The 288358-nt window shown below is 36.1% G+C and overlaps 1 protein-coding gene across 7 annotated transcripts; it reads left to right on the top strand.

The window, feature by feature from the left end:
- The first annotated feature begins 57032 nt into the window (after nucleotides 1-57032).
- Nucleotides 57033-174841, top strand: MANEA (mannosidase endo-alpha). Of its 7 annotated transcripts, none has more exons than XM_060167905.1 (7): nucleotides 57048-57178; nucleotides 68451-69032; nucleotides 90272-90381; nucleotides 132468-132544; nucleotides 133364-133390; nucleotides 173577-173704; nucleotides 174491-174841. In XM_060167905.1, the coding sequence occupies exons 2-7, from the start codon at nucleotides 68489-68491 to the stop codon at nucleotides 174592-174594; spliced, it is 990 nt and encodes a 329-aa protein (XP_060023888.1). In that variant the 5' UTR covers nucleotides 57048-57178; nucleotides 68451-68488; the 3' UTR covers nucleotides 174595-174841. The 7 variants fall into 7 exon arrangements, with proteins under 7 accessions (XP_060023889.1, XP_060023888.1, XP_060023886.1 ...); XM_060167903.1 differs by having other exon boundaries at nucleotides 173577-173718; XM_060167904.1 differs by lacking the exon at nucleotides 133364-133390 and having other exon boundaries at nucleotides 173577-173718.
- The last annotated feature ends 113517 nt before the right edge of the window (nucleotides 174842-288358 follow it).

Below are 288358 nucleotides of genomic sequence, written 5' to 3'. Positions count from 1 at the left end.
TAAAGTCTAGGACAGTTAGGTCTTATTGATCACTCTTTAGCTATTTCTTATTTGTTTAGATTCATCTTTTTAGAAGATTTATATTGTATACTTAGTACATTGCAGTGTTCATTTAATTTTATAATAATTTTCTATTTACTATAAAGCAGTTCATTTATTAAATAACCAGAATAAAATAGTCATTAAACATTTTAAAATGTGCAAATAGTTTGATTATGAATATAATTGTGGGTTTTTATATGTCCCCAAAAAGGTGAGAGATGAAAAGTTTAGCTGTTTCTTGGTAACCTAGTTTGAAAACTTTTGCATTCTGCCTAACACCTTACTTTGCAATGTGCTTCAGATAAAAATTTATTTAATGTTATATTACACTTGTTAACATGTTTGTATCTTAATTTTCTCATGCAAAAATGCTCAAGTGTACATTAGATATTTCCATGTCTTATGGTTTCAATTTTTCAAAACTTTCACTTTAAAAATACAATTAATCTCAACTAAAATACTTCTGGAATCATTATTATTACAGCAGCAATAGTCATGCCAAGATGATTTATACTTTCCTTTTAGCTGACCCTTCCACATCATGTATCATACTCCTATGGTCTTCATATACATTAGACATTAATCACAAGTCATAAATGACTTCATGTTATCTACACAAGAAAATTTAACATGCTTTTCAGAACTTTTGATGTCCTCCACAGTTTTTTTCCCATTTTATTTCCCCAGCCTCACCCATTACTGTTGTCTAAAATAAGTCGTCTACTCTAGCCAGTGTGACACATATTGACTTATTCCAAGCTACCTAAATGTGCCATGCCTATACCTGCCTTCTTTGAAGCTGTCTGCCTTCCTCAAATCCATTGTTGTTTGCGAAGGAATATTTTCTTCTACAAACCATCTAAATGTACCCCTATTTTGAGACAGCCCAAACATCACCACTATCATGACACCTGCTCTGTAATTTCTAGTATAAACTAGATTCTTTCTCTTCCAGAATATCACCATCCATCCACCTCACTTATTTAGTGCCTAGCCACATGCTGCCTAATGATATACATATTTGTGAAATAAATTAATGATTGAATCATGACATATACTGTCATCTTGTATTGCTATTTCCAAAGTATTTTGGAAATAAACTTTCATTTCTTACATTCATAAATATTTTTCAAGCTATACTATGAGAGAAGAGTTCGAATATTGATGTAATTAGTCTCTGATAGTATCAATCAACTTTGTTAGATAATTGAATGAATCAATGAATCAGTGACACTGATAGGCTGGATCTATGCTTTCTTCTCATCACTAAGTATATTTATTTTTCTTTGCCTGAAAGCCATGCTGTTTGTACTCTGCCTAATATTTACTTTTATTTTTGAGGGTTAAAATAAAATTTTAAGTTCAATAAAAACCTCTCTTGTAAGTCCCATTTCGCTTGTCAAATTGGATGAAAATTGTCTGCTTCTCTCTAAATTACCTGAGAAATCTAAACTCAGTTGACATGACCACACGATGGGTTTTCCCCTTGTAATTTTTAGTTTTTCTTCTGGTCAAGAATGTTTATGGCAGCATTTTTATATATTCAGTAGTTATACAGCTGAGTTTAAGTTAAGATTCTTGTCCAAGTTCATTTTAAATTTATTCTCCATTTTGTTTTCTTTCAGAAGAATCAACAATCTTTTTCAATTCAGTGACCCCAATTAGGAAGTTTCATGTTTGCTTAAAAGTGCACAGTGATGGGCTTCCCTGCTGGCGCAGTGGTTGGGGGTCCGCCTGCCGATGCAGGGGACGCGGGTTCATGCCCCGGTCTGGGAGGATCCCGCATGCCGCCGAGGGGCTGGGCCCGTGAGCCATGGCCGCTGAGCCTGCGCGTCCGGAGCCTGTGCTCCGCGACGGGAGGGGCCGCGGCAGTGAGAGGCCCGCGTACCGCAGAAAACAAAAAAACAAACAAAAAAAAAGTGCACAGTGATATTTAGAACAGCAATCATAAAGTGGCTATTTATACTTTGTAAAAATATCACAATGTGTTGAAAATGCATAGAGAGTAAATATTATATAATTTCTATACCAATGAGGTGATAACATATGAGAAGAAATTTCCACTTGTGATTTATTTTGAATTTTTAAATTACATTTTATCAATTCTTTATAAATGAGAAATAACTGCAGGTCATTCTTCCTCTCAATAATATTGTAAAAGTATTTTAAACCACTGAAATTTTATTTTCTCTTCATTGTTACTGATAATGCATGTGACAAACTGAGATTAAAGCTATGGACTAGAAACATGGATTTAAGAAAAGTAAATCTTCTTTGCTTTTAGCCAAGGGATGGAAAAAAAACCCTCAAACTGTTCTATAGTACAGTCATATAAGCAGATTGTTCAAAAACATGTTTGAAGATTTTGCTTCCTCTTCCCACATCCTTGTTTTAATTCTGTCAGTTAAGAGGACTCAAATACCTTTGGTGATTAAATACAATTACCCTATTTTTATCTTCTAGTTAATATACCTTAATTGTGTTCCTCAGGCATTTAGAAAGTAATTTACCTAGTGTTGTACCCTGAATGATCATGGATTCAGTAAGGGAAAGAGAGTTGAATATAGGAAGTTGCATTTCATTTAGCAAGTGTGTTAATATGAGTAGTAGTCTAGACTTGGTGATTAGGAAATTAAGTACTATGCAAGGAATGTACTGGTTGGCCGAAGGACAAATTCAGGTTAAATCTGGGATAACTAGAGAAAGGAGATCAATGAAATTCATCTTTTGACCATGTTGTTTACTTCTTGAGCTGTAACATTTTCCATCATGTTTCATTCTCCTTTTAATTATATTCTGATATTGAATTATATCTTTAGTTATTTCCTATTCGCTTTCTTTCTACTGAAATGCTTATACAAGGAAATCGTCTATCAACCACATTCTCTTTCAATGCAATCTATTTATGTAAAATTACTTTTAATTATTACAAAGTAATAATTTCATCATGGAATGTCTGGAAACAGCATAACAATAGCAAGAGGAAAACAAATCACTCATACATAATCTCTGTTAACATTTTGTCATATTTTCTTTGTGTAATTTTTATGGAATTATGATCCTATATACATTTTTTGTCTTGCCTCTCATTTAAAAAACATTAGCTATTTCTCTATTTTACAAACTTTTTCTAAATACATTTCAATAATGGGATGATATACATTTGTAGATGTCTCATTAGGTAATCCAATTTGGTATTCTATTTTTCATCCATCCTCATAATTATCTATACTTTAAATTTCTTATCTTCCCTCTCACATAATCTTCTCAATTCTTTCTCTGTACTAAAAGGTCAAATAATATTTAATCTTATAATGAACTAGTTAACATCAATGAGAAGATATTTATACATTCTTAACTCCTCTGTTTCTCCCAAATTTCATCCAATCTACCAACAAATTCTTTTGTCTTGATCTTTAAAATATATCCAGAGTCAGACTTCTAGTGTCTGATTAGGATGTAGAAAGTTGGAAAGGGTATTACTCTCACCATAAAATAAGAAAAAAGGGTAATCAAAAAGACTATAACTTTTGCTAAATCTTTCAGATAGCTGAGGTCACAGAGTAATCAACTAGTCTGAAATCTAAATAAAGTCAACTATCTCCATGGAGTGACAGGACACTGGCTTAGCTGGGCCAGAGAACAGGAGGCAGGAAACCCTGCCACGCTAAACTATTCAGCCTAGTGTGTGCTAACGTAAGAGTACAAAACCCCTGGGAGACTCAGACATAAGGGAAATAGTACCTCCTTGCATGTTCTACTTGCTGTATCTCACAGTGTGCATCCAGAAAGGTGTTATTTTTTTGGAGGGAAAAGGGTAGAAAACTACAGAAAGCCTCCTTTTCTGATGCAGATAAGATAGGAAGTCTATACAGTATCTTTCTCCTATATGGAGCAAAGGAATTACCCCTCTGAAGGAAAGGTAGGAAACCCTAAAAGCACAGGTAAAGAGCCATTGTGGTTAGAGTTAGGGGACAGAAAACACAATTAAGCTCTAGGGAAAAGAGGAAAAGGGCTTGGCTGCATCAACTAACTCCTACCAGTGGGCAGGAAAAAGAAAGTAGAGAAAGCCAACATCAAGGTAGAGGAACACACAACCTGTCTAAGACTGTGAATGGATGAGGACAAAGAGAATGTCCCACATTCCTCACCATAAAGCCAGCAAGAAGAGAGCCACAAGTCCTAGCCATTTACCTCCAGGGGAGGGGCAAATGCAAGGATATGCAGGATCAATAGGGAAAGATGAACACTAAGAATGGAATATAAACCGTGTGAAAGATCCTCCAGGCATCCAGACTACACCTTAAGCACAAGGTGAAATCAGAATAATCTGAGGATATGGTACAACAAAAACCAAACTAAAATTAATTTCTAATTAGGTTAACTAAATTCCCAGAATAAAGGTTTAGCAGAAGAGGCATGCTTATTCCCAAGCATAAATATAACTTCATCCTATGCACAGTGACAAACTTCCAATCACAAACTACAAGACATATCAAAGAGGAAAGGGATGGGGGCAGGGGTCAACTATCAAGAGAGAAAAGATCAACAGAACAAGACTCAGATATGATAGTCTTTTGAAAACATTAGACAGGAAAATTAAAATAGCTATTCTTAACATGTTAGAAGCTCTAATGGAAAAGGTGAGCAACATGCCTGAACATATTGGGAATTTTAGCAGTGAGACGGATATTATACAAAGGAATCAAATGGAAATGATAGAAATATTAATTGTAGAAACACTGACATAAATGAATAATGACTTTGGTAGGCTTAATAGTCTCAGCATTGACTACAGAGGAACAAAAGAAAATTTTGAGGCGGGGGTAGTGATGGAATTGTTCATTGTGCAGTTACTTGTATGCATTGGTCAAAACTCTTAGAAATTTATACTAAAAAGGGCAAATTTTACTGAATTTAAAGTGTGTATGTGTGTCTGTATATATCTTCAAATTCTGACTATTTCTTATCAGCTCTGCAGCTACCATCCTTGTCCAAACCACATCACTTCTTTCTGTAATATATAGATAACTGGACATTAATGTTACTGCTGACAAAAATAAAAATTCCAGTTCTAAACTGGGAGCTAATTTAGGTGGAATGGTTCTGAGTTTGTTTTAGGCATCTTAAATTTGAAACATTGTCAGGCACTTATAACAAGACATCTGGCCTTTCTTCATCAAGTTCATGAAGAACTAGATCTTCTCACTTAAGTGCCTCTCAGCAGGAAAAATTTTCCTCCTATTGAATTAATAATAAATGAATTTTAAATACGTAAAATTGGTTAGGGGTAAAAAAATAGCAGTTTTCTATTCTTTTCTATGCCTCTAAGTCTGAGAAACAACTTTACTGTAAACTGCTAAGACATACATTTGAATTGAGCAGTTGGGGACCTAGATATGGTGATGTTTTAATTAGATGAACAAGGGAGCCTTATGCACATTCAATGTGTTACCAGTGTTAAAGGCAGAGAACCACAAATTGGATAAATTTGTTACAGTGTGCTTTCCATTTTTATAGCAATACCCACATTAGCGTGGAAGACGTGAAGGCATTTATAGGCCACTTGCAACTATGTAAAACTTCTCATAATGCTCATATATTTCTGGCTAAGCACATTTTAAACTTAAAAAAGTTTTACATGAGATGCAAGTTGTGCAAATATTTCTAATGGGAGTTTTGTCACTTGGAATTCAAATTCAACTATTGCAAATTTAGTGGCTCATTATATACAGAAAGAATTGTAGGTGTGTATTTACCACCTTGACATAATAAGTATGTATAATGAGGAAAAAAAATGCACAAATTAATGACCATTTTAAATCTTTTTGAGGAGAATGTAATTAATTCATTTTCAGGTAACTTTTAAAATATCATTGTCAGATAAAATTGCAGCTTGTCAGTCGTAATGAAGATTTAGTTGAATGTATCTTCAGGATTTTAAATGAGTTTATCATGTTATCAAGAAAGTATATGGGTCTATAAGCTAATGAGAAATATGGTTAATATAAAAATAAAGTTATAAAAACATGTGCCACTGATTTAAAGAAGCTTAGAAATCAATAAAGCCTAGTAAATTGAAATTTCTAAACTATATAATTTGAATAATTTGCAGAAAACTTTTTTTTCAAGTACTCCAAGAGTGCTGTCAAGCCTCCTCAGAATTAAGGCATCATCCACAATATCTTGAGTTAGCTGTAAAGTTCATAAGTCTGTGCTCTTTTCCAAACACTATCAGTTAACACTGATGCTCATTACTTTCTGCAGATTTTCTATAACAGATTAGAGTTCATTAAAAATCATTTTGTACATTTCCCCCAAACAACTGTTATTGCCAAGCAAATGAGGTAAATGGCCACATTTGCCCCTAGGATCCTGAGTCATTCAATACGATGTTTCTTTGAAGTGTCCTTTCTTATCATCTCAAGAACCACAATTTCTATAATGCACCAAACAAATTCTCTTGCATTCCTTCTGACAGTAAACATCACTTGTCTTTGCCCTCGCATAATTGCAGGCCAGTTTTCTACCTTTGGAGAACTTCTTTTCACACCTCTTTTAACCTAAGTCCTGGCCTGACACGTTCTTTCAATACTGGTCTCAAGATCTATTTCCTCTAGAAGCATTTGCTATTTAAACTGTATTACTTTGTGGACATTCCAAATATTGTTTGAAACAACTTGTGGTAGAAAGTTTTAAAATATCACCTGATATATGTATGTTCTCAATTCTGTTTGCATATGTAATCCAATTATTTCAGATTAGAGTGCAGACGTATCTTACTATTCTTTTGTTACCTTCTTAACAAATATAGACTTACTCTCTAAATAATTGAACACATAAAAATTAGCATAAGTATATAATGCATGTACATAAATGTTTTAGGTAAATTTCAGAAAACTGATGTTTCCTCTAAATGACATTGAAAATCATTAAATATGAATTTATATTGAATTTGACCTGTTGGAAGTCATACAGAGGAAAGCTAGGTGATATATAATATGTTTTTAATAGATTACTTTTGCTATATATATGAATACATTGAGTTGAAAAAATAAGGGATTAAGTAATGACAGTTATTTGATATCTCCACTCCAATATTTAGAGTAGTATTCCATGGCATGATTGTATAAATTATTAAACTATTCCAGCAAGGTCATATAATTCTTTTCCACCCTCCCAAACTCTCCTCCCACTCATACTTTTTCCCTTTTATGTACTTTAGCATATATATCGTCAGCATATTTTTTAATAGTGGTAAATAGAGCTTAGAAAAACTATTATACCCCCCAAAAATGATAACATATAGAAGGAATGGGAGAGATGGAGTGGGAAAGATGTGAGAAAAAAACATAATATTGAAAGATTTAAAAAAATTTTTTTAATTAATCTTCCGCCGTAATGAGTCTCCTTTGAGCTTGCAAAACCTTTGTTTTCTTCTTTTGTTCTTGCTAGTGTTTCTCCTATTGCTCCTCCCTAGTCTGGAGATGAGTTTGTTTGTGTTAAGTTTTCTTGTGGAAGCTAACTCTGTTTACATGTTCATTCAGGGAATTTTCTTTAGATGGTCCCCATGGTTTCATCTTTCCTTTGTGCATGGCTCATAGTTCAGGAGACTAGACAAACTTGCTTTGAGATCAAACACAGGTTTCCTGTGGGAGACCAGAGTGTGCACTGCCTTGAATGTTTCAAAGATAGACTCAAAGATAGATGCTCTTGATTGTCTACATGATATCTATTTCATCCTTCCTCTGCCACATTCGAATTCCTTTTTCTGTTTAAGTTCAATCTCTACCCCATGTGACTAATGGGAGAGTGATCTCCATTCCTAACCTCAGGGAGATTTTCTCATAAATCAAAGCTAATCCGAGGGCTTCCCTGGTGGCGCAGTGGCTGGGAGTCCACCTGCCGATGCAGGGGACATGGGTTCGTGCCCCATGCCGCGGAGCGGCTGGGCCCGTGAGCCATGGCCGCTGAGCCTGCATGTCCGGAGCCTGTGCTCCGCAACGGGAGAGGCCACAACAGTGAGAGGCCCGCGTACCGCAAAAAACAAAACAAAACAAAACAAAAAACAAACTAATCCTAGAAATAGTAAATTTTCAGTTTTTATTCTTATCCAAATCATAATGGCAAGAATTCCCAGGAATCTAATTTCTGAAAATTAGAACCTCTCAAAGTGTCCTTATTTTTTCTGGTTGTTCCTGAATAGCTTTCTCACATGATGGATTAACATGTCAGTCTTTCAACTACAGTCATGACACAGCCTTTGCTCAGGACTTATTCTTCTGCTCCTCTTCCTGCTAAGTTGCACAGAGAAGCATCCACATTGATGATGCCCATCTGGAAATCAACAATATTCATGCAAAGCTTACCATCATTGAATGTTGACAAAGTTTTCAATTCTCCAGCTGCATGCTGTGTTTCATACAGAGAGGCAAAACATCCTTCTCCTCCTCAGTTCTGTAACATACTTGGTTTCCTTGTTCCCATGCAGTTCTGATTTTGCCCAAAATTATTCTACATGTTTCTGCCTTTAACTTCTCCCTCAATCAGGGCTCAAAAGCTGGCCACGTAGGGAAACAGAATGCATCACATCGCTGCTGCCATGATCTCACTTCTCTCCTTTCCTTATTCAAAAGGAAAAGTTGCAATGGATTCAAGCAGATACCATGAGGAGGGAAAGGGTGCTGATACTGGCTGTTGGTTGTAGTAACTGTGAATAGATCCCATCCAAACATGCCCTGTTACAATCAAAAATTAGAAAAATAGTCTTCATGGCTGAGTGTTTTTCCCATTAAAATAGCTATTTGCTTTTTCTTGTTTTTACAAATACTGCTTGCATAAGTACTTAAGGCAATTTCCAAATCTGTCTTGAATTTAATTACATTTTAAAAACACTCAAAATAGCAATACTTATGGAGATAATTTCAGTTTAGGACACATTCTAAATTAAAAGCTGACCAAAAACTTCATGTTTATAGATCTAAAATGGTCATAACAACTGAAATATAGTCATTTCACTCATCCTACTCAATTTCTCTTTATGCCCTAAGTCAATTATTATCATCTCAACACCATGGCAGTTGAACATCAGAATATTTATGGACTAAATCCAGATGAAAGTGTATATTGTCTAGGATGCTTGATGACAGGGAAGGTGAATTTACTATTTAGAAGAGCTACGAAAATATGAGTGCACCATGTAGGGTCACCTGGGAAAAAGTGATCTACTTGGTATAGGAAACTATATGTCCTATCTAAAGGTGGCTACAATGTCTCAGCTCCAGCTCATAGCAGCTAGGTAGAACTGTTTATTATCACACCTTCTAGTTTTTCCAAAGAAGCTACAATCCTAGGTTTCCATGTAAAAACCTTTAGATTTTTCAATATTGGCTACTTTTTTAAATGTTTCAAAACATTGTGTGGGAATGCAAATCAAAACCACAATTAGATAAAACTTCAAATTCATTCGGATGGCTCTTATAAAAAAATACAGAAAATAACAAGTGGTATATACATACAATGGCATATTACTCAGTCTTAAAAAAAGAATGAAATTCTGATACATGCTACAATATGGATGAACCTTGAAAACGTTATGCTAATTGACATAACCCAAACACAAAAGGGCAAATATTATATGATTTCACTTACATGAGGTATCTAGAGTAGTCAAATTCCTAGAGACAGAAAAGTAAATGGTGGTCTTCAGGGGCTGTGATGGGGATAATGGGGAATTATTGTTTAATGGGTAGACTTCCCGTGTGGGATAAAGAAAAAGTTTTGGAGATGGATAGTGGTGATGGTTGCACAACAATGTGAATATACCTAATACCAGTGAATAGTACATTTTAAAATAATCTAAATGGTAAACTGTATTTGCTATGTGTATTTTACCACACAGAAAAAGTTATGTGTACCTAACAAAACACATCTGCAAGTTGGATTTGGTCTAGGGTCTGTTCTTTTCAGAAACAGAATTGTAGTAAAAGGTGTAACATACAACTATTTGCTTGTGGAAGATTAAACAGTGAAAGAATAATGAGGACATAAAGAACCAAATTGTCATATACCAAATATATGGAATATTTTCTCTATAGAAAATTTGCTTTTTTTTAAGGTATTCAATACACATTTGCGGAAATTGACTCTCTAATATTATCGGATCTTGGACAAAACTAAACTAGTTCAAAATCAGCTCCTAACTCTGATATAACATTCTTGAGGAGATATAGATATATCCTCTCTTGAGGGAAACGGAGATCTGATATATGGAGCCGGCTCCAACTTCTGATGGTAGGCTCAGAATGTGCAGCGATGGGAAATGAAACAGTAAGAGGATGGGACTCTAACTTCAAGGTAGTGCCACTGTAGTTGGCACATCACTTCTTTCAACCTTTTCTGATGACATGGGACCTGATCCTTTGACTTTCCTAGGGCAGGAGTCTTCATGGGGAACCCAAGAAGTTATGGTCTAAAAGGTGTCACTAATATTACATCTACAATATTAGTATCAGCTACATTGTTCCAGAGCTGGCATAATCAGAGTATCTCTTCTGGGAGTCGGAAATTTGGAATCAGTTACAAGCCACAGAGTGGTTGAGTCAAAATCTAATTAAAGCTTTGACTTACTTTCAGAATGGCAAGTCTGAATATCTTGAGGTTGGCTTATCAACAGCTTTCCTGTGTCTTGATTGTCCAAAACTCTGAATTCTGAGAGAGACTCTACTCAACCATTAAATTATGCATATCTTTTTCTTTCTATGAAACTCCTGTTTTTTTCTTAAAATAGCTCAGTTCTGTTTTTGCTCCTTGGAACTAAAGAAAGACTGCTAACATCAAGTTAAAATAGAATTCTTAGCTGAATTGTTTTTCACCTTGACAATGACTTCAAAATTTATTAGGATTCAAAAAAGAGAAGTAGCATAATTTAGTGTCTTTAATGTTACACAACTAAATACAATTGGGCCTCCACATCCATGGGTTCTGCATCCTTGAATTCAACCAACCGCAGATCAAAAATAATTGGGAAAAAAATTCCGGAAAGTTTCAAAAGGCAGAAGTTGAATTTGCCATGTGCCAGCAACTATTTAATAGCATTTACAATAGCATTGTATTAGGCATTGTAAGTAATCTAGAGATAATTTAAAGTATAAGGGGGGATATGTGTAGGTTATATGGAAATAATATGCCATTTTATATAAGGGACTTAAGCATCCTCGGATTTTGGTATCCTCAGGAGTCCTGGAATCTATCCCCCACAGACTCCAAGGGATGACTGTATTAACATTTGTTGGGTCACAGTAACTAAAACTTAAACAGATATTACAATTATTTTCAAATTGAATAAAAATATATGAAAATATAAATTTTATGATTAATAGAAGATATGAATATATGGTTTTTTTGAACATCTCAGACAGATGTCTAAACTTAGATATTTCATAGAATAAATTAAAATCAAGTAAAATGCCCTTTTTTTCCTATTACATTAACAAAGATTTAAAATATGATAATACAAATCCACACAAATGTTCAGGGAAAGAAACATACTCAAATATGTTGTAACCAGCAGAACCCTTTTGGAAGCAATTGAACAACTCCTACACAGATTCTTTTAAAATGTCTGTAATTTCTACCCATCATTTCAATTTTAAGAGCTCTATCTTAAGGATATAATATAAAGTATGAAAAAAGCTGCATTCCCAAATGTTTCATTCCCCAAACAATATAAAAATCATCAATAAGAAAGCAGTCTAACTAATCTCTTCCCAAAATATGTTCCATAGTATGTTAATTAATGTTATTTGAACAAAGGGTTCTATGACCAAGAATATTTAACAGATTCTCTTAAACAGGCAACTTCACTCTAAGCCTTCTAAAACATTAAATGCTAATATGCACTATAAGTCCCCAAGAGAGACATGTCTTCAAAAATCTTATCCTTAGGGCATTAAAAGATGGTGTATATGAAGAGTAACTAATTCTGTGGAAATTGCTTATAATTAATTTTCTGTTGGAAAAAGGGATGATAGAGTTGGAAAGAGAAAATGTTTAAGGTAGGACAGGAATGTTGTTTCAATAAGATAATGTTTTTCTGTTTTTCGGACTTTCTGTGTTTACAAAACTATCTGAAAAAAGCAATAACTAAAAAATTTTAATGAACCTTTATTACTAATTTTAATACAAAAATGGTAATTACTTAAAATGATCCTTCAATATAATCTTAATTCTGGAAACGGCTGAGAAAACATTCCAAATGAAACAATGTTAACTAGCACTATTTTCTTTATATACTGTGTGTGTGTATTTTGTGTATGTGTATTGTGTGTGTGTGTGTTCATGTAAGTGTGAAAGAGAGAGAAGGTAAAATATATTCATATGCATGTATCAACTAAGTAAAGGAAGACATGTGTTTTCCTGATCCTGATATATCCACCGTTTTGATTCCTTCATGAGGCAGAAAATATTTGAATTTCATTAAGGATGGCAATGTACTGTAATGAAAATAACGATCTTTTTTTGCATCAAGGTGTATGAAATTTACCACAATTTAGTCCCCTCCAGGAGAAAAGATGTAAGACATTTCATATTTAAATAGACGCAAAGAAACGTGTTCTGGAGTGCATGTGAATAGACTGATTCTCAAACTGCCCATGACTCTAGACTCATTAATTGGCAGTCACACTTTCATGTTGTACTGATGACCCAGAGTTAGTTTTATCTTTTTTGTTTTTGTCTCAGTTATAAACCCACTTTGTCTCAGACTGAGAAGGAGGTAAGTCACTGGAATAGAGGATGTTTCGAACAACAAAGATTCCTCCTTCATCCATCTTTTAGGACAGTTGCAGGAGAAAGGCTGAGGTATCATTTGAACACATTAAAATTATTAAATTAATCGCTACATTAGTGAATCATTCATTGTTATTAATTATTTAATTAATCATTAAGTTAAATTAACCATTAAAACACATTAAAACACATCAGGTTTCTTTTTAAGGTGATGAAACTGTTCTAAAATTGACTGTGGTGACAGTTGCAAATATCTGTGAATATACTAAAATCCATTGAGTTGTACACTGTAAATGGGTGGATTTTATCTGAAAAAGGCTGTTTGAAAAAAACAACATGATTAAAGCACTGAATCTTGAGAGTCATTCCTGAAGTTTTGTAAACAGAAAAATTTCAACCTTGGAAACAAAGGCACAACAGCATTAAAACTACTTATTTAACTCACTGGCTTGTTTACTGAGAAGCTAACTCTAAAATCACCCACCAGTGAGACATCTGCTCGGAGTGGTCCTAAACAGTTTTGTCCAAGTTTGTTGGTCTTTTATTTGAAACCAAAGAACAATCTTATGGGTACATGTAGGCAGTCTTTAAATAAAACTTTGTCTTCTGCTCATACTAAAGTAACTTTATTATATTAAGGCATGAGATACTTTAAAAATCACTTTTAATGGAGATTGTTTAAATTTTATAATTGGCCTGTAGCATCATACTTCTCAGATACTTTTCTCTTATGTCACATACCTAAAATGCTTCAAAAAATCTCATATTCTTAGTTATCTCATTTCATGTACAACCTGCCCATCCAATCCTCAGCATACTTGGAAACAGCTACTCTGACAAATAAGTTACTATGTTGTTATCCTTCTTTTGTTATATTAAATATATCCTATATTTTTAACCCGTGCATTGATAATCTTATCAAGTAACAATTATGTGCTTCTATTAGGAGAAAACAACTTCTTATTTGTAGGAAAACCACATTCTAAAATAAAGAAAATATATTCGATGATTTAAAAATATGAATCATAGTCTATAGTTTTTGAGACTCTATGAGTGTTCAAATCTACTTAATAGAGACCGTAGGCAGAAAATATGCTGAACTAAGCTAAATATTTTGGTTAAGAGACAGTTTGACCTCTCTAACTCTGTCACTCCATATCCTAAATTTTATGAAATTACTACATAAAATCCTGGATTTCATAGTAATTAAATCAATTAATATTAACTTTTTGTCAAAAGTAAATGTCTTTATTAATAACTTGGTTCCCAAATTTAGCGGCATTTTACAACTTTTAGAAATCAAATCAATCATAGGGCAAAACCAATATGTGAATGTATATTTTCAAAAGATTGTATGATTTAACACTTTTTTCTTAAAGAGATATATTCTGAATCTTTGCTAAAATAAAAAATATATATATAATTATTTATAATCTAACCTAGAGTTTTAAAATTACAGAAATGTGTGCTTTGCTGGTAGTAAAATGATTTTACAGTCAGAAGAATGTATAGCTGTCTTGATAATGGCAGTTCTCTCCGAAGAAAACTTTGGGCCTCATAAATCCTAAGGAGTCATGATATGTCTATTTCATGGATCTTCAAATGATGACAAATTCAGCTTGTTAATAACTAGACTTAACTTGAGTGTTCTAGATCCAGTCTATCCAGGACTCACCCATTCTTTCTGTGTCTACATTCTTAGGTGGTCTTCAGCCCTACACAGAATTTCATGCACACTTAGAAAAAATCCATTCTATCAGCAAAATATGTGACCACCTGTGATGGTTAATTTTTACGTGTCAACTTGACTGGGCTAAGTGATGCCCAGATAGCTGGTAAACCATAATTTCTGGGTATTTCTGTGAGGGTGTTTCTGGAAGAGATTAGCATTTGAATAGGTAGATTAAGAAATAAAGGTCAACTTCACCAACGAGATTTGCCATCACCCAATCTGTTGAGGGCCCAAATAGAACAAAAAGAGAAGGATGGGTGAATTTGTTCTCTTTGCTTGAGTTGGGACATCCATCTTCTCTTGTCTTCAGACATCAACACTCATAGTTCCTGGGCTTTCAGACTCAGACCGAGACTTACATCATTGGCTTCCCTGGTTCTTAGGCCTTCAGGCTTGTACTGGAACTACACCACCAATCTTCCTGGGCCTCCAGCTTGCAGATGGTAGATTACATAATCTCAGCCTTCCATAACTGTGTGAGCCAATCCCTCATAATAAATCTCTATCTATCTCTATCGCTTTCTCTATCTCTTGATACCTTTGCTTCTGTTTCTCTGGAGAACCCTGATTAATACAGCACCTAACAGATACAAGGCATGCTAGCAGTAAACATGACCAATAGGGCATCATGAATCTTACATTCTAAGGTGGTGAAGCAAGGTGGACAAACGAGTAAACTAACACATGTACAACAGTGTGTCAGAAAAGTTGAGGAAGTTATGTGTAATGAAAGAGGTGTGTTTAGATAAGGAAGGTTGCTTCAGCTAGGATGTCAGGGAAGACATTTCTGAATGAAGTAAAAGTGTTATGTTAGGCAAGTCTGGGAGAATAGCTTTCCAAGGAAGAGGACAAACAGCAAAAGCTTTGAGGTAGCATTTTTTAAGAACAAGAACTGCAATCCAGGCAGAGAATAGTGAGCTAAAAAGAGAGAGTTTAGGGAATGAGGGGTATTTTGGGCTGCATGTATCTTCCAAAATCCATATGTTGAAGTCCTAAACACTAGTACCACAAAATGTAATTGTTGGCAGTAGGGTCTTGAAAAAGTAAGTAGTTAAAAGGAAGGAAACAAGGAAGGAAGGAAGGGAGAAAGGAAAGAAGAAAGGCAGGAAGGAAGAGAGAGAGAGAGGAAGGGAGGGAGAGAGGAAGGAAGGAAGGAAGGGAAAGAAAGAAAAAAGAAAAGAAAAAAAAAAGAGGCAAAGCCATTAAAAGCATGACCTTCATATATATTTTAATGTATACTTTTAAGACATTTCAGTTTATTTTAAGTGATCCTAAATTGGGAAATCATCTTCTACTCAGTGTTTGAAATTACTGCTAGAGAAATATGAACAATCTTTCTTAAGTAGTATTTTATTTAAACCTTTTGAATGTCATTTTCATGGAAATAGATAGTTAGAGATTGTTTACAAACATTTACTAGGCATAAAAAAGCAAAATATGATTTTATGTTATTTAATATGAGCTTTCATTAATAGGCAAAATTCTCAAAAAATACATAGAATAGGAAGTATTCTATTAAAGAAAATAAAATGACACTGAAAAAAACATGCAAACAGAAGCTGATTTTATTTTGATACATTGACAGCAATAGGAGAGAAAGCACAGATCAAGTTGGATAGCCTGCTTTGTCTTGAGACAAAGAGCTTGGAGAGTTTTTGAGCTCTGGGGTGGGCTAATAAGAAGATACTAGAGAACAGAGGTTGTTAGACGGGAGGATAATCAATAGGATATATTGAGTACATTGAGTTATTCTTGAGTTTGCAAATTGGGGTGGGGGGTGATCAGGCTATTTGTGTTTGCTAATTGGTGTTCATGTAAGTTAGGCTCCTCCCCTCTCAAAGACACCAGGAGATAGGGGCTTTCTCTTCCTTCATGATTACATTTCAAAGGAATGACTCCTAGGTCCTTGAAGAAGAGGTTTCTGGGTTATAAAACTGGCAAGAGTCTGGGAGAAGATTTATATACATTTCAGAAAGGGTGGAGAAAGAGTTTACAATCACAAGTTTTCTAAAGTCAATATTCTAAGGAAAAGGAGGTCAGGGACATATAGTCAGTTAGAAACCTGTCTAAACTTAAGTCAAACTGATGGGAACATTAAGGCTGTCTTGGTCAATTGTAAGTTGAGTCAGATTAAGTGCTTTAATTGAGCTTATTATTTAAAATAATTCTATATTTAATATTCTATAACTGTATAATTTTAGGTTATGGTATGTAATTTTCCTAAAATTAGATATATCTGATAATTCTATATGCTTCTCAATTCTTATATACAACTATTCGGAAGGGAGTATCTTCAGATAAGAGTCTTCAGGTAAGGGATTCATGGGCTTTGAAGCTCAGGCTGCTTGTGACCCAAATCTGACATTTAATAGCTATGTGACCTTAAGTGAATGACTTAGTTCTTTCTTGTAAAATGCAGATAAGAATAGCCACCTTCTACAGTCTTTAGATAGATCTGACAAGGTACTATTGTAAAACGCCTAACACAGTGACTAGCACACAGAAGACTGCCACCAAATACCAGTCCCCCCTCTTAGTATCCATGAAACTATTGTAAATAAAGATTAGAATAGAAAATATAACAATTTTCTGACAAGGAAAAAACAGCTGTATTCTCCCCTCTTTTTCCCCTCAAACCCCTATAATTATATCCTGTACAACTGAATGTTTAGAGCAAGGGCCTTGGGGTCGTCAGTTTGGGAATTCCATGTCTTAGCACACTTCTGTGGCTGTGACTTCTTGTGACATATGATTCCTCCATTTGTCAATTAGATATAATATTGGAAAACATCTCTCCTTCACAAGGGTGCTTTTAGCATTACTGAAAAAAAGAATCTTTTTAAAGCACATGAAATGAAAGTACCGTTGTTATTAAATATGTGGTGAATTGTTGATAATTCATAGTCTGTGATGTTGTAAGAGTCCGTAGCTTTAGGAATCAGACTCTCTTGAGAATCTTAGCCAGAAGAAACTGTTTAATGGCAATTGAATTACCTGTAAAATTGAAAAAAAATCATTGAGAAAACTCAGTATCACTATGGAGAGAGAAGAAGCTATTATATTACACCTTAGTAGAATACATATAATACTGGAAGGGAATTTAGATACAATCTCATCTCTTGGCCATGTCTATAAGAGGTAAGCACTACACTGGGACATAGCCAAGACATTGCCTTGTCTGAGCAATACACTGTCAAAGAATATATTTTAAAAAGCATTTAATTTAGTGTTTGTAAAGTCAGGACCTTTACCCACATTAAGAAGTTAACACTTGGGCTTCCCTGGTGGCGCAGTGGTTGAGAGTCCACCTGCCAATGCAGGGGACACGGGTTCATGCCCCGGTCTGGGAAGATCCCACATGCTGCGGAGCAGCTGGGCCCGTGAGCCATGGCCGCTGAGCCTGCGCGTCCGGAGCCTGTGCCTCCGCAACGGGAGAGACCACAACAGTGAGAGGCCCGCGTACCGCAAAAAAGTTAACACTCACTAATTAATTGGTGGCATGCATATTTTATACATTGATAACTTATGCAATCTATAAATGTTTTAAAATATACAAGTGGTCAACTGAATATTGAATAAAAGCTTTCCAACATTTACATGGTTCCCTTCGTAAGCTATAAAATTTCAACTTGAGAAGACATGAACTTTTTGTCTAGGATGCAACAGGTTTTGAGTGAAAATTCATGTTTTAAATAAGATCAATACTTACTGAAAAGAGAATGAAGTTTAAAATCTTTGTAGCAGGTTATAGTTGAAATACTGAATGCATTCTTCAGTATGACACTAAAATTCTTCATGGTGTCATAAATTTTAAAAAGCTGGATACTTTCACTTAAAAGTGATAAGGACAGATTTTAATCTCACTTAAAAGTGATAAGGACAGATTTTAATCAGTAATAACTATTTCAATAGAGAAAAGAGTACAACAGGAACTGAACTCAACTTCTATTTGTACAGAGTTGACTGGGTGTTCTACAGGGAGAATGTTCCTACAGGAAAGAGGTTGAACAGAAACTTAGTAGAGTTAGGCCGATTCCCCCCTCATTTTTCACTTACCTATGTGAAACACATCTGGGTTTGCTAAGTGACATTTATTGAAGTTAGGCTCCTAATATCCCACAGAAATTGGGAGATAGGGGCCCTATCTTCAGATGGTGGCTGAAACAAACAGTTAAATTATGCTGGCAGCCTTGGCTTTTCTCAGGCAAGCACCTTAAGGAGGATTAGGGGCATCCTATAGATTCAGCCTTGAGATTTTAGATGTGGTTTTGCCTCTTGATCAAGGAGTCTACAATCTAGATGAAAGTAAAAGCCATAAAGAAAGAGTTAAACTAATGTAGCTGCTATGATAGAAGTCTGTACAAGGTAAACTGCAAGCATAAATAGAAGTCAACTCTACCTGGGCAGTGAATATTAATAAAAGAGGTAATATTAGAGGTGAACTTTGATGATGAGGCAGATGTTCTTCAGGTAGACAGCAACAGGAAAAATAGTGCTTGTAAAGGAATCAGAATGAGAAAAACTACAGACGTATAAAATCTTCCAGCATATCTGAGAAATGAAAGTGGAAAAAAATAGAGTCCATGAGTGGAATGGAGGCTCACAGGGAGGGGAGACAGTTTTTAAGTTAAGCAAATAGAAGTAGATGATGAAGAAAAAAAATATGCCACTGTGTTACAGTACCCAAACTGTGCACCAAGTCACCCCAGGGTGCCACAGAAAACTCACAGGAGTGCCATGGGACACTTTAAATTTCAGGAGGAAACACTACAATATCTGTATCATACCACACAGATTACCATTATTAAGTTGTCAGAATTAACTACTTAATAAAACATACTGTTGTATATTTATTTTACCTGAAGAGTGCTTTGAAGAAAATAACTGTGATATGAGGGGGTTCCAAGAGTCAAGAAAGTTTAAGCAATAGCCATAATGAATTTTAATTTTATTTTATAAGAAACAGAAAACTAGAAGAATTTTAAGGGGAACCAAATGGATAAACTTGTATTTTGGGAAGATTGTTCTAATAGCAGTGGGAAGCATATGTTAGAGGGTTGCCATTTTGGAGGCATGGAGACAATTCGGATATTATTGTAATTAGACAAGAAAGAGACAATGAGATGTCTAGTGAATGGGGGATCCATAACTAAAGGAATAACTACTATTACTTAGGCAATTGGCTCTTTGCTTCCTTGTTGTTCCTTTAAAATGCTAGAAGTCTTTGGCAACATTCTTGTAATCATTAAATTATATTAACTATTGCTTAGCTGTTCTTTTAGTCACATTTCTTTTTTATGTTTTTTTTAAATTTCTATTTCATTCTCTGATAGATATTTGAACAAAATCATTTACAATCTTACACAAAGCAGTGGTCTGACACAGAGTGACATTCTTACTTGTATGTCCTAGTAAATACGGTATATTTAAGATGCTTGGTTGACATCATACTACACCTTTAACTTACTTTACAAAGAAAGCTAACAGTCTACTAATTAAGAACCACTGACCTTGGCTGATCAGCCAAATGGAAGCCAGTTCCAGAAGTATTTCCTTGGTACACATGACTCATAAAATGTTTTCATTTCTGAGCACAATTCCTGGTTGCCTACACACTGAATCTTCCCTTCACTCTGAGGACAATTTTTTGCAAGATCATTTTATGCCCTTAGTAACTTGAGTCCTATTTTAAAAGAGAGAGTTCAAAATATGTTATGGCCAGTATTTATTGAGTGCTTTGCATGATCCAGGCACACTTTTCCACACCTAACATACATTGTTTTACTTAATTCCTACACCGACCCTACGATGAAGGTGTCGTCATTATTATCCCCAATTTACACATGAGGAAACTGAAACATAGATTCAAGTGCACCAGGTCACATGGGTATTATGGTGGATCTAAGATACAAACTTAGATTTTATGACTCCACAGTCTATAGTCTTAACAACTACACTATAACTCTTCCATGTGGGAGCAATAATTACTGTTTGTGTTTCTTTGTATTGATTTTTAAAGAATGTTTAGTTTTAGGTTCACAAGATAATTGAGAGGAAGTTAGAGTTTTACCACATACCCCTGCCCTTTCCTATGCATAGATTCCTTCATTATAACATCCCCCACAAAAGTGGTACATTTGTTATAACTGATGACCCCACATTGACCCATCCTAACTACCCAAAGTTCATAGTTTACCTTAGAGTTCACTCCTGGCAACATTCTATAAGTTTGGACAAATGTAGTGATGTGTATTCACCACTAGTATCATACATAGTTTCACAACCCTAAAAATCCTCTGTGGTCCTCTTCTTCATCCTTCCCTCCCCCTAAGCCCTGGCAAACAGTAATCTTTTTATTGTCTCCATGGTTTTGCCTTTTCCAGAATGTCATATAGTTGGAATCATACAGTATGTAGCTTTTTCAAATGGGCTTTTTTTCACTTAATAATATACATTTAAGGTTCCTCCATGTCTTTTCTTGGCTCGATAACTCATTTTGTTTTAGTTTCGAATGATACTCTATTGTCTGGGTATACCAAGGTTTATTTATTCATTCACCTATTGAAGGACATCTTGGTTGCTTCCAAGTTTTGGCACTTACTAATAAAGTGGCTATAAACATTCTTGTTCATGTTTTTTTGTGGACATAAGTTTTTACCCACTTTGGAAATACCAAGGAGCAGGATTGCTGGGTTGTATGGTTAGAGTATGCTCAGTTTTACACACACACACACACACACACACAAAGAGCCAAATTCTCTTTCAAATTGGCTGTACCATTTTGAAATCCTGCCAACAGTGTATGAGTGTTCTTGTTGTTCCACATCCTCACTAAAATTTGGTGTCATCAGTGTTCTGGATTTTGACCATTCTAATAGGTGTATAGCAGCATCTCATTGTTACTTTAACTTGTATTTCCCTGGTGATATATGACGTGGAATATCTTTCCATATGCTTATCTGCCATCTGTATATCTTCTTTGGTGAGGTGTCTGTTAAGGTTTTTGGGCCCATTTTTTTTAATGGTGCTGTTTGTTTTCTTAGTCTTGAGTTTTAGAAATCTTCTTATATTTTGGATAACAGTCCTTTATCAGATATATCATTGGCAAATGTTTTCTCCCCATCTTGTGATTTATCTTCTCATTCCCTTGAGTAATCCTATATTTTAGTATCAAGTCATATGTATCAATTTACAAAGCTCTCTTTGGCCTAGGTTAATTGGATAAAACATTATTAGTTTTGTTTCAGAGAAAATGTTGTTGTGACCATGGAGAGATACATTAATAAAAACAAGCTTGATGACTGCAGTTAGAAGAAGATCACATTAGAAAGGCAGCCTCACTAGCTGCAATGCTTTGGGTCAGTTGCACAGTCCTTAGATTTATGGATAAAAGAAACTTGAATTCCTCAGTTCTTTCATATTTATTAGGTCCTGTGGTGCTGATTGACATTAATAAAGTCATGAAACACTGATGTTAACTTGGAATGTTACTGCATAGACACTGATATACTAGCCTAGTCACCAGAACTCTAGTACCCACCATCTGGGTTCTTCTTTATTACATCAAGGTGCTCAGGACAAAGATTTGAAAAAATAAATAAAAAATAACTAGAAGATTACATGATGACCATATAATTAGATCAAAGAGAAACAGAGGGTCTTGGGATATAATTCATTCATGCCATGATAAGGCCTGAATAATTGTCACTGTCTTATAACAAAGTACATCCTTTAAGACTGAGGTGAACGGGGGTGGGGTGAGGTTCACGGGTAATTGTAAACAAAGGAGAAAATGTGGCAAATATTCAGGGATAAGAGAAAATTACTTCTTGGAAGTACAAGTATTTTAAAATATCTATCTATCTATGGTTAGTAGGTGTACAAAGATTAGGAATGAGAAGTATAAGAAAGGATGAAGCAGGGTCATATAATGAATGGACGTCTCACTAAAGAGTCTGGACGTTTTCCTGAAAACATCAATAGGTTTCATGTTTATTTAGCTTTATGACAGGATACAGGCCAGGAAATACAGAGCTATAGCATCTTCAACTCTTCTTTCAGCAACTCCATGTACATCGGTTCTTTAGTCTATCTCACCACAAGGATGTTTGGGTTCCACTAATGAGAGCCAAGGTGTATGTGGGTCTCCTTGTCACATAGAAGCTACAAGCTGTATTTTCTGCCAATTCTTTATACTGTTTCATCCCTGTTCTCCCACCCCAGGGCTGACTTCACACAACAAACAGAAGTACCATTTCTCATTTTTTTCAGCTCCACTCCTTCCAAGGAAAGAGTGCTGTAGGCAACTGAGATCATTCTCTGAGAGGCTGCATCAGATCAGGCTGATGTTAAATTCTTTCTTGAAGTTTCACCCCCATGACCTCAAGTCCATATTTTCACAAAACGTATTCCATAAATATTCTGTGATATTTTTTCTGACAGACACATCTAATGTTTTTTATGCAGGAAAAAGCAAGCTAGCATATCTGCAACCACCAAGATTTGTGCTATCCAATAAAGTGTAGGTATCATTTTCCTAAACATGTTAATCTTGAGCAATGTGCTTCATAAATCTTTAGATACTTTATCAGTTGCATGTTGCCCTCACATTCACTAGCACTTGTATCTTTCAAAAATTGTTAGAGGCATTTATACGTGTGTTTAGTTTCTCTAAGGCCTAATTTACTATTTTGTCTGGACAATCAGTTCCCAAGGGGGTAATGTCAATTGAGGGTTTTAAACCAGTTTCCCAAAATACATTTTCACCCTGGGGGTCATCATCAGTATCCATTGGATTTTCTTTGATTTCCATATGTGAGCCCATAAAATACTTTATTATGCCAAATAGCAGTAGATGAGGCATTAAAGTAATGTTTAGCACGCAAACCACTTGTTAATATTACACCAAATAGCAGTCAATAAGATATAACAGTAATACTTAGCACACCAAACATTTGTTTTTAATGCAGTGTAATTTCCCCAGCCTTTCCAGCAGAATCATCTCTTACCCATAGACTATATATTTTCAGTGACAGGGATGGTCACTAGAGTGTTCAATTAATTCAGGATTCCTTCTGGCCTGGAGACCTAATCATACTCAGCTGTGAAGGAATAGGTTTTTAGTGACACTGATTCCCACATATTAATGTGGAGCACAACTCATTTACCCTATAGAGAAAATACAGTGTTGATCTTTTATCTACTCAATACCCGCTAACTGTATAGCAAGAAATGACACCTCTTTTTAAATTCATGGCACACAGGCAATAAGGGAATGATAAAGAACACGTGTTCCAGTGACATCCTACTATAATTTAGATGGCCTTTAGCGTTTCAATAGGTGCAGCTCTCTGGCTTGGACTTTAAAACACCCTGGCATTGCCCTTTAAACACAATAGCCATCCGTCACAGTAGAGAGCCCTTCCTGGGTGAAGATACAACCTCTTCCCAGAGTTGTTGCTAGGCCTAACATCCCAAGTGGCCTTTTCTTCCCTTCAAGTAACAGTAGAACCTCACCAGGTCCTTCTTTCCCCATTCCTGGAAGCAGATGGTGGGTTTGCAGAGATAAAAGATAACAGGTCAGTCTCTACCACTGGGCAATAAGGCTTTATTTAGGGTGAGTCTTAGCTTGGTCACATTAGGCAAATTGACCATCTAATCTAGGATTACCTTAGGAATAAATATAATTAAATTCAAAGGAATACAGTAAGGAGTAATGCTCCATTCAGCTGGAAGGATAAATGCAATCCTAATCTAAACCGGTAGATCAGATAAACCAAAAGAAAGGAAAGCCTTATGAGGTGTGAAAGACAGAGATTAGTGCCACAGCTTCATTTCCCACCACCTTATTCCCAGTACATAGTAACCTTCCCTAAAGCTGTTCTTCCCTCAATCCTCATATTCCGATGAAGCGCACACCCACAGAGCTGCTAGCCATGCTTTCTCATCCTTCTTATCCTTTGCACCCTCTGTCATTCAAACCTAAATGTTTTAATTGCCTATTCTAATTTTCAATTAAGTCACTCCTGTGTAACTGATAGGAATACATGTCCATTGTATATTGTACTTTTTGGTCCCATTTTGTTAAACTGGCTACGGTGAAGTGCATTCCCTATGAGACATATCAAGGGTACCCCAAACACTTATCTACTCCTGAAAGACTCATTGGAATATTCCAGGAGCCATGAGCAGCGTTCTATGCAATCCATTTGCCACTGATGCCCTTGATCCCATGGAATTCTCCCAGTGCCATTTTGGACATTGCTTTTTCTCTTGATATCATTTAGGACAGTCTGTCGCCATACTAGTGACTTTTCTGGGTGACACTGGTATATGCCACTGTTTCATCCACCATGGCATTGCTTGAACACATTGCCAGCTCAGCTCATGTACCCAACTGTTTCTCCCCAGGGACAGACCAGGTCATCTGCCTTGGCTTTCCAGTACCATAAATGGGTTCCCTTGGTGAGCATCTCAAATGCATTTCTTCCTAGGAGTTTCTGTAGAGTCATCCACAAATTCACCCTTTCACACCAGCCTTCTCTAATGTATGTGTTCATCAAGGAACCATTTGCCTGCCTGATTACAGTACAGCCCTGGGCTGTATATGCATCTGTATAGTCAAACATGTCTCTGAGGCCAAGAACCCAGTTTTTCCTGCACTGTCACATATACAACTCTCAATTCAGCCCACTGGATATACTTATTCTGCAACTAGGGCTTCTATAGACCACTCTCAGATAGCATCAGCCTTCCATACAAAGTTCCACCATTCACTAGGAGAACTCCCATCATTGAATCTGACAGATGATTTGCCTCAGCAGATTTCAGACCCTATGGCAATGAGTGGGTAGAGCTTCAGGAGGTCCACTGTAGAGGCAGAAATACTACCTGCTTGTGAATGTAACGTACTCCCTCAGAGCTGATCTCTCTAGCATATCCCAAATATACCATTTATATATTATCAGGAAGCTTGTACAGCTCCTTCTTACTGGAATCTCTTTCTGGTATCACCCATGGCATCATAGGTAACTCAAGCCTCAGTATATATAATCTGACGCTCTTCAGGTGTGAGGGCTGTTTCTGCTGGAGCCAAATAGTGTGCATTAGCTCATGTCTCTCACATGAGCTGGTTTTAGACATAGTATCAGGGAGTATGTTGGTCTGGAAGTCTAGCAATCACCTTTAAGCAGCCTTCTAAGGCTTTTGTCAGGAACTCGAGTCTGTGTGTGTTTTAGTAGTGGCCTTCTCTAAAAATCCTGGCACTTGTTATGACAGGATTATAAATGCCAGAGGGGCAACTTGGGCTACCCTCTGCTCTGGACCGCATTCAAACCCATTTCTTTCACTAGTCTGTATATCAAGGCCAACAGGATTCCCAAATATGGTATATGTGTCCTCCAGAATTCAAACAACCCTTTGAGGCTCTGCACCTCTCTTTTACTAGTAAAGACCAGAAGGGATAGCAGTTTGCTCTTTACTGTTTGTGAAATGCCGCTGGTAGTCCTAGCCCAGATCATGCCTAGAAAAAGGACTGACTGGACTGGGCCCTGAATCTTACCCAGATTATTCAGGCATTCTTGGCCAGTCTCATCACAACTACAGCTTTTAAATTACCCTCTCTCCAGTCACAGCTTCCTTTCTGAGAAGGAAAGTATACTATATTATCAACTTCATGAATCAACAGATAGGGTAGTAACTGAATCCTGCAGAATGTGAGTAACCTTAAAGGAAGATAGTAAAAGTATATCTAATGGAATCTCTCTGGTGGAGATACACATAGTGCTTGACAATTTTTTTGGAGATTCTGAGTCTATGACCACATGCCATCACCATTGGCCTGCTTAACTTCCTGATAGTTTTTTACCATGTCTGGCACAGTAGAAGCTTTGGGGAGAATTGTTTTCTTTATTTCTGGATTTTCTCACAGGCCAGACAGGACTAAGTTGGCAAGAACTGGTGTTCAATAAGGACACTTGATTTTAAGACTTCTTTAATCAGGACAGAGACTTCCTCTTAACCTCCTGGAAGATGGTACAGTTTAGCCTTTACTACAAAAGAAGGTTAGGGGCGTTGTAAGGGCTCCCAATTAGCTGACCCAAATAAAACCTGGCAAAGGGCAGATGTCCCCAACATGCAGCTATAGACCAGTAAGGGCAAGACCTCTGTTCATGTATCACATCCTTTTTATTTATAGATTCAAGCAAAGGGGATGGCACTACTGGATATCTCTTCCTTTATCATGTTCCTTTGTGGAGTTTACTAGGACCATGGTACCTCCTATCACAGCATCTTCATCTCCCCTTGGCTTATTTTTTGGCCTCTTAATATTGTCCTCTTGCTCCCTGGAGATTGATAGTACATTATGTAGCAATGCCCACTTATCTCAGAAAGTTTTACCAACCCTAGGATATTCTCCTTTAACCAAAGCACATGGCCTTGGAAATTCCACTGGGAGTAGGGCAAAATGTCCTAGGCTTCAAGTCAATCCTCTTCGGTTTCTACCGCTTCAACCTTCAGAGTACATTTAGCAGCATGAGTCAACACATTTTGTTATTGTTCCCTAACAGCATCATTGGATTTAAATTCATCCAGGCTGGGTTAAAGAGAGCATATCTCATGGGATTTATTAAGGAAGGCAGCTGCCAGATATGGAGCAGATTTTCCTCTTTCCAAATACTGTTAATGAGCTAGTAAATCCTTTGAAAGAATACCTTAAATTTCTTCACTTTTTATCCCTTATCCTAACTGCCACCTAATAATAGGTCTATCCAGTTTACCCTTTCCTTAATTCTTTAGCTGCTACTCTCTCAACCTGCCCCATTTTGCCTTTCTTGACTATTTACCAGTAATCCAGGAGATAAATCTATATAATTCCCACCCAGGCACCAAATTCTCAACAGAATCTCTTCCCCACTTGTACCCAGTTCTCTTTCCTGCATCACAGTGTTTTGACTCAAGGGCCTGAAAGCCAAACCTACTTCCAACACCATTTTCTAGCACCACAGTTGTGGTTGTGGGTATGAGTTGGCAACCAGACTCAAGAGACAGGATTTAGCACAGTACCATGCTTGCTTGGTATTATACAAGGAAGTAAAGGAGCACATGCAGTAAGTTCAACATCTTTATCTCATGCTCATCTCATCTCAGCAGCTACTCCAGTACACAGTAGAAGGGGTTTCATCTGCAGCCTCATGGACCTGTACAGGCCACAGATGTGAGCCAAGGTCCACGTGGGTCACCTTGACACAAGGAAACCTCAGCCTCTATTCCCACCAAACTTTAGATCATAGTTATCACACAGCCCTATACTAACTCACAGCCCTCCTAACCCCAGGCAGATGTATGTTCCACACAACAAATGAGGCAGACAAAATATTCCTCATTTATCTTAACTCTACTGTTTCCAAGGAAACAGTGTTATGAGAATTAGAGATCTTTCTGTAACAGGCCTGATATTCAGGCCTGTTAGTAACCTTTATTCATAAAAATTACAAATATATATATGTGTATATATATATATAATATATAGACAATGTGTTATTCATATTTCCTATTTCTGTGCCTACATTTAGTTTTCATTTATTACATTCATTTTATTTAAACTTTTCTAATTTGTAAAATGTAATTATCATATAAAAATACATAAAATAATAATCCACACTATAATAGATAGTAGTTATATGTAAATACTCAGGCAACCACCTCCCAGATTGAGAAAACAAACAGTTTCAGCACCTCAAAAGCCTCCAGATCATCACTTCCCAAACCAACCTTCCTCAGTATTTATTTCCTGGCCCCATTGACTTCTATGGTAGTTACAACCGTGTGTTTCCCTATGGTTTTATCACTATGTATACATCACTGAACAGTACAGTTAAGATTTCCCTGTTTTAACTTTTATATAAATATATAAATGCTGTATGTATTGTGTCTTACCTTTTTGTGTGTGAAGGGGCTCAATATTACCTTTCTAAGATTCAATCATGTTGAAGTGTGCAATTGTAGTTTCCTTATTTTCATTGTTATGTAGTCTATTACATGAAAATATCAGTATTGCAATTTACCTAATTCAGTCTGTTATTAATGGTTGTTTGTGTTATTTTAAGTTGAGGACAATACAAAAAATGCTTCTCTTGTAATATTCTTTGTAATCCTCTAAGGTAAGCATGATCATTTTTGTTTTTCAGACCGAAAAAGTGATGGATAGAGAGAGGAAATGTAATTTAGCTAATATCATTCACCAGGAAGAATTGAGGTTCGACCCAGCTCTCTGTGACCCCCTAGTTCATGTTATTCGTTTCTTAACTAGACTCTTGTAATAAGAGATACAGGATTAAACTAAGAGTGACAACTGAGATGAAATTGAACACATTCAACCAATTCTAAGAACACAGATTCGCTATGATTGGGTGATTAATTTGAAGTGGTCACTGTAGGAGATGGAAAAATCAATGATAACATCAATTAGTTTGGACTTGAACCTACTGCCTTTGTTAACTGGCAAGATAGCCTAGTGATTAATAGTAATAGCTAACATTTATTGAGAACTTACAATATGCTAGGAACTGTTGTAAATTCTTTACATGCATTAACTCCTTTAATTCCCACACAAATCTATGCGGTAGACACTATCCTTGTATCCATTTTATAGATGAGGAAACTTAAAGAGAGAGATTCAGGGTGGTATTGTTGCAGGAAGGGGGCCCAAGAGTGGGCTCTTATCTAACACTCAAAAATGAATTATCTGAGGAGACACACGTGCTGACATAGCAAGAGACTTTATTGGGAAGGGGCACCTGGGCAGAGAGCAGTAGGGTAGGGGACCCAGGAGAACTGCTCTGCCACGTGGCTTGCAGTCTCAAGTTTTATGGTAATGATGTTGGTTTCCGGGTTGTCTCTGGCCAATCACTCTGACTCAGGGTCCTTCCTGGTGGCCCACGCATTTCTTAGCCAAGATGGATTCCAGCGAGTAGGATTCTGGGAGGTTGGTAGGACATATGGACTGGCGTCTCCTCTCTCCTTTTGACCTTTCCCGAATTCTTTCAGCTGGTGGTAGCTTGTTAGTTCCATTTTCCTTACCAGGACCTCATGTTTTAAGACAACTCATGCAGGTGGTTATTATCATGCCTGTCCAGGGTTGGCAGTTTTGGTCAGTGGTTCCCTAACAGTATCCCAACATTACAAAGTGGCCAGGTGAGTCAAAGTACTTACATAAGCTGCTGCTTCCAGAGCTCATGTTCTTACACACAAAAATAAAATGTCTCCCGATAAAAGGATCCAGCCAATAGGCAGCTAATTATAGAGATTGGATGCTTAGGCCAGATATCTGGGCTGGAAATAGGAATCTGAATGCTGTCAGTATATGCATGCCCATGAATGCTTGGTAATGAATGAGTTAACCCTGGAGGAGTGGGTAGCATGACCAGAGTTATGGCATCATATGGAACTCAGTGGAATATGAGGAAGAAAGAATGACATGTTAGAGCTGTCCAGACAGAATTAGGATGAGTGGGCGAGGCTTTACACTCTTAGGTCAGTATTTTTTAGCCAGAGGTAATTTTGCCCCCTCCTGGCCCCTGACCCGAGGACAATTGGCAGAGTCTGGAGACATTTCTGATGACCATGACTGAGGATACTACTGGTCACTAGTGGGTAGAAACCAGGAATGCTGTTCAACGTCCTACAAAGCACAGAACAGACCTCCATGATAAAGAATTATCCTGTCCAAAAGGTCAGTAATACATACCAAGGTTAAAAAACCCTGTGCTGGATCACAGATCAGTGATTGGATGGCGGCCGGCCTAGAAAGGGAGGGCCATGCAGGTGAGGAAACTCTTCAGCTAAGAGGTGCCTGCTGACAGCACTTCCAGTAGCTGGGATAAGTCATTTATTTCTAACTAGGAATGCAGCAGTGCATCACAGCATCTGCCATGGCTGTGGAAGGGAGATAAGGATAAGCCTGTTTTTGACCACCTGCTGGGATCAGCAATGTATTAATCATGCCTTTTTATTTTCTGTAGTTCCAATGCTTTGACATCTTAGAGTCTTGCTGACCCTGAAGAGATTGCCCTTTGTAGGTACTAGCCAATTCTTAGAGACGGAAAATGATTAGCCCAGGAGCACACCTTTCATGAGCAAACCAACCAATCCAGAGCTCTCACACCTCACCACGCCTCTCTCACTCTCAGGGACTATCCCCCAGCCCTAATCACCCCAGAGTTAAGTACTAGACAGTTTAGGACAGCCCCTATACCAAAGACCCTGCTGAAATTATTCAAACTAGCCAATCCTAAGCCTGCTTACCCTGCCATGCCTATTTCTTCCCACAGACACCACAGTAAAGGCTCTTGCCCAGGTTTTCCCCTTGTAAACCTCTGCATCCAGACAAAACCTGGTGCTTCCCCATGTGGCCCTGTATGTCATGGCATGTGCCCTCTTCTTAGGAACGGAGAGTAATAAACCATCTTTTCCATGGTAATCATCTCCTTTTCTGTTGGCCTCAGCATAACTAAATAATAAAACCTACATTTTAAAACAAGCAGGTGATGAGAATGATTAATGTATTTTAATTCATTTTTTTGGCTTATTTTCTTTCTTTTCCTGTTTTATTTATTTTTTTGTAGTGAAAGCATTTAAAAAACAACTTGGCTTTGGCTGCAAACAGAGTATTACAGTTTTTATTATACCCATACACATTTTTCTCTTTTAAAATCTGCTCATTTGCCATGGTAAAAGTATACTCACACCTGGTATGTGGCCATAAATATTATAGGTGAATTGCCCTAGTGTTACTGACTGCCTGTGTAGTTGCTAATGCATCCCATCTTCTGATTTTAAGCCAAAGAGTTTATGGACATAGAGCTTCTATCAAATATTTAATAACATATTCTCATTAGTATTGCCTTGTAAACAATCAGTAATCCCCCTTGATCCATGTTAATGAGCCATGCATTGTTTTTTTCCAAATAATTACTTTTCAACATTTGTTATTAATGGCCATTTTTGTATTGTGATCTAATATCACAACATGAACAATTTCAGCTTTTCTGTAATTTAACTTTTTTGTGGCCTATTATAAGACCAGTTTTTTGTAAATGCTACATTAGCTTTTAGAAGAAAGTGTATATGCTGCTTATATGGAACATACTTGGTTTTTCATTTAAATAAATTATAAATTAAAGTATTATGTAGCCTTTATATTTTAACCTTTTTTTCTACATGGTTCTTTAAAACCTGGAAGCTGTTTCTCCAAAGCTGCATTATTTTTTTCTTTTCTAATTTTTCCTTATAAAGTTTTATTGCATAGTTTTTACTTTAAATATTTTATAGCTATTTATTTTTCACATAAAGGTTATGCCTCTAATATCTTCATGGTGAATGTATCATTTTCCAATATAAAATGACAGTCAATTTCTTCTGATCCTGTGATAATTTATTTGCCTCAAAATCTAATATAGCTGATTTTAATATTATATTCTTTCTTTTGTTTGTCTTTACACAATATATCTAATATATCTTTGGCAGTGTTTTTTTTTTCTTTTTTTCTTGTCTTTTTATTATTATTATTTTTACTTTCCGAAGTCATATTCCCTTTTGGAAATAACATGTAATTGGACTTTGGACTTTAATAGGAGAGTTTAACCCATCCAACTTCAAAACTTTCAAGCCTGTTTTACCTGAAAAGTTTGTCCACTTGCCCTTTCAGTTTCAATTAGTTTTTTTCTTTTTTTAATTTATCTTTCTCTCTCTTCCTTTTCTGATTCTTCATGGACTCTAATTTTATTACCCTTTTTGCTAGTTTTTTGTAAAACATCTTAGTTTCAAATCTAACATACATTTGAAATTAAATTACATACAAATTAAAAAATAAATTCCAATAATCAATTTAATAAATAAAATAGTGCTTTGATACTAACCGACGTAATTCTGAATATTAGTATTATTTTACTTTGCTTCCTTCACCCCTCGTTCACTTCTCAGCTGGATAATAGGGGATTGTTATAATCTGGAATTTGAGGCCTAGATTATTATTATTATTTTTACATGTTATATATTTTATTGCAATAATTATTTTTGTATGTTGTCTCAACATATTTATAACATTTTATTCAACTTCTTTTGTACCAATTTTTGTTTGTTTGTTTTTTTAACATCTTTATTGGAGTATAATTGCTTTACATTGGTGTGTTAGTTGCTGCTGCATAACAAAGTGAATCAGCTTTAGTCTTTTATTTGAATTCATCTCTTAGCTGGATTTATGCATATCTTTGAGTAATTTTTTTTCATGGAGACTCTTTGTTATTGCATTTTTATTTTAAATTCTACCTTCCTACTTTCCTCTAAATTAGTGTCCCTCCCTTGTCAATCTGTTAAATTTTCACCTCATATATATTTTTTTGCACCAGAGCCAACATTTTCTTAAGTTATATTAAGCACACAAAACAAATGCTTTAAAAAAAAGTGCTTTAAATTTCTGACAATAAACTTTTCCAAAAATACATCCTTGCAGCTTAAATACTGTTATTTTTCTCTTATGTAGCATTTGTTACAATACCCACGTATTTTTATATCTGCTTATCCTGGTAAGGAAAATGTATCCAAACATGGTATTTGTCCATAAACATTGTGAACCATCTGACTCTATTGCAGTCTCCCCTCAGATGGATTTTGAGCCAGAGGAATTATGTATGTGCAGAGCCAAGCCTCTATCAAAATTTCTTACTTCCAAAAGACATTTATCTTTTGTGGCTATCTTGTCTTTTGAAAAGGATCATTGAAAATATTCAATCTTCCCTTGCTAGACACAGTGCAAACAACAGCAACAGCATGCAGCATACAGTGCTCCACGGCTTCTGATCACAATCCCTCCCTACTGGTACTTCATATCCCTGAAGGGCAGCAGCACCTTCCATGTCTGCCACTGGCTGGCATGGAATAATAATAATGTTATTTCTAGAATGAACAGAGAAAAAGAAAAATGCGAGAAATTGGAGGATTGAGTGATCTTGTATGTTCTAGAAAGCAGCTCTTTCCTTCACATTACGGGAAAAGAAGTTTAGTGTTGTAGTTGGTACAGACATTGGGCACTGAGGCCTAGAGGCTCTCTCTGGCAGAAAAACGAAGGCTAGTGACCTTTAGGTTTACACGTTAGTTATCCCTTGTGATAGTTAATTATATGTGTCAACGTGCCTGGATCAGGGGATGCCCATTTATTTCTGGGTGTGTTTGTGAGGTTGTTTCCAGATATGATTAGCATTTGAATGTATGCACTCAGTAGAGTAGATGGACTTCCCCACAGTGGGCATCATTCAATCCATAGAAGGCCTGAATAGAACATGAAATAGGAAAGAGAAATTTGCCCCTTGAGCTGGGACATCTCATCTCATCTTTTCCTACTCTTGGACTGGGATTTACATCACCAGCTTCCCTTGAGTCTTAGGTCTTCAGACTTAGACCAAATTACACCACTTACTTTGCTGGGTCTCCACCTTGTAAGATGACTGATTGTGAGTTTTCTCTGCCTTTGCAATCTTCTGAGTTTCCTACAATCGATCTATGTATCTACATCTATCTAACCTACTGGTTCTATTTCTCTGGAGAATACTTCCCTCAAAAGGCAAAGTATCACTCATTAATTATGTTTCCTATTTCAGTTCGAAGAAACCTGTAATTTGTGTAGATAATGCTGGTGGTCTTGATTTGGGGGGTTATGAATGCCCATATTTTAATATTTTTTTGGATATCATACTTGGAAGTTGGGAAGACTTGATCGAGCACTGCTAACAGAGGAGATTCTGACGCTTGTGTTCATCACTTTTACGTGCAGCACAAATCCTAGGCATGTTTTAGGTTTCTATAGTAACACTCCATAGTTCACATTGCACTATCATCATCCAGTGATTTAAAATGGGATGTGTTTTTTACCTGTTGATACCTACCAGCTTCTGGTCCCTGTTTTCCCACAGCTGGTGTTCCTTAACCCCCACCCACAGCACAGCAGATTCTAGGACAAGCCGGATCTAATGAATTCTAGCCCAACCTTCTGACAGTAAGCTTTGTTACCTGTGCCACTGGTCTTGCTATAGTTTTGAAAAATTTGCCTTTGTTTCATTCTCACATGTGAGTTATGGCAACTGGGCCTCTGCCTTTTCCTCTGTGGCTTCAAATCCCTCTCTTGGTTACTTACCCAGTACTTTAAATCCTCTGGGTTTACTTATCTCCTAAAACAAGGAAGGGATTGTAATTCTGCTCTGTTCAAAGCTTGCTCCTTGGTCTAAGGAGGACATTCAGCTGCTGCCTGGATGCCCCTCTTCCTCTGCCTCCCTGCTGGAACTTCTAAACCTGGCCCTCTCAGCAAGCTTCCTCTGACACCGCAGCATCTAAAACTACCATCTATTATGATTTCTTTTCAACATTGTACTCTACTCCCAAAGTGTAGTTTTTCTAATTCCTGGCAGCAAGCTCTATTTCAGGATTATGGTTAGACATGGGTCAAGGTCAAGATTTTTCCAGGATTATCCAAACCCTATTTCCTGGGCCATACCTGGTCATATTAAAAAATGAGAACGTGTCACATAAACAAGACATTCTTATCTCTGGGTTACGCTTGATGTTTCCCTCCGTCTCATTCCAACCAAATCCACAGCTAATCCATCCCTAACGTGGTGGTTGCACATCTAAAATATATTTCTAATTTCACTAGAAGACCCTAGATGAAGTCACCATTACCTTTTACCTAGAATAAAATAGCCTCTAATGTACTCCCCAAGTCTACTATTGTCTGTGCCCCCATATCTTCTCCATGGAGCAGACAAGAGGATCCAGTCACTCCCCTGCTTCAAACCCATCAGGCCTCCCCCAGCCCATTGTTTTAGCATATGCTTCTAAGCCTTTGTTTTGATTCATGTCTTCAGCTTCAACTTCTTTGCCAGTTTCTCTCCCTCTCTCATTCATTACATTCCAGCTATACTGGACTGCTTTCTAGATTTTGAAGATATGATTTATATCTCTGTCTGGAACCCTTTCACCTTCACTCCTGTGGACAAATGGCAGCAAATTTATCATTTAGGCAACAGTACCTCCTCAAATAGGATGCCCTCAGAGACATCCCTACTGACCTCCCTGTTAGATTACTGTTATATTCTCGGAGAGCATCCTGTGCTTTTTGTTGGTAGTATTTCTAACTTTAAACAAATGTATTAGTTTAAATACTTGTCTGATATTTGGTTCCTCCATTATCCTGTAAACTTCACCATGGTGTCTATTTGGTTCATCACTCCCTGACTAAGGCCTAGCAGTATCTTGTACAAGTAGAGACTCAAACATATTTGGTCAATGAATGAAGAAAAATAGGTGAACATGAAATGTAAATGAAATATTAGCAATTTACCAATAATATTAACTATTTCTTATTAAAAATTATATGCTTAGTGACAATGCTAGGTTAAAATGTTAGTCCACAAGGAAGTCTAACAATATTTTCTTCATATACAGAAAAAAAGGGGGAGAGTGTTGGGGGTGCGATGTAGTTTAGAAACAATGATTTTTTTTGAATATTTTTTTTAACATCTCTACTGGAGTATAATTGTTTACAATGGTGTGTTAGTTTCTGTTTTATAACAAAGTGACTCAACTATACATATACATGTATCCCCATATCTCCTCCTTCTTGTGTCTCCCTCCCACCCTCCCTATCCACCCCTCTAGGTGGTCACAAAGCACTGAGCTGATCTCCCTGTGCTATGAGGCTCTTCCCACTTGCTATTTTACATTTGGTAGTATATATAAATCCATGCTACTCTCTCACTTCGTCCCAGCTTACCCTTCCCCCTCCCCATGTCTTCACGTCCATTCTCTACATCTGTGTCTTTGTTCCTGTCCTTCCGTCTTCATAACCTTTTTTTTTTGTTTTTAGATTTCATATATATGTGTTAGCATATGGTATTTGTTTTTCTTTTTCTGACTTACTTCACTCTGTATGACAGACTCTAGGTCCATCCACCTCACTACAGATAACTCAGTTTTGCTTCTTTTTTTATTTTATTTTTTTTTTGTGGTAAGCGGGCCTCTCACTGTTGTGGCCTCTCCCGTTGCGGAGCACAGGCTTCAGACGCGCAGGCTCAGCAGCCATGGCTCATGGGCCCAGCCGCTCCACGGCATGTGGGATCTTCCCGGACCGGGGCACGAACCCATGTCCCCTGCATCGGCAGGCGGACTCTCAACCACTGCGCCACCAGGGAAGCCCAGTTTCATTTCTTTTTATGGCTGAGTAATATTCCATTGTATATATGTGCCACATCTTCTTTATCCATTCATCTGTCAATGGACACTTAGGGTGCTTCCATGTCCTGGCTATTGTAAATAGAGCTTCAATGAACATTGTGATACATGACTCTTTGAATTATGGTTTTCTCAGGATATATGCCCAGTAGTGGGATTGCTGGGTCGTATGGTAGTTCAATTTTTAGTTTTTTAAGGAACCTCCATACTGTTCTCCATAGTGGCTATATCAATTTACATTCCCACCAACAGTGCAAGAGGGTTCCCTTTTCTCCACACCCTTCCAGAATTTTTTGTTTGTAGATTTTTTGATGATGGCCATTCTGACTGGTGTGAGGTGATACCTCATTGAAGTTTTGATTTGCATTTCTCTAATGATTAGTCATGTTGAGCATTCTTTCATGTGTTTGTTGGCAATCTGTATATCTTCTTTAGAGAAATGTCTATTTAGGTCTTCTGCCTAATTTTGGATTGGGTTTTTTGTTATTTTGGTATTGAGCTTCATGAGCTGCTTATAAATTTTGGAGATTAATCCTTTGTCAGTTGCTTCATTTGCAAATATTTTCTCCCATTCTGAGGGTTGTCTTTTCATCTTGTTTGTAGTTTCCTTTGCTGTGCAAAAGCTTTTAAGTTTCATTAAGTCCCAAAGTTTATTTTTGGTTTTGTTTCCATTTCTCTAGGAGGTAGGTCAAAAAGGATCTTGCTGTGATTTTTGACATAGAGTGTTCTGCCTATGTTTTCCTCTAAGAGTTTTATAGTGTTCGGCCTTACATTTAGGTCTTGAATCCATTTTGAGTTTATTTTTGTGTATGGTGTTAGGGAGTGTTCTAATTTCATTCTTTTACATGTAGCTGTCCAGTTTTCCCAGCACCACTTATTGAAGAGGCTGTCTTTTCTCCATTGTATATTGCCTCCTTTATCAATAATAAGATGACCGTGTGCGTGGGTTTATCTCTGAGCTTTCTATCCTGTTCCATTGGTCTATATTTCTGTTTTCGTGCCAGGACCATACTGTCTTGATTACTGTAGCTTTGTAGTATAATCTGAAGTCAGGGAGCCTGATTCCTCCAGCTCCATTTTTCTTTCTCAAGATTACTTTGGCTATTTGGGGTCCTCTGTGTTTCCATGCAATTGAATGATAAGCAATGGACCTAGTTAAGAGAGTATCAGCCCTGTAGACATACCAAAGCTTCTTGAAACATTTAATTGTTCATATAAATATTTTTCTGTTTTTGGAAGGGTGCAAACATCATTTTTATTCCTTTATACATGATGGTGAAATAGATGTAAAACCTTATTTTACCAAAATTCATATAGCAGTTAGGGAGATGCAGTTTCCAAAGAACCTATGGAGCTCTGCATCATGGCTCATGAGACCTGTAAAGTCAGCTGCTCTCAGAGAACCAACTAGTGACCCCTGTTTGGCTCCCTGTGCTTTTCCTTTTCCCCTACCATAGATTCTTGCTTCTCATCCTATAAACACTGGTTGAGACTTCTTGAAGGTATTAGTATGGCTTTGTCAAAATGCAAATTCCTGGGTTTTACTTCAGAAATTTGGATTTGGTCATTCTGAACTGGGGCCTCAATATCTGAATTCTTACAAAAATCACAGCAGGTCCTCCTTATGCTGATGGCCTACAGAAAACACATTGAAGACTCATCAGCTACTTTTGTTGTTTTTCATCTGGCCACCTATTATCTGAAGTTAGCACAAGCATTCCTTTGCCTAAGGTCACCAGATTTTGTCACTGAAGCAGTTGCCTCTGTATAGTGTCAGCCTTATTTAAAAGAAGCAATGTTTTCCACAAATTAGCATTCATTAATTTAGTATTACTTTTGAGAACTCATAATATATTCATTTTTTATTTAATTTTTAAAAAGGCTTAAATTCTTTAATTCTTTTATTTATTTAGCTGTTAATTTAATGAATATAGACAATATGGATTCAATTTTTGGATTTTTATATAAATTTTTTTATTCTACCACTTTGATAGTACAGGTTAAAATGTTTCCAAAGAATGAAAAGAAAACATGACTTAATAAACTTTAAATGAATTTGGCAAGAAAAGTAAATGTCCATTAATTTGTTCTTTAAAATTGTTTTAATAGTTCAAACATACAGATAAAATTGGCATTATGTTAGAGTTTCATGGCCACATTGTGCTGGATTACCTCCAAGAATCCCCTTTCCAATCAAAAATGATGATAGACGTGTGGTTTTACATCAGCCACTTGACTAAAATATCTTTACTCATCAGTCTTCTGAGAGCCAAACTGCAGGTGGTCCTGAATTTACTTTAGATGTCTGCTACTATTCTCCATTTGAAATCTCTTTCAAGCAAAACAACTTAAAGGAATATCAGGAAGCAATTTGTTGGAGATTATGTCTTTATTTTAATCAACATAGAGAATTAACTCAATGACTGTAATACATCATCTGGATTCAGCTACATTCTGTGTGTTTTCTTTGTAGATGAAAGACTGAAATTTTTGGCAATTCATTATGTGGTATGTTTTATTCTGTTTTTAATTAAATTGAATCTAAATCAATTATTATTTTTCACATTAAGTACTATTCTTTACTCCAATTCAAGACATATAACCTTATGTTCTATCTCATAATCATGTACTGTCTGGTACAATTTTTCATACTTCTAAAAATCCTTATAAATTATTCTATATTTATGCTTTGCAAAAACAAAATTCAACCTATATTTATTTAATTTAATTATCTATGTCAAAACTAAAGCAGTGTATATTTATTTACTTCCTTTCAAGATGAGGAAATAAATATAGTTTTGGCTCTACCTTCCAATTTTTAATTGTATAATCTGCATGTTTGGAACAATTTATAACTTTTAAACATTGTCTATCTTTTCTTTCAAAATGTTTTATGTCATTTTCCTTGTTTTACACCAAATTAGAATTATTTTTGCAGTTATATATTTAAATGCTTAATGATCCCAGACACAATTAAGTGGCCTAATTCTTATTCATTTAAAATAAAATGTTTTTTCTTGACTTTAATAGAACTAAAAGCTCATTGTTAAAAAAAAAATCAAAAGATGTAATAAAAAAATGAAAATTTTCTGTAATCCAGAGAAAAATATTTGTGTTTTTCTTTTCAGACTTTTTTTTTTTTTTACTATATATGTAAAAAGCTTTCTAGAGTTAACTGCAGCATTTCACTCCCTTTGTAGTTACATAGCCTGCTTTTCACTTAGCAATGAATCAAGGCTATCTTTCCAGATCATTATATATCCTTACATAGCATACGAGTTTCTTTATATGTACATACAATATATCTAACATTCAATTAAAGCATAATACGCAATTATATAAATATATCTTTCTGTTTATAATCAATAATTTTATGCACATTTAGATTTGCTGATGGTTTTTGCTATTATAACCAATACTGTGATAAACATCCTTAGTTTTACATATTGGTTCAATTAATTCCTTAACCTTTAATTCTGGAGGAAAAATTGGACCAAAGTTATTCATTTTAAATTGTGGTATATGGCTCTAGAATGTTTGCAAATGGTTGAAAAAAAATGTAGGAGAGTGCTGCTTTGTCTACACTGTGGATGTTGTATGATATAAAGTTTTTTATCTTTTAAAATCTGAAAACAATTTTTTAATTTGGAGTTTGATTTGTATTTTGTTGATTATATGTGAAGATTAATTGGGATAGACTACATAATATGCAGGACTTGGTGCAGAATGAAAGTCCAGGGACTTTGTTGAAAAAAATATTAAGAATTTCAAGATTTTGACAGCAGAATATTATACCAAGCATGGTGCCTTTATAAGCTTGGGAGTCTGTGTGATTCAGACTTATGAATCTGGTCCCAGCCTTAGCTTTTTAAATGCATGTTAGCCCTTTTAATTTGATTTTTGACTACTATTTATGAGTGGTTTTCACCTAGTTTTTAAAATTCTAGTATATCTTTTTAGTGATTTATAAGAATTTTTATATAGCCCCATGCCCAAATTATTGAAGCATTATCTAATTTTTCTTATGTGTTTATGACTTTTTGTTAACATTTAAATTACATTTAAATATTTAATCTTCTTATAATATGTCCTACTTCAGGTTAGATTTTAACTATTTTCTTTTCACCAAACTGGTTATTTAATTGAGTTGATATCATTTATCTTTTAATCGATATTTTACCCAGTGATTAGACATGCCACATTTTTCACGTGCCAATAGGAACACAGGAACGAATTTCTAGATTTTCTATTCAGTTTCATTGATCTAACATACTGTACTTTCCTCCAAACCACACCATTTTAATTACTGTGGCTCTATGATTCTTTTCATTTGTCTTCCTTCAAAAATTTTCTCTTATTTTCTTACTGGTTAATTTTCTAACCTGTATTTTTTAATTGTTTCATCAAGTTGGTAAATGGAACCCTTAGGATTCTGATTGCAAAAACAATGAATAATTTGATCCAACTGAATAAATCAATGTTTTTAAACGTTAACTTTTCACACATGAAACAAGGTATAAACCTCCATTTATTTAAGTCTTTATTCATGTACTTCAGTAAAATGTATCTTTTTTCTTATGGGCCTGGCACACTCAAGTTTATTCTGCTTTTAGATTTGATCTTTTCAAAGGGGGGAAAAAACCCAGGTTGTTTTGCCTTTTAATTTTGTCAGTGGTCACCATGCTGTTTGCTTCTGGAGGTCTGTTTTTCACCTTTACCCACACTATGCCAAACGGGAAAGTCCACTGTGGACCAAATCATGTTCCCTTGTATTTCAGCTGCCAATTGAGTTCATAAGGAAAGGATAGCTTCCAGTACTTTGACAGCCCAGAGAGAATGTCATTTACAATTTGCAGATGAGTGACTTATCTGCTACAAAAATTTGGTTGAATTCTCCTTAAATCTTCTTCTATTTAGTGGGCTGCATTTGATCATTCACTCAGAACCTAAATTTAAGGGATTGGCAGTGTGTAAGGTTTTATTACCTCTTCAGTTGTTTAACTGCCTGAAGAGAGAGGAGGAGAGCCACACTCGAAGACCACCAGAGCCTAGGGAATTTTATTTTTAATACTACTTCATCTGGTACTGTATCCACTACCTACAGCAGAAATGTTTAATATAGGTTACTCTTTCATTTTGTTGTGAACTTGCCATATTGGTAAGAATTTTGAAAAGATTAAAAACAAAAACAAAAAACAAGAGCCTCTCTGCTGGCTCTCTCTTTGTTGCATGGATGCATATTTTCTCTGCACTTGTACCTTTTTATCCGTAGGCCTTCATTTATGGACTCTGGTCTAAGCATTTTGGCTGTACTCTTGCACTGAGGCTTTATATCCCTCTTCTAATGAAACTCCTTGCTATTAGCCAACTGCCAGATCAGAGAAGCATGACAAAGAGTGTCCCTTTGGGTACTTTCCTGTCTAGCTACTCTTAACTGTCTTAGGTCAGTAGTCTCTTGTTATTGACCTGTGGCAGGGAGTGATGCCTCAATTATGACACACATCTTCAGCCCTAAATCCTTGAAACTAAGGGATAGTAAAGAGAGTATTATAGGATTTGAAATTACTATTTTGATTATCATTTTGTCTTATAGTTTTTTACTTCAAGAGTCCATCTGAATTTTTTGATAGCATAAGACAGACACTTTTATTTTTAAACTTCATTTGACCAACAAATAGGGCATACTATTTTAATTAATTCCCTAATGTCAAACTATTATTCCACTGTGAAGATGAATCTAAATGTGTTGTAGTGTATTTTTTTTAGTGTACTAACGGGTTCTATTTGTGAATGTATTTATATTTATTTATCTATTTATTTACTTTACTGAGGTATAATTGACGTATCATATTATATAGTTTCAGGTGTATAACATAATGATTTGATATTTGTATATATTACAAAGTTATCACCACAAGTCCAGTTAACATCTGTCACACACAAAAATTAAAACAGAATTTCTTTTCCTTGTGGTGAGAACTTTCGTGAATAGCTTCTCATTGACAAACATAACCCTCATCAATTTTTATTTGTCTGGAGTCCTTAATGGACTTTTTACTCACCTTATTTCAGGAGCACTGTGCTTTCACCTAAAAATAGATACAGGCATTCCCTAATGTTTTATTTTTAGTTCTCGTCTCTTTCTCTGTATTTCCTAGATACAATTTCATCTAGTTTTGTGGCTTCAATCATCTCTGCTTTGTGCATAACTCCCAGATCTTACTATCTACTTTTGCATTTGCTATAGGCTCTGGTTCATGATGATGCTTTTAAGTCAAAGCAACATGTCCCAAACTGAGCTCATTATCTTTTACCTTCCCAAATCTACTTCTCTATTTGTTCATTCATCTGTTCATTTATACATTCATTCATTGTTGTATTTATTGAATACTTTCTTTGTATCAGGTCCTGTTGCTGGATGTACGTTAGTGAAAATGGCAGACAAGCTCACTCCTCTAAGGACGTTTTCACAGAATCAAGAGATATGCACACAGCAGCACACAAGTTAGCAGGTAAGTGTGGGATGGCATGATAAGTACCAAGTCATAATGAGTTTGGAATAGGATGAAAGAACAAGGGAGCACCTAATCTTGACTTGGGTGTCAGGCAAAGCTTCTTAAAGAAGTTAACATCTAAGTTAAGTGCTAAAGCTTGAATAGTACTTTAGCCATGTAAAAGAGAGAAGAAGAGAGTGTTCCGGGTAAAGAGGACAGTAAGTATGAAAGTAAGAAAGGTAGTGGCACACGAGCAAGCCTAGAAATAGAAAATAGTTTGTTATAGCTGGACTGCACAGGGTATGAAGTAATGAGTTTTCACACTAGAAAGGTAATCAGGAGCCAATTCCTTAAGGGCTCTTTAAGTTGTGTTAAACAATTTATACTTTATCCTGAAGGACAGAGAAAATATTGGAGGATTAAAAAGAAGAGAGTTATATGATCAAATTTGAACTTAGAAATATCATTTTGACCGCAGTGTGAAGGTTACATTGAAAGGCCAAAGGCAGAGGAAAGAACAGTTAGAATCAAATGAGAGGAGATTAAATCTTTGATTGAAGTAGCGACAATAGAGATGGAGAAAAGTTAAGGATCTTAAAATATATTTTGAAGGACATGGTGATTTCATTAATTGGGGCTTTAGGGGGAGAAAACAAAGATTTCTGGCTTGAGTAATGGGATGTATAAGGATATCTTTGTGTGTGTGTGTCTTCTTCTGACACTTCTTCTGACCAGCTGGGTGTCCTACAATTCAGTTAAATTCTTAATACTAACTACCCCGGAGGTAGAATCAGACTCCACAGGTTTAAGGGCTCGGTCCACAAATCTGCCCTCACTTCACATTCCAGTTGCAAGTACTGAGTCACCAGATTATCCACACTTCTTTCCCATTAAGCAGAAAGTCAGGGGTTTCCACAATATGCCCCCTTCCATTTTCCAGGCTCAATAATTTCCTAGAATAACTCACGAAGATCAGGTAAACACTTTACTCACTATTACTGCTTTATTATAAAGGATGAGACTCAGGAATAGCCAATGGAAGAAAGGCATAAGGCATAAGGCAAGCTTTAGGGGAAGGGACACATGACTTCTCCAGGTGTACCACCCTCCTAGCCCCTTGACATGTTCACCAGCCCAGTAGCTCTCCAAACCCTTTGATGAGGGGGTTTTCTGAGGTTTCATCAGTCACCTCATTAGAATAAAAGATGCTCCTATAACCCTTGTCACTCAGGAAATTTCAACGATTTAAGGAGCTGTGTGTCAGGAATGGGGAACAAAGACCAAATATTTATTTTTTGTTATACTACAACCTTCTCCTGAGAAATGGAACAGAAGAAAAGGAGCAGGTTAGGGAGGAAATTTTGAGTTCAATCTTAGACATATTACATTTGAGTTTCCTAATGCATTTGTAAGCATAAACAATCAGTAGAAAGTTAATGGGTCTAGTGTTTAAGAGAAAAATCTGAACTGGAAACTTTGCCTTAGTGATCCTTAGCACAGTAATGGTTATTGAAGCCATGAGACTGAATGGAGAATGCCAACAGTGAGTACACTTCATGAGAAGAGAGAGGATCCAGATGTGTATTTAAGGGCTCAACCAAGAAAGGGAAACCTACAAAGAAGATGGTGGGGTTATCAGAAGAGTAACAGGAAGAATCACAGGACTAAGCTAACATATTTTGAGCATGTGTGTTCACTGAGCATTGAGTGCAGTTAGCACTTTGTATGGGTTGGTTTTATATAAAACCAGAGAGTGTGGAGTCAAGAAAGTCACAAGAAGAAAGTGTTCAACACAGATGAAACAAACTATAGAGCTGAATGCAACCAAGACATTAACTATGGTAGAGACTGAAGTGTGTTTATTGTATTTAGTGCAAGGAAGTCATGGAAAACTTGAGAAAAGCAATTTCTGAGGAGTATTGGGAGCAATAACCATATTACAGTAGGTCTAGGAAGTAATAATGGAAGGCAAGGAAATGTTTCTCATGACTGTTGCTAGGAACCCCATTATTCCAAGCATCCAGAATTGAAAACTTGACTTCATCTTGGATCTGTTTCTTTCGTCTTCTGATGTGAATTCTAATTGCACAAGGACTTTTGCTTCTCTCTTGCTTCTCTTTGTCATTGCCTCTAAGAGAGATACTCTTGTTCAATCCTGGGCTCATACTCCTGCACCTCAAATCCAGTTCCTATTTAGGGAAAATCATACTATACCTATTATTTAAGGCCCAGTTCAATTGCTGCTTATTTGATTAAATCTCCCAATAATTTCATACTCAAGCAATCTACTTTTCTCTAAACTCTTATAACACTTCATAGGTACCCTTTTATAATATTTATAACTTTCTGCCTTGAGTGTGACCACCCACATAATTGTCTTATCTTCCTTCCTACATGTTAACTTCATTAGAGCAGAAGTCATATTTATTTTTACTTCATACATAGTTCTTAAAACAACATCTAAGTACTTATTTTGTTTCTGCATGATTTTGAGCTTTTGGACCACTCCCATCTAGGTCTTCTGAATATTATTCCTTCCAAAAAATGATGATAATATTATCTGTTCTGCCTATTTAATATTGTAGAATGATTTTCAGAATTTAAAAAAATTAATGTTTTTGAAAATGCTTTGAAAATGGTAGCATATATACCATTAAGATATAAACAATTTATTATTTACACTGTTATTACCAATGCAGTGTAATAGTGTTTTTATTATAGTAGTGATACTAATATGATTGTTCTATGTTAAAAATTGCTAGTCTATTTAGTTATGCAGCAATTCAGCCAATTAGTAGTTTAAAGTTTAATTTCTTCAATTCATGGCATATAACACCTGGGGTGAAGTGTCTGCCAACTTACTTTGATGAATAATTCAAGAAACAAATATTTTACTCAGAGACGATTTTTTCCCCTAGGTGTTTATATTAGGAGATAGCGCTGGTGATTTTAATCGTGTCTTAAGCCCCATTCATCAATTTATTGCTCTTTTACTTTTTTAAGTGCAAAATTAATGTGTGCTTACTATTCAAATGCAAACCATTCTTAAGAGTATACATAAAAACTAAAACTCCAATTCCCGGAAATAACCACTGTTAAAAATATTTGGTATGTTTATTTCTAGAAATTTGTTCTACATGCACACATATTTTTATTATTTTCAATGTTATTCTCTCTATATCTCTCTCTTTCCTCACCCCTGTGCTTGTATATATGTATGTATGTGCATATGTATGTATATACACACAAAGGTATATATATATGTGTTTGTGTGTGTGTGTGTGTGTGTATATATATATATATATATATATATATATATATATATATATATATATAAGTGTACATATAGATTTTGGGGTAGGCATAATAAAGAGCCCCCAATGATGTCCACACCCTATTCCTCAGAACATGTGATTATGTTACCTTACATGACAAAAGGGATTTTGCACATGCAATTAAGGTTAAGGATCTTGAGATGGGAAGATTATCCTGAATTATTTATTTGGGCCCAATACAATCTCATGAGTCTTTAAAAGTAGAAGAGGAAAGCTGAAAAGTGGGTCTGTGGAATCTAAAAAATAATATGAATGAATTTATTACAAAACAGAAACAGACTCACAGATATAGAAAATAAACTTATGGTTATCAAAGGGGAAAGGAAGGAGGGTAAATTAGAAGTGTGAGATTAACAGATACACACCACTATATAAAATAGATAAACAATAAGTGTTTACTGTATAGCACAGGGAACTATATTCAATATATTTTAATAATCTATAATGGAAAAGAATCTGAAAAAATATATATGTATATAAGTGAATCACTTTGCTGCACACCTGAAACTAACACAATCTTATAAATCAACTATACTTCAATAGAAAAAGAAAAAGTGAGTCAGGTGAATGCGACATGAGAAGGACTTGACCTGCCATTGCTGGCTTCAACGATGGAGGAAGGGGGCCATGAGCCTAATAATGCCATGGCCTCTAGAAACTGGACCCTGCCCTCAGTTTATAGCAGGAAAATGCAGATCTCAGTCATGCAAATATGAGGCACTGAATTCTGCCAACAAATTGAATAAGCAGGGAAAGGGAATCTCCCCTAGAGCCTCCAGTAAGAAAGGCAGCCCTGCTGATACTTTGACCCTAGCCTAAAGAGACTTAAGTATGACTTCTACAGAACTGTCAGATAATAGATTTGTGTTGTTCAAGACACTAAATTTGTGATAATTTGATATGATAGTGATGGATGACACACAGATATAAATGTATTTCTGTAGCTATTTACATAGTTTTGCAACTTGATTTTTCTTAAAAAATATACATGGACACCTTTTCATGTCATTTACAAAAAGGGCTCACTTATATGCACAGCTTTGCTCATTATGGGTGTAATTTTGTAGAAGAAATTGCTAAACATAGAATAGCTCACACAAAGAGTGGATATACCACTTTATCAGATGCAGCCAATTTGCCCTTCAAAAAGGTTCTTTCAACTAACATTTCCACCAATAATATATGAGAGTGTCCATATTTCCACATCTTAGCCCAAACTGGATATTATCAGTTATTTTAATGCCATGGCCTTTACCTTTTCCAGGAATCAAAACTGCTTTTATGACTACTGAGTGTCATTATTCATTCTTTGAATCTCACATGTATTCTAATGTGACACATTAGAGCAGTGGTCCCCAACCTTTTTGGCACCAGGGACCAGTTTCATGGAAGACAATTTTTCCACTGACCGGAGTGGGGGGATGGTTTGGGGATGATTCAAGCACATTATATTTATTGTGCACTTTATTTTTATTATTATTACATTGTAATATATAATGAAATAATTATAAAACTCACCATAATGTTGACGGGGCGGAGCTCAGGTGGTAATGTGAGTGATGGGGAGCAGCTATAAATACAGATGAAGCTTCGCTCACTCTCCTGCTGCTTACTTCCTGCTGTGCGGCCCAGCTCCTAACAGGCTGTGGACTGGTACTGGTCTGTGGCCTGGGGGTTGGGGACCCCTGTGTTAGAGGGCCACACATGATTTTATGAGAATATCCTCTTGACCTAGTAGATTTTCTTGGTGTCTATGATGAATTAGCAGTAGAATATTAATTATTCACTCAGAAAATATTTAAATACAATTTTGAATAAAAGGTCCATATTTCTGAATCCCAAACCTTTCTGTAGGAGTCAATTGATGGGACAGCTAACTGTCCACATGCAATTGGATACTTCATGTACCACAGTTGATGATGTTACCTACACTTGCCCTGATTCCCATTCCACTCTCCAGCCTCTTCCTACCACCACTACCCTTCCCACCCCAAGTTCTGATAGTATTAGTTCATAAGTAACTTAAATAAAAACATAAAAGGGGCCTTGGTATATTTCATGAACACATAACAGCTAATATGCAGTGAGTTAAGTCCACAGTCAATAGAGGACTCACAAAATAGAATAGCTTTCACAAAGAGTAGGTAAACTTTATGAGAGAAGCCTTTCATGGGGAATTTATTTAAAATTACATTTGCTTACCAGGTATCCCCAAATCTCTCCTAGATTCTTCTTAGATTTTTAAAATCTTGAAATATTTTGAAATCTACATTAAAATTTACTTTTGAAATATACTTTAAAATATGAAATACAGGTACCTACAATCCACTTAAAATTTAGTCATATTTGCCTGAGACTTTTTTTCTTGTTTATGTGAATATTTTTTGGTACCTCTTCTAAAACTGTCTGTACTTAATGAGTTGTTGCTATTATTTATATTGTTGCCTTTGTTATTTGGCTTTAAATTCTCTCCTTGCTTTTGACACTTAAAGTTCTCTCTTTCAGCTGTGTTGCATATTAAAACCAAACAGTTTGCAATTACATTTTACTCAGCATCTCTGTGTGGGGCAAGGGGGGCTATCCACATTGATTAGTGCACCCAGTGTTGCATTCACCAGAAGTTTTCTCTTGAAATTTAAAGTAAGGTTCATGTGAAGAATTGGTGCTTTTCCTTTCCTCCTGATAATGGCATCTCAGGCTACACTGACAGAACACTTTCAAAAATAGAATGTATTCTGCACTGGCAACTCAGTCGTGTATTTTGGATGCTAAGTCAGACAGAGAATTTTTAAAGAGGTCAAAATACTCCTTTCTAAAAACTTGGAATGAAAATTAGAAACATATTTCTTTTTAGGGCTTTCTTGTAGAAGTGGGGTTATAGTGTTTTCTGGAGCTCCACCAAGAGTTAGGATCAGTGTACAGAAGAATAGGGAAACTCATTTGGGTACAGTTGGGAAAGCTTTGCATCAATTTGTCCTGACTTTATGAGAATCATTTGCCTATTCTTGGCTGTTTCAGAGCAAAGTCTAGCAACCCCATGTCTGGAGTGGAAGAAGAGATTGTTCTACTAAGAGAAATCTTGTCCAGCCACATGCTAAAATCCTGAGTGGCCATAACCCCAACAAAGCCCCAGTAGATGCAAACCTGATATAATCAAAGGGAGAGTTAATGAGCCTAAGCCAGGTACCTCCAGTCAGTTAGCATATTCAGACCTGCAGATGAGTATAAGTAGGGGTTATCGCTGAGCTGTTTACAGTAGAAGCTGGAGGGAAAAGAAATCTCAGGTCAGGAGGCAGAGATAGAAGTAGGAAGAGGAATTGTGTGGGGACTTTGAATATATGTAGGAAGAAATCAAAATCAAAAGAAATTTTGGAGAAAAGTTTGAGAGAAGCCAAAATCTTCTATTCCTTGGTAAACCCAATCTAAAATTTCCTCATTTTCCTTTTTTAATGCAATAAATATCACTGATACCCACCTGAAAAATACTTTTGAAGTCAATACTTTCTCATTCTTTTGATACCTCTTTCTGTACTTTTCATGAGCAAATTGCAGGGAATATAAAAGTTAATGTTGCAGAATGAAAATACTTCCTATCTTGCAACACATTCTAAATCTATAAAAGCACTTAAAATGTATGTATAAAGCTATGTTTTTAATACATCTTTTTGGAAGCACATTATATTTTTCTAATGAATCATAAAATATCATTGAGAGTACTTTACAGCATATATATGTATTTTCTCCTCTGTGAAATCATAAATGGCAATTTGATAAGTTCTGCTTTTATTGCACTTTTCTCATTTCAAAAGATGATTAAACATACTCAGAGAGTTTATTCTGAAAGAAGCAGGAGTAAAAAAATATTACCACCAAGTTACCACACACATGAATAAACACACACACAAAGTGCTTTGTTTCTTATTCAGTCAAAAAAGGATGAATTTTTGGCCACTAGATAATTCAATTAAATATATTTGAAGACTTACTACATGAAATGCATTGAACTAGGTGCTATAAAAATACACAAGTGAGTGAAAAAAAAGCCTCCCTTATAGGAGCACAAACTCTTTTGAACATATGGACCATAAAATATTATTGAAGTAACCCAAGCAGTGTTAGGTAGATAATTAATATAATTACTGACAGCGTATAGCTCTATATCTCTTGGTAGATGGCAAGCTCCTAGAAGACAGACATTTCTTATGAATTGAAGTAGTCTATAGAAGTCACCTCCACCCCAAATTTTGAATAAATGCATAATCAAATAAAGCCAATCATCATAAAACTAACATATGGAGCAATCTCAACAAACCAAAACCAACCAAAACAACCAGAATGAGATTTGGTAAATAAAAACACCTGGTTAAGTCAATGTAATTAGTTTTAACTCTGTGGATATATTTGAAGAACGCTGTTTCACATCCCAAGAACCTTTTCAGGTCTATATTAAAAAAGAATATACAATATATCTACTGTCTTTCTCTTCACACACTATTTTTAGACCAACCTGGGCATCTTATAATTAATGTAATGTTTACTGAATCCCTCCTGTTCATTGCTTCAGTTATCCAACACATTCATTGAACACTCTATTAGTTTCCTATGACTGCTGGAACAAATTACTACCAACTTGGTAGCTTAAAAAACATACCTTTATTTTTTTGCCGTTCTGGAAGTCAGAAGTCTGAAGTCAATTTCACTGGGCTGAAATCAGGGTGTTGGCATGGTCACTCTCCCTTCAGAGACTTAGGGGAGAATCTGTTTTCTTGCCTTTTCCAGTGTCCAGAGCTGCATTCCTTGCATCTCTTTACTTGTGGCCCCTTCCTCAATCTTCAAAGTCAGCAGCATAGCATTTTGTTTCAATGAACACATTGCCTTTTTCTCTGTCAAATCTCCTTCTGTCTGCCACCTATAAGGACAGTTGGGATGACAGGACCCACCCAGGTAATCCTTAGCTCCAGATCCTTAATCACATCTGCAAAGTCCCCTTTGCCATATGAAGTAACATTCATAGGTTCAGGGGAGATTAGGACCTAAATATCTTTGGGGGCCATTATTCATCCTACCACAATCACCTACTATGTGTTGCATGTAGGAGACACAGCTGTGAGTCAGACATCTCTGTACCTCCACTCATGGAGCTTGATATGATGGAAGGAAGAAAAGATGTACAAGGCACAGACCTGCTTTTTAATTGGGTTCTCTAACAGAAAAATTTTTTATCAGAGAATAAATGCATGTCTTTTCTTCTTTTCTTTTAAGAGAAATTGCCAGCTACTTCTTAGAATAAGCAGGCACAGAAGGATCACCTTATGGCAGATACTGTTGAGAAGAATTACTTGTGGACTCTCATATAGAAACAGAGGATGAGTGGGCTCATCTATCTTAGGAAATAGCAGCCTTTTTTTTTTTTTTTTTCCAGTGACTTTGCAAACTGTTCCTTTTTTATGCCAGGAGAGGGTGGTGTTATGGCAGAAGAAAGGTTGGGTCAATTTGGTTAAGGAACCTAAAGCATCCTGGCAAGGAAGAAACTCAAACACTAATGCCTTAGGAAATGAATCTGTAAAGCTTGGGTTTAAGTGGTGTAAAATTTTCAGTTTGGCTGATTAGGGTATGAAACTAACACACTATCACAATACATGACACTTCCTTCCCTCAAAACACCAAGAGGCTCTGGATCGACCTGTGAAGTAGTTTCCCCACTCAGGAAGTGTCGCATATCCCTGCTGGCCCAGCTTTCAACTAAAGGCATGCATCTGTCTCAACTGCCACCATGCCTGTGAAAGGAACAGGGTGTCCCTCATGAGAGATGGCCCATACCCAGTCACTGGTGCATTTACATCTAGCAGCACCAGTCAACCAGAGGTGAACATCCTGCCACTTCTGTATGGGAAGGTATGACACTGGAGCTCTCTCCCATCTCCATCACGCAGGAGTGCCGTGATCCGGGCAAGTGCTTGAATCAGAGAATGAAAAGAGCCTTTGTCAAGACATTTGACCAGTCTAGTTGCTGTCTTAGTTTGTCCAGGGATGCTATAACCAAATACCATGGACCAGATGGCTTATAAACATCATTTATTTTTCACAGTTCTGGAGGCTGGAAGTCCAAGGTTAAGGTGCCAGTATGGTGAGGTGAGGATCCTCTTCTGCGTCGTAGACTTCTTCTGGGTCGTAGACTTCTAGTTTTATCCTCATATGGCAGAAATGGGCAAGTGATCTCTCTGAAGCCTCTTTTATGAAGGCACTAATCCCATTCATGAGACCTCTGCTCTCATGGCCCCACCTTCTAATAGCATCACCTGGGGAAGCTAAGGAGCTACAGACATATAAACTGGGCATAGCTAAGCAGATTATTCCAGCCCAAAACTTGAATCTTGAAGAAATGAGACAAATAATGCAGGCAGAATTGAGAAATTATTCACGGTGATATCAACAACTTTGAGGGTTCAGTACATCCCTGAAAGTATCAATGTCCTAATCTGTACTGTTGTATGAAGCTGTGCTCCCAACTCCCAGCCCTTCTGGGTTCCTATCCGTTGCCATTGCCTAAAGGACTAGCCTTCACCTTCATGCTGTACTCTGTAGCTTTTCACATAAAGCCTGTCTGTGTTTTAGCTGCCAGATTCAGTTTCTATTCCCTGCAAAAAATAACTCTGACTGATGGGAGTGGAGAGGATGTGGACAGGAACTGAGAAAACATCTCAGGTGAGTGGAGAGAGAATGGCATGATTGCCTCGGAGACTCTAATAAAACCTCCAAGACTGGAGGGGAAAAAAAGACTTGAAATACAGCTGGCCCTCTGTATCTGCAGGTTCCACATCTGCAAATTCAAACTCAGGTTGAAAATTATTTTAAAATAATTAAAATTCCAGAAAGTTCCAAAAAGCAAAACTCGAATTTGCTGCACTCCAACAACTATTCAGATAGCACTTACATTGTATTTACAACTATTTATATAGTGTTTACATTGAATTAGGTATTATAAATAATCTAGACATGATTTAAAGTATAAGGGAGGATGTTCCTGGGTTATATGCAAATAGTATGCCATTTTATATAAGGTTCTTGAGCCTCCACAGATCTTAGTATGGGATGTTGGTTCTGGAACCAATGAATCCCCTGCAGATACTGAGGGGCAACTGTATTAAGGAGACAGACAGTAGGACAGTTTGGGGACTAGAACAAACATATTGGGAAGTAGGGTTAAATAATAACGACTAAGTAACCTAATTTTTCACTCTATTATCACCCCCAAAAATTGTTTGTTGAATTCTGGTTACATGTCAACAATTTTTGTTGGCTCCGGACACATAAAGATAAAAATGGCAAAATCTATGTTGTCAAGGAGACACCAGTCTTTTCCAGTGCAGTAGGGAATTTCAGGACACAAACTCCTTTCAGCTTTTAATTTGACCATTTAGATAACTCTCTCTCTCTAGGGCAAATTATTGTCACCCATTTATCAGTTTTAAAAATTGATAGAAATAGAAATTGAGTAATGTTTCCAATATCATAGAATCCTAGAAGAATGAAAGTAAGGGAGAGTGGGTCCTGAGGGTTGTATTCTCTATTTTAAGAACACATACCTATTTGCTAGTTATGGTTATTATAAATTTATAAGTTTACTGTGAAAAAATATAATACAGAAAAAAGGGGGTTGAAAATCCGTATATGATAACAGAAAGGCTGGTGCTACCAAAATCTGCCTTGCTAGTTACCACTTGACCCAGCTGTCCCTAGGCGCATTATCAACTCGGACTCTCAGAAAACCCTTCTTCCTGGAATACACAGGCCTGCATTAAAATTCTACTGCTACGATTCTAATATTCCTCTTGAAACTGTAATCAAATAGAAGAGGGAGCTTAAAGCCTGAAGTGGTATAAACTCACTAGCCAATCAGAAAGGGAACATGACAAAATGTATCTCTCATGACCAAAAGGACACTGATAGCTCACCTTTTTCCAAATCCCCTATTACTGCAAGAGAAGAAAAGAACTAGAAAGACATGCACTAAGTTATAAAACAAAACTGCATGATGCAGAGCTGGGAAATAACACTAGTGCATGGAAGACAAACAGGGGCTTGCTTATATAGAGCACTGATGAGATTGTCCAAACCTAGTCCTCATTCATAGATGGATGCCACAAATGGGTGGTGTCCCAATCTGTCCACAAGCCACAGTGGCATACAATGTGGTTTTCAGTCATCTCCCAGAATAACTGCAGGAGCCCCAGTTTCCTGAAGACTCTATATAGTGGTGTGTTGTGGTGAATTGAAATTAATTAGCTAGGGAAGAGCTTCTCATCTAGGGTGCCATTAATGTGTTACAGGTATGCCAATATATCACTCTTTTGGACCCTAGGATTTACCACATAGGGTCTGGGATAGTCAGAGTCGCAGATCCACCATGTTCACTGCGAGTAGGCTGTTTGCCTCAATGTTTCATGAAAATATGATTTTCTCTGTTTGACAAAATGTGAACAAGGATGGAAAGCACTAGGCAGAACCACCACTCACTAGCCTGTCTAAACCAGTAAGTCTGGGAAAGTCTGGGGACACGATTCAGTCAGTATATACATTGAACCTCAGTAGACCTCTGCCAATTCCATTCCAATTAAATCCAAGTAGGGATTTTTATGGATCTTGGCTGACTCATCTTAAAGTTTATATGAAAAAGTAAAGAGACAAGAATAGCTTAGGAAATTTTAGAGAAGAAACATAAGGAAGAGGGGCTCGCAAAATGTTTGGATACATAGAGTTGAGTGCATGGTCGTTCATTAAGTTATCTGTACTTTCCTGTGTTTAAAATATTTTGTAATTAAGCGTTAAAACTTTTAGAAGAAAATAAAAGAGAAGAGCTTATGGCCTCTGGTTGGGAAGACCCTTGTAAACAAGAAAGCAAAAAGCACAAAATTATAATCTAAAAAATTGTTAAATTCAACTAGCAGTACCTTAAAATATACAGCTTTTGGTCAACAAAAGATACCGTAAAAAGTTGAAAGACAATCCACAAGCTAAGAGAAGCTATTCGTAACACGTATAACTGACAAGAGGGAAGTACTTAAGCTTTAAAAATGTATAAAGATTATCAACAAATTAATTTTCAAAAACAATCAAGCCAACAAAATGAGCCAAAATTGAGAACAGGCATTTCACAGAAACCCAAATAGCCACTAAGCATATAAAGATGCACAATCCTATTAGCAAGGGGGAAAATGCAAATTAAAAGATCAATCAGATGCTACCACCAGGCAAAAGTTTTAAAATCTAACAATAGCGTGTGTGTTATGGATAATGCTGTGCCAGCCTAGTCCATGTGAAATGGATTTGTGTGTAGCTGAATCTCAAAACCTGAATGTGCAGTGAAAAAAGAAGTTAGAGGAAAAGATGTAGTATAACTTACATAAAAATACAACACCAGGATAGCTATATTTTTAGGGACTTCTACATATATAACTTTTCAAAAAAGCAAGTAAAGGAGTAATATAAAACTTAAAATAATAATTATGTCTGGCTGGGAGGGAAAGATACTTTTAAAGAGGCCTCTTAAAAGGCTTCAAAAATGCTGGTACTTTTCTGAATCTTCAGGTATGTAGTGGGTACCTGGGTATTCCTTTTATTATTCTTTAAAATGTGCACATATGGGATACATTCACATATGTATATTTCACAATTAAACTTTGTTTAAAAGATCCAGTGAAATTTTAAGGAGAGCCCTTACAAAATCGTTCACATTAGCAACTTCTAGGCTGTGAGGATTTCCTTGTTACTATGTAACCAAACAAAATAGAGAATTCTCTTGGCTTCTGAGGCTGATGAAAGGTGAAAAACCTTCAGCTGTAACCCCTATTTCAAAGGTTCTTGCTCTTCGCAGCTGCCTCATTGTTCTCAATTATTTCTATAAGTATTCCAACACAAACGTGATTTTATAAATATGTTTGCAAATTAAAAATGTCATCTGTTTACTTTTTAGCTTTCAAGTAAAGTTTCATTTTTTTTTAAAGGGCAAGCGGTTCCTTAATTTAAAAAATTTGAAAACAGCCAGTGTCCTCCAGTTAAAAGCAACTTTTGGACACCTCACATCAAATACAGCTGTCCTTTATTAGTGAAAGCTTCCCAGCAGAACCTTAGAAAACCAGTTTCTAACAGAGGAATGAGTCATCTCTAGTTGGGAAAAGAGTATGCGAGTCCAGCCCAATTCTACTCTGCGCCTTTTATCCACTCGTACGAGGCGCCCAGAAAATGCTCTCCCTTCTCTCACCCACACCCCTTCCAGTCCCTCACAGACCCCAGGGGTTTCTGCTTGGAAACCAGAGACCCGCCCACTCAGTGAGCCCCGCCCCATCCCGGCCCCGCCCCTCGGGGCTCCCGGAAAGCTCTGCGAGCGCTCTTCGGGAGGCAGGGCTGCTCGGGCTGGCAGCAGGGCCGCTGTGGGCTCTCTGTGCTCCCAGCTTCAACGTCTCGGGCGGCCGAGTCTCTACCGGTGGCTGAATTCCTAGACCCTGGTGAGTGGCTGGAGGATTCTGGGCCCTGCAGATGAGGTTTTGGCCGGTACCAGGGCCACCCCCCGGCGCCTGCGCGCTCACCCGCCAGCCAATCTGCTCGCCTGCAGACGGCCTTTGACCTTGCGCCCCTCCGGCTGGCGGCTGGGGGCTTCAAGCTGCGAGCTGTGGGACCTTGGGACACGCTACTCGGTCACTCTTACCCCTTACTTTGTCTGGGTTAGTTTTATTGCCTTCTATATTACGACTTTATCTCGACCCTGCTGGCGTCGTCTCTGCCACTTCTTTGGAGGGGAACGTCCTGTCGCCTCGGTTTTCCCTTCCCTCCCCAGCAAGCTGGGTATTTCGGGAGTGACGGAAGCCTTTCAGAGCCGTGTCCTTTTGTCCCCAAACTCGGCTTTGAGCCTTGCGGGCAAGTGGGAAGGTCGAGGCCTACCGGGCTTGGGCTATAGCAGGAAGGTGGCGGGCTCCGGTCTCCAGCCGCCCGGCCGTCCGGAGAGGAGAGCGAGGGGCGGGGTGGGGGGGGAGGCCGAGGCAGAAATGGGTTTTCCGTTCACCTGTTCACACGTTTGGCACTATCATCTTAGACTGTTCTCGTTTGCTAAATCGCAGGGTGCAACTCTGCTGGAATAGTATCTTTTCCCATTTTCTAAAGGAGCAAATTGAAATTTAGTCAGTTAGGATAGTTTGTTTTCGCTTCAGTGTTGCAAGACCCTGCGGATGAGAGTTAAGGGAAAATGCGGAAGTGCTTAAAAAAATAAAACAAGGGAGGAAAATATTAATTATATGACCTTAAAAAAAGGCAAATTGGACTGGAATGGTTTGATTATGGTAAAGTATTTAGACAACAGTTTGAAAGAAAAATACAAAATAAAATCTAGGTATTGGTAATATCAAGTTACGTTGTTTGCACATCGTTTTCATGACAATGTGTTACTCCCTTCATGTTGAGCTATATGTAAATCATGAAAAAATAGTGTTGTGTAGTGAATCTTGTGGATTTTCAGGCTTTATGCATAAAACATTACCAGAGCTGCTGGCTTTTAGTCACACAATGAGTAGTAAGTGTATGATAAGATAATAAGCTTTCTTCAGATTAAATTTGGACTACAGTTTATGAGTAAGTAACAGATAATCGTTGTTTTCTAAATCCATAATCTTTAAATGAAAACATGACCACATGTCAGCAGTTTTCATCTGTCACAAAATTTATGGTGTTGTATTCTCTAAACTTGATTTGTCTAAAATGTTGTAGGAAGGTGGAATAAGATGAGGACAAGAGCTTGAATTCTAGAGCCATACTTCTCAGCTCCTTACTAGTTGCTTAAACTCAGACAGGTTACTTGGCCATTTGTTAGCCCAGAGACTTGGAAAAAGTTACCAAATGCTTTGTACCTTAGTTCAGTCATCTGTAAAATGGTATTTAAAAGAAGTTCTACATCATAGGTTGTTGGGAAGATTAAAATGGAAAGATGAGATTATGCTTAACTGAATTTCTGTTAACGAAAGGGTACAAGTGTTTACATTAAAACCGACCTAAGCAAGGAACTCGTGGTACAGAAATGGATTTTGAAAGTTCCAGGTGTGTCTTCTAGTGTTAGTTATATTTTTCTACAATGGCTTCTTAGAAAATAATATTAGGAAACAGCTAGAAAAAGAAAAAAGCAACCAGAAATCTGTATAATAATAAATAATTAAAAAGTGAAATCTTTTTGGCTTTTCTGAGTAACAGGGTAGGAGCTAATCCTTTTCGAAATCATAATTAATATCACACTAATTCTGAATCTCTTATATCTCACTAGACCTCCAAGTCAAAAACAATCATTTAAAAGATGAAAAGACCTCCAAATCACCAAACACAAAAATAGAAGCCATCGAGTTTCAAAAGAACGTATTATTTCTATGTATTATTATGTCATGTAAACTGCCTTTGAAGATACTAGATTTTCATTACCCAGTACCTTGAGTATTGAGTACATTACTACTTTGGGAACCTTTACATCTGCAATTAACTTGGATTTTTTTTCTCTGAGGTGACTTCTGAAACTTCTTTCTTTTGTTGAAACCAAATAAGTAGTTCTACCACTCCTTTTCTACTAAAAATCATTAGACTTGCTAGGCATCTCAAGTTTCATCGTTTTGCTAAGTTGGACATGATAATTTTTATTAAAATGGATTTTTGAAATTATTAGATCTATCTATGATTCTTCCTATATAATATGTTTAGTATAGACTGAACATGTTAACTATATGTATAGTCAGTAGAATCTGTTTATACACATACTGCCCAAATAAATACCAATGTCAAAAACAAAAGGGCCAGAAATTAAATTCTTTAAGCTGAACAATTAATGGCCACTGAATAAATGTAAGACCTATTGGGTTCTACTAGAGTGTAAAGGTAAGGACTCTATTTCTGGACCTTGTGGAACAATCTAGTAGGGGGTATAATACATTAAATAGCATGAAGCAATACATTAAAAAAGCCAATTTAAAAAGTAGGTAATGGTGTAATAGACTGTATGGGAAAGTGAGTACTTTTCACCCTGGAATCATTGGGAGAGGTATCAGGAAGGGGCAACAGTTCAGCTTGTCTTGAAGGATTAGAGTAGTATTTCAGAAGTTAGCTATATGGAGAATAGGTATTTAGAGAGAGTAAACTATGTGTTGGTTATTGATTGCTTGCCAGACACCCATCTTTAATAATAATCATCATGAGAATAAATAATTGTTCATATTTATTCAGTGTTACACTAAGCCAGAAATGATTCTAAGGGTTTTATAACATTAACTTATTTCATCTTCACAAAAATCCTCTGAGTGAGGTAATAACTCGTGAAGATGAGAAAAGAAGCGGGGAAAAGATCAAGCCACTTGTATAGGTGAAATGGCTAAAAAAAGGCACAGCTAGAATTTGAACCCAGGCATTTGAACTGCAGAGCCCATGCTTTTAATCACAGTGGTTTGCTGCCTTTATTTAGGTTGAGATGCCTTATTGTTCACTGAGATCAGGAGGTTGGGGTAGAGCCAGTGGATCACCTACAATGATGTGATAAACATTTTAAATGAATGAATTAAATAAAAAGAAAAGAGAAATTAGATTTAGAGGCAAAAGGGGGGGGGGAAATGCGGCTTTTATAAATAGATATTTTGTGTTCTGTGTTCATCCATAGCTCTGAGAAATGAATCTAACAAATAGAAAAATGTCTCAGAACTATTTGTTTCATATATTTCTTCACTTTTCTTTTTTTAAAATCCGATCAGTATTTACATTTGATTAAAACATTACCCTTTTACATTTTATTTCACATACGTTATCTTGCATGATTTACAGAACAACTTTGTCAGAAAACAGAACAGTTAATTTTTTTCTTTTAAGATGATTAAAAAAACTCAGGGTCACACAATTAGGTCAACAAAGCTGATTTGAACTTAGATCTTCAGATTTCAAAGTCAATATTCTTTCCATTATGTATCCTGGCTCTTCCATGCATTTCACCCATTCAGCTGATCAACATTTCAAAAATCAATGTCTTACTAATTTCTGAATCTAGTAGTCATTCCTCCCATTCTCTATGATTTGTCAATATTCATTACCATTGATTATTTCCTCATAAAATACCTACTCCAAACAAACTTTTCTTCCTTATGAAATATTATGTTCTAATTTTAGAAGACAGCATAAGAAAATATCACTGAGTAAATGATTACCCAGAGGTAATCATTATACATGTTTAAGTACACTTCCTTCCTCTCTGTAGTTGAGATTATATTATATCCATAATTTTTTTTCTACTTAATGGCTTGTCAAAGTTCTTACCTTCTTTAAGTAAAGGGAAGGATTTGTTTTTATCTTGACAACTTGGAAATTTTAGGACAGCAAATCATAGAAGCAGGTCAAAATGGTTATCTCATCCTTTATTCCTATGCACAATGCTGTCACATTCCATACATAGGAATATCACTCCCTGGAGTCCTGCAGTGCAAAGCTTAAGGACTGTATGAGTTGGTCCTTCCCCGAAATAAGCAGGTATTATGTTAAGAGTTCATGTCCTCCAGTTTGCTGGTGATAGTCTTTCTTTTTCATTTTCAAATAATTTTAGACTTAAAGATTCAAAAGTAATACAAACAACTCGACAATCCCTGTATATTTTTCCTGCAGCTTTACCAAATGGTAATATTTTGCCACATTTGCTTTATCATTACACACACACACACACACACACTCATATATTACATTGTATATAATTTTACATACATATTATATGTAATATGTGTACATATATGCATATATATGCATACATGTATACATATATATATATATGTAGGTACATATCTGTGTATGTGAGTATCTTAATATGTTGTCTGATGTATCTTTGTGATTAGATCTGTATTAATACTAACAGAAATACCACAGCAGTGATTCTGTGTTCTTCTTAGAGCATCCACTCTGTAGACTCAAGGTATCTACTTATTCAAAATTAACTGCTGAAGTTAATTTTGATCACTTGTTTAAGGTGGTGTCTGCTAGGTTCTGCACTGTTAAGTTACTATGTCTCTCTTTGTAGTTAATTAGATATCTTTTGCGGGGGAGATGCTTTGCCAATATGTAGATATCCTGTTTCTCATAAACCCTGCTTCTTTTAACCCCTCATTTAATATCCATTAATGATTCTTCCTTGATACAGTTATGGTAGTAGCCAAATAGTGATAGTCCAATTCCATTATTCCATCTAAATTTATTAGTTGGTATTCTAAAATGTCTTCTTTGTTCCATTTATTTATTTTTACATTTTAAAAATGTCAGTATAGATTCATGAATTCTTATTTTAATGTCTATAATTTATTATTCTTCATCATTATTTTGATGCTGAAACTGTCCCAGATTTAGTCAGTAGTTGCCCCTTCAAGCTGACTCCTGTGTCCTATGGACATGTCTCTACAGTTTTTGACTACTTCCTGATTTTCTGGCAAGATGTCCCAAGCTCATCTTGTACTTTCTTGGCCACGTTCTTGGAATCAACCTGGTTCTATCAAGTAAACAGGGCTACATACAATTCAGAATCTGGTCATCAGATGTGTTTATTGCTGCCAGGATTTCTTTGGTTCTATACTCTCTCAGTGGACAGAGCTAGGAAATAGATTGCATGTATTTATATGTGTCCACACCCACCTACCCACACACACACTCCTATTTATTAATCTTCTAAAAGCCATACATCCATACTGATACTGCCAATTGCAATCTGACAACACAAGTTTTGTTTTAGCCTCCCACTTCCTGCATTTGTAACTCACTTTTTTTTTTGTCAGTGAAAAACCTGGGCCCCATTTCACAGCATATATTGCTTATTTTTACAATATACGTTAAGTATTTTAAGAATTGCTAATCTGTTTCATAGCAAAAAATAACCCACTTACTAACTGGAGTTTAACATTAAATATTTTTTGTTTGTTTTGAATATGTGAAATATAATGTGGCTCAAAAAGACAAAACTGCATAAAATGTTATACTCTGAGAAGAGTTACGTCCATTCCCCACCCTTCTACCCCATTTTCATCTCCCCTTATTTTCCACCCAGTTTCCAACTCTGTAGATAATCAACCTTATTAGAATCTTGTTTTTCTATGTTTATTTTGCTCACTTGAGAAAATGTATTTTTTCTTACTTGCATTTTGCTTTTTTCATTTAGCCAGTATATCCAGAAAAACACTTTCCATCATCTCAAAGAGCTCTTCCTCATTTTTTTCTGAATACTCAACATTTTACAATTACAAACAATGCTGTATATGAACTTATGTACTTACTATTGGTTGTGTATTTTCAAGGTAAATTCCATGAAGTAGGATTGCTGAGTCAAAAGGAAAATGGATGTGTAATTTTTTTAGATATTGCCAATTCCCAAAAAATGTTGTACAAATTTGCATTCATTAGCAATGCATAGGAGTGCTTCTCACTGTCTTGCCAACAGGATGTAGTTTCATACTTTTTATTTTTTGCCAATCTCATAGATAAGAAATGATACCTTTGTGAGGTTTTAATTTACATTTTTCTAGTTTTGAGTGACACAGAAGATCTTGCAGATATTTTCATTCAGTTTGTCAGTTGTCCTTTCACTTTATTTTATAGTGCTTTTGATATATATATTTAAAAATTAATGTAGTTAAATTAATCTGTTTTTTATTTATTGCATCTGAATTTTGAGTCATAGGTATAGAAAGCCTTTCACTATACTAAGGATATAAGGGAATTCAGGTGGGATTATATAAGTATTTGAATGATTCTAGCCCTAAAACTTAATTTTTCTTTGGGAGATTAGGGTAGGAAATAGGGGGGGTTATTTAAAACCTCTGATTCAAAAGTAGCTGCAGAGAAGCTGAGAATTAAGTAGAAAGTGGCAGCTGAGAAAATGAATAGAGCTTTTGGTAGTTTCATGGCTCTTTGGGGACCAAAATTGGAATTCAGGGCCCTTCCAAAGCCCATCCTAGAGTTGGGATCTTGATAAATACCTGTGACTTTGATATCAGAACCCATGAGTATAAAGGAGTAAAGATGAATCAGAAATACACCAAATCTTTGGAAGGACTTATACCTAGTTTTGAAGATTTCAATCTCTGATTATATTAAGATAATCTTCCTCTACCCTAGAAGTCTTCAAGAAGCAAAAATAAGCTTTCTCAGAAGGAAAATAATATATAGAGCCTCACATTGTCTCTGAAAATTTTCATATATGATGTCTGGAATTCAGTAAAAAAATAAACTAGCCTATAAAAAAAAGAGTTACTGTACAGATATTAAGAGGAAAAAACCAAACAGGCAATAGAAACAGAATCCTAAGATTTCAGATTCAGGTTATTAGAGGTGGACTTTAAATAAATGGGATTAAAAAATTCAAGGAGTTAAAAAAGAAGATGGAAAATTTTAGCAGAGAACTGATATCTCTAAGAAGAGTCAAATGGAAATTCTATGACTAAAATTATAACTGAAATTAATCACTGCTGGAGAGAATCAGGAAACTGAAAATAGTTCAGAAGTAAATATTCAGACAACCATGGAGAGACAAAAGGAGGAAAATTTTTAAAAATATTGAAGAAACACATGGGACATAAAATTCTGATGTGTGTAATGTATTCCATAATGAGAGATGAGAGAGCAAGAGAGCAATAATTGAGCAAAAGCAGTATTTGAAGAGATAATGTTCAAGAGTTTTACAAAACTAAGGAAAGATACCAACCCAGAGATTGAAGAGGCACTTTGAACCTCAAGCAAAATAAAAGTTAAGAGAACCATACTACTATATATTCCATAGGAAAACAGCTGAAAACCAAAGATGAAGAGAAAAAATATTAAAAGCAACCAGAGAAAAAGAAAATACATTATCCTTAAAGGAATAAAGAGAAAAAATAATAGTTGGATTTTCATCATAAACAATCAAAGACAAGATAAGGGTGGTGTTGAAAGAAAATAATTACGAATATAGAAGTGTATACATAAAAAGTCCAAGTGAAGGCAAAATAAAGATACTTTCAAACAAAGTAATATGAAAAGAGTATCAGCAGACCAACACCAAAGACCCTATTAAAGGGAATTATTTCTTCATCCTAAGGGAGATTATTTTAAATGGAAATATGGAGCAAGTGAAGAACAAAGGAAAGGGTGAATATAATGAACATTGACTGTACAGAACAATATAATATCTGGGGGGGTATAAGGTATATGTAAAAAAATAAAATATACCAAAATAGGAGCCAAAAGTTGGGGCAGGGATAAAGGAAACAAAATCTTCTAAGAGTGCTTTCATTGTTTAAGAAAAGGTAAAGTTCTAATTCATACTGGATTTTGACAAGTGAGAGTACATGCTTGTAATCACTAAGATAACTAAATTAATAGCAAAGAGATTGTATGATTAGCAAGGAAATAGGGAAGAATGAAACAATTAAAAAGAGGATAAGAGGGCTTCCCTGGTGGCGCAGTGGTTGAGAGTCCGCCTGCCGATGCAGGGGATGCGAGTTCGTGCCCCGGTCCGGGAGGATCCTGCGTGCCACGGAGCGGCTGGGCCTGTGGGCCATGGCCGCTGGGCCTGCATGTCTGGAGCCTGTGTTCCGCAACGGGAGAGGCACGGCGGTGAGAGGCCCGCGTACCACAAAAAAAAAAAAAAAGAAGGTAAGAGAGAAATTAGGGCCAGTAAGAAGGAATCCAAAAGGAAAGCAAGTAGAAGGGTAAGGGTAGATTTAAGGATAAAAGTAGGAAGTAGATTTAAAGCTATAGTATCCATATTTGTAGAATTGTAAATGTGCTGAATACTATAATTATTGGACAGAGACTATCAGATTAGATTAAAACCAACAATAACAATAAAGCAATGTCATATTTAAAAAAAAAACTAGTCATTTAAGGTGACAGGTGATAAAAATGTATTTTGTGCCAACATGAACCCAATAAAATATGTTATAGCTATATTAATATTAGAGTGGAATTTAAGTCAAAACCCATCAGTAGAGAAGGGAAGGAACATTTCATTATAAAACAAGATTTAATACTTCAGGAAAATATAACTCCTAAATTTGTCTCCACATAATAACATCAGTGACAATTATATAATGTAAGCAGTTATAGACATGGCATAATGATGGTGGGGGATTTTTAACACAAGTAGAAGAAAGGTGAGTGAGAATATGAAAAATATAACGCACATGCTTAGTGTATTTGGTTTGGTAGACATAAGTAGAACTCAATAACCACTAGCTGCCTAATATATATTCCTTTCTGGTGCATATGGGATACTTAACAAAATTGTTCATAGGTTGAGCCTTAAAGCAAGTCTCAACATATTTCAAAGGGTTGAAATCACACTGGAAAGGTTTTCAGTTAACTCACACTAGAAATCAATAACAAAAAGATATAAATTTATTTATTTATAAAATTTTAAAATAAATCTAAGTAGCTGAAGCTCATTTTCAGGACAAAGCCTCATATTGAAGAGGAACTTCTGGAAATAACTTTCAAATTGAGCAGGGTAGGAACAAAATAAAAGTGAGAGAAATACAAAATTCCAGGTGAATGTGGGAATGGAGTAAACCCCAACTGATCTCAGAAAAAAATTCAAGGCCATATTAAAACTTCACAAAAACAACAGAAGAATGATTGCTGGAGTTGTGAAGCTAGAAAAACTATCATGATTGAACATTCATTTCAAACATTAAGGAAAATTATTTCATGTAATATTTAGCAACAAAAAAAATAATTTGAGTCAAATTCCATGCAAAGTCATTATGGGCAAAAAAGTTAAACTTGTAAATACTTGAAGCATGCCAGAGAACCATGTTCATAAATATATAACAACTGTAACTTAATATTTAAATACAAGTAAACAAAGTAATTATGTGAGATATGAATGAAAATTATGAAATTTTTATGAAAATAATGATTATGAAATTATGAAAATAATTTTATGAAAATTATGAAAACTCAGAAATGAGAGAATATTAAGATAATTAAAATCGACAAAATTCATATTCCTATCTGAAGACTAGAAGACAAACATAACAGATAATGCCATATGAGAAATAGAGGGTAACAAGACACTTAAAAATCAAAATTAAATGAAGAAAGAGGTGAGAAAGAGAAGGTGCAGTTGTAAAAATTCAGCAAAGATTCAATAAAAGTAATAGCACTTCTTGAAGAAGGAAAGCAAAGCAGTGAAACAATACTAAAGTTAAAATTGGAAATATTTGCTGACATAAAACAGTGGATGTTACTAGGTTAATTTCTTAATAGGAAGATAAAGAATTTCTTATGTGATTTATTCTGTTTTCTCTACAAAGTATAGGACATGTCTATCTGAAGAGAATAAAGGAAATTGGTGATTTAGTAGCACGTTTGATGAAAAATGAGAAGGAATGAAATAATTCTTTTGAGGTTAGAAAAGTGAAAGTACTGGGGTATAGTAATAGGCTTGTTAAGCCATCTTGAATGTCCGAAATTTATGGTCATAAATTCAGAGTGAAAAGTCAACATGGTGTGTGTTTTTCTCCAATATCATTATGTAATTCTGGATCAAGGTCAAGCCAGGCATCATTTATTTGAGGTTCTACCAGATAAGTATTAAGGAAGGAGAGAAGTAAAGGAAGTTAAGGGTACAGTTGTCCTTTAGTATCCGTGAGGGGGCTGGGATTGGTTCCAGGACCCACGTGGATACCAAAATCTGTGGATGCTCAAATTCCTTATGTAAAGTGGCATAGTACAGTTTGCCCTCTGTATCTGTGGGTTCCTCATCTGTGGATTCAAACAACCTGTGGATATGGAGGGCCTACTGTTTTGCAAATGAGGAATTTCAGTGCTGAACCATGGCCTATAAACTGCTTCACTAGAGACAAAACATGAAGAAAAAAAGTGGTGCTGGGCTTCCCCGGTGGCACAGTGGTTGGGAATCTGCCTGCCGATGCAGGGGACATGGGTTCTTGCCCCGGTCCAGGAGGATCCCATATGCCGTGGAGCGGCTGGGCCCGTGAGCCATGGCCTCTGAGCCTGCTCGTCCGGAGCCTGTGCTCCGCAACGGGAGAGGCCACAGCAGTGAGAGGCCAGCATACCGCAAAAAAAAAAAAAAAAAAAAAAAAAAAAGTGATAGTGAAAAAGTGGTAGAATCAGTGGATTAGACATCTCAAAAAGGTAAAGGAATTGACTGTGTGGGAGTACTGAAGTAGAGAGGCTCAAAGCATGGAAGGGTATGTGTAGAAAATGGAAAAAAATGAAATAATGGTTTTGATTGAAAATGACGAGATCAAGATTATGAGTATGACACCTGAGTTGGTGAAATGCGGTGGAAGAACAGGTCATTAGAAGTGAGGTAGTCAAAGAATAAGTTTTTGAAATTCCGTTTAATGACTAGGTCTTTAATATACTCAAATATTTCCTTTTTAAATATGAACTCTTCATTTTATATTTAGAAAATTTTAGTCTCTCTATATGGAGTGTTTCCTTTCTATAGTCAGTATATGTAAAATCTGTCCAAATGATGAAGAATATATTCATTTTCTTAAATTCTTAAAATCTTTGTCTGACAAAAATGCAATTGTGATATTTCTGAATACATACTGCTGTTCAGTCTAGCCATATGTAGATTCTTTTGTATAAAGATTTGATTATATAGTTAATGTCATAATGCACTTTAAAATTTTGCAGTGTAACACTTTATGGAGTTTAGTTTTCCTTTTGAATATATTGGAAAATATTGTTAATGCCACTTATTAATTACCGGTTTTCAATAAATTACAGCTAAACATTTACCATTTTGGAATTTAAAGTATGACATCATGGCAAAGTTTCGAAGAAGGACTTGCATCACTTTGTCACTTTTTATTCTATTTATTTTCTCTCTGATGATGGGTTTAAAAATGCTGAGACCACATAAAGCTGCTTTTGGAGATCCTTTTGGACTTGACCTTCTTCCAGAAATTCGGCAACAAACTCCTCATTTGGTAAAAACTTTTGATTCCCAAAAGAGTGACAGAATCGACAGTGAAACAAACGTCAAGAATTTAAAAAGTGTTGAAATCACTATGAAACCTTCCAAAGCCTCTGAACCTTACCCAGAAGAACTGCCACCTCGGAATTATTTTTTACATGTATTTTATTACAGCTGGTATGGAAATCCACAATTTGATGGTAAATATATACATTGGAACCATCCAATCCTCTCGCATTGGGACCTTAGAATAGCCAAGAAATATCCACAAGGGAAACACAACCCCCCAGATGACATTGGCTCCAGCTTTTACCCAGAGTTGGGAAGTTACAGCTCTCGGGATCCTTATGTCATTGAAACGCACATGAAACAAATGTACTCAGCTTCAATTGGTAATTATTTTACGTGTGTGTTTAGATATGTGTGTGTATGTATGTGAGTGTGTATGTATATGTATGTGAGTTTGTGTGTATAAATAATTTTTTATAGAACATTAATTACTAATTAGTCTTCACATTGTTGTTAATTATAATTTTAAGCTTACATACCATAAATTAAAGTGTTGTTAAGCATCTTTTAACATGTTAACACTAACATTTCTGGATATAATATTTTTATTCTAATTTAATACTAATTTTATTTCTAATTTAATACTCCTTCTGAATTTTATTAAATTATGATTGACATAAGCTTCAATGAATTCTCTCACTATCTGTTTAAATATCACCCCAATCGTGAAGTAAAATATTCTATAGCTTCCCTTATTCAGCCCTCCCTACATTCCAGGAAACTATGTATCTTATTTTTATCACTGTAGAGTAGTAGTTGTAAATGGTCTATTATTATATAAAAATAGAATCGTCAAACACTTATGTGTGTGTGTGGCGTGGGGGGGCGTCTTTTGCTCAGTATGCTGTTTTGAAATTTACCCATGTTGTTGACTCTATCAGTAGTTTAGTCATTATCATTGCTTAATAGTATTCCATTGTATGATTATAGCAATTTGTTTCTGCATTCATCTTGATGCACATTTGTGATATTTCATACTTTAGGCATGTAGCATAGAATTTGGTCTTTTTTTGTTTGTTTTTTAAACTAGTCTGACAAACTCTTATATTTTAACTCCTGTTTATTTCATTTATATTTAATGTAATACTGATATGGTTGATTTTAAATGTTTCATTTTGCTATTTGTTTTGTGTTTCTCTCTGTTCTATTCCTTTTCCTCCTTTTTTCTGCCTTTACTTGTATTGAAAATGTTTATTCCATCTTATGTTCTCTTCTGGCTTATTAGATATATTCCTTCATTTTATTTATTTTATGATTGCTCTGACGTTTACAACATGCCTCTTTAACTTAATTGTTGGGAAGTCACAAATTATTCTTATTGTTGTCCCCCCCTTCCTCTCAACTTTCTCTTCCCTCTAACTTCTTCTGGCACTCCAATTACACATATTTACATGTTGTCCCACAAGTAAATAATATGAAAAAAATGTGTAATTGGGTGTCTGAAAATTCTTCAATTTATTAATATACCCTTTATAAAACTCTCCCTGTTTTGGTTCCCTCTGTCTTGTTAGTGTCTCTAGCACTAGGGCCACAAGAAGAAATTGGGTATTCTAACATTTTTCTGACTCTTCAGAAGGTGCCAACTCACCGTTGAGCTGATATGGGTATAGAGACATGCAAGACTTTTTCATGAACAAAACAATATAAAGTCCTGTGAATCTACATCAACTATGTGCAAGGTGACTTGTTTTTCTTTTGTGGAGTAATTGGTTACTTTTCAACTATTTTTTGAAAATCTAACATTCTAGTATATATTTATAGTTCTAGTTTCTATGTTGTATGACAAAATATGACATAAAATAGGATTGGTAAATTGAGAGAGCATTGACTGCTCTGTGTGTATATGTATCTGCCTCTATTTACAATTTATTTTGGAGGGAGAATCTTTCAAAAGACTTTTTTCCTGTTTTCTACAAAGTATTTGTATCACATTCAAGTCATTTTTATTATTTCAAGATTGATTTGTTTATGGCTATGAAAGTATACAATGAGGGTTTTTTTAAATCTCAGATGTATAACTTACATATACACATACTCATAACACATATAACTATTATATATAAATATATAAATGACATACTGCATATTTTATAATTTTAATTGTGATTAGGAAGAGTTTCAGTTCATATTTAGACTTATGCCTAACATTTATAAAGATCTTCCCCCATATATTATTTACTGCTACATAATTTTTTGAACATGAAATGTTTTAAAACATTGTCAACAGTACAATTTTAATTTTAAGTGTTGACAGTCACACTATTGATGCAAATATTTTATTTCTTTGGTTGATTTTCCACTGGGGAACACCTAACACTTGTGAATAATAAAAGTGACATTACAGTCTATCTGTAAATAAATTATTTCCTTATCAGTTAAATATTGAATTATACTCATTTTATTGAGAAATAACTGACATATAATGTTATATAGGTTTAAGATGTGTAGGATATTGATTTTATATATTTATATTTCAGTATGATTGCCATTATAGCGTTAGCTAAAACCTCTATCACATCCCCTAATTATCATTTCTTTAGTGATGGGAATAATTAACACATAGACTCTTAGTAAGTTTCATGTTTATGATTCAGTTTTGTTGTCTATAATCATTGTACTGTGTATTGTATCTCCACGTCTTAATTTATATACTAGTTGCAAGTGTGTACCTTAAACAGTATATCTCCCATTTCCCCACTTCTGATCCCCTAGTAACCACCCTTCCATTCTGTTTCCTTGTGTTCAATATTTTTTTTATATTCCACATATAAGAGATAATTTGTAATATTTGTCTTTCTGTGTCTGACTTATCTCACTTAGCATAAATCCTCACTATCCATCATGTTGTTGCAAATGGTAGGATTTCCTTTTTGCTTGTAGCTGAGTAGTATTCCATTTCCATATATATATAATGGAATATATATACACACACCACATTTACTCATTGGTGGACACTTAGGTTGTTTTTGTACATTGGTTATTGTGAATAATGCTGCATTAAACTTGGTAGTGCACGTATCACTTTACTAACCTGTTTTCATTTCCTTTGGATATATTCCCAGAAGTCAGATTGCTACATCATGTGGTAGTTCTGTTTGTAATTTTTTGAGGAATTCCTGTACTCTTCTCCATAGTGACTAAACTGTTTATAGTCCCAACAGCTGTGCACAAGAATTCCCTTTTTCCCCCACATCTTCACCAACACTTGTCACTCTTGTTTTCTTGGTGATAGCTATTGATACAGCTGTGAAAGGATATCTCACTGTGGTTTTGATCTGATCTTTATGATTTCTTTCCTTCTGCTAACTTTGGGGTTTTTTTGTTCTTCTTTCTCTAGTTGCTTTAGGTGTAAGGTTTATTTGTGATGTTTCTTGTTTCTTGAAGTAGGATTGTATTGCTATAAACTTCCCTCTTAGAACTGCTTTTACTGCATCCCATAGGTTTTGGGTCATCGTGGTTTCATTGTCATTTGTTTCTAGGTATTTTTTGATGTTCTCTTTGATTTCTTCAGTGATCTCTTGGTTATTAAGTAGTGTATTGTTTAGCCTCCATGTGTTTGTATTTTTTCCTATAGTTGATATCTAGTCTCATAGCATTGTGGTCGGAAAAGATACTTGATACAATTTCAATTTTCTTACATTTAACAAGGCTTGATTTGTGACCCAAGATATGATCTATCCTGGAGAATGTCCCATGAGCACTTGAGGGGAAAGTATATTCTGTTGTTTTTGGATGGAATGTCCTATAAATATCAATTAAGTCCATTTGTTTAATGTATCATTTACAGCTTGTGTTTCCTTATTTTCATTTTGGATAATCTGACCATTGGTGAAAGTGGGGTGTTAAAAGTCCCCTACTATTATTGTGTTACTGTCGATTTCCCCTTTTATGGCTGTTAGCATTTGCCTTATGTATTGAGGTGCTTCTGTGTTGGGTTCATAAATATTTACAATTGTTATATCTTCTTCTTGGATCGATCCCTTGATTATTATGTAGTGTCCTTCTTTGTCTCTTGTAATAGTCTTTACTTTAAAGTTTATTTTGTCTGATAGGAGAATTGCTACTCCAGATATATTTTGATTTCCATTTGCATGGAATATCTTTTTCCATCCCCTCACTTTCAGTCTGTATGTGTCCCTAGGTCTGAAGTAGGTCTCTTGTAGACAGCATATATGCCAGTCTTGTTTTTGTATCCATTCAGCCAGTCTGTGTCTTTTGGTTGGAGCAATTAATCCATTTACATTTAAGATAATTATCGATATGTATGTATCAATAATGTATTACCATTTTCTTAATTGTTTTGGGTTTGTTATTGTAGGTCTTTTCCTTCTCTTGTGTTTCCTGCCTAGAGAAGTTCCTTTAGCATCTGTTGTAAAGCTGGTTTGGTGGTGCTGAATTCTCTTAGTTTTTGCTTGTCTGTAAAGGTTTTAATTTCTCTGTCGAATCTGAATGAGATCCTTTCTGGGTAATCTTGGTTGTAGGTTTTTCCCTTTCATCCCTTTAAATATGTCCTGCCACTCCCTTCTGGCTTGCAGAGTTTCTGCTGAAAGATCAGCTGTTAACCTTATGGGGATTCCCTTGTATGTTATTTGTTGTTTTTCCCTTGCTGCTTTTAATATTATTTCTTTGTATTTAATTTTTGATAGTTTGATTAATATGTGTCTTGGCATGTTTCTCCTTGGATTTATCCTGTATGGGACTCTCTGTGCTTCCTGGTCTTGATTGATTATTTCCTTTTCCATATTAGGGAAGTTTTCAACTATAATCTCTTCAAATATTTTCTCAGTCCCTTTCTTTTTCTTTTCTTCTTCTGGAACCCCTATAATTCGAATGTTGGTGCATTTAATGTTGTCCCAGAGATCTCTAAGACTGCCTTAAATTCTTTTCATTCTTTTTTTCTTTATTCTGCTCTGCAGTAGTTATTTCCACTATGTTATCTTCCAGGTCACTTATCTGTTCTTCTGCCTTAGTTATTCTGCTATTGATTCCTTCTAGAGAATTTTTAATTTTATTTATTGTGTTGTTCATCATTGTTTGTTTGCTCTTTAGTTCTTTTAGGTCTTTGTTAAATGATTCTTGTATTTTTTCCATTCTATTTCCAAGGTTTTGGATCATCTATCATTATTATCTATCATTATTCTGAATTCTTTTTCAGGTAGACTGCCTATATCCTCTTCATTTGTTAGGTCTGGTGGGTTTTTACCTTGCTCCTTCATCTGCTGTGTGTTTCTCTGTCTTCTCATTTTGCTTCACTTACAGTGTTTGGGGTCTCCTTTTCACAGGCTGCAGGTACGTAGTTCCCATTGTTTTTTGTATCTGTCCCCAGTGGCTAAGACTGATTCAGTGGGTTGTGTAGGCTTCCTGGTGCAGGGGACTAGTGCCTGTGTTCTGGTGGATAAGACTGGATTTTGTCTTTCTGGTGGCAGGACCACGTCCAGTGGTGTGTTTTGTGGTGTCTGTGACCTTACTATGATTTTAGTCAGCCTCTCTGGTAATGGGTGTGGTTGTGTTCCTGTCTTGCTGGTTGTTTGGCATAGGGTGTCCAGCACTGTAGCTTGCTGATCGTTGAGTGGAGCTGGGTCTTATCATTAAGATGGAGATCTCTGGGAGAGCTTTCGCCTTTTGATTTTACATGGAGCTGGGAGGTCTCTGGTGGACCGATGTCCTGAACTTGGCTCTCCCACCTCAGAGGCACAGGCCTGACACCCAGCTGGAGCACCAAGACCCTGTCAGCCACAAGGCCTCTAGTGTTGGAGGGTCTCCTGCAGAGGCGGGGGGTGGCTGTGGCTCACCGTGGGGACAGGGACACTGGCAGCAGAAGTTCTGGGAAGTACTCCTTGGCGTGAGCCCTCCCAGAGTCTCCTCGCTGTGGTTTTGATTTGTATTTTCCAGGTGATTCGTAATTTTTTCACGTACCTGTTGGCCATTTGCATGTCTTCCTTGGAAAAATGCCTCTTCGGTTCCTCTGCCCATTTGAAAATTGGATTGTTTGCTTGTTTGTTTGGTTTTTGTTACTGAGTTATATGAAGTTTTTGTAACTGATGGATATTAATCCCTTATTCATTACATGGTTTGCAAATAATTTCTCCCATTCTGTCGGTGCCTTTTAATTGTGCTGTTGTTGCTTTGGCTCTGTAGAAGCTTTTAAGATTGATATAGTTCCACTTGCTGATTTTTTCTTTTGTTATTTGTGCTTTCGGTGTCATATGCAAAATATCAGTGCCAAGACCAATATCAAAGATCTTCCATCCTATGTTTACTTCAGGGTGTTTTATATCAGGTCTTATGTTTACTCTTTGATCCTTTTCAAGGTGATTTTTGTGAGTAGTGTAGGATAGGCCCAACTTTCTTTTCTACGTATGGTTATTTAGTTTTCCCAGCATCACTTGTTGAAGAGACTGTCCTTTCCCCGTAGGCTGTTCTTGGTTCTCTTGTCATGTATTGATTCCTCAAGGTGTAAAATTAGATTGTTTCTTTGCAATTTTTCCCATTTCTTAATATCTGCATTTATCACTGTAAACTTTCCTCTCAGATCTGCTTTTGCAGCATCCCATAGGTTTACATATGATGTGTTTTTATTTTCGTTTTAAGATAATCTTTGATACCCATTTTGATTTCTTCGTTCACCCATTGATTGTTCATGAGTTTGTTGTTTAGTTTCCATACATTTGTAGATTTTCCAGCTCTTGATTGTTATAAGTATAGCTGTCCCAGCTTCCTTTTGGTTTCCACTTGCATGGAATATCTTTTCATCCTTTCACTTTGAGTTTATGTGCATCCTTAAAGTTTTCTTGTTGGCACCATACAGTTGGGTCTTGTTTTTCATCCATCCAGCCACTTATGTGCCTTTTGATTGGTGAATTCAATCCATTTACATTTAGAGTAATTATTAATATGTGAGGACTTATTAATGCCACTTTATTAATTGCATTTTGGTTTTGTATTTCCATTATTTCTCCCTTTCTGCCTGCATTTGTATATTGGTTATTTTCCATGGTGGTATGCTCTTTTTCCCCCTTTTTTGTCTTTTGTGGATCTCCTCCAGATTTTTGTTTTATTGTTACCAAGGGGGTTATGTGTAAAACATCTTACACATAAAAAAGTCCAATTCAGGCTGAAAGCAACTTATTTTTACTCCCTAATGTGTCTACCATTTTGCTCCTCCCTTTGTATTATTGATGTCACAATTTACCTCTTTTTTGTTGTATATTTATTAACAACTTATAGCAGCTATAGTTACTTTTCCTACTCTTTCATTTAGCCTTTATACTATAGTTGAATAGTTAACACACCATACTACTACAGAGTTATAGTTTTCTAAGTCTGACTGTATATTTCTCAATTTGGCCAGTGTATTGTGTAATTTTGTATGTTTTCATTTGGCTGATTAGCCTGTTTTCATTTCAGCTTGAAGAACTCCTTTAAGCATTTCTTGCAAGGCAGATGTAGTCGTGGTGAACTCCCTTAGATTTTGTTTGTCTGGGAAAGCCTTTACTTTACTTCTTCATATATGAAGAATAATTTTGCTAGATAAAGCATTCTTGGCTGACCATTTTTATCTTTCAGCTCTTCAGATATGTCATTCTGCTGTCCCCTGGCCTGAAGAGTTTCTGCAAAGAAATCTGCTGATAGCCTAATGGCAGTCCATTGTAGATTTAATTCTTTTTTTATTTTTTCCCTGCCTGCCTTTAAAGTCTCAGAGAATGTCATTTTGCATTAAGATAATAGGATTGTCTATTAGCCTTGTAGACTTGTATATCCAAGTATTTCCTCAGATTTTGGAAGTTCTCAGCTATTATTTCTTTATATTAACTCCCTGCCCTCCCCCTTCTCTGTCTGGAACCCTGATTATTCTGATATTTGCCTTTTTGATGGATATTCATAGATCACGTAGGCTTTCTTTGCTCTTTTTTAATCTAAATTCCCTCTTCTGTCATTTCAAAATTCCTGTCCTCCAAGTTACATTTTTTTTTTCTTCCATATAGTCAGGCCTGCTGCAGATTTTCTGTATTGCATAATTCTTCAGGTCATTCATTGAATTTTCAGTTTCAGAATTTTGTTTGGTTCTTTATAATAATATTAATAATTTCCTTCTCTTTAATAAAGAAAAGGAAATAAAGAAATCATTTTATTCCTGATTTCATTGAGTTGTCTTTCTGAGTTTTCTTGTAACTTGTTGAGTTCCTTCAGAATAGCTAATTTGAATTCTTTATTAGTTAGATCATATGTTCTGCACCTTGTAGCTTGGTTGCTGGAAAATACTATTTTCTTTTTGTGATGCTGTATTTCCTTGGTTATATTTATAGTTCTTGTGGATATGGGTTGATGCTGTCACATTTGAAGGAGTAGATACCTCCTTAACTCTGCTCGTGCCCTCTGCATATGACATATTATCTTTATAGTGTTGATATTTGAGTTTTTTCCCCTGTGAAGCTATATCTGCTCCAGTATACTTCTTATCCCCTGTGGGCAGACTTTTAAGCTTTTATGTCTACTTGGCTTTTAACGTTTCACCAGGTTGGCTGTTGGAAACCTCTTTTGTTTCTCAGAATGTAGCCACTATAGCTCAGATTTGTGGTTTCCCACTTACTGTGAGAAACCACTGACTGTGGTGTCTTGTTTTCTTAGTGGGCTCCCTGTTTGCCAGCACACATTTCCGGAGGTTCACTCTGGAGTGAGCACGAGGAGCCAGCAGCAAAGTGGGAGGAGGTGTGGGTGACAGCACTGAGGTGTATTGAGAGTGCCCACAGACCTAGTTGTGCAATCTCAGTGGGTGGTGTTCCAACAGGCTCATGGCTGGCGTGCTACCCCTTTAATGCTATTCGAAATTCTTTTCTCCTCTTTGCCATCATCCTCCCTTCCCTCAGTTGTGAAGCTCCCACCTTAGTACTCCAGGTGCTGGTGAAGAGAAATGGGTTTCTCCAGCCATATCCTGCCCAGCTGGGGTAGCCTGTTACCCACTGCTTTCTTTTCCCCAGGAAGGAGAGGTTACCTCCACTGGATAAGTCAACCTTGTTCAGTGTTTCCTTAGGGGAGGGGCAGCACCAGTAAAGTTTCTCATAATTCCTTCTCTGTGACCAAATTCAAGTCCTTTTTTGAAGGCTGGACTTCTGCAAGTTTTCTTTCATGCATGAGCACCTGCCAGGGATAGTACTCACTCAATTTTTGCCTGATAGCAGCCAGTGGGGGTCTAGGCAGATTTGCTGGCCCTGCTGGTTCGGCAGCCCTTAGAGAGATTTGTCTGTTTCTTGCTACACTGTTGGTGGAGATTCCTCACAGGTCCTTTGGAGTGAGGTGCTAGGTCCCAAAATACCCACAGAGGAGATTCATTTATGTAAGGATATCTAATTAAAAAGGGAGATATAAAGGAGGACCATCTTATGCCACCATGTTGCTGATGTCACTTCCTATTATACTTATCATTATTAGGCAAAGAATAATTTAACTATAAAAATAGTGCACACAAAACACTATTTTGGTCCATGGAATTATCATGCTGACCCTGGCATTTTTTTAATGAAGAAAACAGTCAGTGAAGGCTATTTAAATTGCTATATGGTTGAATGTGCTTTGACTTCTTTAACATTCATATTTTTCCTTTGATATAAATGGCCTCATTTTTATTTTTATTGAATTACTCTGTGAGGTAATGATACTTTTGTATCTCACAGTACAAGCTGGTTAATTATTTGCTTTATAATTAAAGTGTTATGTGTATAAATATTAGCGGTTTAACCTTTTTTTCCTAGAAAAGAATGATGAAATTAAAATGAAGTATTAATGTTATATTTAAATTCCAACCATTATATTATAATAATGTCTCAGATAGCAGATAGAAGCCACTGATAGATATGTATCCTTTTCAAGTCTTTAAAGTATCACAGATGAGTACCTTTTTTTATAAAATTTTCAAAAAACATAGTGTAGTATTCAGAATAACGGCCCTAAAGATGTACACATTCTAATGCCCAGAATCTCTGAATATATTGCCTTACAAGGCAAAAGGAATTAAGGATGCAGATGCATAATTAAGGTTGCTAATCAGTTCACCTTGAGGTGGGACTAATCTAATCATTGGAGTCCCTAAACGTAGAAGAGGGAAAAGAGAGAGTCAGAGATAAGTGGTCTTAAAAGAACTCAGCTTGCTCTGCCTGCTTTTGAAATGGGGTTAGAAAAGTCATGAGCCACACAATGTGGTGTCTTCCACAAGCTCACAACAGCAAGGAAACTGCTTCTTTCTTGGAGCCTCTAGAAAGGAATGTAGTTCAGTGCAACCCCTTGATATTAGCCTAGTGAGACCCATGTCAAATTCTGACCTATAAAACTGTAAGATAATAAATTTTCATTGTGTTAAGCCATTAAATTTGTGTTAATTCGTTGTGGTAGTAATAGAAAACTAATACACTTAGCAAAACATAATTCATTCTGTGTCTTTAAAATTATCTTCCCTTTCCTTCAGTTTAGCACTAAATACTTACTGAGTTTCTACCATGTCCCAACCTTATGTTAGATTCTAGGGACAAGAAGAAGAATAAGTCACATATCTTGTACTTCCCTTTGTTTCCTTCATTGGTACTTCAAAAGCACTAGATGGGAACTAATATTAGAATATTTTCTGAAGGTGGAAATTATCAGTTTTTACAAGGCCACAATTATCTCTGTATCTCCTGCCTTTAAAATTTGTACATATAAGTAGAAGAAATAGAACTTACAGTAAAATGAATTAGATTTTTGACGTTTAAATTAACATCTAACACAATGTCATAAATTTTCCTTTTAGAGTAATTGTATTAAGTTTAAAATGCATATTTATAAATGCAGATTGGTGATGGTTTCATATTGCTATAGATGACTGAGTTTAGTTCTACTGATTGCTTTATCTCTTGGGAGTGTGCTGGGTTTTTCTTGTTTTTACATATGCCTTGTAATTTTTTTCTTGAAAGCATGTTGTCTTCTGTAGGTCCATAGAACTGTAGTATGTAGCTTTCATCTCTGGAAAATGGACTTGCCTCTCTTTCTGCTAAGAATGTAATATGGGCATTTCTCACTTCATTTGTTAAGAAGACTGTACTATCGCCATTGACATGTTCTACTTTTATCAAAAATCCAATGACTGTGTATATTTGTTTGGGTTTATTTCAGGACTCTATTCTGATCTGTTGATTTAATATGTCTATCCTTTCATCAGTACCACCCTGTCTTGATTGCTTTAGCTTCCTGAAGTCAGGTAGTATGATTCCTCTTTGTTCTCTTTCAAAATTGCATTGGCTATTTAATTCCTTTGCCTATCCATATCAACTAGTCCGTATCTTTAAAATATCCTGGTGGAATTTAGAGTGGGATTGGTTTAAATGTATAGATCTATTTGAGGAAAGTTGACATTTTTAAAATAATAAATTAAGTTACCACTGTTGAACAATAACAAGTTAAATATTCCATTCCATAAACGTGATGTATTTTTCCATTTATACAGGACTTTAAATTTTTTTAACTTTCTTTAGATTTTTATAATTTTCAGTGTACAGATTCTGTACATATATTTTTACATTTATTTTAAGTATTTTTTGGGGGGGTACTATTATAAATGATACTGTTTTCTTAAATTTTTATTTTTTTGCCCATCAAAAGTGTGTAGAAATACTATATATTTATATCTTGTATCTTGTGATTTTGATAAACTCAGTTTATTAACTCTAGGAACATTTTTGTGGATTCTTTGTGTTTATAGAGAGTTGAATGCAAATAAAGACATGTTTGTATCTTCCTTTCTAATCTGTATACCTTTGTTTCTTTCTCTTGCCTTATTGCACTGGTTTGGACTTCCGATGTTATGTGGATGTAAGTGGTAAGAGAAGAGGATATACTTGATTTTGATCTTAGGGGAAAAGAAGTCTTTCTTCATTAAGTATTATATGAGTTCCAGGGTTTTTTTAAATGTCATTTATCAAGTCAAAGAAGTTCACTTCTATTACTAGTGCTGAGAGTTTTACCATGCTGAGTTTTATCAAATGCTTTTTTTCTGTACCCATTGATAAGATCTTTAAAAAATTTTTTTTCAGATTCTTTTTATTCTGGTAAAATACACATAACATAAAATTTACCATTTTAACCATATTTAAGTGTACAGTTCAGTGATAATAAATACATACATAACACTGTAAATCATCACCCCATCCATCTTCATAACTGAAACTTTACCTATTAAATAACTCCCTATTCCCCTCACCTCACCTTTGGCAACAATCATTATACTTTCTGTCTCTATTATTTTGTATCTAAGCACCTCATATAAGTAGAATCATACAGTATTTATCTTTCTGTGACTGTTTTATTTCACTTAGCATCATATGGGTTCATCCATGTTGTAGCATATTGCAGAATTTCATTCTTTTTAAAGATTGAATAATATTCCATTGTATGTAGATACCACATTTTGCTTATATATTCATCTGTTGATGGACACTTGAGTTGCTCCCACATTTTAGGCATGTGAATAATGCTATTATGAACATGTGTACAAATATAAATGTCTCTTCAATAACCAGACTTCAGCTTCAATTTTTTTAGTTATATACTTAGATTGGAATTACTAGATTATATGGTAATCCTGTTTTTAATTTTTTGAGGAACTGCTCTGCTGTGTTCCACAGCAACTGTACTTTTTTTACATACTTAGCAACAGTGCACAAGGATCTCGATCTTTCCACATCCTTGCCAACAATTGTTTTCTGGTATTTTTTTTTTTTTTTAAATAGGAGCGAGCCTTATGGGTTTGAGGTAGTATCTCATTTTAATTTTGATTTGCATTTCCCTAATGATTAGTGACGTTGAACATCTTTTCATGTGCTCATTGGTCATTGAATATTTTCTTTGGAGAAATTTCTATTTAAGTCCTTTGCTCATTTTTAGTCTGGTGGTTTATTTTTTTTTATTGTTGAGTTTTAAGAGTTCTCTCTATACTCTGGATGTATTAATCCCTTGTCAGATAAATGATATGCAAATATTTTCTCCCATCCTGTGGGTTGCATTTTCACTTTGTTGATAGTGTCTTTTGATGCACAAAATTTTTAAATCTTCATTGAGTCCAGTTTATTTATTCTTTATTTTGTTACCTGTGCTTTTGGTGTCATATCCAAATAATCATTACCAAATCTGATGTCAGGAAGCTTTTCCCTTATTTTCTTCTAAGAGTCTTATAGTTTTAGGTCTTACATTTAGATCTGTGGTCCATTTTGAGTTAATTTTTGTGTATGGTGTTAAATAAGGGTCCAACTTAAATCTTTTGCATGTGAACATCCAGTTTTCCCAGCACCATTTGTTAAAAAGACCATCCTTGCCCCATTGAATGGGCTTGGCATCTCTGTCAAAAAGGTTTTGAACAAATATACAAGGGTATATTTCTGGTCTTTATTCTGTTCCATTAGTCTGTATGTTTGTCTTTATACCAGTACCACAACACACTATGTTGATTACTGTTGCTTTGTAATAAGTTTTGAAATCAAGAGGTATGAATCCTCCAATTTTGTCCTTTTTCAAGATAATTTTGGCTCTTCAGGATCACATGAATTCCATATGAATTTCAGGATGGGTTTTTCTATTTAGGCAAAAAAATGTCATTGAGACTTTGATAGGGATCACATTGAATCTGTAGATCACTTTGAATAGTCGTGACATTTTAACAAAATTAATTCTTTCAATCCATGAACGTGGGACATGCTTTCATTTTTCGTGTTGTGTTTAATTTCTTTTAGCAATGTTTTGTAGTTTTCATTGTACAAATCTTTTGCCTCCTTAAGTTACTTCATAAGTATATTTTCTTTTTTGATGCTATTGTGTTTGAATTGTTTTTGAAATTTTCTTTTCAGATTGTTTGTTATTGTACAGAAATGAAACTAATTTCTCTGTGTTAATTTTGTATTCTGCAATTATTAATTCACGTATTCTAATTATTTTGTGTATGTGGAATCTTTAGAGTTTTCTACATATAAGATCATGTCATCTGCAAACAGAGAAAATTTTACTTCTTTCTTTCCAATTTGGATGCCTTTTATTTCTTTTTTTCCCTAATTGCTGTCTAGAGCTTCCAGTACTGTGTTAAATGGAAGTGGTGAAAGTAGACATCCTTGCCTTGTTCTTGATCTTAGAGGAAAAGCTTTTAGTCTTTCACTTTTAGTCTTTTGAGTATGCTGTTCACTGTAGCTATTTCATCTAAAGCTTTTGTTATGTTGTGGTATTTTTTTTTCTATTCCTAGTTCTTGAGTGCTTTTAGGAAAGAGTGTTGAATTTTGTCAGATGCTTTTTCTGCATCAATTGAGATGACCATTTATTTATTTTTCCCTTCATTCTGTTAATGTGGTATATTACATTGATCAATGTCCATTTGTTGTATCATCCTAACATTCCAGGAATAAACCCTACCTAGTCATGATGTGTAACCCTTTTAGTATGCTGCTAAATTCGATTTGCTAATATTTTTTTTGAGGAGTTTTGCATCGGTATTCATAAAGGATGGTAGTTTGTAGTTTTCTTGTGTCTTTGTCTGGCTTTGGTATTAAGGTAATGCTGACCTTATAGAATGAGTTGGGAAATATTCTCTCCTCTTTGGTTTTTGGAACAGTTTGAAAAGGATTGCTTCAGTTCTTTAAATATTTGGTAGAATTCACCCATGAAGCCATCTGGTCTAGGGCTTTTTTTATGGTCAGGAGATGTTTGTTTATTGATTCAATTTTCTTAATAGTGATAAGTCTATTCAAATTGTTTTATTTCTTCATAATTCAGTCTGGGTAGGTTTTGGGCTTCTAGGAATTTGTCCATTTCATCTAGGCTATCAAATTTGCTGGTGTAAAATTGTTCCTAGTACTCTTTAGTTATCATTTTGCTTCTGTAGAATCAGTAGTAATATCCTCACTTTCATCTTTGATTTTAGTAATTTGTATCTTCTCTCTTTTCCTTTTAGTTCATCCAGGTAAAGTTTTGTTGATTTTGTGATCTCTTCCAAAAAACAAATTTTGGTTTCATTGATTTTCTCTATTGTTTTTCTGTTTTGTGTTTCATTTATATCTGAGCTAATCTTTTATTATCTCCTTCCTCTGCTAGCTTTAGAATTAGTTTGTTCTTTTTCTAGTTCCTTAAGTTGTAAAGTTGTTTATTTGAGATTTTCCTTGTTTGTAACATTTACAGCTATTTGTTTACCCTTTAGCATCACTTTGGCCACATCCCATAAGTTTTGGTATGTCATGTTTTTGTTTTATTCATCTCTTTAAGTGTTTTCCAATTTCCCTTGTGATTTTTTTCTTTGATCCATTGACTGTTTAATCTTTAGTGTTTAATATAGTTACTTATATGGATTGATTTTCAAATGTTGAATCTCATTTTTTATTCCTAGAATAAACCCCATTTGGTGATGATTTATTATCCTGCTTCTATATTGCTAAATCCTGTTTGCTCATCTTTTTAAAGGATTTTGTGTCCTTTTTCATATGAGATGTTTGTCTGTGGTTTTTCTTTTCTTGATGTCTTTGTCTTTTGTCATTAGAGTAGGTTATGACCTCATAAAATTAGTCAAGAAGTCTTTCCTCTTTCATTTTCTGGAAGAGATTGAGTAGAGTTGGGTTTTTTTTTTCCTTACCTATTTGATAGAATTCACCTGCAAAATCCTCTTGGGCTGGTGATTTCATTCTTTTTTTAACTACAAAATTTCATTAATAGACATAGGACTATTCATGTTATCTATTTATTCTAGAGTGAGTTTGGGTACTTTTATGTTTGAAAGAACTGGTCCATTTCATCTAATTTGTTAGTTTTCTGGGCAAAGAGCCATGTGTATTATTTTTCTTATGCTTTTTTTTTTTTTTTTTTTTTTTTTGCTGTACACGGGCCTCTCACTGTTGTGGCCTCTCCCATTGCGGAGCACAGGCTCCGGGCGCGCAGGCTCAGCAGCCATGGCTCATGAGCCCAGCTGCTCCGCGGCATGTGGGATCTTCCCGGACCGGGGCACGAACCCGTGTCCCCTGCATCGGCAGGCGGACTCTCAACCACTGCGCCACCAGGGAAGCCCTCTTATGCTTTTAAAGTATATGGTGTCTATATAGATGTTGCCAAAAGATTTCTTCTTTTCTCACTTTTTTCCTGTCAGTATTTATAGAGTTTGATTATTATTGTTGACTCTTTCAGTGAACCAACTTGGTTTCATTGATTCTCTGGAAAAAGAATGTGTGTTCTGCTGCTGTTGAATGGGCTATCTTATAAATGTCAGTTAGTTCAAGTTCTTGATAGTATTGTTCAGATCTTCTTTATCCTTTCTGATTTTCTGCTTGTTTTATCAGTTACTGATAAAGCAGTTTTGAAGTCTCCAAGTAGAATTGTGGATTCATCTATTTCTCCTTTCAGGTTTGTCAGTTTTTGCTTCATATATTTTGAAGGTCTTTTTTTAAGTACATAAACATTTAGGACTATTATATCTTTGGGGATAACTAAGTCCTTTGTTATGAAATAATCCTTCTTTATTGCTGGTAATATTCTTTGTTTTGAAGTCTACGTTGTCTCACATTGCTATAACAACTCCAGCTCTCTTTGATTAATGTTTGCCTCGTGTATCCTTTTTCATTCTTTTACCTTTAACTTATCTTTGTCTTTATACTTAAAGTGGTTTTCTTGGACACAACATATGGTTAGGTTTTGCTTTTTTAAAATCCAATCTGAAAATTCTGTGTTTAAATCAGTATGATTAGACTGTTTGCACCTAATATGATTTATTTATATAGTTGGATTGATTGAAATCTACTATCTTTTCAGTCTCTTCCTATTTCTTTTTTTTGACGAAAGTTCATAATGCAATTGACAAGGAAATTTAGTTATTTCTGAGATATACATTTTAAAGTAATAACTAGAATTATGACTTATAACATTATACCAGAACATATAAGATTTTTAGGAATTTCATACTTTTTTATGATTACATTTAGTGTCTACTCTTTGCTTAGTATTTAATATTATTCTTTTTTAGTTGATAACCTAAGGTTTACAAAATATATCTTTATGTGTAATGAGTCTACTTGCAAATAATACCTGCTTCATATGTAGTATAAGGACCTCACCACAGTATATTCCCAGTTTTTCCTTCCCATACTTTTTGCTAATGTTGTTATAATTCTTCTATCAGAAAAAGCACTATACACTACTCCTATTATAGACCAGAGCTTGGCAAACATTTTCTGTGAAGGACCAGGTAACAATAAATATTTTAGATTTTTATGTACCACGTTGTTTTTGCAACTACTCAGTTCTGCCACAAGATTTGGTTCATGGGCAGTGTGTTGCTGACCACAGCTTCAAACATTTGGTCATCTTATAAAGCAATTAAAAGTAAAAGACAAAAAAAGAGTGTTTATTTCACCTTCATTACATAAATAAACACAAGAGTGTTTATTTCACCTTTATTACATTTCCAATGTTCCTCATTTTTTAGAGTAAATCCAAGTGGATGTTTGGTATCACATTCATTCTCCCTCAAAAATTTCCTTTACCATTTCTTGTAGTACTGATCTGCTTGCAATGAAGTTTTTTACATCTTGTTTGTATCTTTTATCTGAATGATACTTCATCTGCTACAGAATTCTCAATGGGCAGATTTGGGGGTATTTTATTTGTTTTCTTTTGGAACTTTAAAAATATTATGCCATTGTCTTCTGTCTTTCATGGTTTCTGATGAGACGTATGCTGTAATTTTTAAACATCTTTTTATATCTTAATTTTCCTGTAGGTATCTGTCTTTTTTCTCTGACTTTCTATGCAATGTTTTTTCTTGGTTTTTGATTTTTAGCAGTTTTAATATATCTTTAGTTGTTGTTTTTTGGTATTTAGGCTTCTCCGTGTTCTCTGAGCTTCTTGAATTTCTTGCTTTTTGTCATTAACTTTGCAAAATTCTTAGCTGTTATTTCTCTCTATATACCTTTTACTTCTGAGCTTTCAATTACATGTATGTTAGAACTTTGATATTTATCCCAGAGGTATTGGATGCATTGTTTATTGTTTTTTGCCCCCAGTCATTTTTTCTAATTACATTTCTGTTATGATAATTTCTTGTGACATGCTTAATTACCTGACTCTTTCCTCAGCTCTGCTGTGTCTGTTCATGAGTCTGTTGAAGGCATTCTTCATCTCTTTTAATATTTTTATAATTTCCAGCATTTCTATTTGATTCTTTTAGTTTTCAACTCTCTGCTAATATTTTCCACCTGACCTTACATGTTGACTATCTTTCCCATTAGATCTTTTAACATTTAATCATAATAGTAATTTAAAATTCCTTGTTTAGTGATTTCAACATGTATTTCAGATCTGAGTCTGGCTCTATTGATTGTTTTGAATGTGCATTATTTTTCTTGCTTTTTTACGTCTTATAATTTTTCTTGAAACTGTCATCCTGAATAATTGTGTTTATGCCTGGAAATGGGCTTGCTTTCTTTCTATTAAATCTTTAGTTTGAAAGAATGTTTGAGATGTTTGAAAGAAGCACTAAGTTCCCTATATGTAAAAGAAGCTATCACAAGCTCTGTTGAGGTAACAAATTTACATACTGTTTTACTGTCTTCTTGTTATTAAATGTTTTTTTTAATCACTTTTTGGGGGAGGTCTTAGTCTTCATAGTTCATTCTCTCATGTATACTTTTTAAAACAGCCTTTTAGATTATGAACTGAATTTATTCCCATTTTACAAATGTGAAAACTTAAGTAGACAAACTTACCTGAAGCTAAACATCTATCAAATGGCAGAATTGGGACTGGATTCTCCAGGTCTATCTGATTTCCTACCTGTGTTTTTAACTATTACCCTGTTTAGAAGCATTTAGCTTAACAAAAATATTTTTGGGTATCAGTTATATTGAGGATCCAGTGGTAAGTGCTGCGGAGGGAGGATGTGATCATTATGAAGTGGTCTGCATTTAATATGCTAATATTCTAAGAATGGACTTTAAAGAGTATCCCTTTTCCCTTAGCAATTGGAGTGGTAGAAATACACAGTAAAAGATTTTATTTATAAATGATACTTGGTTTACATATTTTAGAGAAACCTTTTGGGTTACTGTGAAGGATTTATTAACATTTAAATAGGCCAGTTCTCCTCAGGAGTAGGACCATCATTGGGCTTGGTTCCCAGGCCATTACTTATTCAAAGCTCATGAGTGACACAGCCCAGAAGGCACCGTACAAAGATAAATTGGATTGTAGAGCACAATATGGGGGTATAATTCAACATGTGGAAGTGATAATTGACTGAAACACAATAAGAGGATAAGGAAGAACAGAGAACATTCTCCCCAAGCCTTAGAGTATACCTTCAGCAAGGATAGGGAGGAAGAAAAAATCATTGGAGAAGAACAAGTTGATAAGGTGTTTAGAGAATCAGAATACTGGCAATGCTGTACAATAGAACTTTCTGTGATAATGAAAATATTCTATATCTGTGCTTGTAGATATAGAAAATATTCTATATCTGTGCTGTACAGTAGAAAATATTACCCACCTTAAATTCCCTTTCAAGCTAGAGGACTTCCCAAGCATTGTCCACCCGGGATTTAATCCACTGATTTTGAGGGCTGGTTTACTTCTCCTAATTATGCTTAGGGCAGACTGACTTCCTTTCTCAGTTACTTCTCTGACTTCACATTTTCACTTTATTTTAGACAGGTAATTCTTTACTCTCTTCAGCTCTTTGGCTTTTGGAAGTTTTTTGTTCCCATATCTTATTTAATAATTTGTTTTTGTTGGGAATGTTGGTCTAAGTAACCTAATCTATTAGAAACAGGAATCTTGTTTTTAATTTCATCGAAGCATGCCGTGTTCATAATTTTCCTGAGCTCTATGGCATAATATTTCTTTTGTATGTTTCTCCTTTATAATGTTTTCCCATGTTCTTTTTCACCATTTTTTTTGCAGGATTTTTTCATAGGTCCCATGTTGAGAAAATCTTTATTGTCACTTTTCATTGGTGATGTCCTTCTTATAAGCTGGAGAAGTAGGCAGCTTGAATGTTTGATCAGTTGTCTTCCGACACTTTTCTCATCAACATTGTTTTTCCATATGACTGCTTTCTTAGGTAGCCAGAATCTCCCCTGAAGCCCCATATATTATAGATTCTTTTTTCTATCTCTTTGTGTTCTTATTGCTATTTTTATTTTCAGATTGTATAGGGGACAGATATCTTTTTTTTTTCTGTTAACTTAACCTAGAAGTTCTGTTTTGTCTTTAGATGGGACTGCTGTTTATACATGACATAGCTAACACAAATTTAAGTCTTAAAATTTAGTTCTATGCCAGTTTCTAACCTTGCCTTTTCTGTATTTCCACATGCTTGTCTTTTGATAACATTGCATTTTCCTCCTTGTCTGAAAGAGTCTGTTAAATGATTTAGAAATTAGTACAATACTTTTAGTGGCCTCTTGCTTCTTTATATATGTAATGAGGCTTTGGATTAGTTGATTTCAAAGATTTCCCTCTCCAGTTAGTAATTTCTTCGCAGGCTTATTGTTTCTAAAACTTTCTTTTTGTAGTTTATCAGTTCAAAAGTAAGTAGGTACTACAGGGATAAACTGTAATTTAAAAAATTTCTTGAATCTTCTGTTAAGTGATATTGATCCACACAAAAATCTGCACATAAATGTTTATAGCCGTTTTATTTATAATTGCCAAAAATTGTAAGAAACCAAGATGTCTTCAATAGGTAAGTGGACAAACTGTGGCACACTAATACATGGAACATTATTCAGCAATAAAGAGAATGAGTTGTCAAGTCTTAAAAAGACATGAAACTTAAATGCATATTTCAGAGTATAAGAAATGTCTGAAGATGTTACTTTATGATTCCACCTACATAACATTCTGGAAAAGGCAAAGTATATAGAGATAGTAAAAGGATCAGTTATTTTCTGGGGGATTGAGGAAGGACATGGAGGAGGGATTAATAAGTGGAGTACAAAGGGTTTTGAGGGCTGTAAAACTATTCTGTGTGTTACTGTAATAGTCAGTTCATGACACTATACATTTGTCAAAAGCCATAGAACTGTACAATACAAAGAGGGAACCCTAATGTAAACTCTGGGCTTTAGTTAATGATATACCTACATTGGTTCATCAGTTGTAACAAGTTTACTACACTAATGTAAGATGTTAATACTAACAGAAACTGTGTGGCATGGGGGGATGGTGAGTAGCAGAAGAGAAGATAGAAACTGTACTTTATGTATAATTTTTCTGTAAATATAAAACTTATTCTAGAAAGTAAAATCTACTAATTAATTAAAAGATACCGATGCCTGATAAAAAGTTTAAAGTATTGAGTATACAAAGTAATCAAATAAACTTAAGTGGTATCTAAGTAAAGTAACAAAACAACATTATTTGAGAATATGTTTCTTTTTATTGTTAACAATTTGGTCCTTATTCTGCCGTATTTTTTTTTTTAACAATACCTGTATTTTTTACCAATACCTTTATTTTTTTAACAATACCTCATTTCTGTTCCTGTGTTTATTTTTCTTTTCTTTTTGGTTGTTTCTATTAGGTGTACTAGCCCTATCTTGGTACCCACCTGACTCAAATGATGAGAATGGAGAACCTACTGATAACTTGGTACCAACTATTTTGGATAAAGCTCATAAATATAATCTGAAGGTATTTAATTTAATTTATTTTATTGAGATGTAATTGGCATATAACATTAGATTAGTTTGTGTTCAACATAATGATTTGATATATGTATATATTGTGAAATGATTATCACAGTTAGTCTAGTTAACTTCCATCACCACATGTAGTTACAATTTTTTTTTCCTATGATGAGAATTTTTAAGTTCTATTCTTTTAGCATCTTTTAAATATATGATACAGTATTATTAACTGTAGTTATCAAGCTGTACTTTACATCCTGGAGGCTTACTTATTTTATAACTGGAAGTTTGTGCCTTTTAACTATCTTCACCCACTTCACCCACCCCCTGTCTCAGGCAACTACAGATCTGTTCTCTGTATCTATGAATTGGTTGTTTTATGTTTTCTTTTTGTGGGGTTTTTTGGTGTTGCTTTGTTTTGTTTTTGATTCCATATATAAGTGAGATCATATGGTATTTGTCTTTTTGCTTCCTTTGGATGAGTACCCAGAGGGGGAATTGCAGGAAAATATAATTCTATTTTAAATTATTTTAAGAAACTCCATACTGTTTTCATAGTGGCTGCATGAATTTATATTTCCACCAAAAGTGCACAAGGGTTTCCTTTTCTCCACATGCTAACACTTCTTATTTCTTGTGTTTCTGTTAATAGCCATTCAAACAGGTATGAGGTAATATCTCATTGTGGTTTTGATTGGCATTTCCCTGATGATTAGTGATGTTGAGCACCTTTTCAAGTACCTGTTGGCCATCTGTACGTGTTCCTAGGAAAAATGTCTATTCAGAACTTATGCCCATTTTTCAATCAGATTTTTTTTTGCTAATGTGTTGTAGGAGTCCTTTATATATTTTGCATATTAACCCCTTGTCAGATACATGATTTGCAGATATTTTCTCCCATCTATTATGTTACCTTTTCATTTGTTAGTGGTTTCCTGTGCTGTATAGAAGCTTTTTTGATGTAGTGCCACTTGTTTATTTTTGCTTTTGTTGTTTTGGTTTTGGTGTCAAATCCAAAACATCATTACCAACACTAATTTCAGGGAGCTTACTACCTTTATTTTCTTCTAAGAGTTTTATGGTTTCAGGTCTTATGCTTAAGAATTTAATCCATTTTTAGGTAATTTTTGTGTATGGTGTAAGATGGTGGTTCAGTTTCATTCTTTTGCATGTGGCTGCTCAGTTTTTCCAACACCATTTATTGAAAAGACTGTCCTTTCCCCATTGTATATTCTTAGCTCCTTTGTTATTAATTGACCATAGGTGCCTGGGCTTATTTCTGGGCTCTCTATTCTGTTCCAGTGATCTATGTGTCTGTTTTTATGTTCTGATTAGTATAGCTTTGTAATATAGTTTGAAATCAGGGAGTGTGATGCCTCCAGCATTGTTCTTTTTTCTCAGTATTGCTTTGGCTTTAGGGTCTTTTGTGGTTCCATACTAATTTTAGGATTGTATGTTTTATCTCTGTGAAAAATGCCTTTGGGATTGCATTGAATCTATGGATTGCTTTTGGTAGTATGGACATTTTAACAAAATTAATTCTTCCAATCCGTGAGTGTGGGCTATCTTAACATTTATTTCTGTTTCTTTAATGTCGTTTATTAACATCTTATGATTTTCAGTGTACAGATCTTTCATGTTCTTGGTTAAGCTTATTTCTAGGTATCTTATTCTTTTTGATGCAGTTGTACAATAAATAGGATTGTTTCCTTAATTTATCTTTCTGAGTTCATAATTGGTGAATAGAAATGCAAGTGATTTGTGTATATTGATTTTGTATCCTGCAAGCTTATTGAATTTGTTTATTTTAACAAATGCCTTTCATTTGTTATTGTTGTTGCATTATTGCTCTGGCTAGGAGTTCCAATGCTTTATTGAATAAAAGTGGTGAGAGTGGGTATCCTTGAGTTGTTGCTGATCATGGAGGAAAAACAGTCGACTCTTCTCCCTTGAGTATGATTTTAGCTGGAGGCTTGTGATATATGGCCATTATTTTGTTGAAGTACTTTTTCTCTATACTCACTTTGTTGAGAGTTTGTATCATGAATGGGTGTTAAATTTTGTTGAATGCTTTTTTGAGATGATCACATGACTTTTATCCTTTATTTTGTGAATGGTGTGTATCACATTGATTGATTTGAGGGTGTTAAACCATCCTTGCACCCCTGGAATAAATTCCACTTGATCAGAGCATATGATACTTTTGTTGTATTGTTGAATTCAGCTTATTAATATTTTGTTGAGGAGTTTTGCATTTCTGTTCATCATGAATATTGGCCTGTAATTTTCTTTACTGTGGTGTCTTGACTGGTTTTGGTGTCAGGGTAATGCTTGTCCCATGAAATGAGTTTGGACGTGTTCCCTTCTTTTCTAATTTTTGGAAGAATTTGAGAAGATTCGTATTAATTCTTCTTTGAATATTTGGTAGAATTCACTAGTGAAGCAGTCTGATTCTGGATTTGTTTGTTGGAAGTTTTTGATTACTGATTATCTCCCTTCTAGTAATCAGTCTGCTCAGATTTTGTTTCTTCATGATTCAGCCTTGGAAGGTGGTATGTTTCTAAGAATATATCCATTTGCGTTGTCAGTGGAGTATTAAAGTCCCTTATTATTATTGTATGGCTGTTTTACCCTTTAGGTCTGTTAATATTTGCTTTTATATTTGGATGCTCCTATGTTGGGTGCATAAATATTTACAAATGTCATATCCTCTTATTGTATTGATCCCTTTAGCATTATGTAATGACCTACTTTGTTCTTTGTCTCGTATTACAGTGTGTTTTATGTTCTTCTTTGTCTTATGTAAGTATTGCCACCCCAGCTTTCTTTTGGTTTCCAAGAGCATGGGATATATTTTTCCATCCCTTCGTTTTCAGACTGCATGTGTTTGTACATCTAAGTGAGACTCTTGTGGGTAAGATATAGATGACTTTTAAAAAATCTGTTTAGCTATTCTCTGGGTTTTTTGCTTGCTTGTTTGTTTGTTTTCCCAGAATTTGTCCATGTACACTTAATTATTGATAGGTATGGAGTTATTGCCATTTTGTTTATTGTTTTATAGCCGTTTTGTAATTTCTTTTTTCCTCTCTACTTCTCTTGATCTCCTACTTTGTGATTTGATGATTTTCTGTAGTGGCAGTCTTAGATTCCATTCTCTTTATCTTTTGTGTACTTAATCTAGGTTTTTGCTCTGTAGTTACCATAATGCTGACATAAAACAATTTATATTTATAATAGTCTGTTTTAAGTCAATAACAAATTTGGTAACAGTCTAAAGCTCTACATTTTTACTTACCCCCATTTTATATTTTTGAAGTCACCATTTACATCATCTTATCTTGCATATTCACTATCAAATTATTGCAGTTATAGTTATTTTTACTGTTTGTCTTTTAACCTTCATACTAGTGTTTGTATAAGTGATTAATTTATCACGTTTACAACATTAGGTTTTTCTAAATTTTACTGTATGTTAATTTTTACCAGTGAGATTTATATATTTGTATTTTTTTCCTTTTACTGTCTAGCACCCTTTTGTTTCAGCTTAAAAAGTCCCTTTAACATTTCTTATAGGACTGGGCTATTGGTCATTACTCTATGTTTTATTTTTCTGGAAAACTCTTTATATCTCCTTCAATTCTGAAGGATAACTTTACCATGTAGAGTATTCTTGGTTGGCAGTTTAATTTTTTCAGAGCTTTAAATATATCATGCCACATCCTTCTACAATTTTTCTGCTGGAAAATATGCTAATTGTCTTTTGGGGATTCCCTTGTGTATAAGAAGTTGTTTTTCTCTTGCTTCTTCATACAGTCTGTCCTTGCTTTTAAGTTTTGACGATTTATTTATATTATATATATAAATAAATCTGGATGCTGTTTCCTTCCCCTAATTAGGGAAGTGTTCAGCCACTATTTCTTCACATAAATTTTCTGCCCTTTTTCTCTCCTCATTCCGGGAACCTGATGCGAATAATGGTCCTCTTGATGTTTTCCCATAAATTCCATAAACTATCTTTGCTCTTTTTTATCCCTTTTTCTTTTTGCTGCTCTAGTTGGAGGAGTTAAACTGCCCTGTCTTTGAGTTCACTGATCTTTTGTTTTGCTCTTAGTCAGCTTTTGAACCCTCATATTTGTCAGTACAGTTGTTGTATTCTTCAACTTCATCATTTCTGTAGAGTACTTTCCTTTATTTTGTTTCTTGAAATTCTCACTTCTTTCATGTTTTGTTCTGACGTTGGTGAGCATATTTATTACTTATTTTGAATTTTTTGTCATGTAAATCATGTATCTCTTTTTCATTAAGTATTTTCCTGAAGTTTTTATCTTGGCCTTTTATTCGGAACATATTCCTTTGTTTTTTTAGTTTCCCTGACATTTTGTGTTGGTTTCTATGTATTAGATGAAACAACCTCTTCTCCCAGTCTTGAAGGCGTTGCCTCATGTAGGAGATGAACCTTAACGTTTAACCCTGTCCTATTTCTTGGCTGTCTCTCATATCCTTGTGATTGTCCAAACTACCTACTTGGTTCTTAGCGGCTCCCAGCCATTGAGGGTTTCCCAAGACCTGCCAGTGTCCTAAAAGGGAGGATCTCAGTCAGCACCTAAATTCAGGCTGATTGGAAGCCAGACTTTGGGCAGCAGCTTTTAAGTTATACATATATACCTCTTTCCATGGAAGCCTGGGAGATGGATATTTCATTCTGCTTCCTCTGTACTGAGCCCTGCATGATAGTTAAGAACCGTTTCTTCCTTTGTGCCATCCCATTAGACCCATGAACACAATACCCACTAGCCACCAGAGCCAGGCTATCAAGGGTTATTTCTTGTGGGCAGAAACCACAAAAGCTGGTGCACCAAATGTGGGCAGAAGCTCCTTTCTCAAAGATTACCACGACCTGGGGCTGGGTGGAGGGTGTTTGCAAAGTAGGTGCCCACTTCTTTCCCTGGTCTCTGCACAAGATTGCAGTTGGCCCCTAGATGTGTGTTTAATTTGATGTCTTCCCCTCAGGCCAAAGCTATGAAAATAGGATATTAGTCCTCTTTCACAGAAAGATTAGGTGCCTGTCTGTTGCCTCTCTGCTTTGTCCTGTGGGTTGTTGCTGGTTACGAACTCCTTCTCTATTTGTTTCAGTCCTATGGAACTCATAAATGTCCACCACTCTGGCCACCAGAGCCAGGTGATCGAGGTAGTGCCCCCTTACTTAGCAGCAGCCGCAAAAACCAGGCCATCAGATGCATATACAAGCTTCTTTCTGGAAGATAAGGTGACCTGGAGTGAGATGGGGGAGGCTCCTTGGTCTTTGGAGAGTATTCAGTAAGCTTCTAGGTATGCCTTAAATTAGGTGCCTGCCACTTAAGCCGAAGCTTTAAGATAAGCATATAAGTCTCTTTTACAGAAAGACTAGGCATTTTAATTGGCTGCCTTTGTGCTGGGCCCTGGGGTGTAGGCATAGCGAATCCTCATGAGCCTTTTAAGTATGTTTCTCAGTTCACTATAGCCTTGTGTGTCTCATGGACAACAGCCCTGTTAACTTTCAAAGATAAATGTTTTGGGTGCTTGTCTCTCAGGTGCAGGTCTTAAAAGTTGGGGTGCCAGATGTAGATTTCACATCCTGTGCTCCTCAGGAAGAAGCTCAGAGTTGTGGGTTCCCTCCTGATTATGGGTCTCCATGCCAGGAGTGGAGTTTATGGTTAGATTGTGTCTCAGCCTCTCCTACCCATTTCAACATCAGTCTTTTTTTGTTTACCCAGTATGTAGGAGTTTATTTCAGAGAAAATTGTTCCTTATATAGTTGTAGATTTGGGGTGTCCCTGGGAGGAGGTAAGTTAAGGCTCCCCCTACATTGCCATCTTGAACTAGAACCTCTAAAGGTATTATTGATAATAAAATAAAATACTTGTGAACTATCCTTTTGGACATGATGATAGTAACTATAATTTTTGGAGTAGTTGTTTTAATTCAAACTTGATGTGAAAGTGACTTAGAATCTTTTTTTTTTTTTTTTTTTTTTTGCGGTACGCGGTTGTGGCCTCTCCCGTTGTGGCCTCTCCCGTTGCAGAGCACAGGCTCTGGACGCGCAGGCTCAGCAGCCATGACTCACGGGCCTAGCCGCTCCACGGCATGTGGGATCTTCCCAGGCCGGGCCACGAACCCGTGTCCCCTGCATCGGCAGGCGGACTGTCGACCACTGCGCCACCAGGGAAGCCCTAGAATCTTTTCTAATAATACATTTTTTCATAAAAAATTTCTGGGTTCCAAACCTCATCTAGATCATAGCTTATTATTAAAGTTTCCTTACTATCATTCTGTATATGTTTTATATTCATATACTTACTGTTTATTTTAGCAGGAAAGAAAGAAAAAAGTGTTTTTATGAAGATAATACAGTAATTAGTGAGATTAACATGTCTAAGTATCTTGGATGTCAAAGATTTACTAAAAAGTTTTGTTAACCATATGAATTTAAATATTTCTAAAGTAGTTAGAAAACAAATTGCTGCTTAAAAATTTGTCAAAATCTGTATTTCATTTAAACCTTGTATAACACATACACACACAAACACATACACGCCCAGGTACATAAAAAATGCAGGTGAAAGTCTGAAGACAGTTGTAAGACCAAGTATATTCTACCCAGAGAGTAAGGCATGTTACAAATGTGGGGAAATTTCTCAAAGTATAAAATTTTATTTATTTCTTTCAGAAATTAATGAATCATGGAAACAAATAGAAGTAATGGTGAAAAGGATTTTGAATAGCACCGCAAAGGAAATTTTATAATGAATAGCAAGAGAATAATAATCATTTTTAAAATCCAAGGATACTTTTCAAAAATTGGTTACGTGATAGTTAGCAACATTAATCTTAATAAATTCACAAAAAATATAACCATATGGTCTGCATTCTCTGACCATATTCAGTATAACTGAACATTAAAAATAAGGCCAAAATAAACATTTAAAAAGTAAAAAATTGTCTAAAATTTTAATTATAACTAAAAATAACACAAGATCAAAAGTGAAAATTTAGGATGATTAAAAATAAATAGCACTGAGATTATCAATACCAGTAGGACATGGATAATGAAATAAACTAAAATTAGAAGGAGGGATTAATAAGGATGAAGTAAGCACTTAATTAAATAAAATATAAAACCTTCAAAATCAGTAGCCTGGAAAAATTATTTTTCCACTGTGGGGAAGAAAAAAATAGACAAACCACTGGCAAGATTAAAAAAGAAAAACACAGAGAAGACATAATATCAAAAATTGAAAGGAAATAGATCTATAGGGATAGAAGAGCATTTAAGGCTTTATATCACCGTATTTAAAATATATAAAAAATAGGCAGCATTCTTGGAAAATACAAAAAAGTTTTACTTTTTGTACAGAGAGAAGTTTAAAAACTCTATATTGACTTATATCCTAGAAAAAAATTCTGAAGTTTTATTGAGTGTATGTCTTTCTCAAAGCACCAGATCTTACCTGTCAGTTCTGTTCAACCTTTGAGAACTGGTTGATTTTTGTGATAGTGAAATACAGTGGAAAGTTTACTCATTATCTATTGCTGTATAACATATTACCCCAAAACTTGGCAGTTTAAGACAACAAACATTTTATATCTCACGCAAGTTCTAAAGGTCAGGAATCTGGAAGTGGTTTAGCCTGGTGAGTCTGGTTCAGGATTTCTCAGAAGGTTATAATCAAGTTGTTGGCTGGTACTATAGTCATCGGAGGCCTAGAGGATCCACTTCTAAGTTTTCTTATATGGTGGTTGACAGACCTCAGTTTCTTTTAGCTGTTGGAATGGGACTTAGTACTTTTTTTTTTTAATTGAAGTATGGTTGATTTACAGTGTTTCAGATATACAGGACTTAGTTTGTGGGCAGCCTGTCCACAGGACTGTCTCCTTAATACATGGCAGCTGGCTTCCCCATAATGAATGATTTGAGAAAGAGAGAGTTTAGTACAGAAGGTGCAGTGTTTTGACCTAATTTAGAAAGTGACTGTCACTTATGCCCTATTTTATTGGTTTATCTGCTGGTAAACCAACCCTGGTACAATGTGGGAGGCAACTGCACAGGTTATGAATATCAGGAGATGGGGAGCATTGGTGGCCATCTCAGAGACTGGCTACCAGAGAAGACTTGCAACTTTATTCTATAATGATAACACAGTTCTGATTCAAACACTAAAGGATAGCACAAAAAAGAGATTCATACAGTGATCTCATTAATGAAAATATATGCAAAATTCCTGAAGAAAACTTATATATGAGAAGTGTTTATTAGCAATAATCTAAGAGGGGATTCAAGAGTATGAAATCTGAATCCAAATGTCCCACATTCAGTCCTGGCTCAAGCACTTAGTAGCTGTGTATTTAACTCTTATGCCTCAGTTTCCTCATCTCTCACTGGAAAAAGTAACAAAATGTACCTTACAGAATGGTTATAAAGATTACATGAGGTAATATATGTAAAGCCCTTAGTGTCTGGCACATGGTAAACACTATGTAAGTGTTAAGTAAATAAGACTTAATTGATTATTTAAAGGAGATAAAACATGATCATCTTGATACTAAACTTCTGAGGAAATAAAAACTCATTACTAATAAAACTCTTAATAAAATTGTTCTTTAACTTGATAAAGGGTTTCTTTTATTTTGTTTATTTTTCTATTAATTTTTATTGGAGTATAGTTGCTTTACAATGTTGAGTTAGTTTCTGCTGTACAGTAAAGTGAATCAGTTATACAGATACATATATCCACTCTTTTTTAGATTTCCTTGCCATTTAGGTCACCACAGAGCATTGAGTAGAATTCCCTGTGCTATACAGTAGGTTCTTGTTACTTATCTGTTTTATATACAGTAGTGTATATATTTCAATCCCAATCTCCCAATTCATCCCACCCCTTTCCTTCCCCTTGGTAACCATAAGTTTGTTTTCTACATCTCTGACTTTATTTCTGCTTTGCAAATAAGTTCATCTATCCCACTTTTCTAGATTTCACATATAAGCGCTATTATACGATATTTGTCTTTCTCTTTCTGACTTACTTCACTCTGTATGACAATCTCTAGGTCCATCCATGTCTCTGCAAATGGCATTATTTCATTCCTTTTTATGGCTGAGTAATATTCCATTGTATATATGCACCACATCTTCTTTATCCATTCCTCTGTTGATGGACATTTGGATTGCTTACATTTCCTGGCTATTGTAAATAATGCTGCAGTGAACATCGAGATGCATCCTCTCTAATTATGGTTTTCTCCGGGTATATGCCCAGTAGTAGGATTGCTGGGTCATATGGTAGCTCTATTTTTAGTTTTTTAAGGAATCTCCATACTGTTCTCCATAGTGGCTGTACCAATTTACATTCCCACCAACAGTACATGAGGGTTGCCTTGTCTCCACACCCTATCCAGCATTTATTGTTTGTAGATTTCTGATGATGGCCATTCTGACCAGTGTGAGGTGATACCTCATTGTAGTTTTGATTTACATTTCTCTAATAATTAGGGATGTTGAGCATCTTTTCATGTGTTTTTTGTTCATCTGTATGTCTTCTTTAGAGAAATGTCTATTTAGATCTTCTGCCCATTTTTTCATTTGGGTTGTTTGTTTTTTTGTTACTGAGCTGCATGAGCTGTTTGTATGTTTTGGAGATTAATCCCTTGTCAGTTGCTTCATTTACAAATGTTTTCTCCCATCCTGAGGGTTGTCTTTTCGTTTTGTTTATAGTTTCCTTTGCTGTGCAAAAGCTTTTAAGTTTCATTAGGTCCCATTTGTTTATTTTTGTTTTTATTTTCATTACTCTAGGAGGTGGATCAAAAAAGATATTGCTGAGATGTATGTCAAAGAGTATTCTGCCTGTGTTTTCCTCTAAGAGTTTTATACTGTCCGGTCTTACATTTAGGTCTTTAATCCATTTTGAGTATATTTTTGTGTATGGTGTTATGGAGTGTTATAATTTCATTCTTTTACATGTACCTGTCCAGTTTTCCTAGCATCACTTATTGAAGAGACTGTATTTTCTTCATTGTATATTCTTGCCTCCTTTGTCATAGATTAGGTGGCCATAGGTGTGTGGGTTTATCTCTGGACTTTGTATCCTAATCCGTTGATTTGTATTTCTGTTTTTGTGCCAGTACCATACTGTTTTGGTTACTGTAGCTTTTACTTATTCTGAAGTCAGGGAGCCTCGTCCTCCAGCTCCGCTCTTCTTTCTCAAGATTGCTTGTGTTGTCTTTTGTGTTCCCATACAAACTGTAAAATTTTTTTGTTCTAATTCTATGAAAAATGCCCTTGGTAATTTGATAGGGATTGCATTGAATATGTAGATTGCTTTGAGTAGTGTAGTCATTTTCACAATATTGGTTCTTCCGATCCAAGAACATGCTATATCTCTCCATCTCTTTGTGTCATCTTTGATTTCTTTTATCAGCATCTTATAGTTTTCTGAGTTCAGATCTTTTGCCTCCTTAGGTAGGTTTATTCCTAGGTATTTCATTCTTTTTGATGCAATGGTAAATGGGATTGTTTCCTTAATATCTCTTTCTGATCTTTCTTTGTTAGCATATAGGAATGCAAGAGCTTTCTATGTATTGATTTTGTATCCTGCAACTTTACCAATTTCCTTGATGAGCTCTAGTGGTTTTCTGGTAGCATCTTTAGGAATCTCAGTGTATAGTATCATGTCATCTGCAGACATTGACAGTTTTACTTCTTCTTTTCCAATTTGGATTCCTTTTATTTTTTTTTCTTCTCTGACAGCCATGACTAGGACTTCCAATAGTATGTTGAATAAAAGTGGCGAGAGTAGACATCCTTGTCTTGTACCTGATCTCAGAGGAAATGTTTCAGATCTTCACCATTGAGAATGATGTTTACTGTAGGTTTGTCAGATATGGCCTTTATTATGTTGAGGTAGATTCTCTCTATGCCCACTTTCTGGAGAGTTTTTATCATAAATGTGTTGAACTTTTTCAGAAGCTTTTTCTGTATCTATTGAGATGATCATATGGTTTTTAGTCTTCAATTTGTTAATGTGCTGTATCACATTGATTGATTTGCATATACTGTATTGAAGAATCCTTGCCTCCCTAGGATAAATCCCACTTGATCAGGATATATGATCCTTTTAACGTGTTGTTGTATTCGGTTTGCTAGTATATTGTTGAGAACTTTTGTGTCTACGTTCATCAGTGATATTGGCCTGTAATTTTCTTTTTTTGTGATATCTTTGTCTGGTTTTGGTATCAGGGTGATGTTGGCCTCATAGAATGAGCTTGGAAGTGTTCCTTCCTCTGCAATTTTTGGAAGAGTTTCATAAAGGTAGGTGTCAGCTCTTCTCTAAATGTTTGATAGAATTCACCTGTGAAGCCATCTGGTCCTGGACTTTTGTTTTGGGGGAGTTTTTTAATTCAATTTCAATACTTGTGATTGGTCTGTTCATATTTTCTATTTCTTCCTGGTTCAGTCTTGGAAGGTTGTACCTTTCTAGGAATTTGTCCGTTTCTTCAAGGTTGTACATTTTATTGGCATATAGTTGACTTTAGTAGTCTCTTATGATCCTTTGTATTTCCGTTTTGTCCACTGTAACTTCTCCTTTTTCATTTCTAATTTTATTGATTCAAGTCCTCTCCCTTTATTTCTTGATGAGTCTGGCTAAAGGTTTATCAATTTTGTTTATCCTCTCAAAGAACCAGCTTTTAGTTTCATTGATCTTTACTATTTTCTTTGTTTCTAGTTCATTTATTTCTACTCTGATTTTTCTTTCCTTCTACTATGTCTGGGTTTTCTTCTTTCTCTAGTTGTTTTAGGTATAACTTTAGGTTATGTGAGATTTTTCTTGTTTCTAGAGGTAAGATTGTATTGCTGTAAACTTCCCTCTTAGAACTGCTTTTGCTGCATCCCATAGTTTTTGGGTCAGAGTGTTTTTGTTCTCATTTGTGTCTAGGTATTTTTGATTTCCTCTTTGATTTCTTCAGTGACCTTTTGGTTATTTAATAACATATTGTTTAGCCTCCATGTGTATTTTATAGTGTTTTTCCTGTAATTGATTTCTAATCTCATAGGATTGTGGTCAGAAAAGATGCTTGATATGATTTCAAATTTTCTTAAATTTGTTGAGGCTTGATTTGTGACCCAAGATGTGATCTATCCTGGAGAATGTTCCGTGTGCACTTGAGAAGAAAGTGTATTCTGCTGCTTTCTGATGGAATTCCCTATAAATATCAATTAAGTCTGTTTTGACTAATGTGTCCTTTAAAGCTTGTGTTACCTTATTAATTTTCTGTCTGGTTTATCTGTCCATTGTTGTAAGTGGGGTGTTAAAGTCCCCCACTATTATTTCCCCTTTTATGGCTCTCAGCATTTGCTTTATATATTGAAGTGCTCCTATGCTGGCTGCATATATATTTACAATTGTTATATCTTCTTCTTATACTGATCCCTTGATCATTATGTAGTGACCTTCCTTGTTTCTTGTAACAGTCTTTATTTTAAAGTCTATTTTTTCTGATTGAATATTGCCACTCCAGCTTTCTTTTGATTTCCATTTGCATGGAATATTACTTTCCATCCCCTCACTTTCAGTTTGTATGTTTCCCTAGGTCTGAAGTGGTTCTCTTATAGACAGCATATATATGGGTCTTGTTTTAGAATCCATTCAGCCAGTCTGTGTCTTTTGGTTGGAGCATTTAATCCATTTACATTTAAGGTAATTATTGATATGTATGTTCCTATTGTCATTTTATTAATTATTTTGCGTTTGTTTTCGTAGGTCTTTTTTCTTCCCTTCCTCTTTTTCTCTCTTGTGTTTCCTGCCTAGAGAAGTTCCTTTAGCATTTGTCATAAAGCTGGTTTCGTGATGCTAAAGCCTCTTAGCTTTTGCTTGACTGTAAAGCTTTTGATTTCTCCGTCAAGTCTAAATGAGAGCCTTGCAAGGTAGAGTATTCTTGGTTGTAGGTTTTTCCCTTTTATTACTTTAAGTATATCATGCCACTCCCTTCTTGCCTGCAAAGTTTCTGCTAAAAACTCAGCTGATAACCTGTGTATTCCCTTGTATATTTTTTGTTGTTTTTCCCTTGTTGCTTTTAATATTTTTTCTTTGTATTTAATTTTTGTTAGTTTGATTAACATGTGTCTCAGTGTGTTCCTCCTTGTGTTTATCCTATATGGGACTCTCTGCACTTCCTGGACTAAGTGACTATTTCCTTTACCATGTTAGGAAAGTTTGAGACTGTTATCTCGTCAAATATTTTCACAGGCCCTTTCTCTCTCCTTTCTTCTTCTGGGACCCTTATAATTCGACTGTTGGTATGTTTAATGTTGTCCCAGAAGTCTCTGAGACTGTCTTCATTTCTTTTCATTCTTTTTTCTTTATTCCGTTCCACGGCAGTGAGTTCCACCATTCTGTCTTCCAGCTCATTTATCCGTTCTTCTGCCTCAGTTATTCTGTTACTGATTCCTTCTAGAGTATATTTCATTTCAGTTATTGTATTGTTCATCTCTGTTTGTTCTTTAGTTCTTCTAGGTCTTTATTAATCATCTCTTGCATGTTCTCAATCCATGCCTCCATTCTTTTTCTGACATCTCGGATCATCTTTACTATCATTATTCTGATTCTTCTTCATTATTTCTTCATTTAGTTGTTCTTGTAGGTTTTTATCTTGCTCCTTCGTCTGCAGCAGATTCCTCTGTCATCTCATTTTCGCTAACTTATTGTGTTTGTGGTCTCCTTTATGCATGTTGCAGGATCATAGCTCCTCTTGCTTCTGATGTCTTCCCCCTGGTGTGTGAGGTGGATATTGAGTGGGGCCTCCCCTTTGCTCTGTGGTTGTCACTGCCCTGTCAGGGGCATGGTATTCTCCTTAGTTGTTGAAGTAGAGGCCCGAAGGTCTGTTTCTTAGCTGTGTTTCTGATCTGCAGTGAGAGGTAGGTGGGATTGAAGCACTTCCACTGGGAGAGAAGCCTCTTGAATATTCCTCCTCTGGAGATGTTCACCTGTGAGTGTGCTCTGTTATGTCACCTTTTGCCTGTTGTGTGGGCTCACAAAGTACACTGTTGCTGGCACTGCTCTCGGTCCCATCATAACCGTGGGTATGCCAGCAAATGGCCCTGTTGACTCTCAGGTGTAGTTTTCACCAGACCACTGGTGCAGATCCACTGAGGTCAGGTCCCAGCACATGCAATAGTTGTTCACCTGGACCTGCTGTGGGAGCTATGGAGGCTGCTCAGACTCTGGCCTGGCCCAACCCTAATGTGAATGTGCCCACAAAGCCCACAGCTGCTAAAGCCAGACCTGTCTCAGTTGCAGGAGCACTTGTCTGTTTGGATGTTCCATAGGTGCTGCATTTAGGAAGCCATCAGCACAGGTGTATTCACTGTTTTGTTCCACTACCTTCTGTTTTTCAGGCAACTTCATAATTCCATCTTCCCAAGTCTTTTTATCTTCTTGAGCAAAGAACTGTTTCAGGTGCCTTTTACAGTCTTCCAGGGAATTAAAATTTTTTCCATTAAGAGAATTTTATTACTGTAGGTTTGTAGTATAGTTTGAAGTTGGGGAGCCTGATTCCTCCAGCTCCGTTTTTCTTAAGATTGCTTTGGCTATTCAGGGTCTTTTGTGTTTCCATACAAATTGTAAATTTTTTTGTTATAATTCTGTGAAGAATGCCGTTGGTAGTTTCATAGGGATTGCATTTAATCTGTAGATTGCTTTGGGTAGTATAGTCATTTTCACAATATTGATTCTTCCAATCCAAGAACATGGTATATTTCTCTATCTGTTTATGTCATCTTTGATTTTTTTCATCAGTGTTTTATAGTTTTCTGAGTACAAGTTTTTCTCCTCCTTAGGTTTATTCCTAGGTATTTTATTCTTTTTGTTGAGATGGTAAATGGGATTGTTTCCTTAATTTTTCTTTCTGAGTTTTCATTGTTAGTGTTATAGGAATGCCAGAGATTTCTGTGCATTAATTTTGTATCCTGCAACCCTACTTCAAACTATACTAAAAAGCTACAGTAATCAAGACAGTATGGCACTGACACAAAAACAGAAATATAGATCAGTGGAACAGGATAGAAAGCCCAGAGACAAACCCACACACATATGGTCACCTAATTGACAACAGAGGAGGCAAGAACATACAATGGAGAAAAGACAGTCTCTTCAATAAGTGGTGCTGGGAAAACTGGACAGCTACATGTAAAAGAATGAAATTAGAACACTCCCTAACACCATACACAAAAATAAACTCAAAATGGATTAAAGACCTAAATGTAAGACTGGACACTATATGTAGAGGGGTGGGATAGGGGGATGGGAGGGAGATGCAAGAGGGAGGAGATATGGGGATATATGTATAGCTGATTCACTTTGTTATAAAACAGAAACTAACACACCATTCTAAAGCAACTATACTCCAATGAAGATGTTAAAAAAAAAAAAACCTTTAGAGGAAAACATAGGCAGATCACTCTTGGACATAAATCAATCACAGCAAGATCTCTTTCAATCCACCTCCTAGAATAATGAAAATAAAAAGAAAAATAAACAAATGGGACCTAATTAAACTGAAAGCTTTTGCACAGCAAAGGAAACCATAATCAAGACTAAAAGACAACCCTCAGAATGGGAGAAAATATTTGCAAATGAAACAACGGATAAAGGATTAATCTCCAGAATACACAAACAGCTCATGGAGTTCAATATCCAAAAAAAAAAAAAAAAAAACAATTAAAAAATGGGCCAAAAACCTAAATAGATATCTCACCAAAGAAGACATACAGGTGGCTAAGAGGCATATGAACATCTGCTCTACATCACTAATTATTAGAGAAATGCAAATCAAAACTTGCATGAGGTATCACTTCACACTGGTCAGAATGGCCATTATCAAAAAATCTAGAAACAATAAATGCTGGAGAGGGTGTGCTGAAAAGGGAACCCTCCTGCACTGTTGGTGGGAATGTAAACTAATACAGCCACTATGGAGAACAGTATGGAGGTTCCTTAAAAAACTACAAATAGAACTACCATTTGACCCAGCAATCCCACTACTGGGCATATACCCTGAGAAAACCATAATTCAAAAAGAGACATGTACCACAATGTTCATTGGAGCACTATTTACAATAGCCAGGACATGGAAGCACCCTAAATGTCCATCAACAGATGAATGGATAAAGAAGATGCGGCACATATATATACAATGGAATATTACTCAAATATAAAAAGAAACAAACGAAACTCAGTTATTTGTAGTGAGGTGGGTGGACCTAGAGTCTATCATACAGAGTGAGGTTAGTCAGAAAAAGAAAAATACCGTATGCTAATGCATATATATAGAATCTAATAAAAATGGTACTGATGAACCTATTCCTGGCAGGGCAGGAATAAAGACACAGAAATAGAGAATGGACTTGAGGACACGGGGGTGGGGGGAAGGAGAAGATGGAGCAAAGTGAGAGTAACGTTGACATATATACACTACAAAATGTAAAATAGATAGCTAGTTGGGAGCAGCAGCATAGCATAGGGAGATCAGCTCGGTGCTTTGTGATGACCTAGAAGTGTAGGTTGGGGTGGGGGTAGGGAGGCTTAGGAAGGAGGGGATATGGGGATATATGTATGCACATGGCTGATTTACTTTGTTGTACAACAGAAACTAACACAGCATTGTGAAGCAATTATACTCCAATAAAGATGTATTTAAAAAAAGAATTTTATAAAGACTAAAATAAATGGAAATCTGAAGGTGCAATGTCTGGTGAATATGGCAGGTGAATCAGAACTTCCCAGCCAAGCTGTAACAGTTTTTGCCTGGTCATCAAAGAAACATACGGTCCTGTGTTATCCTGATGGAAGATTATGTGTTTTCTATTGCCTAATTCTGGACACTTTTCGTTGAGTGTGCTTTCAGTTGGTCTAATTGGGAGCAGTACTTGTTGGAATTAATTGTTTGGTTTTCCAGAAGAAGCTCATAAGGACTCCCTTCAAATCCCACCATATACACAACATCAGCTTCTTTGGATGAAGACTGGCCTTTGGTGTGGTTGGTGGTGGTTCATTTCACTTCCCCCATGATCTCTTCCATTCCACATTATTGTACAGTATCCACTTTTCATTGCCCATCACAATAGATTTTAAAAACGGAATGTTTTGGTTATGTTTAAGTAGAGAATTGCATGTGGAAATATGATCAAGAAGGTTTTTTTTTGCTCAACTTATGTGGAACCCAAACATCAAAGCGATTAACATAACCAAGCCGGTGCAAATGATTTTCAGCACTTGATTTGGATATTTTGAGTATGTCAGCTGTCTCCCACATGGTGTAACATTGATTGTTCTCAATTAATGTCTTGCTTTGATCGCTATCAACTTCAACTGATCTACCCAACTGTGGAGCATCATCCAACAAGAAATCTCCAGCACGAAACTTCACAGACCACTTTTGACATGTTGGATCAGTCACAGCACCTTCTCCATACACTGCACAAGTCTTTTTTTGCGTTTCAGTTGTGTTTTTACCTTTCTTGAAATAGTAAAGCATAATGTGCTGAAAATGTTGCTTTTTTTCTTCCATCTTCAATATTAAAATGGCTACACAAAAATTCACCAATTTTGATACTTTTTTTTTTTAATTCACATTGATATGACAGCTGTCACAACACAATCTAACAAAACTGTTTCGAATGAAGTTGAAGACAACTAATCACTACTAGAGCCATCTTTTGGAAAAAACTGAACGAACCTTTTGCCCAACCCAATATATAAGCCAAAAGGTTTCCTATATTACAGGAGAAAATATGGGAAAAACTACATTGAAAATAACATTAGCAGTAGATACACGGATATCTTTGGCATTTTATTGAAGGAAATGAAAGACTTACATAAATGGAGAAACATGAATTTTATGGGAAGATCCAAAATTGTAAAAGTGGCCATTCTCTAATATTTGTATTTTATTTTCAATATACTTTATAAATTTAATGCAATCCCAGTTAAAAGTTTCAGTGAAATTTTAAATGAAGAATTTGACAGGCTATCCCTGAAGTTTATAAATGTGTAAGAAAAACGTTAGACTTTTTAAAAATGTTTATTAAACATTCAAAACCTGTCTTCGCAGATACTAAAATGTATTTAAAAATGGCAGGTATTAAGAGTATGGCATTAACATCAGTATCCACAAAGAGATCAGTGAAACATAATACAGAGTCTAGAAACAAGGCACTTTATATGAGAATCTAATATGTAATACAAGAATCATTTAGAGTGAAGTGTAAAAGGAATGTTTATTCATGATCTTAGCTTCACGATACTGGCTTAGTTTTTTGCATTATCCACTCTGCTGTTCTGTGTCCTTGCACATTAATTTTCATGTCTAATAATTCTACTTCTCAGATTGTTCATTCTTCAAGTTTATTCTTTTTCAATGCAAATGTGTTTGCAAATCTTATTGAAAACATGAATTAGAGTATCTTTTAACTAGAGACGATTTACCCTGAGTTCTCAGGTTGCTGTCACTTTTAAAAATTGCTTAAAGTTTTTCATTTACTCTGAGACTTCTTGCAGTTTGTATAGCCTAATGGAACACAGGCTGATTTGTCCAGTACAGGTAATTGAGTAAGCTTTTTAAGAGATAATATGGATCACAGTTGAAATATTTATTTCCAAATAAAAATATGAAAAATTAGTTTTATCTTAATATTCCTTTTGCAGCTTAAAGACTGTAGTTATTGGGGAATAGAAATGGGACTCTAGGGAAAGAGAAATAGCTAAATATGCAAGAATTTGTTGTTGTTTTTGTTGTTGTTATTCCTGTCAATGAAGACTTCTCTTTCTACTTTACAATCCTGCATCTCTTAAATTATCTGACTGGCAAGAGCTGTCATCTGCCATGTCCCTTAGTTTCATTTAGTGAACTCTTATTGGTACTTGAAATCTGGAAGTAGACAGACCTGCAGGTTCTGGCATCAGGTCTGAGACTGGATAAATACGATTTATTTTCCACAGAACAGGTCCAAAGGCCACTCTTTTGTCCAGGGCCTACTATAATCCTGGAAGATGGGAAATAAGAGGCCTTCACAACTCAGGAGAGCTGGCAATTTTAGTACTTTCAGGAGGTTTTTTAAAGGTAAAGTAAAATGTTCTGATGCATGAAGATAGCTTAGTTTTTCTGCTTAAAACTTTTGTGTAGAAGGAGAATGTGGCCAAGAGGTATAGTCACCAACTTGCTTGATTTCTCTGTGCTTCAGATTGTATATATGATGATCAGAAAAATTTGGAACCAGACAGGGTAATAGTTTCCAAAACTTTTAGAACAATTTCTTGGCCTTGCGCTAAAACAAATAGACCAGGAACCATGAGACTGGAGTTCTTGTCCCGGTTGAGTAGCTCTGGAATCTTATATTAATTACTTCACCTTCTTGGCTTATCTGCTTCATTTGTAGAATTACAGGACGAAACCATAAGATGGTTTTATTTATAGTATTTTTGTGTGATTTCTGTTGTACTGATGTTCTGCATCGATTTTTTTATAATTAGATGAAGTATAATAAATTCTGTTTTGTAAAGAATGGAAAACTTTGTTTCCTAATATAAGGACAAGTTAATGTTTAATTAATGATAATTACTAGAATTAGTGAAACTTTTAAGGCAGTGTAATATAAATAGATGAATAATAGTATTGTGAGTTCTGTGCTGATAAACTGGGGTCTGTAGTGTACATAACTGATCACACCTGAAACCTTAAATGTAAAATAAGTGGGTCCATTATTAACAACTCTTTTTGCTTGCTAATCTTCAAACCAAGGAAGTAATCTGCGCTTTTCCCCGATTTGATTAGTATAGATTTACTTAGCCCCTTTCCCCCAAAACAGCCCTTCAGTTTATTGATGATTTTACTTTTAAAATATTCTAATGATTATAATTATTAATTCTTCATTCTTGATTAATGTATTTCTCATTCTTTGCTTGGGTTTGTTTTCTCTTTCTACTTTTTGAGGTGAAAATTTTTTTTTTAATTTTCATTTTTTTGTTTAGGAATAGAGAGTTTTTAAGGAATTAATTTGTCTTACGGTTAAGCTTTTTTCATAGCTCATTAGTTTTGATTACATAATGTTTTAAATAATATTCATTACTAAATACGTTGTAATTGTCATTTTGATTTATTAACTTCAACTAAAAGTCATTTAGGTGAGTGCTTTTTAAGTCATAAACAAACATGCAGGAATAACAAAAATGTTTGACACTTTAGTTACTTGTTCTACATTATCTTTAGCAAATGTAGAGTAATTTTGGGGGGGGAGTAAAACTAAAATGTAAGTCATTTTTCAAAAAGATTTAAATATTTGCTCTTTTATACATATACTTGTCTGCATATTCACTAGCGCAAACACTGTAGCACTTTTGACTGTCATTGAGTAGGCTGGTTTTGTAGAGACTATAAATATCAGAGCTGGATATTTACCACTATATCATTAATAACAGAGAAATAATTTTTTGTGTGAAACATGGTAGATATGTTTTGATAGATGTATCATTTTTAGCAAATATTCCTGTTTTCCTTCCCCTCTATGGAAAGATCAAGTATACCTCATGCTCCATTGTTGTCGGGCTTGGCCTCATGGCTTGCTTTGACTAGTGAGATGTAAGAGGATGTCATGTATGAAAACTGTAAGAAAACCATGTCTGAGCAGAAGTATTATATGTGCTTCAATGGTTGTGTTCCTCTTCCATGAGAACAGCATGCCCCAGTGCGCCTTCTGTCTAGGACCCAGATTGACGGACATGTGGAGCAGAATTGAACTTGATCCACAGTCAAGCAGAGCCAGCATAGCCAGTCCATAGACCTGTGTGCAATAAACAAGTGTTTGTCTTTGAAAGCCACTCAGATTGTGGATTACTGTAAAAAACATGACATCAAACCTGACTGAATTAAACCATCCATCTAGGTTAAAGAAAATCAGGATTTTAAGGGAAAGAACTAAGTCACTGGTTGTATTCTTGCATTTTAATAAGTTTCGTATCATATTTTAAAAGCAAGTTTTTCCTATTTTATATATAAATCACATTTCTCATAGTATTGATTTCACCATCCATTATTTATTTGGCCTGTTGCTCTAGAGTTATCATAATATCTGCTTCTCAGGCTTCTGCAGATTTTCAACCGTGTGAAATTTGCATGTAGTATGTCTGTGGTTCTTTTTTTTTTTTTTTAACATCTTTATTGGGGTATATTTGCTTTACAATGGTGTGTTGGTTTCTGCTTTATAACAAAGTGAATCAGTCATACATAAACATATGTTCCCATATGTCTTCCCTCTTGCGTCTCCCTCCCTCCCACCCTCCCTATCCCACCCCTCCAGGCTGTCACAAGGCACTGAGCCAATATCCCTGTGCCATGCGGCTGCTTCCCACTAGCTATCTACCTTACTACGTTTGTTAGTGTATATATGTCCATGACTCTCTCTTGCCCTGTCACAGCTCACCCTTCACCCTCCCCATAACCTCAAGTCCGTTCTCTAGGAGGTCTGCGTCTTTATTCCTGCCTTACCCCTAGGTTCTTCATGACATTTTTTTTTCTTAAATTCCATATATATGTGTTAGCATACGGTATTTGTCTTTTTCTTTCTGACTTACTTCACTCTGTATGACAGACTCTAGGTCTATCCACCTCATTACAAATAGCTCAATTTCGTTTCTTTTTATGGCTGAGTAATATTCCATTGTATATATGTGCCACATCTTCTTTATCCATTCATCCGATGATGGGCCCTTAGGTTGTTTCCATCTCCGGGCTATTGTAAATAGAGCTGCAATGAACATTTTGGTACATGACTCTTTCTGAATTTTGGTTTTCTCAGGGTATATGCCCAGTAGTGGGATTGCTGGGTCATATGGTAGTTCTATTTGTAGTTTTTTAAGGAACCTCCATACTGTTCTCCATAGTGGCTGAACCAATTCACATTCCCACCAGCAGTGCAAGAGTGTTCCCTTTTCTCCACACCCTCTCCAGCATTTATTGTTTCTAGATTTTTTGATGATGGCCATTCTGACTGGTGTGAGATGATATCTCATTGTAGTTTTGATTTGCATTTCTCTAATGATTAATGATGTTGAGCATTCTTTCATGTGTTTGTTGGCAGTCTGTATATCTTCTTTGGAGAAATGTCTATTTAGGTCTTCTGCCCATTTTTGGATTGGGTTGTTTGTTTTTTTGTTATTGAGCTGCATGAGCTGCTTGTAAGTTTTGGAGATTAATCCTTTGTCAGCTGCTTCATTTGCAAATATTTTCTCCCATTCTGAGGGTTGTCTTTTGGTCTTGTTTATGGTTTCCTTTGCTGTGCAAAAGCTTTGAAGTTTCATTAGGTCCCATTTGTTTATTTTCGTTTTTATTTCCATTACTCTAGGAGGTGGGTCAGAAAGGATCTTGCTGTGATTTATGTCATAGAGTGTTCTGCCTATGTTTTCCTCTAAGAGTTTGATAGTTTCTGGCCCTACATTTAGGTTTTTAATCCATTTTGAGCTTATTTTTGTGTATGGTGTTAGGGAGTGATCTAATCTCATACTTTTAAAAAGTACCTGTCCAGTTTTCCCAGCACCACTTATTGAAGAGGCTGTCCTTTCTCCACTGTACATTCCTGCCACCTTTATCAAAGATAAGGTGTCTATATGTGTGTGGGTTTATCTCTGGGCTTTCTATCCTGTTCCATTGATCTATCTTTCTGTTTTTGTGCCAGTACCATACCATCTTGATAACTGTAGCTTTGTAATATAGTCTGAAGTCAGGGAGCCTGATTCCTCCAGTTCCTTTTTTCGTTCTCAAGATTGCTTTGGCTATTCGGGGTCTTTTGTGTTTCCATACAAATTGCAAAATTTTTTGTTCTAGTTCTGTGAAAAATGCCAGTGGTAGTTTGATAGGGATTGCATTGAATCTATAGATTGCTTTGGGTAGTAGAGTCATTTTCACAATGTTGATTCTTCCAATCCAAGAACATGGTATATCTCTCCATCTATTTGTATCATCTTTAATTTCTTTCATCAGTGTCTTATAATTTTCTGCATCCAGGTCTTTTGTCTCCTTAGGTAGGTTTATTCCTAGATATTTTATTCTTTTTGTTGCAATGGTAAATGGGAGTGTTTTCTTGATTTCACTTTCAGATTTTTCATCACTAGTATATAGGAATGCCAGAGATTTCTGTGCATTAATTTTGTATCCTGCCACTTTACCAAATTCATTGATTAGCTCTAGTAGTTTTCTGGTAGCATCTTTAGGGTTCTCTATGTATAGGATCATGTCATCTGCAAACAGTGACAGCTTTACTTCTTCTTTTCCGATTTGGATTCCTTTTATTTCCTTTTCTTCTCTGATTGCTGTGGCTAAAACTTCCAAAACTATGTTAAATAAGAGTGGTGAGAGTGGGCAACCTTGTCTTGTTCCTGATCTTAGTGTAAATGCTTTCAATTTTTCACCATTGAGAATGATGTTTGCTGTGGGCTTGTCATATATGGCCTTTATTATGTTGAGGAAAGTTCCCTCTATGCCTACTTTCTGCAGGGTTTTTATCATAAATGGGTGTTGAATTTTGCCAAAAGCTTTCTCTGCATCTATTGAGATGATCATATGGTTTTTCTCCTTCAGTTTGTTAATATGGTTTATCACATTGATAGATTTGCGTATATTGAAGAATCCTTGTATTCCTGGAATAAACCCCACTTGATCATGGTGTATGATCCTTTTAATGTGCTGTTGGATTCTGTTTGCTAGTATTTTGTTGAGGATTTTTGCATCTATGTTCATCAGTGATATTGGCCTGTAGTTTTCTTTCTTTGTGACATCCTTGTCTGGTTTTGGTATCAAGGTGATGGTGGCCTCGTAGAAGGAGTTTGGGAGTGTTCCTCCCTCTGCTATATTTTGGAAGAGTTTGAGAAGGATAGGTGTTAGCTCTTCTCTAAATGTTTGATAGAATTCGCCTGTGAAGCCATCTGGTCCTGGGCTTTTCTTTGTTGGAAGATTTTTAGTCACAGTTTCAATTTCAGTGCTTGTGATTGGTCTGTTCATATTTTCTATTTCTTCCTGATTCAGTCTTGGCAGGTTGTGCATTTCTAAGAATTTGTCCATTTCTTCCAGATTGTCCATTTTATTGGCATAGAGTTGCTTGTAGTAATCTCTCGTGATCTTTTTTATTTCTGCAGTGTCAGTTGTTACCTCTCCTTTTTCATTTCTAATTCTATTGATTTGAGTGTTCTCCCTTTTTTTCTTGATGAGTCTGGCTAGTGGTTTATCTATTTTGTTTATCTTCTCAAAGAACCAGCTTTTAGTTTTATTGATTTTTGCTATTGTTTCCTTCATTTCTTTTTCATTTATTTCTGATCTGATTTTTATGATTTCTTTCCTTCTCCTAGCTTTGGGGTTTTTTGGTTCTTCTTTCTCTAATTGCTTGAGGTGCAAGGTTAGGTTGTTTATTCGAGACGTTTCCTGCTTCTTAAGGTGGGCTTGTATTGCTATAAACTTGCCCCTTAGAAATGCTTTTGCTGCATCCCATAGGTTTTGGGTCGTTGTGTCTCCATTGTCATTTGTTTCTAGGTATTTTTTGATTTCCTCTTTGATTTCTTCAGTGATCACTTCATTATTAAGTAGTGTATTGTTTAGCCTCCATGTGTTTGTATTTTTTACAGATTTTTTCCTGTAATTGATATCTAGTCTCATGGCATTGTGGTCAGAGAAGATACTTGATACAATTTCAATTTTCTTAAATTTACCAAGGCTTGATTTGTGACCCAAGATATGATCTATCCTGGAGAATGTTCCATGAGCACTTGAGAAAAATGTGTATTCTGTTGTTTTTGGACGGAGTGTCCTATAAATATCAATTAAGTCCATCTTGTTTAATGTATCATTTAAAGCTTGTGTTTCCTTATTTATTTTCATTTTGGATGATCTGTCCATGGGTGAAAGTGGGGTGTTTAAGTCCCCTACTATGAATGTGTTGCTGTCGATTTCCCCCTTTTATGGTTGTTAGTATTTGCCTTCTGTATTGAGGTGCTCCTATGTTGGGTACATAAATATTTACAATTGTTATATCTTCTTGGATCGATCCCTTGATCATTATGTAGTGTCCTTCTTTGTCTCTTTTAATAGTCCTTATTTTAAAGTCTATTTTGTCTGATATGAGAATTGCTACTCCAGCTTTCTTTTGGTTTCCATTTGCATGGACTATCTTTTTCCATCCCCTTACTTTCAGTCTGTATGTGTCTCTAGGTCTGAAGTGGGTCTCTTGTAGACAGCATATATAAGGGTCTTGTTTTTGTATCCATTCAGCTAATCTGTGTCTTTTGGTGGGAGCATTTAGTCCATTTACATTTAAGGTAATTATCGATATGTATGTTCCTATTCCCCTTTTCTAAATTGTTTTGGGTTCGTTATTATAGGTCTTTTCCTTCTCTTGTGTTTCTTGCCTAGAGAAGATCCTTTAGCATTTGTTGTAATGCTGGTTTGGTGGTGCTGAACTCTCTCAGCTTTTGCTTGTCTGTAAAGGTTTTAATTTCTCCATCAAATCTGAATGAGATCCTTGCTGGGTAGAGTAATCTTGGCTGCAGGTTTTTCTCCTTCATCACTTTCAGTATGTCCTGCCACTCCCTTCTGGCTTGTAGGGTTTCTGCTGAGAGATCAGCTGTTAACCTTATGGGGATTCCCTTATGTGTTATTTGTTGTTTTTCCCTTGCTGCTTTTAATATTTGTTCTTTGTATTTAATTTTTGACAGTTTGATTAATATGTGTCTTGGCGTATTTCTCCTTGTATTTATCCTGTATGGGACTCTCTGTGCTTCCTGGACTTGATTAACTATTTCCTTTCCCATATTAGGGAAGTTTTCAACTATAATCTCTTCAAATATTTTCTCAGTCCCTTTCTTTTTCTCTTCTTCTGGAACCCCTATAATTCGAATGTTGGTGCGTTTAATGTTGTCCCAGAGGTCTCTGAGACTGTCCTCAGTTCTTTTCATTCTTTTTTCTTTATTCTGCTCTGCAGTAGTTATTTCCACTATTTTATCTTCCAGGTCACTTATCTGTTCTTCTGCCTCAGTTATTCTGCTATTGATCCCATCTAGAGTACTTTTAATTTCATTTATTGTGTTGTTCATCGTTGCTTGTTTCATCTTTATTTCTTCTAGGTCCTTGTTAACTGTTTCTTGCATTTTGTCCATTCTATTTCCAAGATTTCGGATCATCCTTACTATCATTATTCTGAATTCTTTTTCAGGTAGACTGGCTATTTTCTCTTCATTTGTTAGGTCTGGTGCATTTTTATCTTGCTCCTTTATCTGCTGTGTGTTTTTCTGTCTTCTCATTTTGCTTATCTTACTGTGTTTGGGGTCTCCTTTTTGCAGACTGCAGGTTCGTAGTTCCCGCTGTTTTTGATGTCTGTCTCCAGTGGCTAAGGTTGGTTCAGTGGGTTGTGTAGGCTTCCTGGTGGAGGGGACTAGTGCCTGTGTTGTGGTGGATGAGGCTGGATCTTGTCTCTCTAGTGGGCAGGTTCACGTCTGGTGGTGTGTTTGGGGGTGTCTGTGGCCTTATTATGATTTTAGGCAGCCTCTCTGCTAATGGGTGGGGTTGTGTTCCTGTTTTGCTAGTTGTTTGGCATAGGTTGTCCAGCACTGTGGCTTGCTGGTCGTTGAGTGAAGCTGGGTGCTGGTGTTAAGATGGAGGTCTCTGAGAGATTTTCGCCATTTGATATTATGTGGAGCTGGGAGGTCTCTTGTGGACCAGTGTCCTGAAGTTGGCTCTCCTACCTCAGAGGCAGAGCCCTGACTCCTGGCTGGAGCACCAAGAGCCTTTCATCCACACGGCTCAGAATAAAAGGGAGAAAAAGTAGAGGGAATTAGTAGAAGTATGAGGAAAGAAAGAAGGAAAGGAGGGAAGGAAGGGAGGAAGAAAGAAAGAAAGAAGCAAAGAAGGAAAGAAGGCAAGAAGGAAAGAAAGGAGAGAGGGAGGGAGGGAGGAAGGAAAGAAGGAGGGAAAGAAGGAAAAAAGACAGAAAGAAAGAAGATACAGTAAAAATAAAGTATAATAAAGTTATTGAATTAAAAAATTCTTATTTAGAAAAAAGAAAAAAAAAAGGGACGGATAGAACCTTAGGACAAATGTTGGAAGCAAAGCTATACAGACAAAATCTTACACAGAAGCATACACATACACCCTCACTAAAAGAGGTATAGGGGGAAAAATCATATATCTTGCTGTCAGAGACCACCTCCTCAATTTGGGATGATTCGTTGTCTAAAGGAGGGAAGGAAGGAAGGAAAGAAAGAACAAAGGTAAAGTATAATAACGTTATTAAAATTAAAATTGATTATTAAGAAAAAAATTTAAAAAAAAAACATGGATAGAACCCTAGGACAAATGGTGGAAGCAAGACTATACAGACAAGATCTCACACAGAAGCATACACATACACATTCACAAAAAGAGGAATAGGGAAAAAGTCATAGATCTTGCTCCTAAAGTCCACTTCCTTAATTTGGGATGATTGGTTGTGTATTCAGGTATTCCACAGATTCAGGGTATATCAAGTTGATTGTGGAGCTTTAATCCGCTGCTTCTGAGGCTGCTGGGAGAGATTTCCCTTTCTCTTCTTTGTTCTCACAGCTCACCGGGGCTCAGCTTTGGATTTGGCCCTGCCTCTGCGTGTAGGTCGCTGGAGGGCGTCTGTTTTTTGCTCAGACAGGACGGGGTTAAAGGAGCCGCTGATTCGGGGGCTCTGGCGCACTCAGGCCGGCGGGGAGGGAGGGGCACGGAGTGCGGGGCGGGCCTGCGGCGGCAAAGTCCGGCGTGACTTTGCACCAGCCTGAGGCCCGCCGTGTCGTGCGCTCTCCCGGGGAAGTTGTCCCTGGATCCCGGGAACCTGGCAGTGGCGGGCTGCACAGGCTCCGCGGAAGAGGGGTGTGGAGAGTGACCTGTGCTCGCACACAGGCCCCTTGGTGGCGGCAGCAGCAGCCTTAGCGTCTCCCGCCCGTCTCTGGGGTCCGCGCTTTTAGCCGCGGCTCGCGCCCATCTCTGGAGCTCCTTTAAGCAGCGTTCTTAAACCGCTCTCCTCACGCACCAGGAAACAAAGAGGGAAGAAAAAGCCTCTTGCCTCTTCGGCAGTCCCCCCGGACTCCCTCCCGGCTAGCCGTGGTGCACTAACCCCTTCAGGCTATATTCAAGCCGCCAACCCCAGTCCTCTCCTTGCGCTCGGTCCGGAAACCGAAACCCGAGCCTCAGCTCCGAGCCCCGCCCGCCCCGGCGGCTGAGCAGACAAGCCTCTCGGGCTGGTGAGTGCCGGTCGGCACCGATCCTCTGTGCGGGAATCTCCCCGCTTTGCCCTCCGCACCCCTGTGGCTGTGCTCTCCTCCGCGGCTTCGAAGCTCCCCTCTCCGCCTCCCGCAGTCTCCGCCCGCGAAGGGGCTTCCTAGTGTGCGGAAACTTTTCCTCCTTCACAGCTCCCTCCCACTGGTGCAGGTGCCGTCCCTATTCTTTTGTCTCTGTTTTTTCTTTTTTTTTTTTTGTCTTTTGCCCTACCCAGGTACGTGGGGAGTTTCTTGCCTTTTGGGAGGTCTGAGGTCTTCTGCCAGCCTTCAGTAGGTGTTCTGTAGGAGTTGTTCCACGTGTAGATGTATTTCTGGTGTATCTGTGGGGAAAAAGGTTATCTCCACGTCTTACTCTTCCGCCATCTTCAAGGTCCCCCCTGTGGTTCTTTTCTAAATGGTTTTTCAGCTCCGTTTGAAAAAATGTTTTACTGTCTATGAGCTTTTTTTTTCCTTTTTGCCTTATTGTTCTTAATAATATGAATTTATGGTGAAAATTTGGTGAATATTACCTAAATGGGGTACATAAATGGCAGACCTAGAGTTTAATTTGTTACCTATTGCATGGAAATCATTCATTCACTCCTGCATGCATTCATGCATTCAGGGTCTGCTGTGTGGCAGGTACTGTTGGAGATGCTGGTAGTACTAAGAAGGATAAGATATTTTCTGTGCACTTGAGACCTTGCAATCTACTGGAGGTCAGAGACAAACACAAGTATTTGCAGGAGGAGTATGATGGCACATAGGTAGGAAGATCTACCTCAGTATAATTGTAGTGGGGAGTGGAGGGTGTGCAGGAGTGAAGGAGTGAGTGGAGGACTTTGAGAAGGAGAAAAGCATCATCAGATTTTTGCTTAAGTTTTCATTTTATTGAAGTATAATTGACATAAAATTATGTAAGTTTAAGGTATATAACTGATTGGATACATTTATATTGCAATATTACTGTCATTGATAGCTAATACCTCTATCATGATACACAATTACCATTTCTTCTAGTGATGGGTACAGTTAAGAGAGTTGATTAGCAAGTTTAATGTAATACAGTTTTGTTGTTTATAATCACTGTTAGATTAGATCTAGATCTCCATAACTTAATTATCTACTAGTTGCAAGTATATATATATATATATATATATATATATATTTTGTGTGTGTGTGTGTGTGTGGTATGCGGGCCTCTCATTGTTGTGGCCTCTCCTGTTGTGGAGCACAGGCCTCAGACGCGCAGGCTTAGCGGCCATGGCTCACAGGCCCAGCCGCTCCGCAGCATGTGGGATCTTCCCGAACTGGGGCACGAACCCATGTCCCCCGCATCAGCAGGCGGACTCTCAACCACTGTGCCACCAGGGAAGCCCCAAGTATATATTTTTAAACATCTCCTCTTTCATTTCCCTACCTCCTAGCCTTTGGTAACCACCATTCCTTTCTGTTTTTTCAAGTTTATTTTATTTTGGATTCCACTATAAGAGATATCATACAATATTTGTCTTTCGTTGTCCAATCCATCTCACTTGGCATAATGACCTCAAGGTCCATCCATGTTGTAAACAAATGGCAGCATTTCCATTTTTCTCATGACTGAATAACTTTTCATCATGTGTGTGTGTGTATGCGCCACATTTTCTTTATCCATTTATCCATAGATGACTCTTAACATTGTTTTCATGTATTGGCTATTGTAAATAATGCTGCAATGAACATGGGGGTGCAGGTGATTTCATTTCTTTGAAGGAACTACCCAAGGCAAGAAAAGAGGTTCCCTTTTCTCCATATCCTCACCCAACACTTATTTCTTATCTTTTTGATGATAGCACCTCACATCTGTTTTTATGACTATGTCATTTTAGTTTTGATTTGCATTTCCCTTATGATTAGTGATGTTGAGCCCCTTTTCATGTAACTGTTGGCCATTTTGTTGTCTTCTTTGGGAAAAAAAGTCTCTACAGGTCCTCTGCCCATTTTTTAATCAGATTTTTAAAAAGTGAGTTGTATGAGTTCTTTATAAATTTTGGACATTAACCCCTATCCAACACATGGTTTGCAAATATTTTCTACCATTCTGTAGTTACCTTTTCATTTTGTTAGTTGTTTCGTTAGCATTGCATAAACTTTGGAGTTTGATCTAGTTCCACTTACGTTATTTAAATTTTGTACACTGTTTGTGCTTTGGATGTCATATGCAAAATATCATTAATAAGACCAATGTCATGGAGCTGTTTTCTTCTAAGAGTTTTGCAGTTTCAGGTTTTATGTTTAAATGTTTAAATCTTTAATCTATTTTGAGGCAATTTTTGTGAGTGGTGTAAGGGTAGGGGTCCAGTTTTCTTTTTTTCCATGTGATTATCCAGTTTTCCCAACACCATTTATTGAAGAGACTGTCCTTTACTCATTATATATTGTTGGTTCCTTTGTCAGAGTAATTGACCATCTGTGTTGGTTTATTTCTGGGCTCTCTACTTCGTTTCATTGATTCCTGTGTCTGCTTTTATGTCTACCATACGGTTTTTATTACAATAGATTTGTAATATAGTTTGAAAATGGAGTGTGATGCCTCCAGCTTTGTTCTTTTGTCTCAAGATTACTTTGGCTATTCAAGGTCTTTTGTGGTTCCATACAAGTCTGAGGATTGTTTTTTCTATTTCTGTGAAAAATGCCATTGGATTTTGATAGAGATTGTGTTGAATCTATAATTGGCTTTGGGCAGTTAATTTTAACAATATTAGCTCTTCCAATTCATGGATATGGCATGTCTTTCCATTATATTGTGTTGTCTTTGATTTCTTCAGTCAAAGTCTTGTAGCTTTCACTGTACAGGTCTTTCATTTCCTTGGTTAAATTTATTACTAGGTATTTTGTTTTTGATACTACTGTGAATGTGATAGTGGTTTTTTTTTTTAAATTTTTCAGATGTTTCGTTTTTAGTGTAATAGAAATGCAACTGATTTCTGTGTACTGATTTTATGTCCTGCAATGTTGAGTCTTTGGGATTTTCAATATATAAGATCATATCATCTGACAATAGTGACTTCCTTTACTGTTTGGATGCCTTTTATTTCTTTGGCCTGATTGTTCTAGATAGGATACTTAAGTATTAGGTTGAATAAGAGTAGTAAAAGTGAGCACCTTGTTCCTGATCTTAGAGGAAAAACTTTCACTTTTTCTTCACTGAGTACAATATTAGCTGTGGGTTTAGTGTATATTGCTTTCAATATAATTAGGTGTGTTTCTTCTATACACAATCTGTTAAGAGTTTTTATCAAGAAAGAATGTTGTGTTTTGTCAGACGCTGTTTCTGCATTTATTGAGATGATCATATGATTTTAATCTTTCATTCTGTTAATGTGCTGTATCATTTATTGATTTGCATATGTTGAACCATCCTTGAATCCCAGTAATAAATCCAACTTGGTCACGGTACATAATCCTTTTACTGAATTCTTGAATTTGCTAGTATTTTGTTGAGAATTTTTGCATCTATGTTTTATAGGGATATTGGTCTATAGTTTTCTATTCTTGTAGGGTTCTTTTCTGGCTTTGGTATCAGGGTAATTACTGGCATATAGAATGAGTTCAGAAGTATTCCCTCCTCTCCAGTTTTTTAGAAAAGTGAAAAAGATTGGCATTAATTCTTCTTGAAATATTTGGTAGAATTCACCAGTGAAACCATCTGGTCTTGGGGTTTTCAGGGTTGGGATGCTTTTGATTACTGATTCAATCTCCTTAAATGTTATTGGTCTGTTCATACTTTCCATTTCCTGGTTCAGTCTTGGATGGTTAAATGATTCTAGAAAAATATCCATTTCTTCTAGGTTATCTAATTTTTTGGCTTATAGTTGTTCATAGTAGTCTCTTATCATAACATATATTTCTGTAGTGTCAGTTGTAATTTCTTCTCTTTCATTTCTGACTTTATTTCAGTCTTCACTTTCGTTTTCTTAGTTATGCTTGAGGCTTTTCCTTTTTTTTTTTTTTTTCCTGAAAAACCACCTCTTGATGTTTTATATTGTTTTTCTGGTCTCTATTTCATTTATTTCTGCTAGGATCTTTATTATTCCCTTCCTTCTGCTAACTTTGGGCCTAGTTTGCTACTTCTCTAGCTCCTTGAGGTGCAAAGTTAGGTTGTTTATTTGTGATCTTTTTCATTTCTTAATATATGCATTTTTAACTCTCAGACTGCTTTTGCAACACCATAGGATTGTGTGTTATGTTTCCATTTTCATTTGAGATATTCTTTAATTTTTTTTATTTTAAAAATTAAAATATAATTGACATGCAACGTATTAGTTTCAGGTGTACAAGGTAAAGATATGACATTTAAATATACTGTGAAATGGTTAACTACAATGAGTCTAGTTCACATCCATCACCATATATGGTTCCAAAATTTTTTTTCTTGTGATGAGAACTTTTAAGATCTACTCTCTCAAGGACTTTCAAATATGCAATACAGTATTATGAATTATAGCCATCATTCAGTACATTACATCCCTATGCTATACTTATCTTTTAACTGGAAATTTGTATGTTTTGCCCACATTCCTCCTCCATGCTCTGGCAACCACCAATCTGTTCTCTGTATTTATGAGCTTGGTTTTTTTGTTGTTTTGTCTTTTCCACATGTAATTGAGATCGTATGGTATTTGTATTTCTCTGTCTGACTTACTTCAGTTAGCATAATGCCCTCAAGGTTAATTCATGTTGTTGCAAACAGCAAGATTTCATTTTTTTTTTTTTTTTTTGCGGTACGCGGGCCTCTCACTGTTGTGGCCTCTCCCGTTGCAAAGCACAGGCTCTGGACGCATGGCTTATGGGCCCAGCTGCATGTGGGATCTTCCCAGACACGAACCCGTGTCTCCTGCATCGGCAGGTGGACTCTCAACCACTGCGCCACCAGGGAAGTCTATTTCATTCATTTTTATGGTGGGATATGTGTTATATACATACACATCATTTTTTTAATCCATTCATACGTTGATGGACATTGGGTTGTTTCCTTTCTTATCTTGGCTATGTAAATAATGCTGCAGTGACCATGAGGGTGCATGTATCTTTTCGACATAGTGTTTTTGTCTTCCTCAAACATATACCCAGTAATGGAATTGCCTGACCATATGATAGTTCGATTTTTAACTTTTTAAGTAACTCCCTGCTGTTTTCCATAGTGGCTGTACCAATTTACATTCCCAAAAATAGTGCACAAGGGTTTCCTTTTCTCTACATGCATGCCAACACTTTTTATTTCTTTTTGATAATAGTCATTCTGATATGCATGCAGTGGTATCTTATCGTGGTTTTAGTTTGCATTTCCCTGATGAGTAGTGATTTTGAGTGTTTTGTGTGTGTGTTGGCCCTCTGTATGTCTTCTTTGGAAAAATATCCTTTCAGAACCTTTGCCCATTTTTTAATAGGTTTCTGCTACTGAGTTGGAGAACTTTATATATTTTGGATAATAACCCCTTATCAGATACATGATATGCAAATATTTTCTTCTGTTGCTTCTATTTGTTGATATTTTCCTTTGCTGTACAGAAACTTTTTAGTTTGATGTAGTCCCACTTGTTTATTTTTGCTTTTGTTGCCTTTGGTTTTGTTGTCAAATCCAAAAACTTGCAGCCAAGACCTATGTCACTGAGCTTACTGCCTATATTTTCTTCTAGTTTTATGGTTTCCAGTCTTACATTCAAGTTAACCCACTTTTAGTTATTTTTTCTATATGATGTAAGGTAGTGATCCAGTTTTCCTAACACCATTTATTGAAGAGGCTGTCCTTTACCCATTGTATATTTTGGCTCCTTTATCATAGATTACTTGACTATGTATGTGTGGGTTCTTATGTTTAATTTTGACATTTTAAGTATAATATGTCTAGGTGTGGTTCTCTTTGGGTTCATTTTATTTGGTACTCTCTGGGCTTCCTTGATCTGGATGTATTTTTTTCCTCAGGTTGGGGAATTTTTCAGTCACTACTTCTCCCAATAAGTTTACTTCCCCTTTCTCTCTCTCTGCTCCTTATAGGACAACATCTAGCAAACTAACTTTCACACAAGTGTCCCAGAAGTCCCTTAATTTATCTTCACTGGTTTTCATTCTTTTTGCTGCTCGGATTAGGTGAGTGCCTCTTGCCCTGTCTTCAAGTTCAGTGATCCTTTCTTCTGCTGCTTCTAGTCTGCTGTTGAACCTCTCTAGTGTATTTTTCAGCTCTGTGACCTCTTTGTTACATTTTCTCTTTGTTGACGTTTTCACTGTGTTCAACCATTCTCTCCTTGAATTTGGTTAGCATTTTTATTACCATTACTTTTCAACTCTTATCAGATTACTTACTTATCTCTAAGGGTTTTTCCCCCTGAGGTTTTATCTTGTTCTTTCATTTGGAATATAGTCCTCTATTTCTTCATTTTGCTTGACTCTCTGTGTTGGTTTCTATGCATTTGATGATACATTCACCTCTCTCTGTCTTAAAGCATTGGCCTTGCATATGAGATGAACTTTATCATTCAGCCCTTCCCTAGCTCTTGGTTGTCTCAAACTTTTGTACTTGTCTAAGCAGCCTATTTTATTTTTAATAGCTTCTAGTAGTTGAAGTGTGCTGAGACCAGTCACTGTCCTTAAGGAGAGGATTTCAGGTAGCACCTAGATTCAGGCTGATTAGAATTTAGACCCTCAGCCAGCAGATTTTAACAAGTACAAATATATTCAGAACTGTAGGACCACAGTGTAGGCCCTGCTGGCCACCAGAGCCAGGTGATCTGGGGGTGTTTGCTGGGTGGCAGTCATAAAAATTGGGGCTCCAGTTAAGTGTTCTTTTCTGGGAGATACCAGTGAGCTATAGCGAGGTAGAGGGAGAGCAAAAAGATGGCATTCTCTGACCTCCATACCCTGAGTGCCTCTGTAGACTCTGGAACTGTGCCAAACCTGAAGCTCCCCCTGACCACCAGAGCCAAGTGATATAGAGGCATCCCCTGGCAAGCTACAAAAATCAGGGCACCAGCCAAGGATATAGGAATATAACTCCTTTTCTGAAGACAACAGTGATCTGGAGCAAGGCAGAGAGAGAGTGCAAAGATTGTGCCCACTGTCTCCCTTCCCTGAGAGTACCTCTGTAGGCTCCTATAAGTGTGCAAAACCAGAAGCCTGCCCCACAGGCCAAAGCTGCTATAGAAGGAAGTAGGCCTGTTTCTCAGAAAGACTGTGAGTATGTTTCAGTTGGATATCTGTGCAATGCCATAGGAGTGGTACTCTACCAAAAACTGTCTGTTGTTACAGTCCCATAGGACCCAGGACACAAGCTTCCCTGGCCTCCAGGTCCATGTGATCAAGAGGTGTCCCTTCATGGCAGCTGCAAAATCTAGGTCACCAGGTAGAAGCTCCCCTCTGGGAAATACTGGTGCTCTAGAGCATGACAGAGGAAGAGCTCAACAGTGACACCCACTACATGGAGTGGGGCAGATGGAGAGTACAGGGACAGCACCTGCTGAAAGAAGAAAAAGATAAAAAGGAAAAGAAAGTAAAAAAATGGCACCTGCTGGCTTTAACAAGCAGAGGGTGAACAGGAAGATAGAACCCTCCAGCCTCTTTCCCCATAGAATATCCCAGCAGACCCTTGCCTCTCAGACCAATGCTTTTAAAACTAGCAAATGAGTTTATTTTACATAAAATCTGGGTGCTCGTTGAAGGGCTTCTTCTGCACTGGTCCTGGGATGGATGAGTCTGCGTGCAAACTCTTTAAGAGGTACATCCCTTTGGCTATTCAAAGCCAGATATTTTGGGGACTCATCTTTCAGGGGCTTGTCTTAGAAACTGGTATGCCAGATGTGGGATACAAGCTATTTGTTCTTCAGGGAGAAGCTCTGGGTTTTGAGTTCTCTCCTGATTGTATGTCACTGCTGGGATGGGCTTTATGGTGAGATTGTATCTCAGCCTTTCCTACCTGCTTTGATGTGGTTTCCCTCTCGTTTGCCAGATGTGATGATGGGGTCACTCCACCAGGTTCTTTCTGGAGGAGATTGTTCCATATTTAGCTGTAGATTTGGTGTGTCTATGGGAGGAGGTAGGTTCAGGATCTTCCTACATCACCCTCATCACCAGAACCACTTATTTTTCCTACTAGAACAGAGATATATTTACGTCAATAAAATTATAAAGTAAAACTACAAAGAAACAAAAACATTTGACAATTGCTGAGACATAATTTTGTAAAGAATGTTAACAGTAATCATCTTAAGTACACTGAATTATAAAGATCTGTTGATATGGAGGAAAATAACCAGAAGAAACACAAAAATAATTGTCATGGCACATGGAAACATTTCCATAAAAAGTTAGCTTCTACTTGGTCATTTAATTTTTCATCCCTGTTTAAATTTACATTCTGAAATTTATGTTCCACTGCAGTTTCTACCTGCATGTAATATCTTTTCCACCCCTTCACTTTGAGTCTGTGTGCATCCTTAAAGCTTAATGGGATCTCTTAAGAACACCATAGAGTTTGGTCTTGTTTCTTTATCCATCCAGTCACTATGTGCCTTTTCATTGGTGAATTCAATCCATTTACATTCAGAGCAATTATTAATATGTAATCTTATCAACTGCAGTCTGGTTTTGTATTTCCATTATTTCTTTTTCTCTGTCTGCCTACATTTGTAAATTGGTTATTTTTCATGGTGCTGTGCTCTTTTCCCCCCTCTTTTGTGCGTCTGCTCTAGATTTGTGCTTTGCGGTTATCAAGGGGGGGGGTTCCATAAAACATCTCTTAGATAAAACAGTCCATTTTAGGTTTATAGAAACTTACCTTTAACCCCTCAGGTATCCATTATTTTGCTCCTCCCTTTTGCATATTGATGCCACAGTTTACCTCTTTTTTATATTATTTATTATAGTAGGTATAGTTATTGTTCCTACTTTCATTTAACCTTTATACTATAGTTGAGTAGTTAACACACCATCCTCCTACAGAATTATAGTTTTCTAAGTCTGGCTGTATGTTTCTCATCTTTACCAGAGTATTTTGTAATTTTTTATGTTTTCATTTCAGCTTGAAGAACTCCTTTCAGCATTTCTTGCAAGGCAGATCTAATAGTGGTGAACTCCCTCAGATTTTGTTTGTCTGGGAGAGGCTTTACTTCTTCATATCTAAAGGATAACTTTGCTAGATAAAGTAGTTTTGGCTGGCCATTTTTATCTTTCAACTCTTCAAATATGTCATTCCACTGTCCTCTGACCTATTGAATTTCTACAGAGAAATCTGCTGATAGCGCTATTGGCAGTCCTTTGTAAGTTCTCTTCTTTTTTTTCCCTTGCCTGCCTTTAATATCTTGGAGAATGTCTTTTTGCATTGAGATACTAGGATGATCTACTAGCTTTGTGGACTTGTATGTCCAAGTCTTTCCTCAGATTTTGGAAGTTCTCAGCTATTATTCTTTAAGTTAACTTCCTGCCCCTGCCTCCTCTGTCTGGAATTCCGATTATCCTGACATTTGTCAGGATATATGGATGGATATATGGATATCCATAGATCATGTAGGCTTTCTTTGCTCTTTTTCTAAGTTCCCTCTTCTCTTTTGTGTTGTTTCAAAATTTCTATCCTCCAAGTCAGTTTTTCTATCTTCATATGCTCTGCCTTGCTACATATTCTCTGCATTGCATGCTATCCAGCTCCAGAATTTTTGTTTGGTTCTTTTCTAAAATTTCTTTCTCTTTAATAAAGGGTCATTTTGTTCACATATTTTGTTCCTGATTTTATTCAATTGTCTTTCTGAGTTTTCTTGTAACCTGTTGAGTTTTTTTATAACATCTATTTTCAACTCTTTATCAGATAGGTTGCAATATTCTGTGCCTTTGAGTTTGATTGATTGCTAGAAATAGATAATTTTTATGTGATGCCATGTTTCCTTGATGTTTCATAATCCCTTTAGATTTGCATTGTTGTTTTTGCATATGAAGTCGTAGATACCTTCTTAACTCTTTTCTTGTTGCCTTCAGCAGATGGTATGTTATATTCTATAGTGTTGATATTATCCAAGTTTTTACTGTTTTTGTGAATTTATACCTGCTCCAGTCTTCTTGTTCCCTTTTGGGTTTTTAAACATTTATGCCATCTCTGTTTCTTACAGTTCACCAGGCTGGCTATTGGAAACCTCTCTTGTTTTCTAAAAGGTTGCTGTAGCTCAAGTTCATGGTTTCTGAGCATGCTCTCAGTCTACTGGAGCTTTCTCTTGCATTGGCACTTGGGACCCCACACAAGGAGCAAACATAGAGTGGGGGGAAAGTGTGGGTTTACCACTGGGTACATTGGAGGCACCTGCAGATCCAGTAGGGTGATCCCAGTGGCTCCTAGGTGGACTTCTGCTAAGAACAATCCCTTTCCCACCAACTGAAGTTCTAACTTGCATCTTTCCTAATATCCTCCCTACCCCTGGTTCTAAAGCTCCCATCTTAGTACTCCAGTTGCTGGTGGAGAAATGATTTTTCCAGTCTAGCTGGGATAGCTGGGCACTCACTCACTGCTTTCCTTTTCCCCTTTCACTGTTTCTTTGGGCAGAGGCATGGTGCCAAGAAAGCTTCTCTACTGCCTTCTGTTGCAACCAAACTAGATTTTTTTTTTTGTCTCCAGTTATGTGCTGGAGTTTCCCGTTGGGAGGTCTAGACTTCTGCAAGTTCTCTGTCTTGTATGTGAGTGCCTGCCTGGGTCTTTACTGACACAGTTTTTTGCCTGGCAAGAACAAAAGGGGTCTAGGCAGTTTGGCTGGCTCCTCTGGTTTCCCACCTCGAGCAGACGTTTGTCTCTTACCATCTTTGTGGTGAGTGAGACAACTCCTGTGTTCCTTGGAATAAGACACTAGGTCCCAGAACACCACAAAGGCACTTTTGCTCATGTATGAATGTCCAATTTGTTGATTTAAAAAGGAATAAATAGTAGGAACATTTTATGTCATCATATTGCTAATATCACTCTCCAGGATCATCAGACTTTCACTTTAGGAAGTACACTTTGGGTGCATGGTCAAAATTAGAAGCATGAAATGAGGGAACACTTACAGGAGTCTTACTTCCCCATCTAAAGATAATGCAAACATTTGATTTTGTATATAGCATTCTATTATTTTTAAAGTCATTATAGTATATTGGTAAAGTCATTATAGTGTATTGGTCTAATACATTTTTCCAAATGGAACAGTGGAATGGTGATACATCACATTATTTATTCACTAAGCCTACAAGGTAATATTATTGCAATTAATATTTTCCCTCATATTTCTAACTTATTAAGTATTGTATAAAATAGTGGCTTTTTGAATTACTATAAATGTATTGATCTGCACTTTACAAAAAAGAAGGAAGCCATGTAGAGTTTGCAACTTCAAATGCAAATTCATTATAATATAGGATATTTGCTTAAATTTGGTGTCCTTTATGTATAAAATGGAAACTTACTTAGGAAATGTTACAGCTAAAGGGAGATTACCCAAGGTTACATTATATAAGAGTATGAAAATACCTATACCCTTGCCACTTTTCTTTCAATTGAAGTTAAAAAGCACATACATACCAGAGCTACTGCAAAATCTAACTGCCCTAGCCATACTTACAATATACTGCACAAACGAAATTGACCTTACGTTGTTACTAATAAAAATTTTCTTTGTATAATATTACTGAAATCTTATTAAAAGTAGAGAATTATAGTTTCACTAAATGCTGTCTGACTTTATAATTATGTGAAAACTAGTAGCACTGATGAATGTAAAATATATTTCACTTTAATTAGGTGGTTGAAAACAAAGGCATTTTATATTTCAGTAGCATAGAAGTCTCTAATTCCATACATGCTTCATAGAAACTGAACTCTGGTTGACAATATTTTAGTTTATTATATTGCCATAAAGTATTTTAATGGCTAATGGTAAGTCAGTAAAATTAGTAATAAAAGTGAAAATTCTCATAGTTGTTTTTGCAGATCTTAAGTAGACAGTACACATGATATTTCCGTTAATCTACTCCACAAGTTATAAATGACATACAAAATGGTTTTGGTAGCCATAATTAGTTTTTCTTGATTTATATATAACCTTTTTTGGTTACTGCTTTCTGCTATCATGGTAGAAATATATAAACCACATCAGTAACAAGCATTCTGAAAACTATTGTCCATTATAGTACTAGTTTTTGATTTTTTAAAGTAATTTTATTATAAATTATTTGAATAAGAGTACATATTAAATGTAGATTATTTTGTAGAATGCTATTTTAATGGTATAGGAGAATCTGTCATTTTTGCACAGCAAAGGAAACCATAAACAAAACGAAAAGACAGGGCTTCCCTGGTGGCACAGTGGTTAGGAATCCACCTGCCAATGCAGGGGACACGGGTTCAAACCCTGATCCAGGAAGATCCCACATGATGCAGAGCAACTAAGCCTGTGCACAACTACTGAGCCTGTGCTCTAGAGCCTGCAAGCCACAACTACTGAAGCCCGTGCTCCACAACAAGAGAAGCCACCACAATGAGAAGCCCGCGCACCGCAACGAAGAGTAGCCCCTGCTTGCCGCAACTAGAGAAAGCCCGCACACAGCAACAAAGACCCAATGCAGCCATAAATAAATTTATAAAAAAAAATAAAGACAACCTAAAGAATGGGAGAACATATTTGCAAACAATGCAACCAGCAAGTGCTTAATTTCCAAAATACACAGCTCATACAACTCAACAAAAAAGACAACCCAATCCAAAAATGGGCAGAAGACCTAAATAGACATTTCTCCAAACAAGAAATACAGATAGCCAGTAGGCACATGAAAAAGATGCTCAGCATCACTAATTATTAGAGAAATGCAAATCAAAACTACAATGAGGTACCACTTCACACCTGTCAGAATGGCCATCATTAGAAAGGCTACAAATAACAAATGCTGGAGAGGGTGTGGAGAAAAGGGAACCCTCCTACACTGTTGGTGGGAATGTAAGTTGGTACAGCCACTGTTGAAAACACTATGGAGGTTCCTCAGAAAACTAAAAATAGAATTACCATATGATCCAGCAGTCCCATTCCTGGGCATATATCCAAACAAAACTATAATTCAAAAAGATACATGCACCCCAATGTTCATAGCAGCACTATTCACAATAGTCAAGACATGGAAGCAACCTAAATGTCTATCAACAGACGAATGGATAAAGATGTGGTACATTTATACAATGGAATACTACTCAGCCTTAAAAAAAAGAATGAAATAATGCCAGTTACAGCAACACAGATGCAACTAGAGATTATCATACTAAATGAAGTCAGAAAGAGAAAGACAAATATCATATGATATCACTTACATGTGGAATCTAAAATACGACACAGATGAACCTATCTATGAAACAGGATCATGGACATAGAGTACAGACTGGTAGTTGCCAGGGGAGGGCGTTGGTAGATGTAAGCTTTTATATATAGAATGGATAAACAACAAAGTATTACTGTGTATCACAGGGAACTATATTCAATATCTTATGATAAACCATAATGGAAAAGAATATGAATATAAAAAAGAATATGTATGTATAACTGAATCACTTCACTGTACAGCAGTAATTAACACATTGTAAATCAACTATACTTTAATAAAAAATGCATTCATCTTAAATTAAGGTTATTAAGTAAGTTTATTAAAAATATGGAATATGAGTTCCTTTTTATTTTTACATCATAATTTTTTCTCTAATCAATATTTTTTGTTTTAGGTCACTTTTCACATTGAACCATATAAGAATCGAGATGATAAAAACATGTACCAAAATATCAGATACATTATAGACAAGTGAGTTTCTTCTGTCCTATAATTACTGTTATATGATCCAATGATAATTACTGTTATAAGAAAAGTATGTTTATATTTGAGAGATTTGAATGACTTACAGTATGACATATTAAAATTAAACTAATTTTTAATGAATACTGCAATCATTTTAAAGAACATTTCTGAATTTCCTTATAATTTACTTTCTGTATGAATAGTTACAGGTTCCTGTTTTTACTGTTTTATGTGTATATTAGACTATGATTTCTGTCATCTGACATTTAAATTAGTATTCTGCAAATCTTATGAATATAGAGTTGTCTTTTTAAAAGCAAGTTCAGAGTATGAAATGTGAATTGCTTTTGCAATTTTGAATTGCTATTAGATATGGTAGATCCACATCTAATATTTTCATTTAGTATGATTACAAGGAAAGAATTTATTAATACAGTTTCATTTTGTTTAAGGGTTTACTAATAATAGTCTGTGACAGCTGCCATATTCTTACAAAACACATGTCAGCAACAGTGGGACATTTATCACTTATACAAAAAAAACAGTATTTTCATGTAGAAAATGGGCTTTTTATTGTGTTAGTCATCATTTCTAAACCTCAGTATAATTTCTTGTTAATGTCTTAATATATCCAGTATCTCATTTTTCAATGTGTAAGATTAAAAATGCATTTTTAACGTTTACACTTATATAGCTAATTCCCCAAAGGTGAACAATGTGCTTAAACTGCACTGATTACCTTCATTTTCAATACATAAACAACTATTGTCTATTGCAACTGAGTTATGAATATTCATTTTGCTTTCATATATGTTTGTATTCTAGATATGGAAATCATCCTGCCTTTTACAGGTACAAGACTAAGAATGGCAGTGCTCTTCCACTGTTTTATGTCTATGATTCCTATATCACAACAGCTGAAAAATGGGCCAATCTGTTAACCAGCTCAGGGTCTCAGAGCATTCGCAACTCTCCTTATGATGCATTGTTTATTGCACTTCTAGTAGAAAAAAAACATAGATATGAAATTCTTCGAGGTGGTTTTGATGGAATTTATACGTATTTTGCCACAAATGGCTTTACTTATGGCTCATCCTATGAGAACTGGGCTAAGCTAAAATTTTTTTGTGATCAGTTCGACCTAATGTTCATCCCAAGTGTGGGCCCAGGATACATAGATACCAGCATCCGTCCGTGGAACACTCAAAACACTCGCAACCGAGTCAATGGGAAATATTATGAGGATGCTCTGAGTGCTGCACTCCAAGCCCACCCCAGTATAATTTCCATCACCTCTTTTAATGAGTGGCATGAAGGAACTCAGATTGAAAAAGCTGTTCCCAAAAGAATCAGTAATACCGTGTACCTGGATTACCGGCCTCATAAACCAAGTCTTTATCTAGATCTAACTCGTAAGTGGTCTGAAAAATACAGTAAGGAAAGAGCAACTTACGCATTTGATCACCAGCTACCTGTTTCTTAATGCATTGATTAAAGTTTAATAATTATAGATATCACCTAATTTCAATACATTCCTTTTGTTTTGAGTTATGGAAAGAAAACTATCAAAGTCAGTATGTACTGTTATCTCTAATAAAAATAATTTGTACATTTTTAAAGGTAGTAATATTATCATTGCCACCTTTCACGATGGCGATGTTGCACTGAGAAAAGTTGTGCAAATAACATTCCTTGTGGCATAATTTGGTGAATTTCTGACTGGAATTGAAATCCTGCTTTATAGCTATTTTTGTTTCACAATAGGTAATTGCTTGTGTTATATAGAGTAGTTAGCACACAATTAAATCCTACTTGTATTCTGGGCCCAAAGAAAAAGGACTGTGTATATATTTGATATGTCTATTGAAGAACAAAGACCTAAAAGATAATGTACATGGTTCCTTTTTCATTTTTTTAATGATCCAGTCAACTTCATCATATTAGCATTCAGACTCTGGATAACTCTCCAATAACAATTCTTCAGAAAAATATCATATGCCTTAAGCCTTACTGTGAACCATATTTTGTTAGGAAGGTCTGCTTTCTATGGTACAATATGTATCATCATTTGCAGATTTTTGGTTTCCTAGAGCTTGCTAGGTGTTTTGCATGTCTGATGTTTCTACATTATATTGCTGAATTTCAGGCTTTAGAAGGAAAATCTTTTCATAAAGGTTAAGGATTGCTTCTCAGTTATTAAAAAAAAATAACTGCTTTACAATTATGAAAATACAGTGCCTCAAATGTTATTTTAGGATACCTTGTCAATCTTTAGCTTATTTTATTCATATTTTTCAATTTAATGTTAATCAGAGACCAACTGTTAGATAAGAAAAAGTTGATACTATCATTGGATTGCCTTCTTTTAAGATTTTAAACTGTTTTTACTAAAACTAATAGACAAAATTTACTTACCATTTCAGATTTTAAGGATATGGAAATGAAAGTTCATTACTAAGTTTGACTTTTTATTAGGTATAACACTTAATGATGGAAATATTTAAGACTTTATTGTCTATAATATAACATCCCCATCTAAAAACATTATACTTTTATGTTACCTAACAGGTTAAAGAGTTGTGATCAATTGTCATAGTGTGACAAATTAATCATCTGTAAAAATGAATCTCTTTAAAAACTACAGAATAAAATACACTCTATTATTATAGTTAATATTTGTAACTAGAACTATAGTAAAAAATCTAATCTATATGCTGTTACATGAATTTTTTTGATATTTAATTTATCAAATGTAAGCAATAGGGAAATACTAAACAATACATATAAATATTCTGAATATATGGACATTCCTTCAGAAACAAATTAGCAGTGGAATTTATCATAAAATAACTCATTAGACAATGAAATTTAATTTTAAGCAGTGCTTTTGAAGTTAACTATCATGTCTTTGAAAAGAAGCATGATTAATGTTAAACTTATGAAGCATGATTAATGTTAAACTTACTTATAACTGAGAATTTGCCATTTCTCAGAATGTTCAGACCATGGGAAACCAGTATAATAGTAATTTGTAATTCACCTTGTAGAGGAAATTACAAGAATAAATCACTATAATGTTACAACTACGTATCTTCATAGGAACACTCATACAGATATAATCTGTGGATTTTTTTTTTCTTACATCCAGTTAGCCACTATATGTTATCTTAGGGATAAACTCTAAATATGTTATACTTAATAATATTTATAACATACCATATTTTATTAAAGGTTAGAGAGATCTCTAACACACAGGAATTTTTGTCATTGCTTATGTTGTATGTTTGAACCCATAATGACAGACAATTTTATGAAATAGTTCTGAGATTAAGAGAAAGTGTATAAAAACAAGGTCAGCAAATCCTCAACACGGACACCACCATTTTTCTCTTGCTCCCATTGCAGACATATAGATAGATCATCTAGGACTGCAGAATTTCCCTCTGAGCTTTGTTCTAATGCACTACCCCAACCAGCCACTGACAGTTGGTTTCAAAGATAAAATAAAATAGATTCTGTCTTCATTGCAGAAAGTTAATTAATTCTCAAGGGAAGAATGTTTGGAATCAGCTCTAATGATAGTTTACTGATTTATAACTATTTGAATATGTTTCTTTTCTCCTGTTCTTAAAAAAAACAGTTATTAGAAGGAATTATCTCTAATAATTTTGTTATTCTTAGGGAAGAACGCTTTCAAAATCTTCCTCAGGTATTCATTACACCTGCCTTTACCATTTGACTTATAACAAGTTTAGATTGCATAATCACAAGAAATCAATTCTTTGCTTTTATTTAATTCAATAGACTAAAGTAACTGTTAAAGAAAAACAGTATAATATATGCAATGCATGAATCAAAATGAATTATTTTATGGTTTAATCAGTCTAATTGTTTTGACTGTATAGAAATCAAATCTTTCTTTTACTACTCTCTTTAAGGACTGATATTGTCAAAAACTGCTGTAATTGATGTTGATCTCAGCTGTATATTAACTTTTTTGTTTTAAGAGTAGTTTAAAAATGACTATTTTGTAACATGAAGTAGTTAACTTTCACCTAATAAAAGCATACAGGGAATAAATTGTATCTTAGATATAAAAATCTGTTTCTTTTTTTTATGAGATGTTTTATTTAATTTCTGATTAACAGTTCAAAAGTAGTATTCAGTCGCCACTCTATATATCTTCTCTATTTGAAATATACAGCATTTAAAAAGTAGATATCTTTTAACTGTACTTTTAAAATCTGTGAATTTGTGTTATACACACAAAAATATGAATTTTTTTAATTTGGAAGATGGTTTCTTATTTTTTTATTCTTTGGGCATAATCATATATGAGCTCCAACATCCTTTAGAAAATTGATCTTACCCTAAAACAGCAAAAGTAACAAGCCACTAGAGAACCTACCAAGTTCATAACCAAGCCCTTTTTGAAACGGATCAGTTATTCAATTTAAACATAGTGACTGCTCCTAAACTCTATAGTGCCTATCGTAGTCCTTAAAAGTCTTTATCTAAATTTTGAATTAAGGTCGAACACTCTCATGTCCTATAGTGTAGAAGCAATACTTTATTTACGACCAGCAAAATTTATTTTTATAAATATTTACAATTTCAAAAGGAAAAATTGAGCCAAAAAGAGTTTTTTGGCTCAGCTATTCCTTTTTTTTAAAAAAAGTAAATTTAAATGTACTTTAAATTTAAATTATATACTGACTGATATATCCACATAAAGGCTAAATGTTATAGTATGCTTAATACAGGATTATTATCCTTCAGAATGCAGGTACTACTTTGGCTTACTTACAGAGTCATCCTTAGTCAAGTCAAAGAACTTAGTGGTAGTGCTATTATATTCCAGCTATCAATGAAGGGGAGAACATTTTTCAATGTTACTAGATTTTGTTGTTATAATTACCATTTATTATATCAAAAGAAAAAATAATTTAAGACCTAATAAGCAAATAAACATAGATCTAAAATTTACTGAAGTCAAAACATAGTGGCACTTTTTATATTGTGTGTTCTAAACTTCATTTAAAGCATCTTATATATTGAAGTTCAAATTTCTCATTTATATAACCTTAAATGTAACCATAAAGTTAAAAAGCCTTAGAGTCTATCTCATTGAAATAATTATTTCATGAAACAAAATAATGATGTACCATGGTAGTGATAATTCTGTATACAACTCAACTTATAGTATATGATTGTATTGTCATGCTTTTTATGGTTTTACTTTAGATTTTTTTAATTAATTTTTATTGGAGTATGGTTGCTTTACAATGTTGTGTTAGCCTCCACTGCACAACAGAATGAATCAGCCATACATATAGAGATATCTCCTACTTTAGATTTTTAACCTATTTAAAAAGTCAAAACAACAATCATTATAAACAACACAAAGTGGCAGTCTTCTGCTACTCAGTAGCATTTAAAATACATTAATTATGTCCATGCATAAAAGTATTTTTCAGTCCATTTTGTAAAAGCCATTTTCAAAGCACTATATATCACCATGTTAATTTGATTATAGTATCTAACAATGTGACTTTTATATGGATCTTGAAAATATCATATGCAAAAGAGAAAAATACTTAGAAGAAATTCATTTGTAATACATGCAGTACCTTTTAGAAATGTATATGTTTGAACACAGTCACCTAAGAATAGCAACCACACTTTTTTTTAGTTTATACACACTAAATTTATATTTGAGTACTGCCGTTAATTACCCAAACATATTATCCACATGGCAGACTATTAAGCCATTACTATTAAAATTGTGCAGTCCAGTCTGGCTTCATGTAAAAAGTCAACTGCAAATCTGATAGCTAAATTCTTACTTGAAAATTTGCTGCATTGTTATATTTAAAGTACATTCTTGAAAATTATGCTCTTGGCTTTTTAGGTATCTTGTAAGAACAATATCTAGTGACAGTCATTATATGAACAGTAGTTGAGCTGAAATTCTGTTTTATTTTTCTTCATGAGTGTTTGTAGCTAAAGGCTTAATTTAATCCTCAAATAAAATATCCCATTAATGCACATTTTCTCATTTCATTTTTTTACTTGAGTCATTCTTAAATAAAATTTAGGTAGTGTTTCCTCCTATAAGAATATGTGCATGCTGATTCTTTGCAAAAAGGATTTGACATATTTTTCATAAGAAACTGTTACAAAATTAATATATATAAACAAATGACAGAATTTTAAAAAGGAACATACATATATGATACTAGCATATATGGTTGACTACACATTTGGTATTGAGAGCTTCTGAGTAGCTAATGCAAGATGTTATATGGCTCTTGTTGCCAGAAAAGAAGCACCTCCTTTCCTATGCAAGGCAAACTTTGCCTTGTCAATACATTTTAAAATACATTTCTCAAATAGGTGTTATACCTAGGGTCAAAAATGCAGAAACCTATAGGAGACTGTCAGGCAATATAAGTAAATGCATCAGGTTTAAACCCTATAGAGTCATAGTGACTGTGGACAACTGTCTTCTAATAAGAGTAGTTGCTAACAGCTCCTGTCAGTGTTGCCCCTTCTGTAGCTGTGGGTCCCTAAAATGAGGAAGTATGTATGCCTGTGTGTTTGTAAATTTTTCTAATTATAACATGCTGGCAGATACTGCAAAAGATTTTTTAAATACTCGCTGGTTGGCTCAGTTCATTGGTCATTAGTTTGTGACTGCTGATGTAAAGAATGTAAAACTGGATTATGAAAAATGTCCTGAACGTTTTATAATACTCAAGGGGATTTCATATGACTAGTTATTGTGATGATTATTGGATATATTCCAAGTATAAAACAATAAAACACAAGTCAGTGAAAGTAAATCCATGTGGCTCTGATGATGTGATAGCTTTCCCCAGGTCTTATCTCAGAATCAGATATCAGAAAATAAAGCACCAAAAAAGTGAGTTAGGTGCATATCTCTCAGCCAATCTTCTCTATTATTCCTCCTAATTTGACTTTTGAATAGCTGATTTGAATTAATACTCACTGAGAGAGACTTGGAATGCTTTTTATTCTGTTGCTTTTTAGATATGGATCCATTGTTGAAGCCTGGCAAGTAGGTAGGAAAAAAACTGTAGGTAATTGTGTTTAATTCTAGTCTCCACTTCTGCAACCTACTTTCTGTCCTTTTGCTGCCTGCCTGCCTGCCTCTGCCTACCTACCCACTATTCAGCCTTCCTATCTTTCTTAGTCTCAACTCACCTGCCTTTCTTATCTACTCTGTTTCAAAAAGGATGTTAGTGATTTGTTAGAATACATAACATGTAACAATATAGTCTTAAAAGGAGAGCAAGAATAAAAATACACTTATTGAGCCCAGCATTAAATAAAAACTGAATAATGTGGTAAATACACTGCTATACTGGTGGTCACAAATTTAAAATCCAAGCTTTGAGTAGTCAGTATGAAAAATAACATCTCATCATGTACACATTGTGCATTGTCCATAGTATAAGATAGAAATTAATTTCTCAAGAAAAGTATAGCTGCTTTGCTATTAAGAGAGGAATTTCTTCTGAGGAGTCTCATAAAGAGGATACTAATAATATAATGCAATAAAGATTATATTAATCTTTTTATGGCTGAGTAATATTCCATTGTATATATCTTAATAATGAGTGTAGTGGTGAAGGGGATATACATTTAAGTCAGGTGCTAGCTTCTTTTAAGATACTTACATTTTTTAACTTACAAAGCATTATGTTCTAGGTGATACAGTTTACATTTTTTGGATTCCTTATGTCTAATCAGCTATATCCATGACAGAGCTTTTCTCATAAATAATCAAAATGAAAGGCAACTGAGTCAAATAGTTCCAGAAAGGAAAATGAAATTAACTATATAGCTCAGAATTTTATATAGAAAAAGATTTACATTTGCTGAATTGGTAGTATATTAACCATAGCTCACCATTCATTAACAAAAAATAAACCAAAACGTTTACTATAAATTGATCTGTCCAGTTTCCGTATCTTTAAAAGGAGGGGATTGGATTGGATGATGGCTCAGATTGCTAATCAGCACTAAAATTATTTTTATATTAATGTTATTAACAGCATCGAAAGAAAAAAAAAGTCCGCATTTCTATAATTAAGACAAAAATCTGCCAGGGGTCAGGGGGAAGAATTCTATAAGATTATACCAACCTTAAAATTAACATTTGTCATCCACTCTATATTTTATTACTCTAATATCTTCCTTTCAGATCACATTGTTGTGAATATTAAATATGTTAATACAAATAAAGTGCCTAAAACAGCCCTGGAACATGGTAATGTTCAACAAGTGTTGGCCATTACTGTCATTTTTATACTCAAAAGAGGAACAACCCAAATGTCCTTCAGTGGGTAAAAGGATAAATTAACCTGGTACATTCATACAGTATTGCTTGGTAATAATAAGTAACAAAACACTGATACATACAACCACATGGATGAATCTCAAATGCATTATGTTAAGTAAAAGAAGTCAGCCTCCAAGGATTATGTACTTTATGATTCTATTTATATGACATTCTGGAAAAGACAGAACTACAGACAGATTAGTAGCCACTAAGGTTTAGGAGTGAGGGAACTATTCTATATCCTGACTGAGGTAGTGATTACCTGAGTCTGTACATCTGCCAAAATTCAAAGCTATACAACTCCCCCACCAGCATACCCAAAACAACAAATGAACTTTTTGTATATTAATATTTTTTAAAACCCACAATGTGGTATTACTACACACTGATACAAACGGCTAAAATTAAAAGGACTGACAATGCTAAAGCTCTCATACTTTTCTGGTGTTAGTATAAAACACTTCACCTACTTTCAAAAACCATTTGGCATTTTCTTGTTAAGTTAATCATTATCTTTACCATATGACCAACAATTCCTCTTCCACTAGTAGTAGACTTTCTTATCTTCCCTCCTCATTCTCTCCATTCATGACACTGTCATTCATGCCACACAACCAGAAACCTAAGGTCATTCTTTGCCTTATCACACTTTCTCATGCTCTAAATCCCATCAACCATTAAGTACTACTTCCTTTTTTTCCCTAGCTATTTCCTAAATATGTTTGCTATTCTGTGTGTACTGTTTCTGATCATATCCAGGACATCATCATTTTTCACTTGGCCTATTATATATTCTCAATTAGTTTATATACCTACAGTATTGTCTAACTCAAATCAACCTCTAGACTCAGAGTCTAGGCCATTCTCTTGCTTCAAATTATGTAAGTGACTCCAAATTGCCTGCCTACAGAAGAAAGCACAAACTTCTTCACAAGGTATACAAGACGCCCCATTACTGTCCTATACCTACAACAACAGTCTTCTCTCCTCTTTTTTTTCCTCAGAATTTCTGCTACAGTAATATTATCCCTCAGATTATACTTCAGAGGGATAACCAAGACTTATAACCTCATGAAGACTTGGGTTCTTGTGGGTTTTTTTTTTTTTTCAAGTGATGTCTTTCCCATTGTTCCTCACTTAGTTTACTCCTACTGGAAAGAGGATGAGAATGGGACAGAAAGGTAAAGGAAAAAAAGGAAATATAAATATTTCTAACAAGAATCTAATGTGTATCAAACACTGTTAAGTGCTGTCCATGTTATTTCACGGAATACTCATCCAACATTCTGAGGTAGCTTTTGTTTATTTTATATTTAAGAAAACTATACCAAAATTGCCAATGTCCCACAGTTGAGTAGACATAGAGCTGAGAAAACTATGCCATTCTACTATAGTGTCAACTTATGTGGTAATATTTCCCTACACCCAAGGTTTTTCCTACACTCATACAGGTTAGGCAAAGTACACTTCTATTCTAGCACCTGCTACTTTGTTTTGAGATAAGTTTTATACATGAGTATCTTTCTTTCTACTATAAGCACATTGAGGGTAGGAAATACCTTTGTTTTAATTTAAGAATATAAAATACAAACAGAAAAGAGAACAATATAGAAGTTTCTTTAAAAAATACAGTCATAGATCCAACACTAAATTTAATGAAATGCAGCATTCCCTGGAACTTTGAAGCCTGGCCCTAATTAGTGAGTGTGTCTTTTCCACCTTTATATTCACAGTGCCCGGCACAGAGCAGGTGTGAATTAAACATCTGTTGAACTGAAGATAGATTCATATGAAGCTTTGCATATACAAAACAATGTGTTACACAAGATTTCTGTTCATGAACATTTCTTATTGTTATTCTGTTACCCTTGGTCTACTTGCAAGAAAACTGTAGACGTCTTCCATGATTTCATGGTTGTAGCCAAATAATATTGGCATATATAATTTCATTTTATCTGCACTAACATTAAAAATGCAGCTGTAGGAGACCTTTAAGATGGTGGAGGAGTAAGACGTGGAGATGACCTTCCTCCCCATAAACACATCAGAAATACATCTACATGCAGAACAACAACTATAGAACACCTTCTGAACCCTGGCAGAAGACCTCAGACTTCCCAAAAGTCAAGAAACTCCCCATGTACCTGGCCGTGTGGCTGACAGGGTCTTGGTGCTCCAGCCGGGTGTCAGGCCTGAGCCTCTGAGGTGAGAGAGTGAGTTCAGGACATTGGTCCACAAGAGACCACCTGGCTCCACGTAATATCAAATGGTGAAAGATCTCCCAGAGATCTCCATCTCAACGCTAAGACCCAGCTCCACTCAATGACCAGCAGGCTACAGTGATGGACACCCTATGCCAAACAACTAGCAAGACAGGAACACAACCACACCCATTAGCAGAAAGGCTGCCTAAAATCATACTAAGTTCACAGACATCCCAAAACACACCACCGGATGCGGTCCTACCCAACAGAAAGACAACAGAAAGACAACATCCAGCCTCATCCACCAGGCACCAATCCCCTCCACCAGGAAGCCTACACAACCCACTGAACCAAACTTACTCACTGGGGACAGACAACAAAAACAATGGGAACTATGAACCTGCAGCCTGTGAAAAGGAGACCACAAACACAGTAAGTTAAGCAAAATGAGAAGACAGAGAAATACACAGCAGATAAAGGAGCAAGGTAAAAACCCACCAGACCAAAAATATGAAGAGGAAATAGGTAGTCTTCCTGGAAAAGAATTTAGAATAATGGTAGTAAAGATGATCCAAAATCTTGGAAATAGAATGAAGAAAATACAAGAAACTTTTAACAAGGACCTAGAAGAACTAAAGAGCAAACAAACAATGATGAACAACACAATAAATGAAATTAAAAATACTCTAGAAGGGATCAATAGCAGAATAACTGAGGCAGAAGAACAGATAAGTGACCTGGAAGATAAAATAGTGGAAATAACAACTGCAGAGCAGAATAAAGAAAAAAGAATGAAAACAATAGAAGACAGTCTTAGAGACTTCTGAGACAACATTAAACACACCAACATTCGAATTACAGGGGTCACAGAAGAAGAAGAGAAAAAGAAACGGACTGAGAAAATATTTGAAGAGATTATAGTTGAAAATTTCCATAATATGGGAAAGAAAATAGTCAAGTCCAGCAAGTGCACAGAGTCCCATACAAGATAAATCCAAGGAGAAAAACACAAAGACACATGCTAATCAAGCTATCAAAAATTAAATACAAAGAAAAAGCAGCAAGGGAAAAGCAGCAAATAATATACAAGGGAATCCCCATAAGGTTAACAGCTGATCTTTCAGCAGAAACTCTGCAAGCCAGAAGGGAGTGGCAGGACATATTTAAAGTGATGAAAGGGAAAAACCTACAACCAAGATTACTCTACCCAGCAAGGATCTCATTGAGATTCGACGGAGAAATTAAAACCTTTACAGACAAGCAAAAGCTAAGAGAATTCAGCAACACCAAAACAGCTTTACAACAAATGCTAAAGGAACTTCTCTAGAAAGAAAGCATAGGAGAAGGAAAAGACCTACAATAATAAATCCCTCAAAATAAGAAAAGTGTAATAGGAACATACATATCAATAATTACCTTAAATGTAAATGGATTAAATGCTCCCACCAAAAGACACAGACTGGCTGAATGTATACAAAAATAAGACCCATATATATGCTGTCTACAAGAGATCCACTTCAGACCTAGGCACACATACAGACTGAAAGTGAGGGATGGAAAAGGATATTCCTTGCAAATGGAAATCAAATGAAAGCTGGAGTAGCAATTCTCATATCAGACAAAATAGACTTTAAAATAAAGACTATTACAAGAGACAAAGAAGGACACTACATGTACCACATGTACCACAATGTTCATTGCAGCTCTATTTACAAAAGCCAGGACATGGAAGCAACCTAAGTGTCCATCGACAGATGAATGGATAAAGAAGATGTGGCACATATATACAATGGAATATTACTCAGCCATAGAAAGAAACGAAATTGAGTTATTTGTAGTGAGGTGTATGGACCTAGAGACTGTCATACAATGTGAAGTAAGTCAGAAAGAGAAAAATACTGTATGCTAACACATATATATGGAATTTAAAAAAAAAGGTTCTGAAAAACGTAGGGGCAGGATAGGAATAAAGACGCAGATGTAGAGAATGGACTTGAGGGCACGGGGAGGGGGAAGGGTAAGCTGGGGCGAAGTGAGAGAGTGGCATGGACTTATATATAACTAAATAATATAAAATAGATAGCTAGTGGGAAGCAACCACATAGCACATGGAGATCAGCTCAGTGCTCCCACCCTCCCTATCCCACCTAGAGGGGTGGGATAGGGAGGGTGGGAGGCAGACGGAAGAGGGAGGCAATAATGGGGATATATGTATAGCTGATTCACTTTGTTATAAAGCAGAAACTAACACACCATTGTAAAGCAATTTATACTCTAATAAAGATGTTTAAAAAAATAAGAATAAAATGAAAAAAAAAAAAAGACTCTCCAGTAAGACAAAAATAAAAGAATGGGTTAAAAAGTAAAATAGGTAGCTATTGGGAAGCAGATAGGGAGATCACCTCGGTGCTTTGTGTCCACCTAGAGGGGTGGGAGGGAATCGCAAGAGGGAGGAGATATGGGGATGTATCTATCTGTATAGCTGATTCACTTTGTTATACAGCAGAAATTAACACACCATTGTAAAGCAGTTATACTGCAATGAAGATGTTAAAAAAAAACAGCTGTAGCTCTATTTCATAAGTTATTTTTAATGAGCCTTTTATACAAAGTCAAGTTTAGGGAAGTTCTGTAAAGCAAACAAAAACGCTAAACAAACCAAAAAAACCCTCCATTGCTTACATAATAGACTCTTGTGTTGATTTAACATATTAGTGGCAGAAATTCTAGACGTGTCCCAGTTTAACAGACTTTTAATCAGTCATTTATTCTCACAGTATAATGGGTGAGTCATAACTTCTAAGTTATTTGCATAATCCCTGTGCTTTTTCCACTGTTTTGCTAAATTTAACACAGCTATTAAAACAGAGAATGAACCATAAATTTTTAAAAATGTCGACATGCTTTTCAATCAATATTCAGATTTAGAAGATCATGAGTTGACTATTAACCTCATTTCTTCATTAATCGTAATTCCTCATAGATCAGTAAATCTTAAGAAGGACAGCAGAATTAATTCTTACTATTTGTGACAAAGCCCCACAAATATCTTTTGGAATATCTAGTAATTGTCTACAGTGTGAGAATTGGGTTTAGCAGTTATCCTAGGAGACCACATGCTGGAGAAACCCTACAAATCTTGAAGAGATTGTTCAGAGTCAAAATGTACACACATTCTTAGATACATTTCATCCTTTCCCATTTCCTCAAACTTCCACTACCTTCTCTTCTGTCCAAACAATTTGTTATTTTGCTTCCTACTTAACTAAGAAAGTAGGAGCCATTGAAGATGATGCCCACTGAGCCATGCCCTTATAAAATCCCTTTCCCTTGTGTATGGGCAAGATCTATAATTTACCTCTAACAGAATAAGGCAAAGTTAATGGGCTATCATTCCTGTGACTATTAAATGGCAAAGGTGAAGGGATTTTGAGGATGTAATTGAGAATCCTAATCAGTTGACTTTAAGTTAATCGAAAGGTGGCAGTCCTCAGTGGACTGACCTATTCAGGTGAGCCCTTTAAGAGAGGTCAAGAGGTTAGAGATAGAAGACAGAGATATTTTCTTGCTGGCCTGAAGAAGCAAACCACTGTAAGTCTAAAGCTTCTAGGAAATGAAATTCCCCAACAACCAAGTGAGCTGAGAAGCAGACTCTGAACTTTATGTGTCTTCAGCACCAGCTGACACCTCAATTATAGCCCTGTGAGACCCTGAGCAGAGAAGCAGGTTAAGCCATGCCAGGTATCCTAACTCATGAAAACTGTGAGATAATAAAATATATGTTGTCTTAAGTTGCTAAATTTGTGATCATTTGTTACACAACAATAGAAAACTAATACACAATCAAAACATGCCCAATCTTCTAACACTGCACTCTCTTGCATGTATCATCTGTGCTCATAAGCTCTGTCAGCCCTTCTTTTAACTATGTGTAAACTGTCCTTGTTTTCATCTAAGGCTAATCTCTCCCTCTGGGTTCTAAACCCTATTTCCTCTTGTTTGCTCAAAGACATTCCTCTGACAATGGTCCTCTTTCACTCGTACATCATTAAATCTACCCCTTTCTAGTGAATCATACCTATCAGCAAACAGTATCTGTTTTCTTCCGACTTCCAAAAGCATGCTCCCTCTGTGGTATTCTTTCCAACTATATAACCCCAGTCTAGTCATGAGAAAACACATCAGATGCACTCTAATTGAGGGGCATTCTGAAAAATACCTAACCAAAACTCCACAAAACTGTCAAGGACATGAAACAAGGGAAGACTGAGAAACTGTCATAGACCAGGGGAGACTAAGACAACATAGAAATGAAATGCAAATGGTATCTGGGATTGGATCCTGGAACGGTAAAAGGACATCACGGGAACAACTGCTGAAATCTGAATGAAGTCAGAAGTAATCCATGTTACTTCTTAGCTTTAATACATATACCATGGTGGTTCCTCACCTTCTTGAGGTCTTTACTCAAATATCATCTTCCCAGTGAGGCCTTCTTTGACTACTCTATTTTATTTTAGATTACACTCCCTATTTCCATTTAACAGACACATATAGTATGCTTACTTTTAGATAATGAGGAAATTATTTAAATGCAATATATCCATGTACAAGGAGTTCACAGATTAAAAGCAAAGGAATAATTTCTTCACAAGATATCGGTTGTTTCTGATTGCCCAGTGTCCCTTAACTCTCACTGATAAAAATTCCATGCTTTATGTTTAAAGATCCACCCTGTATGGCCCTCATGGCATTATTAATCTCTGTATTTTGGGGTTGGACATATGGTATCAACCGGCAAATGACTTTCCTCCCTTTGCTCCAGGGCTAGACATGTGAACCAAGCTCAGCTGAGCTCTAATAATATAGACTTGGAACACTTCATAGATATATTTTGTCTAACATGGAAAGCTTCTGACAAAAAAAAAAAAGGCAACACGTGGAAGGAAACAGCAAGAGGTTAAGAAACAGAGCCTTGATGGTGTATTTCGAACCTTCAAATTCTACCCTGAACCATGCCAGCCTTTTGGCTCCACTCCATTAGCCAGTAAACCTTTTGAATAAAGTTAATTTTAGTTGGATTTATTTCATGGAACTGAGAGAGTCCTGCTTAATACAACTGCATATAGTGTTATAAGTTTCAAAATTGAGGTAGATATGAAGAAGGCATTAGGAAGAAAAAGTCAATCGTCTCTGAAGGGTTACAGAAACATTTACAGAGGAGTCACTCTTAAGGTTTAAAGTCTAAGGACTCAACATATGGGCAAACAAGGGAAACACCTCACTGAATATCTGAGTTCTCACTGTGTGCCAAGCATTACCTTAAATACATTACATACATTATGAAATTGTCACCAGTTTCCTAATAGAGGAAGAAATCAATACCTTGCCCAAGTTTACATCTGATAACTGAATCATCAGCTGAATTCCACACTATGCCTTTCTTCTTTTTTTTTTTTTTTAGGAAAACAAGTTTTATTATATGTAGGTTTTGAAATGTTTGCCATGTGTTCTGAGAACTCAAACTAATACACAGTTTATTTATTGTGGATTGGATTTCCTTACAAAGGGGTATAATTTGAGGCCTGAAATCATCTAACTTTGGTTAAGATTAACAATATACTAGAGACCAATGGGTAAAACAGAAATGTGGCTTAAGAAGATAAAAATAACTCTGAGTTTATTTTTATAAAATCTTATTTTATAAGACTGTAAGTCTACTACCTGTGGGCTGCTAACTCCTGAGTGGAGCAGTGATTGCTGAGTACATACAGTTATGTACAATTTCTTCTGGGAATCAAGTATTTCCCCTACTGTGGCTGAAACACTGAATCAGATAGTATTGGTGACAACTTCTTGGATGGGTTAGTGGATGGCCTCTCCATGAATACAACTTAGGCAAAGAAAAAAAATTTTGAGTCACATTAGTGTGATGCTTTTCAAATGCTTTATTTCTGAGTAGAAGTAGGGTATTTTTACAAAAAATATATATTAATTTCTATGGGGGAAAGTAAATATTTTTGAGGATGGATGAATAGTCCTATATGAGCTGACAGTTTTAAGAGAACTTCAGATTTATTTGCTCACAAAATCTAGTAACATCTAACACCAATGGATATAGATTTTTTCTATATGCTACAGCTTCTTAAACTTTCCCTCTCATAAATACCCCTTATAAAATATTCATTTTATTCAAATAATATCTGCTTTTCTGCAGACGTGATTATAGTGCCATGTAGATGGATCTCAGTCATCGCTTTATCATTAATGAAACACCCAAAATGTTTCTTTAATTAAGATATCTCTCACTAATTGACACCGTTCTTTTGTTGCTTAGCACTTTGGCATCATACTTTATTAAGATAGCTGAGAAAATACTGATTTTCTTTAATGATGCCCTGTAACACTTCAGTCTTTTTGAATTTTTAACTTCTGTAGGCATAAATCCAAGCATTTATAAGCTGAGATATTTCTTCTTTATTGTGCACAGATTTCCAAGAAGTCTAGAAAATATGTTTTTATTCACCATTTAGAAGCATCATGCCTTCTTAATGGTAATTACTGTGCTCTAGGAAATAAGTTATTATCTACTATGAATATGAAAAACCTATTTTACCCAACTAGCTTCAAGTGAGCTAACAATTCGTTAGTGGCACTTTCACGAAAAAAATTGATAAGCACTTTGGAAATAAGCTTAAATGCATTTTCAAACTCTAAAAACTTTCTCTTTTTATCTTTTACTTTATTTCTCTTCATTCTTTCCTTGCTTTCTGCTTTTTCCCCTTCTTTCCTCTTCTTCCCTTCCTAGTTTCCTTCCTTCCTTTATTAAAGGGAAAAAAAAAAAAAAAAGCTTAGTGTTACAAATGACATTTCTCCAGATCAGATTTCTTACAGACAGAACTATAAGGATCCAAAGTAGGATGCCGTCAGAACTACAGTGAGGTACAACCTCACACAGGTTAGAATGGCCATCATTAAAAAGTCTACAAATAACAAATGCTGCAGAGGTTGTGGAGAAAAGGGAACCCTCCTATACTGTTGGTGGGAATTTAAGTTGGTGCAGCTACTATGGAAAACAGTATGGAGGTTCCTCAAAAAACTAAAAACAGAGTTGCCATATGATCTAGCAGTACCACTCCCAGGCATATATCTGGACAAAACTATAATTCAAAAATATACCTGCACCCCTATGTTCATAGCAGCACTATTCACAATAGCCAAGATGTGGAAGCAACCTAAATGTCTATTGACATATGAATCGTTAAAGAAGATGTGGTACATATACAATGGAATACTACTCAGCCATAAAAAAGAATGTAATAATGCCATTTACAGCAACATGCATAGACCTAGAGATTATCATACTGAGTGAAGTTAAGTCAGCAAGAGGAAGACAAATATCATATGATATCACTTATATGTGGAATCTAAAAAAAATAAAATAAAATGAGCTTATCTACAAAACAGAAACAGACTCACAGACAGAACAGAGTTGTGGTTGCCACGGGGGAGGGGGAGGAGGGGAGGGATGGATTGGGAGTTTGGGATTAGCAGATGCAAACTATTATATACAGAATGGATGAACAACAAGGTCCCACTGTAGAGCACAGGGAACTATATTCAATATCCTGTGATAAACCATAATGGAAAAGAATATGAAAAAGAATGTATATATGTGTATAACTAAATCACTTTGCTGCACAGCAGATATTAACACAACACTGTAAATCAACTATGCTTCAATAAAAAAGTAGGATGACATATCTTTTAAAATTTTCTTTTCAATTCTTAAATTGTAAACACCAAAATAATTTTTACATTTTATAGTTTATAATCTGCCTTGAACTTTATGGGCTATGAATGGTCTATTACATATTTTCATGAATTACAAACTCTAAATAAGATAATAGTTGAAATTGCATCACTCCCTACATATATTTTGATTAAAGCATGTCAGTTTATCATAGATAAGGACAGCATTTCCAGCTAAAATTTTCTGAGTATCTATGGTTGTACTTTAACTTTGTTGTCTCATTAACCTTCAGAACATCCTGTGGGGTAAGGGAGCTATCTTTAACTCCATTTTTAGTTTCCTCATCCATAAAATGCAAATAATAGTAGCACATACCTCCTGGAGTTATATGCTATTAGTTGAAATAAGTGATACACAGTAACCTACTTAGGGTTGCAAAGCTAACTAGGAATAGGACCAGGATTTAAACCCAGACCTGTATAACTTTAGACCTTGTGTATTTAATTGTGCTATAATGCCATATTGAAAGCTAACTGCTGCTGAAAAGAACACCTTCCCCTAGCTCCTGTACTGCTCCCTCTCAACTGAACTGTGAGGAGGATGACAGAGCTTGGCTTACTTTCACTATGACTATGACTTCCCGTGCTCCAATCACCCCACTTTACGTTAAACCAAATCCAAGAAGGGTCTACATTTCAACTTAATCATCCATCTCTCCATAAGATAACATCATTACCACTAACACTGTGTCCTATATTGCTGTTTATGTTGGTCCCCCTGATAAGAAGTCCAAACCCCATATCCTTTCTCAATTTAGCTCCATATGGCACTGAACTTTTGTTATTCAAGCTCCCATTCTTTCCTGTAGTTGGCAGACTCTAAGACAACCCTAGTTTTCCCAGCCTCCTGGTACTCAAGTTCTTGTGTAATCTGTTCCCCTTGAGTGTGGGTGGGGACTGTGACTTGATTCTAACCAATAGAATACTACAAAAACAACTAGACCTAGACATCACATCTGTGCTTATGATATACAAGACTGTAGTGTCTGTTTTGCTAGAAGACGCTCTCTCTTGCTGGTTTTGATGAAGCAAGCTGCCTCATTTGGAATATGTGGCAAAAAACTGAGGGTGACCTCCAGCTAACAGCCAGCAAGAAACTAAGGCTCTGAATCCATCAGTCTGTAAGTCTGAATTCTGCCAACAATCACATGAGTTTGGAAGGGAATCCTTCCCCGGTCAAGTCTTAAGAACATAGCTTTGGCTGACAGCTTGATTGCAACCTTTCAGAGGGCCAGATTAACCATGTTTAGACTCCTGACCCACAGAAATTGGGAGATGACAAATCACTGCTTTAAGCTGCTACATTGTGAAGTTATCCAACAATATGCCGCTAATACATGCTTGAATTCCCAACTCTTTGTCTGTGGCCTCTGGAATTCACTGAGGAAATAGAGGCCATCAGAAGAGAATTTCTACATCCATCAGCAAGTATTCCAATCTACCTACCTTTCTTTCTTGATTATTCAGCTGACTCTCCTATTAAAATGGATGAACTTACCATGCTCCTAAGATCTTCTGACTCGTGCATTTAATTCAATCCCCTCTCTCCATCTCAAAGACTTTTCTCCTGTAATTATTTTCCCCTCACCATCATTAATTTTTTCCCCTTTCTACTGGATAGTTCACATTTGCAAAGAAGTCCATGTATGATACTCCCATCATAAAACCACAACAAAAACTTCCCTGGACTTCATCTCTCATTAGTTACAGACCCTTGTTCCCTGATACAGGAAATATTTCAGAAGCGTTGTTTATACTCTCTTACCTACTTCTTCTGCTATTCTCTTTTGGATCCAATTAGTCTTTCTTCCCTCCCACTCCACTAAAAGTGCTCCTATTTGGGTCCCTAATGACTTCCGAATTGACAAATTTCAGATGTAATTCCCAGTCTCCATTTTATTCAAACCCTCTGCAGTGACACAGTTGATTTTCCTCCTCCTTGAAGCACTTTCTTCTAGTTTTGGTGATATCCCCCACTTCCGGTTTTCCTTCTAACAATGACTGTTCCTTTTCAAAACGTTGTTGTATCCTTCTGCCTTTCTTAACCACTAAATCTTACAATTCTCTGAGCTTTGTCCTTGCACATCTTCTCTTCTCTAACCACATCCCCTTCCTAGGCAACCTTGTCTAGTTCCATGGCTCTAAGTCTCATGGACATGTGTATCACTTCCCAAACTATATCTATAGCCCTGACTTTTCATCTGAACTCTAGGCTCATATATCTAATCTGCACTTGGATTTCTAACAGGTAACTCAAGTTTAACTTCTAAAAAATTGAACTCTTACTTTCTTGCATCCCGCAAACATTTGCTTTCCCAGGAAGTGAAATCAGCATACTTCCTGTTCCTCATGCCAAAATCCTTGGAATCAACCTTGATTCCTCTCTTTATTTCCCATACCACACTCATTCCTTTGCAGAGAATCTGCCAATTCTATCTTCAAAATGTGTTCTCAATACGAAACTTTCTCATTCCATTCACTAAGACCACTTTGGCTCTAGCCACCATCTTTTTCTTCCCTGGCAGTACCTTCTCACACCTTTTTTTTTTTTTTTTTTTTTGAACCTTAACGTTTATCCACCCCTTTGCAGCTGACTGAGTGATCCTTTATAACATGTTAAAGTACATTATGATATTTTATTTCTTAAAACCATCCAGTAGCTCCTTTCAACACTAGGAATAAAATCCAAAGTATACACGGTAGGCATGTAAGCCTGCATGATCTAGCCCTCCCTTCTGCCCTGCATTCTTCCCTCACTCTTCCCTTGTGCACTCCACCCCGGGCACACAGACCTCTCGCTGTCTCTGGAGCACTCTGTACACTGTTGGTGGGAATGTAAGTGGGTGCATGCCTCAGGTTCCTCCTTCCTTGGTCCCTGCTCTTTCCCCTTCCTTGAATGATGCTCCACAAGACATCTGCAAGGCTCACTGTTACCCTCATTTTAAAAGACAAATATCATCTGATACCACGGATGTGTAAAGTTTAAAAATGGATGCACATGAATGTATTTCCAAAACCGAACTAGACCTACAGACATAGAAAACACACTTATGGTTACCAAACGGGAAATGTGGCGGGGAGGGGTAAATTAGGAGTTTGGGATTAACATATACACACTAACATGTGTGTGTGTGTGTGTGTGTGTGTGTGTGTGTGTGTGTGTGTGTGTGTGTGTGTGTGTGTGTGTGTGTGTGTGTGTGTGTGTGTGTGTGTGTGTGTGTGTGTGTGTGTGTGTGTGTGTGTGTGTGTGTGTGTGTGTGTGTATAACAGATAATCAACCAGGACCCACTGTAGAGCACAGGAAACTCGACTCAACACTGTCATAACCTATATGGGAAAGGAATCCGAAAAAGAATGGATATATGTATATGTGTAACCGAATCACATTGCTGTACACCTAAAACAAACACAACGTTGAAAATAAACTATACTCCCATATAAAATGAAAATAGAGTTTCAAAAAAAAACAGAAAAGAAATGCCTTCTATATTCTCCTCAGGCCTCGGGGACCTAGGCTGTGGTCACATCCCTGGAGCCTGAGCAGGCTGGGTCCCAAGGCTGGACCGCCGTGGGGCTGAGGGAGCTGGGGAGGATGTGGCAGCACACGAGACCCGCCTTGGACCTGGAGTGCCTCGTCCCCTGTGGAGGGCACCACCGTCTCCAGACCCAGGCGGGCCCTCCTATGGCTAAAGCAGGCCGAGGACACCCAAGGATGGTGGACCCCCTGGGCTGGAAGAGCTCTGAAAAGTCCCCTGGGGTCCCCGTCTCCTGATGGTGGGCTTCCCACCTGCAGCCTTTTTCCTTAGAGTCGCCGCCCCACCTATGTTCGACAGGACCCTCAGGATCGAGCTGTTGCAGGTGTTGGGATGCGTCTGGGGGTGGTGACGTGTAACAGTGGAGAAGTAATGAGACACAAACGTTTGGATGTCTGTGCTGGCATATTCCACCCTAATTTCCAACCCAGGAACACCACTTCGGCTAAGGCTCTGGTTGCTCCAGGAACCAAATCTGGGCATGAAGAAATGCTGCTGCCCTGTGGCCACATCCCATAATGACAAGAGGAGATATGGGAACATATGTATATGTATAACTGATTCACTTTGTTATAAAGCAGAAACTAACACACCATTGTAAAGCAATTATACTCCAATAAAGATGTAAAAAAAAAAGGAGCTCCAGAGACGGGCGCGAGGCTCGAGCCGCGGTTAACAGCGCATACCCCAGAGACGGGCATGGAAAAACAAAACAAAAACAAAAAAAAACGGTGCTTATGGACACTTCATATTCACAAGGCCTCAAGAAATGTCCTGGAGTGGGTGATCGCAAATGAATTCAAAACAGGGCCGACTTTCAAGACACCAGTTTCCACAGGTACATTTCATGGGCCCCCTCTGTCCAAAAAGGAACATAAAAACATCGCTAATTATTAGAGAAATGCCAATCACAACTACAACGAGGTTATCTATCACCTCCCAACAGTCACAATGGCCATCATTTAAAGTCTACAAACAACACATGCTAGAGGGAACGTGGAGAAAAGGGAACCTCTTACAGTATTGGGGGGTGGGGTGGTGTAAGTTGGTAGAGCCGCCATGGAGAAAAGTATGGAGTTTCCTCAGAAATTCCTCAGAATTCCTTCCCCGAGAATACTATGTAAAATAGCAGCCATCTCTCTTTCTCCTCCCTTGCACGGCTTCATTTTTCTTCAAGGCTCTTTCACAAGAGACAAGGTTCCCTAGCTGTATTTAGAGTCTGTCATCCTTTCTGGAATGTAAGTTCCGTGTCCTAGTGGGTCCTTTGTTTACTCACTGCTGTTTCACAATGCAGACAGGTTCACCGGGGAGAAATGAAGCATGAGCACATCAGCAAATCATGAAAATGAAAATATCAAAATATCACCACTGGTTGAGTTATAGAAAAGGCAGTTTTCCATTAAAATGTTTGTATCTTGATGAAGAATTTGCTGTTATACAACAGATTCATCACCTATGTGCTATAATTTATTTGTAGCTATTTATGTATAAATGACCTTATCACATATCTGATAGGTTCATTTTTTTCCTTCTGGGCAATAGGGGGTTTTGTCTCCATTCTCCTTGTCCCTGACTACCATGATTCATTTAAAATAACCCTTCATTTAAATTTCATAGCACGATTTATCCAGGCTTTTAAGAAATTCTCATCAATTGATCCTTTCCTTCTCCAGGATTTTCACTGAGGAAAAATAATTGGTTAGAACATTTTGTAAGATTCATTCCCTAATCAGTAATCCTCTAGTTAGCTTTGACCTTCCCCAGAAGGTGAAAAGATCAAAAAGATTTTTCAAAACTTTTTAAAGACTTTTTCTTTGTCCTGACTGGCAATACCTCTTACCTCCTTCCAACTTCCTCTTTATATGTGCCAACGTACCCATGAATGTTTCTGAAATTGTCACAAAGCTTTTCCTTTGCCTCCCATTTATTTTTCATTGAAAATATTACAAAAGACTTCTACTCACTTATTCTGAGTCTTTGTTTAACATACTTCTCACACACCTGCCCATCCTCATAGGTTTAACACACAATTTGCCATTTAGTACCTAGGAATAGTGTCATGCTTCCACAGAGATGAGTCTATGCCAAACTTTCATAACCCATTGTACATAATCACAAAACTATCCCTTCATTGTACTCTTCCTTTTAAATGGTTTTCTCAAATTCCCCCTAAAAATGAAGATGAGAGCCCCTTACTAAAAATGCTTCATTTTCAATGCGCCTGGACCGCTGACAAAATCAAATTTGTGCACACTATTGGTAAACTATACACACACAAATATAACTTTAGGATAAAGTTTTAAATTTGCAGAAAACAATCATTCTGTGCCTTCAAATTAACATTTCTTCCATTCCTCTTCTCCATTTAGAATGTGTAATGCTGTGCTTCTTGAATTTGAGGTTAAAACCTAAGAGTTTTTCTTAAAACTGCAAGTCATTTCCATGGAAACGCAGCGTGGTTTCTCAACTGTCAGCTTTCTCAAACTAGCACTTTCAGCTTATGAAGGATCCTCCATTGAAGTGTGACAATCTCTTCCACCTTTGTCAAGTAAGTAGGGAATACTGGAACAAGAAGGGATATTAGGGATGACTATACGATTAAATAGTATTTCCACAACTAAAAATAGAAGATAAAATCTCATCAATTAAAACTGGTGTTCTAAAAATGAATAATTACTCTCCTGCATACTCATCAAAAAGCAGTGCCAGAGAAACACACACAGGAAGCACATTGATTTCTTTTTCCACAAAATATATTAGAAGAGCTGTGTCCTGCCTCTTCTACTGGCTGTCAAATCTACTTCACAAAGCAGAGGGGCTACTTTACACAGCATGGTCTCCTCCCCCAGCTGGGGGCTCCTGAGTCTGGTCAAGCACTGGGCTAAAACATAGAAACTGGTCATTGACAAAGCAGAGAGAAAAGTGGGCAACTGGGCCTGCGGATGGCACACACTGAGCAGGGCCCTGTTCTGTAGAAAGGACAGAAAGTGATGAGCTGGGCCTGGCTCCTGTTTCTCCTGGATAATGATGCCCCAAGGAGGAAGATCAAACACATGGATCCATGTACGCATGAATTTCCTTTCAGGAGCACAGTCAGAAGCTCCCCAGTGGGGTCCCAGACCACAGAGTGAGCCTCTTCTCTCCATCTGATGACCGTACTGTTGTCTCAGACAGATCTGCCAACATCAGATGCTGCTTCACATCCAACACGCCCTTCACCACAGAGTTCTAGAAAGGACAAGGGGTAAATCGGTGGTTTCCCCAATGTGGGTGTAGCTCTAGTCTCTAGGATTTCCGCTGCAAGTCCCCCAGAGGACCTCTAGATATACAAAAGGGTTGTTTGGGGTCTTCTTCTGGATCAGTTCCAAAACAAGCAAAGAAGAAAGAATTCAGCATGATTGTTTCACTGTAGCCAGAATTCTGCTAGCAAAATTGAGTGGCAAATTGAGACCATGAGTCCAAATAACCATGACAAAAACAGGTCTTTAAATAAAAGTTCGTTATCAGTTCTTACTTTAGGAGTTTCTTTGAATATTCCTTGAGCCTGAAATGTACCTACTTGGTTATACTGTTTTTTGATTTCTTCGCATTAATGAAAGAAGTGAAATAGTCAATTAACATAGAAAGTTTTCTTTCTGGGCATTGGTTGATTGAAATTTGGCTCCGTTTACTACATTACCCAGAAAGTAGTCTCCTCTCTCCTTCCCCTATGCCCCTCCTTCTCCTCCTTCACATTCTTCCATCCCTACACTTCCTCCTTATCTTTCCAAATCTTTTTGATCATTCTTTGTCACCTTGCTTTTTTCTTAATTTGGTTTTATTTTATTTTTTTAATGTTTATAGAGTTGAGCATGAAGAAGTTATCTTGATTTTTTCCTCATTGTCTAGCCTCTGTTTTCTCCAAGCTATTTTTTCACTCAGTTTTTGTGTTCCTTTTTGGCCTTGTCTTTCATATTAAATGCACTCCTCAAATGTCAGATTACCCTTGGCTGTCCACTCATATCACAGAATGGGCAATAAAAACCTGATAGGAACATCTGAGTAGGACATATTGAGTGTATTTTTAATGTGAGATGTTCATCTGGACCATTTATTGAGAAACTTCCTGTCAGTATGATTTGGATTTTCCTATGATCCAGGCTACTTGGAAAAGATTCTTTCAACCACCTGCCTAGCTGCTAGCATTCTAGGGGCCAAGTGTGAAGAAAGTTGGAGGACTCAACAATCAGTGTGTACATTTTTACTTCCTCCCTCTTTTCTATATGGATCCCAACTTTCACCTTGGTCTGCTGTCCCCCAGTCCAGAAACCCTCAGTTTGACCCAATCCAAAAACTTAAAACTTCAATCACTATCTGGATAAAGGAAGCGTCATTGCCCGGTTGCAAAAGTGGGAAGGTATGCAGAGGTCTACCAGTACCTGAAGAGATTTTCAGTCAGCCTTGGATAGCCCTATTTTCACCCTATTTCCAGAGTCAACTATTAAATTCTGGAGCCTTTTGAAGTTTCCGTGGTATAAATATAATTGTTCCTCTGCTTTCCCCACTGTTAGCTTTGGGTTCAGTTTTCTTGGGTGTACCAAGTCAGTCCCTCCTTGTGCCTCTGCTTTCCAGCTTCCAAATTTTGTTGCCCGTTCTCATTGTTTCTGTCATTTTCTACCTTATAAACATCATTTTGGTGTCATTTAATGGGATTTTAGGAAGGAGAACATAATGCATATATTCAATGTGTCATCATGTGCAGTTTTATTCTTTATTTTGCTGCTACTATATATGAATCTAGTAATCTATAATCCTTAACGTGACCTGGAAAAGCCTATGGATATCAGATACTCTCCCTTGTTTCACAGATGGAAAGCCTAACCCGAAGGAGGTTAATAGCCAGTAGGTAGTCTGTCAGAGTAGATTTGGGATTTGGACATGGGTCTTTTGACATTGAAATTTCAGCTCTCAGAATCTCATAATTTTGAAAGAAGACCCTATAAATGATCTCATGCAAACCCTTATATTATAAACCAAATACCAGAAAAGCTAAGAGACTTATACCTGGACAGACTGCCAGGTAGAACTCGGGTCTCTTGACAACCAATCCATATTGTCACAACTGCTTTTTAGAGTATTTTCTTCAAAGTTAGTAAAGATGGATTTGGAAGAGAAACTAGACATGGTTTATGTTTTAGAAGGTAACTGGTATCTGTGCTTTGGAGTTCCCCTTGAGTCTCTAAAGTTAGTAAGATTGGTTGAGTCAATACTGGTGTTAGCCCTTAGCAAAGTTCTGGTAAGGTTCATTTCCATTGCAAGAAGACCACTCAGAAATAGTTGGATTATTCAGAACTCACACAAATCATGAGATAGTAGAGATGATTTAACATCAAAGGTTTTGATACAGAAAATGTAGCTTCAAATATATGTAACCCAAACTGCTTGTAGCAATGACAAAACAAGTGTTAATGAAACTGTTCAATCATTGTAAAACTGGAGTAAACTTCAACTTGAGGCTAAGAAATGAAAACAAAACCAAAATACAGAACTTTCCAAACTTTTTACCATTCCCAAGCTTAGCGAAAATACACACACACACACACACGCAAATACAGAAACACATACACATGTATATCTCAATATATAAAAAGGAAATGCAAATAATTGGGTAGGTTAGTATTAGCTTCATGGAATACTTACTGTCATGCTATAAAACTTAAAAACTAGGATTTTATAATGAAGTGCTAACTTTAATTATAGCAAAGAGAATAGCAGTATAATACTTAACATGTGAAGCATATGCAAACAGACTATTATGTAAAAAATCAAGCTAAGGTTCAGTGCTAAACATCTGCATGTTTAGTGAAAACAAATTTTAAAAATTATAATTAGGTCACTGTAGCCTCAGAGTGCTTCAGAAAATATCCTAGAATTTCAAAGAAATGGAAGGAAAAGGAGTGGGCTTGACGGCTTGTTTTAATAAAAGGAAAACTCTAGCTTCTGGATGCAACATGTAAAACTGACCCAAGTATGGCTTAAGAAATAGAAAGCAACTTCTCAAATTGATTAAATCCTTAAGTTGAAATCAATATCTTAAATACATTATTCTTCTGGTTAATAAACATTAGCTAATAGTGTGAGAGTTTCCTGCCTATTTATTAAATTTGTTTACCCCAGGTGACTTGGTAATCATTTCTGCTGAACAGAAAAGGAAACAAGTTAGAGGTCACCCAGCCTGGTTCCTGCGGTAGCCCTTGTCTTGGCCCCATCTGGAGCACTGAGGCTGTGAAGAGATCAACACGTAGAGTCGAGACTGATGCAGGAGAGATGTGTGTTACCTATCGTGCTGTTCATTAAAAAACATTCTGTTGGCACTTGCCAAAAAATATATTGGTACCTGAGCAGGACTGATTTTTTCTTTCCTAGATCTGAGATCAAGATGCTGCTATTGAGAGTGAAGTACGAGCCAGTCAAAGAAAGCATTCAGGAAAATTCTGATTCCTTTTCTTCACCTCTTGGTTCACTCTTTCTTTAGGTCTCTATTATTTGTTGCTATTTCAAGTGATTAAAATGGCTTTCCCTTTTACTTTTTTCTTGTCTCTCTAGTCAGAAATTCTTATTTGTAATCTTTTCTAAACTCCAAATTAGTGAAACTTTATGAGTCATTTCTATGGTCTGAATGTTTGTGTCTCCCCAAATTCATATGTTGAAAACCTAATGCCCAAAGATGAGGGTATTAGGAGGTGGGGTCTTTGGGAGGTGCTTGGGTCATGCAGGTGAAACTCTTGTGAAGGGGATAGTGCTCTCATAAGAATTCTCAGCGAGCTCCCTTGCTACTTCTGCCATGTGAGGACACATGAGAGTCTGTGATCCAAAAGAGAGCCCTCACCAACCATGCTGGCTCTTTTATCTCCAACTTCCAGTTTCCAGAACTCTAGAAATAAACTTCTGTTGTTTATAAGCTACCCAATCTGTAATATTTTGTTATAGCAGCTTGAACTAAGACAGTCATCATAATACTGGTGATTATGATTAGAAAATAACATAAATCTGTTTCTACCCTCTTACTAATGCCAGGCACTGGGCTTATGGTATTATATGTATGATGGAATTATATCCTGAAGTATTAATTAATCTAGTTAATTCTCTAATTCTCTATCCCTCTTTTCTTGCACTTGTACCCCAAGGGCTATTTTCCCTCCATCTATCTTACACTAAAGGAAAAAAAAAATTGAAAGAAACAGCCAACCTAAGGGGAAGAAAATGATTTTCTTTTCAGAGACAGGCTTTAAAGCTTAAAATTTGTATGGAAACACAAAAGACCCTGAATAGCCAAAGCAATCCTGAGAAACAAAAACAAAGTTGGAGAAATCAGGCTCCCTAACTTCAGACTACACTACAAAGCTACAGTAAGCAAAACATTATGGTACTGGTACAGAAACAGAAACATAGATCAATGGAACATGATAGAAAGCCAATGAACCTATGGTCAATTAATCTATGACAAAGGAGGCAACCTATGAACCATAAACCCATGAACCTATGGTCAATTAATCTATGACAAAGGAGGCAAGAATGTACAATGGAGAAAAGACAGTGTCATCAATAAGTGGTGCTGGGAAAACTGGACAACTACATGTCAAAGAAAGAAATTAGAACATTCTCTAACACCATACACAAAATAAACTCAAAATGGATTAGAGACCTAAATGTAAGACCGGACACTATAAAACTCTTAGAGGTGGGGCTTCCCTGATGGCGCAGTGGTTGAGTCTGCCTGCCGATGCAGGGGACACAGGTTCATGCCCCGGTCCGGTAAGATCCCACATGCCGTGGAGCAGCTGGGCCCGTGAGCCATGGCTGCTGACCCTGCGTGTCTGGAGCCTGTGCTCCACAACAGGAGAGGCCACAGCAGTGAGAGGCCCTCGTACCGCAAAAACAAACAAACAAACAAAAACTCTTAGAAGAAAACACAGGCAGAACACTCTTTGACATACAATGCAGCAATATCTTTTTTGATCCACCTTCTACAGTAATGAAAATAAAAACAAAAATAAACAAATGGGACCTAATTAAAAGCTTTTGCACAGCAAAGGAAACCATAAACAAAATGAAAAGACGCAGGATGGGAGAAAATATTTTCAAACAAAGCAATGACAGAGAATTAAGCTGCAAAATATACAAATAGCTCATGCAGCTCAATATCAAAAAAACAAACAATCCAATCAAAAAATGGGCAGAAGATAGAAATAGACATTTCTCCAAAGAAGACATACAGATGGCCAAAAAGCACATGAAAAAATGCTCAACACTGCTAATTATTAGAGAAATGCAAATCAAAACTACAATGAGGGCTTCCCCGGTGGCGCAGTGGTTGAGAGTCCGCCTGCCGATGCAGGGGACACGGGTTCATGCCCCGGTCCGGGAAGATCCCACATGCCACGGAGCGGCTGTGCCCGTGAGCCATGGCTGCTGAGCCTGCGTGTCCAGAGCCTGTGCTCCGCAACGGGAGAGGCCACAGCAGTGAGAAGCCCCCGTACTGCCAAAAAAAAAAAAAAAAAAAAAAAAAAAACTACAATGAGCATCACCTCACACCAGTCAGAGTGGCCATCATCAAAATTCTATAAACAATAAATTCTGGAGAGCAGGTAGAGAAAAGGGAACCCTTCTATACTGTTGGTGGGAATGTAAATTGGTAGCCACTATGGAGGTTCCTTAAAAAACTAAAAATAGAACTACCATATTATCCAGCAATCCCACTACTGGGCATATATCCAGAGAAAACCATAATTTGAAAAGTACCCCAATGTTCACTGCAGCACTGTTTGCAATAGCCAAGACATGGAAGCAACCTAAATGTCCATCAACTGATGAATGGATAAAGAAGATGTGGTATATATATACAATGGAATATTACTGAGCCATAAAAAATGAAATAATGCCATTTGTAGCAACATGGATGGGCCTAGAGATGATCATACTAAGTGAAGTAAGTCAGACAAAGACAAATATCATATTATATCACTTATATGTGGAATCTAAAAAAATGATACAAATGAACTTATTTACAAAACAGAAACAGACTCACAGACTTTGAAAACAAACTTATGGTTACCAAAAGGGAAATGTGTTGATAAATTAGGAGTTTGGGATTAACATATACACACTACTATATATAAAATAGATAATCAGCAAGGACCTATTATAGAGCACAGGGAACTCTACTCAATATTCTATAATAACCTATATGGGAAAAGAATCTGAAAAAGAACAGATATATGTATAACTGAGTCACATTGCTATACATGTGAAACTAACACAACATTGTAAATCAACTATAATATAAAATAAAAATTAAATTAAACAATAAATAAATCAAATAGGCCCGTCGAAATGAGAGGAAAAAATGATATGACATTTAAAACCTAAAGGAGAGACTGGGTGGTTTGGAGAGTCATCCAAGATGGAACTGCAGTGGATCATGAATCCCCCACCAACCTGGTCTTCCACAGTTCGAAGTTTATAAGCTCCCCCTTGAAGACATGGTAGGAAATTTGAGCATCCTGATAGAAATATGGCTGAAGAAAAAAACCTCACTCCTGGCCAAAGCAGTGCTAAATTAAACCAGTGAGGTATGTCCTTGTGAGCATAGCTGACATTAGACCCACTATGATTACATACAGGTTAAGAAACTGAGATTAAATAACTTGTGCAAGATCGCTATCCAGTTAGTTTTGGAGCTGGGATAGAAGCCCATGTACTCTGGCATCAGAACTTTCGTTTATCATATTATTTTACTGCTCCCAGATATCTACTGCAAAATAATTTACGATAAGGATTTATCAATACAGTGATGTTTCATTGCCTCTAAAAAGTATCCATATGCTCAGAGAACAACGTTGGGCTTTATTTTTTACTCTATTATGTACTTATTTTCTTCATAGAGAGATCTGGGTTAAGGGCATTTCTGACAATGAAAAATAACTCGCCAATTCCTATGCAGCCTGGGCTTTAGAACCATATCAATATCACTTGCTGGTGTTCACGTTTCAGGTTTGAGGGAAACCTAATACAGTTTAGATAAATGGGTTTTTAATTAACAAAAACTGAAGTCCAGCCCAAGGGAGAGTACTTCAACTTTAGAATTAGCTGTATAATGAATTTAGTTTTTAAAATGTCAGCCATGCCCACCCGCCTGCCTTTCTTATAACTGTGCTATGGTTTCCAAGGAGCCATCTATGAATCTGGCCATCAGCAATCTCCTGGTATCAATTGCTGAAGTAAAATTTGCATAAGAACAAAGTAACTTTAGTTTATATAATCAAATCAAGTTACTTTGTCTTTCCTTTAGCATAAAATCCATGTTACAGGATTGAGCCTCAAACATTATGGCACCTAAGAATTGGAGAGTATGCCATGTGCAACCTACCCCCAACTTCTGCCTTTCCTCTCCATTATACATTCTCACACAAAAAACTTAACCTATAAAAGAAAAAAATTGGTAAGTTGGTCTTTAATAAAATTTAAAACTTTTCCACAAAACATAATATTAAGAAAATGAAAAACAAGACACAGTCTGTAAGAAAATATTTGCAAAACACATATATGATAAAGGACATATCCAAAATACACAGAGAATTGTTAAAATACAAAAAGAAGTTAAATCAGTAAATAATGGGCACAAGAGCTGAATACCTCATCAGAGAAGATATAGTGATAGCAAGTAAGTATATGAAAAGATGCTCAATATCATATGTAATTAGGGAAATGCAAATTAAAACTACAATGAGATACCACTATATACATATGAGAATCGTTAAAATCCAAACAGAGACATTCACAAATGCTGGTGAGAATGTTAAACAACAAGAACTCTTATTCATTACTGGAGGGAATGCAAAATGATACAGCTACTTTGGAAAACAGTTTGGCAGTTTCTTACAAAGCTGAACATAATCTTAACATGTGAGTCAGCCATCAAGCTCTTAGATATTTACCCAAATGACTTAAAAACATATGTCCACACAAAAGCCCACACACACATTTTTTATAGCAGCTTCAATCACAATTACCAAAGATTGGAAGTAACCAAGATGTCCCTTAATAGGTAAATGGTTAGACAAGCTGTTTTACATCCATACAATGGAGTACTATACAACAATTTAAAAAAGCAATGAAGGACCAAGCCATACAAACACATGGATTCATCTCAAATGCATATTGCTAAATGAAAGAAGCCAGTCTGAAAACTCTACATACATATGCTTCCCATTATAGGACATTCTGGAAAGGGCAAAACTATAGAGACAATAAGCAGATCAGTGACTTCCAGGGGGTTCAGTGGTAGCAGGGGAAGGATGAATCTTTGAAGTACAGAGGATGGGAATTTTGAGAAGGCAAAACTGTTCACTATGATACTGCAGTGATGGACAAATGAAGCTATGTATTTGTTAGAACCCACAGAAATTTACAGCACAGAGTGAACCTTTATGTATGCAAATTTTAAAAAAATCATTTAAAAGGATACCACAGGATAGAATGCAGAGTGTGGCCAAAATTATCTAAATCTATCAAGCAACCTCACTGAAGGGGGATGGAGTAGAAGGTGCGGACTGAAGCAATTCTGGAAATGGGGGGAGTCTGTATGACTAAAGGCAAAAGAAATTGCTTATAAGCACTGTTCCCTAGTTGATAAAATTGTTTCACACAGCAGAACTTGTTAACAATCCTCATAAAAATTTACATGTACAGTTGTCCCTCCCTGTCCGTGGGGCACTTGGTTCCAAGAACCCCTACGGATACCAAAATCTGTGAATGCTTTAGTCCCTTATATAAAATGGCATAGTATTTGCGTATAACCTATGGACAACCTCCTGTATACTTTAAATCATCTCTGTATTACTTGTAATACTTAATACAATGTAAACACTACGTAAATAGGTATAAATACAATGTAAATACTACATAAATAGTTGCTGGCACATGGCAATTTCAAGTTTTGGGTTTTTGGAACTTTCTGGAATCTTTTTTCAAGTATTTTCACCTGAGAAATATTTTGAATATTTTGAATTCATGGGTGTGAATCCCGTGGATATGGAGGGCCAACTGTCTACTGGAATTGAACATTTAAATTAATGAATGGCATACAGTGGGAACCAGGTTTCTCATTGTTCGAGTGGGAGATAACAGATAAGCAAGGGGAAGATGCTAGAAGAATCCATGGAGTAATGGGTTCAAGTTTGCTACATCTGTGTTAATTCATATTCAGCTTTATAGATATAGGTGATGACATACAGAAGCACAGATATATGTACATACACAGGCTTAGTACATACATCCATGTATTTTCTTGGTCTGTCAGCCTAAAGGGCTTAGAATCAACAACATGCTAGTAGCTATAACCACATCGCCCAGACCTTGGTGTTACCATTGTCCTATACAAAGAACCAGTTGCTCCTTAACAGAATGTCTGATTCTGGGCTAAGGGCAGAAAATAGATAAGATTAGCCTAGGGCATTTTGCGGTGCCAGAAAGGAAGGCAATGCTTACCAAAACAATCAAGCAAATGAACAAATGCAGCAAAAACCAAAAGACAATGTAAGAGTGTGCCAAAAAGGCACAGAAACCAACTAAAATGCCTTGCAAAGGCTGAAGTTGGAAGAATTTGAGCAACATAATAAAGCAATATTATGTTTAATTCAAAGTATAATATATTTATGAGTTCTTGTTGATATAATTAAATGATAGAATAAACAGAGGAACATGGACAAATCTCCTGTGCAGAAGAATTCTAAATATTTTATGCAGGTATTTCAACCTCAGATAGGTAGTGAATAACTTCCCACTTATTAAGTATGAGCTGCACACAGCGACTTCCTTTCATAGAGCACAGTATAGAAAGGGAGAGAAAAAAGGAACTTTTCAGAGGAGAAATCTGACAATCACTATCTTAGGCAGGCGGTGAAGGTCAACATCTAGTGACATGTCATGTTGATGGTATAGACTCTTGATCTGATGTGATGCTGGCACTCCCTCCCTATAACCCATGACCCAGTCTAATCATGAGAAAAATATCAGACAAATCCTAGTTGACGGACATTCTGCACAATACCTGACCAGTATTCTTCAAAACTGTCAAGGTTATCAAAACTCAGAAAACTCTGAGAAACGGTCACCACTAAGGAGACATGACATCTAAATGTAATGTGGAATCCTAGATGTAGTCCTGAAACAGAAAAAGGGCAATAAGCAAAAACTAAGGAAATCTGAGTAAACTGTGGCAAATGTAAGGTCTTAATAATAGGGAAAACTGGATGTGAAGTATGTGGGAAATCTCTGTATGACCTCCACAGTCTTTCTGTAAATCTAAAGCTATTCTAAAATTTTAAAAAATTATTTTAGAAAGTACATGTCCTAAGTACATAGCTCAGTGAATTTAAACTTTTGTACATCCAGCTCCCAGATCACTATCAGTGCCACCAAAGCCCCCTCATCCTCCCCAGACCCCCATCCTCAGGCACTACTGCCCCTCCACCAAGGGCAAGGACAATCCTGAGCTCTAAAACATAGATTTGTTGTGCTCGGCACTGAACTTAACATGTAGATGGAATCACACAATAGGAAGAAGATTCTTTTTTAAAAGTCAAATTGGCTCAAGCCACTTGAGGCTCCTATAGGAACGTATTTCCCTTGATTATGTGCATTTATCGGTATAAAATTAAGGTGCTTGTCAGCAGTTGGGACAGCCTGGTATTTGACTTGATATAATTTAAGCTATTTGGAAATGAATTAATTAAGGAGAATGGAAGAATAAAATATATGAAATGTTGTCTTCTTTGTAAGATTCCTTTTCCCTAAACTTTTTGATTATACAGAGCTTGCATTCTCTAAAATGTTTCAACATTTTCTGGTTAACAGTTAATACAACAAATGTTGCTTACCAGGTTTTCAGATCATAACTAATGGCATTTGTATTTTCAATGATTCACTCCCTTCTTTCCATGCAGTCTGAAATCTAGGAGCCTTACTCTCCTGTGAAATGACCCTATGAAGGCTCCTTCTTGATTTGTCGTAACTACCAGTTTGACAAATCTTTAGGACGTAGAGTGTTATTTAAATTTAGTCCTCATACAGCTTGTCATATAATTAATCATTGAACAAGATTTTAAAATGCAGATTCTAGGCCCACTCAACCCTACTGAATCAGACTCTTTGGCTTTAAAGACTCCAGGTCTGTAATTGTGTAATATCACCATGTGATTCTTTTGTCCACACAAGTTTGAGGACCACTTCCTTGGTGTCAGACATGGCATAACTTGGTGAATTTCTTCACAGTATTTTTTTTTAAATGCTATTCACAACCATTTTAAATGAGTATGTATGTGTGTGTGTATAATTTCAAAATGTATACACTATAACTCAGATTCATAGAATCTGTCATTTTCTAGTACTCATTTCATCTTGCTGTTCAACACTTGCTGTTTAGCTTATCCATTGCTTCTGGTTTAAAATTGTTTTTCATCTGTACAAAGCCTCTTTTGAAAAACTACCCAATCTTTCCATGAGTTAATGTTAGGAAATTCTAGCATTTATCCACCTTGCCCTTTCTTTCGGAGAATCTTTCACGTCATTATGGTGCCGTATTCCATGAAGGTCAATCACTGCCTCCTAGACATTTTTCTTAGCCATTTCTAAGTCACCACATGATCATGGCCAGTTTTTTCAGGGACCAAAATGAAGGAGAAGTTTTAAAATTTCTCTTTCTACATAAGAAAGCAAAGAATATCTACTGTGACTCTCCTCTCTCCCCTCCAAATACTAGAGTCCCTCACTTTAAAAATGAGTGGTAGAGATTCAGGCAGCTTTCATCTCATTAAATAAGACTATGCTGCTCTTTTTCCATTTTTGAAAAATCATCCTGCCTGATAATAACTAATGCTTATTGAGTGCTTATTATGCTGGACTGTGTTCTAAGCATTTAATCTTTTTTTTTTTTTTTTAGCATTTAACATAACAATTTTATGAGACTGGTCCTTCTATCATTTGCATTTTACTGAGGCACAGCGAGGTCAAGTAAGTTGCCCATGGTAGATAGCTAGTGGGCAGTCAGGCTGATATTCAAAGTGAGTCCGTCTGTCTCCAAAGCCCCATGCTTTTCCGACCATGCTAGACTTCTTCTCATTCATTCATTCAACAGAGATTTATTGAATACGACCTTCTATGGTCAGGTCACTAGGGATTTAGTAATGCATGCAGAAGACAGATCCTTAGCTTACATGGACCTGGTCGGGGCAGAGAGAGACAAGGAAAGCTGATAATAAACAAATGAACATATAATTTAATGTCAGCATGTAAAACGTGCTGTGAAAAAAGTGGTCAAGTCTGGTTTCTTTAGATGTGGTTGTCAGGGAAGAATTATTCTAAGGAGGTAACACTGAGCTGAAACTGAAGATGATAAGGACTCAGACATACAAAAAGATAGAAGAGTACTCCAGATAGAGGGAAGTAGGGTAGAGACCCCTAAATAAGAGGTGGAATGTTAGAGAGCAAAGGACTTGTGACTAGCACAGTAACCAAGACTAAGTATGGTATGAAAGTGGGATAGGCAAGTAAGGGTCAGAACACGCAAGGTTGTTTAGGTCAAGATAAGGAGGTGGATTTGTTCTAACATCCCCTGCTTTAAGCAGGGTGATAATATGATTTGATGTACATTTAGAAATATTTTGGTTGCTATGTGTGGGAAATTAATTTTAACAAAGTCAAGTGGGAACAGGGAGAACAACTGTACCTTATAATCCTTTAAACTGAAAACTGCTAACTTTGTGGAAATTTAGGGAATGATCAACCAATAGATAAACAGGATGTTTTACAAGGACGTCTCCCTCGTTACTGCAGAACATTATAAAGACAAAGGGAAATGATGGGACTGCTTTCTATTTTAACATAATATTTTTCATTTTATATTAATCTGATTATTTGCTAAGTTATTATTTTCCTGATGTCATATAGATACAGCCTCAGGTGATCCTCCCAAGATGCTTTGGGCTTCATAAGTCCATAAAGTTCCTGAAAGTTACCCATAAATCTATGGCTCTAATCTTCCAGAAGAGAGGCCTCCAAAAACTCAAATTGGCACAGTTTGCATCTCCTTTGAGAATTTAATTTTAAATCTGAATTTGATTTGTATCATTGACCAAATGTTTATGGGCACATTTCACAAGGAAGATACTTATCTGGTTTTGCAGACAACAGGCTTATGTATTCCGCTATATCATCTACTTTTAAGAAATTTAAAAGTTATGTCTTCATTCAAGAAATGTTTGAAAGCCTATGATGTGGAAAACCCTGGGGTAGGCATCACGGTTATGCAGATGAATTGCACATAGTTTCCACTTTAAAGAATCTTACAGACAAGTACAAGGAGACATAATAAGAGCAACATAAAAGGCCTACTCTGATAGAGAAGAAAGAAGTGATTGTTTTCTATCGATTGTCAGGGAAAATGTCATACTCAAGGTATCCACCTGGAAACAGAGGCTGCAACTGTTGCAAGTAGGCAGAAATAATCCCAGGGAAGAGGAGTGGCAGATGAGGCAGAGTGAAATAGTTAAGGAGGAAAAGCTAAATCCAGACTACATTCTTGAATTGGTCACCACTGGTAAAAACTTGGCTTGATTCTACCTGGACCTTTTGTGGAGCCATGAAGGTTGTGCCCCAGAACTGCCTGCCTGAGGGACAAAAAAGATCAGAACTTAATAACAGCTATCCTCTCTCCACTGATCAATAGTTGTCCATTGGGACATTAACTCCCTAATACTTCCAGATTACACATGAATAAGTGGCCAGATTGGTTCCCATAGGTGTCCTTTATCAGAGAAGCTTGGGACAGAAAGTAAAAAATAACTGTTACAGCTAAGGGAAGGTGCTATCAGGTCATACCTGTGTGAAGCTGGTTGCTAAGGCAATGACTGAAGTAAAAGGTAGGCTAAGAGTATGGGAAAATGGAGCGAGATATTCTTAATACAGAAAACTTTCACATGAGGTAGGCTTTGAGCTAGAACTCAAAGATGTATCAGGATTTTATATACAAAGATTAAGAAGATGTAGTGAGATGGGGAAATAATTTAGAAATGTATTTCAGGCAGAGAAAATCTGGTGAGCAAATATACAGATTCGGGAGAGCAGAGAGTGTACTTATAAAGGGATTATGACAGATAAGATGTATCTCTTGGGTTGAAGAGCGAAAGATCTTCAGTAGTCGACCCTGGAATGGACCACCATTGTCCAGTGCATGAAGGTCATTGGCTTAGTCCAATCACATGTTAACCCCTGGGTCCAGGACAGGACTATGAAAGTCAGATGCATTATTATGGCAGAAGAGTAGTTCCCTGTAGGAAGGTGTTGTGGTTTACAATATAACCACAAATTATGTGATTTTCTTCCCTTCAAGAGGTAGAGTTTAATCTTCCCTTCCCCCTTAAGTGTGGGCTGGACTTAATAATCTGCTTCTGACAAATAGCATGTGGTGAAAGTGACAGAGCTATTGATAACTAATACAGAAATCATACTGAACAGACTGAAAAACATGTATGACCAGTATAGGTTACAAGGGCCAAATTTAGGGTGAAGGTGATGGATAAAGAAAATATAGACATATGAGAAACTAAGGAGACTAGATTTCTATAAGAAGAGTATCAAAGAAATGTAGACAATTAATAGATGGACTTTAATGAAATCCTTCTGCACATCAAAAAACTGAGTGTTAAAATTTGTTTATTTTCACTGTATCATTAGTGTATCATCCCAGAGTTACATGTTCTCAAGAATAACTCATGTTACATAGAGACTCAATTCCAGATTTGGCCTGAGAAATGCATAGATAATAGGGAAGTGATAAGATGTGAGCCCTGCTTGGTTTTCTTAATTCAAAAGAAGTTAGTGGAAAGTCCAGAAGAAATTGGTAGATAATAGATTCCAAATTCAAATAAATTCCACCCTAATCCTACAATTTCCTTTTTCAATGTAATGAATCTAATATTTTGACATATTTTAAGGCATTTTTTTTTCTTTTTCTGTAATGTGTTCAGGATTGTCTCGCTAGTCTGTCAGAAGCAAGGTGTCCCTTTGGATTTGTATGTGGAGACTAAGAGTTGACATAGCAGGAATGCAAAGAGAATAAAAGAATTAACGGCTGTACTCAGTTTGTGATGTTTAAAATAGTATTTTGATGAAAAACAATTATCTAGATATCTAAGCTTTTTTTAAAGAGATATGAATCTTCTAAATTCTTTTAGTACATGAAGAAATAAACCTTATAGACTCCAGCCATAGATTTCCTTTTATATTGCAGAGAAGACATTCCATCTGCCTATGATGATTAGGTCATAAGACTTATTCTCCTAAGGTAGATAAGATGAAGTAGTTTCAGGGTCAAAACTTCTTTCTTCTATTCCCACTCAGTACCAAAACTTTAAGCTGAGGGTTTTGAGAAACATCCATACGTGTAGGTTAGAGCTGGGAAACACTGTGGCAAGTGGCATAATTCCATGGGAACTGTGTCATTGAGGCTGCAAACCCCTGGGAAAATTCTCTGGATCCAATGTGGTATAAACGTGGCTCCGAGGTGGTGGCCAGAGGCAGGTAGACATTCATGTTCATTCCTCTAGGCCTTTACTTGTCAGAGGCTCTGGGAGTCCCTGCATCCCCTGTGAGGGAGGCAGATGTGATAAGAGGGACAGTAGGTAGTTTGTAAAACCTGCAAGTCCGTGATGGAGCTACTGCAGATAGGAACGTGAAGACCCAGGACAAGTATCTGCAGCCAGAGTCTTCAGCAGTGGCTGCCAGCACATGACACACAGGGAGCGAAATACTGTCAGTCACACCTCACCAGACCAGAGAGCTGACGAGTCCAAGGCCCTACACAGCCAAGATCCTGGAGGACAAAAAGGATTCCATGTGGGTCTCAGACTGAATCTCTTTTGCTGACAAGAGATTGCCTAAGTCATTGCCCTCTCTCGAAAGAGAAGAGATAGAAATCTGGAAAAAAATATTTGTATTCCGAAGACATGAATTACTTAAAGAGTGGTTTAACATTATTAACTCAAGATTACTGAATTGGGTAAATTTAGTTTTCTTTCTTTCAGCTGCCTCGTGGGAGTAGAGGCCTCTGAGGGAAAACAGATCACAGAGAGAGAAATCAGGGTTGACATGCTCTTTATGCCTCTGAACTGCAGTGGAAGTGAACATGTGTTTCTGCTGAATTTATCTACTTGTGAGTGTGATGAGGTACCAAACTCTTCTAATTCCAGGAAACCACAGATAAAAATCTGTTCATCTGTTTCAGTTACATTATTTTGTAATAGAGTGAGAATAGGCAACATGGGCACAATATAATTTTTGAACCTAGATCCTACTACTATCATTATGTAGACATGACCTTGTGAGTTTTCAGACTTGCTGACTGTATTGTGATTTTCTATCATTTAGTGTGTCTATATTGCAGGAACAAAGAGGCTATCTCTCTTAATAGGAGGTGTCTGTAATTCTTTTTCCAGTTTAAAGTATATTCTTATGAGTGAATAGCATTATTTACCACTCTCTGAATGCATATCCCCTAAAATAATTTAATTTTATGACAACAATTTCCATGCATTGAGGCATTTTGTATTTTCAGTTAGCTTGCATTTTCTGAGACATAGTTAAATCAGCTTTAATCTTTTACTTTAGGTCCGTTTTTTCTTAGTTTTTGTAATAGCTATTAAAGGATTCCTTAGAAACAAATTAACTTTCCTAAGGCTGTGTATGTTCAGCCTATTAAAATTTACATCAAAAGTTTATAATGAAAACCACTCAGATCATTCAAAGATGAGGCATTGTTATAGAATTAAAATAACCCCTTAGTTCCTACTATTGTTTATTATGTGAGCAGGGGCACTAGAGAGACAGGAAAAAAAATAGGTGATTATGTCTATTAATGTCAGCTGCTTGATATTGGTTCCTCTCTCACTCGTTTTTCAGTGAAATTAATCTACTTTCTTTTATTTACCAAATCTTTGAGGGAGCTTCCCTGATGGTGCGGTGGTTAAGAATCTGCCTGCCAATTCGGGGGACACGGGTTCGAGCCCTGATCCGGGAAGATCCCACATGCCACGGAGCAACTAAGCCCCTGCACCACAACTACTGAGCCTGCGCTCTAGAGCCCGCAAGCCCTAACTACTGAGCCTGCGTGCTGCAACTACTGAAGCCCGCGTGCCTAGAGCCTGTGCTCTGCAACGAGAAGCCACCACAATGAGAATCCCTCGTACAGAAACGAAGAGTAGCCCCCGCTCGCCGCAACTAGAGAAAGCTCGTGCGCAGCAACGGAAGACCCAACATAGCCAAAAATAAATTAATTTATAAAAAATAAAATCTTTGAAATTTGTAATGTTATTAGCATTGTTTCTTCTGAAACACAAGAACATTCTATCCCTATTATTTTTCCAGCATTCCACCCAACACTGCTCTGAATACAATTTTCCTGTTTTCAACCTCCCATTCATTTCTTCCTATTTAACCTTCTCCACATCAGCATCACTTTTACCTCTTTTTTGTTCCCCGCATCACTCCTCTTCTCATTCATTTGCTTTACCGCTAAGCTGGAGCTGCACTGCTTATTTTTTGTAGTGAGAACACTTACCACCAGAACCACCCTCTTAACAAAATTTTAAGTGTACAATACACTGTTGTAACCATAGGCACAGTGTTGTACAGCAGGTCTCTAGAGTAATCATCTTACAAAACTGAAACTTTGTACCCACTGAAAGCAACTCCCAGTTTCCGGCTCTCTCCAGTCACTGACACCACCATTCTACTCTCATCTATGTGTTTGACCATTTTAGATACCTCCTACAAGTTGCTAAGTGAAATAAGCCAGTCACAGAAGGACAAACTCTTTTCATTTTTTTAAAATGGCCTAGCAACCTACTGTACAATAAATGCTGAGACCAACTGGCATGATCTTACTCAATTTCTCCTCCCCACAACTTAAAAAAAAAAAAAACAACCCTGCAAACTAAGTCTCCTTATCCCCTTTTCTTCCTAAGCCTTTTCCTTAAAATGCCCTTCACAGATTTTTCTATCAGCCATATCTATTTTGTCTTTGCATTAGCACCTTCTCCCACCTTCTTCTCAACTTAGAACACTCTGATCTTTGCACTCAAAAAGAAAATAATAATCCCTTTCAGTCTTGTAATACTCTCAAATGACTTCATACATGTCTTTTTCTCCCATTCAACTACTCAATCTAAACCTTTCACATTCAGTTTGCTCTGTCACACTAATAAACAATTTTATGAATTCCATAGCTTGTTTTAAAATCCCTTTCTCTTTGATTGCTCTAAAATTAATTGTAGATATGTTTCATTATGCTTTGCTTTAAATGTTTTTCTTTCTCCCGTTATGTCAAATTGTGTCCCCTCAAAATTCATATATTGAGCCCTAAACCCCAAGTACCTCAATATGTGGCTATATTTGGAGATAGGTACCATTAAAGAGGTGATTAAATTAAAATGAGGCTATTAGGGTAGTCCTAATCCAATTCAACCAATGTCCTTATAATAAGAAGATATGAGGACACACAAAGAGACCCTAGAGATCCTTGTGCACAGAGAAACGACCCTGAGGGACACAGTAAAAAGGCAGCCACCTGCAAACCAAGAGAGAGGCCTCAGAAGAATCCAAACCTGCTGACATCATGATCTTGGACTTCCAGCCTCCAGAACAGTGAGAAAATAAGTTTCTGTTGTTTAAGCCACTCAGCCTATGTATTTTGTTATGGCATTCTAAGAATGCTGCATCCAATTGCAGTGTGGAGGGGTTTCCCCACACCACCACCAATTCTCTGACACCAGCAGGGTGTACGACTCAACTTAATTCTGACACTCTCTACCCAGAAATAGCACCATATTCTACAGGTTAAGGGCTCAGGCCTACAAGATTGCCTCCCTCCTCACTTCAGATGCCAGAGGCAAACCCAGCTTGTTACTTCTGATCCACTTAGAGACTGGAGATTTCCGGGACCTCCGCCTGGTGTTTGATTAATCTGCTGGAGTGGCTCACAGGACTCAGAGAAACATTTTACTTACTAGGTCATCAGTTTATTACGAAAGGATGTAACTCACGAACAGCCAGATGGAAGAGATGCAGAGGGCAACATACAGGAAGAGGGCCTGAACTTTCATACCCTCTCTAAGGGCGCCACACTCTGAAGCTCCATGTGTTCACCAAGCAGCTAGCTCTCCAAAATCTCTCCTTTGGGGATTTTATGAAGGTTCATTACATAGGCAATAGTCATGAAATCATTGGCCATTGATGATTAAACTCAATCTCCAGCAGCACCCCGCACCCCACCCCATCCCCAGGTCAGAGGGTGGAGCTGAAAGTTCCAATCCTCTAATCACTTGGTTGGTTCTCCTGGCAACCAACCCCCTTCCTTAGGTGTATTCCAAAGTCACCTCATTATCATACCAAAAGACACCTTTATCTCTATCACCCCTTAGGAAATTACAAGGGTTTTGGGGGCTCTGTGCCAGGAATGGGTCAAAGACCAAATACACATTTCTTACTATAAATCACAGTATCACATAGCCCTAGCAAGCTAATATACCCACTGAACCCTGGGAATCTCACTGCTCTCTGACCACTCTTCATTTTTTTTTGCTGGCTCTTCATCCATTTCACTCAAATGAGATGTTAGATTTGCCTCACAATTTTATCCTCAACTTTGTATTTCATTCAATGTTGACTTCTTCATTAATTACTTCCTAAGGTGTTTACAGGCACCTCCAAGCAGATATCTACATATTTAAATTATATATATAGATATAAAATCATGTTGCAGCTCACATGAAACATGTCTGTTTTTGCTGTGATCATCTGCACAGCTCCACCTCAGTCCTATACCAGCACTTCGGATTCAGCAAATACAAAATTAGACTTGTCTCCACATGTTCAAATTATTGCCTTTTTGTATCCCTGCATATTATATCCATGTCCCATGTCCTATTAATGATGTCGTCATTTTCTTTCTTTTTAATGCTTGCCTCTCCAGTCTTTATTTATTCCTCTGTGGCATCTCTCAGTTCATTTCCTTCCCTTTCCATGTGCCATCACTGGAGTTTAGGTCATGGTTATTAATGGAAAACTTTGATCTCTCACACTGAATTCAAGTCCTCTGTATTCTCCTTCCAAGGAAAAGAAGCACTGATGGGGGTCACAGTTGAGAACATTAATAGACCATGGTGCTAAAGGGTAGGAGCTTTTGTAGTGAGTATGAAAGTGATTCAGAGCTCTTGCTTTTATAAAAAATGTGTTTCTTTCCCTTTGTGTATGTATGTGTGCGTATAAGGGTGTATCTTTTTTGTATTTATTCCTCATGTAAGAGGAGGGTCACAACCCCACTTCATTTCTGCAAAAGTTTATCCTTATCCCATATCCAATTTTAGAAAACAAAAAGGGAACAAGAAGGAAGAAGGGAGGGATGCGGGCTAGATTGCTTAAAGACTATCTACTATATAGTAAATTCTCTACTGAATATTGAGAATGTTCAACAAAATACCTCTATATATTTCACCCTTGAAAAATTTCATCTGGTAATTTTTCAGTGAATAGTTCCTGGAAGCTGTCCTGTCCCAGTAACTGTCCTTTGCATATCCTCACGGAATCTTATCACATGTGACAGTTTCACAAAGACTCAGCGGAACTCCCTCTGTAAATTCTGGCACTCTGTGTGGCTCCCTCTCCTACAGTTCTACACTGCAAATTCCAGCTACCTTAGCTTCCTCGATCTCTGCTTGCAAACTCATCAACTGAGCAAAAATGCCATCCTTACATAGATTCCCTCCCCCTGTTCCATAGTCTGGAACATGCATCCAGGCAGAAAACTGAGACAACTATAGGGCTCAGCAGGGTTTTCCCCTTCTTTAAGGGCAAACCATTCCACTCCGGCTATTGCCTAATATCTGAAAACAGTTGTCTCATGGAGGTTGTTCATACACATTTATCTAGTTCTTTACATCGGAAGGAAAGTCTGGTACCAGTTACTCCATCATGACCAGAAGTGGAATTTACTCAGATAAAATTTTTATTCCCATTTCACAGATGAAGAACCTGAGGCAAAGATAATTAAAATAATTTGCCCTAAATTACACAGATATTGAATGTAGAGCCAGAATTCAGTATTAATCTCTGTAACACAAGGACGATTTACTAACCCTCCTGTCATGGACAAAAGAACGTTTAAGGCTTTACAAAATCCAAATATTAACTGTGGTGGTAGGAATAGTAGTAGTAGGAGTAAGAGTAGGAGTAGGAGTAGTAATAGCAGCAGCAGCAGTAATAAGAAAAAGAAGAAGAATAGCAACTTTTATATGTAAATAGTAATTTGTAATTTAAAAATTTCATGTTCATTTCTCATTGATCCTTACAAGGTTTCCAAATTTCTACACTTCTCCTTCATTATCACCTCCAGTGTTATACCTGTGCTGGGGAAAAAGCTGTAACTTTTGCTATGATTCCAAGAAGAGGTATGCATGCTGTCACTGATGTGACACTTGGTTCAAAGATTGTAGGATGGGAAGGGGATGATCCATCTTTGAAAAGGGAATTTTTACATTTTTAAAAACTACTCATGGCAGAAAAAAAGACTCCCATATTCCTCTGAGGAAGAAATAAACTAGATCAAAATGAACTGTCTAAGTTTGATAGCTTCTGAAATTTGGTCAATGGAACAGTGGATTTTATAGACTCTTAGAATTTTATGTTTTTTTTTAACATCTTTTTGGAGTATAATTGCTTTACACTGTTGTGTTAGTTGCTGCTGTATAACAAAGTGAATCAGCTATACGTATACATATATCGCCATATCCCCTCCCTCTTGTGTCTCCTTCCCACCCTCCCTATCCCAACCTACTAAGTGGTCACAAAGCACCAGCTGATCTCCCTGTGCTATGTGGCTGCTTCCCACTATCTATTTTACATTTGGTAGTGTGTATATGTCCATGCCACTCTCTCACTTTGTCTCAGCTTACCCTTCCTCCTCCCTGTGTCCTCAAGTCCATTCTGTACGACTGCATCTTTACTCCTGTCCTGCCCCTAGGTTCTTCAGAACGAATTTCTTATTCCATATATATGTGTTAGCATACGGTATTTGTTTTTCTCTTTCTGACGTACTTCACTCTGTATGACAGACTCTAGGTCCATCCACCTGACTACAAATAACTCAATTTCGTTTCTCTTTGGCTCAGTAATATTCCAGTGTATATATGTGCCACATCTTCTTTATCCATTCATCTGTCAATGGACACAGCTTGCTTCCAGTCCTGGCTATTGTAAATAGTGCTGCAATAAAGACTGTGATACATGACTCTTTTTGAATTATTGTGTTCTCCGGGTATATGCCCAGTAGTGGGATTGCTGGGTCCTATGGTAGTTCTATTTTTAGTTCTTTAAGGAACCTCCATACTGTTCTCCATAATGGCTGTATCACTTTACCTTCCCACCAACAGCATGAGAGGGTTCCCTTTTCTCCACACCCTCTTCAGCATTTATTGTTTGTAGAATTTTTGACGATGGACATTCTGACTGGTGTAAGGTGATACCTAATTGTAGTTTTGATTTCAGTTTCTCTAGTGATTAGTGATGTTGAGCATACTTTCATGTGTTTGTTGGCAATCTGTATATCTTCTTTTGAGAAATGTCTATTTAGGTCTTCTGCCCATTTTTTGATTGGGTTGTTTCTTTGATATTGAGCTGCATGAGCTGCTTGTAAATTTTGGAAATTAATCCTTTGTCAGTTGCTTCATTTGCAAATATTTTTTCCCATTCTGAGGGCTGTCTTTTCATCTTCTTTATGGTTTCCTTTGCTGTGCAAAAGCTTTTCAGTTTCATTAGGTCTCATTTATTTTTGTTTTTATTTCCATTTCTCTAGGAGGTGGGTCTAAAAGGATCTTGTTGTCATTCATGGCATAGGGTATTCTGCCTATGTTTACCTCTGAGTTTGACAGTGTCTGGCCTTACATTTAGGTCTTGAATCCATTTTGAGTTTACTTTTGTGTATGGTGTTAGGGAGTGTTCTAATTTCATTCTTTTACAGGTAGCTGTCCAGTTTTCCCAGAACCACTTATTGAAGAGGCTGTCTTTTCTCCATTGTATATTCTTGCCTCCTTAATCAAAGACAAGGGGACCATATGTGTGTGGGTTTATCTCTGGGCTTCCCATCCTGTTCCATTGATCTATATTTCTGTTTTTGTGCCAGTACCATGCTGTCTTAATTACTGTAGCTTTGAGGTATAGTCTGAAGTCTGGGAGCCTAATTCCTCCAGCTCCATTTTTCTTTGTCAAGATTGCTTTGGCTATTCGGGGTCTTTTGTGTTTCCATACAAAATTTGAAATTTTTTGTTCTACTTCTGTGAAAAATGCCAGTGGTAGTTTGATAGGGACTGCATTGAATCTTTAGATTGCTTTGGGTAGTATAGTCATTTTCACAATACTGATTCTTCCAATCCAAGAACATGGTATCTCTCTCCATCTGTTTGTATCACTTTTAATTTCTTTCATCAGTGTCTTGTAGTTTTCTGCATAAAGGCCTTTTGTCTCCTTAGGTAGGTTTATTCCTAGGTATTTTATTCTTTTTATGGCAATGGTAAATGGGAGTGTTTCCTTAATTTCTCTTTCAGATTTCTTATCATTAGTATATAGGAATACAAGAGATTTCTGTGCGTTAATTTTGTACCCTACTACTTTACCAAATTCATTGATTAGCTCTAGTAGTTTTCTGGTAGTATCTTTAGGATTCTGTATGTATAGTACCATGTCATCTGCAAACAGTGACAGTTTTACTTCTTCTTTTCCTATTTGGATTCCTTTTATTTTTCTTCTCTGATTGCTGTGACTAAAACTTCCAAAACTATGTTGAATAATAGTGGTGAGAGTGGAAAACCCTGTCTTGTTCCTGATCTTAGTGGAGATGGTTTCAGTTTTTCACCCTTGAGAATGATGCTGCCTGTGGGTTTGTCATATATGGCCTTTATTATGTTGAAGTTCCCTCTATGCCTACTTTCTGCAGGGTTTTTATCAGAAATGGGTGCTGAATTTTGTCAAAGGTTTTTCTGCATCTACTGAGATGATCATATGGCTTTTATCCTTCAGTTTGTTAATATGGTGTATCACATTGATTGATTTGCATATATTGAAGAATCCTTGCATTCCTGGGATAAAACTCACTTGATCATAGTGTATGATCCCTTTAATGTGCTTTGGATTCTGTTTGCTAGTATGTTGTTGAGGATTTTTGCATCCATGCAAAAAATTTTTGCATTTTGTTGACTATTTTTGCATCTATGCAAAAACTTTTTGCATCTATGCATCTATTCTTGCATCTATTCATCAGTGATATTGGCCTACAGTTTTTTTTTTTAATTACATCTTTGCCTGGTTTTGGTATCAGGGTGATGGTGGCCTTGTAGAATGCATTTGGGAGTGTTCCTCCCTCTGCTATATTTTGGAAGAGTTTGAGAAGGATAGGTGTTAGCTCTTCTCTAGATGTTTGGTAGAATTCACCTGTGAAGCCATCTGGTCCTGGACTTTTGTTTGTTGGAAGATTTTTTATCACAGTTTCAATTTCAGTGCTTGTGATTGGTCTTTTTATATTTTCTATTTCTTCCTGATTCAGTCTCAGAAGTTTGTGCTCTTCTAAGAATTTGTCCATTTCTTCCAGGTTGTCCATTTTATTGGCATAGAGTTGCTTGTAGCAATCTCCCATGATCCTTTGTATTTCTGCAGTGGCAGTTGTTACTTCTCCTATTTCATTTCTAATTCTATTGATTTGAGTCTTCTCCCTTTTTTTTCTTGATGAATCTGGCTAATGGCTTATCAATTGTGTTTATCTTCTCAAAGAACTAGATTTTAGTCTTATTCTCTTTGGTAGCATTTCATTCCTTTTATTTCTGATCTGATCTTTATGATTTCTTTCCTTCTGCTAACTTTGGGGTTTAATTCTTCTTTCTCTAATTGCTTTAGGTGTAAGTTTAGGTTGTTTGAGATGTTTCTTGTTTCTTGAGGTGGGATTGTATTGCTATAAACTTCCCTCCTAGAACTGCTTTTGCTCATCCCATAGGTTTTGGGTTGTCGTATTTTCATTGTCATTTGTTTCTAGGTATTTTTTGATTTCCTCTTTGATTTCTTCAGTGATCTCTTGGTTATTAAGTAGTGTACTGTTTAGCCTCCATGTGTTTGTATTTTTTACAGGTTTTTTTCTGTAACTGATACCTAGTCTCATAGCATTGTGGTCAGAAAAGATACTTGATATAATTTCAATTTTCTTAAATTTACCAAGACTTGATTTGTGACCCAAGATATGATCTATCCTGGAGAATGTTCCATGAGAACTTGAAGAGGAACTGTATTCTGTTGTTTTTGGATGGAATGCCCTATAAATATCATTTAAGTCTGTCTTGTTTAATGCATCATTTAAAGCTTGTGTTTCCTTATTTATTTTCATTTTGGATGATCTGTCCATTGGTGAAAGTGAGGTGTTAACGTCCCCTAATATGATTGTGTTACTGTCAATTTCCCCTTTTATGGCTGTTAGCATTTGTCTTATATATTGAGGTGCTCCTATGTTGGGTGCATAAATATTTTCAATTGTTATATCTTCTTGGATTGATCCCTTGATCATTATGTACTGACCTTCTTTGTCTCTTGCAATAGTCTTTATTTAAAGTCTATTTTGTCTAATGTGAGAATTGTTACTCCAGCTTTGATTTCCATTTGCATGGAATATCTTTTTCCATCCCCTTTCAGTCTCTATGTGTTCCTAGGTCTGAAGTGGGTCTTTTGTAGACAGCATATATACAGGTCTTGTCTTTGTATCCACTCAGCCAGTCTATGTGTTTTCGTTGGAGCTTTTAATCCATTCATTTTTTTTTTGGCCCTGCCTCTGCACGTAGGTCGCCCTCTGGCATCTGCTCCGCACCCAGACAGGAGAGGGTTAAAGGAGCGGCTGATTAGGGGGCTCTGGCTCACTCAGGCCGGGGGGAAGGAGGGGTGCGGATGCAGGGCAAGCCTGCAGTGGCAGAGGCCAGCATGACGTGACAACAGCCTGAGGTGTGCTGTGTATTCTCCTAGGGAAGTTGTCCCTGGATCACGGGACCCTGGCAGTGGGAGGGGAGGTGTGGATACTGACCTGTGCTTGCACACAGGCTTCTTGGTGGCTGCAATAGCAGTCTTAACATTTTATGCTGTTCCCTGGTGTCTGCGTTGATAGCCAAGGCTTGCGCCATCTCTGAAGCTTGTTTAGGCAGTGCTCTGAATCCCCTCTCCTCATGCACCCCAAAAAAGTGGTCTTTTACCTCTTTTACAGTTCCAGACTCTTTCTTGGATTCCCTCCCGGGTAGCTGTGGCACACTAGCTCCCTTCAGGCTGTGTTTATGCAGCCAACCCCAGTCCTCTCCCTGGGGTCTGACCTCCGAAGCCCGAGCCTCACAGCTCTCAGCCCCCAGCGGCCCTGGCAGGTGAGCAGACGAACCTCTCAGGGTGGTGAGTGCCGGTCTGCACCGATCCTCTGTGCGGGAAACTCTCCACTTTGCCCTCTGCAGCCCTGTTGCTATGCTCTCCTCCATGGCTCCAAAGCTTCCCTCCTGTCACTCCCATCTCTGCCAGGGAAGGGGCTTCCTAGTGTGTGGAAACTTTTCCTTCTTCACAGCTCTCTCCCAGGAGTCCAAGTCCCATCCCTATTGTTTTGTCTTTTTTTTTCTTTTGCCCTACCCAGGTACATGGGGAGTTTCTTGCCTTTTGGGAAGTCTGAGGTCTTCTACCAGCGTTCAGTAGGTGTTGTTGGAGTTGTTCCACATGTAGATGTATTTGTGGGTAGGAAGGTGATCTCCATGGCTTACTCCTCCACCATCTTGTAGGTCCTCCCCCCGAATTTTATGTTTTGAAAGCTTGTTCATTGTGATTTTCTCCTAATTGTTTCAATAATCACATTATTGAATTCAAACAAAAGCTAAAAATTAAATGAACTGGAAAAATATCTAAGGTTTGGATCTGAGATTATGCACACAGAATCAGACATGTTGAGTTTCCCAGATCCAGAAATGTAGATTAAAACGGTACTAAAAGGATGAGCTGATATGAAAATCATGGTGGCATGAAAATCATGGTGACACTATGTGTCTTAAAGTATTTAAAATGTTCTCAATCATGTACATTGTACTGTCTAAATGTATCCATATTTAAATCATTACTTTGAGGTTACAGTTACTAAAGGAGAAAAAAATCAATATTAAAATAACAGTAACACAAGTAGAAAAGTAAAATATTACCATTCTAGCTGAATAGAAGATGATTATTTTAAAATGCAGGTCTTTGAAGGGAGGAGGTATATTAAACAATCTGTTCTAATCACAAAGGAGCACAAAGATTGCTCTTGTTTTTCTGTTGCTGCTGAACTTGAGTTTATAATACTATTTAGTCCCTTAAAGTCAACCTTATTTATCTGCCTCTTCCTTTTTGAATACAACACTATTTAAAAAAAAAAAATCGTGGCCTGCAGAAGAGAAATAAAGCTTCCATTTTGACTTCTTATGAGAAAGTCTCATTTTGAATCAAATACTCATCCCCAAAATGTGGAACACTGTGAATCCCGTACATTGCATGATGTATTTTCATTAATAAAAAGCTCATTGATTATTCTAGAAAGAGCCGTTTTATTGCTTACTTGAAGGTGTCCATGTCCTCAAAGGAAGATTAAGCACTTGTTTCTAATGAGAAAACATAGGATAACAAGAAGGGTGCAAGTTTGGGAGTCACAGCCATGGAAGCAAATTCTAGCTTCGTCACTTACTAGCTTCATGATCTGACCATAGTATACTTATTAAAAATTACATTAAAATCTAGGGTATAGGATTGTAGAAGGGTGAAAATAATAACCACCTAGTACGAGATCAGTTTTCATCTCTCATGCTTCTCTAATTAGGGCCACACTTCACCCATCAGATGTTATTGCATTTTCAGACCATAAATTGACACATCAGCTGAACTGAGCTCACCATAGGGCAGATGCACATGTCACAGAAAAAGAGAGGGACTGTCTTCAATTTAACAATGTGAGCTAGAAAAAGCATTATGGTTACAGTGTAGGTACTGTTGTTTTCTTCCAATATGATCATAAACCTTTGGAGGGCTTTTCTGTCCTTTCTTTTTCCTCTTCTAGGCTGCACTTCTTCATCTTTCCAGTATGTTCCTGAGTTCATCTTTGTTTAAAAGCAGCACTGTCCAAATTGAGGCATTATATATAACTAACTGGCATGTGATTTGCATCACTTTATGCACTGGAGGAATGTGGTCAAAACATCTGTGACTATTTCAGTGTGTAAAAAACCTCGACGTATATACCTATACAAGGTGCAACCACTGTGAATAACAGGGCAAGTCTGGCTGCCAGTCACTGGAGTACATCTTTTCATGCACTATCAAAGGCCAATATGGAAAGAACATTTGAAAAAGAAAAATACTGCTCATTTCACCCTAGATTGCTAAGAAGAACACCACAGACTGTGGTACATGGAAATTTCTGTTGAATGGTGCTGATTTTTCTCTCTTGCATTAATTTCAGTTCAAACTGCCTGGACTGCTTCAGTAAAAAAAAAAAACAATGGCAATTCATATCCTTTCCAGAGCATAAAAATTACTGCACTCTTAAGCACATAATTTTAAAACAAAGAATATGCTGTATAAAGTGACATTCTGAAACAAAATAAAGTTGTTCTTCTATGATGAATTAGTTTAATATTTCTTAAAAACATGATCCTAGATCCAATATTTTCTAATATTGGAGAATGTAATGTGTTTTTCTTAATATTTTGCCTAGTTTAATGGTTTATTTAATATCATTTCTGACGTTCATATTATTGATATATATTTTAACCACATATGGAAGAATATTTAAATATAAAGGCTGAATTATCATTATTATTATTATTTTTGTACAATGTCAAGGTAATGAGTCAAGCAATGGTGCCTTTATTCTGGCTAATTCTAGTGATATATGATGAAATTACTCCATTGGCACAGGGTGTAGCTACATTAATTGATGATTAATTTTATTCTGTTTTCTTATAAATATTTGAGAAGTTAAATTCCATTTGGAAACAAATTCTGATGAAAATAACCATAATCAAAGAGATTTATGTTTTGTTCTCTACATATAATTAGGGCTTCAAATATTCTGTTTTTCTAATCTAACATCTATTCCATAAGTCTATCTGAATAAGAAGAATTATCTATTATGGTGTAATAAGTAGCAAGTATATATCATTTCCTTGAAAACTTAATAAACAATTGGGCTTCATGATACTGAAGAGCTATAATCAATGTTGGAAGAAATTCCAACAATGCTGTTATTGTTGGAAGAAATTCAATCTGCTTTTTGCTAACCAAAGGCATTTATATATTAAAATGGTTGTAGAAATAAGGCGGACATACAAATAATAATTTAAAAATTAGTACATAAACCTTCATCCATCCTCTCATTTATCTGTGTAAATTAGTTCCTTCCTATGAAATGTCAGAAGTCTTCTCTACAATCAACTTAAGGGAATGATGTGAACTAGAACATAAGTTCCAAATGAAAGTACCCCAAACTTTCTTAGTTCTTCCTACTTGCTTCCTATCTATAGACCTCTAATGAGAAGGATATTCAATACCATAGAAATCACAAGTGGCTGTAAAAATATATGATTCTAATAGTTTTAGAGTAGAAATGTAAGAGTTTTTTGAAAAGGGAGATTAAGCTTATGCCTTTTTCTGCTTATTTATGTGAAACAACATATAATAATTAAGTGGTAAATATTACATAAAATTGTATATTAATTCATTAATTTGCTCAATAAATATTTTTTGAGAAATCACTGCCTACTCTGCACTGCTTCAGGGCCTACAACTGTGAATATGAAACTGTAGTTCCTCCCCTCAAACAGTCTGCATGTCAGTGCTAGGGGCAGTCAAATACAATGATCATTACAACACAGAGAGTACTCAGTGCTATGATAGAACTAAGAAAAAAGTGATCCAGAAACACATCATGGGATCCTGGAGACAGGGCATAAAAGTAAGGGAGGTGGGTGTCAAATGGAGTCATAAAATCAAAAAGCTATGCACACTGCAAAAAAGTCAATGGATAGTTAAAAACAAGTAATATAATTTCCAATAATGATTATTTTAGGTAAGAAATAAAACAGTGTTAAGTGATAAACATGGATTGGAGAGTAGAGTTGGAAGCTATTTTAGGCCAGAGACTTTGTGAGGTCACCCTTTGAGGTGGGATCTAAATAATGAGAAGAAACTATAAGATATGTAGGAAAGGCATATCATGTAGAGGCAACAGCTAGTGCAAATGTCCTAGGGTAGGAAAAAGCTTGAGATGTTCAAAAACCAAGATAAGAACTATAGAACACTGTGTCTGCAGCAAAGTAAGCTCAGAGGATCTTCTACAACTTAAACTCGTAGACACAGGCAGAGGCTGAAGTGCTGATTTGGCCTTGTAGGCAATGGAAGAATTCTACTCTAATTATAAGGGAGAATTTTAAGTGGGAGAGTGAATGTCATTTCAATTGTTCTCTTCTGTACCATGGTACCTAGAAGTAGGCCAGCCACAAAATAGCTGCTCAGTACATACTTACTGAGTGAATAAATGTTAGGGCAATGTTTGAAGAAAGATGATTGAAGTGGCATGAAAATAGGACTGAGATTCATCACTTGTATCTTCTATGTGTCATCATTACATGATGTAAAAGAAATGACATTTTTAAAAAGAAAAATCATGACTCTCAAGTTGATCAGAACAATCCAATTTCTTTTCTACAATCATAGTTTAATAGCTCATGGTTTCTGTCTTTACATGTAAATACTAGTGGTAGCCTTGCCATTGCTCCAAAGGAGTATTTTCTTCAAAAGACGATACATCTAAAAAAATTCAGATTCTTGGAATGGGTGAGACTCTGAATATAATGGATAGTTATTAAATTTTCATTTTGAAGAAATGGAAAGAGCACAAGGATAAGGCTGGTTCATCACATTAATGCTCCGCTAATCTTAGGAGAGCATCTCAAACAACAAAAGCATTCAGAACACCCAAATCTTCTGAAACTTTCTAATCCCTGCATGCAGTGCTGTTCAAAATTGGATTTCTTTGGAATTGTTCTGTTGTATTTATGTCAAAACAGGTAATATTTTTCTGGTCCACTAAACTAAACCTTATTTGCACTTTGATGGATATAAAACAGCTCCCTTTTATCTGGGGAGGATATAGCCCAGAGTGCTTATGATTTGCCCTCAGAGAAGCTTATTTTGTTCATGTTGTGGCACAAATACATTGAATCTGCAAGGTTTTGACATGAAAATCTCCTGTAGACTCCTTTCTTACCTATACTAAGTGGGATTATTGAATTAAATAAGTGCAATTACCTGCAGTGACAACAATGAACAATGGGGAATAAGAGCAAGGAAGGGAATATAAGCAATGAGAAATATCCATGAAGAGTTTTTAAAGACTACTTTTAGAGCAGTTTTAGGTTCACAGCAAAGCATATTCTTTTTGTTCTTTTGTTTTTTTTTAGAAAAGAATATACACCAAAGATGCAAGAAGGGGTTATATAGGCAAGAATAAAACCAAGAAAGAGGCAAAACATGTAAGAATATGCCAATAATAGTGGTAACTATTTATTGAGTCTCTGCTATGTTTCAGATGCTAAGTACTTTATATGCATTATTTAACTTAACCTGCACAATAACCCTATGTTAGCTACTGTTATTTTTCTCATTTTACAGATGAGGAAGCCAAGGACAAAGAGGTTAAGTACCTGCCTTACAATCTACCAGTTAGCAAGTGGAGGAGTCAGATTGGAACGAGCACAGGCAGTCTTGCTCCACAACCCTACAGGGCAACATGAGAGATACTGCTTGGATCCCCCTTCAAGAAAGAGTTTGCTATCTGGCTGCAAGAAATGCAGTTGACTGACAATGTCTAATTACAATGTCTGAATTTGTAAACAAAGACTACACTCTTCCTGGGCTTTCTGCAGCTTCCTGCCTGATGAGTGGAGCAGAGGGACTAGGGTTTGGTATTTCTGCCCATTGTGAGTCTCCTCTAGTGGGTAATTATGCTCTAAAGCCCCTTTGGCCAGATAAAAATTTGACAGATCTCTATCTCAGCGTGAGACTCTTTTTTCTGTTCTCAGAAGACAGATATGGATTGAAGTCTGAAAGCTTTTGCCCTCCTTGATAAAAATTTTACACTCCTAACTCTAGTTCAGAGCCTGCTTCCCAGAGTCACAAATTTTATACAATCACTCTTACCCACTCTCTGATAATGACCATCTGAAAACAAAGTACTGTGACTCAATGAAATTAACAATCATATATATGCCAAACACTCTGCTAAATGTTTTACATTTACATCTCATGGCCTTTAAGTCCCTATCACAAACCCTGTATGATACATATATTTTTCAGAATTAGGAATAAAGAAAAGAAAGCTTCTAGACTTTAAGAAACTTGCCCAAATCAATGAATGAAACAAAATTAGAATTTGCATTCATGTCTCCTTGTCTCCAGTAAACCATCCTATTTCAGTAGAAAACAATGCATAGCCTTCTAAAGTTATTTGTAAAGAGGTAAGAATAGACTTACTCCTTAGTTAAAATGGTATTATTACAAATGAAAGAAAGAATAACCACATATTCTTCAGATTGCATTTTTTTCAGGCAAAGAAAAGTATCTTTGAACTAAAACAGCTAGAACAATATAAAAAAGATATTGCTGCTTGAGACAGTATATAAATTGTCTGAGGCAGTCCCTAGTTAAATTAATCCAAGTCTCAAGACTCTGAAGATTTATATTCTAGGAAGCTGTAGAAATATACAAATGTGATCTCAGAGTCACTGCCAGAAATATTTTATTTTAATTTTGCAGGAAAGGAGAAGTGTGGGACACCCATAAAGGAACAGATGTTTCCATTTTCAAAAAGAGGAAATGTGTGGCTACATTAGATACTGACTTCCAGATTAAAAAAAATCTGGAATGGCTATCAGATTTAATTTGTATTTTTTATTTGTATAAAGTCCAACTAAAAGATAAAGAAAAATACATAAAGACTATAAAATGCACAGAGACTAGAAATGTGCTATTACATATGTATACCCTAAGAGAGAAATTTGTTTTTCCTCACAAATTGTTTTATAATTTTGCAAAATCTGCAGAGTGAATGGTAGCTTAGAGTCATTACAATCTGGATATCAGCAAGAAACCACACAGGCAGGACCTTTTGTTACCATTTTCTATTATCACTTCCCTGGGTCCTTGGTGACAAAGCAGGAGTTTAGGTACTGTCTTAGTCTATTCAGCTGCTATAATATACTACAGACTGGGTAGCTTATGAACAACATCAATTTATTTCTCACAGTTCTGAAGGCTGGAAATCTGAGATCAAGGCATCAGCATGATCATGTTTTAGTGACGGCTCTTTCCCTGGTTCATAGCCAGCGCCTTCTTGCCATGGCTTGGGATCTCTCTTTAATGAGAACACTAATCCCATTCATGAAGGCTCTGCCCCCATGACTTAAGGACCTCCCAAAGGCCCCACCTCCTGATATAATCATTTTTGAGGTTTTCAACATACAAATTTTGGGGGGACACAAATATTCAGACCATAGCAGGGGTCCTTAGGAGACTGGTAGTGGAGCTTCCATTAACTCAAGCACAAAATTCAGACACCCAGTGTTATGGGAAAGAGAAAAGGAGCAATATTTTTGTTGAATTGACACGTTTTCAAAATAATTAGGTGATTCAGATTTTTCTCTTCTTTTCTTTGTTTTTTAAAAGAATCTCTAAGGATAAATTGGGAGTTTGGGATTGACATGTACACACTTCTATATTTAAATAAAAATAAAATATCTAAGGAAATAAGACTCCGAATTTCTGGGTTTAAATTCTAGGCTGTCTCTCTAACTTGTAGTGTGACAAGTCACTTCATTTCACTACAATTTTCTTATATGTAAAATAAATATATTTTAAGGTTACTTGGGAAAGGAAACTTCTCTGCATATGTAGGAGGTCTATTGATGAGTATATTACAATTATAGTGAGGAGAGATAGCTATGGGCAGAGGCACATCATTTAGTTTAAATCTATTTTTTTTTATGTTTGTCATCTGCACATGGCAAGAAAGCTTAATAAAAACTAGCAGATCAGGGCTTCCCTGGTGGCGCAGTGGTTGAGAGTCCGCCTGCCGATCCAGGGGACATGGGTTTCTTGCCCCGGTCCGGGAAGATCCCACATGCCACAGAGCAGCTAGGCCCGTGAGCCATGGCCGCTGAGCCTGCGTGTCCAGAGCCTGTGCTCCGCAACGGGAGAGGCCACAACAGTGAGAGGCCCGTGTACCACAAAAAAAAAAAAAAAAAAAAAAAAAAAAATCAGCAGATCACCAAGGAGGTATCATCACAAAGCACAATGAGGGGGGACACAGACAGAAACCATTTTATTATACTGCTTCTCACTGAGTTGAATAATTAAATAAATAAGAATAAATAAGTTAATAGAATATTTTAAACTATTTCAACAACTCTAAAAGAAGAAAAAGTCATTTAAAATGTGAATGTTCATAGTGGGCACGAATTGCACATCATGTCATTTTTTTTAAATGGTTTTCAACTTTAAAATTTGCCTAGAATTTATGATAAAGGTGATGTTACAGTGGAATAAAGATAAACTTTTCAACAGATGGAGCTGGAGTCAATTGGATATCTGTAAGTAAAGTAAATGTGTCTGGACACTTACCACAGAAAAATAATCAGTCCAAAAATGCAGAGCCAAAAGTTAAAGGTGATGGAGGAGATCAACATGGCAGAATAGGAGAACACAGAGTTCACCTACTCCCATGAATACATCAAAAATACATCTACACGTGGAAGAGTTCTCACTGAAACAAACTGGAGATAGCAGGACTCTTATACAAACAAGGTTGTAAGAAAGATCCACATGGAGTTGGGCAGGAAGGGAATAGAAACAATCAGGTCAGGAACTTGGAGGGGCACAGAAGAGGAGGGAGATTACACAGGCTCAGAGATCCTCCCTGGGAAGCTAACAGTTCAAACCGCATATTAGGGGCCCTAGGCCTGGGGTCCAACAACTGGAAGACAAGTCCTGTTAGCTGGTTTGAAGAACAGTGGGAGTAACAACTGGGCTATAAGAAAACTAGATTTTGCTAAAGAAGAGCAAACATACATACTTGCTTACTCCTGAAGAAAGGCAGAGGAAGTAGATTAAAACTGCCCAGGGACTCTGGCTGGTTTCTCACAACAACCCAAGTGCATGCCTCAGCCCACGCTGAGCACCACTCCAGACCCTCTTGATCCTCACTGCAGCTCCACACTAGGGCGAAGGCTGCTGGCAGTAAGGATAGCATACAGGTGTGGGGAACAGAGCTAGCTAGATTCTAGCATGGCCCCTGAACAGGGTGAGGGCAGCCATTACTTGTGTTCATGGGGGTGCAGCAGATCAGAAGCAGCCCAGAAAACTGACTGGTATGCCAGGACTTCCCCAGCATGTGCCCCTCCCCATACTAGGTGCTTGCTCCAGGCCCTCTTGTGCTGCTCCCCTCAGGTGAGAAAGTGCGAATGCTGAGAACAGGGAGACAACACACTTAGAGGGAGTGGACCCAGCTCAGACCTGACCCTCAGGGCTTCTGCTCCAGCAACTTGGGACCTGACTCTACCCTCAACAGAGTGGTGTTGGCTACTGAGCAGAAAGAAAGACCCAGGTCACACCTGGCTCTGGCACTAAATCCTTCATCTCCAACCCCACCTCCCACCAAGGTGATAGCTGCCAGCACACCCTGGGGGAAGATGTGATGCTCACTTCAGATACAGCCATTCCACAAAAGCCACTGGACACATGCAGATTGTATATGGATGCTCCCACACAAGGACACCCCTTCAAGATGGACAGGTAACTGTTTCACTTAATTTCAAAGAGACAGAGAAAGTTAAGCAAATGAGAAAACAGAAAAATATGTTTCAAGTGAAAGAACAAGAAACAAAAGAAAAACAGAAAAAACTAAAACCTGAGATAAATAATTTACCAGATAAGGAGTTCCAAGCATTAGTAGTACGAATGCTAACTGAACAGGGAAAAGAATAGATGAACACAGTGAGTATTTTAAGAAACTAGAAAATATAAAAGAGAACCAGTCAGAACTGAAGAAAACAATAACTGAAATAAAAAACAAACTAGAAGCAATTAACAAGCAATGAGGTGATACAGAAGAGCACATAATATGGAAGATGAAATAATAGAAATCAGCCAATCAGAATAGCAAAAAGAAAAACAAATTAAAAAATGAGAACAGTTTAAGGGACCTCTGGAGTAACATCAAGTACACTAACATTTGCATTATAGGGACCCCAGAAAAAGGAGAGAGAGACAAAGTGATCAAAAATGTATTTAATAAAATTATGGCTGAAAATTTCCTGAACCTGAAGAAGGAAACAGATATCCAGGTACAGGATGCACAGAGAGCCCCATACAAGATGAATCCAAATAGATCCATATCAAGACATGTTGTAATTAAAATGGCAAAAGTTAAAGAGAGAATTCTAAAGGCAGCAACGGAAAAACAAAGAACCACGTAACCTTCAGAAATCTGCAGGCCAGAAGGGAGTGGCATGATATATTTAAAGTGCTAAAAGGGAAAAACCTATAAAATAGGATACTTTACCCAGCAAGATTATCATTCAGAATTGAAGTAAAGATAAATAACTTCTCAAACAAAAACTTAAAAGAGTTCATCAATACTAAACAGCCCCTAAAAAAGTTAAAGGGTTTTCTCTAAGTGGAAAAGAAAATACAATAAGAAGTAAGAATCTATGGGAATGGAAAAATCCCACTAATAAAGGCAAATATGTAGTGAAGGCTGTGGATCAACCACTTAAATAAGCAAGAATGAATATTAAAAGACAAAACATTGTAAATCAATAATAATTACAATAAACAGTTAAGGGATAAACATGAAGGTGTAAAATGCAACATCAAAAACAAATGTGGGGCAGTGAAGTAAAAACTGTATACCTTTTAGAATGTGTTTGAACTTAAATGACTACCTTTTAAAAACAAGTAGATATAGTCATAGGGCAACATATATGAATCACATTGTAACCACATATCAAAAATCTACAATAGATACACAAAAACAAGAGAAAAGGATCACAAGCTTACCACTAAAGAAAAGCATCAAACCACAAGGGAAGAATCTAAAAGAAGAAGAAAAGAACAGAGAACTACAAAAACATCCTGAAAACAAGTAAGAAAATGGCAGAAAGTCTGTACCTACCAATAATTTCTTTAAATGTCAATGTACTAAATGCCCCAATCAAAAGATGTCGGGTGGCTGACTGGATTAAAAAAAAGCAAGACCCATCTGTTTTTCTGCTTACAAAAGACTCATTTTGGAGCTAAAACACACCAGAATGAAAGTGAGAGGATGGAAAAAGATGTTTCATGCCAGTAGAAATGACCAGAAAGCTGCGGTAGCAATGTTCATATCAGACAAAACAGACTTTAAAACAAAGTCTGTAAAGAAAGACAAAGAAGGGCATTCTATAATGATAAAGAGACCAATATGAAAAGAGGATATAAAATTCATTAACACATATGCACCTAATAGAGGAGCACTTAAATATATAAAGAAAATATTAACAGACATAGTGGGAGAAATTGAAAATAAATTACAATACAATAATAGGAGACTTTAACACACATTTACATCAATGGACAGATCATCTAGACAAAAAAATCAATAAGGAAACAGTAGTCTTAAATAACATATTAGACCAGTTGGACTTCACTGATAAGTATAGGACATTTCACCCTAAAACAGCAGAATACACATTTTTTTCAAGTGCACATATATCATTCTCCAGGATAGATCACATGCTAGGCCACAAAATAAGTTTCAATAAATTTAAGAGGATAGAAATTCTAACAAGCATTTTTACAACCACAAAAGCTGAAACTAGAAATCAATTACAAGATGAAAAATGGGAAAAACGCAAACACATGGAGATTAAACAACATGCTATTTAAAAAAAAATTGTCAATGGATAAATCAAAGAAGAAATTAGAAAATACCTCAAGACAAATGAGAACACAACTTCTAAAATCTGTGTGACAGAAAAAGCAGTTCTAAGAGGGAAGTTTATAGTGATACAGGCCTACCTCAAGAAAAAAAAAAAAATCTCAAAGAAACAACCTAATCCTTCATCTAAAGGAATTAGGAAGGAAAAGAAAAATGAACAAAGCCCAAAATCAGCAGAAAGAAGGAAATAATAAAGATCAGAGAGAAACTAAATAAAATACATATCAAAAAATTATAGAACAGATCAATGAAACCAAGAGATTTTTTTGAAAAGATAAACAAAATTGATAAGACTTTAGCCAGATTCATCAAGAAAAAAAGAGAGGGCCCAAATAAACAAAATAAGAAATTAAAGAGGAGAAATAACAACCAATATCACAGAGATAAAAAATATCGTAGGAGAATACTTCAAAGAGTTATATGTCAATAGTTTGGACAACCTAGAAGAAATAGACAAACTTCTAGAAACACACAATCCTCCAAGACTGAATCAGGAAGAAATAGACCATCTGAACAGACAAATCATTTGAATCAGTAATCAAAAAGTTCCCAGAAAACAACAGTCCAGGACCAGACAGCTTAACAGGAGTATTCCATCAAGCATATACAAGAGCTAATAACTACACTTCTCAAACTATTCCAAAAAATTGAAGAGAACAGAACACTCACACATTCATCTTATGAAGCTACCATTACCCTGATATCAAAACCAGACAAAAACACTACTAAAAAAGAAAATCACAGGCCAATATCTCTGATGAATATAAATGCAACAAAATAATAGCAAACTGAGTTCAACAATATATAAAAAGCATCATAAACCATGATTGAGTGGGATGTATTCCAGGGATGCAAGCATGGTTCAATATTCACAAATCAATCACTACATAAAAGAAAGGAAGGATAAAAAATCACATGATCATTTCAATAGACATGGAAAAAACATCTGACAAAATTCAACATCCATTCGTGATTAAAAAAACTCTCAAAGTTGGTATAAAGAGAACACATTGCAATGTAATAAAGACCATTTATGACAAACCCACAACTAACATCATTCTCAATGATGAAAAGCTGAAAGGTTTTCCTCTAAAATCAGGAAAAAGACAAGGATGTACAGTCTCACCACTCCTATTTAATACAATATTGGTAGTCCTAGCCTAGTGATCAGACAAGAAAAATAAAAGGCATCCAAATTAGAAGGGAAGAATAAAACTGTCATTATTTGCAGATGACATGTTACTATATATAGAAAATCCTAAAGTTTCCACCAAAACACTATTGAAATTAATAAATGAATTCAGTAAAGTTGCTGGATACAAGATTAATATACAGAAATCTGTTGCTTTTCTATACATTAATAATGAAGTATCAGAAAGACAAAGATAACAATCACATTTAAAAATCACATCAAAAAGAATAAAGTACCTAGGGGTAAAATTAACCAGGGACTTCCCTGGTGGTGCAGTGGTTAAGAATCCACCTGCCAATGCAGGGGACACAGGTTCAATCCCTGTTCCGGGAAGATCCTACATGCCGCGAAGCAACTAACCCCATGCGCCACAACTACTGAGCCTGTGCTCTAGAGCCCGTGAGCCACAACTACTGAGTCCATGCACCACAACTATTGAAGCCTGCGTGCCTAGAGCCTGTGATCCGCAACAAGAGAAGCCACTGCAATGAGAAGCCTGAGCACCGCAATGAAGAGTAGCCCCTACTTGCTGCAACTAGAGAAAGCCCATGTGCAGCAACGAAGACCCAACACAGCCAAATAAATAAATAAAATTAAATTGACCAAGGAGGTGAAAGACATACACTCTGAAAACTATAAAATGTTAATGAGGGACACTGAAGATGACAAAGAACTAGAAAGATATCCTGTTAACATGGATTGGAATAATTAATATTCTTAAAATATACATATCACCCAAAGCAATCTATAGATTTATTGCAATTCCTATTAAAATATCCATGACATTTTTCACAGAACTACAAGTAATGCTAAAATTTATGTGGATCCACAGAAGACCCTGAATAGCCAAATCAACTTTACAAAACAAAATGAAGCTGGAGGTATCACGCTCCTTGCTTTCAGACAACACTACAAAGTTACATTAATTAAAATAGAATGGTGCTGGCACAAAAAACAGACACATAGATCAGCAGAACAGAATAGAGAGCCCAGAAATAAACCCACACTCTTATGGTCAATTTATCTTCAACAAAGGAGGTAAGAAAATACAATGAAGAAAAGAGAGTCTCTTCAATAAATGGTGTTGGAAAAACTAAACAGCTACATGTAAAATAATTAAATTATAATATTTTATCACGATATACAAAAATAAACTCTAAAAAAAAGACCAAATGTAAGCCCCAAAATCATAAAACTCCTAGAAGAAAACATAGGCAAACCACTCTTTGACATAAATTGTAGCAATTTGGATCTGTCTCCTAAGGCAAAGGATACAAAAGCAAAAATAAACAAATGGGATCTAATTAAACTTAAAAGCTTTTGTACAGCAAAGGAAACCATCGAAAAAATGGAAAAAAAAAGCCTACTGAATATAGGAGAAAATATTTACAAACAATATATTCAACAAGGGGTTATTATCCAAAATATATATTAAATAGCTCATACAACTCACTATAAAAGTATCCTATCATAAAATGGGCAGAAGACATGAACAGACATTTTTCCAAAGAAGATAGATGGCCTACAGGCACATGAAAAAATGCTCAACATCGCTAATCATCAGAAAAGTGCAAATCAAAACCACAGTAAGATATTACCTCACACTTGTCAGAATGGCTATCATTAAAAAGACCACAAATAAGAGATGATGGTGAGAATATGGAGAAAAGGAAACCCTAGTACACTGTTGATGGGAATGTAAATTGGTGCCGTCACTATGGAAAACAGTATGGCAAGTCCTCAAAAAACTAAAAATGGAACCACTATATTATCTTGTAATTCCACTGCTGGATACATAGCCAAAGAATACAAAAACACTAATTTGAAAAGATACATGCACTCCAATGTTCACAGCAGAATTATTTATAATAGCTAAGATATGGAAGCAACTTAAGTGACCATCAACAGATGAATGAATAAAGAAGCTCTGGTGTGTGTGTGTAATATCCCACACACACAATAGGATATTACTCAGCCATAAAAAGAATGAAATTTTACCATGTGCAACAACATGGATGGACCTGGAGGGTATCATGCTTAGAGAAATGAGTCACACAAAAACAATATACTGTACCTTATCTATGTGGAATCTAAAAAATTAAACAAACAAATGAATATAACAAAACAGAAGCAGACTCACTATAGCAAATAAACTAGTGGTTACCAGTGGAGAGAGGGAAGGGGGAAGGGCATGACAGGCATAGGGATTAAGAGATACAAACTTCTACATACAAAATAAATAAGCTATAAGTATATATTGCACACACAGGGAATATAGTCAATATTTTATAACATTTACATGGAGTAGAATCTATAAAAATACTGAATCACTACATTGTACAGCTGAAACTAATACTAAATTTAAATCAACTCTACTTCAATTTAAAATATATAAAAGTTAAAGGTAAAAAAATAAAGTTTTAAAAAAAGACATCTTCATGAACTTAGAGTACACAGAGATTTGTTAAATTGGACCCCAAGGCAGAAAATCTTGATAACCTGTATTATATTAAGAATTTCAGTTATAAAAAACACATTTAGGAGCATGAGAAAATGATTTACAAATAAGGGAATATTTTCCCAAAACATATATTCAACAAAAGACTATATAAAGAACCCCTATCAATAAGAAAAAGGCAGACAATCCAATAGAAAAATTGGCAAAAGAACATTAATAGACACTTAATAAAAGAGGATATTCAAATGGTTAATATGTATGTCGAATGGTACCAAACTTTGTTAATTATCAGGCAAATTCTAATTAGACCACAATGGAAAACCATTATGTACCCATCAGAATGGCTAAAATAAAGAAGACAAAAGTAGTAAGTAATGTCAAAAATATGGAATAATCAGAAACCCAAGACACAAATGGTGGGAGAGTAAATTTGTAAAAAACTTTGGAAACTAATTTGGTTGTACTATTAAAACTAAACATATATATGCTATAATTTACCATTTGTACCTTTAGAATATATCCAACGGAAATAAATATATTCCCCCCAAACATCTAATCTAATTACCATAGCAAAAAATATTTATATGCCCCAAATTGAAAACTGCTCAACTGTACAACAGTAGAATAGGTAAATAAATTGTATAAACACTATACAGCACTGAGAATGAATGAATTACAACTACATACAACAATATGGATGAAGCTAACAAAAATAATGTTTAGAAGAAGAAGCCAGATGCCAAAGAACATATACTTAGGATTCTACTTACATAAAGTACATAAACAGACAAAACTGGGCTGCTGTTAGCACCTACAACACTTCTGTACAGTCAAAAGACACCACTTCCTCTAGGCTGATGAGGGCATATGGCTTGGTTGGTGGACAGGGTTGAATTTCATGGCCTGACAAAGCTCCTCACTGGCAATCCTTGACGTTCTGCAACTTCCTCCAAGGTCCTACCCGTTAGAAACTACTCTGTGAGAAGGAATACTGTTTCCTTTGCCCTATAAATATCATTAATCTCTTCTCTACTCTTTCACACTATCATCTTAAAACCAAAAAGATACTTCACATTGGCAGATAAAATAATCGATAACAATCAATGAGAACTTTTGATGGCACAGTGCAACCAGAGAGCTGTTATCCCCCAAAGCAGGATGTTATAGGTGGAGGAGGAGGGGATAAATCATGAGAACCCTGAATCTTAGGAGCCAAGAAAGCAGATGACCATAAAGAATAGGAAGCAAAAATAATTACAGAATAGGTGAATGCATCACTGAAATTTAGGATTTGAATATTTACATCAACCTCCTCTCCAACTGATCTATGAGGAAGATTCAGCAACCAACCCAGAGGAGAAAAGAAGCAGAAGAAAGACTACTTACTCTGTGTGGTGACAACTACTGAGTACAAACAAACATCACCCCATCTAACAATGAGTAAATACAAAGGAAAGAGCAAAAAATAATAAGTGATTGCTTTTCTTTCCCCCCCAAGAGCACAGGACGACAATTTCTTAGACAAAACTAAATGTTAAATTATCCCTGCATGCTTGATCCAGTTTCAATTCCCCAATAGTGCTTTTCATAATGTCAACAGGAAAATGGTAAAAGTATTTCAGACAGAATTTTGGTTAAGAAAAGTGCAAAAATAAAAATAGCATTATAAACAGCATCTTGGCAGGATCTTGCCAAGGGTGTGGCAAATCAGAATTCTCCTGCTATTCTGTGCTTTGGCATCCCTTCTGCCTGCCAGTCTTCTCCCCAGAAGAGGTGAGATGGCTCAATGAAATTTCACACATTTATATCATCCAGGTTAAGGTACAGAACACCACACGCTTTTTCTAGCAACTGCGTGGCATTTATTTTGCCAAAGGGAATGGAGAGAGGTCTATGTTACACACCTGATCCCCCTCTACGTTTTCAGGTGTAGCAGAATCTCCACAGGGAACAATGGAAAATTCAAATTAAGGTAAATGAAAGAGGGCTTAATAAAGGGACTATGTATTCAAGTGTGGGTAGGGTTTATGAAACCCATGAGGGATGGTGTAGTCCCTGGTGCTGGGGAACGTTGAGGGCCAGTCCTGTGTTGGCACTGGATGAGCAGAGTAAATGCCTGGGAGTAAGTCCACAGAGGTGGGACCATCTGTGCTACAGATTCATTCCTGGTAAGAGGGAGGACCTCCTGACAATCCAGGACAAGAGGTTTATGGTTATGGAAACGAAGTTTCCTTATTGCTAATGAGTAGATGAAATGATGCTGTTTATAATGGATTTGCACATGAAATTATGTTTTTATGGCTCACACAAGGTGGTTTGTTAAAAGTATAACTAAATAATTCAATTTAGTGTTTAGAAGGGAGACATAGGAGAGAGAGTTCCCCTCAAACAGTGCCTGAGAAATGCAGTTTTCCATTGGAATCCCCTGCTGTTGTCAGAGTCCTGTTGATTGGGACATGGGTGTGGGGGGATGGGGACTGGATTGGGAGGATGGGGATGGGGATGTGGGTGTGGGGGCGACTGGGGACATGGGTAATAAGTGACTGCTTTTATCTAAAGCAGATTTTAAGAATATACAGCCTCTATAAGAGGAACGGAATAGATGAAGAAAAAATTAAATAGATGAAAATAGATAAGAAGAGTGTGTACAAGGGAATTAAGTGCAACAAGATCCCTGTTAACAATAGCAAGAGTAAAATTAATCCCATACAACTGTGGATCAATTCAGTTGACCAGTTTTTCATGTATGTAGAGAAAAAGAGCAAAATAATGAGTGTGATAAGAGAAGCTGATACAATTGGAGGACAGAAAACAGTGAGATAGATGTTGTAGTCAATTTTCTTATTGTTTACAACCATATGCTTCCTGCCCTGTAAGAAGATGGTACATTTCTATCCAATTCAACGTGGCTTTCAGTGCCTCCCTGCAGGGAGAGTATGCTTCTCTACTTTTAGATCTGGTCATGGATTGCTTAGGCCAAGAAAACATGATGGAGGTAGTAGCATTTCAATTCCAAGAAGAATTTTTAGGAAGCATTGCTTGTTTCTATGATCTCCCGTGATTTTCCCTCTGCCACAAGACAGGCAAACTCCTAAATGGAGCTGCTCTGTCAGCTTTGATCACAGAATAAAAAATTGGTAAAGAGTAACAAAAGTGACATATAATATAAGCTAGATATAAATGCCTGTTGATGCTTATTGTATAAGTTACTGAGGCTGGGGGCCTTTTTTTAAAAAAAAAAAAAACATGTTAAAGCCAATACAAAAATAAACATCATTTTGGAAGTAAGATCTGGAGTAATTTCAATAGGAAAAATAGACAAGTATATAATAAAACATTTCCTCAAGAAAGAACTGGGAATGCAAGTTTGAAAGATTCAATCTTTCTAGATAAAATCATTTAATGGAAACACTTGCTATTAGAGACCTGAGGAGAAGTTTTTAAATGCATAGATAGAAGAATTTTACATACATCCAAGCAGAAAAACAGATAGCTTACCTAAAAGAATAAAATCAGAATTGGTATTAACCTCTCTTCCACAAGACCATATGCAAGAAAAGCATAATCCATTGGGATTTTGAGGAAATTGGGTGGTGACATAATATTCATGGGTATGTTGATATTGATAAGTGAGTCTACAGAAAGGTGCTAACATATTAGTGGCACTTCACAAGCTGTTTTATTGCAAATGTCAAAAACACTACATGAACTAGAAAGAATGACATTCATTGGTTCTCAGAATTCTGTTGATCAACCCAGTTTTAGAATGGGCACAACAGTGGGGCTCAGAAACAAATGGAACCCAGGAATAGAACCCTACAGGGCTCTCATTTCTCTCTGCCTCTCTCCGTGTGTCACCTTCTTTTCCATGTGAAAGAAGTTGTGTCTCATTATGAATAAAAAATTCACAGCTTTGAAAGCCTGGTAAAAACTCCTAAAATCAATTTTAAAAAAGAGAGAAAGAGGTAAAATTTACTGTTTTAAATCATTACAAAACAAAATTTAACATTTAAAACATTTCCATAGGAGAGGCTCTCCAATGGTAAAATAATATAATAATATCTGAGTTAAGAATTTCAATCATATCCTTAGTGGCAGAGACAAAGATTAGAGACAGGGACTGGTAATAAAAATTTACTAAACTCCTTGAATAAACAGGAAAAAACACAGGACAGAGAGAGGGGAAAAAAAAACCAAACATAATCCATACAAAATAAGTTTGGGAAATTTTACCTGTTATTATTTTATTACTAAATGACAAATAAAAATATCCTGAGAATTTCATTCAAGAAAGAGAACAGTAACTTAAACTAAAAAATTGGAAATGAAGACTTAGTATGATAGAATCAGGAATAAATAGGAAAGATAAAATATTATAATTGACAAATAAATCAAAACTCTGATTTCTTGAAAAAGATGATGTTGAGAAACCACTGAGAAAATAGACAAGTGAAAAATACAATGCATTGCATATGAAAACAAGATAATCAGAGATGACAAAGAAGATATAAAAATTAAGAACACTCAATATTTTGTAAATATATAAATTTTTCTAAGGAATACTTTTCTAGGAAAATATAAAATATGAAGACAGATTCAAACAAATGTAGAGAACCTCAAAGAGACCAACAGTGATGGAAGAAATGAAAAAAAATTGTCGAACCCCACACCCACACAAAGCTAATCCTATACTTTTCCAGAATACACAAAAGGTGGAGCTCATTTTTATATAGGCAGTATAATCAAAATGAAACCTAAAAAAAAAGAAAATCCTTATATAATTCCTCAAAATAAATTCTAGGACTATAGATTTAACTCTACATTATAACAATTAAGAAAACACAAGAGAATAGATGAATAGTCATTAAATATTAAGATGACATGTACTTTGTAAACTAGACCTAATCAGATGAAAATATTAAGAAAGTATTTTACTGATTTTATTACATAAACATGAAAAAGAATTGGCAAGACTACAAAGTAAATAACTAACCAGGAAACACTTTGCAAAATATTTTTAGAGAAAATGTTTTCTTAGTATCTAAATTATTCTGGTAGATTAATCAGAAAACATGAATACCAAATTTTAAATGAAAAATTAGATTAGTATATAAATGGTAAACTCACAACAGAAAAATTAGAAATAACCAATGAAAAGTTGTTGGCAAAAGCTGGCAAAAGATCTAATATCTAGGATGGGAGAAAGCCCTTATAATGTACTTTCTCACACACTCTTGTATAAAGAGAGTATAAATTTGTAAAATTTTTCTAGAAGGAAATTTCATAATATGTGTAGAAATCCATAAGACCCTGCAAAACATTTGCCCTAGCAATAAAATTTTAGGAATTTATCCTAAGAATATGAGCTGAGATGGACATTAAGCTTTATGTATATGTGTTTTTTCAAAAAATATTTTTAAAAATAATGGTGAAATTGGAACAAATCAAAATGTCCATTAATAGGAGTCTAGTCAAAATTATGAGACACCACATGATAGAATATATTTAGCCTGTAGTATCAATAATAAAAATGTTTATTCACATGAAAACTCTGTATTTTTAAATTTTCATGTTTCCAAAACAGAATGCCTTTCTCTAAATAAAACATTGAAAATTTATTTATAGTAAAAAAAAAAAAATAACCACTATTAACATTTGATAAAATACTAGGAATAAACCTAAGAAGCAAAAGACCTATACTTTGAAAACTATAAGATGCTGATGAACGACATCGAAGATGACACAAACAGATGAAGAGATATACCATGTTCATAGATTGGAAGAATCAATATTGTCAAAATGACTATACTCCCCAAGGTAATCTAAAGATTCAATTCAATCCCTATCAAATTAGCAGTGGCAGTTTTTGCAGACCTAGAACAAAAAACATCTCAAACTTTGTAGGGAGACACAAAAGACCCTGAATTTTCAAAGAATCTGGAGAAAAATGAAGCTGGAGGAATCAGGCTCTCTGACTTCAGACTATACTTAAAGCTACATTAATCAAGACAGTATGGTACTAGCACAAAAACAGAAATATAGATCAATGGAACAGGATAGAAAGCCCAGAGATAAACCCACGCACATATGGTCACCTTATCTTTGATAAAGGAGGCAAGAATATAAAATGAAGTAAAGACAGCCTCTTCAATAAGTGGTGCTGGGATAACTGGACAGCTACATGTAAAAGAATGAAATTAAAACATTCTTTAACACCATATACAAAAATAAACTCAAAATGGATTAAAGACCTAAATGTAAGACTGGATACTACAAAACTCTTAGAGAAAAACATAGGTAGAACACCCTTTGACATAAATCGCAGCAATATGTTTTTGGATCTATCTCCCAGAATAACAAAAAAAAAATAAACAAATGGGACCTAGTTAAACTTAAAAGCTTTTGCACAGCAAAGGAAACTATAAAAAAATGAAGACAACCCACAGAATGGGAGAATATATTTTCAAATGATGTAACTGACAAGGGATTAATCACCAAAAATATACAAACAGCTCATGCAACTCAATATTAAAAAAAAAACTCAATCAAAAAATGGGCAGATGATCTAAATAGACATTTCTCCACAGAAGACAAACAGGTGGGCAAAAAGCACATGAAAAGATACTCAACATTTCTAAATATTAGTGAAATGCAAATCAAAACTACATTGAGCTATCACCTCACACCAAAAAGTCTATAAACAATAAATGCTGGAGAGGGTGTGGAGAAAAGGGAACCCTCCTACACTGTTGGTGGGAATGTAATTTGGTACAGCCACTGTGGAAAACAATATGGAGGTTCCTTAAAAAAATAAAAATAGAACTATCATATGATCCAGCAATCCCACTCCTGGGTATATATCCAGAGGAAACCATAATTTGAAAAGATACATGCACCCCAATGTTAATTGCAGCACTATTTACAATAACCAAGACATGGAAGCAACCTAAATGTCCATCAACAGAGGAATGGATAAAGAAGATGTGGTATATATATACAATGGAATATTACTCAGCCATAAAAAAGAATGAAATAATGCCATTTGCAGCAACATAGATGGATGTAGAGATCATTGTATTAAGTGAAGTAAGTCAGACAGAGAAAGACAAATATCATATGATATCACTTATATGTGGAACCTAAAAAAAATGATACAAATGAACTTATTTACAAAAGAGAAATAGACTCACAGACTTTGAAAATAAACTTATGGTTACCAAAGAGGAAAGGTGGGGGGAGAATAAATTAGGAGGTTGGATTAACATATACATTCTACTATATATGAAATAGATAACCAACAAGGACCTTCAGTAAAGCACAGGAAACTCTACTCACTACTCTGTAATAACCAAGGGGTAAAGAATCTGAAAAAGAATACATATATATATATAATTAAATCACTTTGCTGTACACCTGAAACACAACATTGTAAATCAACTATGATCCAATATAAAATAACAATTAAAAAAAACATTTGATATGTAACCTCTCTGATTTTTATGTGAATATTTACATAACATTAGATGATAATAGTCATTCCACAAAGACTATTGTAAGCAAAGGATTAGCTTAAAAAATATATTTGTGTATATAAAGATGTAGCCTAGATGATATACTTTAACACTAGGTATCCCCCTGTGTTAAGTGGGAATAATGAAACTACCACAAGGCAGGTAGGTATTAGGAAGAAATCTACTTTTTCTTCCACCTTTGAAATATATTAATGAACTCATATATACACATCACAGAGTAAAAGCAAACCTAATAAAAGTATAAAAAAGAAATCTTACCAGTATTCTTTATATGCCATGGAATTAAAGCCCCAGATACATAAAAGAAAAATATTATGTTAAATTCCATCTTCTTGCCTAAGGGGAGGACCAGATTGTGTTTTATTCTATCCCCAAGACTGAGGAAGCAGCAAAGTTTCCAACCTAAACCCAAATTAACAGCCTGTGGTTTCTGAGATAAATTATCCCCAAAGGGCACCAGGTATCCCAAACCAGGAAACCAGGGGCACTCTTAGGCTTTAGGTAATATAAAGTTAGATCTATGCAAATATGTGGTCATTTGTGAGAAGGAAGCACCACAAACCCCTTTCCCAGGGGCACTTAGTCCTGGAAACACAGGGCTGTGAGGAGCCTGGGGGAAACTGAGGCACAAGCTGTTTCTAGCAGCCGTATTTTAACTAGCTGTTCTAGCCACACAAAACTCCACATTATTTCTAAGAGCAGACATACCAGTCCTGGCCTGGCCCACATCCAATGTGGGTAACTGCATTCTGTCCTCTTTCAGGCCTCCCTGGCACTTTCAATTAGCCATAATTTATATTCTTCCCAGTTTACAATTGAAACTGCCTCATATTGCAGCTGTGGGGTTACAGAGAGATGGCAGCTAAATTAACAGACAACTGGTGCATTATTGCTGTTTTTCAGTTCTCTTTTGCCTTACATTTCTATGGAGTGCTAAAGGTCAGGGAATGTTAGTTCCATTTTATAAGAAACAACACTGAAGCTCCAAAGTAACCTAATATTTACATCTATAACGAGTTGGATTACGAATTAAAAAATAAATTCCCACTTGGTAAATGCCTATACCTTAGAACTGAAATAAAGGAAATAACAAATCTTTTCTAAAAGAGAACAAATCACTTCAATATAAATAGAGGTATAGTGTGCTTCTTTCTTCTGCTTCTTTCTTAAAAATATTTATTAAGTTTCCACTTGTACTGAGTACTGTTCCAGGTGTTGAAGTCCTGGATGTAAACAGTGGATGGCATTTCTCAGATCCTTAAAATGCACCAATCCCTGTTTAACTCATTTGATATTCACAAGAGCTTTATGAGGTATAATGTTACTCCTATCTTACATGTGAGAAACTGAGGCAAAGCAAGCATTAATAACTTTCCAGAGGATAGCAGTTACAATCAAAGCTTCAAACCTCAGCCATTTGATGCCAATAACTGTGTTCTCCGTCACTATAATCATCTCTCCCATGCACAGAACAGTCCTGGGCTTTAGTATTACATAGAGGAAGATGAACAATAAACAATAAGCAAGAGAACTCTCTGCGAGACATCAAATACAAGTGCTGTGAAGAGAATTAAAATATTCTGTCTAGGTAGAGTAATGAATTATTACTTTAGGTTATCTGGTAAGAAGGCTTTTCTATTTAAGCTGGGAGATCTGGAACATAAAAAGGAGCCAGCTATGTTAATATGAAGGAAACAGTATTTGAAATAGAAGAGCTGGTGCCAGGACCCTAAGATGGGAACAGACTTGGCATGTTTGAGGAATCAGAATCAGCCCAGAATGGCTGGAGCACAAAGGCTAGAGGAGAGAGGGTAGATTTTGGTTGGAGACAGACAAGCACATGATTACCAAGGACTTAGTGTAAATGTGTTTAGCTTTTGTCTTATGTGTAATGGGGGCCTTTGGAAGGTTTTAAATAGATAAATGACATTCTGTTTTAAAAGATTACTCTGAAGGGAGGATCTATTTAAGGGGTGGGCAAGAGTGGAAGAAAAGACAAACGATTCAAGGCCCCAGGTAAGAGATGACTATTACTTCGACTAGGGTGCATTTGGAGATTAGGGGGAAAAAAAAAAAAAAGAGGATGGATTTAGAATATGTTTTTGTTGATTTTGCTGATGAATATTGGAGGGGATCAGGTAAGGAAAACAGAAGAATCAAATCAAAAAATTATCTTTACTTAGGTAAACCTAAGTCTCCATTTCATCAAAGGACTTTGGTGGTTTCTTCTGAGAATTCTTAGTCGGACCAAAAAGACAATTAAATGAGACAAATTTTACTTCCTTAATTTCATTAACCAAGTCAGTAGACCTTTATATTTAATTCTTTGTATTTATTTTAAGAAATGACTTAAGGTACCTATGAGCACTGTTAGCCTTGTTTAAATTATTTACCTATTTGTCTAAAATTTATGATTTTACAAAACTGCCTAGAAATCTGTTCATTTAAGATCATTACCTATTATCTTCACAAAGTGTTATTCAGAAGAGGGTCTTGAACATGTTATTTTGGTGAACAACACACAAAGTTAAATACAAATAAGATACCCACTTACTGCAACTGAATAGAACATCAAATTATCATGCTGAGTTTCTTTCTTTTTTATATTAAGGTATGAGAGGATCCATCATGGCCCTTAAATTGTGTCAATTGTGTGAATAAAAGATATCTAACATATTTTAAAGTGAATGTATTTGACAGAAAACTTTTTAAATAATGATTTTGGAAAAATTGAAAGTATTTCCCATAAATATTTACTTAGTGGGACTTGAGATAACATTAATATATTTGATTACTAAAACTTAAATTTTGGAGAGATTGTATGTTTTCTTTCTTTTTCTAATATACAACGTGTCCTCATAGGTTTGAGGTGGTATTTTGACAGACTTTCTGTCTGCAGGCCCCTTTCCTGTACAGTTTCACAGATAAAAAACCTGATCTCAAATGGTGTTGATTAATGTTGGGTGGTGAAGAAATTAGAGGGAGGAAGGAGACATGGGCGTACAATGGTAGAACATTTGTAGTATGAGATAGCTATAGATGATCTATGGTTAACCTCTCATTTTTTGTCACTCTTTTCTGGGCTCCAAACTTATTAGAAGAGTGTTTCCACCTAGATATTCTGCAGGATGACCCAGCCTGGCTAAAGCTGCAAATAATTTATTTTACTTAAATATTTAAATGCTCTTGCATTTCCTAGCCCAGTTAATAAAATTGTCATTCACTGAGTTCTCCAAGCTCCTATGTTTAGAGCTGTCCCTAGAAATTTTATAACTCTACACTCAATCTTTTGCCAAGTCTGGTTAAGTTTACCTATCAAATATCTCTCCAGTTTCTCCCCTACCCTCCTTTACTATCACCACCTGCCTTAAGTTCTTCCTTCCTCCCACTGCAGTCGTTCTCTAACCCTCCCCTTGTGGCCCTACCTCACTCTAACCCACCATCTTTGCTGATACCAGTTATCTTTCAAAAACAAATTTGATTATGTTTTTAAAATATTGACCTTTCTCCTTATCACTCTCAAATTAAATGTACACATCTTCATGTGGTAACATCCCTTTACTAAATGGCCTTACTCAATTTTACCACCATGTTCCATCTTTCAATATTTCCTGGCAGAATCCTAACCATGTCCCAAAGAATTCGTCTATACCACACCTCTTTCACATTCCTGGACTTTTAATACATTGGCTCAGCTTTCTTGAATAACTTCTGCTGTCTTCTCGCTTGAATATATTTATCACAAAGCTGCATTTTCACTTGTTTCCTATATGAAAATCTTCTCTTTAAGGGTCTTAAAAGTATAAGCAAAGATTATAAAGAAAAAACTCAGGAATCACAGCTCCTCCAGATCTCCCTCTCTCAAGAGGTTTTGTTTTGTTTTTGTTTTTCCCTTTCAATTCATGCCTAACATTTCTCAGATTTCTGGTTGGAGTAGCAGCTCATAGCACTATGAACTCTGATTTCTCCATATCTTTTATAACAAGTTCAATTTTTTAAAGAAATTTTATTAGGGCATTAAGATTGTAATTTCTGACTCAGTAAATCTGGGTTTAGGGAAATGCATCTGTTTTTTCTTTGCTATTAGAGTTGAGAACGAAAGTGCAAAAGCATAAAAATTTAGGCATAGAAACTGGAACCCTTGCTTTGCTCTCATTAAATCATAGTCACTAATGCTCACGGCTTGCCCAAAGCCTCTTTCCACGCCTTTGAAGCCTCTTTGTCCCAAATGTTGTCTAGGAGATCTCATTTCTAAGGCACATCTCTTCCACCCCCATTCCTTTTTTATCCTAAGGCCTCTTTACAATCCCAAATCCTTCACTGTTTTTTTTTTCCCCCTCTAGGGACAAGTTTAAAGCATGAAACTTCTGGAGAGGAATGAGTCCTAAATGGATGTTCACATTCCCTAATATGAGTACACCAGACACTACAGACAGTCTGGTATTGTCTCCTTCTGCTTGATAAAAGGTAAAGGTTATTTCTTATTTTTTTTCATTGAAATTTGGGTATCAGAATTTATGATAAACACTAAGGATATTGCAATATCTAAACGACAGGACAAATGCAGATAGATGACAGATTGTTTTTTAGTCTAATGGCCTAAAATATGCAGAGCACAAGCTTTTAATTTTTAGTGTAATTAATTGCTTCACTATAATTGCTGTTATAATTGCTTGTCATCTCAGTTTTTTTGTCCTAATATGGATATTTTTTTCCTTCTCTGCAATCTTTCACTTGAGGGAGATTAGAATCCGACAAACATACTGCAAACAATACACTAAAATTATGTGGGTATGGAATCATAACATATATACGGAAACTCCTTTTGAAAACTATATAATACTGTTATCATTTAATCTAGACCTTTTATTTTTACTCATGAAGGAATCAAATCTGGGAGATCAAATGACTTTCTGAAGACTACACAAAGACCTGTTCTCTTAGTTCCTAGGAATCTTGACTCTGAGTCCAGTGCCCTTTCCATCATATCCAACAACTTTAATATTTTTTAAAGTCTTAGTAAAAATCTTCTGTGTTTCAATAGGTTCTTTTTTCTTCTGCAAGCTTCCAAAGCCCTCTCCTTGAACTTACCTAGAGTATGGAAAAGTTCATCTGAGGTGACATACTGGGAATGACCTAGAACAGATCTCATCATCTAAATCTGACTTGCCTTTGTAACTATTAGCTCTTCTCGGGGTTTGATGGGTACTGACATATAAAAGCTAAGCAAGAAGGGAGATGAGACCTGAGATGCTAGTAATTACATAGGGCTGTGAATATACCAAGATTTGTTTCTTTTTAATTTTTCCTAAAGAATGTCATGTTCCTAGAAGAAGGGTCAGGTCCTGAAGGGGCTATCAATGTCATCCCAACCAAGGTCTTTTCAGATACGATGACTCTCCTCTGCACAAGTTTGGGCTGTCCAATTACTCTTGAGTGTGCTGTCCATGGTGCTGAGAAACCAGCGCTAAATATAGCCCTGCTACAAATTCCTGTCACTTCTGGCGAAATGGTTAGGCAGAGCAGCACCTGACTGTGCTTCAGAGCTTTGCAGTTACCTAGAGGCAGCTATGAAAGGCCTGCAACCATTTCAAAAATGTAACAGCTCAAAAAGGCAGCTTTGAGAAAAATCTTTTTTACGACCACAACTGAAGTTAAAATTAAAAATTCATATCACCAGGAGAAACAGATTTAAATTTATTTGTAACTATTCTGCTTTTCCTAAAATAATACTCCTTATATGTTTTTAAAAATTAAAGCAAGAGCTTTGGTTGTTGTGCTGCTAGTTACATTTTCCTCCAAAAGTTAAAGTAGTGTAGTGTGATATAGTGTAATTGTCAACCAAAAGAATAAAATTTTCCAGAGAAAATTAGGTACAATTCACCCTGTGGATATAGGAACACTAGATAGGCATTACATCTCAGCTTTAAACGATCAAGCAGGAGAAGTCAGACAAAGAAAGATGAAGTACCTTTCCTGTTATGTTATTATAAATTGCATGGTATGAATTATTGTGTATTTACAAGACACCCTCTACCTACAGCCCCTACATGTAAAAATATCTCCTCATTCAGCTGCCACACACACTAAAATGAATATTCATAGGCGATATGCTGCTGTACTTAATTACCCCAAATGGCCTTGGATGCTTCCCTGTCCATTTCTCTGGGGTGGGGACCCTGTATTCTAATTGGAAGCATTCTCTGTGATGCACATAGTATCAGGAGTTCGAACTGCAGTTGTGCCCTCTCATCCCTCTCATATAGACATTGATAACATTTTTATTGCCATTCAAGCTTCCTGACCTTGGTCTCTGCTAGTGGCATGTGATGTCCCCCCAAAAGTCTCTGCAATGTGAAGTTATGTGCCTAGAGGAGATTTGAGTCTCCATCTCATATATTTTTTTTTTCTTTTGCGGTACGCGGGCCTCTCACTGTTGTGGCCTCTCCCGTTGCGGAGCAACAGGCTCCGGACGCGCAGGCTCAGCGGTCATGGCTCACGGGCCCAGCCGCTCCGCGTGGTTCTTCCCGGACCGGGGCACGAACCCGTGTCCCCTGCATCGGCAGGCGGACTCTCAACCACTGCGCCACCAGGGAAGCCCCATCTCATATTTTTTTGCAATTGCTTTTCACTTTACTCAGAGTGGGAGATTGTCCTAATATGATTTCCTAACAGGTAGTTCTAAAACAAACCTTTGGGTACTCCAACATAATCATCATGCCCAATCTCTTTCTCTGCATTTTGAACTGTCCAGAACATGAAGGCAAAAAAGTGGGTGAACGCAGGGCCACCAAAAGCCCCAACAATCATAAATGTTACTGCAAACTAGGTGTTCAAAGGCCCTATCTAACTGTACTACTTGTCAACTATTGAACTTCTTCTCTGTGAACACTTCTTTCTACACTTTTCTCCACTTCCTGATGCTTTGGGCATTGCTGATACTCCCTAGGAGATGGCTCTATCTTTACTGTAGGGACTGTTGATGACATTACTTTTCTCATCAGTCTCATCATCCTTGTTATTTCTCAACTGTCACCATCCCTGTTGCTGAGCATTTCCCTATTAGAGTTACAAACATTTTATTAGGCACTAGTGACTTCCTCATTACTTAATCCTGTTTAACTCCCTTTCTTCAGAAAGCACTCTCTCACTTTGGCTCTATGACACCACACCACACTACTCTTTTCTTCCACTGCTACACATATCCTTGAAGGTTAGTGTTTCTTAGCCTTCTGTACCTGGTTTTCTTCTCTTATCACTCTACATTGCCTAAGTGGTTTTGTCTATTCTCAGATCTTCAGTTATCCCTTGTGTACTAATGACCTACTCCTACCATTTTCCAAAATTCTTATCCCAAATAGCCAACTACCTTTTCAACATTTCTACCTAAGTATCTTGCTGGATACTCTAATCAACATATCCAAAATTGAACCTATCACCTCACCCTGAACACACACACACACACACACACACACACACACACCTCTTTACTGTCATCTTTATGTTTACTCTCAAAGAGTAAAACCAACATCCATGGTTATCCACATCAAACTTCTGGCAGCCTTCTTTTACCACATTTCCCACCGACACTCATATACAGAAGCTCATTATTTTTGTCCATTCTAGCTTCTAAATAACTACGGGAATTTTCACTCCTCTTCACCTTCAACCACAAACTCAGAGCAGCTACCACTAGCTCTTATCTGAATTGCTGCAACAGCTTTGCTTCCATCGATGCCCAGTGCTACCTTCCCTCACCTCTTCTTCACAAAGAAGCCATCATAATTTTAAAGCATATTTTATTATATTGATGCTTTTACTTAAGCCCTTGAGTGGTTTTTCATTGTCATTAGGATGAAAACCAAGTCTGCCAGTTCTGACCCTTGACTGTATCTCCAACCTTTCTCCTGACTCTTTGCTATCTCCCTTTGTTCCACGTTCCAATGATATTGGCTCTTTAAAAATTTATTGAATAGGCTATATTCTCTCTAGACTTCTGATCTTCACCTGCTCTCCTTCCTATTCTTCTCTTTATGTAGCTAACTTGTATTTATCATTCAGCTTTCAGTTTAAAAGTCATTTTCTCTGACAAAGCATTAGCATAGCTCCCTCATTCTCTCCAAATACTCAGATGCTTTGCTCTCCCTACTTCTGGTGCATTTCTATATCATTTAGTTATGATCACTCTTTTCCTTTATCTTATCTCCAATGTCTAGCACAGTGCTTGGCACGGATGGGCAATTACTGTCCATTGGAAGAACAAAAGAATGAATAAAATTACAAAGTGGTTTTTTCCCCATTGAGTTAATGTATATTGTTCCATCTATAACATAATGCTGCCCTACATGCTGAATATATACTCATGCATATGTTTATTATCTGCAGAAAAGCAGATGAGGAAAGAACTGAAGGTATGTTTGGGAGAAATAGGGGATGGAAAGTGGTTTCCAGCCAGCTGCAGTTCTTCAAGGCTTCAAGGCAATTAAAATTCAGAAAATTCAATAAGTAGCTTTGGATTTTTTTTAATCATGAAAAAAGCTGTTTATTTAGTTTGAACTTCTGATTTTTGCCTTTCAGCATTTTGGGAATACTTATTTGAGAGTAGTTAAGGAATTAAAAAGACCAGACCTCTGCAGATTTCATATGAATCCTTGCTAAAAAAATAAAAATCAAAGAAAACTTTCATGTTTTTTAAAAATTAATCTCAATAGAAAAGAGATAAGTTATAAAGGACATCTTGGGCATACTCCAAACACAAAATTATTTCTATCTGGGTTCAGAATCAACAGTATGACATTTTATAGAGATCAGAAAACTTATGTTGCTAATTATAATGTACTTACATAAAGATTAAAGAGACTTTGCATTACTTTTACACATATCTGCAAGAAAGGATCTGGAGAGTTTGGGAGATAAACAAGGGAGTAGGAATTTTAACAACAAATCTATCTATAGAATTTAGTATGTAAATTATCTAAAATTTTTTGTTTGACTTTTATTGTACATGTGTAATAAATACTATCTATATAATATATATATTCAAATTTTTGTGCACTGGTTGACATAATAAACACATGATATATAACAAGTTATCATGTCAACTTATAACAATAAGTTGACATGATAAACACATGGTCTTTTGTTCTACTAGGTTGTAATGTTGTTTCCCTAGCTGACAATAAGAAGGCAAGAATTTTTTTTCCAAGCATATAAATAGGCATTTTAAGAAAACACTCCTTGTGTGTGTCTGCCTACCTCTCTCTCTCTCTCTCTCTCTCTCTCTCTCCCTTGTTGTCTGTGTGTAAAGTCTATGACAGTTTAGCTCACGTCTGGTGTGGAGATCCTACACAGAACTAAACAGAGTTAGCTTAGTTTAGGGATCAAGATACCATTTGTCTCATGGTGTTCCTATAATGCCCTAATGCTATCCAGAGCTCTGCTCCTTCTCAAGTTCCACCAAATAAGCTATATTTACAGGCATTTATGTATACTGAAAACTTCACATAAGGTTTTTGGAAAATGGTGAATTTACACGGGGTTCCGGTTTTTCACCACTTTGCTTCCTTCCCTTCACCTTTCCCCAAACCCCTGTTTTTCCCTAGTGAAGGTAAGTTCTACCATCGCTTTTGTTTCCTGCTTTGTACTAATCTACATCCTCCCTTGCTTCTCAGGGTCTTCTCTCCTCCCTCCCCCATAAGAGGCTTATCAAGAAAGTTCCCAAAACAAAAACTATTCTCTCACTAAAAGCATTGTTCTTAGCTTCCTAAAAATAGCAAAACCAATAAAAATGTTATCTTTTTAACTAATGACAAGTTTATTAGTTGATACTTTCTACCATTTTAAATAATGTAATAAAGTTATGCTGACTTGTAAGAATAACAATTTGTGGGGAGAAAAGTAGTACTAATTGTCTTTCAATGGTAATGGAAACAATATAATTAACCAATCTAAAATTTCAAAATCTAAAATAAACTTAATTTTGTATTTTACAGTGGGGAATTATACTTTGATATACAGTTGTTAGCATCTTATTTTCTAAAGAATGTTAGCTGATAAATGAACATTTGGATGGCTGATCACATTTGTGCGTGATTGGCATGCATATTGTATGAAAATTACAATTACTTAAGAGTAATTACTCTAAGTAATACTTCATTGACTATTTAAGGATCTACTTATGTCTAAATATCTAATAGTTTCCTTTTTATTACTTTAAAAATGAATACTACTTTACCTTCTTAGAGTAGTAATTCAGAATTATCATCACTTTACTGAATACATTAGATAAGCTTGAGATGAAAACAATCTACTGAATTCATGATTCATAACAACTAGGGAAGAAAATCCTCATGAATACAACACAGTAGATTATGGAAACAAATTAAGGGCAGAAAATTTAGTTCTAATATTTGTATTAAGTATTGATCACAACATTTGAATTTATTTCAATTCTGCCTTATTTGAAAAAGATTATTAATTTATATAGGATCCTTTTCATTTTTAATGTCCCCACCCCCTTTTTTTCACTACCATCTCTTCTCTAGTAAAAGGGAAAATTAAAGAAGAAATTTGACAAAATCAGAATATGTTATGTTACATTTTGGCAACTTAAAATGTTAGCTATTGACCTTTGAAACTCTTTGACCTAGCTGTTGAGAGAGTCTTTTATATGAGAGGGCTGGTAAATCATCATTTCAATCAATAAATCTTCATTGAGGTTGTGTTGTTGCCCAAGAGTTGATAAGCCCAGTTACTGTCCTTTAGATCCTAACAAGCTGTTCAGGTCTGCAAGACAATGCTATTCTTTTAGGACTTCCTAGCATAAAGCAGATGATATAAAATTACTATCATTAAATTGAATAAAAAGGTGACGCTATTACTCCTAGTCATAAAAATAATCTTGGAACAATTTGGAGTAAGTTAAACCTCAAATTATTGCTCCTATGTGCTTTGAGTCCCAGTGTGAGGCTTTGTTGGTAGAGATGAAAGAATCTTACCTTGTGAGTCACTTAGAATGGCCAGGAAAGATGGCAGATGCTGTAAGAATGATCAGAGGTATATACCTAAAATAAATTGATGAGACTACTTACATTATTCAGTAAATATTTAATGACAAGATCTTGACCTGTATTATTTAAAATGTTTTTTTCAATTTCACAGGCACCACTTGTTCTTCATAGTTATAAGAGGTATATTAAAGAACCAAAGATCATAGACCATTTACTCATAGACATTTTTCCAGATTCCAGTCATTCTGTTTTTTATGGCCCAGTAATGAAAAATTAAATACTGACTTTTTTGATATTTAAGGATGAAAGCAAAAAATATATATATAAATGATGGCAATACCAGAATCACTTCAAATTGTTTGATTCAGTAAAGATTCTTACATACATGCAAAACAGTTGCATGCAACTTACATTCTCTGTGTTAAAATATATCTGTTTTTTATATGTTCTACCCATAAACTGAATCTGTTTTCTTCACTGGAAGACCTGAGTTATAAATATTAATGTAAAATAAAATCCACTTAAAAATATATGCATTCTGTATAATGGGAATAAACAGATTTTTTTTTCTCCCTCACAACTCATGGTGATTTTGTCCTTTGATAGTTTACTATAAGAGCAACCAAGATTAGTAAGGACCCATATTAGTTGAGTAGTAATTCTTCCTTTTTCTTTTTACCTATGGTTTATAAGGAGAGGTTGATGAAGCAAAAATGTGGATTGGTCATTCATCTCTTCCTGTGTTTACTTCTCATTGGTTGCTCTAGTCTCTTTCATGAGAAACCACCGACCGGTTGGTTTAAAGTAAAAAATTAAATCTTCTATCTAGTTTAAAATCTGGACTAATACTATTAAACTATCCTTCAGATAATCTCTCAGGTTACTTCTCCACTTCCTCACCTAAGTAGGGCGATGGGCTTTGCGTTTGTGGGGACAAAGCCCCTGGCCTCATGCCAGCCCTGAGCTGTGCATTGGCTGGCATCTGCTGATTATGAGGTAAATCCTATGTCTGTCTTTACATGTCCTTAGCCTCTAATGCTTAAGCTCATGACTATTAACCTTTGTTCTACTCTCAGATCTAGAAACAGTCTTAGAGGGAGTCTGATGAGCCTGACCTACCTAAGGATTTGTTTGTGAATTAACCAGAGATCTGCATGTGACTATCATTGATCTTAGAGTGGTCTCCTCTGTTTGCTCCTTGCACTTCCACAGAGATTCTAGCAAGTCTTTCATTTGTGTCTACTTCTGTAATAAGGGGAATAAGTATTCCTCTGGAGAAATAAAACACAATTGCTTTCCCCTGCTGGACAGTGCAGTACCACCAAGGTTACATTAATGTGTCTGTTGCCAGATCACTGATCCTAGGCTCCTCAGAGTTCCAAATGAGTAGGGTCCTAACTATTGTGTTTCATCCTAACATAAATGCCACTTTCTAAAAAAACACCCAGAAGAAAAAAATCAGGACACCATCTGTAGTCATGTCCATAACCTCTGCTTCTAATCCACTCCTCCTCTAAGTTCCCCAGATTCAGAGAAAAACCTGGCTTCCCTATTTGCTTTTTCTATTTGGACTTGTATGGTTTAACCCACATATCCTAGCTCTTGATATGCTAAAGAGAGAGAGAAAGAAATTTGACAATCTTTACCTCATGACAATATCCTAGCTCTCAAGGTTATTGACTTGCTTCCAAATAATGTTTTTAGATGTCAGAAATTGAATATTTTTCTTTGATTCCTTCTGTAAAAAGTCCTAATCTTTTTCAGGCAGAAGGACAGAGTTGGGCAAAGAGGATGTCATAACAAAGAAAAGTTTCAAAAGTTAAATGGAAAAGCACACAAATAACCTTAGACTATCACACTTATTACAGACTTTTCTCTGTGCTTCTAAAATTAGACAATGGATAAAAAAATGTATGTAAAATTCAAAGGACAACATCCTTTTAGGAATATATTCCAGAGTCGGAAAACATATATAGACACTGATAAAATTTAAAGCATAAAAAATTAAACATATTTCTATGGTAAAAATAATGGTCAAAAATTAACAGCTTTTTGGAGAAAATACTCAATATAGTTATAAAATCATTGATACCCATAACTTTTTTGATATAATTTTAACATCTTTATTGGAGTATAACTGCTTTACAATGGTGTATTAGTTTCTGCTGTATAACAACATGAATCAGCTATATGTACACGTACATCCCCATGTCTCCTCCCTCTTGTGTCTCCCTCCCACCCCCCCATCCCACCCCTCTAGGTGGTCAAAAAGCATGGAACTGATCTCCCTGTGCTACGTGGCTGCTTTCCACTATCTATTTCACATTTGGTAGTGTATATATGTCCACGCCACTCTCTCACTTCATCCCAGCTTACCCTTACCCTTCCTCGTGTCCTCAAGTCCATTCTCTATGTCTGCATCTTTATTCCTGTCCTGTCCCTGGGTTCATCAGAACCATTTTTTTTTAGATTCCATATGCATGTGTTAGCATATGGTATTTGTTTTCTCATTCTGACTTACTTCACTCTGTATGACAGACTCTAGGTCCATCCACCTCACTACAGATAACTCAATTTCGTTTCTTTTTATGGCTGAGTAATATTCCATTGTATATATATGTGCCACATCTTCTTTATCCATACATATGTCGATGGACACTTAGATTGCTTCCATGTCCTGGTTATTGTAAATAGTGCTGCAATGAACATTGTGATACATGACTCTTTTTGAATTATGGTTCTCTCAGGGTATATGCCCAGTAGTGGGATTGCTGGGTCAAGTTACCCATAACTCTTAAAAACTCTTACATATAAATAAGAAAAACACAGGTATCCTACTCATAAATAAGCAGTTTGTAAAAATAAAATTGCAAATGGTCAGTAAACATTAAAATAAATGTTTAGGAGACTTCTGGTTTCTAGTTCTACATATAAGAAGCTTGGAAACTGCCAGTCCATCTGAACAGTAGGTAAAAAGCTGAACAGACTAAAAACTCAACAGTTTTTCTTGGGTCCATAAGAAAGGGGATGACACAGGGCAAGCTGCTACCCCAAAATTGGAGAGATATACAGACAAACATGGGGAGTCACAGTTTACCAGAGGAGAAACCACTGTGGAAACCAGAGCCCAGGAAGGAAAACCTGAACTGTAATTGACAAATTGCTGAAGGCTCAGTGAAGACAACTCTGAGAGTAAAAAATTCCCAGTAGACTCACTTATAGTGAAACCACAACAATTGAGTGAGATTTACCTTCAGGAGCCCAACCTGGTTCTCACAGAAAATACTGGACAAAAATCCCCTCATGCTTCCAGCAGGGTCAGTAGAAAAGGAACTACTTTGAAATATACCAGAGCACTCTATTTTTCTTAAGAAGGGCTGCACTCAGAGGAAACAAGATAACCAAAGCCTAACCTCCTGGAGTTTTATCAGAATCTAACTAACCTGAGGTAAGGTAATACCCAACTCCAGCTTGCTCTAGCCATCCTGTTCCACCTAAGGGGAGGGAAGAAAAAACCAGAGAAACACTTGTGAAGTTGATGGTACAGAGGCACAGGCTCACTGAAAGACAGAACTAATCATAAGACTACAGAATGCTTCCCCTCCTCCCACACCTCACCATTACATTACTAAAGGCCTATTTACAGAAGTTCATTTTACTCAGTACATCATGTCCAGCTGTGAAGAAAAAATTAAAGCATACCAAAAGGAAAAAAAACACACTTTGAAGAGACACAGCAAGCATCAGAACCAGACATGGCAGAGATGTTGGAATAATCAGATCAATAATTTAAAACACCTATGATTAACATGCTAAGGGCACTAATGGATAAAGTAGACAGCATGAAAGAATAAATGGCGAATGTAAACACAGAGACAGAAGTGCTAAGAAAGATCCAAAAAGAAATGCTAGCAATAAAAACACTAACAGAAATGAAAAATACTTTTCATGAGTTTATTAGTAGACCAGACACAGCTGAGGAAAGAATCCCTGAAATATAAAATATACCAATAAAATCTTCAAAAGTTGAAAAACAAGAGGAAAAAAAAGACTGAAAAAAAAACAAAACTGAATATCCAAGGACTGTGGGACATCTACAAAAAGTGTAACATATGCATAATGAGAATTAAAAGGAAAAGAAATAAAGTAAGAGAAGAATATTTGAAACAGTAACCACTGAAAATTTCCTCAACTTAATATCAACAGATCCTGGAAGGTGAAGGAGTACCAACCAGGATAAATGCCTAAAATACTACACCTAAGCTTATCATTTCCAAACTATAGAAAATCAAGGATAAAGAAAAAAATTCTGAAAAGCCCAGAGATTAAAAACACCTTACCTATAGAGACATAAATGTAAGAATTACATCCAACTTCTCCTAAGAAAGCAAACAAACAAGAAGAGCATGGAGTGAAATATTTAAAGTATTGAGAAGAAAAAACCCTACCAACCTAGAATTTTATACCTTGTGAAATTACCTTTCAAAACTGAAGGAGAAATAAAGGCTTTCTTGGACAAAAAGTGAGGAAATCTGTTGTCAGTAGATCTGCCTTGCAAGATATATCAAAACAGTTTCTTTAAAGGGAAGGAAAGTAATATAGGTCAAAAACTCAGATCTACATAAAGAAAGAGAATTAAAGAAGGAATAAAGATTAAAAAAAACTTTTATGTTTCTCATTCTAATTGATCTAACAGATAACAGTTTTTTCAAAATAATTATAGCAACGATGTACTTGAATTTATACACACACACACTTTTATGTATGCTTACAAATAAGTGAAATAAATGACAGCAATAATAAAAGGGACAGGGGAAAGGAATCAGGATTATTTGGTTATTATAAGGAACTCACACTACCTGTGAGTGGTACAGTGTTATTTGAAAGAAGACTTGGATTAGCTGTAAATGTATATTGTAAACTGAGGCAATCATTTAAAAATTTAAAGAAAAACTAATATGCTAAGAGAGGAGAAAAAAATGAAATTTTATAAATGCTCAGTTAAAACCACAAAAGGTAGGAAAAAAAAAGACAAAACTAGGAAAAAAAGAACAAAGGCAACAAATAAAGAGTAAAACATGTGGTAGATATTAATCCAACTATATCAGTAATCACTTTGAATGTCAGTGGCCTAAATGGACCCATTAAAAGACAGAAGAAAAATGGTAGAGATGAACCAGGTTTCAAGGCAGAAATTGAGACACAGATGTAGAGAGCAAACGTATGGACACCAAGGAGGGAAAGTGGCAGGGGTGGTGGTGGTGGGATTAATTGGGAGATTGGGATTGACATATATACACTAATATGTATAAAATGGGTAACTAATAAGAACCTGCTGTATAAAAAATAAATAAAATTTTTAAAAAAACCAAAACCTTAAAAGCAATTCATACCTTCTCCCACCCACCCACCAAAACAAACAAACAAAAAAGACAGAAGTTGTAAGAATGGAGTTTAAAAAAAAACCCAAATGCAGTATGTCTATAAAAAAACCTACTTTGATTTTAAACACATATAGATTAAAAGTAGATGTATGTAGAAAAGGATACCACGCTAACACTAATCCAAAAAAGTAGGATTAGATATAGTAATTTTGGACAGAGCAGACAGTCTCAGGAACAGAGAGGGCCACTACCTAATAATAAAAGGGTCAATTTTCAAAGAAGACATTACAATACTTAACATGTATGCACCTGACTACAAAAAGGTCAAACTATGTGAGGCAAAAACTAATAGAATTGCAAAGATTAAATAGATGAATCCACAACCATACCTGGAGTCTTCAACACCCGTTTATCAGAAATGGACAGATCCAACAAGGAGAAAGTCATATAAGATATAGTTTAACTCACCAACACCATCAATCAACAGGTTATAATTTACATCAACTTCATTCAAGCAGAATACACACTCTTCTCAAGCTCACATGGAATATTCACCAGGAAAGACTATGATGCAGACCCAGAACTGCCAAAGCAATCCTGAGGAAAAATAACAAAGCTGGAGGCATAAACCTCCCAGATGTCAGGTAATACTACAAAGCTACAGTAATCAAAAGAGCATGGTATTGGCACAAAAAAGACACATGGATCAATGGAACAGAATAGAGAACTCAGAAATAATCCCACACCCCTACAGTCAATTAATCTTTGACAAATGAGGCAAGAATATACAATGGAGAAAAGACAGTTTTTCAGCAAGTGGTGCTGGGAAAGCTGGACAGCCTCATGTAAATCAATGAAGTTAGAATCATTTAAAGACCTAAATATAAGACATGACACCATAAAACTCCTAAAAGAGAACAAAGCAAAACATTCTTGGACATAAATCATAGCAATATTAGATCAGTTTCCCAAGGCAAAAAAATAAAAGCAAAAATAAACAAATGGGACCTAATCAAACTTAAAAGATTTTGTACAGTAAAGGAAACCACCAACAAATGAAATGACATGAACAATGAAATGAACAAAATATTTGTAAATGATGCAACTGACAAAGGGTAATTTCCAAAATATACAAAGAGCTCATGCAACTCAATATCAAAAAAACAACCGAATCAAAAAATGCGCAGAAGACCTAAGTAAACATTTCTTCAAAGAAGACAGATGGCCAAAAGGAACATGAAAAGATCCTCAACATCCCTATTAGAGAAGTGTTAGTCAAAATCAAAATGAGGTATCATCTCATGCCGGTCAGAATGGCCATCATCATAAAGTCTACAAATAATAAATCCTGAAGAGGGTGTGGAGAAAAGGGAACCCTCCTACACAGCTGGTGGGAATGCAAATTGGTGCAGCCACTATGGAGGTCCCTTAAAAAACTAAAAATAGAGCTCTCATATGAACCAGCAATCCCATTCCTGGGCATATATCCAGAAAATACAAAAAGTCTATCTCAAAAAGATACATGCACTCCAATGTGCATTGCAGCACTATTTTTAATAGGCAAGACATGGGAGCAACCCAAATGGCCATCAACAGACGACTGATTTACAAATACATGGTATATACATACACACACACACACAATGGAATATTTCTCAGCTACAAAAAATGAAATATTGCCATTTGCAGCAACATGGATGGACCTAGAGAATTTCATACTAAGTGCAGTAAGTCAGACAGAGACAAATATCATATGATATCAATTATATATAGAATCTAAAAAAATAATACAAATGAATTTATTTACAAAACAGAAACAGACTCATGGACATAAAAAACAAACTTATGGTTAGCAAAGGGGAAAGTAGGGGAGGGATAAGTAGGACTTAAACAGGATAAATAGGGATTAACGCATACACTCTATTATATATAAAATAGGTAAGTGACAAGGGTTTACTGTATAACACAGGAAACAATGTTCAATATCTTGTAATAATCTATAATGTAAACTAATCTGAAATATATATATATATATCTGAATCACTTTGCTGTATACCTAAAAGTAATGTGATACTGTAAATCAACTATACTTCAATAAAAGAATAAAAATTAATTTCCAGTCTCTTTTTGAAGATAGAAGCAGAGGGAATACTTCCAAACTCAATTTATGAGGCCAGTATTATCCTAATACCAAAACCAGACAAAGACATTACAAGAAAAACTACAAATATCTCTCATGAACAAAGATGTAAGAATTCTCAGCAAAATATTAGGAAATCAAGTCCAACAAGGTAAAAAAGGATTATACACCATAACCAAATGAGATTTATCCCAAGTCTGCAAGGTTGGTTCAACATTCAGAAATCAGTGTAATCCATCACATCAACAAGCTAAAAAAGAAAAATCTCATGAGCACATCAATAGATTCAGAAAAAAAACATTTGACAAAATCCAAGACTCATGTTAAAAATTCTCAGTTATTTTGGGATAAATAACTTCTTCAACTTGATAGAAAATATCTACAAAAAAATCTACAGCCAACATCATACTTAATGGTGAATTACGCGAAGCCTTACCACTAAGATCAGGTACAAAGTTAAGAATGTTCCCTTTCACTATCCCTTTTCAACATTTTACTGCCAGTTTAGCTAATGCAATAAGAAAAGGAAATAAAAGTGTACAAATTAGGATGGAAGAAATCAAACTGCCTTTGTTTACAGATGATATAATTGTCTATGTAGAAATCTGAAAGAATCAACAACAAAAAATGTCTAGAGTAAGTGATTCTAGCAAGGTTGCAGGATACAAAGTTAATATACAAAAGTCAATCACTTTCCTATATATTAGCAATGAACAAGTGGAATTTGAAATTAAAAACACAATACCATAATATTAGCACTAGTAATTTTATGTGGTCAGTTATGAATTATGTAAAACCAACCATCTAAATAATTTCTTAAAATAATAAATATAATTAAAGTAATTAAAATAAACCCAAATCCTTATACTGGTCAACTTATTTCACGCTGATAAAATTACTAGTATGTAATGAATTCTTTTTTCCTTTTTTTTAAGAAAAAATGTATACTGAATCAGAGGTTTCTGTGCAGCATTTTGATTCTATATAGTTTTCAAGGTCATGTAGGACCTTAAGGGACATCTTAACATGTTCTCTCTGGATTATTCCTTTTGAGTAGCTTGAACTTCAATTAACATGAGTGTACTAAGGAAAAAGAACTGCACTAAAATTTAAGTCTAAACAGGTGTTGCAAGAGGACACTTTTTAATTAGGCTGTATTATTTTGTCTGTATGATTATTGGTTTTGGTCAGTTGTTGTACAGCATCAATGTCAATGTGTTTGATTTCTAATTTTACTTTACAAACTAGGAAAAGCATTTGCCAGCAGACAAGAGTTCTGTTACGTAGCTACAGGCAGGGTTCCTAAAAAACAGCATCCCCTTTATACTAAAAAAAAAAAAATTTAATGTTTATTACTGAATAGAATGAAATACAGTTTAAAACTAGGATCCAGATGTCAGTCATGGAAGCAGACTGGTCCATCAAAGGAATCATAATTGAGGGTTTCAGATGGGGAGGAAAAGAACCCCCCCCCCCGGGGAACATGATAAAATTAGATCAGATTTGTGTGCACTGTTGATCCCTATATTGAGGTCAGGAGGAACAGTGGCTGAACTGCACCATTTAGGAACTGCTATTCTCTGTCTCAGAAGTAATCTGAAACACTGCAGCAAAGTTTTCATAGAATAATTTAATTGGGTTATCTTGAGTACAACTTTCTAAGGGAAAAGAAGAGCACTGGAAATTCATTGGAGGTCTAATTAGCTGTAACTTTTATTCTGCTGTACCATTATCATTGTAGCATATATTCTCATAGCGCTCAATATGTAGAAATAGTTCTTCTGTTTTGTATTGTCTCCACAATACCTTCTCTTCCATGAGAACATTCTATGTTGTCAAAAGTAAGAAAAAGTTATCAGGGAAGATAGGATGGGCGAATTTATTTCTTTCCAGGTGATTTTAAAAAAATATGTTGGGCTTCCCTGGTGGCGCAGTGATTGAGAATCTGCCTGCCAATGCAGGGGACACGGGTTCGAGCCCTGATCTGGGAAGATCCCACATGCCGCAGAGCAACTAGGCCCGTGAGCCACAACTACCGAGCCTGCGTGTCTGGAGCCTGTGCTCCGCAACAAGAGAGGCCGCGATAGTGAGAGGCCCGTGCACCGCGATGAAGAGTGGCCTCCGCTTGCCGCAACTAGAGAAAGCCCTCACACAGAAACGAAGACCCAACACAGCCAAAAATAAATAAATAAATTTATTAAAAAGAAATATATATATATGTTGAGAGTGTATGTGTGCGTTGAAGGTATGTTTGCCTTATTGTAATATTAAACCATGTAATAGTATATTACTAGTGTTTTGTGATATTGAGATCTGACAGCACATCAAGATGTTTAGGTGAAAAAGCAAGGTAAACCAAGACAAAATAGAATCAAAACACAACAAATAAAGCCTTTTGGAAACAAAATCAAAAATTACTGTTTTCTTTTTTTTGGTCTTTCATGGGTTTTTTTCCCCCATTATCAGAGGCAAATAAAAGGTTTTTTTCTTTTCATAATTTCTGTCTTGAAAACCTTCTGTGGTTATCAGTGGGAGAAAACTGGTCTGGATAAAGCAGTTTAAGTCGTTAAGCACAAAGAATACTTATATATTTTTCACTTATAGTCAATCACTCTTTTCGGTGCATCAAACCCTCTGCTGGGATATGGAGAAGTGGGCTTTACTATTCAAACCTGACCTTGATCTTTCAAAGTACTATTTCAACAGCTAGATACAAGTCTTTAGGGAGTGAACACAGGGGTTTGATCATTTCCATGAGATACCACATTTGCACTGAGATAAACACAGTGGTTGGCCAATAGTCCTCACGTATACAATGGCATATTTTGAATGTCCCAATAAACTTGTGTTCTGATACCTGGCCTTGGAAAGAGCTATGATTCATACTGACAATATTTAGCTTCCATGTGGTTACCTGGGCCTGAAATTTGAAAGGCATCTCTGCTCCTTCTTCCTCACCCCCTACTGAATAACAATGCTCATCAGTTCTGTTTTCAAATCCCTTGAGGAAGACTAATTTTACCCAATAAAGGCCTTTCTATCACTTAGGATATCTCTTGCCTAGATTGCTCCTTCAGCCTCTTAAAATGTCCCTGTGCCTCCAGCTTTTCTCCCTTCAATCCGGCTTTGGCATTGTAACCAGTGTGATCTTCCTAAAATATAAATGTGATTGCTTGCTTACCTGCCTCCAAACCCTGCTTATTTCTTTTGAGGAAAACTCCAAACTATTTTAAAGTCTTTCATGGTCCGCACCTTATATATCTTTCTAGTTACACTCACATAATGCTCCTTCCGTTTCATTCTATGCTCCTGCTTTCAGAATATCTTGTTCACAGACCATACCATTCTATTGCTATTTTCAACCCTATGACTTTGTACTTGCTTTAACTACCACCTCCTGCCCAGAATTTAACCCTCAGTTCATTGCCTGCTTCATTCCACCTCAACTTTAAGAATAAGCTTAGATGGCATTTCCCCCAAGAAGCCCCAAGAGACCTCTTGTCATGGTTAGAGCACTGGAGTATCTGCACAATTCTGCTGAAGAACTGTGCACTATGAGTTAGAATTGTTTGCCCCTTTATAGGTTTAAAATGCCAAAAGGGCAAGTGCTCTTATTCATCAGAGTATCTAGCTCTGTTCCCTGTCTTGAACAGATGAAGAAACATGGGTATTCTGTTAAACTCTTCCCTTCACATGCCGGTGGAGGATCCTAGGAAGTTGTTATCCTTTCCAGTGGAAGAAAGAATCCTTGTCACATCTTGGACCACTGACTTACCCATCAAGTAGTTACAGGAGTCAGACTCAGAGGCCATATTCACTTCACATGCACAAGGACAGCTGCATTGGTAGTTAAAATAATGATGCAAGTGGCTAAAGAGTTACAGTCCTGAGCATACTGAGACCATTTCAGCTATTCTAGGCAAGTGGAACGTTTCTTAGGACCCTCTGCTAGGTATCCCCAGATGTAAAAACTAAAGGGAAAATCCATAGAAGATTGGGGGCAGGGTTATTTCTCACATCCTGCACCAGCCCTACAGCCAGAGTCTGTTCTGTACTTTGAATATCACACTTCAATGTAGCGATATGGATTTAAATACCAAGAGAATGACAATTTTTAGCGGCTAGTCTAAACAGTCCTGGTTTACCCTATGATCTTAAGCTATCTCATACATGCAACCTTTCATGTAAAATCTCTCAAGTTTAAGAATATTTCCCACAACTTGAAGGGAGAAATTATCTAGAATCACTAAGCATACTTCATGCTGCGTTTAGTATATAAGTGTAGACCATATATAAATATCAAATGTAGTTTTAATGGTAATATAAAATTTTCAAGATACAGAAATAAAAAAGATTAAAAAGCACGCATAATCTTATCCCTCTCACACAAAGATCTTTACAAAGTAAAATTTAGATTATATTTTAAATATGTATTTTACATTTTTGCATTTTTTATATTTTACATTTTTGATCTACATTTTTGATACTGTAGATCAGTTATCTCCTATTGTAAAGCAAGTACTTGTCAGGTCAAGTTTGAAGCACTAAAAATTACAAACAACTGTACTCATCTTTCCTGGGTCCTGGATAAGCAACAGGATACACAAACATAACCCCTTGGAAAGACTTTTAAAGATAATACACTATTCAGGCAAAGGCCAGCGATAAAATTCCTATGAGATATCAGACAAAACAATTTTCATATCACTACCGTAAATTCTTTTTTAATTACCAATAATCTTGCAGTATTTTCCATCAGTAAATGCTTAAAGATAACTGGAAGCAACTTATTTATAATATAATTTAAAATGGAGGGACACATAAAATGGCACGCAGCCACATGAAAATCATCCTAACAGACTGACTAGGAAACCCTAATTGCAATGTGCAGACAAGATTGGTTCCCAAGGCCCACTTACCCTTGATATTTAGCACTATGTTTATGACAGTAAGAAGGTCTTTTATAATAAATGGAGCAAAAGAGATTTTTCCAATGGGTGCAGATAAATGGAAAACTCCTCTTTAACATATAACTATTTGGAGTACATAAAAGAAAATGAATATTAGAAGACCATGATTTCTAGACCATATAAAAGATAACTGAAGCATTAAAATAAGTACATAGTATACCAAACCACAGGACTTGTGAATCACAAAATATTATCATGAGATCTTAGAATGTAAAATAATTTTCCTTAATGAGTGAAACTGCATTCATATACACCCTGGGGATTTCTATACTAGTTCTTTAAGGTAACTAGGTATTAATATTTAGAATAGAATTTTTCTTTGGTTAAAGGGGACCAGGTTTAAAAATGTTTATATAATAAGAAAGGAGCTAAGAATATACAACTGGGAAAGGAGAGTTTTTCTAATAAATGATATTGGAAAAACTGGATATCCACATGCAAAAGAATGAAACTAGACACTTATACCATACACAGAAATTAACATGTATTAAAGACTTAAATTTAAGACTTGAAACTGTAAAACCCCTAGAAGAACCCATAGGCAGTAAGCTCCTTGACATCAGTCTTGGCAATAGTTTTTCTGGATTTGGCACAAAAAGCAAAGGCAACAAAAGCAAAATTAAAGTAGGACTGCATAAAACTAAAAATAAATCTTCTTTACAGCAAAGGAAAGCATCAATAAAATGAAAAAGCAACCTACAGAATGAAAAAAAAGCCTATATGAACTATGAGATACCATTAAGAGACACAATTATGTCTTATTGAAATTCCAGAAGAAGAAGAGTGGGAGAAAAGGGTCAGAGAGCTTATTTAAAGAAGTCATGAATGAGAATTTCATTAACTGGGGGAAAAATTTAGATAACCAAGTTCATGAAGCTCAGAGGTCTGCAGTGTTTCAACTCAAAAAGATCTTCTCTAGGACACATTATAATAAAACTGTCTAAAATCAAAAACAAAGAGTAAATTTAAAAACAGTAAGAGAGGGCTTCCCTGGTGGCACAGTGGTTGAGAGTCCACCTGCCGACGAAGGGGACACGGGTTCGTGCCCCGGTCTGGGAAGATCCCACATGCCGCAGAGTGGCTGGGCCTGTGAGCCATGGCCGCTCAGCCTGCGCGTCCAGAGCCTGTGCTCTGCAACAGGAGAGGCCACAACAGTGAGAGGCCTGCGTACCGCAAAAAAATAATAATAATAAAAATAAAAACTAAAAACTAAAAACAGTAAGAGAAAATAAATTCTCACATACAACGAAAGCTACATAAGACAATCAGCAGAATTCTCAGCAGAAACCTGTAAAACCAGGAGAAAGTGGAATGATATATTCAAAGTACAGTAAGAAAAAAACTGCCAACAAAGAATACTTTACCCAGAAAAACTGTCTTCAGAAACAGACGAAGATTTTCTCAGACAAAAAAAAAAAAAACGTTTTGGGAGTTTATCACTGCTAGTCCTGCTTTATAAAAATGGCTAAAAGGATTTCTTTAAGTTAAAATGAAAGAAGACTAACAATACAAAGACACATCAAAATATAAAACTCACTATAAAGCTAAGAATATGGACAAATTCAGAATACTCTAATACTGTAATGGTGCTTCATAAATCACTTTTAACTCTGGTGTAAAAGTTAAAAGACAAATATTAAAATAACTATAACTATAATAATGTGTTAAATGGGTACATCATATATAAATTGTGACATCAATAACACAAAATGTGGGAGGAGGAGAAGTTAAATATAGAGTTTCTGTACACAAATGTAAATACAGTAGGTAGTGGATGAACCACTTATAAAGCTAGTATGAAGGTTAAAAGACAAAAGTAGTGAAAATAACTTATAAAAATAATTAGTTAAGGTACTCACAAGATCAAAAATATGTAAAATGTGACATCAAGAATATAAAACATGGGGGGTAATAATGATGTTGGGCTTTAAATGGGATCAAACTTAAGTTGTTATCGACTTAAAATATACTGTTATATATAAAAGTTGTCATATGTAAGCCTCATGGTAATCACAAAGGAAAACCTATAGTAAATACAAAATAAGGAGAAAGTAATATAAGCATATTCCTAAAGTCATCAAACCACAAAGGAAGAGAGCAAGAGAAGAATGAAGGAAAAAAGAACTACAAAAAATAGCAAGAAAACAATGAACAAAATGGCAATAAGCACATACATATTAGTGATTACTTTAAATGAAAATGGACAAAATTCTCCAACCAAAAGAAATAGAGTGGATGAATGGATGGAGAAAAAAAAAAAAACATGACCCATCCATATGCTGCCTACAAGAGATTCACTTTAGATGTAAGGACACACACGGACTGAAATTGAAGGAATGGGAAAAAGATATTCCATGTAAATGGAAATCGAAAAGAAAGCTAGACTAGCTCTACTTATATCGTACAAAATAGACTTTGAAACAAAGACTTTAATAAGAGACAAAGAAGGGCATTACATAATGATAAAGAGGTCAATCTAACAAAAAGATTTAACATTTGTAAATACTTATACACACAACATAGGAGCACCTAAATATATAAAGCAAATATTAACAGATCCAAAGGGAGAAACAGCAATACCATAATAGTAGTGGACTTCAATACCCCACTTACATCATGAATAGCTCATTCAGGCAGAAAATCAATAAGGAAACATTGACCTGAAATGATATATTAGACCAGATGGACTTATCACATATTAATAGAACATTCCATCCCAAAGCAACAAAATACACATTCTTCTCCAATACACATGGAGGGTTTTCCAAGACAGATCATATGCTAGGTCACAAAACCAGTCAATAAATTTAAGAGGACTGAAATCATATCAAGCATCATTTCCAACCACAATGGTATGAAACTAGAAATTAATTACATAAGGAAAACTTAAAAAGTAATAAATAGGTGGAGATTAAGCAAGATGCTATTTAATGATCAATGGATCAAAGAAGAAATCAAAAGAAAATTTAAAAATACACAGTGAGACAAATGAAAATGGAGATGTAATATAGCAAAATTTATGGGATGCAGCAAAAGCTATTCTAAGAGGGAAGTTCATAGCAAAAAATGCCCACCTCAGGAAACTAGAAAATGTTAAAATAAAAACCTTTATACCTCAAGAAACTAGAAAAAGGACAAATGAAGCACAAAACTAATGAAAGGAAATAACAAAGGTTAGAGCAGAAATAAATAAAACAGAGACTAAAAAAGGCAATAGAAAAAAATCAGTGAAATTAAGAGCTGGTTCTTTGAAAAGATAAGCAAATTTGACAAACCTTTAGCTAGACTCATGAAGAAAAAAAGAGAGAGAACTCAAAATTAGAGGTGAAAATGTTACAACCGATATCACAGAAATACAGAGAATCATAAGAAACTACTATGAATAACTGTACACCAACAGATTGGACAACCTTGATAAATGGAAGAATCATAGAAACACTCAACCTTCAGATTGAATCATGAAGAAATACTAAATCTGAACAGACCAATTACTATTAAGATGATTGAATCAGTAATCAAAAACCTCCAACAAACAAAAGTTCAGGACCAGATGACTTCAACAGTGAATTCTACCAAGAATTCAAAAAATTAACAGCAATGCTTCTCAAACTCCTCGAAAAAACATAAGAGGAGGAATACTTCTAAACTCATTTTAAAAGACCAGTATTAACCCAATACCAAAACCAGATAAGGAAGCCACAAGTAAAGAAAATGACAGACCAATATCCTTGATGAACATAGATACAAACTTCAACAAATATTAGCAAACTGAATTTGACAATACATTAAAATGTTTATACATCATAACCAAGTGGGTTTTATTTCAGGGATGTAAGGATCGTTCAACTTCCACAAATCAATGTGATACACCACATTTAAAAAACGAAGTGTAGATTCCACATATATGTGTTAGCATATGGTATTTGTTTTTCTCTTTCTGACTTACCTCACTCTGTATGACAGACTCTAGGTCCATCCACCTCACTACAAATAACTCAATTTCGTCTCTTTTTATAGCTGAGTAATATTCCATTGTATATATGTGCCACATCTTCTTTATCCATTCATCTATCAATGGATACTTAGGTTGTTTTCATGTCCTGGCTATTGTAAATAGAGCTGCAATAAACATTGTGGTACATGACTCTTTTTGAATTATGGTTTTCTCAGGGTATATGCCCAGTAGTGGGATTGCTGGGTCGTATGGTAGTTCTATTTTTAGTTTTTTAAGGAACCTCCATACTCTTCTCCACAGTGGCTATATCAATTTACATTTCCACTAGCAGTGCAAGAGGTTTCCCTTTTCTCCACACCCTCTGCAGCATTTATTGTTTGTAGATTTTTTGATGATGGCCATTCTGACTGGTGTGAGGTGACACCTCATTGTAGTTTTGATTTGCATTTCTCTAATGATTAGTGATGCTGAACTTGAGGACATGGGGAGGGGGAAGGGTAAGCTGGGATGAAGTGAGAGAGTGGCATGGACATATATACACTACCATATATAAAATAGATAGCTAGTGGGAAGCAGCCACATAGCACAGGGAGACCAGCTTTGTGACAACCTAGAGGGGTGGGATAGGGAGCGTGGGAGGGAGATGCAAGAGGGAGGAGATATGGGGATATATGTATAGCTGATTCACTTTGTTATGTAGCAGAAACTAACACACCATTGTAAAGCAATTATACTCCAATAAAGATGTTAAAAAAGAAATTAAAAAATGAAGGATAGAAATTATATGATCATCTCAGTAGACGCAAACAAAAGCATTTGACAAAATTCGATATCCATTATGATGAAAAACTGTCAATAAAGTGGGTGTAGAGGGAATGTACCTTAACATAAGAAAGGCTATATATGACAAGCCCACAGCTAACATCATACTCAATAATGAAAACCTGAAAGCTTTTCCTTTAAGATCAGGCACAAGACAAGGATGCCCACTCTCACAACTTTTATTCAACATAGTATTGAAAGTCCTAGCCAGAGCATATAGGCAAGAAAAACAAATAAAAGGCATCCAAATTGGAAATGAAGAAGTGAAACTGTCACTACTTGCAGATGACATAATATTATGCATAGAAACCCTAAAGACTCTCTCAAAAGACTTTTAGTACCAATAAATATATTCAGTAAAGTTGCAGGTTACAAAATCAATACACGAAAATCGGATGTATTTCTATACGCTAATAATAAACTATCAGAAAGAGAACTGAAGAAAACAATCTCATTTACAATTACATCAAAAAGAATAAAATACCTAGAAATAAATTTAACCAAGGAGGTGAAAGACCTGTGTACTGAAAACTATAAAATATTAATGAAAGAAATGAAGATGCAAATAAATTGAAAGATATTCTGTGTTCATGGATTATGCTAATTAATATTGTTAAAATGACCATATTACTCAAAGCAATATACAGATTTGATGCAATCCCTATCAAAATTCAAATGGAATTTTTCACAGAAATAGAATTAACAGCTATAAAATTCTAGTGGAATCTTAAAAGATCACAAATAACCAAAGCAACCTTAAGAAAACACACACAAAGTTGGAGACAGCACACTACCTGATTTCAAAATATACTACAAAGCTATATTAATCAAAACACTTGTACATCTTTGGTGGGAATGTAAACTGGTATAGCAACTATGGAAAACAGTATGGAAGTTCCTCAATAAGTTAAAAATAGGGTTACCATAGGATCCAGCAATTCTACTTCTTGGTATTTATCCAAAGGAAATGAAATCATTATCTTGAAGAGATATTAGCACTCCCATGTTCACTGCAGTCTACTTTCAATAGCCAATTATGGAAACAACCTAAGTGTTCATTGACCAATGAATGGATAAAGAAAATGTGACATATTAAAGAAAATGTGATATATATGTATACATGTATAAACAGTAAAATATTATTCTGCCATGAAATCCTGCCATTTGCAACAACACACATAAACCTAGAGGACATTATGCAAGTGAAATAAGCCAGAAAGAAGGAGAAAAATACTGCATAGTATCACCTATATTTAGAATATATTAAAAAATTCAAACTCATAAAAGTAGAGAATAGAATGGTCTTTACCAATGGTCTCAATATATGCTAAGAGTAGATTTCAGGTGCACTCAGCTCACAATCAAAATGGTAACTTTCTGAGATGTTACTTAGCTTGACTGTAGTAATCATTTCACTGTGTATATATCAAATGATCATGTTGTACACCTTCAATAGACAATTTTGTTCCAAAAATAAGATAAATTTTCTCTCTCCTAGGCAGAGACATTTTTCTGAGTTTTAAATATATTTCTTCTATTAACTTTTAATTTCATATAATGGTGCTCTACCACGTGTTTGCACTGTGAATTGTTTTGTGTAAAATATTGGAAAGAGAATAGCTTGGTAGTGCAAGACAGGTGCCAGAAAGAGCACTGATGTTCACATACTATTAGAAAAATTTTAATCATCCCTATAATATTCTTGTACTCTGCTTGGTTTTTCCTATTTCCTAAACACATTCTCTTACTTTCAATCATCATTGGAAGGCTTTTAGAGTATGACTAACCTTAGGATTTTCCAACTTTTAGGGGACAGAGGACACATTTTTAACAGGTTATATCCATTTCATGACTGGTACCCAGATTACATAAACTGAAGCCTGGTAGTTGTTTGCCTTATTGTGTTGTTCTTTCAATGTGGCATCACTGACATAAGAGTAGAGAGAGATTTTCAATAAAATGTAGGGTTAAATGGTGGTCTTAGTTTTCAGTAATGTGCAATTTTTAAATTGTTTTTTCTGTCTATGGGTATTTTAGAGAAAAGCCTGGTGTGATTGCATGTGCCTGAAAAGTAGATGACATTTTAGCAATACATATTTACACCTTTGAAATAAATTTAAAAAGTAACATTGAAAAGGAAAGTAACATTGAACTTCATATATCAAAAAGGTGTGATAATATAAAATCCATCTTCAGTGCTTGGCACTGAATGAATGAACAATAAATTTATCTTTTATTTTTAAAGTTATTTGTAAAACCTGTTCAAAATATTGGCATGCAACCCAGAATATTAAGACTACAATTTTAAATGTAACATGACAATATTCACTTCTGTTTTGTAATTTGTTCCTATCAATAACTTAATATTTGATTACACAGTTTATCAATATGAAATTTTCTGGTTTAAGTTCTGAGGGGATGGGAGAAAATTAGGATCTATAATTTTTAATTAATATAACAATGTTATCACTAAACTATTTTAATTACCAAAAGTTATGACACAAAGCTTTTTAAAGCAATATGGCAATATTGATGTACATCATTCTCTTGTTAAGATCCATGTGCTTAACAGAGAAAACAGACAACAGGGGTGTGTATGTATATAATTGTATAAACAGTGTGGCCACTTGCACCCTGCATGCGGTCACATTCATTAGAAATTACCTATCCTGTAATTTTGTTATTATCTTTGGCTCTAATAAAGGAACCATACCATTGGTGCAGGTAATTTTTTTTTTTCCCCACTATCTGATGTGCCTAGCAGCAACTTTCTGCTAGGAGGAGTAGAACATGCAGTTAAATATATATACTCTGATATACTTTGTAATTAGTTTCTCAGAAACAAGAGCAGTGTTTTGAAAATCACATGCAGTTCTAAGTGAGAACAATTTTAAATGATTTTCATTGTTGGTTCCTTTATTTTCCTGTTCCTGCTTATGCTGTTTTCCAAATGATTGATTTTGTAATCACTGGGTTTTACTTGATAAATGAAAATCATTGCAAGCAATCTCCATTATGCAATGAAATTTGATGTACTAACAATACATTGAATTCATATTTTTCTTTCATATTTCATGGAACATACACACACGTGCGCACACACACACATACACGGAAGCAAAAATGCTAATTTCAAATTTCACACTGTTGCTCTGATTCATCATTTCCAGCTTTAAAATTTTCACTTTTAGAAAGGGAATTATCCCTTAACCATTTGAAACTGAATTCTAAAAGAATTTTCATAAATTATACTTTATTCTAGGATTTATACTTAATAACACACTATTAGAATAAAAACAAACAAGTTTCCTAGGTTGTAGTTGAAGGAGCTGTATTAGTGTCCTAGGGCTGCTATAACAAAGTATCAAAAACTAAGTTACTTAAAACAACAGAAATTTGTTGTTTCACAGTTCTGGAGCTAGAAGTCTGAAATCAAGATGTTAGCAGGGCCATTGCTCCTTCTGAAACCTGTAGGGAAATCCTTCTTTGCCTCTTCTAAGCGTCTAATGGTTTGCTGACAATCATACACGATCTTTAGCTTACAGCTGCATAACTCCAACCTCTGTTGGATAACATTTGTTATCACATGGTGTTCTCCCTGTATCTCTGTGTCTGCACATAGCTGTCTTCTTACAAGGGCAACAGTGGTAACGGATAAGGAGTCCTCCCCGCTCCAGGATGTCAGCATCTTACTTAATTGCATCTGCAACAATTCTTTCCAAATAAGGTCTCATTCTGAAGTATTGGGGGTTAAGAGTTTATATATATATATATTTTATATTTTTTTATTTTTATATTTATATATATATATATAAAACATATCAGACCCTTCTCATAAAACAGAATTAAAATGCCACATATTATTGAACAATTGTGATTTTATATATTTCTGGGCCATTAAATCTTTTAAGGAAGGAAAGATTTGTTTGATTTCAAGTATTGATAAATTGACAATATTTTAATGGGAATAGTATTTTATTATTCCTACATAAAATTTCTACATAGAGGACAAACACAGGATGATATTTGATTCATTAATCTGTTTGTCTTGAAACCCTGTTGCCCTATTAACAATACTGTATCATGTGAACAATGCCTAGACTCACTTCAAAAGTCATTGAAAGCCTGCATGTACACTAGATTTACTGAGACATCAGAATTTCATTTCATGAATTCCAAAGTTTTAGTTATACCTTGGAGAGTTTTTATGGGTCTTCTAATTTGATTCTGTGCAAATTGGAAAACTGGAAAATTAGCAGCATATTGTCAGTACCTAAGTTTTAGGAAAGAGCCAATGATAAAAAGCCTGAGAGAAAAAATTAGTCAATATGGCTGGGAAATGGAGAATTAAGGTACATTTACCAAATGGATTTTCTCTAATCTGTGTACTTTCAAATACATTTTGGAATAAATAAACCTGAGCATGAACTCCTACATGTTTTTCAGTCCTTACAGATTCAAAGCGGATGTCTAATCTGAAAGCCCAAAAAGGTACACTAAGTTTGTAGACTTTATTAACAATTTTGCTAATAGCCATCATGTATAATTTATAATGATTCAAACCTAGGAGAACTGAGAAGCAATTTATTCCATATGTCAATTTTTGTATTTATGTTGACCCAATATGCCAACAGTCAAAACAAACACAAAATCATCAACTAAACTACAGTTTAAGATGCAGACGTAAAGACGCAGATGTAGAGAACAGACTTGAGGACACGGGGTGGGAGGGAGGGGAAGCTGGGATGAAGTGAGAGAGTAGCATTGACATATATACACTACCAAATGTAAAATGGATGGCTAGTGGGAAGCTGCTGCACAGCACAGGGAGATCAGCTCCATGCTTTGTGACCACCTACAGGGATGAGATAGGGAGGGTGGGAGGGAGGCTCAACAGGGAGGGGATATGGGGATATATGCATACATATAGCTGATTCACTTTGTTGTACAGCAGAAATTAACACAACATTGTAAAGCAATTATACTCCAATAAAGATATATATAAAAAACCGACAGTTTAAAAGTTCAATAGTTAACGTAGAATGTAACTGAATATATCTCTCTATAGGCATATACACACAAACCATACAACATGCATAAAAATGTAAGTAACAGTTTACATTTCTGTTCCACCTCTGTGATTTAGAATGGTTTTGGCTTGGGTACTGAAATATTTGAATCCTACAAATTCACAGGAAACCAAAGAATCACTACTTGAGTTCTCAACCAAGAAGCTGCATTTTGTTTGTAAAAGGTGCAAAGATTGAAACTTAAGGTATAAAATTTTTTTAAATAAATCCAAATTTGGTGATGAATTTGTAATAAGTAGCTCTGATGGCAGGCTAGAGCTTAAAAATTAAACTAAGCTGAGTATAAAATTTAATAGCTGAGCATTATTGAAAATATCAGTTAAACTACTGTTTTTCATCTGTGAATTGAGGAAAACAATTATTACCTCACAGGACTTTTATGCGGATTAAATGAGATAGTAAACTTATAACTGTCTTATTGTAGATGAAAAATAGATATTTATTCATTTCACTTCTTTCTGCCTTCTCTTTCCATGCTGTTTGACTTAAATTCTTTGATTCAGTTTCTCTTTTGCAAATTGAAACAATTAATGTACTATACATATGGTTTCCCTAAGAACTAGTAAATACAAAATTAAAAGTGGTAAATATATGTCTTATCTGGAAAAAAAAAAAGAAAAACATGAAGAAACAAGCCAATTCTGGACATACTAAGATTTCTTTTATATAAGGATTTAGCAGAAATCTAGCAACTGTCAAGATTAATTTAACAGACAGACACAGCAGCCAGGCTAGTTTAGGACCTTAACTGGATATGAAGGCTCTGAGTGACCAAGATTAGCAATGTATACAACCTAAAATTGGAAGAGACCTGACTTATCCTACCATCTCTGATATACTTTCCACCAAAATTTATGCCACCATCTTCAATTAAAACCGCTCGTGACCTTAACTGGTCTTCCATTTTCCAATCTTGTCCTCTTTAAGCATAGCTCAAAGTAGCAAACAAATTAACTTTTTAAAAAATTTCAGTAAGTTCATGTCACCTCCCTGCTATTTAGAATAAAATAGTGCCCTCCCATGTTATTTAGAATAAAAATGTTATTCCTCCAGTGCCCTCCCATGTTATTTGGAATAAAAACCCAGACTCCTTACCAAGTACCTCAAAGGCTTTGTATGCTCCCTTGCCTGTCTCTTCAAACCTTATGTACTATCTCTCTGTTCTTTATCCTTCTACAGCCACAAAGCCTTCCCAATGTTAGATGTAACACAGTGAGAGGTTGTGTTATACAGTTTTATATAAACTTTATTTATATTTTTACTGTGGTATCCCCAGCTCAAGTAGAACTAGAGTCTCAATAAATACATATTGAGTAGATTAATTAATTTTAACTGCTTTTTTCTATGATGTACGGCCAAGCTAACTGAACTGAATAAATTTACTGAGCACATAATGTCGATAAGGCATAGAGTTATGTATTATGCAGAAATATAGAAGTTGACAATATGTTCTTTCCCTCAAAGTTTATAATCTATTAAGGGATACTGATATAAAAATGTAATAAAGTTTAAATTAATAAATGCTATAAAACAGAGTGTGCATAGAAATATTTGAGAGGAAATTCATTTTTATTCAGGAGGAGGCATTTAAGCTAGGTCTTAAAATATGGATATCTTAAAATTATCATCACCCATGTTATTACATAAGTAATATTGAATCATATTAATGAATATCAAAGGAAATGTAAAAATCACCTATAATCCTAATACTTCAGAAAATTAAATATTTGGTTCCTTTTCCTTCTAATCTCTGTTTATGCAGTCATACTATTTGTACAGTTGCAATTGGGATATATAATACATTCAACTTTTTCTTCTACTTATTAATAGCCATAAAGTTTTAAAAATTTTTACTTACAATTTTCAGTTTAATGACTGCATAATATTCCAGAGTTGATTAACCAAAATTTAGCTATCTTTTTCAAATTGTTACTTAATTTCTTTTCAGTTATTCCTTAAAATATATACCTTTGTAATGAACATGCTTAAGCACATAGCTACTTAAGAATCAGTACGATTTCAACAATGAAAATGAGAAAAATTTCATTCTAGAGATAGGAAATAAACAGACAGTACACAACCTAGCTACAGAATAATTATTGCAATTTAGGATTAAAGGAATTTAAGACATTATCCACTTACACTGTCTCATTTTCCAGATGAGGAAACTGAGGTTCATACAAGTTAAGTGACTTTTCGAGGATGACATGGCTAGTCGGTAGTGTAAGAACAAGGTTCAATCTATATTACTCTAGCTCCCATAGCAACCCTAATCTGCAACTACCAAACGCTCTAATTATGAAAACTTAACACATCATTTAAGATATGGTATTTTAGCACTGGATATCTGGTAATGTCTGTTTAATGCTCATTCTTCATTCAGTCCCTCTTTTGGTTCCTCAGTCATGCTTTATTTCTGATATTTGACGGACCTGCTTATTTATCTCAAGTATTTATGTTATCCTACCATGACTATATACATGTACATATAATTATGTATGTATATACATATACACACACATATACATACATCGTTCTATACAATTGCCTGCTTTGTTTCTGTGATTTTTTAAAAAAAATACAATGAAATCTTATATGGCTTTTTCTCTATTTGAATTCTAAGGCTGGTTTGTGCATGCATGTATGTGTATGCATATGTATGTGCATGTTTCAGTCATTAGACTGTCAATGGATAGAATTTAGTTGTCTTTGCACTGTGATCTCTACTTCCAGAAATATATAAAATGAATTATGAATATTCAACCACGAGGATATTTTATATAACACATTAGATGTAATAATTTGGTATCATGATTCCTATGCAAAAAAGTAAATCCTTCACCAATGGTGGGCTGATGGTGCCGGTAAATTCAATCTTAAGCAAAATAATACATTTTATAGTCTAAACACCTCTTCTTTTTTTTTTTAAGTTTTAGTTAGAGTAGTTTCTATGTACAGATATGATTTTTTTTTTTTTTTTTTTTGGCTGCATTGGGTCTTTGTTGTTGCACATGGGCTTTGTCTAGTTGCAGTGAGCAGGGGCTACCCTTCATTGGGGTGCATAGGCTTCTCATTGTGGTGGCTTCTCTTGCTGTGGAGCACGGGCTCTCTAGGCACATGGGCTTCAGTAGTTATGACCCATGGGCTCAGTAGTTGTGGCTCGCAACTGCTACAGCACAGGCTCAGTAGTTGTGGCACGTGGGCTTAGTTGTTCCACGGCATGTGGGATCTTCCCAGACCATGGATCAAACCTGTGTCCCCTGTGCACTGGCAGGTGGATTCTTAACCACTGCGCCACCAGGGAAGTCCCCCACCTCTCCTACTTATTAATTCACCACATTAGGATGTGAAATCTTTTCCTTTAATTCCACTGCAATTTTAGGTCAATGTACACAACCATCTCAACATTTTTAAAGCCAACCATCATTTTCAAGGGCTCTGACAAAATATGTTGTTTTCTGAACTTTGTAATTTCCTACTCAGAGAAAAAAATCACTTTACCTCAAATGACTTGCTTCTCTTGAAATTGTGTGTTCTTTTTATACATAAGAACATACATAGAACCCCACCAAGAAAACATTTTTTATAAATCCAACATTTTTTTATCAGAACCATTTGCAAAATCAATAATAGGATCCTGTCTGAGATGACTTGGCAAATTATTCCAAAACTCAAATCTTAATAACAATGTATACAAATATATTTCTTAGAGCACAGCATCTTCAATTAAATCATGAATTCAAAGCAGCCTAAGCTATGCTACTTTGTATGTGTGTGTGTTTCTTTTTAATATGCCCAGGAATTATTGTGCAGAGAGAAGATGTGACCTGTGAAATTCAAGAGGAAAGACAGCAGTATTTTTCATTTTAAGGCAACCAAGTAGATTCAAGCAGAGAGCTGTCCTCATAAAATCACTCCATAGATTATATCACATGATGGTGAATAATGTTCTGAAATGGAATTATATAACACATGAGCTACTTTGCAAAGTATGAAAATGAAGTTTTGATTATGTAGGAATGGAACAAAATCAAACAGAAAAAACAGTTTTAAAATAATGCACTTAAAGTATGTTTTACAGAAAAATGAGCAGGTATTATACATAGATATAGATATAAATATAGATATAGATACAGAGATATATAGAGGTATATTAACAATAGGTTGGGCTGATCATAGATTCTAAAGTAAGTACTTGATAGATTGAAGATTACTACATAGTCATAATACACTTGTTTAAATTCAGTTTAACTTTTCTATTAAGGAAATATACACTGAGAAAATCATATATTCTTAGAAGTAGAAAGTACTTCAGAGTTCAACTCTATTGTATGGCTGAGGATTAAATCTTTATCAAAAGTAGAAAGTCATTTGAGAGTAGAATCCCAGTTTTTAAACTTTCCCCTTACTAACTGTATGACTCTGTAAGATCATGTGATTTCCTGAGTTTCAGTTTCACCATCTGCAAATCTCACACAATACCTCTATGGAAGCACACAGCTGACTCTGGCTGCCATAAGAAAAAGGGGTTTATTAGAAAAATCTTGTAGCATCAATGGGAGGCTAAAAGACCAGCTAAATCTGAGGACAAAATTAAAAGAAGCCAGAAAGAAGAGTGGACTCCTACATTACTAACAGTCAAATCAGTTCTTTTTGACTTTGCACACATCTTTTTCAGGTAACATACCACAATTCTATCTTACTCAATTTTACCTCATTTCAAACCCTTCCATACACACGTTGTGAACTTACTCTGAGTAATTGTAAACCCATTTCTGGGTCTATTACTTAGGGTCTTATATAATTAATGGAAACACTACAAATGAAAATGTAGTTTTCTGTTGTTGTTATTGTTGGTTTGTTCATTGGTTGTTGTTTTGTCTTTTTTTTTTAAGCACATGTAGATATATAGAATAGTTGGGTTAGCCTTAATAAAATTTTTGATGCTTGATGGAGGCCAAAGTTTCACGGTGAGGTAAAAATACTATTAAAACCATTAGACTGAAACCACAGTGCTTTATCTATTAGGCATGCAAATAAGAAGGTAAAGCATCAGGGCTAATTTTAAAGTAGTTAAAATGCAAGGTACTGTGATTTAAGTTCTGCCAGAAGGAGCGACTGCTTAAAAGTTTCTGTCTCAACAGTATGTGACCACCTTTTACTACCCTTATAAAATATATATATATATATTTTAAATGTTATCTGACAAAAAATATCTTTTATCTCAATCTGTATTTTTTAAATTGTGAGATTAAACATTTTACTATTTAATAATTTCTGCATTCTTTATTTTTTACAGGAGCATTAATTGCAATTTTTAATTTTTTAAATTAATTTTTATTGGAGTATAGTTGCTTTACAATGTTGTGTTAGTGTCTACTGTACAGCAAAGTGAATTAGCTATACGTATATCCTCTCTTTTTTTTGGATTTCCTTCCCATATAGGTCACCACAGAGCATTGAGTACAGTTCCCTGGGCTATAGAGTAGTTTGTCATTAGTTATCTACTTTATACCCAGTATCAGTAGTGTACATATGTCAATCCCAATCTCCCAATTCATCCTACCCACCCCGCTTTCCCCCTTGGTATCCATACATCATACGGAGTGAAGTAAGTCAGAAAGAGAAAAACAAATATCATGTATTAACGCATATATGTGGAATCTAGAAAAATGGTATAGATGATCTTATTTGCAAAGCAGAAATAGAGACACAGGTGTAGAGAACAAATGTATGGATGCATTCTTTTCTGAAAAAATTATGCCTTTTAGCCATTTACCTACTAAAAACTTAGCATATTTAAGAGGAGATTAGAGAACAAAATAAATATTGAACCAAAAAGAGTTATAGTAGAAATGGTACTGCTTAAATTTCTGAAAGCATTTATAAGTTTTCACAGGATCTTTAAGTCTCTTAAGGATCAACAGTAACATAGTATAGGGAACTTAGAGCCATTGTTAAGTTTTGCAAAGACATTCATGTTATTGCACTGTTGGATGAAAACCATAAAGTCTAGGATTTAACAGTGTTGGGTGGAAGGTCTTCCCTGGTGGTCCAGTGGTAAAGAATCCACCTTTTAATGCAAGGGATGTGGGTTCCATCCCTGGTCAGGGAACTAAGATCCCACATGCCGCAGGGCAACTAAGCCCACGCGCCACAACTACAGCCCACGTGCCACAAACTACAGAGCCCACACGCTCTGGAGCCTACATGCCACAACTAGAGAGAGAAAACCCGCATGCCACAACTAGGGAGAAGCCCACGCACCACAATGAAGAGCCCGCATGCTGCAACAAAAGATCCCATGGGGCTTCCCTGGTGGCGCAGTGGTTGAGAGTCCACCTGCCAATGCAGGGGACACAGGTTCGTGCCCCAGTCCGGGAAGATCCCACATGCCGTAGAGCGGCTGGGCCCGTGAGCCCTGGCCACTGAGCCTGCGCGTCCGGAGCCTGTGCTCTGCAACAGGAGAGGCCATGACAATGAGAGGCCCACCTACCGCAAAAAACAAACAAAAAAAGATCCCGCATACCTCCTCAGTGAAGATCCTGTGTGCCACAACTAAGATCCGATGCAGCCCAAAATAAATAATAAAATTTAAAAAAATGTAGAGTGGAGAAACAAGCATAAATAGATGCAGATATATCACAGATGCAGATATATATTCTAAGAGGATAGTTTATAGTGATACAAGACTACCTCAGGAAATAAGAAAAATCTCCAATACATAACTTATACTTTAACTAGAAAAAGAAAATCCAAAGTAAGTAGAAAATAAGAGACAAAAATGAAAAGATCAATAAAAGTGAGAGCTGATTCTTTGAAAAGATAAACAAAATTGACAAACCTTTAGCCAGACTCAAGAAATAAAAGAGAGGGAGCCCAAATGTAAAATCAGAAATGGAAGAGAAGTTACAACTGACACCACAGAAATACAAAGGATTATAAGCGATTACTACCAACAATTATATGCCCAAAAAATTGGATGACCAAGACTGAATCAGGAAGAAATATAATATATGAACAGACCAATTACAAGTGATGAAACTGAATCGGTAATTAAAAAAAAAAAACTGTCAACAAACAGAAGTCTAGGAGCAGATGGCTTCTCAAGTCAATTCTTCCAAACATTTAAAGAAGATTTAACACCTATCCTTCTCAAACTATTACAACAAGTTGAAGAAGATGGAACACTTCTGAACTCAAATTATGAGGTCAATGTCACCCTGATACCAAAAACCAGACAAAGACAAAACAAAAAAAGAAACTTACAGGTCAATATCACTGAGAACATAGATGCAAATCCTCACTAAAATATTAGAAAACTGTATTCAACAGTATAATGATCATACGCCATGATCAAGTGGGATTTATCCCAGGCACGCAAGGATGTTTCAATATCTGCAAATCAGTTAACGTGATAAACCACATTACTAAATTAAAGAATAAAATCATATGATCATCTCAACAGATGCAGAAAAAGCTTTTGACAAATTCAGCAACTGTTTATGTTAAAACTCTCAACAGAGCGGGTATGGAGGAAACATACTTCAACATAATAAAGGCTAAATATGACAAACCTCAGCCACATCATACTCAACAGTGAAAAGTCAAAAGCATTTTCCCTAAGATTAGAAACAAAACAAGGATATGCACTCCTGCCACTTTTATTCAACACAGTACTGGAAGTTCTAGCCATCGAAATGAAAAAAGAGAAGGAAATAAAAGGGATCCAAATTGGAAAGGAAGAAGTAACACTGTCAATATTTGCAGATGACATGATACAATACATGGAAAATCCTACAGACACTGCCAAGAAACTATAAGAACTAAGAAATAAATTCACTAAAGCTTCAGGATACAATATTAATATATAGAAATCTGTTGTGCTTCTATACACTAACAACAAACTAACAGGAAGGGAAATTAAGAAAAGAATCTCATTTACAATCGCATCAAAAAGAATAAAATATCTAGGAAAAAATCTAACTTAGGAGACTGACACTGATGAAAAAAATTGAAGATAAACAAATGGAAAAACATACCCTGCTCATGGATTGGGAGAATTAATATTGTTAACATAACTGTACTACCCAAGGCGATCTACAGGTTCAGTGCAATCCCTATCAAAATACCAAGAGCATTTTTCACAGAACTAGAATATTCTAAAATTTGTATGGAAACACAAAAGACCTCAAATAGTCAAAACAATCTTAAGAAAGAAGAACAAAGCTGGAGGTATCATGCTCCCTGATTTCAAACTATACTACAAAGCTACAGTAGTCAAAACAGTACGGTACTAGCAAAAAAGACACAGAGATCAATGGAACAGAATAGAGAGCTCAGAAGTAAACCCATGCACTTATAAGCACAACAAAGGAGGCAAGAGTATACAATGGGGAAATAACAGCCTCTTCAGTAAACGGTGTTGGGGAAACTGGACAGCTACATAAAATACAACCAAACTGGACTACTTTCTCACACCATATAAAAAATGAATTCAACATAGATTAAAGATTTAAGTGTAAGACTTGAATCCATAAAACTCCTAGAAGAAAACATAGGCAGGATGCTCTTTGACACTGGTCTTAGCAATACTTTTTGGGATATGTTGTCTCAGGCAACGGAAAAAAAGCAAAAATAAACAAATGGGACTACATCAAAGAAAAGAGCTCATGCACAGCAAAGGAAACTGTCAACAAAATGAAATGGCCACCTATTAAAAGGAAGAAGATATTTATAAATGATATATCCAATAAAAGGTTAATATCCAAAATATATATATAGAACTCATACAACTCAGCATCAAAAAGACCCAAACAACTTGATTTTTTAAAAAGCTGAGGACCTGAGGGCTTCCCTGGTGGCGCAGTGGTTGAGAGTCCGCCTGCCAATGCAGGGGACATGGGTTCGTGCCCCGGTCCAGGAAGATCCCACGTGCTGTGGAGCAGCTAGGCCCGTGAGCCATGGCCGCTGAGCCTGCGCGTCCGGAGCCTGTGCTCCGCAACTGAAAAGGCCACAACAGTGAGAGGCCCGCGTACCAACAAAAATAAAAAGCTGAGGACCTGAACAGACATTTTTCCAAAGAAGACATACAAATGGCCAGTAGGCACATGAAAAAATGCTTAATGTCACTAATCATCAGGGAAGTGCAAATCACCTCACAACTGTCAGAATAGCTATGATCAAAAAGACAACAAATAACAAGAGTTAGCAAAGCTGTGGAGAAAAAGAAACACTTGTGCACTGTTGGTGGGATTGTAAATTGGTGCAGCCATTATGGGAAACAGTATGGAGGTTTCTCAGAAAATTAAAAATATAACTACTGTCATTTGATCCCATAATTTTACTTCTGTATATTTACTCAAAGCAAAACCACTAATTTGAAAAGATATATGCACCCCTATGTCCAATGCAGCATTATTTACAATAGCCAAGATAGGGAAGCAACCTAAGTGTTTGTTGATAGATGAATGCATAAAGAAGACATAATATATATAATACATAGTGGAATATTATTCAGCTTTCACAAATGAAATATTACCATTAGCAACAACATGAGTGGATCTAGAGCAAATATGCAAAGTGGAATAAGTCAGACAGAGAAAGACAAATGCCCCATGATCTCACTTATATGTGCAATCTAAAAAACCAACCAACCATACAAAATACAATGAAAACAGACTCATAGATACAGAGGACAAATGGGTGGTTTCCAGAAGGGAGGGAGGTAGGGGATAGATGAAATAGGTTCAGGCAATTAAGAGATGAAAAATCTCTAGTTATATAATTAATGCCATGAGGATGTAATATACAGCATAAGGAATATGGTCAATAATATTGTAATAACTTTGTATGGGTCAGATGGTTACTAGACTTACCGTGGTGATCATTTCATACTGTATGCAAATGTCAAATCATTATGTAGTACACCTGAAACTAACATAATATTGTGTGTCAACTACATGTCAATAAAAAATGTACTATAAAATAAAAAAGAAGTGAGCTGTCAATAGGCTTTTTGAAAGAAAATTGCTGCCCTCCTTGATTCCCATTACCCTCCCACATCTTTTGGAAAAGGGTGGAAGAGGGAGACTACTTCTTTCGAAACAATTCCAGACAGGCAAATTTTCTAAGACTTTTTACCAAAAGTTTGGAGCATATCCTCTGCAGTGTGGAAAGAATAAAAAGCGGGTGAGAGAGGTTGGTTAGAGAGCTGCTTGGGCAGGGGAGCAACAGGTAACTGAGTGCTTCTAGGGAATAATTGGACTACTTTTAACCGATATGTCAAAGTATGCATGAGTGCTTCCTTGGAACAAACATAAGCCACATGGGAGAGTGAACCTAGAGCTCTTTTAAGTCCTACCGGAGAGAAATACCTAAAAAGTGTGCCAGGATTCTAGAAACTATGAGGAGTGAGCTACACACACACACCCATACACACACAAGAAACAGGAATGAATAGTCATCATCAACTGAAAGTACTGCTTATGTTGTGAAAGTTTCACCTGGAGAGTACCATCAGGAGAATGTTTAGTACCAAGGACAGATCCCACAATAAAGTACCTCCATTTAAACATCAGCCAGGCAAGAAGCCAATAACCATTCATGTAGGAAATGTAACTGATCTCTTCCCTTAACTGTCTCCCTTCTCATAACAACTCTACTCTCTAGCTACAAATGAATTAGTTTGGTTATTAGAGAGGGGTGGGGTTGAGTGGGAGGAAGATTAGAATAGAACGACCATACCTACCATCCCCACTGCAAATTGATAGATTACTGTGGCCCAGGCTGGAGGATGGGAGGGGAACTGCTGTTAAATCACATTTGACATTGTGGTAGATTACGTTGTTTTCCAACATTTCTTTGTTCCCTCTCTGCCACTGTTTCATTACCTACCTCATTGTAAGAAGAGTGTAATTTCTCACCTTGCTGATGTTGAACTTGGCCATGTGAGTTTCTGTGGCTGATGGAATGTTAGTATGACTGGAACAGAGGTTTTAAATAATGGGCTTTCAGGATTGGTTTTGATCTCTTGCACTTCTGTTTACCATGAGAAGAAAATGCCCTGGGTAGTAACTGGTTGAAGAATGATGAAGACAGGTGAGAAAGATGTGAACTGAACTGAAGCCTAATATACAGCTTAGACCAGCTGAACCCAGGGGAGTTCAGAAGAATTATACTCCACAGACCTCAGAGTAAGAAATAAACACTATCCCTGCCAGCCACTGACATTTTGAAGACATTTTTAATGCAGTGAAAAACTGGCTATTGCAAGCAATTTGATTAGCATAAAGGATTGGCCATTCTAATTTCTTAATTAAGATTCTATTACTTTAATATGACCACAGAACATTTTACTATCTAAAAGTTATTTTTAAAACTTTGAAGTCAAAGACTGAGATTGTTTTCAACAGCAAGAGAAAAATACTTTTCCACTGACTACTTGTTAAAGGGAAAATGGAAAACAAGAATTAAGTTGCATATTATTAAGTACCACAAATTTTGTCTATTTTTCTAGCTTTTAAACAGTTTTCCAGAGTAATAAGACCCCTTTCTATTCAAAAACAAACATTAACAGCACATAAGCATATACTAATTCTTAACTTTGTCACATAAATTCCACATAAATTAATTGGCATAAAAAAGGTCAGAATATATGTTTTTCAAATGTACAACGTGTAAAACTAAGTCAACAAGGACACAACCTGAATTAGTTTCATTGTGTGTGAAAAATGCTTTTACAAGTTTACTCATTTCTAAGGCTAAGGATGAAATGAGGACAAGAAACATCTTTATCATTCATAATTCGGTTAAACTTGGACAATATTTGTTGCAGGCCCTAACATTTCACTTAAAGAATTTACAAAGGTCACAATCCAAGAATGAACACCAGAATGTTCTTTAGGTATATAACAATAAAGTAAACATTTGTGTTATAGATATTAGCTGATGTTATGTTATGGTACACAAGCTAAATTAATACATCTCATATTATCTATCCAGTGACAATCCCCCCCTTTCAAATAACAAAGAATTTCTATAAATAGTTTTCATCACATCAGCCAGAGCCCAGGCCCATTTCATACTAGATAATAAGATGATGTTAACCTTTTGATTTTTTTCTCTAGCAGATTTCATCCTATTTTAAATCAGACACAAACAAAATCCTACAGGAAACATAATAAGAAGTGAAATTGCTCTAAAGTACCTTTGTCTCTAGAGGAACTTTTTCACCCTCTGTGATGTGCTAGGATATATTTAATCTAATGATCAGCGGCCACCAAGTAACTGAATATCCCAGAGTCTGAACTGCTACAGAGCCTGTGCATTTTACTCCTCTTATTTTTAGCTCTAAATAAGTTTGCATGACACTAAATTGCTGCTTTTGATAAGAAGTTGCATATATTTGTAGTGTTTATTCTCAAGGTTGGTAGGTATATTTTAGCATGTACTTGAAGAGGTATACTTGAAAATATACTTACTCATAAGAATGAATATATGGGGCTTTAAAGGCAATTTTAAAGTAGCTCTAGAAATTTGAATTCTAAACCTTCAAAAAATTTTAGCATCCTTTTTGATTATGAAATAACAAGTCTTTTAAAAAATATTATAGTCACTAAGGTGATGAAAATACTAAGAGACTTCTCTTGTGGAAAAACAAAATAAAAAAACACACAGGTGGGGTTCCCTGGTGGTGCAGTGGTTGAGAGTCCGCCTGCAGATGGAGGGGACACGGGTTCGTGCCCCGGTCCGGGAAGATCCCACATGCCGCGGAGCGGCTGGGCCCGTGAGCCATGGCCGCTGAGCCTGCGCGTCCGGAGCCCGTGCTCCACAACGGGAGAGGCCACAACAGTGAGAGGTCCGCGTACCGCAAAAAAAAACCCAAAAAAACAAACAAAAAAAAAAACCACACACACACAGGCAATATAATTGAGGAGTTTCAACCACCTGTTTTTTGATAAGGTGAATTCTTCTTATTTTTGCTATGTTAACCCTCAAAAAGAGTATTTTTCTACTCCTGCCACATAAAAATAACTATAAGAAAAAGATGGTTAGGGTAACTTACTCTGAGCATAGCAAAGTGATCTTACTACAACTGTAAGATTTTAAAAGGGTATAAAAATTATAAAGCACTATGTAAACAGACCTTATGACCTCAAATTTCCTTTACCTTATGTATACCTTCTGTGAAAATTGATTGCTCATATATAATATTCCCTTTCCTGGTAATTAGCAGAGCTGAAATCTAAACTTCTCCCAAGAGCACAATAATCCCATCTCCAAAGACAGCTTGGAAGAAATACGGTAGCAATGCAAGCTTTCTTATCTCTAGGACCATTCAATGGCTAAGTGAGAAGATTTGTAATTTAAAATAGCTGGTTTCCAACACACAAAGTTGCTGATGGTAGCAAAGCTCTCCAAATTATATTATAGTCTTAGCACAACCATAAGGAAAGCCATTTCTAAAGGAGGAACCTTTAATATCATTCTCCACATGTTTAATTTCAGATAATAACCAGGTGGTTCAGAACTTATTTATAGAGCTAATTTGAAGGAGGTGAATTAGAACTCTTCTGAATGTTAAAACTTCACCAGTAAACAATCCTGCCCGCCCATTTAACCACACAACCAGAGGAAAAATTGTACAGAATTACCTTCAACAAAGTCATTAGTGTACAGGTGGCCAATCCCCATAGGTATGTCCATCTTCACAAAATTAAGTGGAGTGACTGCTTGCCTAGCAGCGTATTCAGTAGTAATGCCTTTTTCCCCCCTCACACTCCCAAGGCCATTTTTGGTGTCCTCTTTTCTCTGCTTTATTCTTCCAGGCCGTTTTCCTACTTTCATCCCTAAACTCATTTATCTTTGAATCACAGGCAAGTGAAAAATTGCAGTCATTGGGCACATAGGTGACTTCTATTCTTTGAAGATTTAAGTTACTCTTTACTGCCATTTCTTTCAACACTACTTTTTTACATTTCTCAGTCATTTCATTATCTCTAAATATGATCCTTCTATTACCCATTCTCTAGGCTCCTCTCAGATCCTCCTCCTATGAACTTTTCCTCTACCCTTTATTAGCCTTTCACTTCCATGCTCATGTTCTGGATCTTGTCATTATAAACAAATACAACTCCTTCCTAACATCAATTTCATGCATAACACTAATAGTTACTTTTTATCTTTAGCTCACTCCCTTTGATACTGCAACTCCATCCACACTTTCACACCCACGAGAACCTATAATCTGTAGATCTGACTACCATTTTACCATGCCTCACCATGCTTGTATCATCATTGTTTTCTACCCCAGTTTTGACTCCATACCCCATCAATAAAGTTATTCCCTTCCATATATATTTTAACTCTCTTGTCACTCTTTTCTTATCACTTTAGCAAAACCCTAACCCTAGTTAAATCCAACTCTCTGCCTCCTCTGATCCTATACATAAGTAACTAAATATGGCCAGAGAATTACACACAATTACGCTGACTGTTTACACTTTAAACACATTACTATCAATGTCAAGTACACGATCTACAGAGTTGCGTGGCAGTCATACTGTATTTCCCTGACATGTTCACTTTCTTCACTCACAGTTGGTGAGTCTGCTACCATTTTACTGAGGAAAAATATCATAGAATATCTGTAAATCCCCACATCACCTAACTATATATACTCTGTCTTCTCTCCCTTTACTATAGATGAAATACCCATGTCTCTAGCTAAAACCATGTGCCTTCATTCTCACCCCCTATTGAATATTTTAAAATATGGCTCTTACCGTTCTTTTACCTCTTTTCACCTCCATGTTCTAGCACCATGATCCAAGCCATAACAATTTCTCACTAGAGTTATTATAGTGGCCTCTGAATTTGTCCCTCTGCCCCCACCCTTCTCCCTTATAATCTCCCACGTCATGTTACTTTTTTTTTCTTTAAACCATCCAATGACTTAAAAGAATAACCAGATCCTTACGATAGACTACAAGGCTCTATCTGATTTTACCTTCCCTTTCCTCTCCAATCACATCTCCCCATTATTTCCTCCAAGCACTCTGACCTTCTTTACTATTCCTCAAACACTCTGGGGAAGCTTTGACCTAAAGATTTTGCACATGTTCCTGGTTTTGACTTGAATACCCTTCCTATAAACAATGTTATATTTCACCAACTTTGGGTCTGCCTAGTTTAACTTCATGAGACTTTTTCATCTCCTTATTCATTGCTTCATTTTTCTCCATAGCATTTGTTAATATCTGATTATTTTATTATGCTTATTCATTTTGTTGTCTATCCATATCCACTAAAACATAAGTATCAGTGGAAAGATTTTTTGTCTATTCTTTTTTTACGAATTTCTAGCTGTATGTCTGGCACACAGTAGGCATTAATATATTTGAATAAATTAATGAATAACCTTCACTGATAATTGGGGGTTGATTAAAATCCCATAGTTCCACAAGAAGAAAATCGTGATATACTTTTCATGTGATATATTTTTATGATTCCTAAGGACATACTGGAATACATTAAAATCCCTCTTAAACTTTTCTCTTAGATGTTAATCTGTAATAGCATCCTAAATCAGATTTATAATCAAAATATAATAACCTCAATAGTCTTGTCATGAGCTATTTTAGAAGAAATTCTCTATAACAGTTCTATTCAAGGATTATAATTTTTTAGAAATTTCCATTTTATTGAAAGTGAAAACTTGGTTGCTAAGCTTACTCCATCAATATTTCTATCTAAGTTTGACTGTAAATTGCCTGGGACAAAAGAGAGTGGGAATTTTAGGATTAAGATAGAATGACATTTCTACTAATGTATAACTAACATTTTGATTTATAGGAAATGCATAAATTCCATTGTATCTCCTTTTGAAAAAGACTTTTTCTAACAAATGTCTACATATTATATACAGACCAAAACTGGTTTGTATATTTGATTTATGGACAATTAATAGTCAGGCTATCCTATCTCTTCATTCATGTATAGAACAGCTTTTACTTTATTGGACCGTTCAATATTCTTAGGAGCCAGTTCCTACTAACTTTAATTCCTTCCTTCTTTTATACTACAAATAATTCTCACTTCTATCAGTATATTCCCATCCTATACTCAGAATAACACCTGCAACCTGGATTAACTTTATCACGACGCATGAATGAAAGTATAGTTGCCTGCAGTTGGCATACAGAAATGCTAAACTCATTTAGAATAGGGTCACAAAAGTCAACCTTCTTTCATCGCCAGAGAGACAATAAGCAAGCCAGCAAGTGGTTACATCTTTTTGAAGTGTCAAATAAACATAATTATAATAAATAACTCATATTTTGTACTAACATGTCCTCATGTTCTAAGCATAAGAATGACATAATCAGATTTGAACTTTAGGAAAATCAGACCAGAATGATCTTAATAAATGAAGGCTTCTAACATATCTTCTCTCTCACTCTTACCAAAATAGCAAGAGGAAAACAAAAGAAGCAAAATCCATTACTTTAACTGGAGGTAGACATGATGAATTGGAGCCCAATAGCCATTTTAATATATTTCTAGAGTGTTTTCATATATTGCAGAAGCTAGAATTCTGCATTTTCCAGAAACTCTGGCAGCTACAGCTCTGTATATAACTTTGGTTCTGCCAGTCAGATACACTGCCAGGACATTTGCATTGTTAATGTGATACGGGGGCCATTTATACTCTTTCTTTTGTTTCTGCTAGCAAAGACCATCACAGGGTGTCTGGTTTTCTGTGGCAGCATCAACAAAGATATTAATGTGTGGTCACTTGATCCATGACTATTAATAAGAATTGTGTAGGGTATCCATTTTCCTAGTGACTTTTTGCAGGTGTTTCTGGAAGCTGCAGTTGTAACAGTGGCTCCCTGATCACGGGGATTTTCTGAGAACGGCTTTTTGATTTTAAGTCTTCTGATCTTCCTTATTTTGGTAATATGGCACAGCATGACTCTTGAGCTGGCATTCGGAATGGCAGGTTTCTAATTTTCTTAATCAAAGAAGAGCATTACCTCCCATTGTGACTCTCTTCTTTACTGAAGTCCTTTTGAAAGCTCAACCTAAAATGTATTTCTTAAGCTTAACCAACGACTTTTAAAACCATTTAATACACTGCAACAAACCTTTTTGTGCTTAAAACATCTAAAATACCCTTATTCATCCAAAATATATGAAACTTCCACCAAACAACCAAAACCAGATAATCTGATTTTAAAAAATGGACAAATGACGTGAATAGATAATTCTCCAAAGAAGGTATACAAATGGCCAACAAGAATATGAAATGCTGCTCAACATCACTAATCATAAGAGAAATGCAAACCAAAACCACAATGAAATAGCATCTCAAATCCATTAGGATAGCCACTATCAAAAGAATAGGAAATGACTATTGACAAGCATGTAGAGAAATTGGAATCTTGTGCATTGTTGGTGGGAACATAATGGTGCAGCAATTATGGAAAATGGTATAAAGGTTCCTCAAAACATTAAAAATAGAATTGCCATATGAGCTGGCAATTTTCCTTCTGGGTGTATATCCAAAAGATCAAAGCAGGATCTCAAACAGATGTGTGAAACTCCTATTCATTGCAGCATCACTCATAACAGCCAAGCTGTAAAAGCTACCCAAATATCTATCAACATACAAAAGAAAAAATCAAATGTAGTATATACATATAATGGAATATTACACAGCCTTAAAATAAAATGAAATCCTGTCACATGCTAAAACATGGATAAACTTCAAGGTCATTATGCTCAGTGAAATAAGCCAGTCACAAAAGGACAAAATACCGTATGATTCTACTCATATGAAGTATCTAAGGAATCAAAATCATGAAGCAGAAAGTAGAAAGGTAATTGTGAAGAGCCACTGGGAGGGGGAGGGAGAATTAGTCTTTAGTGAATTAAGTTTCAGTTTTTCAAGATGAAAAAGTTCTAGAGATCTGTGGCACAACAATGTAAATACACTTAACATACTGAAGTGTACACTTAAAAATCGTTGTCAGTAAATTGAATGTGATTTTTTTTACAACAATATAAAAGTCCACGTTCTCTCAAACTGACCCTTGACTATTTTACAACGTTGAATGTCAAACCAAATATCACATGATATCAAATACCATAACTATGCTATGTATATTACAAAGGAAATGGACTTTATAGTCACCAATAAATAAATCACAGCTCCACTCTCAAGAAAGTTTCAATTTTGAGAGAAATAAATGCAGTAAATTATAGCTTCCTCTTATCAAAGTTTAGAAGGGGCCATGATGTGAGATAAAGTGGGCTCAATTATTTGGAAATGCCATTTGGCATCCCCAACAAACAGCATTCTAGTGAATTTGGAAAAATTCACCAGTGGCCACATCAGCCCTGACACATCAGACTTTGCATAGATTTCCAAAGAATCATGAAGCTTTCCCAATGTGGAGAACATTTTCCAGAGTTGGAGAATAACTGCACCCAAATTTGGAGAAATGAGAGTAGATATGAAAGCTTTCCATAAGAGAAAGAAAAAATGGCTTTAAGCTACTTGTATTACAAAAAGCAATAACAATTAGATATTTCAACATACATACAGCAAACCCAGCTAAAATCAATCTTTGACACAACTTACTGCTGTGTGGCTGATTCAGTGAGGATAAAAGAATTTCCCTAAAATAAAATGATTCTCTGCCTAAATGAGCAATGGGTATTCTGCCAATTCTTCAGTCAGATGTCCCACGAAAACTATCGGGCAGAGCAATATTATTTTCTTGGAAGAGAAAGTAAGCTCAGCAGAAATTCATGTAAAAAGCACATTCCTGCAGTGGCTGTAACCTATTAAGTCTTCTTCTATTCTCAGCTCTTTCTCCTCTCCCTTAATCCTCTGAATGTCTGATGCTAATTTACATCAACAGTATCTTTTCCAGGTTGAGTACTAAAAATACAAAATAAAAAAAGATTCTAACAGAAGCACCCAATCAAATGTAGGAAAAAGATCCACTTATTTTCAGGTGGAGTCAAGGGGAAAATAAGAGTCTTGAATATTTTGTATTCATTCAAAGATAAATAGAAAAAAATAATATGGACGCCATGTAAGTATTCTACGATGCATTAGAAGATAAATGATAAAAGATAAAGAACACACTTTAGAGGAAGATTTACAATATAAAATATAAATAATTTTTAGGTACCAGATGTTTTACAATCTGAAGGAAAAAATAAATATAATAAAAAAGAGGACACGTGAGATAAAATTACATCTCAGGTAAAAGATAAGCTGACATTATTATTTAAGTCAGAAGGCATATAACTGAAGCCATTAGAAACAAGATTAAAATTGAATTTAAAAAACTATAATTTTGAGGGGATATTTGAGAGGCTTTTTATGAATACTAAGAAAAGGAAAATAAATGGAAATTGTTCAAGAGAAGTTGAGAGGACCAAGAAAGAAATGAGGAAGATTAAAAAGACATATACTTCAGAACAGAACGGAATAAGTGGAAAGGAAGAGATCAAGATGGCAAAGAGGATGTGGAGATCACATCCCTTCATGAAAACATCAAAAATACATCTACATGTGGAACAATTCTCACTGGAAACTAGAAGAAGCACTCCTTTACAACAAAGGCTGTAAGAAAGATACACACATAATTGGTTAGGAAGGGAAGAAAGGAGATCTGGTCGGGACCTGTGCCCCTAGGAGGGGACTCAGAGGAAAAGGGAGATTGCAGGGGTGAATACCCACCCACACTAGGGAGTGAGCAGGTCAAGCCATGGACTGGGCACCCCAGTCGTGGGGTCCTATGTGGAAGAGACAAGCAACCTTGGCTGGTTGGAGGAGCTCTGGAACAGATAGAAAGGCTGAAGACTGAACTCTGCTCATGAGAAGTACATACACACACACGTACACACACACACGGGCTTGCCCCCAAGGCAAGACGGAGAGAGGTCTGATCTAGCAGCTGCAAGGTTTCCCAGGACGGCCTTGCTGCACACCCCAGCCCCAAATGAGTGACTGCTCCAGCCCCACTCACTCCATGACACAGTACAACACTGGATCTGAAACAAATGGGACTGGGGAAATGAGTTGACCTTGGGACACAGAGGTGACCCAGTCCCAGGGGAAGCCCAGGTGGGGTGGTGACAGCAATTGTTGGCACTTACTCAAGTGGTATCCCAGAAGCAGCCCAGATTTCTGATGGCAGCAAGTCTGCCACAGCCCACCCCTGATACTCGCAGAGAAACCACATGGGCCTCACTTCCCCTGCAGAGTGGTTTCACACAGAGTGAGAGCAGCAGAGGCTGGGCACACTGATGAGACATGACAGACAAAGGGGACTTGGCCCCAAGGCAGAGGGGAAAACAGTCTGCTCCAGTGACTGCCAGGTCTCCTGATAGCACTTCACCATGATATATTCAGAGTGCTGAAAGAGAGAAACCTGCAATCTACCATACTCTACCAAGTAAGATTATTGTTTAGAATAGGAGAGATAAAGAACTTCCCAGACAAACAAAAACTAAAAGAATTAATCAATATTAAACCTACCCTAAAAGAAATGAGCAGTTAAATCCTACACTATATTGAGATGTGACAAATGCTATAGGAAAAGTAAAGCAAGGAGGAGGGGTAGGGAGAGCAGGGGATTGAAAGTTATTAAAACAGGGGCCTGGAAATTCCTGCATTTGCAGTAACATGGATAGACCTAGGGAATATTAACACTTAGTGAAACAAGTCAGACAGTGAAAGACAAATACTGCAAAATATCACTTATAAATGGTATATAAAAATAATACAGATGAGTGTATATGCAACACAGAAACAGACTCACAGATACATGAAACAAACTAGTGGTTACCAAGGGGAGAGGGAAGAGGGGAGGAGCAAATTAGGGGTATGGGATTAAGAGATACAAACTGCTATATCCAAAACATATAAACAACAAGGACATACTGTATAGCACAGGAAACTATAGTCATTACCTTGTAATAACTTTTAACGGAGTATAATCTGTAAAAATACTGAATCACTATGCTATACACCTGAATCTAATATAACACTGTAAATAAACTATACTTCAATAAAAACAAAAAGCTTACATAGCTTTGGTAACAAACAAAAAAGAATAAGTGGGAAAACACTTTTTCAAAAATCTAAGGAAAAATGGTTCTAAAATTTTTAAATTCCTGAATCTGTATCTGGCAAGAGTTCACTGGCAAGGGCTCAATAAAGCAGAAATTACTGTTAAAAAGTTATTCACAGGACTTCCAGTTCCTGTTCAGCCTGTTAGAAACTCAGACGCTGCCACTCCATCCTCACAACAATCAAAAAGCTGAGCAACCTAAAAAGCGAGAGCTCTACCTGGATCCTTCAAAGGGTGGGGGTGGGGGTGGGTGGGGGGTGGGTGGTGTAACAGGACAAACCATTGTTCGAAAACTGGAGATATTCACAGGCAAATACAGAGAAATACAACTTACCTGAACAGAAAACCACAAGCTGAAACTGCCCCAGAACTAGTGCTGCAGTTGGAGAGCCTGACCTATAATCAATAAATTTCTGGAAGCCCACTGTAGACAACTTTGAGAGTTAAAAACTCCAGGAAACCCAGTCAGACAGGAGCCTGCACAAGTTGGTGAGATTTACCTATGGGAGCTTGACTAGGTTTTCACAGAAAGTATCAGAGAAAACCCCTCTCAGGCTGCAGGCAGGGAACGAGGAAGAGGAGCTATTTTAAAATGTACCAGGGCATTTGGTTTTTCTTAACAAGACCTGCCCTCAGGGGAAACCAGTTAACCAGAGTCTAAGCTGCTGGTGTTTATTAGAGCCTAACTGACCTGGGGGGAAAAAACATGCAACCCTGCTAGCTCTAATTTTCTACTTGGAGAGAAGAAAATACCCAATACTAGTGCACTTTAGCTATTTTGTGCCACCTAAGGAAGGGTGGGGATGAGAAGCTCTGTGTGCAGTTCATACTCCAGAAGCATGGGCAGACTAAAAATCTGAGACCTTATAGTAGAGCTTTCTCTCCCTCCACAACTTGCTACTACATTAGTAAAAGCCTAGCTACAGAAGTGTCTTTTATCCAGTACAAGTCTGGCTACCAAAAAACAAAAACAAGACATACTCAAAGGCAAAACCACAGATTCAAGAGACAAAGTGAGCATCAGAAAGAGACCCCAAAATGGCACTGATGATGGAATTATCAGACCAGGAATTAAAAAAAAAACTAGGATTAGCATGCTAAGGGTTCTCCTGGATAAAGTAGATAGAATGCATGAACACATGGGTGATATAAGAATAGAGATGAAAATTCTAAGAAAGAAGGAAAAGAAATGCTAGAGATCAAAAACACTGTAACAGAAATGAAGAATATCTTTGTCAAGCTAATTATTAGCAGATTAGACACAGCTGAGGAAAGTATTTCTGAGCTTGAGGTCATCTAAATAGTAATCACCTACACTGAATAAAGCAAAGAGACTAAGGAAAAAAACCCAAAACATAAGATAATATCCAAGAGCTGTGGAACAACTTCAAAAGATGCGACTTATGGGTTATAGGAATTCAAGAAGGGAAAGCAAGAGAGAGAGGAGGAAAAGCAATATTTGAAAGCATAATGGCTGATAATTACTCCAAATACCAAACTACATATCCAGGAAGCTTGGAGAACAAGCAAGGTAAATGCCGAAAAACTGCTCCTCGACAGGTTACTTTCAAATGACAGAAATTAAAGGACAAACAAAGAATCCTGAAAGAAAAGAAGATGGGGAGGTGCATACCTACCATAGAGATATAATAACAATTATAATATAACATATTATTATATTTATAATATAAATAACAGCTATATCTAATTTCTCAGAAAGCATGCAAAGAAGATGATAGGGGAGTAAAATATTGAAAGTGTTGAGGAAATTTTAAAAAGCTCACAAACCTAGAATTCTGTATCCTGCAAAATTATCAGAAATGAAAGATAAACACTTTCCCAGACAAACAAATATTGAGGGAATTTATTACTAGTACACTGCCTTGCAAGAGATGTCAAAAGAAGTTCTTTAGAGAGGAGGAAGTTACATAGGTACAAAACTCCGATCTCCATAGAGGAAGAGTATCTATCAGAGACAGGGATAAGTGATAATAAAATAAAAACTTTAATTTCTCTAGATTGCGCTCACATAACAGTTTGTTCAAAATAATAAAAGCAACATTGCATATGAATAAGCAACATAAATAACAGCAATGATACAAGGGGCAAAATGGCGGAATTAAGATTATTTTGTTCTTATAAGGTACACTAGCTGTAAAGTGGTACCATTTCATTTGAAAGTATACTGGGATTAGTTGTACATGTATATTGCAAACTCAAAAGCAGCCATTTGAAAAAGTGAAAAATTAAATAACACTGTTATAATAAGAGAGGAGAGAAAATGGAATCATAAAATGCTCAATTACAACCACAAAAGGCAGAAAAAGAGCAGAAGATGAAAGTAGGAACAAAGATCAAAGGCAACACAGAAAACACTAATAAATATAGATGTTCACACAACTATATCAATAATCACTTTAAATATCAATAGTCTAAAGGCCCTAGTTAAAAGACAGTGGTTGTCAGAATGGATCGAAAAATAAGACGCAACTATATGTTGCCTAGACATTAAATATTAAGACACATAGGTTAAAGGTAAATGGATGAAGACAGGTATCACATGCTAACAAAGAAAATGAAGGTAGTTATACTGGTCTTTGGACAGGGCACAATTCAGAGCAAGAAAGTATCAGGAATAAACAGGGGCCTTAAGTAATGACAAAGCTGTCAATTCTCTTAGAAGGCCAAACAATTCTCACTGTGTATGCACCTAACAGAAGTATCAAATTCTATGAGGCAAAAACTGATAGAACTCTAAGGAGAAATAAATGAACCCACTTTATAGTTGGGACTTCATCACTCCTCTATCAAACATGGAGAGATCCAGCAGGCAGAAAATCAGAAAGGAGATAGTTGAATCCACACCACCATCGGTCCACAGGATATTACCGACATCTACAGATTACTTCAACTGACAACAGCAGAATACACGTTATTTTCAAGCTCAAACGGAACACTGACCAAGGTAGACTATTCTGGGCCATAAAACACAAATTTTAAAGAGTGAATTTCATACATCTGCTCTCATTCAACAATGGAATTAACCTAGAAATCAATAACAGCTGAAAAATCCCCAAATGCATGGAGATTAAACAATGCACTTTAAATAATACATGAGTCAAAGAAGAAATCTCAAAAGATAAAGACATTTTGAAATCAATAAAAACAAAAATTTATGAAAATTTGTGGCATTCAGCTAAAGCTGGACTTCGAAGGAAATTATAGCATTGAACGTGTACACAACAGCAATGAGTTATTTAAGCGTACAACAGCAAACCCAGCAAAAATCACTCTCTAACAATGGATCACTGTGTGGTTGGTTCTCTGAATTAGGAGAAGGACTACTGTACAACCCAGGCTATAAGAAAGATAAACATGTAATCGGTTAGGAAGAGAAGAAAAGAAAGCCAGTCTGGACCTGTGCCCCTATGAGGGGACTCAGAGGAAAAGGGAGATTACAGGGGAATATTATGCTTAGTGAAATAAGTCAGAAAGTGAAAGAGAAATGCTGTATGATATCACCTACATGTGGAATCTAGAAAATAATACAAATCAGTTTATACGCAAAACAGAAACAGACTCACAGATATAGGAAATAAACTAGTCACTACTGAGGAGAGAAGGAAGTGCGGAGGAGCAACTTAGGGGTATGGGATGAAGCAATACAAACTACTATGTATAAAACAGATCATCAACAAGGATATATTGTATAGCACAGGGAATTATAGTCATTACCTTCTAATAACTTTGAATGAAGTACAATCTGTAAAAATACTGACTCACTATGCTGTATACCTGAAACTAACATAATATTATAAATTAACTATGCTTCAATGAAAAATAAAACTTACATAGCTCTGGTACCAAGAAAAGCAAACAAACAAACAAAAACAAATGAGTAAGTGGGAAAACACATTCCAAACATCTAAGAAAAAAAATAGTTTGTAATTTTTGAAATTCCTGAATCTGTAACTGGCAAGGGCTCGCCAAAGTAGGCATCAATATTAAAAAGTTATTAACAGGACTTCCAGTTTCCTGTTCAGCCTGTTAGAAACTCAGACGCTGCCACTCCATCCTCACAACAATCAAAAAGCTGAACCACCTGAAAAAGCAACAACTCTTCTTCGATGCCTCGGAGGGGGGGGTGGTGGTGGTGGTAACAAATCAAAATATCTTTCCAAAATTGGAGATATTCACAGGCAAGTAGAGACTTACAACTTACCTGAGCAGAAGACCACAAGCTGAAACTTCCACAAGCACCAGTGCTGCAGTAGGAAAGCCTGAGCTATAACTGATGCATTTCTGGAAGCCCACTCTGGACAACTTTGAGAGTTAAACGCTCCAGCAAACCCCATCAGACAGGAGCCCCCACAAATGGGCGAGATTTACTTCCAAGAGCTTGACCAAGTTTCCATAGTAAATACCAGAGAAAACCCCCTTCAGGCGTCCAGCAGGGAAAGGAGAAGAGGAGCCATTTAAAAAGCAGCAGCACGTTTTATTCTCCTTAACAAGGCTTGTCCTCAGGCGAAGCTAGTTAACCAGATTCTAAACTGCTGGGATTTATTAGAGCCTAATTGCCCTGGAGAAAAAAGCAATATTCAAACCCGCTGGCTCTCATTTTCTACGGGGGGAGAAGAAAATACCCAATAGCAGTGCACTTTGGCTATTTTGTGGCACCTAAGGAAGGGTGGGGATGGGAAGCACTGTGTGCAGTTTACAGTCCAGAGGCATGGGCAGACTAAAGTACTGAGACCTGACTATAGCACTATAGTAAAGCTGCCTCTCCCTCCAAAAATTACCACTACATTACTCAAAGCCTACTCACAGATGTTTCTTTTATCCAGTGTATCATATCCAGTTAACACACAAAAGCAAAAAGAAAACATACTCAAAGGCAAACAGTCAGACAGGAGCCTGCACAAGTTGGTGAGATTTACCTATGGGAGCTTGACTAGGTTTTCACAGAAAGTATCAGAGAAAACCCCTCTCAGGCTGCAGGCAGGGAACGAGGAAGAGGAGCTATTTTAAAATGTACCAGGGCATTTGGTTTTTCTTAACAAGACCTGCCCTCAGGGGAAACCAGTTAACCAGAGTCTAAGCTGCTGGTGTTTATTAGAGCCTAACTGACCTGGGGGGAAAAAACATGCAACCCTGCTAGCTCTAATTTTCTACTTGGAGAGAAGAAAATACCCAATACTAGTGCACTTTAGCTATTTTGTGCCACCTAAGGAAGGGTGGGGATGAGAAGCTCTGTGTGCAGTTCATACTCCAGAAGCATGGGCAGACTAAAAATCTGAGACCTTATAGTAGAGCTTTCTCTCCCTCCACAACTTGCTACTACATTAGTAAAAGCCTAGCTACAGAAGTGTCTTTTATCCAGTACAAGTCTGGCTACCAAAAAACAAAAACAAGACATACTCAAAGGCAAAACCACAGATTCAAGAGACAAAGTGAGCATCAGAAAGAGACCCCAAAATGGCACTGATGATGGAATTATCAGACCAGGAATTAAAAAAAAAACTAGGATTAGCATGCTAAGGGTTCTCCTGGATAAAGTAGATAGAATGCATGAACACATGGGTGATATAAGAATAGAGATGAAAATTCTAAGAAAGAAGGAAAAGAAATGCTAGAGATCAAAAACACTGTAACAGAAATGAAGAATATCTTTGTCAAGCTAATTATTAGCAGATTAGACACAGCTGAGGAAAGTATTTCTGAGCTTGAGGTCATCTAAATAGTAATCACCTACACTGAATAAAGCAAAGAGACTAAGGAAAAAAACCCAAAACATAAGATAATATCCAAGAGCTGTGGAACAACTTCAAAAGATGCGACTTATGGGTTATAGGAATTCAAGAAGGGAAAGCAAGAGAGAGAGGAGGAAAAGCAATATTTGAAAGCATAATGGCTGATAATTACTCCAAATACCAAACTACATATCCAGGAAGCTTGGAGAACAAGCAAGGTAAATGCCGAAAAACTGCTCCTCGACAGGTTACTTTCAAATGACAGAAATTAAAGGACAAACAAAGAATCCTGAAAGAAAAGAAGATGGGGAGGTGCATACCTACCATAGAGATATAATAACAATTATAATATAACATATTATTATATTTATAATATAAATAACAGCTATATCTAATTTCTCAGAAAGCATGCAAAGAAGATGATAGGGGAGTAAAATATTGAAAGTGTTGAGGAAATTTTAAAAAGCTCACAAACCTAGAATTCTGTATCCTGCAAAATTATCAGAAATGAAAGATAAACACTTTCCCAGACAAACAAATATTGAGGGAATTTATTACTAGTACACTGCCTTGCAAGAGATGTCAAAAGAAGTTCTTTAGAGAGGAGGAAGTTACATAGGTACAAAACTCCGATCTCCATAGAGGAAGAGTATCTATCAGAGACAGGGATAAGTGATAATAAAATAAAAACTTTAATTTCTCTAGATTGCGCTCACATAACAGTTTGTTCAAAATAATAAAAGCAACATTGCATATGAATAAGCAACATAAATAACAGCAATGATACAAGGGGCAAAATGGCGGAATTAAGATTATTTTGTTCTTATAAGGTACACTAGCTGTAAAGTGGTACCATTTCATTTGAAAGTATACTGGGATTAGTTGTACATGTATATTGCAAACTCAAAAGCAGCCATTTGAAAAAGTGAAAAATTAAATAACACTGTTATAATAAGAGAGGAGAGAAAATGGAATCATAAAATGCTCAATTACAACCACAAAAGGCAGAAAAAGAGCAGAAGATGAAAGTAGGAACAAAGATCAAAGGCAACACAGAAAACACTAATAAATATAGATGTTCACACAACTATATCAATAATCACTTTAAATATCAATAGTCTAAAGGCCCTAGTTAAAAGACAGTGGTTGTCAGAATGGATCGAAAAATAAGACGCAACTATATGTTGCCTAGACATTAAATATTAAGACACATAGGTTAAAGGTAAATGGATGAAGACAGGTATCACATGCTAACAAAGAAAATGAAGGTAGTTATACTGGTCTTTGGACAGGGCACAATTCAGAGCAAGAAAGTATCAGGAATAAACAGGGGCCTTAAGTAATGACAAAGCTGTCAATTCTCTTAGAAGGCCAAACAATTCTCACTGTGTATGCACCTAACAGAAGTATCAAATTCTATGAGGCAAAAACTGATAGAACTCTAAGGAGAAATAAATGAACCCACTTTATAGTTGGGACTTCATCACTCCTCTATCAAACATGGAGAGATCCAGCAGGCAGAAAATCAGAAAGGAGATAGTTGAATCCACACCACCATCGGTCCACAGGATATTACCGACATCTACAGATTACTTCAACTGACAACAGCAGAACACACGTTATTTTCAAGCTCAAACGGAACACTGACCAAGGTAGACTATTCTGGGCCATAAAACACAAATTTTAAAGAGTGAATTTCATACATCTGCTCTCATTCAACAATGGAATTAACCTAGAAATCAATAACAGCTGAAAAATCCCCAAATGCATGGAGATTAAACAATGCACTTTAAATAATACATGAGTCAAAGAAGAAATCTCAAAAGATAAAGACATTTTGAAATCAATAAAAACAAAAATTTATGAAAATTTGTGGCATTCAGCTAAAGCTGGACTTCGAAGGAAATTATAGCATTGAACGTGTACACAACAGCAATGAGTTATTTAAGCGTACAACAGCAAACCCAGCAAAAATCACTCTCTAACAATGGATCACTGTGTGGTTGGTTCTCTGAATTAGGAGAAGGACTACTGTACAACCCAGGCTATAAGAAAGATAAACATGTAATCGGTTAGGAAGAGAAGAAAAGAAAGCCAGTCTGGACCTGTGCCCCTATGAGGGGACTCAGAGGAAAAGGGAGATTACAGGGGAATATTATGCTTAGTGCAATAAGTCAGAAAGTGAAAGAGAAATGCTGTATGATATCACCTACATGTGGAATCTAGAAAATAATACAAATCAGTTTATACGCAAAACAGAAACAGACTCACAGATATAGGAAATAAACTAGTCACTACTGAGGAGAGAAGGAAGTGCGGAGGAGCAACTTAGGGGTATGGGATGAAGCAATACAAACTACTATGTATAAAACAGATCATCAACAAGGATATATTGTATAGCACAGGGAATTATAGTCATTACCTTCTAATAACTTTGAATGAAGTACAATCTGTAAAAATACTGACTCACTATGCTGTATACCTGAAACTAACATAATATTATAAATTAACTATGCTTCAATGAAAAATAAAACTTACATAGCTCTGGTACCAAGAAAAGCAAACAAACAAACAAAAACAAATGAGTAAGTGGGAAAACACATTCCAAACATCTAAGAAAAAAAATAGTTTGTAATTTTTGAAATTCCTGAATCTGTAACTGGCAAGGGCTCGCCAAAGTAGGCATCAATATTAAAAAGTTATTAACAGGACTTCCAGTTTCCTGTTCAGCCTGTTAGAAACTCAGACGCTGCCACTCCATCCTCACAACAATCAAAAAGCTGAACCACCTGAAAAAGCAACAACTCTTCTTCGATGCCTCGGAGGGGGGGGTGGTGGTGGTGGTAACAAATCAAAATATCTTTCCAAAATTGGAGATATTCACAGGCAAGTAGAGACTTACAACTTACCTGAGCAGAAGACCACAAGCTGAAACTTCCACAAGCACCAGTGCTGCAGTAGGAAAGCCTGAGCTATAACTGATGCATTTCTGGAAGCCCACTCTGGACAACTTTGAGAGTTAAACGCTCCAGCAAACCCCATCAGACAGGAGCCCCCACAAATGGGCGAGATTTACTTCCAAGAGCTTGACCAAGTTTCCATAGTAAATACCAGAGAAAACCCCCTTCAGGCGTCCAGCAGGGAAAGGAGAAGAGGAGCCATTTAAAAAGCAGCAGCACGTTTTATTCTCCTTAACAAGGCTTGTCCTCAGGCGAAGCTAGTTAACCAGATTCTAAACTGCTGGGATTTATTAGAGCCTAATTGCCCTGGAGAAAAAAGCAATATTCAAACCCGCTGGCTCTCATTTTCTACGGGGGGAGAAGAAAATACCCAATAGCAGTGCACTTTGGCTATTTTGTGGCACCTAAGGAAGGGTGGGGATGGGAAGCACTGTGTGCAGTTTACAGTCCAGAGGCATGGGCAGACTAAAGTACTGAGACCTGACTATAGCACTATAGTAAAGCTGCCTCTCCCTCCAAAAATTACCACTACATTACTCAAAGCCTACTCACAGATGTTTCTTTTATCCAGTGTATCATATCCAGTTAACACACAAAAGCAAAAAGAAAACATACTCAAAGGCAAACAGTCAGACAGGAGCCTGCACAAGTTGGTGAGATTTACCTATGGGAGCTTGACTAGGTTTTCACAGAAAGTATCAGAGAAAACCCCTCTCAGGCTGCAGGCAGGGAACGAGGAAGAGGAGCTATTTTAAAATGTACCAGGGCATTTGGTTTTTCTTAACAAGACCTGCCCTCAGGGGAAACCAGTTAACCAGAGTCTAAGCTGCTGGTGTTTATTAGAGCCTAACTGACCTGGGGGGAAAAAACATGCAACCCTGCTAGCTCTAATTTTCTACTTGGAGAGAAGAAAATACCCAATACTAGTGCACTTTAGCTATTTTGTGCCACCTAAGGAAGGGTGGGGATGAGAAGCTCTGTGTGCAGTTCATACTCCAGAAGCATGGGCAGACTAAAAATCTGAGACCTTATAGTAGAGCTTTCTCTCCCTCCACAACTTGCTACTACATTAGTAAAAGCCTAGCTACAGAAGTGTCTTTTATCCAGTACAAGTCTGGCTACCAAAAAACAAAAACAAGACATACTCAAAGGCAAAACCACAGATTCAAGAGACAAAGTGAGCATCAGAAAGAGACCCCAAAATGGCACTGATGATGGAATTATCAGACCAGGAATTAAAAAAAAAACTAGGATTAGCATGCTAAGGGTTCTCCTGGATAAAGTAGATAGAATGCATGAACACATGGGTGATATAAGAATAGAGATGAAAATTCTAAGAAAGAAGGAAAAGAAATGCTAGAGATCAAAAACACTGTAACAGAAATGAAGAATATCTTTGTCAAGCTAATTATTAGCAGATTAGACACAGCTGAGGAAAGTATTTCTGAGCTTGAGGTCATCTAAATAGTAATCACCTACACTGAATAAAGCAAAGAGACTAAGGAAAAAAACCCAAAACATAAGATAATATCCAAGAGCTGTGGAACAACTTCAAAAGATGCGACTTATGGGTTATAGGAATTCAAGAAGGGAAAGCAAGAGAGAGAGGAGGAAAAGCAATATTTGAAAGCATAATGGCTGATAATTACTCCAAATACCAAACTACATATCCAGGAAGCTTGGAGAACAAGCAAGGTAAATGCCGAAAAACTGCTCCTCGACAGGTTACTTTCAAATGACAGAAATTAAAGGACAAACAAAGAATCCTGAAAGAAAAGAAGATGGGGAGGTGCATACCTACCATAGAGATATAATAACAATTATAATATAACATATTATTATATTTATAATATAAATAACAGCTATATCTAATTTCTCAGAAAGCATGCAAAGAAGATGATAGGGGAGTAAAATATTGAAAGTGTTGAGGAAATTTTAAAAAGCTCACAAACCTAGAATTCTGTATCCTGCAAAATTATCAGAAATGAAAGATAAACACTTTCCCAGACAAACAAATATTGAGGGAATTTATTACTAGTACACTGCCTTGCAAGAGATGTCAAAAGAAGTTCTTTAGAGAGGAGGAAGTTACATAGGTACAAAACTCCGATCTCCATAGAGGAAGAGTATCTATCAGAGACAGGGATAAGTGATAATAAAATAAAAACTTTAATTTCTCTAGATTGCGCTCACATAACAGTTTGTTCAAAATAATAAAAGCAACATTGCATATGAATAAGCAACATAAATAACAGCAATGATACAAGGGGCAAAATGGCGGAATTAAGATTATTTTGTTCTTATAAGGTACACTAGCTGTAAAGTGGTACCATTTCATTTGAAAGTATACTGGGATTAGTTGTACATGTATATTGCAAACTCAAAAGCAGCCATTTGAAAAAGTGAAAAATTAAATAACACTGTTATAATAAGAGAGGAGAGAAAATGGAATCATAAAATGCTCAATTACAACCACAAAAGGCAGAAAAAGAGCAGAAGATGAAAGTAGGAACAAAGATCAAAGGCAACACAGAAAACACTAATAAATATAGATGTTCACACAACTATATCAATAATCACTTTAAATATCAATAGTCTAAAGGCCCTAGTTAAAAGACAGTGGTTGTCAGAATGGATCGAAAAATAAGACGCAACTATATGTTGCCTAGACATTAAATATTAAGACACATAGGTTAAAGGTAAATGGATGAAGACAGGTATCACATGCTAACAAAGAAAATGAAGGTAGTTATACTGGTCTTTGGACAGGGCACAATTCAGAGCAAGAAAGTATCAGGAATAAACAGGGGCCTTAAGTAATGACAAAGCTGTCAATTCTCTTAGAAGGCCAAACAATTCTCACTGTGTATGCACCTAACAGAAGTATCAAATTCTATGAGGCAAAAACTGATAGAACTCTAAGGAGAAATAAATGAACCCACTTTATAGTTGGGACTTCATCACTCCTCTATCAAACATGGAGAGATCCAGCAGGCAGAAAATCAGAAAGGAGATAGTTGAATCCACACCACCATCGGTCCACAGGATATTACCGACATCTACAGATTACTTCAACTGACAACAGCAGAACACACGTTATTTTCAAGCTCAAACGGAACACTGACCAAGGTAGACTATTCTGGGCCATAAAACACAAATTTTAAAGAGTGAATTTCATACATCTGCTCTCATTCAACAATGGAATTAACCTAGAAATCAATAACAGCTGAAAAATCCCCAAATGCATGGAGATTAAACAATGCACTTTAAATAATACATGAGTCAAAGAAGAAATCTCAAAAGATAAAGACATTTTGAAATCAATAAAAACAAAAATTTATGAAAATTTGTGGCATTCAGCTAAAGCTGGACTTCGAAGGAAATTATAGCATTGAACGTGTACACAACAGCAATGAGTTATTTAAGCGTACAACAGCAAACCCAGCAAAAATCACTCTCTAACAATGGATCACTGTGTGGTTGGTTCTCTGAATTAGGAGAAGGACTACTGTACAACCCAGGCTATAAGAAAGATAAACATGTAATCGGTTAGGAAGAGAAGAAAAGAAAGCCAGTCTGGACCTGTGCCCCTATGAGGGGACTCAGAGGAAAAGGGAGATTACAGGGGAATATTATGCTTAGTGCAATAAGTCAGAAAGTGAAAGAGAAATGCTGTATGATATCACCTACATGTGGAATCTAGAAAATAATACAAATCAGTTTATACGCAAAACAGAAACAGACTCACAGATATAGGAAATAAACTAGTCACTACTGAGGAGAGAAGGAAGTGCGGAGGAGCAACTTAGGGGTATGGGATGAAGCAATACAAACTACTATGTATAAAACAGATCATCAACAAGGATATATTGTATAGCACAGGGAATTATAGTCATTACCTTCTAATAACTTTGAATGAAGTACAATCTGTAAAAATACTGACTCACTATGCTGTATACCTGAAACTAACATAATATTATAAATTAACTATGCTTCAATGAAAAATAAAACTTACATAGCTCTGGTACCAAGAAAAGCAAACAAACAAACAAAAACAAATGAGTAAGTGGGAAAACACATTCCAAACATCTAAGAAAAAAAATAGTTTGTAATTTTTGAAATTCCTGAATCTGTAACTGGCAAGGGCTCGCCAAAGTAGGCATCAATATTAAAAAGTTATTAACAGGACTTCCAGTTTCCTGTTCAGCCTGTTAGAAACTCAGACGCTGCCACTCCATCCTCACAACAATCAAAAAGCTGAACCACCTGAAAAAGCAACAACTCTTCTTCGATGCCTCGGAGGGGGGGGTGGTGGTGGTGGTAACAAATCAAAATATCTTTCCAAAATTGGAGATATTCACAGGCAAGTAGAGACTTACAACTTACCTGAGCAGAAGACCACAAGCTGAAACTTCCACAAGCACCAGTGCTGCAGTAGGAAAGCCTGAGCTATAACTGATGCATTTCTGGAAGCCCACTCTGGACAACTTTGAGAGTTAAACGCTCCAGCAAACCCCATCAGACAGGAGCCCCCACAAATGGGCGAGATTTACTTCCAAGAGCTTGACCAAGTTTCCATAGTAAATACCAGAGAAAACCCCCTTCAGGCGTCCAGCAGGGAAAGGAGAAGAGGAGCCATTTAAAAAGCAGCAGCACGTTTTATTCTCCTTAACAAGGCTTGTCCTCAGGCGAAGCTAGTTAACCAGATTCTAAACTGCTGGGATTTATTAGAGCCTAATTGCCCTGGAGAAAAAAGCAATATTCAAACCCGCTGGCTCTCATTTTCTACGGGGGGAGAAGAAAATACCCAATAGCAGTGCACTTTGGCTATTTTGTGGCACCTAAGGAAGGGTGGGGATGGGAAGCACTGTGTGCAGTTTACAGTCCAGAGGCATGGGCAGACTAAAGTACTGAGACCTGACTATAGCACTATAGTAAAGCTGCCTCTCCCTCCAAAAATTACCACTACATTACTCAAAGCCTACTCACAGATGTTTCTTTTATCCAGTGTATCATATCCAGTTAACACACAAAAGCAAAAAGAAAACATACTCAAAGGCAAACAGTCAGACAGGAGCCTGCACAAGTTGGTGAGATTTACCTATGGGAGCTTGACTAGGTTTTCACAGAAAGTATCAGAGAAAACCCCTCTCAGGCTGCAGGCAGGGAACGAGGAAGAGGAGCTATTTTAAAATGTACCAGGGCATTTGGTTTTTCTTAACAAGACCTGCCCTCAGGGGAAACCAGTTAACCAGAGTCTAAGCTGCTGGTGTTTATTAGAGCCTAACTGACCTGGGGGGAAAAAACATGCAACCCTGCTAGCTCTAATTTTCTACTTGGAGAGAAGAAAATACCCAATACTAGTGCACTTTAGCTATTTTGTGCCACCTAAGGAAGGGTGGGGATGAGAAGCTCTGTGTGCAGTTCATACTCCAGAAGCATGGGCAGACTAAAAATCTGAGACCTTATAGTAGAGCTTTCTCTCCCTCCACAACTTGCTACTACATTAGTAAAAGCCTAGCTACAGAAGTGTCTTTTATCCAGTACAAGTCTGGCTACCAAAAAACAAAAACAAGACATACTCAAAGGCAAAACCACAGATTCAAGAGACAAAGTGAGCATCAGAAAGAGACCCCAAAATGGCACTGATGATGGAATTATCAGACCAGGAATTAAAAAAAAAACTAGGATTAGCATGCTAAGGGTTCTCCTGGATAAAGTAGATAGAATGCATGAACACATGGGTGATATAAGAATAGAGATGAAAATTCTAAGAAAGAAGGAAAAGAAATGCTAGAGATCAAAAACACTGTAACAGAAATGAAGAATATCTTTGTCAAGCTAATTATTAGCAGATTAGACACAGCTGAGGAAAGTATTTCTGAGCTTGAGGTCATCTAAATAGTAATCACCTACACTGAATAAAGCAAAGAGACTAAGGAAAAAAACCCAAAACATAAGATAATATCCAAGAGCTGTGGAACAACTTCAAAAGATGCGACTTATGGGTTATAGGAATTCAAGAAGGGAAAGCAAGAGAGAGAGGAGGAAAAGCAATATTTGAAAGCATAATGGCTGATAATTACTCCAAATACCAAACTACATATCCAGGAAGCTTGGAGAACAAGCAAGGTAAATGCCGAAAAACTGCTCCTCGACAGGTTACTTTCAAATGACAGAAATTAAAGGACAAACAAAGAATCCTGAAAGAAAAGAAGATGGGGAGGTGCATACCTACCATAGAGATATAATAACAATTATAATATAACATATTATTATATTTATAATATAAATAACAGCTATATCTAATTTCTCAGAAAGCATGCAAAGAAGATGATAGGGGAGTAAAATATTGAAAGTGTTGAGGAAATTTTAAAAAGCTCACAAACCTAGAATTCTGTATCCTGCAAAATTATCAGAAATGAAAGATAAACACTTTCCCAGACAAACAAATATTGAGGGAATTTATTACTAGTACACTGCCTTGCAAGAGATGTCAAAAGAAGTTCTTTAGAGAGGAGGAAGTTACATAGGTACAAAACTCCGATCTCCATAGAGGAAGAGTATCTATCAGAGACAGGGATAAGTGATAATAAAATAAAAACTTTAATTTCTCTAGATTGCGCTCACATAACAGTTTGTTCAAAATAATAAAAGCAACATTGCATATGAATAAGCAACATAAATAACAGCAATGATACAAGGGGCAAAATGGCGGAATTAAGATTATTTTGTTCTTATAAGGTACACTAGCTGTAAAGTGGTACCATTTCATTTGAAAGTATACTGGGATTAGTTGTACATGTATATTGCAAACTCAAAAGCAGCCATTTGAAAAAGTGAAAAATTAAATAACACTGTTATAATAAGAGAGGAGAGAAAATGGAATCATAAAATGCTCAATTACAACCACAAAAGGCAGAAAAAGAGCAGAAGATGAAAGTAGGAACAAAGATCAAAGGCAACACAGAAAACACTAATAAATATAGATGTTCACACAACTATATCAATAATCACTTTAAATATCAATAGTCTAAAGGCCCTAGTTAAAAGACAGTGGTTGTCAGAATGGATCGAAAAATAAGACGCAACTATATGTTGCCTAGACATTAAATATTAAGACACATAGGTTAAAGGTAAATGGATGAAGACAGGTATCACATGCTAACAAAGAAAATGAAGGTAGTTAATACTGGTCTTTGGACAGGGCACAATTCAGAGCAAGAAAGTATCAGGAATAAACAGGGGCCTTAAGTAATGACAAAGCTGTCAATTCTCTTAGAAGGCCAAACAATTCTCACTGTGTATGCACCTAACAGAAGTATCAAATTCTATGAGGCAAAAACTGATAGAACTCTAAGGAGAAATAAATGAACCCACTTTATAGTTGGGACTTCATCACTCCTCTATCAAACATGGAGAGATCCAGCAGGCAGAAAATCAGAAAGGAGATAGTTGAATCCACACCACCATCGGTCCACAGGATATTACCGACATCTACAGATTACTTCAACTGACAACAGCAGAATACACGTTATTTTCAAGCTCAAACGGAACACTGACCAAGGTAGACTATTCTGGGCCATAAAACACAAATTTTAAAGAGTGAATTTCATACATCTGCTCTCATTCAACAATGGAATTAACCTAGAAATCAATAACAGCTGAAAAATCCCCAAATGCATGGAGATTAAACAATGCACTTTAAATAATACATGAGTCAAAGAAGAAATCTCAAAAGATAAAGACATTTTGAAATCAATAAAAACAAAAATTTATGAAAATTTGTGGCATTCAGCTAAAGCTGGACTTCGAAGGAAATTATAGCATTGAACGTGTACACAACAGCAATGAGTTATTTAAGCGTACAACAGCAAACCCAGCAAAAATCACTCTCTAACAATGGATCACTGTGTGGTTGGTTCTCTGAATTAGGAGAAGGACTACTGTACAACCCAGGCTATAAGAAAGATAAACATGTAATCGGTTAGGAAGAGAAGAAAAGAAAGCCAGTCTGGACCTGTGCCCCTATGAGGGGACTCAGAGGAAAAGGGAGATTACAGGGGAATATTATGCTTAGTGAAATAAGTCAGAAAGTGAAAGAGAAATGCTGTATGATATCACCTACATGTGGAATCTAGAAAATAATACAAATCAGTTTATACGCAAAACAGAAACAGACTCACAGATATAGGAAATAAACTAGTCACTACTGAGGAGAGAAGGAAGTGCGGAGGAGCAACTTAGGGGTATGGGATGAAGCAATACAAACTACTATGTATAAAACAGATCATCAACAAGGATATATTGTATAGCACAGGGAATTATAGTCATTACCTTCTAATAACTTTGAATGAAGTACAATCTGTAAAAATACTGACTCACTATGCTGTATACCTGAAACTAACATAATATTATAAATTAACTATGCTTCAATGAAAAATAAAACTTACATAGCTCTGGTACCAAGAAAAGCAAACAAACAAACAAAAACAAATGAGTAAGTGGGAAAACACATTCCAAACATCTAAGAAAAAAAATAGTTTGTAATTTTTGAAATTCCTGAATCTGTAACTGGCAAGGGCTCGCCAAAGTAGGCATCAATATTAAAAAGTTATTAACAGGACTTCCAGTTTCCTGTTCAGCCTGTTAGAAACTCAGACGCTGCCACTCCATCCTCACAACAATCAAAAAGCTGAACCACCTGAAAAAGCAACAACTCTTCTTCGATGCCTCGGAGGGGGGGGTGGTGGTGGTGGTAACAAATCAAAATATCTTTCCAAAATTGGAGATATTCACAGGCAAGTAGAGACTTACAACTTACCTGAGCAGAAGACCACAAGCTGAAACTTCCACAAGCACCAGTGCTGCAGTAGGAAAGCCTGAGCTATAACTGATGCATTTCTGGAAGCCCACTCTGGACAACTTTGAGAGTTAAACGCTCCAGCAAACCCCATCAGACAGGAGCCCCCACAAATGGGCGAGATTTACTTCCAAGAGCTTGACCAAGTTTCCATAGTAAATACCAGAGAAAACCCCCTTCAGGCGTCCAGCAGGGAAAGGAGAAGAGGAGCCATTTAAAAAGCAGCAGCACGTTTTATTCTCCTTAACAAGGCTTGTCCTCAGGCGAAGCTAGTTAACCAGATTCTAAACTGCTGGGATTTATTAGAGCCTAATTGCCCTGGAGAAAAAAGCAATATTCAAACCCGCTGGCTCTCATTTTCTACGGGGGGAGAAGAAAATACCCAATAGCAGTGCACTTTGGCTATTTTGTGGCACCTAAGGAAGGGTGGGGATGGGAAGCACTGTGTGCAGTTTACAGTCCAGAGGCATGGGCAGACTAAAGTACTGAGACCTGACTATAGCACTATAGTAAAGCTGCCTCTCCCTCCAAAAATTACCACTACATTACTCAAAGCCTACTCACAGATGTTTCTTTTATCCAGTGTATCATATCCAGTTAACACACAAAAGCAAAAAGAAAACATACTCAAAGGCAAACAGTCAGACAGGAGCCTGCACAAGTTGGTGAGATTTACCTATGGGAGCTTGACTAGGTTTTCACAGAAAGTATCAGAGAAAACCCCTCTCAGGCTGCAGGCAGGGAACGAGGAAGAGGAGCTATTTTAAAATGTACCAGGGCATTTGGTTTTTCTTAACAAGACCTGCCCTCAGGGGAAACCAGTTAACCAGAGTCTAAGCTGCTGGTGTTTATTAGAGCCTAACTGACCTGGGGGGAAAAAACATGCAACCCTGCTAGCTCTAATTTTCTACTTGGAGAGAAGAAAATACCCAATACTAGTGCACTTTAGCTATTTTGTGCCACCTAAGGAAGGGTGGGGATGAGAAGCTCTGTGTGCAGTTCATACTCCAGAAGCATGGGCAGACTAAAAATCTGAGACCTTATAGTAGAGCTTTCTCTCCCTCCACAACTTGCTACTACATTAGTAAAAGCCTAGCTACAGAAGTGTCTTTTATCCAGTACAAGTCTGGCTACCAAAAAACAAAAACAAGACATACTCAAAGGCAAAACCACAGATTCAAGAGACAAAGTGAGCATCAGAAAGAGACCCCAAAATGGCACTGATGATGGAATTATCAGACCAGGAATTAAAAAAAAAACTAGGATTAGCATGCTAAGGGTTCTCCTGGATAAAGTAGATAGAATGCATGAACACATGGGTGATATAAGAATAGAGATGAAAATTCTAAGAAAGAAGGAAAAGAAATGCTAGAGATCAAAAACACTGTAACAGAAATGAAGAATATCTTTGTCAAGCTAATTATTAGCAGATTAGACACAGCTGAGGAAAGTATTTCTGAGCTTGAGGTCATCTAAATAGTAATCACCTACACTGAATAAAGCAAAGAGACTAAGGAAAAAAACCCAAAACATAAGATAATATCCAAGAGCTGTGGAACAACTTCAAAAGATGCGACTTATGGGTTATAGGAATTCAAGAAGGGAAAGCAAGAGAGAGAGGAGGAAAAGCAATATTTGAAAGCATAATGGCTGATAATTACTCCAAATACCAAACTACATATCCAGGAAGCTTGGAGAACAAGCAAGGTAAATGCCGAAAAACTGCTCCTCGACAGGTTACTTTCAAATGACAGAAATTAAAGGACAAACAAAGAATCCTGAAAGAAAAGAAGATGGGGAGGTGCATACCTACCATAGAGATATAATAACAATTATAATATAACATATTATTATATTTATAATATAAATAACAGCTATATCTAATTTCTCAGAAAGCATGCAAAGAAGATGATAGGGGAGTAAAATATTGAAAGTGTTGAGGAAATTTTAAAAAGCTCACAAACCTAGAATTCTGTATCCTGCAAAATTATCAGAAATGAAAGATAAACACTTTCCCAGACAAACAAATATTGAGGGAATTTATTACTAGTACACTGCCTTGCAAGAGATGTCAAAAGAAGTTCTTTAGAGAGGAGGAAGTTACATAGGTACAAAACTCCGATCTCCATAGAGGAAGAGTATCTATCAGAGACAGGGATAAGTGATAATAAAATAAAAACTTTAATTTCTCTAGATTGCGCTCACATAACAGTTTGTTCAAAATAATAAAAGCAACATTGCATATGAATAAGCAACATAAATAACAGCAATGATACAAGGGGCAAAATGGCGGAATTAAGATTATTTTGTTCTTATAAGGTACACTAGCTGTAAAGTGGTACCATTTCATTTGAAAGTATACTGGGATTAGTTGTACATGTATATTGCAAACTCAAAAGCAGCCATTTGAAAAAGTGAAAAATTAAATAACACTGTTATAATAAGAGAGGAGAGAAAATGGAATCATAAAATGCTCAATTACAACCACAAAAGGCAGAAAAAGAGCAGAAGATGAAAGTAGGAACAAAGATCAAAGGCAACACAGAAAACACTAATAAATATAGATGTTCACACAACTATATCAATAATCACTTTAAATATCAATAGTCTAAAGGCCCTAGTTAAAAGACAGTGGTTGTCAGAATGGATCGAAAAATAAGACGCAACTATATGTTGCCTAGACATTAAATATTAAGACACATAGGTTAAAGGTAAATGGATGAAGACAGGTATCACATGCTAACAAAGAAAATGAAGGTAGTTATACTGGTCTTTGGACAGGGCACAATTCAGAGCAAGAAAGTATCAGGAATAAACAGGGGCCTTAAGTAATGACAAAGCTGTCAATTCTCTTAGAAGGCCAAACAATTCTCACTGTGTATGCACCTAACAGAAGTATCAAATTCTATGAGGCAAAAACTGATAGAACTCTAAGGAGAAATAAATGAACCCACTTTATAGTTGGGACTTCATCACTCCTCTATCAAACATGGAGAGATCCAGCAGGCAGAAAATCAGAAAGGAGATAGTTGAATCCACACCACCATCGGTCCACAGGATATTACCGACATCTACAGATTACTTCAACTGACAACAGCAGAATACACGTTATTTTCAAGCTCAAACGGAACACTGACCAAGGTAGACTATTCTGGGCCATAAAACACAAATTTTAAAGAGTGAATTTCATACATCTGCTCTCATTCAACAATGGAATTAACCTAGAAATCAATAACAGCTGAAAAATCCCCAAATGCATGGAGATTAAACAATGCACTTTAAATAATACATGAGTCAAAGAAGAAATCTCAAAAGATAAAGACATTTTGAAATCAATAAAAACAAAAATTTATGAAAATTTGTGGCATTCAGCTAAAGCTGGACTTCGAAGGAAATTATAGCATTGAACGTGTACACAACAGCAATGAGTTATTTAAGCGTACAACAGCAAACCCAGCAAAAATCACTCTCTAACAATGGATCACTGTGTGGTTGGTTCTCTGAATTAGGAGAAGGACTACTGTACAACCCAGGCTATAAGAAAGATAAACATGTAATCGGTTAGGAAGAGAAGAAAAGAAAGCCAGTCTGGACCTGTGCCCCTATGAGGGGACTCAGAGGAAAAGGGAGATTACAGGGGAATATTATGCTTAGTGAAATAAGTCAGAAAGTGAAAGAGAAATGCTGTATGATATCACCTACATGTGGAATCTAGAAAATAATACAAATCAGTTTATACGCAAAACAGAAACAGACTCACAGATATAGGAAATAAACTAGTCACTACTGAGGAGAGAAGGAAGTGCGGAGGAGCAACTTAGGGGTATGGGATGAAGCAATACAAACTACTATGTATAAAACAGATCATCAACAAGGATATATTGTATAGCACAGGGAATTATAGTCATTACCTTCTAATAACTTTGAATGAAGTACAATCTGTAAAAATACTGACTCACTATGCTGTATACCTGAAACTAACATAATATTATAAATTAACTATGCTTCAATGAAAAATAAAACTTACATAGCTCTGGTACCAAGAAAAGCAAACAAACAAACAAAAACAAATGAGTAAGTGGGAAAACACATTCCAAACATCTAAGAAAAAAAATAGTTTGTAATTTTTGAAATTCCTGAATCTGTAACTGGCAAGGGCTCGCCAAAGTAGGCATCAATATTAAAAAGTTATTAACAGGACTTCCAGTTTCCTGTTCAGCCTGTTAGAAACTCAGACGCTGCCACTCCATCCTCACAACAATCAAAAAGCTGAACCACCTGAAAAAGCAACAACTCTTCTTCGATGCCTCGGAGGGGGGGGTGGTGGTGGTGGTAACAAATCAAAATATCTTTCCAAAATTGGAGATATTCACAGGCAAGTAGAGACTTACAACTTACCTGAGCAGAAGACCACAAGCTGAAACTTCCACAAGCACCAGTGCTGCAGTAGGAAAGCCTGAGCTATAACTGATGCATTTCTGGAAGCCCACTCTGGACAACTTTGAGAGTTAAACGCTCCAGCAAACCCCATCAGACAGGAGCCCCCACAAATGGGCGAGATTTACTTCCAAGAGCTTGACCAAGTTTCCATAGTAAATACCAGAGAAAACCCCCTTCAGGCGTCCAGCAGGGAAAGGAGAAGAGGAGCCATTTAAAAAGCAGCAGCACGTTTTATTCTCCTTAACAAGGCTTGTCCTCAGGCGAAGCTAGTTAACCAGATTCTAAACTGCTGGGATTTATTAGAGCCTAATTGCCCTGGAGAAAAAAGCAATATTCAAACCCGCTGGCTCTCATTTTCTACGGGGGGAGAAGAAAATACCCAATAGCAGTGCACTTTGGCTATTTTGTGGCACCTAAGGAAGGGTGGGGATGGGAAGCACTGTGTGCAGTTTACAGTCCAGAGGCATGGGCAGACTAAAGTACTGAGACCTGACTATAGCACTATAGTAAAGCTGCCTCTCCCTCCAAAAATTACCACTACATTACTCAAAGCCTACTCACAGATGTTTCTTTTATCCAGTGTATCATATCCAGTTAACACACAAAAGCAAAAAGAAAACATACTCAAAGGCAAACAGTCAGACAGGAGCCTGCACAAGTTGGTGAGATTTACCTATGGGAGCTTGACTAGGTTTTCACAGAAAGTATCAGAGAAAACCCCTCTCAGGCTGCAGGCAGGGAACGAGGAAGAGGAGCTATTTTAAAATGTACCAGGGCATTTGGTTTTTCTTAACAAGACCTGCCCTCAGGGGAAACCAGTTAACCAGAGTCTAAGCTGCTGGTGTTTATTAGAGCCTAACTGACCTGGGGGGAAAAAACATGCAACCCTGCTAGCTCTAATTTTCTACTTGGAGAGAAGAAAATACCCAATACTAGTGCACTTTAGCTATTTTGTGCCACCTAAGGAAGGGTGGGGATGAGAAGCTCTGTGTGCAGTTCATACTCCAGAAGCATGGGCAGACTAAAAATCTGAGACCTTATAGTAGAGCTTTCTCTCCCTCCACAACTTGCTACTACATTAGTAAAAGCCTAGCTACAGAAGTGTCTTTTATCCAGTACAAGTCTGGCTACCAAAAAACAAAAACAAGACATACTCAAAGGCAAAACCACAGATTCAAGAGACAAAGTGAGCATCAGAAAGAGACCCCAAAATGGCACTGATGATGGAATTATCAGACCAGGAATTAAAAAAAAAACTAGGATTAGCATGCTAAGGGTTCTCCTGGATAAAGTAGATAGAATGCATGAACACATGGGTGATATAAGAATAGAGATGAAAATTCTAAGAAAGAAGGAAAAGAAATGCTAGAGATCAAAAACACTGTAACAGAAATGAAGAATATCTTTGTCAAGCTAATTATTAGCAGATTAGACACAGCTGAGGAAAGTATTTCTGAGCTTGAGGTCATCTAAATAGTAATCACCTACACTGAATAAAGCAAAGAGACTAAGGAAAAAAACCCAAAACATAAGATAATATCCAAGAGCTGTGGAACAACTTCAAAAGATGCGACTTATGGGTTATAGGAATTCAAGAAGGGAAAGCAAGAGAGAGAGGAGGAAAAGCAATATTTGAAAGCATAATGGCTGATAATTACTCCAAATACCAAACTACATATCCAGGAAGCTTGGAGAACAAGCAAGGTAAATGCCGAAAAACTGCTCCTCGACAGGTTACTTTCAAATGACAGAAATTAAAGGACAAACAAAGAATCCTGAAAGAAAAGAAGATGGGGAGGTGCATACCTACCATAGAGATATAATAACAATTATAATATAACATATTATTATATTTATAATATAAATAACAGCTATATCTAATTTCTCAGAAAGCATGCAAAGAAGATGATAGGGGAGTAAAATATTGAAAGTGTTGAGGAAATTTTAAAAAGCTCACAAACCTAGAATTCTGTATCCTGCAAAATTATCAGAAATGAAAGATAAACACTTTCCCAGACAAACAAATATTGAGGGAATTTATTACTAGTACACTGCCTTGCAAGAGATGTCAAAAGAAGTTCTTTAGAGAGGAGGAAGTTACATAGGTACAAAACTCCGATCTCCATAGAGGAAGAGTATCTATCAGAGACAGGGATAAGTGATAATAAAATAAAAACTTTAATTTCTCTAGATTGCGCTCACATAACAGTTTGTTCAAAATAATAAAAGCAACATTGCATATGAATAAGCAACATAAATAACAGCAATGATACAAGGGGCAAAATGGCGGAATTAAGATTATTTTGTTCTTATAAGGTACACTAGCTGTAAAGTGGTACCATTTCATTTGAAAGTATACTGGGATTAGTTGTACATGTATATTGCAAACTCAAAAGCAGCCATTTGAAAAAGTGAAAAATTAAATAACACTGTTATAATAAGAGAGGAGAGAAAATGGAATCATAAAATGCTCAATTACAACCACAAAAGGCAGAAAAAGAGCAGAAGATGAAAGTAGGAACAAAGATCAAAGGCAACACAGAAAACACTAATAAATATAGATGTTCACACAACTATATCAATAATCACTTTAAATATCAATAGTCTAAAGGCCCTAGTTAAAAGACAGTGGTTGTCAGAATGGATCGAAAAATAAGACGCAACTATATGTTGCCTAGACATTAAATATTAAGACACATAGGTTAAAGGTAAATGGATGAAGACAGGTATCACATGCTAACAAAGAAAATGAAGGTAGTTATACTGGTCTTTGGACAGGGCACAATTCAGAGCAAGAAAGTATCAGGAATAAACAGGGGCCTTAAGTAATGACAAAGCTGTCAATTCTCTTAGAAGGCCAAACAATTCTCACTGTGTATGCACCTAACAGAAGTATCAAATTCTATGAGGCAAAAACTGATAGAACTCTAAGGAGAAATAAATGAACCCACTTTATAGTTGGGACTTCATCACTCCTCTATCAAACATGGAGAGATCCAGCAGGCAGAAAATCAGAAAGGAGATAGTTGAATCCACACCACCATCGGTCCACAGGATATTACCGACATCTACAGATTACTTCAACTGACAACAGCAGAATACACGTTATTTTCAAGCTCAAACGGAACACTGACCAAGGTAGACTATTCTGGGCCATAAAACACAAATTTTAAAGAGTGAATTTCATACATCTGCTCTCATTCAACAATGGAATTAACCTAGAAATCAATAACAGCTGAAAAATCCCCAAATGCATGGAGATTAAACAATGCACTTTAAATAATACATGAGTCAAAGAAGAAATCTCAAAAGATAAAGACATTTTGAAATCAATAAAAACAAAAATTTATGAAAATTTGTGGCATTCAGCTAAAGCTGGACTTCGAAGGAAATTATAGCATTGAACGTGTACACAACAGCAATGAGTTATTTAAGCGTACAACAGCAAACCCAGCAAAAATCACTCTCTAACAATGGATCACTGTGTGGTTGGTTCTCTGAATTAGGAGAAGGACTACTGTACAACCCAGGCTATAAGAAAGATAAACATGTAATCGGTTAGGAAGAGAAGAAAAGAAAGCCAGTCTGGACCTGTGCCCCTATGAGGGGACTCAGAGGAAAAGGGAGATTACAGGGGAATATTATGCTTAGTGAAATAAGTCAGAAAGTGAAAGAGAAATGCTGTATGATATCACCTACATGTGGAATCTAGAAAATAATACAAATCAGTTTATACGCAAAACAGAAACAGACTCACAGATATAGGAAATAAACTAGTCACTACTGAGGAGAGAAGGAAGTGCGGAGGAGCAACTTAGGGGTATGGGATGAAGCAATACAAACTACTATGTATAAAACAGATCATCAACAAGGATATATTGTATAGCACAGGGAATTATAGTCATTACCTTCTAATAACTTTGAATGAAGTACAATCTGTAAAAATACTGACTCACTATGCTGTATACCTGAAACTAACATAATATTATAAATTAACTATGCTTCAATGAAAAATAAAACTTACATAGCTCTGGTACCAAGAAAAGCAAACAAACAAACAAAAACAAATGAGTAAGTGGGAAAACACATTCCAAACATCTAAGAAAAAAAATAGTTTGTAATTTTTGAAATTCCTGAATCTGTAACTGGCAAGGGCTCGCCAAAGTAGGCATCAATATTAAAAAGTTATTAACAGGACTTCCAGTTTCCTGTTCAGCCTGTTAGAAACTCAGACGCTGCCACTCCATCCTCACAACAATCAAAAAGCTGAACCACCTGAAAAAGCAACAACTCTTCTTCGATGCCTCGGAGGGGGGGGTGGTGGTGGTGGTAACAAATCAAAATATCTTTCCAAAATTGGAGATATTCACAGGCAAGTAGAGACTTACAACTTACCTGAGCAGAAGACCACAAGCTGAAACTTCCACAAGCACCAGTGCTGCAGTAGGAAAGCCTGAGCTATAACTGATGCATTTCTGGAAGCCCACTCTGGACAACTTTGAGAGTTAAACGCTCCAGCAAACCCCATCAGACAGGAGCCCCCACAAATGGGCGAGATTTACTTCCAAGAGCTTGACCAAGTTTCCATAGTAAATACCAGAGAAAACCCCCTTCAGGCGTCCAGCAGGGAAAGGAGAAGAGGAGCCATTTAAAAAGCAGCAGCACGTTTTATTCTCCTTAACAAGGCTTGTCCTCAGGCGAAGCTAGTTAACCAGATTCTAAACTGCTGGGATTTATTAGAGCCTAATTGCCCTGGAGAAAAAAGCAATATTCAAACCCGCTGGCTCTCATTTTCTACGGGGGGAGAAGAAAATACCCAATAGCAGTGCACTTTGGCTATTTTGTGGCACCTAAGGAAGGGTGGGGATGGGAAGCACTGTGTGCAGTTTACAGTCCAGAGGCATGGGCAGACTAAAGTACTGAGACCTGACTATAGCACTATAGTAAAGCTGCCTCTCCCTCCAAAAATTACCACTACAT

Source organism: Lagenorhynchus albirostris, chromosome 12, assembly GCF_949774975.1.
Source record: "Lagenorhynchus albirostris chromosome 12, mLagAlb1.1, whole genome shotgun sequence".
Taxonomy (NCBI): Eukaryota; Metazoa; Chordata; class Mammalia; order Artiodactyla; family Delphinidae; genus Lagenorhynchus; species Lagenorhynchus albirostris.
This window is presented reverse-complemented; position numbering and strand designations above follow the sequence as displayed.

Coding starts and splice junctions, on each gene's coding strand:
- MANEA (XM_060167906.1), top strand. CDS start 68,489: ATGGCAAAGTTTCGAAGAAGGACTTGCATCACTTTGTCACTTTTTATT. Junction 90,382..132,467: donor CTCATAAATATAATCTGAAG/GTATTTAATTTA, acceptor TTTTTGTTTTAG/GTCACTTTTCACATTGAACC. Junction 132,545..133,363: donor ATCAGATACATTATAGACAA/GTGAGTTTCTTC, acceptor TTTGTATTCTAG/ATATGGAAATCATCCTGCCT.